Source organism: Rattus rattus, chromosome 1 (genome assembly GCF_011064425.1).
Source record: "Rattus rattus isolate New Zealand chromosome 1, Rrattus_CSIRO_v1, whole genome shotgun sequence".
NCBI classification, from domain to species: Eukaryota; Metazoa; Chordata; class Mammalia; order Rodentia; family Muridae; genus Rattus; species Rattus rattus.
The window spans coordinates 254651035-254939392 of NC_046154.1; the positions used below are offsets into that span (position 1 = coordinate 254651035).

Sequence of the window (288358 nt, forward strand, 5' to 3'; positions counted from 1 at the left end):
AATCTGAGCTGCTGGTTAGGAGATGGCGCTGATGGGGCTAGACAGTCCGGGGAGCATGGGAACAGGATGCACAGAGGACATTTGAAGAGCTCTTTGGGCTAGAGCCATGATGGGGAAGGGAGATTGGATCTTGGTGGTGGAGAGCAATAACTGTTCCTGGAGAGGACTGAGTTCCGTTCCCAGCACCCACATGAGATGGTTCACAAGTGCCTGTAACTCCAGCTCCAGGGGATCTGATGCTCTCTGCTGACTTCTTTAGGTACTTGTATGCACACACATACACACACACACACACACACACACACACACACACACACACACACACACACACTCATAGATTAAATAATGAAATTTTTACAAACAAAAATGGAATCTCAATGAGGAAAGGCAGTCTGTGGATGGTGTGGGAGTCCTTGCAGGTCACCTGGAGCCTGAGGACCACATCTGCCCTCCAGCAAAGGGGATTCCTGGGACCCCTTTCCTTCCTTTCCAATAGCTGGATACTGGGCTGAGAGGACTGTTTCAGAGAAGGGAGCTTGTCACTGTGTCTGTTTCCTCCATACATACACACCCCGTGGGTGTGTGGGTGTGTTTGTCTGTGTGTCTGTGTGCCTGTGTGTGTGTCTGTGTCCGTGTCTCTGTGTATTTGTGTGTGTCTCTGTGGGTCTGTCAGGGATGTCACTTTGGGGGTGTGTGTGTGTGTGTGTGTGTGTGTGTGTGTGTGTGTGTGTGTACATATGCGTGTATGTGCAGGAATGTGCATGTGTACATGAGGCCAAGGGACAAACGTGAGTATCATTCCTCAGGCACTGTCCACCTTGTTTTAGAGACAGCTCTCATCTGTCTGAGACTCACCCTGTAGGCTAGACCGGCTGGCTAGCAAGCCTCCGGAATCTGTCTGTGCCCTCCAGGGCTAGGATTACAGGCATCCCAGCATGTTTACATAGACTGGGGACTGACCTCAGTTCCTTCCACTTTCATAGCAGGAACTCTTCCCCACCTCCCACCCCCACCCCCAGCCCCACTTTCCCTCAATTCGTAGCCATTCCCAGGTGCTATTGGTGGACAGAGTCAAGCCTCCTGTTGTTGATTGGCTTGCAGATGAGCATGGGATCCAAGATGTTAATCAAGACCCTTCCTGAGGGAGCTGCCCCATCCCTTGGGGGCAGAGCAGACAAAGGAGGGGTGAGGGCTGCCAGATAGGATTGCAGAACAGAAGAGAGCAGAGTGCTGACCCTCCTCAACTCAGAGATAACCAAACTGGACTGTGGCGGGGCTGGTGGGTATCACCGCTATCTTCCTAGCCTGTTTCCGCTTGTCAGAGTGGAGAGGTTAATCCCAAAATGACGGTGAGGCATGTCAGAGGTCCACACAAGAGGTCTTTGCAAGCTATGAAATGCCGTGCATGTGTGCACGTGTGTTGGTTTCCTTGACCTTCTGAAGTAAAGATGTAAACAAAGGAACAATGCCTATGGCCATGGAGCCCCACAATGAGCCCCATTTGCAACCCTGGCCTCCATTTCTTAATCACCCATGAGAGACAAGATGGACAGGAGTGTCGATTCCACTCAGCCCCAACTACGTGCATTTCATACTATACCCTGTGTGGCACTTACAGTGGTCCCATGAGTGGCACCCATTATTCTTACAAAGAAATTGTCAGAGCCCCTAACAGTGGTGCACCCTTCTTACTCTCCCCCTTAAATACTGAAAGGAACTCACAGAGATGCCAGTCACTTGCTGATCTCATCAAATGAGCTGGAGGAGAAGTTTCCAGAAAGCTGCGTCATAGTGCCCTATTCTAACAGAAAGCTATTGGCTTTGAAGACTTAGCTGCTATTATAAAGCATGTGAGGAAATCAGTTGGAAGATTTACCTCAGCTCACACAGAAATTTCAACCTATAGCCTATCCACACTACTGCTCCTAGGTCTGTGGCAAGATAGAACTGGGAACCAGGAAGTAATTAAAGGAAGATGGGAGGGGCCAGGAACAAGATATTCCCCTTCAAAATCACGTCTCCATGCCCTACTTCCTCCAACTAAACCCCACTCCTGAAGTTCCCACCACTTTCCTAAACACTATTAAGTTATGAATCCTTCAATGGATGAATCCTTTGATGAAACCACAACTCCCAGAATCCAGTCATCTCCCAGTGGCCTCACCAACCACTGAACATCACTGCACTGGGGACCGAGCCTTCAACATGGGAGCTTCGAGAAACATTTAGTACACAAACCTACCCAACTGCACTCAGGAGTTTTGTGGCTTGAAGCCGAGAGATGTTCAGGTCAGCCTGTGCCCTTGAGAGATCAGTGCTGATAAATACATGGAAACCCGGAAAAGGCAGCAGTGCTCCCCGACCCCTCACCTGCTGACAGAACCAAAGATGGAGAGCCTGCCTTCCCAAGTCCCAGCAAGGTTCTTGGGTCTGCTCTAGCAAACCTGAAACTGGCTGTATGTTCTTCGCTTTTTAAATATTTTATTCAAGATTTCAAACGTGCATGTTGCATAGCACCCTCCTCAGAGCCAAGCAGCTGCTGTCTTCGTGGGTCCAGCTGTGCCTGCTTGCAAAAGATCGTCACAGCTGTCCTTGTTGAGTATGGGTGTTCCCTCACAGGAGAGGGAGCTTAGGGCCATGGGACCCTCACCTGAGTGTTCAGCCCCTCCTCCCAGTCACTTGTATGCAGTTTTCTATTCTGCTCTAACCTGTGTAGCCCTGGGGTCTTGGGGAGGGGTAGAGTATACGGTCTGGGGAGGAGTGGGGGAAGGAGGCTCCATCTATGCAGCTGTGGGAGCTGCATCCATACTGGTTGCAACCTTCCAGCATGGCTGCCTGAGGGAGGGTCACCCACACTCCTGCCTGTGACACTTCACCCATGCTCTGTATGTAAACCTAATAAATCATTACCTTATTAGTTCCCAGGGGAAACTTTGGTTTGTCATTGGGACCCTGGAAGGAGGGGTCTAGTTGCTTTCTTAGTTCGCCATAGAGACAAAATTCTTGCAATGACACAGCAAGGTTAGAAGGATTTCACAAAGAATACTAGAACAAGTAGCATCTAGATTCTGCTTGTGAGGCGTTAGGGGTCTAGCTGCATTTTGAAAAAATGGCAACAGGATAGGATAGAATGAGATAGCCTGGCCTAACAGCTTATCGGCCTTGGAGTTTGTATACTTGGGTTCAGGGTCAATCACTCAGAAGCTCTGGAGCACGTGACCCTTGGTTGGAGAACCTAGGGATTCTGTGGAACAGCATTGGGTGGGCCCCATGGTGGAGCTGAGGCTTAGCAGGGCGAAGGGACTGTGGCACACAGGTCCCCAGTCGGCAGCACTGACGCTCTAGTCTCGTGAGATGGGACGGATTTCATTCCATGAGATGACACAGTTTATTAGAGTCTAGACAGGCAGCGTTGACGGGGGATTCATAACTGTCCTATAAGCATTTGCTTATGTGTCTGCCCCCTGCTGGGCAGAAAGCACCATGATGGGGACTTGGTTTTGTCCACTTGAAGTTCCTCCCAAGTAGTACCTGCCACAGAAGAGCTTCTCTGAGTGGGAAGCACGGGAGCGCTGCAAACAGACAGGAAGCGGATGAATACTTGACTCTTGCCCCAGCGCCGGACAGCCTGTCACCGTGACAGCTGACGCCGGTAAGCAGCAGCAGCAGAGGGCGCCGAGGAAAGACGGTTTCCAGGAAGGTTTATTTTATTTCTTTTATATTTGTTCATCTGAGATGTGTATGTACACGAGTTTTCCACATATGTGCAGGTGCCAAAGAGGTCAGAAAAGGGTGTTGGGTCCCCTGGAGTCACAGGTAGTTATAAGCTTCCCAGCCTGGGAACTGAACTAAGGAACTCTGCAGGAGCAGCAAGTATTCCTGACGACTGGGCCATCTCTCCAGCTCCCTGGAGCTCTCGGCTCACAGTTCAGACAGATTACTCTCAAGCGTCTTGTTAGAAACTTCCTCCGAGAACCAACAAACCCACCTTCCATACCCTCTCTTCTCTCATAACTTTAAGCCTCTTTCAGAAAATAGCTCATTTAAAAACAAACAAAAGCCAAAAAAAAAAAAAAAAAAAAAAAAAAAAAAGCCTCCAGCCTTCCCTACACCAGGTTCCAAGTATTGACTTTCAGGTCTATGTGTACCTTACCCATCCAGGCTTTGAAAGGCAGACGGCCCTCAGCAGCTCAGATGGACAATGGGTCTATTCTCTTAGGCCCTGATCTTGGACCCCAAACTCAGAACCACCCTGCTTTTCAGAAAAGCAGCTCTCCAGATGGTACGCTCTCCATGACATAAGAACAGCCAGGCTACTAGCAGTGACGGTGCTCTGGGGTAGCAGTTTGAGCTTTGGAACCCATCAAGGACATCTTGAGGTAGGTTCACCCCCAAGGTCACACTGTGGCCCTATCTGTGGCAGCCACTGGATCTCAGAAGTGAGGGAGGGCTGTTTTGCACTTGGCAAAGTCGAAGCGTCTTATCCCACAGCCCATCTCTCTTCATGGCCTCATCTAGATAATTGCATAATTAATTGTGTGCAGGTAATTCACACAGGGGAGGAGGTTCCAGGGAGGGGAGGCCAGGTTTTCACTGCCTGGAAAGGTGCCAGGCAGCCTCTGTGTAGACCCCATCGTAGGCATGCCTGGGAGTGTGTTTGGGGCCCTTGGCATGCTCATGAGACCTCTAGGGGACAGCTCTGCTGGAACCCAGTGACTTTGTCATGCCCTGCCTAATACTACGGGCTTAAGTCAGAGGCTGTCCCTCAGATCAGAGGCTCTGCAGGATGGTGGGGATGAGAAGGCCTCTCAGCTCAAGGTTGGAAGGAGTTGGCCTTCCCCAGGGGCTTGCACCAGTCTATTTTCTGGATGCTTCTGGAAAGCAGCACCCATGATTTTTGCTTCCACATGCACTCCACGACCCACCCCCACATGCTCATTGTCCATAAAGCTACACATTGGCTCAGGGGTCCCAGGAGGCTTATCTTCAAAGGACTGGACCCAGTGGACAAAGTATTGGAGTCAGAGAAATGGTCCCAAAACAGACTTGAATCTTTGAATTCCCTCTCTTCCCTTGCTTGCCCTCTATTATCTCACTGTAGAACGTAGATATAGATTCCCAAGGCTGGTGCAGCTGTGGATACTGGGAGGGGGCAGAGTGTTCAGGGGGGTGGGGCTTGGAGGGGTGGGGCTTAGAGGGGTGGGGCCTGGAGGGGTGGGGCCTGGAGGGGGTCAGGCCAGGGTTGCTGCCTGAAAACATCCATCCACAGTCTGCCGACCTGTTTCCCTCTCTGTCACACCCTTTCTTCCTCTGCAATGCACAGGTGTATAGCAGTTTGCCACCTGTCTCGTTGGGACCTCCCTCCATAACTCAGCAACCCACCCTGTGCATCCCCAGCCTGCTCCAGAGAGGGAGGTAGGGAGAAGAGTCAAGGTGGGTTGGAGTGGAAGAAACATGAGACACGAAGATGGACCAAGGAAGAAGGAGAGTTGGACCTGGATCCTCTAAAATAGGGGATTCTGAACCTTCCTAATGCTGCGACCCTTTAACGCAGTTTCTCACATTGTGGTGACCCCCCAACCATAAAATTATTTTCATTGCAACTTCATAACTGTAGCTTTGCTGCTGTCGTGAATCATAATGTACACACCCGTGTTTTCTGATGGTTTTAGGTGACTCCTGTGAGTCATCCCCCCCAGGGGGTCACCACTCAGGTGGAGAAGCTATTCTCTGCCATCTAACGTCTTTGCCAATGGAGTCTCTGCAATCCAGTTCCAACATTCTAGGTCGGAAGTCTGAGGGGTCATGGGAGCTGGATACACGGTAGATTTACAGACTGTCTAGCCACTGTCATGCCATTAGGCCCTTGCTGGCTGCCTCACCTCAACTGCTGCCCCTGTGTGTAGAGCACGGGATGATCCTGACTCAACATCTATTCTGCACTTCTCTATGTAAAGTTGCTTCACACACACACACACACACACACACACACACAAACACACATATGCACACACATATACACACATATACACACATACACACATACACACACATATACACACATATACACACATACACACATACACACACATATACACACACATACACACACACACACATACACACACACACACACACACACACACACACACACACACACACACACACACACACACACACACACACACACACACACACATACACACACACACACACACACATACACACATACACACACATACACACACACACACACACACACACACACACACACACACACACACACACACACACACACACACACACACACACACACACACACACACACACACACACACACACACACACACACACACACACCACCACCACCACCACCACCACCACCACCACCATCACCACCAAGTGGTTTGGCACAGAGGAATAATCTCCATGTGATTTCTTCCATGTCACCTCTCCGAGTTAGAGGAGATTTTGCTTGAAGCTGTTTCTCCTGAGCCTCCGGAAGCCTTGCTTCGGACACTCAAGCACACCGTACCCAGATCACTAGAGAAGAAACTTCAGTGTTCTGAGGTGGCATGCTGGCGCCCACCCGTGTGGATGGGACATGCTGGGCTGCCTTGGTTTCTCTGCCAAACAAGGAGAAGCCCCCAGCCTGTGATATGGCTGGGATTCTGAGTCTTGGGTACTTTTCCTCTACCAGTGCCACCCAGTAAAGCAGAGTTTGCTCACTTAGGGGAATGCCAGGAAGACTCATTTATTCATTTTAAAGTAGAAGTGTGCCATCCCGCCAGCCTTTCTGTTGGCCACGGTGCCGGCGTGGAAGAGGAGTCTGGAGTGTTGGTCTGGCTGGGAGGTCAATGACTTAAGGAAGGGCTCTTCAGTGTTCCTCGATAACCACAGTGGAGTAGGGTTAGGAAAGGAGCCAAGAAGGCGGAGCCAAGAAGGCGGCGGCTCAGACTGGAACTCCAGGCATAGAAGAGTCAACTTTTAGTAGAGGCTGGAAAACAAAACACTGGACACAGGACACGGGCATGCTGCCTAGAGAAACCCAGCACGTGATGTGTGCCAAGGCAACACGGAACTTTCTGATCAATGTCAACTCTTGCCTCTTGGCCAGGAGCAATGGTGTCTCAGAAACTCAGATGCCTCCAGAGTGTGGCCCTGAGCCGGTTCCTATGCAGAGGTCCTCTGTCCTTGCCTACGAAGAGTAGTCCAGTCAAGGATGTTCATTATGTTCAAATCCCTGAGCATATGGATGGCCAGAAATTATAATAGCACAAAAAGAACCATGCTTATACAGGGACAGAGACTGGAGCTGGCCTAGTATTGCTTTGAGTGGTACAGTGAATCCCTCTACCCAGAGAGGCCACAGTCAACATCCCCAAAGAGGCAGTTGGCATTCAGTCACTAAGAAAGAGACCTCTCCTCCCTTCTCTCTGGGAACAAGTCCCACATCGGGACTTGCATTTCTTTGCAACCCTCTCAGATCTCTCCAAAGGCTGTTCTTCAGACGTGTTGGTTTTCTAATCTGTAAAATGGGCTGATAATTACTAGCCTGCAAGTTGTTGGTGTGGGCTAAGTAAGGTTGGGAATGCCAGACACAGGTACAGCACCTGTCCCCAAAGTAACCTCAACAAGCACCTGCTCTAGTTTCTTCCTTCTCTGCCATCCGCTTTGGCAGGTTCACAGGAGAGGCACACCTCACTTTCAAACTTTTGGGACTAGAGAGATGTCTCCATGGTTAAGGCGGCTTGCTGAGCTTTCAAAGGCTGAAATCATAACGACTAAAATTTGGATCCCCGCATCCAGTCTGTATAAGAGTTTAGGCATTTTGGAGCTCACCTATGACCCTGGCTCCAAAGGGTGCAGAGACAAGATCTCTGGGGCTTGGTGATTTGGATCGTACCAAAGAAAACACAAGCGTCAGGTCCAGCAAGAGACCTCGACTCAAAGGAAGTGAGGTGACAAAAAGGACACCTGACACCCCTTTTAACCTCCACGGGCACCTGCACACACCATGCATGTACAAATACACACACACACACCACAGATATACACACATATATACACACACCACATACATACACACACATATACACACATACACAAACACATATACACACATACATACCACACACATACACACATACACACCAACCAATTATTTAAACACTCATGTTTTTCCATGTCTCCTATATATCTCAGGTGTGGAAGAGACTGGGATGTACAGAAAGAAGGAGGCGATGTGGCTACTTAGAGACTTAATCAGAAGGAAGCTGTGAGGAGTCAAGGGTTCCTCAGGCACAATGGAAGCTACTTCTGTCTACTTCAAACTTAAGATTTATTTCTTTGCGTTTGTTTGTTTTGAGAGTCTCCCTGGGGAGCCATGGCTGGCTTTGAACTCGTAACAATGCCCCTGATGCTGGGATTTCATGCCCGTGACGTCAGACCCAACTTCTTCTTTAACCATTTCATCAGTTATGCTCCAGACTCTTTTTAATTTCGCCTAAGAAGTAAAGTCTGAAAGGACCCAATGCACTTATCAAGGTTATGCACTTTAATAAGAACGCTATTAAAATGCTTTTAAAATCCCAAGTATGGAAGTATCTTTTCCTGTTTGGCTTCAGGGAAGATCAAATCTAAGTTCAACGTCCAGTTGAGTAAAATGCAACCTGATGGTTTAATCTTGCTTCTCCTGTTTTTCTACTCATTATACTGTTTAAAGTTGTTTGTTTGTTTATATGAAAACACACACATACACACACATACACAACAGAAACACACATATATACATACACATACACACATACACAACATACATACACATATACACACATATACACATACACACATATACACACATATACACATATATACACACATACACACATATACACATATATACACACATACATACACACATATACAACACACACATATACACATACATATATACACATCACACGTACACGCACATATACACATACATACACACATACACACATATACATACACACATACACAATATACACACACACAGAACATACACATAACATACACACATACACATACACACACTAAATAAATAAATAAATAAATAAATAAATAAATGTAAAAAAAAGTGTCTTAAAGAAAGTACAGAAAGGCTGAGGGGCCAACTGTGAAGCCTTGCAGAATGCAGAAGGCCCTGTGTGTCTTGCAGAATGTTGCCCAGGCCCTCATCTCTCCACATTTTTCTTAGCCGAGGGACTTTGTTGCAGTCTCCATGTTCTGATTCATCTGTCCTGCTGCCAAAGTTCATTGTTCTAGATCTCTCTGAGGACGCATCCACTGTACCAACGCTGACCTGCTTTTAACCACAGTTTGCACGCTGCTGCTGGAATTTGATGAGCGAGCAAACCCCTGGCCCCAGAGCAGAGGCCATGTGTGAACTGGCAGGACACAGGCTGGCGGAGCAGTTCCTCAAGGCCAGCACAGGCCTCGGTGGTAGACGACACTGTAAGGCAGTGTTCACCCGCAGCTGTCACCACCTGTTTATCCCTGGCCTTGGGCTGTTCACACCGATTACCTATTATTAGTCATATTAAATCATCACCCACAGTTTTGCCTGTTGGCTGTGGGGGAGAAAAAGAAGGAGTCATTAGAACACAGAGCCACCGAGCAAAGGCAAACAGAAGCAATCTACTGTCTGGGGAAGAGGAAGACGGGAAACTGTTCATAGTCACTGTGATTGGCAACAAATGGGCAAAGAAGGCTTCATCCTGCCAGGATATCACAAGCACTTGCTGCAATCGTTGTCATCTTTGGGGACCTTGGGAGCCAGGGGCTGAGAACAGAGCTCAGTAACAGATAGAAGCCAGGCAGACTGTAAGTCCTTTGAGGCCCTGGCCAGAATCCCATGACCTGAGCTGGAAACACTGTGGAGATGCAGTTTCCCTGGCAACGGTGGATGCACCTTTCAAAGTGTGATGATGATTAAAGAGGAAACAAACTATGCTGGAGACCTGGCTCTGCCCTCATAGGCTGTGTGATAGGGACAAGTGGCCGAGCCTCTCTGAGCTGGACACAAAGACAATGATGGCTGTGGAAGCTCCCGGCACAGTACATAGGACCACATACGGATGCCCTGCACCGAGACGCCATGGCCCCACACAGAGCAGAAGGACAGTGAATTGTCGTGGTTCAGGTGGTTTATTCCATATGCAGGTAGCAGAAGGAAGTGTTATATCCCTATGTATGCGGCTGTCACAAGTGACAGGGAGTCCCAGTGTGGAGGAGCAGTTGAAGATGCCAGTTAAGAGGTCATATAGGCTACAGCTTCATTGGGGTGTGGGAGGGGGGACTTTGAATGCACCATGACATGTGTAGTGGTCAGAGGGTAACTTTCTCCTTCCATCATGTAGGTCCTCCTGGGAATCCAATTCTGGTCAGTGGGCTTGTTGACAAGAACACTTACCTACTGAGCCTTCTTGTCCACCCCATCACCTTTATTGGTTTAAAGTTGTTTGCAACCAACCCCTCCCTCGTCACATTCTTTCTGTCTCTGTCTCTCTGCCTGTCTCTGTCTCTCTAACTCTCTCTGTCTCTCCATCATAACTCTCTCTGTCTCTTTTAGTCTGTCTCTCTGTCTCTTTGTTTCTCTGTGTCTCTGTCACAACTATCTCTCACACTCTTTTTTGTCTCTCTTTCTGTCTCTTTCTGTCTCTGTCTTTGTCTTTCTCTGTGTCTCTGTCTCTGTCTTTCTGTCTCTCTCAATATAGTCTCACTATGTTAACCAGGCTGACCTCAAACATGCAGCAATCCTCCTGCCTCTGCTCCGTTGTGCTGAGGGAATGACAGGCATAGGCCACCATGCCTGGCTTGTCGTCCTCATTTTCTGAGGCACTTACTGCTAGAAATGTCCATACCTCAGTTCTTCCTTAGCTGCCTCTCACAAGTTCCAATATAAACACGTTGGAATATATACTTAATATAATAAACATAAACATTCTCTTCAGAGAAAATTGAAGAATTTTCTAATTCCCATGGTGATCTCACCTCTGGTTGTTCAGAAATGTATCCCCAAATGCTTGGAGGACTCTCTGGTGAGCATTTACTTCTGTTACTACTTTCATGTCTGTACTGTGGTCTGAGCTCACTGTTGTGGGAGTCCAGCCTTTGGAGATCTGCTGAGACTTGCTCGAGGGCCCAGCATGGAGTCTGTCTTGGTGAGTGGAGGTTTTATCAATCCTCTTCCGCACTGGCACTGTTGACCCCCGGAGCTTGTAGGGTGCACTCCTTCTTTATTTCTCTACAGAGCTAGTATTTTGGATGTCCCCTCAGCATGCGCCCCTTTCTGCATCCTCATGTCTCCCTGCAGCCTGAACTTCCCTTGGGAATCCTGCCTTCTCTCAGGAGAATTTTTTAGTGGTGGGGGGGAGGGTGTGTCCCTCAGTGTGGGTCTTCTAGATCCAGCTTTGCTCAGCAAATCTTGGAAGCATTTCCGCTTAGCCTTCGTTTCTGAAGAATCTCTCCTTCGAAGAGGTGGGCAGGGTCTGCTTGCTTTGTCAGCAAGTCCACCACGTTAGTCCATTGTCTCCTGGATTCCAGAACTATGAAGCGCCTCGATTTCATGTCACCCTTGGGGACCGTGCCGTCTTCCTCACGTCACTCCAATTTTAGTCCATGTGTTGCCCTGACAGGCTTGCAGGAGAGTTTTTAAAATATTTATCCTTGTCCCTCATCACCATCCCCCACCTGTCTCCTGTTAGTGCCTCCTGCTAAGTGGGGGAGGGGGAAGTCACACGTCCTCTGGGTGCTCTCCCGCAGTGGGTTCCCACACAGGTCCTTAGAGAGCTCTGTTCTCTTCTCTTCCAGGTTCTTCTAAGAGGGAAGGCACAGCAGCAGCGGAATTAAATCCCCTTTACTCCCCAGTCAGGGCAGGAGAGATGTTTGTTTGGAACAAGGACAGGAACCTGCTGCACACCCAAAGCTACACATTCCAGACATTTCCCCACTGCAGCCCCAGCTTCAGAGGCAGGTGTCAGCAGCTCACTGACAGACAGGGTTCTCAGAGTTGAAACCACCTCCTTTCTACCCTTGAAGCGGCTGGGGTGGGCTTCAAACCTGAGCTGGTATCTTTGGAACAAGGCTTCAGGAGTACACGGGGATCCCCATCCTGGTGGGGTTCACTGGGCGGCATGGTATATATTACTTATCCGTGCACACCAAATGATGGCACCCAGCCTCGCTCCCCTGCTCACAGTGCTACTTCCTTAGCCTCTTTATGTCTTCAAACATTCCAAAACCTGTCTGGCTTCTGCTTGCCGTTCCTTTGACTAATAAATATCCTTGTCTGCATTTCCCCATAGGTCTTAATTTACACGTCCCTTGTAAAAACTATGTCTCTTGCTCCTCCTCCTATGTAAGACAGGCCCTCTCTGTAACCTTGGGTTACAATTTTGCCCTTCTGGAACTTGCCATACTTTTTAGTTAATGGGTGTGTGGTGTTATTCTGACCTGTTTAAACATCCAGGAAGCAGGGGCTCCTCCATATTGAACCTGCCCTGGGGGTTCCTGGCACTTTGCTCTGCTCATGTTGGTTGCGCCCTTCCTCTTCACGCCTACCATCCTCCCCTTCCTCTCCCCTGGAGCAGTCAGTGTCTCCCCCTCTTTCCACTCTGATTCTAGTGGAGACAAGCCAGGGAATTTTGTGCACAGGTGAGTGACCTGGGTGCCTGGCATGACTGTACTGGTTGAATCATAGCAACTGGCAACGGGAAGGATAACATGTTCACCTGAGTCATCTTTGGCAAGGGTGACTGGGCTGGGATGGAACACGCATGTTCCATCATCAACATGCCCCCAGCTAGCAGGTAACGGAGTCCTAGGATGGTTAGCATTAAGAAGTTCATGTGCTAAGACAGCAGGGGGCTCATTTCCCAAACCCCGGGAAGCTCTGTGTATTATGCCTTTGCCACGGTTCATTTGTAGCGTGTGGACTGTCATAGGCATGTGTCTTTCTAGCCATGTATGGTGTGTGCATCTGTTCCTGTGTGTGTACATGTGTTTGTGTATGTGTGTGTGTGTGTATGTGCGCATGTGTTCCTGAGTATCTAGATATATGTGTTCCTGTGTATGTATGTGTATATGTATGTGTTCCTGTATATGTATGTACATGTGTTCCTCTGTATGTGTATGCATGTGTTCACCTGTGTGTGCATGTGTTCCATGTGTGTGTGTGTGTGTGTGTGTGTCCCCGAGTATCTGGATATATGTGTGTTCCTGTGTATGGATGTGTTCCTATATATGTGTGTACACGTGTTCCTGTGTATGTACATGCATGTGCTTCTTTGTGTGTGTGTGTGTGTGTGTGTGTGTGTGTGTGTGTGTTCCCTGTGTATGTATGTGTGCATTGCAGGTAGAGGTCAGGTGTCTTCCTCTATGCCTCTCTAACGGAACTAGTTGAGGCAGGATTTCTCAATGAATTTTATTGATTTCTCAAAAACTTTCAATTTGGGTCCTTCCTGTTTCTGCCTCCCCCACAATGGGATTACAAGAGCAGGGCAGGCTGCTGCATCTAGCTTTCTGTATTGGTTGTGGGAATCAAATCTAGGCCCTCACGTTTGGCAAGCACTTTATTTACCAGCTAAAGCATCTCCTGAGCTCCTTCTGAGCCTCCTGACTAAGAGTTCCGAGTCCCAGGGAACTCACAGCTGTGCATGGTCAAGCAAGCCTTTCACAAGTGATCTGAGTTTTTGTTGCTGTTTGGGGCTTTTTTCCCCATCCAACCTTGGGGTTGAAATAAACTGGCACCCACCTTTGACCTACACTCCTAGCCCAGTGATGTTTATTTGCATTATTGTTTTGAGACAAAGTTTCTTTATATTGCTCAGGCCGGCCTCACACTCCCAGACTGAAATCAATTCCCCTGCCTCTACTTGGCTTTCCAGGACCTCATAGTAATCAATAAAAGTGCTATGGGCTGGGCCCAGCAGCCATCCTATGTCTCTCTCATCCTGATAGTTATCATTGTTTACATTTTTTTCTTGACAAATGAGGCAGCCAAAGCCCCAAGCCTTGCAGCATCTGCAGCCCTGAGTTCCTGCTCAGAGCTCTTGACTACAGGAAGAAGCATGAATATGGAGAAAGAAGACACACACAGGCGTGAACCATCCCTGGAAACAGTTACTGGTGGTGTCAGAATTTATGAAGGCAATGTTCTGCACCCTTCTTTACCCTGGAGGCTTGCTGATAGGCAAGCGAGGCCAAAGTTGTATTTTTCCATTGCTTGGAAGGGGGTGGGTTTGGTGGGGAGCAGGTTTGCTGGAGGTGGGGGTGAGCGAGTGGGGTGGGGATAAGGTGGGTTGGTGGGGGTGGGATGAGTGAAGGGTGGAGAGTGGGTTTGCTGGAGAGGTGGGGTGAAGGTGAGAGGGAGTGGGGGTGAGGTGAGGGGGTTGGTGAGAATGGAGTGATGGACGTGGTGGGGGTGGTTACTGATACAGCTTACTCCATGAACCATGGCTTCCACAAACACCTCCTCTCAATGGGGTGGCACTGGAAGCTCTGATCACACAGACACACAGACCTGGCCCTACCCTCAAATTCCTTGCCTGATTCTATAAAAGAAAACAAAGCCCCCAAACGGCACAAAAAGGCCACACAGAAACACTGTTGCAAGGCACAAACTTCCAGAAAGCCGGGTTGCAACCCATCTCAGTGGCTGGAACACTTCTGTGGACCAGATGACTGACTTTGCCTGGCCAAGCTTGACCTGACCTTAGGTGACTCTGGAAACTCTTGGGAAAGAACCCATGACAAGACGCTAACAACAGAAAAGCGACATAGCCATCGTACAAAACAGGAGTAAGCAAAAATAAATAAAAACAGCATGATGGCAAGCGACTATAACCATCCATCAACCTTCAACAGGGAGTGTCTAAAGTCATGTCTCCATCTTCCAAGGAGCCCCCACCAAGGGTTGTGTCATTTTTGTCTCCAGTACTGGAGACACACTGAGTAACATTCACGGCATATCTAGGAAAATACAGCATACACCACATTGTTGAAAAAAAAAATGGCTCCTGGGGTTGGAGACACAGCTCGTGGTTAAGAACATTGGCTTCTCTTGCAGAGGCCCGGGGCTGGATTCCCAGCACCAATCTGGTGTTTCATAACCATATAGAACTCCAGTTCCAGAGCGCCCTCTTCCGACATCTGTGGAAACCAGGCACTCACATGGTGCCAAAGGCACAGAGGCAGGCAAATACTCATCCATAAAATATTTTAAAATAAAAATAACTGTACAAGAATAGCTGTAGGGCCTGGCATATAGCTCAGTGGTAGAACCCTAGCTTGTGTGGCCTGGGTTCCATCACCAGCACAAAGAAGTAGGTAGGCAGATGGGTGGGGGAAAGGAGGTGGGAGGAGAGATAGATAGATGATAGATAATAGAGATTAAATAATATAGATGATATATAAATATATAGATAGATGATTGATATTGATAGATAGATGATAGTTGATAGATGATAGATAGAAATATAATAGATGATTGACAGATAAGTAGATGGATGATTGATAGGTAGGTAGATAGATAAATGATAGAGATAGATATGTAAATAGATGATTGATAAATAGATAAATGATTGATTGATTGATAGATAGATAGACAGACAAATAGATGATAGGTAGAATTAACGTGGTCTTAAGGGCTTGGTAAGGTACTAGCCTAGAATGCACAACCTTTATTCCTTCCCTACCCCTGCTAAACCAACTAAACACGAAATAAATAAGTAAATAGATAGATAAAAAAGTAAATAAATAATAAATAAATATGAATTAAATTGAAATGGCTCTAATGAATAGGGTTGTGGTTTGGTGGCAGAGGGCTTGCCTACTGTCCACAGGACCCTCCCACTTCTAACACCACAAAAAATTATATCAAAAAATTTAAATAAACAAAAACGGCACTGCCATCAGTAAGAAACAGACTTTGGGAGGGGATGAGCCTGAGCTCACGGGCAGCCATGTATCTGCAGCTACGTGGATCTGGACAAGTCTCTCCAAGTCTCTGGGTCCACTTCCTGACGGATAAAATGGAAGTAGGCAGGCATAGTGGTTAGAGCCTGGGTTGGAGAAAGGGAGGTTGGCAGGGCATGGCTGTGTAGGTGTGGCTGCGGGCTGGCTTTGTGCAGCTTGTGCTCTTACGCCTTAGCTATAACTATGGGTCTGAATCAGTTTTCAGCTTGGTCCCATCCTCAGTGCAGCTAAATTAACCAACTAAATTCTAACTAAGTAAATGAATCAAAGCAAATTAAAGGAAAATGGCTCCATCAAGCCTCCCTGAGAAAATGACATCTTGGGCTGGGGGCAGCGTGGGTTGGGGGGTGGTTTGACTGATACAGCATTTGCTGTGCATATGTGACAATCAGAACCCAGGTAGGAGCCAGGGGAGGGGGAGGAGGCTGCTGTAAGCCTGGAATTCAGGAGGCAGGGACAGGGGTCCCTGGGTTAGAGGGGACAGCTAAGCTGGTTGGAACAGGTAACTCTGGGTTCAGTAAGAGTCATTGACTGAATAGAGAGAGTGTCAAGAGATAAAGGACACCCAACATCAACTCCAGGCCTCCCTGTGCATGCATATACACATAGATAGAGCACACACACACACACACACACACACACACACACACACACACACACACACACAGGTATGCCCGCACACAAGCAAATAGCACATGCACATACACAAAAGAACACATGACCATGTCGAAGGCCACTCATTCATCCATCAGTGCCAGGAACCCGGGACCATTGTTAATCCACAACCCAGACAGATACGCAGGAGGTTCCTGTGTTCTAAATGCATCCAGAGGCCAGAAGTAGCATTCACCTGTAATCCCAGCCATCTGGAGGCTGAGACAGGAGGATGGAGAAGAGGAAAGCACCTGTGTCTGGGGCAAAGGTGCCATAGGGATACTAGAAAGGAGGAGGGACAGAGGATCTGCCAGGGCGACAAGTGCACTCAGACATGTTTACCAAGTACATGGGCCAGGACCCCACATGGGCAGGACACCAGGTCTCTGCTATGACCATCAAAGTGACCGACAGGCCACATCCTCCAGCATCACCAGAACCTCGGGGATGCTCAGTTGTGGGAGTGCCACAGATACATCAGAGAATGTGCATCCCTGAGATGGCAGGAGACACTGCAGAGAACAGGATAAGCAGCAGGAGAGAATGGCATTGAGACTGGGGAGGAGTTGGTATCGGATGGTGGTCAATAGCTACATTGTACAAAGAACTAAGAAACTCTAAGCACTAAAGCACTTGCCTCCACGCCTGACAACCTGAATTCACTCTCCTGTACCCACATGATGGGAGGGAGAACCAAGTCCTAAAAATTGCCTGCTTATCTCCATGTGTGTCATGCACACACATGTGTACACACACACATGTGTACATACACAGAGAGAGAGAGAGAGAGAGAGAGAGAGAGAGAGAGAGAGAGAGAGAGAAATAAAATTTAAAAACTTTTAACGGGGTTGGGGATTTAGCTCAGTGGTAGAGCGCTTGCCTAGGAAGCGCAAGGCCCTGGGTTCGGTCCCCAGCTCCGAAAAAAAGAACCAAAAAAAAAAAAAAAAAAAACTTTTAAAAACTAAATACCAAAACAACAAACCAGTCAATAAGTGGGCTAGTAGAACAAGCAGATAGACCTCAAAAGATAAAGTACAAACGACCAATAAACATATGAAAACACCTTTACCCTTCAGAGAAATTAAGAGAGAAACTATGTTAGATTCTAAATCACCCCGGTCAGAAAGGCACCCAGGAAATGACAAACGTGGGTGAGGATGAGGGCAAAAGGGAACCATCATTACTGTGATGGGGAATTTAATCCACTATAGAACTCAGTATGATTACTCTGAAAGCTTAAAAAAAAAAAAAAAAAAAGAACTACTCTATGACCCAGCTTTGTGAGCCAACATGCAACACGTCACAGAGACACTGGTCATAAGTGTTTCCTGCAGCACTATTCACAATGACCAAGTGTGGTGCTCTGAATAAGAATGGCCCGCATAAGCACACATATCTGAATGCTTAGTCATGGGGAGTGGCACTATTTGAGAAGGATTAGGAGGTGTGGCCTTGTTGGAGGACACATGTCACTGGGGGGTGGGCTTTAAGGTTTCAGAAGCCCAAGCCAGGCTCAGTGACTTCTTTCTTCTGCTGCTGTCTGTGACTATAGGGATAGAACTCTCAGCTACTTCCCTAGCACCACGTCTGCCTGCATGCCACCATGCTCCCCACCATGAGGATAATAGATTAAATCTCTGGAATTGTAAGCAAGCCCCCAGATAAGTGCTTTCTTTTGTAAGAGATATTTTGGTCATGGTGTCTCTTCACAGCAATAGAACACTGACTAAGACACCAAGTTGCAGAGCGAGCCAACTTTGGCACCCATCAACGGGAAAATGGACCCCTCCAAAAATGGAGTTTATACACAGAATGGTAATTTTCTTTTCAGCTATAAAGAATGAAGTTGCTAGCAGAAAATGGATGCCAACTGGAGACAGTCATATGAAGTGAATTAAGTCTGTCTTAGAAATACAAACATTGCATGGTTTTCTCATCTGTGGGGTCTGTTCTTTACAGATACATAAAGGTATACAGACAGATGACACGGAAATCGAAACTCAACTGTCTAGGGGAATGAAGGACACTTGTTGGAGGGGGAGAAAGGGGAGATGTGTGGGGTGTGACAGGGAGAAGCTCAGTACATGAGGTGTTTGCGTGGGAGTCCTGTGTGACTCTACTATGGCTAACAGAAAGTGAGGGGGTGGGCACTGACTGGGAATTGAGCCCCAGCTCCCAGTTGCCCAGGCAACAAGGGCCATCCTACAGGAAATTAAAATAAAAGGCTATCTACAAATAAGGCAAGCCGCAGTTAGGGAAACAGTGGACACTAGGCCTGCCCTTGAAGCAGCTGGGGTGTGGGGGAGGACTGTGAAGCTGACAGAGGAAGAGTCACCCCATGACAGTCTGTGGAGTACTCAGGGGTCCTATCACTCTTCACCGGGGTATGATGATGTGAACAGTGGAGATCACAGCTGTGGAGCCCAACTACACACCTGCAGGAGCAGGCTGGAGGGATCCGCACTCGCTATAGTCACCTCACAGGTGGGGAAGCACAGCTGGGAAGATCTGATACTGAAGCCAAGCTCACACAGCTGTCTACCGTAGAGGCAGATTTGACAGCTGGTCTCTTCAAGACAAAGCCAAGTCAGCGTCCAAGCAGGGTGTGGGGATGCACATATGTAATTCCAGCCTTTAGGAGGCAGGAGGATTGAGAGTTTGAGATTACCCTGCTCTTCACAGTGAGTTTCAGCCCAGGCTGAGCTATAGTCTCAGTAATAACAAAAGATCCTTCTGCAGAGCAGGCAACTCACTAAAAACCCTGAATGATTCAGTACCAACCCCAACAGTTCACCCATATCTAAAGCACAGGATTCTTCTCCAAAAATGAACCAGAGAGGCTGAGGAAAACAAGTATTCATCAACCAAGAACAGATTGCTATGAGAAAGGAACTCACACACACACATATACACACACATAAAAATACACATATACACATATACACATACACACATACATACACATACATATATACACATACATACAAACACACATGTACATATACACAATCAAACACACAAACATACAAGCATACACACAAACACATATACACATACATACCTACATAAACATGTACACACACATAAACACATACAAACATATACATACACATACAGACACATACACGTACACATATGCATGCATACACATACACACAAACAAACATACAAATATACACACAAACACATACATATCCACATAAACACATATACACATAAACACATACACACACATATACACATAGAAACATACATATAAACACATACACATACACACATAAATGCATACATACACAAACATACAAACATACAAACACATACACCCATACACACCCACATAAACACATATACACATACATACATACGCACACATATACACACAAACACATACACACATACATATACAAACCCACCCAAACACATACACACACATACACATACATACACACCCACACAAACATAATCACACACAATCACACACATTCACACACAAACACATACACACACACTGACATACACACATACACAAACATATACAAACACACACACAAACACACATACACATACACATACAAACACGCATGCACACACATATACACACGCAGAAACACATAACACACACAAATACATACATACATATGCACATATACACATACACAGACAAACATAATACACACATAAACATACACACATACGCACATATACACATACACACACAAACACACACGCATACACACATTCACACACAACGCATACAGACATATACACACATACTTACACAGAGTGGTGTCTGCAGTGAGGAGACAGGGCAGGGAACAAAGGAACAAGGAAATCACTACGGTGAAGGAAGCAGAGGTGAATGAAGACAGTGGAGAAGGCTGCAGTCCAAGCAGAAGAACGAGCAGAAGCCACAGGTTGAGCCTGCCCTGCCACGGGAGCTTGGATGCACTGCCCACCCTCCAGAGGAGTGCCTAGTCTGTCCTTCCCCATGGGTCAGGGCGCAGGTCGTCTGCTTCTCCCCTGGCTGACCCCACCTTGAAATTGACTCCTTATTCACCAGAGCGGGCAATGGAAAAAGAAAGGCATTGTGTTCCGGCTCACAGCCTCTTCCAGGAGGGGTGGGGGAGGGACGGATGCCAGTGTTTAAAGCCCTGATTGATAGTCTGTGATTATGACCTAAATTCAGAACACCCAGGTGAGAGCCCGGTTCCAATGTTCTATATTATGTAGCCAACTCGGCGGACAGGGTGAGGCTGACCCTGAAAAATGGAATTTGTGGAAACTGAGCTTGGAGAAGGGACAGGGCTGATACTTCACCCAGAGAGAACAGATCCCTACCTCCAGGGACCACCAACTCTGATTCCCTCAGCCAGTCTGAGCGGGAGGAATGCTGACAGCATGGTCAGCTCGGGCTACTTGGGGACACAAATGAGCAGAGTGTGACATTGTCTCAAAGTCCTAGGTTACAGACGATGCCACACAAAGTCTGAGGCTGACTGGGTGACCCTGGTATAGGAAGGGGTCCTAAATCCCTGACAGGGAGCTATGTCTCAGAGTAGTCACTAGAACCACTTGTCCTTGGTGCACACCACACTCACAATGGATCACCAACCTGGGAAGGAATAGAACTATAAAAGCTCTGAGGTCACAGAGACCCAGTTTGCATTTCTGCTTCTGCTATGTCTGGCTGTATGACTGACATGTCTCTGGGACTTTCTGATCTCTCATTTCCTTGTACACAAATAGGGGGATGATTTTACCCACAAAGCCAAGGGACTCGGAGTCTCATGTCCTAGGCACCTAAAAGATAGGCTGCTTCCACACACAGCAGCACTGTGTGTGGGCTACTAGCAATCGCATGCAGCTTGTACCAGGGGGCTGTGCTGTGGCTGGAATGAGGAATGAGCCCTATAGGCTTCCTTAACTGAACACTTGGTCCCCATTTGGTGGTGCTGTTTGAGAACTTTCTGGGTTCTCTTTAAGAGGTGGAGCCTTGCTGGAAGAAGCATGGCACTGGAGCAGGCTTTGAGGTTTGGTAGCCTGACTTCACTTCCTGTTCTTTCTCTCTGCTTCCTGTGTGTCCGGCCCCAGCATAAGGAAGTCTCTCTGGAACTATAAACCAAAAGAAATCCTTTCTCTCCCAAAGGATTTTGTTTGTTTGTTGTTGTTGTCGTCATCATCGTCGTCGTCGTCAGTGTCTTAGGGTTTCACGTCTATGTAGAGACACCATGACCAAAGCAACGTTTATAAGGACAACATTTAACTGGGGCTGGCTTACAGTTTCAGAGGTTCAGTCCATTATCATCATGGGGGAAAGCATGGCAGCATGCAGGCAGACATGGTGCAGGAAACGGAGCTGAGAGTTCTATATCTCGCTCCAAAGGATGGGAGAAGCAAACTCTTCCACAGGCAGCCAGAAGGAGACTCTCTTCCTCACTGGACAGTGCTTGAGCCTAGGACCTCAAAACCCACTCCACAGTAATACACTTCCTCCAATAGGGCCACACCTACTCCAACAAGGCCATGCCTCTTAACTGTGCCACTTCCCATGGGTCAAGCATATTCAAACCACCACAGTCAGGGTATTCTGTCACAGCAACAGAAAAGTGACGAATGCAGCCTGCTGGCGGTCACATGAGGTTCATACCACAGGCAGGTGTGCCTCTGTGGCCTCCTCTGAGTGAGTGTCCTTCAAGTCACCCTTTGTGGTAGTGAGGAAACCAAGGCCCTAGAAGGATGCATCATGGAGTCTAGGTCACATAGCAGCAGCCCCAGAAGGGGCCAGAAGCAAAGTATGCAGCCAGACCCCCTTTTCACTCCTATGCTCTGGGACCTTTAAATGCACTATTAGTCACTGTGGAATGGTTTTTAGGTTTAGCCAATAATGGACTGCATGCACCATGGTAGTCCCACAACCCTTGGGTATGTGGGAGATGCTACACCAGGTGTATACTTTGTGGTGATCACACGGCAGTGAGATCACCCAACAAAGCAGTTCCTTGCATATGTACCTGTCATTAAACAACACTCAACAATGCTTTTAAAGAGAAACCTCGGATGGGTTTCTATCAAGATTTGGAATTCTAATCCCATCTGCGTTGTTTATGAAATCAGAGCCTTTCTCAAAAGCCCATGGGGAGTTTATGCAAGAAAAAAGTTAAAAGGCCCCCCTCCCCTTAAAAAAAAGGAGCAATACTCAACCAATAACTTCAGAATTCTTCCCAAATGGCAGGAACCTTGGCCATGGTCCCAGGATGCTTCAGAAAGCTCTACAGGAGTCAGGTGTATGGTACACACCTTTAAACCCAGCGCCCAGGAAGCAGAGGCAGACAGATATCTTTGAGTTCAAATCTAGCCTGGTCCACATAGAACGTCCCAGGCCAGCCAGAGCTGTGTGATAAGACTTTGTTTTGTTTTGTTTCTCGTTTTTGTTATTGTTGCTGTTGTTTTTAAGACAGGGTCTCGCTATGTCATTCTGGCTGTCTTGGAATTCTCTTGTTTTGAAAGCTCTGTAGCTAGGCCTCAGCAATTATTAACAAGCCAAGAAACCCTAAGTAGCTGTGATGGTGTGTGTATGCTTGGCCCAGGGAGTGGCACTACTAGAAGGTGTGGCCCTGTTGGAATAGGTGTGGCCTTGTTGGAGTGGGTGTGGCCTTGTTGGAATGGGTGTGACCTTGTTGGAGTGGGTGTGGCCCTGTTGTAATAGGTGTGGCCTTTTGTGGAGTAGGGGTGTTACTGTGGGTGTGGGTTTTAAGACCCTCATCCTAGCTGCCTGGAAGTATTCTGCTAGCAGCCTTCAGATGAAGATGTAGAACTCTCAGCTCTGCACCATGCCTGCCTGGATGCTGCCATGCTCCTGCCTTGATGATAATGGACTGAACCTCTGAAACTGTAAGCCAGCCCCAATTAAATGTTGTCCTCATAAGCGTTGCCTTGGTCATGGTGTCTATGCACAGCATTAAAACCTTAACTAAGACAATAAATAGCCTTTGCTGGTAGAACAAGATTGGGTTTCCCATCCACATGTGTCATGATGGGACTGTGGGAATATGGAAGATGCCTTCTATGATTCAGCCAAGCCAGAGGCCAAGCAGCTAAGCCAGATCTAAGAAGACTGCAGTTCTCCAGTGGTCTCAAGCATCCTCATTCCTGCCTAAGCCACCTGGACTAGGTAGCCCTCGCAGTCTTTCCCAGAAGACACAGAAGCCCAGGCAGGGGTCAGCCCTAGGAGTCTGTGGCTTCCTTGTGCAGCTGGGAAATCTGGTTAAGTTATGTAAGACTTGGACAGCCATGTTCCTGATACACTGTCCCTCTACAGCCAGCTATATCAGTCTCTGTCGCTGAAGACGCGGGGCCCTTTAAAAGGGTAGTAAGATATGGAGGAATCAAGCCAAAACTGAACTGAAACAAGAGTCAGCAGTTTTACCCAGATGCAACCCTTCGAGCTACAATGATGACTGGCCTGGTGAGCTTATCCATTGGTTACATGGTTGCGTGGACGTCGTGGGGGTAACCAACTGCTTCCTGATTGGATTTGAAGTCCCCTCTACAGGAAGGAACATGTCTGCTATAAACCTGGATGAGTCCTGGCAGCTGGGAAGATCACAGGCCCTAGGGGGAACTCTCTATTATGATTTTGTTAAGTGGACATGTGGTCCAACTGCCTTCTAAATATTTATAACTACAGACCAGCGCTGCTAGCTTTTGCAGCAGGCCGTGGTTAGTGCAGAGACTCGTAACAGACTGGAGTCCTGAGAAAAGAGGTGCGGCCTAAATTAGTCATCTGTATCCCCCTCCCCCTCTAAGGCTAGAGAGACATCAAGGAAGAGGAGCAGAAGAAATGCAAGAGGCAGATGGGGAGTCTTGTCATAAAAGAAAAAGATTGGGGTTGGGGATTTAGCTCAGTGGTAGGGCGCTTGCCTAGCAAGCGCAAGGCCCTGGGTTCGGTCCCCAGCTCCGGAAAAAAAAGAAAAGAAAAGAGAACTTGGAGAGATGGCTCAGCTGATAAGAGCACTTACTGCTCTTGTAGAAGGCCTACAACCATTTGTAACCAGTTCCAGGGGATCCTATGCAGCCTTCATGGGTACTAAGCATGTCCACGTCACACACATACATACATACGTACATGCATGCATACATACTTACATACATACATACATACAGGCAGCACACTTCTACACACAAAACTTAAAAAAAGATCTCATGTGGACATGACGGGGCCGTTGTCCCTAGGAATTCACCACAACTGTGTGTGTCTCCTGACCTGTTTGCCTACCAGCACCACGTCCCAGCTCCAGGAAGTGCCTTCCTGTTTCCTTCAGGCTGTGCAAGCCTCTCTGTATTAGAGCACCCCATCTTACTCCTCCCTGGATGTCTCTATCCACCCAGATCTAAGGCCACGGGCTGTGTCTTACCCCAGGACACCCTCCTACACGGTCACCTTCAGTACTAAGCCTCATCTTGACCATGATGGCTGCTTTTCCCACAGCAACCAAGGATCTAAATTTTTTTTTTTTTTTTGGTTCTTTTTTTCGGAGCTGGGGACCGAACCCAGGGCCTTGCGCTTCCTAGGCAAGCGCTCTACCACTGAGCTAAATCCCCAACCCCAGGATCTAAAATTTTAAACTTGTTCATTGACGGGGTAACCCCTTGGATTTTTGATTGTCACGAAACAGGTGAGTTTCTTCTCAGCAAATAGAGATTCCTTCCTGGGCCTCCTATTTCTTGGTTCCCCATTCCCTAGGCAAATCATCATGTCCTTTTACAAGGATTATATTTTGTTTTCTTCTTTTAAATACTTATTTATTTTTATGTATATGAGTGATCTGTCTTTACATACTCCCAGAAGAGGGCATCAGATCCCCATTACAGATGGTTGTGAACCACCATGTGGTTGCTGGGAATTGAAATAACGACCTCTGGAAGAGCAGCCAGTGCTCTTAACCACTGAGCCATCTCTCCAGCTCCTGATCCTTTTGCTTTTTCGAGATAGGTTTCTCTGTGTAACAGAAGCCTGGCTGTCCTGAAACTAGCTCTGTAGACCAGGCTGGCCTCAAACTCACAGAGATCCACCTGCCTCTGCCTCCTGAGTGCTGGGATTAAAGGCATGCAGTACCATGCCCTGAGATATTTTGCTTTTTAATAAAAGATTTCTCTTTTTATTTTTAATTATGAGTAGGTGTGTGTGTGTGTGTGTGTGTGTGTGTGTGTGTGTGTGTGTGTGTGTCGTACATACATGCACTTGTGTGCAGATGCTTGTAGGAGCCTCAGGTGTCAGGTCCACTGCTGCTGAAGTGACAGGTGGCTGTCAGGGTTCTGGGAACTCAATCCTGGACTTCTGGGAGAGCAGCCAGTGCTCTTAATTGTCTTGTATGATTTCTCCAGCCCCAAAGATTTATTTTCACTTCATGAGAATGAGTGTTTGGCCTGCATATATGTAAGGACACCATGTGTATGCCTGGTGCCCTCAGAAGCCGCAAGAGAGCACTGGGTTTCCTGGAAGTGGAGTTACACAGACCGCCATGAGCAGCCATGTGGGTGCTGGGAACTGAACCTAAGCCCTCAGAGCAGAAAAGTGCTTTTAACCACCAAGCAATCTCTCCAGACGTCCAGAATATTTTCACAGGCTACAGCTACTCAAGGAACCGACGCATGCTGGGCGTGAGTCTTAGCTTGCATTTATTCTTTTCTTAAATATCTATATGTATCTGTCTGGCCAGGTTCTTTTCCAACTATTAGGAGTGAGGAAAATTTAAACTCACTGACACTTAAGCTATTGCGAATATGAGACCTTCTAAGACTCAGTATTTCCAGAGGTTTCCATCCCCATGAACAGCAGTCTGGGAGCTTTTGTGAAGTCTGTAGCACAGCCCTGTCCATGAGCAATGGGATTACTGAAGTTTTTAAAGCAGATAAGGAAATAAATCAACATTTTTATTTGTTGGTAAGAAGTTGATGGTGTGCACGCGCACAAGCACACACACACACACACACACACATAAGTAAATGAAAAGCATCGGCGAGAATGGTGGTGTTTGGCTAAGACTAAAGGCGCATTGAGAAGGAAGGCGAAGGAATTAGATGTTGATACAGTAGGCGTTTCAAATGTCACGCCTCGGTGGTAATGGGAAGGAAGGGAAAAAAGACAAACGGCTCCTTCAGAACATATCAATTTATCATTTTCCCATTGGCAAACACTGAAAAGAGCAAGCGAGACTGTATGCTTTTCCTTGAGAGCTGCCCTTTGGTTCCCAGAGCGACGGAGTTTGGTCTGATGTCAAGGTTACTATGGAAACGATGTATGCTTATGAGCAGCAAAGCAAATAGACATATAAGACTCGGGTAAATCATTAATTCATTAATATTATTACTGATGGCGTCTGGAGAGACTTGCATATTCTGTCGCTCTTCCAAGCTCTCAAAAGTTTTCTTTCATCGCAAAATAAACACTTGGAAGACCACTTTATAGATAATTATTCCCTCTTTGCCTCATACTCCAGAGACGACCAAGGGCTTGCTTTTGGATCTTTAATGGATCAAAGAAAATGGTAAGTCAGGCCAGAGAAGTGTGCTTCACAGCTTTTCTTGCTTGCTTTTTTCTTTCATTTTTTAAATTGATGGCTGTGTTTTTTTGTAGAGGATAGAAAACACATTAGGGACAGTTTGACTTAAACATAAAGCTCCTTCACGTTCGACAAACAGGCTTGAATAGGAGGCAGGCCACACGGGCTAGCCCACGAGCACGCCTGTTGCGAAGGAGTCTTTTTCCCATGGTTAGATTCAGGGCAACAGCGTAGGAGGCCTATGGGGAGCTGGTGAGAGGTGTCAGCCTGAGGTGCTATTAGGGTGCAGGGATGGCTGTAGGCCATCATGAATCCATGAATCTCTGCATGCCCCAAACACAGTGTGGGACGAGGCTGGCCCTTCCCCAGGAGGCAACTGTTGTGACAGCCAGAAGTATCCAGCTTTCTATTATTCCGGACCAGGAGGCTACAAGGAGTTGGCCTTTTCTCCTCACATGCCCCATTTCTCACGACCGCCTTCTTCCACGAAACCCAAAACATACCCATGATCACAGCACCTTCATTTTCCTCCAGCGAGGAGCAGTTTGGAGTAGCAGAGAGGGATCATCAAAACGCCACATCCACAAAACTACCTGAAGTTCTGCCTGCCTTGCTGTATGGCCTGAACCGGTTGCTTCACCTCACCGCGCCCTGCTCCCTCCTCTGCACATGGTCCTATCGCCCACCTGACCAGCTGCTTGAAAGCATCGCATGCACAGCCTCTGTCACAACAACAAGTGACAGAAGCCAGCGAGACCGTTGGCAACTCACCCATACATTTGTGGTTCCCCCTTCCAGATGCATGATTTCTGGGCCTCCATAGAAACTCACATGAGGAAGGGTTCTGGGCTTCACCCAGTGTTCCCCTCAGTCTGTCAAGCAGGACAAGTTATGGAAACCACTGTGTTTCCTCTCAGGGTGAGCTTGCTGAGATGGGGGTTGCCGGGATGATGCTTGCCCAGCACATAGCCATCAGTGAAGGAAGGAAACCTGTGTGGGGTGACAGAGTTCGTTCCTTACTTGCTGGAAGGAAGGTGCCACTGGAGAGGGAGACACCCTCAGGAAGTCCCTCCTCCTACTGCTTGCCTCGGGTCATGGGAGAAAACAGCCTGGATACAGAAGCTAGCCTCATCTCTAGGAGGCTACAACTGGAAAGGCCCAGGGTGGGACCCAGAGGTGGGTTTTCAACAGCATAGTTGGTGTGAAGGTTTCTGATGCTGTGGCCTGTGGATGAAAGCCAGAGCATTGGTCAAGGGTCAGGGTTATCATTTCATGGTAGCTACCTAGCCCAGCAGTCACTGGGGCCCTAACAAGGACAGGGTTAGAGGGCTGGGCTCCCTCTTGGCTTAGGGTAGAGATCAAATGACTCGGCAAGGATGGAAACACAGCTTTTTGGGGTCTAGGACCAAATTATGTCATTATTAAGACTTATAGTCTCCTTTCGAGCTGCTGTCTCCTCAGCCCTTCAGTGAACTGCGCCAGGTACCTCCTCAGAACCTTAGACATTTCAGAATCATCGCGTCATAGGGTGTGAAATGAAAACCCACTCACTCCTGCCCGAGTAGACAGCCCGTCCGGCTGGACTCTACACAGTGCATGGCTCTGGGTTGCGGAGGGCAGAGGTTGAGCTTGGCCCCTGCTCCTTCTCTGTCTCATGTGCAGCGATTCTAAAATCCTGTTTCCCTGAAGGAACAGATAGATGCCTGGTCGTGAGTCTGAGCAGAAATGGGAGCCCCGCATGTCCACAGGCCCCCAGCATGTCCACATCAGGCCTGAGAAAGCCACTGGATAGTGACAGGGGCCCTTTCGAGGTGTCCGCGTGCTGCCCAGTGTCTGCCCTGATGGCTGCCGAGAAGGCTCTTTCCTCAGGAACCAGGCCTCCCATGACAAGAATGGGCTCGTTCCGTTTCAGCGGGGCTGAATTCTAACTGACAAATTGAGCAGGTTCCCTAAGGCAAGGGTTCTTGCGCTTTGTCAGTCTCACTAGAAATGTGATTTATAATCTATTCGCCAGACACCCCTTTCCCAGGAATGAACACTTCACAGAGAAACAGGCCGTTGTCGACTCCGCGTCCTGACCCCACAAACAAACGTTTCCTTAGCAGATGAATGAGACACAGGGGTTGGGGTGTAGCGTGACAGTCGGATGACTTCCATTAACTTTTAATGTTTGAAATCATCAAATACTCGGGCTGTGGACGTAGCTTGTTTACTGCCCACAGGGGACTCTGGGCCCCATCCCATCACAGTAGAAACCAAGGTGTGATACTGCACGCTGTTATCCTGCACTTGAAAGGTAGAAATAGAAGAGTGAGGAGGTCAAGGCTGTTCTCTACTGCAAAGGGAGCTCAAGGGTTGTGTAAGACCCTGTCTTACAAAACAAAACAAATTTAAAACACTAAAGTCTCGAAACTACAATGGGACAAGAGTAACCTGTGAGTTGCTTTGGAATTTTGTGTTTAAGGAACTGAATTAGGGGTGGGGGTATAGCTTGGTGGCAGGGTGTATGGTGCAAGGCTTGGTCTGAGTTTGGTCCCCAGAAAAAGAGGGAGAGAAGGGGAGGATGAAGGGGAGGACGGAAGGGAGGAAGGGAATGGGGGAAAGAGGGAGGGAGGGAGCTGCACTGGCCTCGTGGCAGACACTTTCTTTTAAACAAAAGGAAAAAGAATATTTTTCACTCCTTTAATAATGTGACTGCAGAATGACGAGTATCGTGAATCAGTCCGCACCTCTCAAGCAAGCTTCCTTGGAGATCCTTTGTGAACATCACACACAGAAAGCCGGTGGAAAGCAGGCAGAGTGGCCTGATTTCTCTGAGAAGCCTGGGTTAAAATTGCAAGCTCCTTCTGCGTTTTGCCCGAGATAACCAGCGGTACTCTAAGCCGCCTAAGTGGCAGGAGCCGGTTTGATCTCTGTAACTGACTGCTCGGCAGAAGTTAAGCAGTTGGTTTTTCAACAATGTCTCCATATCACGAAACTTCCTAAATATCTTCAAGGGGGAAACCTGAGCTGGCCCGAAGCCAGCCCGAGTGTCACTAGGACAAAGCTTCCCTTCCAAGATATAATTAGGGGCGCTAGGCCTTTCATATTTGACTTGACAAGAGTCTTTTTCTCTTTGTTCTGCCTGCTACTCGGGGCTTTAGCAAGCCTTTACCGTTTCTTTGTTAGAAGGGATAGCTGGTGTGCGGGGGGGAACGTTATACAATAATCATCATTTACAACCAAATCCACTCGATACAAACGTGTACGTGTAGAGGATAATACTGGTTTTGCGGAGCAATGCGTGTCTCTTAATTGTACCCAAGTTCTTTGCTCAGAAACACTGAGGGAGGATGGATTGACCATAAGAAACCCAGGATAGCCAGGAGGATGCTGAGTCAAAAATGCAGTCAGAGTTGTAGGGAGGCAGATATGGCACCATGGTCATATAACAGAAGAATGAAGCAGATTTCTAGAAGGTTCCTGGTTCCTAAGACAGCTAGGATTCTCCCTGGGCCTTGACACTGAGCGCAAAGAACGCCATCCTGTGCACCGCCAGTTTCTTCTCACTAGGGGTCAGTAGCGGCTTCCCTCCTCCAGGGGTGACAGCCCAGAATGTCTTCAGACATTGCCAAGTGTAGTCCAGCCAAGGAGTAACTTTGGCCTGGGCTAGGGAATTCCACCCTAACGAATGATGAGGCGGGGACACCTAGCTGTGTTTGCAAAAGAATGGGAAAGCCGTTCTTAGGCGTTGCATGGAAAACAGAAGTCCGAGCAAAAATAAACGGGGCAGCACGGAAGAGAAGGTATCTTTGAGAAGGAGTAGGGAGACATTCCTAAAAGGGCAGCTGGGGCTAGCTTCTAGTCCAGACTTTTGTGGTTAGCTCAAACTAGAATCCTTTCTCTGTGAGCACTCCTGTTAGCAAAATCCGGAGCTAAGAGCTGGGCTTTTGGATGGCGATTAATCTCCACTAGGAGCAGAGGAAGGGGTGTGTGGTGGTGGTGGTCTGGGGACTGGCAGAGGAGGAAAATCGCAGAAAATTCCGGGATAGAACTCTCTCTCCGCTTCTTAATAGACACTAGAGACTTCCAACCAGTGTCTGGGACTTGACGTGGACCCAGAGAAACCTCTGCAGTAGAGGACTGTCCACCTGAACCAGACCCACACAACGCATTTCCCCTGGTGACCACCAGGTGGCACTCTGTAGCCTCCAATGGCTGCTTGTTTCGCCGGGGGCAGTGTGTAGCTTTCTTCAGACTGGTAGTTTATCTTGCTCTGCCTCCAACACATTTCAGAATTCTCCTTTGCAGACAGTCATGTTTCCGTCTTCCCAGCAGGGTCTCCCCAACAAGCGTTTCCCTCTTTGGGGGCCCCTTTCCCTGTAATGTGTTCACTCTACTGTGATGCTTCCTCTTAGGTCGAAAACACCTAGCATTGCTTAGAAAGGACCCACTGCGAGCTCCTGAGAAAGAAGATAAAGCCTGCTGCTGCTCTGGGCTCTTGTGGCCTCCTTGTGTCCCTGCCGCAGAAAGGAGTGTCTCAGCTCCTGATCTCCAGGCATGGTGCCTGCCAGCCACTTCTGCCTGCCTGCCTTGGTCTGCCCTGCCTTCTAGGTTGTCACCCTGAATCTCTGCAACCTCTATATTCCCTGAAGACAGCAGAGTGCAAAATGTTTTAGCTAAATGTCACTGAACAGTAAACAGATGGCAGAGATAAGAACATATTCAAAACTATAGTGGCTGTAATCATAAAAGGGACAAGATGCTATATGCCCAAGATAAAGTCAGGCTGCTTGTAGGAGCTGCCTGGAGAGGCTGGGGGCAGTGTTGATTTACATTGTGGTACAGGCATTGGCAGGGCTCGAGGAAGGACACGGGGCACTCTGGTGCAGGGCAAGGTGTGTACTGTTGCTTGGAGGCAGAGACAAGGGACGCCAGTGTGGAGCGAAGGCCTCCTGGCTCTAGGGGAGTAGCTGGGGATTCCAAGCCCCTCCCCTTGCAGTCTGCTTCCTCTCATCCCAGGTCATGTACAAACATCTCTCCCAGAAGTCTCGAGGGAGAATGGGGAGGGGCAACCCATCAATTACTTAACATTGTTTATCTGGGGTGCTGTCTTTGTGGTGTTGGCTGTGAGTGTGAGCATGAAAACAACGGAAAACCAAGTTGGAAAGCACCTGAAGATGGGGGTAGTCATTCTGGGCCGGGCGTTTATCTTCCTCCAGGGAGTCTAGACAAGGCCACTGAGTCATGCCACTCTCTTGAGGGGGCAGAGGACAGAGATGACCATGCCGTGGTGGGGCCGGGTGGGGAAACCTGTGGTGATGATAATAGCTAACATATGAAGCACTGGCCTCATGGTCAACACTTTCTGGGACTGCTCCTTCCCCCTCCCACTGAGGGGGACACTGACTACTGCCCGCCTGTACCTCTTAGAGGCAGACAGCGCCTGCCAGGTTTACAGGATGTGCCTGGGACACAGGTTTGGGCAGTGCTCCAGGCAAAGATGCAGGGGCTTGATGGTGCAGCCCTGCTTGGTCAGCCACTTGGATGGGCTGAAGAAGGAGAAGATGAGAAGGAGGAGGAGGAAGAGGAAGAGGAAGAGGAGAAGGGAGAGGAAGAGAAGGGAAAGGAAGAGGAGAAGGGAGAGGAAGAGGAGGAGGAAGAGGAGAGGAGGAAGAGGAAGAAGAAGAGGGAGAGGAGGAAGGGTTAGAGGAAAGAGGGGTGAGGAAGGATAGGGGAGGAGGGAGGAGACAAAGAGAGGAAATCACACTGGTTAGCAGGGAAATTGTAGGGAAGAGAAAGAGATGGAGTGTATTCACTTACCCCAAGTGAAAGTCTCCTCACCCATAGTACACCTGAAGAAGTTTATTTCTTCTCCCAACAGCCCTGGGGCAGGCAAAGCAGATGTCAGTAACACTTGACAGGTCAGGTGAGAAACTGAGTCCCAGAAACAACTCAAGACTGGTTTGGGTCCTGTCTCCTCCATTACCTGTCACATTGTGGGGAAGGCTCCATGGGGACCTATTTGATTAGAGCAGAGCCATCATTGATGCTGTATTGCTTTCTGAGGTTTCAGTTGCCCAAAGTCAACCTATAGCCTGAAAATATGAAGTGGAGAATTCCAGAAATAAACAATAATGGAGTTTTAAATTGCATGATATGTCAAATAGCATGATGAAGTGTTATCACTTAACTCTGGGCAGCCTGCTAAGTAAATCTTCCTGGTATACAGTGTATCCATGCTGTATGGTATACAAAGTATCCGCGCTATATGTGCTACCCTCTCCTTAGTTCCTCTGCAGGCTTCTCTGTTATCCTAGCAGCTTGCCTGTTAGAGTAGCCTGTACATATGGTCCAGCACCATGTCAATGCCTAAGTCATTCATCACTGTCTCATGATGTAGGTATTGTATCATTTCACAGCATAGCAGCATATAGATTGATACAGTATAGTAAGATATTTTGTGAGATACTCCATAGTTATATAATTTTATTATAGCTGACATTTTATTCGTTCTACTTTTTTTTTTTTTTTTTTTTGCCAAAGCAGGGCCTTGCTATGCAGTTCTGGTTATTGTGGAACTCACTATAGAGACATGCTGGCCTCACACTGTGGTAATCCTCCTGCCTCTGCATCCTGAGTACTGAGATTACAGGCACATGCCATCATACTTGACTTTCTGATCTTTTATTATTGGTAATTTCTCACTGTATTAGTTTATAATAAGCTTTATCAAAAGTACAAGTGTATCATCTATGTAGACACACACACACACACACACACACACACACACACACACACACACACACACACACACACGGAAGGATAGTGTGGAGTATGGGCTTGGTACTGACCCAGACCTCAACCATGTGCTGGCAGACATGGCACATCCCTTGCAGATAAAGAAGACCAAGGCATGGCAATGGCTAATTTCAACCAGTATTAATGACCCATCAGGTACTATTTTCTCTGCTGAGTTGATGCTGAGAGATATGACTTGCCCAAGTTCCCCACCCCACCCGCTATGATTGGCAGAGCCAGGCTAGAAACCATCTGTGTGTGACTGCAGAACTGTGTGCTTCTGTTTGCTCTCGGGCTCCTGCCAGCCTGTTTGGGTGACCTCTGTCAATTAATTGTTTCTTACTTCTCTGGTTAGGTGTGTGATGTCAGTTCCCGGAGGCAGATTTCCCCCTTTGAATGTTTAGGAATGGTGCGGACATAGGCTGGAGCCAGCCCAGTGGTGAGCATTTGTCCATTGTGTGCAGCCACTGGGGGCGGGTGGGAAGAAGAAGGAAACAATGTTATGGACAAAATAGTTCACTAGGATTCATGATAGACAAGATGCTGAGAACAAGGCCAGCAAAGAAGAGGAGGAAGTGGGTGACATAAAAATTGGGAATTGGGAAGGTCATGAATGGGGAGGTTAGAAAGGGACGGGCCCAGGATAAGGAAAATAAATTGTGTTTGAGAAAAATCTGGCAGTGAGAAACATGGTTCACTCATCAGAAAGACAGCAGGACATCAAAGGACAGGTGAGAAGCCCTAAGGCCTGCAGACGGGGCTACAGATCTGTGCACCCTTCCCACACCTCCCTGCCTGACCTTCACCTCCGCTGCACTGTGGCTGCCCACTGCCCGCTGCCCGCTGCCCGCTGCCCTGTCATCACCAGACATTTCCAACTGCTCTCCACGATCCCACTCCCTGACCACAGCTTCCGAGCCTGCCAGGCCTCTCACGCCTCCAGCTGGCCAGTCCCTTGACCTCATCCTGATCCCAGCTCCTTGGATTTTCCCATGGCGTTGGCTCCTACGGCTCACCACCTCCAGGCCTCCCAACCAGGGCACCGTGTCAGCCTTCTCTTGCCAGTGCCCCCAACTGCTTGGCCCTTGGGCTTCCTGTTGTGCTCCTCAGGCTGAGGCAGGGATTTCACAGCACCTGTCTCCTCCACCCTCTTGCCAACCTTCATGGGCCCATGGGAGACAGCCCCCACACATGATACCCGGCCAGAGTCAGCTGCTGCCTCTACACCATCGGTGGCCTCCTTCCTCTCCCAGAACCTTTCTTTAACCTGCAACCTCTCCTCCCAAGTGGCTTTGTCTTCTAGTTCACGGGGCAGAGCCCTGGTTGTGCATGTACAGATCCCCTGGCTATCATTCTACCTAGGAGTGCATATCCTATGAACACACCCAGGAGTTAGCCCATCGTACCCCTCCCCCATTCCCATCTTGCAGAGGACATGTCTGAGGCCGAGGTTCTGTGAGATGGAGGAACCTGCCTGAGAGCCACAGACCAACTGTGGCTTCTGTTGCTTTGGATTTTTGATGTTTTGAGACAGGATTTCTCTATGTGGCCCTGGCTTTCCTGGAATTCAATTTGTAGACCAGGTTGGCCTCGAACTCAGAGATCTGCCTGCCTGTGCCTCCCGAGTGCTGGGGTTAAAGACGTGCGCCACCATGCCCTACTGAGCATGGTGTTCTAAGTGTGCTCTTACCTTCAGAGCCAGGCACTGTGCTCGATGTCATGCCTACTGCAAGGCACTGCTTATTTTTCTCACTTTGAGGCCTAAAGGCCTGAAAAGGGGCAAGTTAAGGGAGGAAGGGTTTGTGTCTGCCATAGTTTGAGGGGACACAGTCTACCATGGCAGGAGAGGCTGGGCAGCGGGAGAGTGAAGCAGCTGTTCCCATCACGTTTGCAGTCAGGAACCTGAAAGAAATAAATGCCGGTAGCCACTGACCTCTTTTTTTATTCAGCGTAAGTAAGGTTCCAGTCAATGCGACGTTGCTGTCCACATTCAGCAACTTTCACAGCTAAACCTCTCTGGACACACTCTCACAGGGATACCCAGAGGCGTGCTTCTGTGGTGTCTTTTTTTTTTTTTTGGTTCTTTTTTTTGGAGCTGGGGACCGAACCCAGGGCCTTGCGCTTCCTAGGCAAGCGCTCTACCACTGAGCTAAATCCCCAACCCCGCTTCTGTGGTGTCTTAGTTGGTGTCACTATTGCTGAGATGAAACACTGGGACCAAAAGCAACTTGGGGGAGAAAAGGTTTGTTTCACTCACTGTTCCATGTAACGACTCTTCAGAAGCAGAGAGGGCAGGAACTTGGGCAGGCAGGAGCCTGGAGGCAGGAATGGAAGCCGTGGAAGGGTGCTGCTTACTGGCTTGCTTTTTAAGGTTTGCTCAGCCTGCTTTCTTATAGAACGCAGGACCTCCATTATGGTACCACCCATAATGGGCCGTGCCCTCCCCCACTAATCACTAATAAGAAAACGCCCTTTAGGCTTGTCTGCCTACAGCCCGATCTTATGGAGACATTATCTTAATTGAGGGTCCCTCCTCTCAGATGACTATAGCTTGTGTCAAGTTGACATAAAACTAGCCAGCACACATGGCGATTCTAAATTTGTCAGGCTGACAGTGAAGGTTAGCCATTCTCTGTGAGAGCGCCCGGGGGTTAACTGCTTAGCGTCTCTCTGGGCCCAGATCTTTTCCTTGGTGCTGAGATTTCTTTTTGTTTTGTTTTAGCTTCACTCTTATCTTGCTCCCCAGTCAGATCTCAGACTGTATGTGTGGTCATCAGATGGGAAAAGCGACAACCATCTTGGAGCTTACGCTTTAGAAAGACAGACGATAAACAAGTACGGGAAGGACCACGTAAATAACTGCAGACAGGGTAAACGCCACCAAAGGGAAGCAGAGACCAGTGACTGAGAATCTGGGGCAGAGAGGCCCCCCTAAGGTTGTCAACAGGAACCTTAGTAGGAAGAGTGCACTCTGCCCTTACCTGTCTCCCATCCGTCCTATAAGAGACATTTCTACCGATTCCAGGGCTATGCATTTGCCCATGTTCTAGTGGCCATTACTGCCAAGTGAGAAGCAAGGGTCTCAGGGATAGGTGATGCATTAAAGTGTTGAGGTTTGGTCTGTGGCTATCTATGTATGACAATGCTAAATACTGGCCCTGGTCGCCTCCAGGGATGAGGAGATTTTCACAAAGACCCAAGTGATGCTATGTAACCTTGCCCTGGAAGTTATCCTCGATTGGTGAATAAAGACGCCTACAGCCTATAGTCAGGCAGAAGATAGGCAGAGTTTCAGTCCCCAGGCTTGGGGTCTGAGGCAGAGACTGAGATGGTAGAGAGAGGAGAAGACGCCATGGGGCTGGTGAGTCATGAAAACACAGCCAATTGGAGGTAAGAGCAGCCCAAATGGAACATGTCAGCTTAGAGGGTAGATACCACCCAGCTCTAATGCATTAGAGGTTTATTATAAATATAAAAATTGGGGGTTGGGGATTTAGCTCAGTGGTAGAGCACTTGCCTAGCAAGCGCAAGGCCCTGGGTTCGGTCCCCAGCTCCGAAAAAAAAGAACCAAAAAATAAATAAATAAATATAAAAATTGTGTGTCTTTTAACTGGGAACTGAATGATCAAGGCAGGGTAGAAACCCCTGTCCGAGATGAAATATTTAATATAACATGAAAGGGACGAAGTTACTGAGGCAAGGGATGGGTGTGTAGAGAGGCAGCCAAGACTTGCATGGTACCCTTGGGTGTATATCTTGGCTTTTTCCAAGAAGGTGGTCCTGTGCACAATGAAAATGGGCTGATTAAATTCTACTCAGGAGTCTGGGGATATGGTTCAGTGGTAAAGAGCATGGACCGCTCTTCCAAAGGACCTGGGTTCAATTCTAAGCATCCACATAACAGCTCATAACTGTGTGAAACTCCAAAATCTGACACCCTCACACAGACATACATGCAGGCAAAACACTAATACCCATAAAAATAAAAATAAACAATTTTTTAAAAAATATTTCCCCTCAGTGGTTCCTGAGCATCTTGTCCTGGGTTAGATACCCTAGGATGTGACGGCTAGAGAGCGTCTACGATGGGTAGTTCAATCTAGATCACTGCGGAGTTCGAGGAAACAGAAATGGACTGAGGAAGAGCATTGAGTATTCCTCAGTGGCCAAACGACGGCTATAGTGTGTGGTCATCTGTGCTGTGGGGCCCAGGCAGGACTCCATTCCTGTCACATGGCCACTGGTTTTACTATGAGTTCCAGCATGGCTGATGACGAAGGCAGGCGGCTAAAGGGACTCGTGGGCTGTCCTTAGCTGTGTACAGCCCTCCTGTGCTGAACACTCTCTAACAGCGCTAACCAAGACCTTTTCTGTCTTTCCAAAAGATTGATTTTATGTTTATATACACTATGTGTGTATGTGTTTGTGCATGGGACTGCAGGTGCTCCTGGAGTCCAGAAGGGCCGTTGCTTCCCGAAGCAGAGTCACACAGATGGTTGTGAGCCGCCATGGGGGTGCTGGGAACCAAACTCTAGTCCTGAACAAGAGCAGCACGTGTGCTTACCTGCTCAGCACCTTTCTGGACCCACGTCTTTTTCTTGGTGCTCCTTTTTTATTTCTTTTTTTAGCTTCATTTGTGTCTTCCTCCCTAGTCAGACCTCAGTCCTCTAGTGTTTCCTATTTCCACCTTCTGATTGGACCATTTGCCACTGCTCCTGGTTGTCCATATATGGTCCAATCTTGTAATGCTTCTCTTTCCACAAACAAGCTCAGGAGCACTCATCGGAAGCATTCATCAGGAGCACTCATCAGGAGCACTCATCAGGAACACTCATTGGGAGCACTCATCGGGAGCATTCATTGGGAGCACTCATCAGGAGGACTCATCAGGAGCACTCATCGGGAGCACTCCTTGGGAGAACTCCTTAGGAGCACTCATCGGGAGCACTCATCGGAAGCATTCATCAGGAGCACTCATCAGGAGCACTCATTAGGAGCACTCATCGGGAGCACTCCTTGGGAGCACTCATTGGGAGCACTCATTGGGAGCACTCATTGGGAGCACTCATTGGGAGCACTCATTGGGAGCACTCAACATTACTACTCCCCTGAAGAATTCAACTCACTGCCAATGTCTTTCAAAGCTATTCCAGAGTGAGGCTTTGATATAGCGCATTCCGCATCTAACTTAAACTCAGCTACCCAGTGTGGCAAGTGGCATAATGTCACCCAAGTGTCCCTCAACTCTAGATCCTGCATCTGTGACTATGTCAGATTTAATGTCAGATTGAAGATGGAAAATCAAGGGTCTCCCCAGCTTGTCTTGAGATGGAAGCTGGCCTTGAATCACCCTGATGGGCACAGAATTAACCACAGGGTCTTCCTAAGTAAAAGTGGGAGGCAGGAGAGTGTTCAAGTCAGAAAAGGAGATGTAACCATGGAAACGGAAGAACAGGATGGCAGTGTGAGAAGGCAGATCTTTAGCCCTGTCCTTCTGTCTCTGGAGGTACAAGAAGAAGCTAGGAGCCAAGGAGTTGTGAGTGGGCTCTGGGCTGAAAAAAGCAGAGAAATTCATTCTTTCACAGAGATCCCAGAAGGGACCAACCTTGTAAACACTTGGATGCTAGCTCAGTGAAACTTATTCCAAGCTTTTAAATTCTAGAAGGGTAAGATACTGAGTTATTTTCTGGTATTTATCTTATGTGTCATGAGTATGGGTGTTTTGTCTTCATGATATGTGTGCACCACATGTATGCCTGGGATCCCCAGGGACCAGAAGCGGATGTCACATTCCCTGGGATTAGAGTTACAGACAATTGTGAGTGGCGATGTGGGTGCTGGGAATTGTACCCCAGTCCACTGGAAGAGCAGCAAGTGCTTTTAACTGAGAATCTACCTTTGCAGACCCAAGACACATTATTTGAATCAACCCTGTTTGAGTCCATTTTTCACAGTGGCCATCATAGAATAATGCTCCAAAGGATCCTGGAGCCCCAGTGTGTTCTGTCTTCTTCTGATCTTAAGGGATTCCTGCCTGTGTGGTCATATGTCACAAGAACTTAGGGACATGCCAGTAACATGGTGGTGGGTGATAGGAATTTGGACCATGGACTTGTGCTGTGTGTTTTCGCTCTAGAGCTTCCTGGCATTCCACCCCAGAGGAAGTTCTTTCAGCCTAAAATGAACATTGTTTCATGATAATGGGGCTGATGGTCACACAGACACTTGAGGTCCTGGTCAGGGGCTCTGTCTTTACGAGGACCAGTAATAAGCCAGGAGATTCTGCTTTCTTTAGAAGTTTAATGACATGTTGTGTGTGTGTGTGTGTGTGTGTGTGTGTGTGTGTGTGTGTGTGCGCGCGCGTGCGCGTGTTTGAGACAGGCTCTTATTATGCACCCTTGGCTGGCTAGAACTCGATATGTAGACCAGGCTGGCCTCAAGCTCACATAGATCTGCTTGCCTCTGCCTCTCAAGCATTGGAATTAAAGGTATATGCCACCACGATTGACTAGCTCGATGGCTTTTAAGATGGACATGGTGACTTACTTAGAAGGTGAAGGTAGGGAGATTAGGAGTTTAGGTCCACTTTGGGCTACAAGAGACCTTGTCTAGAGAAACAAAAAAAATTTTTTTTTTGCTTATTTTTGCAGACTATGTCTTTTTGTTCAATTCCTGTTCCTGCTCCCAACTCTAGGTAAATACAGATTTTTTTTGGGGGGGGGCTTGTATAGTTTTTCCTTTTCTAGAGATCCCATAGAAACAGTCTTTGCTGTGATTGCTTTCTCTTACCACAATGTTTTTGAGGCGGATCCACACTGTATGTATCCCCACGATAACTGTTTACAAGTCTGACTTCCGGTTCTCTGTAATCTCTGACACTGCCCAGGGTTGCTGCTCCTCCCTCGTATCTTTGTCTGGATTAGTGGGTTCTCAGTGCACGCACAGCTCAGTACTCAGCCTAAGACTCACACAGCGTCTTGCTGGTCTCTGGAATCTCCTGGCAGCTTAGCAAGCTTAGCTCTCAGCTTGAGAAGTTCCAGCCACACCGGGTTGCTACCTGTGACCCTGACTCTGACTCACCAAGTTTGTCTCACTGTCCTTGGTGACGGCATTCTTCCTACAACTTGGGAAGTGAGTCCAGACAGAAAGGTCAGGTGAGTGTCGATCTGCCTCTCAGATGTCTGTTTACTTGGGGATTCCTGGTTGGGGTGTCTGTTAGTCAGTGCCTGGAAACTGCTCACAGCAAAAATGCAGATCTGTTAGTAACACACCAGGGCCAGCTACACTTTGTTGCTGAATTTTTTCCCCACTATCTATCCTTTATGTAAAATCAGATTCTCATTTTTTAAAAAAAGAATTATTTATTTAATGTGTATGACTACACCGTAAATGTCGTCAGACACACCAGAAGAAGGCATGGGATCCCATTACGGACGATTGTGAGCCACCATGTGGTTGCTGGGAGTTGAACTCAGGAAGAGGATCCAGTGCTCTTAACCGCTGCACTGAGCCATCTCTCCAGCCCCAGATTCTCATTTTTAAAGTTCATGGTTTGGTAGATTTTCTGCTAATGGCTATCCCAATCATGGCAGACTGGTTTTGTGGTCCTAGAACGCTGCCCTTCCTACTGTTTTGGGACAGACTTGCTATGTAGCGCAGGGTGGCCTTGAACCCACAGTGCCCTCTGTTCGACCTCAGCCTCCCAAGTGCTGGATTACAGATTGTACCACCATGCCTGGCTTTGCCCTTCACATTGTAGCTTCTTTCTGGTTCCATCCTCATTCTGAAACTTCACTACAACTTCACGCAATGAACTGAATTGTGTGGGATTTCCACCACTTGAATCTTCCTACAGTGAAATCGCACAGCACACCGTCCCTTCCTGTCTGAGCCATTTTATTCCCCATAATTGATTTTGAGATTTGCTCACATTGTCGTTACGCTGACATTTTGTTTCTCTTTATCACTGAGCAGCATCCTGCTGCGTGGACATAGCACAATTTGTAGCTATCCATCACTGGGTCCCTTTCTGTGATGCTAATGGTTTGCTGTTCTCACAGGTCTTCAGCCCGCTACTTCCTCCTCCAGCTGGGATTGTCTTCACTCCTCCCCGTTTCCTGTCGCGTGGGTCTGTTGGTGGTTATTTATGGTTTACAGCACATGAGAGATCTCAGTGCGATATTTTGGTTTCTAGTATTTCTGCCTTAAATGCAGCCTACTCGAATTGTCACTCCCTTAAAAAAGAACCTGTGTGTTTCCTGTGGCTTATCAGGTTGTCTTTGTCATTCTCCGCAGTTTCATTCTGATGTGTCTATAAATGTCTCGCCGCGCTTTGCCCGTTCTGCTCTGCACTCGCCGAAGCTGTGGTTTAGACCTAAATACTGCTTCTAGGCTTGGCTCGTAATTCTACCTGGCACATCGCATTCTTACTGTACTATCTATCCTCTCTCCCTCCCTCCCCCCCTCCCACCACCTTCCAGAATTTCTGGACTTTTTTTTAAGATTTTAATTTAATTATATTAGTTTATGTTGTGTGTTGCCTGCATGTCATGAGTGTGCATGTCTAGAGGCCAGAAGACGGCATCAGTTCCCCCGGGACTGAAGTAATAGATGGTTGTAAATTGCCTTGTGGGTTCTGGGAGCAGAATCAGCAGCCATTAGAAGAGCAGCCATTGGAAGAGCAGCCATTGGAAGAGCAGCCATTGGAAGAGCAGCCATTGGAAGAGCAGCCATTGGAAGAGCAGCCATTGGAAGAGCAGCCATTGGAAGAGCAGCCAGTTCTCTTAACTGCTGAGTCATCTTTCTTTTCTTTTCTTTTTTTTTCCGGAGCTGGGGACCGGACCCAGGGCCTAGCAAGTGCTCTACCACTGAGCTAAATCCCCAACCCCGAGTCATCTTTCCAACACATTTATTTCTCTCTTTTAAAAAAAAGGTTTACCATTTATTCAGTTTTTATTTATGTGTATGTACTTGGAGTTAATTAACTGGTTGATGGACCTGAAGAAACTATTCAGTAGAAGAAACAAAAGTTTTAAAGAGGCAGAGAGCTGAGCTAAGAGTCTAGTGCACATACATGGACTAGAGAGATACCTTGGAGCCAGGCCTTGAAGCACTGCTTAGAACACTGTTTGCATGTTTGTGCTTAGCTTTCTTACACAGCCCTAGATTGCCTGCCCACAGTAGGCTGGGCTACCTCATACCGACCAGCAATCAAGACCTTGATCCTCAGACATGTGCATAGCTCATCTGACCTCGCCTCCGTCAAGGCTTCTCTCTCACATGACTCTAGGCTGTGAGGAGATGACGAAGGTAACTAGGACAGAAAGAGCTAGCAGACAACTCTAGTGAGGAGAGTTAATACAGATGTCACAATTAGCGTTGTCATTCTGACACACGGGGAAAGAGGGAACCTCAGCGGAAGAACTGCCTCCAAAAGAGTGGCCCGTGGACCTGTCGGTGGGGGCATTTTTCTCGATTGTTGGTTGATATAGGAGGGCTTGGTACTCCATGGGTGATTCCATTCCTACCCATGTGGGCCTAGGCTATATAGGAAAGCTAGCTGAGCAAGCCAGGGAAAGCAAGCCGGGAAGGGAAGCATCACTCCTCTATGGTCTCTGCTGCAGCCTCAGCCTCCAGGTGTCTTCCTCGACATCTCTCCATGACAGACTAACGAAAGGTGGAACAAACCCTTTCTCCCCGGGTTGCTTCTGGTCATGGTGTTTCTCACAGCGGCAACAGAAAACAAGATCTGGGCGAGGTGGAGTGTCAGATACAGGAGCCGGAGTTTTCTTGTTTATTTTTATTTTCTTCTGGGCATCTTCCATTCTCTTCAGTGGTCACTTACTGCCTCTCTCCTAGCCTCCCTAGGACCATATGCATCTGGTCCACGTCTGTTTGCTGTATGGTTCCTTCACCTTCATCCATGACTCCCTCCCTCCCTCCCTCCCTCCCTCCCTCCTTCCTTCCCTTCCCTTCCTTCCCTTCTCTTCCCTTCCTTCTCATGGTCCCTTCCTTATATATTTTTTTTCTTGATTACTTAAGCTCCGGACTCTTCTTTGTTGTGTAGTGAGCTCACAATACAAATACCTGTCACAGGTTACCTCTCAGTGTATCTGCCTGCTCATGTGGTTTGCCTAAGGCAAACAGTTACACAACGGTAAAAGGTGCTGTTGAACCAAGTGAAATATTAACTTGCTCACATCCGTGCAGTCAAGGCTGAGCTCTTCCACAGATTCTGGGTAGTCAATACCCTAAGCTGCCTGACAGACTTAACTGGCTTTTGTTCTTCTTACCCATACCTGTATTTTTGGGGGTCTGTCATTTTGCCTTCCAAGGTACTTTTTTTTTTTTTTTCCTCTTTTCTCTTCATCCCCTGTTCCTGAACGTGTTCTTTTCCTTTCGGAAAATATTATGTATTATAAAATAGTCTTCATTTTCTAATTCTCCTAAATTAGTATTTATTGATCCAGCACCATACACTGGGCCTTTTTCCGGGTGCTGGGCTGGGGACATAATGTTAGAAATGGGCACCTCTACCCGAGTGCAGCTTGTTTTCTAGTAGTAAACATGATAGATAAATAATAATAACAATAAAAACTGGCATGTAAACTCTGCAGTGCAGAACGAGTTGGGTGCTATGCAGAGTAGGGTTTGAGACACAAGTTAGAATCCCCCTGGATAGCAATTGCCTCCACTGGAGCCTTTTCTTGATCAATGATTGATGTGGGAGGGGCCAGCCCACTGTGGGCGGTGCCATCTCAGGTGGTCCTAGGTTGTACAAGAAAACCAGGTGAGAGAGCCCTAAAAAGCAGGCCGGGAAGCAATGCTCCTCTGTGGTCTTTGCTTCAGTTCCTGCCTCAGGCTTCTGTGACGATGAACTCTAACCTGTACGCCAAACAAACCCCCTCCTCAAATGGAGTTTAGCCATAAAATAGGTAGGCGGCGTAGTACAGGGAAGATTCCTTGGCCTCAGGGTTGGGCGAAGTGCTAGAGTTCTAAGCAAACTGACAGAGAAGTTCATTAGATCACGTGAGCTAGCTGTGTCGTTGTCTACTCCGGAGGCTGAGGTGGATTGCATGGGCAGGGTAGTTTAAAACTACACAATATGGGAGCAAGATGTTCTTCAAAGAAGTCAGAGGCAGGGCTGGGCAGGCAGTTCAGTGGTAGAACACTAACCTAGGGCGTACAAGGCCCTAGGTTTAAATGTCAGTAAGAGGGACACACAGGAAGTGGCAGTCTATTGTTTGGGACTGGAGAGATGACTCAGTAGTTAGGAATGCCTGCTGTTTTTGTTTTCCCCCAGAGGATTGGGCTCTGTTCCCAGCACCCACACGCTGGCTCATAAACCCTGTCACCCCAGTTTCAGGGTAGCTAATGCCCTCTTCCGGGCTCTTCAGGCTCTAGTGCATAGAGGGTGTATTTATTACACCCACGGAAACTCACACACATACATGTAAGTAAAAACAATTTTTTAAGAAAACGACATCGAAGATACTGGTAGTGGGGGTGGGTGGAGAAGGAAGGAGGAAGGTATTCTAGCAGACAACTGAAGAAAGTACGTCATACAGGCATCTGGAGGGAGGCATCCTATGCAACAGGAACCAAGTATGCAGAGTTCTGTGGGAGAGGGCAACTTTCCTTTTCCAGTTGGCTGAAGCAAAACAGAGAAGGAGGACCGGAGACCAGGGAACTAAAGCGGGTTACGGGGAGGAAGCAAGCCTAAATTCCATTTAGGGAATTTGAATATTTAGAAAATCTGAGTAAAATAAAAATCCATCAGAGGTTTTGAACGGAGTGAAATATAGAGGTTTAAAAAAAATTTATAGTGTAGCTAAGAGATAAATAAGGAGCCCATAGCAATATTCCAGAAAATAAACAGGTTAGAGGGGACGTGGGGGGATAGTTTTATGTTAACTTGACACAAGATAAAGTCATCTGAGAGGAGGAAACCTCAATTAAGAAAATGCCTTCCTAAGATTGAGCTGTAGGCAAGCCGGCAGAGCAGTTTTTAAATTAGCGATTGATATGGGAGAGCCCAGATTGTTGTGGGTAGCCTTGAGTGGTGGGCCTGGGTTCTATGAGAAAGCAGGTTGAGCGAGCCATGAGCGGCAAGCCAGTAAGCAGCACCTCTCCATGGCCTCTGCATCACCCTCCCACCCCCCAACCCCCATCTCCCTCCGCCCCTGTGGTCTCTGCATCAGTTCCCGCCCTGTTTTGAATTCCTTTTTCCTTTTTCTTTTTTTTTGGAGCTGGGGACCGAACCCAGGGCCTTGCACTTCCTAGGCAAGTGCTCTACCACTGAGCTAAATCCCCAACCCCTGTTTTGAATTCCTGTTCTGATTTCCTTCATCGATGAATGGTTAGTTATATGGCAACATAAATCAAATAAACCCTTTCCTTCCCAACTTGCTTTTTGTCATGGTGTCTTATCACTGTAATAGCAACCCTAACTAAGATGGTGACATTTTTGGAAGATTCAGTGCAGTGTTTGTTTCACAGTAGAAGACAGGAAAGGGGAAGGGTGAAGACCTTCATGTGCGAGACGTATCTACAACTTCTACATTTATATCTACATCTATATGTATAGAGATATCTTGCTCCTCAGCCTGCTTTCTTGTAGAACCTAGGCCAACCTGCCTAAGGATGTACTATCTATCTATCTATCTATCTATCTATCTATCTATCTATCTATCTATCTATCTATCCTGTCTATATACATATATTCCATCTATCTATCTATCTATCTATCTATCTATCTATCTATCCATCCATCCTATCTACATTTCCTTAAGACAAAAGTTGGAAGGTTTGCCTTGCCTGGGAGTAATGCCCTGAATTGTTGAGCCCGCCTGCCAGGCAATCTCACACCTGGCATCTAGAGATGCCACATAGAGGCACATAGAGGTAGTTGTAGAACGGATGAACGGGGAGCCAGTGAAGTGGAAAAGACTGATGGTATTTGATCCTTAGTGTTGCTATAGTTACATCTTTTAAGTGACACCAGTGGTTGGTAGAGCTGTCTATCCCAGCAATTAACTGGACTCCAGTACACTTGCCTCTCTGTTTCTCTCCCTCTAGCCTCTGAGTTCCCTTCGGGTTAGAACACCTTCCGCCAATCTTTGTATGTCTAGTTCCCAGTCCTGGGTTCGATAATAATTCTTGTACATATAGTACAATTAAGTAAAGAGTGGTGGAAAGAAAATATGTGACTTACTAACATCAGCCAATTCCGGTGAAATACACCCATTTCCTTTAGAAAAACACGTTATTGCCTTACTCCTGGCAAATCGAGTCTTTTTACTTCGGTGGTGGTTTGAATAAGAACGTCCCCTCTAGGCTCATATATTTGAATGCTTAGTCACCAGGGAGTGAGGTTATTTGAAAGGATTAGAATGATTGGTGGGTGTGGCCTTGTTGGTTGAGGGAGTGTGTCACTTTGGGGTGGGCTTCGAGGTTTCAAAGGCCCATGCCAGACCCAGTCTCTCTCTTTGCCTGGGGGTCAGGATGTAGCACTCAGCTACTTCCCCAGCGCCATGCCTGCCTGTTGCCATGCTCCCTGCCGTGATAATCATGGATGGGCTAACCCTCTGGAATTGTAAGCAAGGCCCAAATTAAATAGCTCCTTTCATAAGCATTTCCTTGGTGTTGTCTCTTTATAGCAATAGAACAGTGACTAAAACAACTTCAAATTGTGTGTGTGTGTGTGTATGTGTGTGTGTGTGTAAAATGAAAGTCAAAGGACCATGTGTTAGATCGATTCTCTTCTGCCATGTGGTCTCAGGGTCATCGGGCTTGGCAATACGAGCTATTTTGCTGGCTCTTCAACTGTTTTAAAAACCTCAACTATTCTGAGCTATTCTGAGTACTTGACAAACGGCTATTATCGGTAGGATACCACAAGGAAGCCAGCTTTCAGGGTCCGAGACTTCACAACTGATGACAGGCTGTGGCACTTGAAGGAGGAGTCTGGATTGATACAGTTTAATGTGAGGGTCCAGGTCTTCTACCTTCTCAGGGGACCTTTTGCCTGGGACCTCCCCTCCCAGACCCTAGTCAGAATGTCTCTTTCTAGGGAGGCCTGCTTTCTATTTCTTTGCCGTCAGTCCCAGGCTGCCTTTTATGGGGAATATGTTTTAAAAAATATTTATTTTAATCTGTATCTGTGTAAGTGTACACCATGTGGGCGTCTGCAGATCTCCTGGAGCTAGAATTACAGGTAGCTGTAACCCCCTCTCCTCCTGTGGTGATTTGAATGCTAAGCCATAGAGAGTAGCACTATTAGGAGATATGACCTTATTGTAGGAGGTGTGGTCTTAATGGAGGACGTGTGTCACTGTGTCAGTGGGCTTTGGGGCCTCCTATGCTTAGGCTCTGCCCAGTATGGAAGAGAGCTTCTTGGCTACCTGTGGAATAGAGTCTCCATCTGACTGCTTTTGAATCAAGATGTAGATCTCTCAGCTCCTCCAGCCCTGTGTCTGCCTGCATGTTGCCATGCTTCCTGCCATGATGATAATGGACCGGACCTCTGAAACCGTTAGCCAGTCCCAAATAAATGTTTTCTTTGTAAGAGTTGCCTTTGGTCATGGTGTCTCATCACAGCAGTAAAACCCTAGGACACCTGCACATACATGCCGGGAGACAAACTCAGGTCTCTTGGAAGGTAGAAAGTATTCTTAATGTCTGAGCAAGCTCTTCAGTCTCAATATGGGAATATTTCTGATCAGCATCTTCTTCCCGAGGGGAGAGCCTCTGTCCAAGGTCTTCTTCCATGGCTCTGGGTATCCAGCATCTTTTCCCCATGTGGGAACCTCCATTTCAAGTCTCCTTCAACGGAACACTTCAACCTAGCATTCCCTCCCTTGGAGGAAGTCTCTATTCCAGGTTTTCTTGCAATGGAACTCGTTGGCCTAGCAACACATACCCTGAGGGTAAGTCTTCTCTCCAGGTCCCCTCCCATGCACCTCTGGCCAATATTCCTGCTCTTCCTCTCAGGGACCTCCTTTCCAGGTCTCGTTAGGGATAACACCCCTTATTCTCGGGGCGCCACTTCGGCCTGGTATCCCTTCCCCAGAGGGAAACCTCTGCACGAGGACCCCACCAATGGTGGCCCTTCCCCATGGTAAACATCTGTCTCTGATAAGACACTCATTCTCTAGGACACTCTACAGCCCACCCACCCCCACCCTACCCGGACCCCTTCATCTCAGTATTCTGTCCTCCGGGGAGGAGGCCTTTACCCCTGCCGCCCCACCAGGGGACCGAAGACCGCCCCCATCCCACCCTCTGCAGGAGCAGGACTTCCGCTGCGCCCCCTCCCCTCAGGCGGGACTTCCGCCCCTGCCCCCTCCCCCTGCCGCGTCGCCTTGTCCTCTTCGCCTGAGGCAAGACAGCTAGTCTCGCGCTCTCTGCCTTGCAGCACCACGGGATCTGAGTGACGCGGGCTGCGGAAGCCAGAGCCCTGCAGACCGCGTCTCTGTCTCCTCGCCTGTCGTCTGTCTCCCCTTCTCTCGCTCTTCTCTCCGCCTCGTCAGGCTCGGCCAGAGAGCGAGTGGCAAGATGGCGGCGCCCAGGATGCCACCCTCCCGGCTGTCGGGCATCATGGTGCCAGCACCTATCCAGGACCTGGAGGCCCTGCGCGCGCTCACGGCGCTCTTCAAGGAGCAGCGTAACCGGTAACTGCGCGGGGGTTGCTGCCTAGGAGGAAGAGGATCCATGGAGGGGCTCTGGGCTGGGCTGGGCTGCGGACGAGGCGGGGCGGCGGGCTCGACCGGCTCGTCCCACGCTCAGGTTGTGGCTCTGTGGCGCTTGCCTAGGCCTGCTCTGGACGAGAGTTTGCCCAGGCTCTGAGAGGGGCAGGCGGTGGCAACCCTGGTCCCCAAGCTGGCAGTGAGGAAGCTGTTGGTTCGGCTCTTCAGGCGGGGCCCTGAGGGCGGTGGCCAGGGGAGGCGTGTTCAGGCCTGCTTCTACCACTAGATTAAAGGGAGATAGATGTCCAGGAGCCTGCAGATCTGGTCTGGCTTTTTGACGTCTGCTCAGCATTTCCTCTAACCCTTCTGTTTCTGGCCTTACAATATGGTGCATGTTTTCAGTGCTGAGTTGAAATAAAAACGTTTAAACAGAGGCTGCGAGGCTGTCAGTTCCTGATGGATTTTGTAGTGTTGTTTGTGCTGCAGTTTCCCTGTCTGTTTAATGAAAACAAGGTTCGCTGGGACCTCCTCAGTTGAGTGGTAGTGAGGATTTAATGAGATTTTGCATGTTAGTAACATCCTTAGGACATACCTGACACCTACTACTAAATAACATTAGTATTTTCTCTTAACAGTAATGGTCTCCTTTGGACCAGGTATTGTCCAGGAGACCCCAGAGCCCTTTTCTCCTGTAGGGAGATAACAAGCAGGCCCAGTCAGGGACAAAGGGCAGAGAGCATAGTGGGGAAAAAGCACGTAGGCTCAGTGGTTACAAGAACTTTTTCTAAAAATAGATGGCCGGATCAGGCCTGTCACGTGGCACAGCCCTTCAATCCCAGCATTCAGGAGGCAGAGGCAGATGGATCTCTTGAGTTTGAGGCTGGACCAGTCAGCACCATGACATTCTCCCCATCTCAAAAACAAACAAACAACGACGACAACAACAAAATATACTGGTCTGAGCTCTTTCCCATCTGCAGACAGACACAGTAGAAGAGTGTGTATCTAAAAGGTGTTGAAGACCCCAGGGTACTGCTGCTTGGCCTAGTGGTTAGGATGCTAATCAGTGGGATACTTGTGGAAAATAACGTTGGTTGATTTGATGCTTGGGCCTGTCTATACCGTTTGGGACCTCTGCCTTAATCATTAACCGTATATTGGGTACTATGAGATGGTCTTTGCAGGTGGCCGAGGTTACAAAAACAAATGTGACATTCTTCTTTTCATCAAACACATTAGGGGATTGCTGTGTAAACATGTTTTGCTAGAGAGCCACACAGTAAAGGTACTGCTTCCCGGCACCAGGAGAAGGCCTGGGGAGATGGTAAGAGTAGTTGCTGCTTTTCCAAAGGTCCAGTGCTTGAGTCCTGGAATCCATAAGGTGATTCATAACATCTGTAACTCCAGTTTGAGGGGATTTCATGTCCCTTTCTGGTCTCTGGGTATCAGGCATGTACACGGTATGCATGGACATACACAAAACACCCAGACCAGCTCTAGTTTCTATATTAAATATTTGTACATTTAAAAGCAAAATCAAATTAAAGCCCTCTGTTAGCAGGGAGGGAACAACTATTTACGTATTAAAATGAACCTTGACCTATATCTCAGACCATTCAGAAAAATATTTCAACATGGACTGTAGATCTAACTATCTGAAGTGTCTAGAAGAAAATAGTGTCCTTGTGACCTAGGCAGACTTAAAAATTAATCCTTTCTGGGAGTACATAAAGATGGATTTTACAGTGTTTTCATATATGTCATTGTATTTTGCCCACATTCACAGCACTGGAGCTGCCCCCCTACCCTGGCACTAGGCAATCATTTCTTATCTAAGACATGGATAATATCCTATTTAGGCAAAATATTTTGTCCAGCTAGACTTAAAATTAAACACTTGATCAAAAGATAGCATTCAGAAGACAAAGTAACCAGGATTCTGTTACCAAATTACATTCCCAGCCGGAAATGCAATCCTTATACACTGTTGGAGAGACTGTAGAATGGTGTGACCAACGTAGAAACCTGTTTGGTTCCTCAAAAAGTTCAGCATAGATTATCACCAAGATACTAAAGGAGCTGTAAAAAGATTTCATTCTATGATTCCCTTGATGAACTACAGGGCAGATTCATAGAGAAGTGAATTTAGAGGCCATCAGGTTTGGGGCATCAAGGAACGTAAGTAACTCCTTTGATTAAGAGTTGCAAGTTTGGGGGTTGGGGATTTAGTTCAGTGGTAGAGCACTTGCCGAGAAAGCACAAGGCCCGGGGTTCGGGCCCCAGCTCTGAAAAAAAGAAAAGAAAAAAAAAAAAAAAAAGAGTTGCAAGTTTGGATATTTAAGTTTTAGAAATAGGTGGTGGTGATGTCTGTTGAATTGTGAAAGAAATTAAACTTGTTGAATTGTAGACTTAAAAGTAGCCTGCATGGCAAGTTTCATGTTACAGATATTTTACTACAATGTAAGACAATAACATTGTAATGTGTATACCAAAATCCAATGAGTCAGATACTTGGAATGGGTGAATTGTATGTTAAAAGAGCTCTTGTAAACAGACAAGACCATAATGAGATCCGTGGATATGGGCATGGTGATGAAGTTCTGTAACCTTGAAACAGATTGCCATTATGAAGCCAGCCTGGGCTAAAAGTGAGTTCTAGGCCTGCCTGGGATATAGAACAAGACCATGGCAGGAGAGATTGTTTGACGTAGCGGTTTAAGAGCACTTGCTTGGTCTTCCAGATGGTGAGGCTTCAGTTCCCAGCACCCAGGTGGCAGTTCACAACTATCTGTAATCCAATCCCACAGATCCATTGCTTCCTCCTTGGCCATCTTGGGCCAGGCATGGGTATGCACACAGACAGACAGGCAAAACACCCGTCCACATAAAGATTAACAAAAAATTTAAAAACCAATGAACGAAACAACAGTAACCTCTCCAAACAGCAACAACAAACTCTGTGTGCTGATTCGTATGGCTGAGTTTAAAATGACAGCATCAACGTTTTGTGAGAGATTGTGGGGTGACAGGGGCACTTATATGTTATGGGTGGGATTGTAAAAGACGTAACTGCTTGGGAACAGAATGGTGGTCTTCATAAACTTAAATGTATACCTGATATGTCTTTAGGTATTATTCAAGAGAAACAAAAATGGGTGTCCACAAAACACTTGTTAAAGAACGTTCGTAGTGACTTAACTGATGTGATCAAATAATGATCAAATGTCGGTCATCAGGACACGTCCTAAAACTTTTATAATTAAAAGAAATGAACTGCTGATACAGAAGAACATGGGAGAATTCCAGAAACCCTGAATGAAAAGAGCCAGACACAAAGAATATACTTTTACCAACTGGCACACTAGTCCGTGTTAGTCGGTGTGTGCACGTGACGTGGTGGTCAGTGGAGGTTGGGATTAGCAGGGAAAGAGAGGGGGAGCTTTTCAGGAAATGGGCCGCATCTGCATGGGTTGTTGGGTTATTTTTAAGTTTTCTGCCTGTAAATTAATTTCCTGTATTATCAGTAGTCCCCAAAAGAACCCTCTTGAGTGTGTGTGGCTGAAGGGCTTTGGCCTTTCCTACTCTCTGCTAAGTGTTACTACTGGTAAAAAAAAGAAAATGGTAAACTTCTAGGAGTAGCTGTCAGAACAGTCTATTGTCCTGCTGCTGCGGCTTTCATAGGGTAAGGTTCTAGCCACCATCCTGAACTTTACCCTGTGTTCAGCCTGCCGTGTGGATACGCCCTGTTGCTAAGGGGTCTGGGCCCTTGACTACCTTTCCCTTGTTACTCCAGTGGTTGTCGCAGTGCTTTTTCCATGGTGTCACTAGGCATGAAAGTACTGAGACATCCCAGTGAGCCCAGAGTTCTAGATTTTTTTCTTCAGGTCTGGGTTTTCAGGGTGCCCAGAACTGATGTTCTTGGTGTTTTAGTAACTGCTGTCTTTGCCCCTTGGTCCCCTGCTTGAGAGCCCACAGAGGTTCTCTGTAGATAGAGTTGTTGAGACTCCCCTTTTGCCTGATGGAAGTCTTCTTACCTGAGGTTACTTTTTTATTTGTTTGGTGTGTGTGTGTGTGTGTGTGTGTGTGTGTGTGTGTGTGTGTGTGTGTAACAATATGGCCTACATTTTCTCCTCCTACTGTATGAGTCTCAGGAATTGAGCTAAAATGGAAGGTGGTCAGGCTTGGCTGGAGGCGCTTTCATCCCGCTGAGTCATCTTGGTAGATCGAAGTGTTCTGTTGGGCTCTACAACTTAGTTCAATATAGCCTAGGGTTACAGCTTTAGGGCACAAACTGTCCGTGGGTCGTTGGGAATAGTGAGGGCAGGAACCAGTTTTTCCTGTAGCTACTTTTCTTGTGAACCTTTACCTCATTACTTCATTGAGCAAGAACTTTTTTCCATGAGCCCACTCCTCCCTCTGAAAGTTTTATATTTTCTTGTACCTCATCCTGGGGATCCTGGCTTAAAAGCAGGTATTTTGTTGGTGATTTAGATAGTAGTAGTATTAGAAACCTGGGTCTTTAGTTATTGGGCAGCCACCATCTTTGTCCAGGTCCTTTCTGTGAAGCTCTCTGTGCTTCCTCCTGGACATGGCTTCCTGTGTAGCCTGCATGTTGGCTACAGTGTTTGCAGGTCTTTTTTATCCTCACATGCAGAGGAGTCCTGTCCTGGATTTGTGAACCACATAGTGTTTCTGATCACCACAAGGGATAGGGGACATTTAGCCCTTGTTATGCAGGCACCCAGTCCTCAGTTAGAGGATTCTGCTTTGTGGGTATGTTGGCTTTTTAGGTTCATTTGACTGCTCCCATTCAGTTTCTGTGTGTGAAGTTATATATCTCGTTCATAAGTTAGGCTACACCTTTTATATTTTTTTTGGTTCTTTTTTTTTTTGGAGCTGGGGACCGAACCCAGGGTCTTGCGCTTCCTAGGCAAGCGCTCTACCACTGAGCTAAATCCCCAACCCTATTTTTTATAACATACTGAATTGTTTAGAGAGGAGGGAGGTATTACAGTGTGAACTTCTCACTGTCTCATTTCATAATTTAATGCCATTTTTACTTGTTACATTTTTATTGAGGGGTGAGAGGGAGGGAAAGAGGCCGTATGATTTGAGTTCTATCCACTATGGGGGTCCTGGGGATTGAACTCAGGTTTTCAGGTTTGTTACCTTATGTACCAGGCTACCTTGATAGTTCATTATAATTCCCTTTCCCTACCAATCTTTTCCTACTGTATAGCACTCTTTTTGAGGGCAGGAACCGTTGTCTTTGGAGCATCTCCTGGCAGAGTGCCTAGGCTGTTTTGAAGCTTAGTGAACATTGAATTGAATAGAGCACAGAGGATGAGCCAGTTGGTTCCATTGAGAAACCATTCTTAACAGTGTGTCTTACTCAGGGTTTCTGTTCCTGCACAAAACATGACCAAGAAGCAAATTGGGGAGGAAAGGGTTTGTTCAGCTTACACTTCCACATTGCTGTTCATCACCAAAGGAAGTCAGGACAGGAACTCACACAGGGCAGGAACCTGGAGGCAGGAGTGGATGCAGAAACCATGGAGGAATGCTGCTTACTGGCTTGCTTGCCCACATGACTTGCTCAGCTTGCTTTCTTACAGAACCCAGGACCACCTGCCCAGGGATGGCACCACCCACAATGGGCTGGACCCTTCCATCTTGATCAGTAATTGAGAAAATGCCTTACAGCTGGATCTCATGGAGGCATTTCCTCAAGGGAGACTTCTTTGTGATAACTTGTGTCAAGTTGACACACAAAACCAGCCAGTACAACTGACCCCTTGTCAACTTGACACACAAACACATCATTATTAAGCCTCAACTCTTATTTTCTTATTCATCCCCAAGATCTAAATAACTTTAAAAGTCTCATAGTCTTTACAAATTCCTACATATTAAAATTTCAATCCCTTTAAAATATCCAATCTTTTTTGAAATTCAAAGTCTTTTAACTGTGAACTCCACTAAAATACTTTCTTCCTTCAAGAGGGGAAAATATCAGGACACAGTCACAATCAAAATCAAAATCAAACTCTAACTGTCCAATGTCTGGGATCTACTCACAATCTTCTGGACTCCTCCAAGGGCTTGGGGTCACTTCCCAGCTCTGCCCTTTGTAGCACACAGCTTGTCTTCTAGACTCCAGCTGCCTGTACTCCACTGCTGCTGCCGTTCTTGGTGGTCATCTCATGGTACTGGCATCTCCAAAACACTGTTCCCTCCTGCTGCGACTAGGCTTCACCAATAGCCTCTCATAGGCTCTCTTCGTGGTGCCAAGCCTCAACTTCTTTGAATGATGACTCCTCTAGTTCTGGGCCATCAATTGCAGCTGAGGCTGCACCTTCACCAATGGCCTTCCATGGCCTCTCACAGTGCCCAGCCTCAGCTGCTCTCCATGACCCCTTCATGCCTTCAAAACCAGTACCACCTGGGTACTCTCACACATTACCAAGTACAGCAGCAGCACAAGGTACAACCTTGGCTATCTCTGGAACACAGATTCTTTGTGCTCTCAGAAAACAATTCCCAGAAGATTTCATCTTAATGATGCTGATCTCTACTTAATCACCACTAATTTCTTAGTTTCAACTAACCAGCATCAATAGTCCCAGTAATGCAAAGGTTTCACTTTAGTAGTTATGGTATCTTGTTAATCACTGCTGATTCTTCAGCCCCAGCAAACCAAAACCACAGAATCTTCACAATCAAAACAGCAATTGCCCTGATAAAGGCCTTTAATCCTCCCTCTGAGATTTCACAAGCCAGGTCTCCATTATTTGTACTATTCTCAACTTTATCTTCCAAGCTCCTACAGAACATCCCACAGAGCTCTTAACACCCAATGGCTCTTCTAATGCAAAGTTCCAAAGACCTTCCACAGTCTTCCCCAAAACATGGTCAGGTTGTCACAGGAATACCCCACTATTCTGGTACCAATTTGTCTTAGTCAGGGTTTCTATTCCTGCACAAAACATCATGACCATAAAACATCAAGCAAGTTGGAGAGGAAAGGGTTTATTCAGTTTACACTTCCACATTGCTATTCATCACCAAAGGAAGTCAGGACTGGAACTCACACAAGCCAGGAATTGGAGGCAGGAGATGCAGAGGCCATGGAGGGGTGCTGCTTACTGGCTTGCTTTCTTACAGAACCCAGGACTACCCACCCAGGGATAGCACCACCCACAATGGGCCCTTCCACCTTGATCACTAATTGAGAAAATCCCTTACAGCTGGATCCCATGGAGGCATTTCCTCAAGGGAGGCTCCCTTCTCTGTGATAACTCAAACTTGTGTCAAGTTGACACACAAAACCAGCCAGTACACAGTGCTAGACAATTACTTTTAACACTAAAAATCTGTTTAGGGTGCCATGTTATGCATTCATTTCTTTAACCACCTATACTGTTGCTTTTCTCATTGCTGTGGCCAAATGCCTGACAAAAAGCAATGTTAAGACTTTGACTCACTGAATAGTTTGCCATTTTCATGAAGGCACAGGTAGGACCTAGACCAGTGGTTCTCAATCTTCCTAATGTTGTGACCCTTTAATACCGTTCCTCATGTGTGGTGATTCTCTAACCATAAAATATTTTGCTGCTACTTCTTTTTTTTTTTTTTTTTGGTTCTTTTTTTCGGAGCTGGGGACCGAACCCAGGGCCTTGCGCTTCCTAGGTAAGCACTCTACCACTGAGCCAAATCCCCAGCCCCTTGCTGCTACTTCTTAACTGTAACTTTTCTACTGTTATGAATAACAATATAAATATTTTTGGAGATGGAGGTTTGCCAAAGGGTTGCGACCCACAACAGGGTGCGAACTGCTGCCCTAGAGGCTCTGGTCCTTTCGAGTGTTTCCTTTTCTTGTCTTCTCTGCTACCTGCTTCTGCTCACAGGATATTCCACCCAAGCATGGCTATACCCTCTGAGGCTGTGAGCTAAAAGAACTCCTAGGTTGTTTTTGTTAGGTATTCGGGTATAGTGGCCCAGAAATGACGACTAATATTGCAAATCTTTTTGATCTGTAGGCCTGTGTTCTGTATTTTTGCTTCCTTTTGAGACCATCACAGAGTATTAAAAGCACATAATTACCTCAGAGGCTGGATTCTTATTTGACTCTGCATTCCCAACTCTTCCATTCACATCTAGCACATATGAGCATTTGATCATATTTTTATGATTTTCCTGAGCCCTTATATATAAGATAAAAGCACAGAAGAGAGACTCTAGTTAGGAATGTATAGGGAACATCACTGTGGTAAAATGTTGCTTTCAAAGGATAGAAAGTGGCTTAGTTGCTTGCATAAATATGTTGACTAACTTTCATGAAGAAAGCAAATAGATTAAACCCTTCAGAAGTCAGAACACCACAGGAGTAAAAAATAAGTCTGTCTTCTGCGTACACTCATACACATGGGTTTTCCCTAAACATTACTGAGTCTGTGGCCAGCAAGTCTTTGAGTGCTCCCGAAGATCAAAACAAGTTGCCCCCAAACAAAAACCCAGACAAGTCATCAGCTTAGTTGAAGATGCCATGTGGCGTTTTGACTCAGCCATGATTCAGTTCAATTGTTTGAGAGAACATCAAGTTCCTCTATAAAAAGAACTGTGTGATGGCGGTCTCCTTTATTTTTACCTATGCCATGAGCTGGAATACCACATGGAGCTATTTGGTAAGGTGTTCTGACTCAGCTTCAAAATACAGAAGTGCTCAACAGGAGGCCACTCTCAGCAGTTATCTTAAGTGGATGATGGAGTCAGGAAAGAATGAGCAAAACAAATAAGGGTATGTTTGTGGCTGCCAGAACCCTGAGGAGTCCTTCCCTTCCTCCGGTGTTTTGTAGTGGTCACTGGACTCAAGGGCGTAGTCAGTGATCTGTGAGTAAAGATTCTGAAAGGCGAAGTCCCTTGGGAATGTTGTTCAGCTGAGCCAGGCTCTCTGATGGCCACAGACTAGAGCAGTGGTAGTTATTTGTGAGCGGGCCTTCCTTATTATACCTTATCATTGCCACCGATGATTTTATGTGTACAACACCTAGAATAGTGGCTCGTACATAGTAAGTGCTATCTAAATGTTAGCTACTGTCTTTGTCTTGGTCACCAGATCATGATCATGATCACCATACCTGATTAATATATCAGTATTATTACTGAAACCTCAACAACAGAGACATTTTCCCCAGGGTAACCTGTGGAATCTGTGCCACTCAAAATAACATTTCAGTAACATTTTGTTAGAAACGCTACTTATTTCTGAGGACCAGCCTTTCCCAGAGGCTCTCAGCGGTTGGAGGTGTTTTCTGTCTTTGTATTTTTGTGGCTCTAGATGGGCTAGGTACTTAGACCTTGATTGTCACATGGCGTCAGACTTCTCTCCACTATACACACCCTGACTCTTGTTCTTTTTTTTGTAATGTTTTTATTTTTAATTATGTATATGTGTCTCTGTGTATACTTGGGTATGTGTGGTGCCCATGGAGGCCAGAAGAGGAGCTGGGGTTACATGTAGTTTGAGCTGTCTGTAGTGGGTATTGGAGCCAAACTCCTGACCCCTGTAAGATCAGCCAACCCTTTTGCTTGTTGAGCCACCTCTCCAGCCCTCTTCTTTGTTTGTTTGAGATGAGCTCTTGCTGTGTAGCTCATGTTGTCCTTTAACTCAGCTACTGTCCTTTTGCCTTAGCTGCTCAGTGCTGAGGTTACAGACTTGCACCACCTGGCCTGCTTGCTTCCAGCTTTTTGTCCACACTGTGGTAGTAACTGTCTGTTGAATCAGCCTTGCAGTTGAAATATCTGTGGACCACTGTATCCTATTCATGTAGCTTTAGATTACCATTAACTGTGTATTGCTTTAATTGTCTTAAATCTTGGTCATTCAGTGTTTGCGAGGTAATCCTGTCATCGCCCAGCCGTATTTCTCTGACTGTCAGTGAGCTTGACTTTCACATTACTGCATGTTATACTTTACCTGGACCTTATTTTTAATCTGTTTTCTTCATGAACAATTTCAGTAGCCTTGGTTCCCCGGTTTGCCTTTTCTCTGTGATCTCCTACTCTACACGTCTTTAGCATAAACCTGTAGCCTAATGATTTCTGTCTCTGACTCTTTGTTTTTCATTCTCTTCCTGATTCCGCATTTCCCTTTTTAGTTCAGTTTGCATTCATGGTTCTAAACATTTCCACTCATCCATCTCCAATTAAATGCCACTCTTTGTGCTGTTACCCAGATAACTGAATGAGGCTAGAGAAAGACAGTCATGCTTAGCTTACTGTGATCTTTAAATCGATGAATGCTATGCAGCCATGCTGATTGGCCTTTAATTTTTGATATAATTGCATGCATTTATGGGGTACACTGTCATGTTTTGCTATTTATATAATGTGAAATGACTAAATAAAGTTAATTGACATAACATCAACTCTCAGACCTATATTTTTTTAAACAAAACTGTTCTTAAGTATAGCAATATAACTCACATATCAAATAATTAGAATAAATTGATATAGTTTTAAGCAAGAACAAGAATCTCACATTACAAACCCCCTCCCCTTGGAACACATGACTCTCCCTGGGAAGAGGCAATAGAATAGATATTGTGGGTAGACTTCCAGGTGTGTGGGGATAAGAATAGGAGGGATCATGTCGGGGGAGGATGGAGGGTCATTTTAGGGGCAAGATAGAAACCTAGGGCAGTGGAAACTCCGAGGAATCGATGAGGGTGGCCCCAGCTAAGACTCTAGTAATGGGGGATATGGAGTCTACCCCGGCCATCTCCAGTAACCAGGCAAGACTTCCAGTGGAAGGGTTGGGAGATCAACCTAGCCACAAAACTTTTGAACTACAGTTTGTCCTGCCTGCAGGATGTGCTGGGGTAAAGGTGGCACAGGAATTGTGGAAATGGCCAACCAGTGACTGGTCCAGCTTGAGTCCCATGCCACACCACAAGAGGGAGCCCATCCCGGACACTGCCTAGAGTCCCTTGAGGGCCAGGAACCAGAGGCTGGGTAGCTCAGACCCAGGGTAGAAACAAACATGGGGTTGGGGTGGGGATGATTCCTAATAGTCATCAGAGAGGCTCCATCCAGCATCTGCTGGAAATAGATGCAGAGACTCCAGCGAAACATTAGGCAGAGCTCAGTGACTCCTGTGGAAGACAGAGAGGAAGGACTGTAGGGGACACGGGTCATGGACACCACAAGAAAACGCACAGAGTCTACCAACCTGGGATCGCAGGGGCTCACAGAGGTTGAACTGATGATCAGGGAGCCTGCATGGGTCTGACCTAAGTCTTCTGCATATATGTGTTGGTTGGGGAGCTTGGCCTTTTTGCAGGACTCCTAACAGTGGGAGTGGTGACTGTCTCTGAGGCTTTTGCTTGCTTTTGGGACCCTTTTTCTCCCACTGAGTGCCTCATCCAACATTGATAGAAGGGTCTGTGTCTAGTCTTACTGCAACTTGACAAGCCATGCTTGGATGGGAATCATAGGAAGGAAAATGGAGGAGGAGTGGATGGGGTGGAATTTGATGACACAGATTGGGAAGAGGGGGAAGGGGAAACAGGTCTGGATGTAATATATGAAAATATAAATAAAAAAATTAAAAATTAAACCGAAGGCATTGGAAAAAAGGGAAAAAAACCCACAATAATACCCTGAGCCCCTCCCCTCATAATAATTAAAAAAAAAATCACTTTTTTTTCGGCTGTTCAATAGTGGTAGGCAGTGGTGGCTCACACCTTTGATCCCAGCTCTTGGGAGGCAGAGGCAGGTGGATCTCTGAGTTCAAGGCCAGCCTGGTCTACAGAGCAAGATTCAGGACAGCCAGGGGTACACAGAGAAACCCTATCTCAAAAAAAAAAAAAAAAAAAAATATATATTGGTCACTGCCTCAGAGGACTAACTCATGTTGTGTTCTTTTGGAATGGAAAGTTGGTTCTCGATACTTCAGTACACAGATAGTTGAATTCACATAATCTACCATAATTGTACTGGAGTTGAAACAGGGCAGGCAGGGTCTTACTCTATAGCCCTGCTTGGCCTGGAACCCATTATGTAGACCAGGCTGGCTTCAAACTCTGATAGATCCTGTCTTCCTGAGTGGTGGACTAAAGGTGTGTTCTACAACAACTGGCTCCCGAGTTGCCTGGACACCATCTTTCTCTATCACCTAATGTGTTCTCCTAAATGTTCGCCTTTCCCAACACTTAACCTGGTTTGCAATAGACACATGTACATTATAGGCTAAGATATGCACTTGAGGGGAAACTTGTAGGTTTATTTTTTTGTTTTTTGTTTTGTTTTTTGTTTTTGTTTTTTCTGAGCTTGGGTCACCTTGCTTACTATTACTTACAAGGTCCATTAATTTTCTTGCAAACTTCATTTTCCTTTTTTAAAAAATTTACTCTCAGGTGTGTTTTTTCAAGTTGAAAACATACCTTTCATTTTGTTTTGTTTTTCAAGACAGGGTTTTTCTGTGTATCCCTGGCTGTTCTGGAACTCAATGTATAGTACCAGGCTGGTCTTGAACTCACGGAGATCCACTTGCCTCTGCTTCCTGAGTGCTGAGATTAAAGGCATGCACCATCATCACCCAGCTAGCAAACCTACTGTTTTTCTTCAAGAACTTTTAAAAATTTTTATTTATGTGCATTGATGTTTTGCCTGCCTGCATGTCTGTGTGAGGGTGTCAGATTCCCTGGAACAGGAGTTACAGACAGTTGCAGTGAGTTGCTGGGAATTGAACTTGGGTCCTCTGGAAGAGGATCTAGTCAGTGCTCTTAACCACTGAACCATCTTTCCAGTCCCTCGTTCAAGAATTTTAATGCCTCCTGAAATGGGTTCCCACTTCTCAGAGGTAGTAGAATTCCTCTGAGAGGTAAGTGTATGCAGTGGATGGAGAAAGTATATTCATCTCTGTGTTTCAAAAATCCATTTAACATATTGTCCTCAATTAAAGGACATATCAGTTATTAAACTGGTGCAGGTACTATACTGGACCTTAGCTAAAAGGCCAAGAAGTAATAATTTTATTTTTCTTGACAGCTCAATAGTATTATACGTATGCAGATGGTTTGGTATTATGAATATGTGAGTATCTCTGGTGGGGTATGGGTTTCTTTCCAGTGTGTGTTCAGGAATGGCATAGCTGGGATATGTTAGTGCTATCTTTAGCTTTTTTTTAAAGAACTGTTTTGATTCCATTTTTGAGTTTCACATCATGCACTTTAGTCCCTCTCATATCTGCCTTTTGCCCTCGCAAACCCCTCACCAAAACGCACACGCACGTGCACCACACACACACACACACACACACACACACACAACTCTTTCCACCCTCCCCAAAGCATAGAAAACATCTCATTGTGGAAGCTGTAGTATGTCAGTGTGTCCCACAGTAGATCCCTTTGTCCACACACCTTTACTTGCAAATGTTCATTGCAGTGAGTAATTGGTCTGGTTCAGGATCTCTGGCCTCTGTGACACCATCAATATTGCATCCTCATCAGGACTCATCCTGATTATCCTGTTGTTGCCCTGTGTCATGGAGATCCTGCAGTTTTGAATCAGGAGGACTGCCCTTTCAGGCATCCCAGCCATTCCCAGATGATATAGATTTGGGAATGGGCCAACTCAGAGCCCACTCGGAGCCCTACTCTCCCTTATCCACACCTCCAGACCACTGCTCCAGCTAGGCCACCCAATGCCGCCATTTGCAGAAGGCAGGGCCAGCTCTTCTCCTCTCACACTCTTGGGGCTGTCTCACCTGGCCTTTGTCAATCAGGGTCAGCTCCACTTCATTGTCCAGGTGAGGTTCAGGGCCTGCTCTCCCAAGTGCTGCAGCCTGTGAGAAGTAGGGCCAACAGGGCCAACTTTCCAGAGCACTGTAGCCAGTGAGCCACTGCACAGCCCCTTAGATGGTCCCTGGTGACTGCCCTGACCAGGAATATCCCTATGCTTTCTAGTGACCGCAGACATTGACACCAACCCCTGCCACTACTGTGTAGTCACAGACCCGATACAGCCCTCAGTGGGCACTTGGCTGAGACCTCTTACCATGGCCCAGGTGGTGGGGCTGGCCACTCACAACAGGCTCCTCCTCCCCACCCTCACTCTCCACTTCCATCTCTCTTCATAACGCTCAAGCTGTCCCACCTCTCTCTGCCTCCCATCTGACCACCACATACTTGCACACTGTGTTGGCTCCTGCTGCAGGCTGGCCATGAGGCTGGTAGGTCCCTGGGTGACACCCTCAGTTCCCATGGCGTCAAGTGAGTGTCTATGGCCAGCCTGTGCTGAGCACAGATCAGTGGGTGGCCGGGCAGTCAGCAGGTCTTTGTCTGTCTTCCTCCTCCCAAGCTGACTGGCTGGGCTTGATTTTTATGTGTTCGAGGCATAAAACAGCTTTGGCCATCAAACCAGGCATCAAGCTCAGATGAACAAAGGACTGCCATCTGCTCTGTCCCTGACTGATAGAACAACACCACCAACATGGTGTCTCTGCCCACTGCGGGTGTGTGTGTGTGTGTGTGTGTGTGTGTGTGTGTGTGTGTGTGTGTGTGTGTGTGTGTGTGTGTTTTCGTGCATGCTACCTTTAGCTTTTTGAGGAATATTCAGACTTATTTTCACAGTGGCTGTATTCATTTTGTGCGTCCACAAGCAGCGGATAGGGGAGTCATCTTCCCCTTGTCTTCCCCAACATTTGTTGTTAGGTTTCTTGAAAATAGCCATTCTGATGGAGTGAAGCGTCTCCAGGTTCTTTTAATTTTCATTTCCCTATAAGAAGGGATCCTTATAAGTAGGGATGTTGAATCTCTTAGTTATTGGCCATTTATATTTTTCTCTTGAGAAGTGCCTATTCATTTTTTTTTTAGCTATTTGTTGATTGGCAGTTGTTTTCTTGGAGTTTAATTTTTGCTGTTTGTAATACTCGGAACTGTAGCTGGTGAAGGCTGTTCTCCCATTACGTGGACTGTTGGCTCTGCTGATAGGTTTTTTTTTTTTTTTTTTCCTCTTTTTCTTTTTTCTGTGTAGAAACTTTAATTTCATGAAATTCCATTTGTGGATTCTCGGGGCTAGTTACTGTGCTCTGGGGGTTTTTGTTTTCTACAATTTTTTTTTTTCCCCCGGAGCTGGGGACTGAACCCAGGGCCTTCTGCCCCTGAGCTAAATCCCCAACCCTACAAAATTTTTACTGAGGGTTTATCCTCTTTTTATCCGTTAGTCTTAGTGTTTTGGGTTTTTGCTAAGGTATTTGATCTACTTCCAGTAAAGGATACAGATCTAATGTTTGACTTCTGCAGGTGGACATCCCGTTCTGTCAGTTCTGTTTGTTGAATAGCTGTCTTCTCCGCTGTGTGCTGGTTCCACCTTTGTTGAAAATAATGTGGCTATGCTTTTGTCCGTTTACTTCCAGCCCTGTGTTCTGTTACTATAGTCCCGTGTATAATCCGAGGTCAAGGATCCTAATATCCCCAGCTGTCTTCTTTCCTCTTAGAATTTGTTTTGGGTATTTGTGGTCTTTTGTGGTTCCATATAGATTGTTGGGTTGGTTTTTTTTTTTTTTTTCCTAGCTTTGTGAAGTATGACATTAGGATCTTGATGGGTATTGCATTGACTACATAGATTAATTTTGGTAGTACAATAATTTTCTTCATATTAATTCTGCTTAATCCAGGAGCATGGAAGGTCTTTTCATGGTCTGAATATCTTTGGTTTCCTTTTTTAATACCTTGAAGTTTTTATTGTAGAGGTCTTTCACTTTGGTGAGGTTTAACTCAACTGACCCTAGGTTGTCTGTCTTTTTATTTATTATTACCTAGCATGCACGAGGCCTTGGATCCCAGAAGAAGGAAAGGAAAAAAAAATCTGATTTCTGCCTATGTGGCTGCCCTTACAGGGTCTTCAGTTTCTGTTCCTATGACAGAGCTTTCTTTTTTTAAAATTTCATTACATGTAATAAAGTATCTATGTGTGTGAGTGCGTATGTGTTTGACTGTATGTGCCATAGTGGAGTCAATAGACAACTGACATGATTTGAGTCTCTCCTTTTACCACGTGGGCCCCAGTGACCAATCAGCTCATCAGGCTTACTGGCAGGTGCCTTACGGCCAAGTCATCTTGCCAGCCACAGTCAGTTCTTTATAGAGGAACCAAAGGAATCTTTAAATGTTAGTCAGATGCTATCACTCCACTGCCCCAAATCTCCTTAGCCTACGATGAGTTTGCACTGCAATTCTCTCTCACCTCTGCTCTGTAGTCTAAGTCGTCGTTTTTCATGCGGCTTCATCCATCCTGGCCCCCGACTTTCTAGGATCTCAGCTGTGCCTTTGCCTCCTCACAGATTCTCCAGGAATATGTGTAACTGGTCCCCATCACCTTATTACCGTACTCAAATACTGCCTTTTTAAAGAGAGATTTATTACATCTGTAGTACTGTTTGCTTGCATATATGTATGTGTATTACATGTTTGCCTGATGCCAGAGGAGACCAGAAACAAAACATTAGATCCCTGGAACTGGAGTTACCAATGGTTGTGAGCAGGGAACTGAACCTGGGTTTTCTGCAAGAGCAGCAAGTGCTCTTAACCACTGAACCATCTCTTCAGCCTCTATTTTCTTTCTTTCTTTTTTTTTTTTCTTTTTTTTCAGAGGTGGGGACCGAACCCATGGCCTTGCGCTTGCTAGGCAATCGCTCTACCACTGAGCTAAATCCCCAACCCCCTCTCTTCAGCCTCTAAAACATTGCTTTTTAACTAAGTTTTTATTTTTTAAATAAACTTCTTAGTAATGTTTTACATATATTGTTTTAACTTTTTTTAGATTTATTTTGTGTGTGTGAGTGTGTGTGTGTGTGTGTGTGTGTGTGTGTGTTTTCCTTTACTTGTATATATGCCCCACGTGTATGCCAGATGCCAGTGAACATCAAGAGAAGGTATCAGGTCTCCTGTAGCTGGAGTTTTGTATAGCTGTAAGCCACCATGTGGATGCTGGGAATTTAGGTCCTCTGCAAGGGCAGCAGATACTCATTGCTGAGTCATGACTCCAGACCCTTGCATGTATTTTTTTTTTCTAAGACTGAACAATTTCCCAGTTTGCTGGGTTTAGCCTTTTTGTTCTAAGTCTACCTGAAGCTGCGTTTTATGAATGCCCTGTAGGTTGAAGCCTTCCCCACAACGGTGGAGTAGGCCAGCTCTCCCCTTCACATTTTTAGTGTGTTAGCACTGCCTTTTGCCTAAGTGTCTGTAAGCACACTTCCTTCCTGGGTTCTAGTATCTGCTCTAGAGTTTGCTTTCCATCTCCCTGCTGCTCTGTCCTGTACATGACATGGCTGAGCTACTTTCGCTCTATTGAGAAATTACCTATGATGAGGATAATGGGAAAGGGGAAACCATGATGTTGGGGGGTGGGGAGAGAGAGGACTGTGGTATGTTAGGAATCTTAGTAACAGACCTGGCCCACCACCTGCTTAATTATGGCCCATGAATGAAGGGTGGTTTTTACATCAAGTAACTGACACCTGAAAGCTGTATGAATTTTAAATTGTGATATTTACTATAGAATATCCTTTTCAAGGTCTTGCTGTGTAGGCCAGGATGGCCTTGGAGCTTGCTATCCCCTTTCCTCTGCTTCCTAGATGCTGGCTTCCAGCATAGTAAGCCACATGCTTGGCCATAACAGAAGGGTTTGCTTGTTTGTTTGTTTTTGGTTTTGTTTTAGTTTTCAAGGCAGGGTTTCTCTGTGTGGCCGTGGCTGTCCTGGAACTCATTTTGTAGACTGGGTTGACCTTGAATTTAGAGTTCCACTTGCCTCTCCTCTCTCGAGTGCTGGGATTAAAGGCTTGTGACACTACCAAGTATAGGTGTGTGTGTGTGTGTGTGTGTGTGTGTGTGTGTGTGTGTGTGTGTGTGTCTGTGTGTCTGTGTGTGTGTTTATGAGTGCTACTGCCTTCAGAAGCAGAATAGTGTTCGACCCCCTAAATCTGAAGTTAAGTTGTTGTAGGCAGCCTGATGTGTGTGCCAGGAGTGAACTCCAGTCCTTTGTGAGAACAATTAGTCATTTAAACCAGTGAGCTACCTCTCCAGCCTTGGCACAGTAGAGTTGTAAGTGGATCCAGCCATGTTCATAAGAGTCATCTAAGCCTGCCTTTCTGCTAAAGGGAAGAGTTGAGAAGTTGTTTGCCGGAGTTTCTGGCTGCACATAACTGTTGTGACTTAGCAAAATGGGTTGCGTGGGGCTCTCAGGGACTGCCTGAGCCTGGGTGCTTCTGGTAAAGGTGGGTTTCAGAGTTTGCTGTGGACTCCTTGTGGCAGCTGATCATTTTGTAAAAATATTTTATTTCTGGTTTTGATCAATCAGATCAAATCAATAGACAAAGTTTTATGGTTTTATATAACAACTAGCAATTAGGAAAAAAAATCTGTGAACTTTTAAATTATTTTCTAAGCAACAACAGTTAAAATACGAAACACATAAGCCAGCTTTTTTTTTTTTTTAATGTAGTGGTAGGTATTAAGAATAATTCTCTTAAACAAGTGTGACAGTCTTAGTTGCAGCTCCAATGTCTAGTAGTTAGTTCCTTTTCAGTAGGAGGTCCACTGATAAATTAACTGGAAAATGTGTGTACATATGGTATATTAGGCCTGTCTAACCTGTGACATTTAATCACAGGTAGTTTTCTTTAATTTTCCTCAAACAGAACTTGCCAAGACCAACAAATGTGTTGGAACTTGAAGGAAATGAAATTCTACCTTTTGTGTAACTCAAAGGAATTTTTTTGTCCTCTAATACAGCATTTCATTTATATATTGTCTTCGGGGTATGCATTCCTCTCTAATAGGAACGTCTAACGGCTGAAGTCTAATTGTCTTCATAAGCACTCTGCCTTCTTCGATGAAGTAGCTAAGCTCCTTAAAGCCTTTGTGAATATTTTTGTTAGTTTGACTAAAGCAGGACTGACAGCGATGATTATTAATAATGTTTGTAATATGGGGACGACTGATCTTTACCAGCCATTTCATTGTCGTTAATCATTATGTATGTACATGCATTATGTTGTCTTGACTGTGGACACAGGCTTTGCAGAATGGTAATGTCAAGTAGTTTTCTTCCAGGGCTGTAGAGGGAGAGAAGTGGGCGAGGCTGTGCTTTCACTGTGGTGAAGAGCGCCCTGTCCTCATCTCGTAAACCATCTTTGTTCACCCAGTGTGTGTGCTATTGCAGACAGGGTTAACAGACCCATCGCTGTTTACCATGTGACTGGAGGAATGGCTTTTATTTTTTCTTTCTCGAATTTTCATTAGGGGAAACAAGCATATAAGACATATTCGGGATGTTTAAAATATAGTGAATTTGGTCTACGGACCCGTCTTACAAATTGATCTGTTTTAGCAGTTAATGGGAAAGGAGAAATTAAATATGCTCAGTAGGAATCACAAGACAGCTGCATCAGGACCACATCTTTATGAGGCGAAGAAACACTATAAGAACATCATTATTCTTGAGAATAACTGTCTTCTTCCATCCTGGCTGCTTCAGATGTCAGTTTCTAGTAAAATGAGTGGGGAGAGATCAAGTAGTGGCCTGGTTTTCAGGGGAGACTGTTGATTGTGGGTGGCGGTGTCCGTGGCGTCTGTGAAGAGCGAGGAGGACCAGCTCCTGCTCCATCGTCCCAGGTGTGAAGTCACATCTCTCAGCCATCAGCGGAGGACGTAATTGCTGCAGACTGTTCTGGCTGTACAGCGCTTTCTTATTATTTTTGCACTACTAAGGTTTGAACCTAGAGTCTTGTACAGACGAGTAGTCAAATGTGGTGCCATTGAGCTACCTTATTTGTAAGACCAAATAATAAATGTTGTTGAAACTGTGCCATCAGAACACATGCAGGTAATTAGATTTAACTTTGTTGTAGAAATTGTGATACTCCTAACATTCTTCACTATGTTTCAAACTCTTGGGTATTTTTTCCAGCATCTTTGGTAATCCCTAATGGGAGTTTAAGTAAATGTTTCTCTCTTTCTCTCTCTCTCTCTCTGACAGTATTGTCAACAAAAGTGTCTTACCTATGTAATTGTTTGATACAGTTGCTGAGGCAGGTGGATTTCACAGTTTTGTTTGGTCACTAAGTCACTGAAACACTGGGTCAAAGTTTTATGACCTATTTGGAAACAGTCCTGACTGGTGCGTAGGGTGGAGCACAGACATTTTTTTGAGTGTTTCTCAGTCCTGCCCCGCCCCCTCCTGCAGACAGGGTTTCTCTGTGTAGCCCTGGCCGTCCTGGGACTTGCTCTATAGACCAGGCTGCCCTCAAACCTAGAGACATCCTCCTGCCTCTGTCTCCTGAGTGCTAGGATTAAAAAACCACCACTGCCCAGCTGCTTCCCTGTTTTTAATTAATTAATTAATCAATACCGTGCCTTCTTCCTGAAACAAATTTCAAATACAAAAAAAAAAAAAAAAAAAAAGGAAAGAGGGGAGAGGTGTGTAGGTCAGTTGCTTACCACGTGGGAGGCCCTGTATGTCCGAGGGGTAAGTGAGGAAACTGGAGAGAAGAGAAAACCCAGACAGTGGGATTCCCACTGTTGTAAACACGAGCTATTCACCCACCTCTGGATTTACCCAAGGCCCAGGCATAAGAAAGCCTGGGATGTTTGTCTCTGTAAGACTGAGAGATAGCACATAGTACACAAGAAGCCAGGGTGCTGAAGTTCACAGAAGAAATCATGCCCTGCTCCTGTAAAGGGAGGGGACATTTGTGGTGTGTGTTTGGTGATTGGTGTCCAGGCAGCACTGGGTCGTTCCTAGTTTGGAGTTTCTGTGGTTTGACTCATTCCTGTGATTCTACATTGAGAATGGAGAACACTTAGACGGTCAGGACTGTCTGTAAGGGTGTCTTAAATGTCCAATATGGCAGTTTTCTTCTATCTTTAAAAGCAGATTGCTGTTTCTTTAGGGGCTTTATAGGATGAGGAAATTAGCTTTCATTTAGGTACCAAATTGTATCCAAAAATTGCCATCTTCAGAATTATAGACTGATAGTAGGGTATCCTTCTGGTGTGACAGAGGCTCGTGAAGACTTTGTGCCTGAGAGCGCAGCTGTAGGCCATCTTCTGCTTGGCATCCATTCTCGTAGGGGAGCTGCCACACACAGCCCCTCCTGCTCCCCGTGTCCCTCCCTCTCATGTGTAAAGTGTACTGTACCCCTTGCTTGCTGGCTTCCTGGGATCTATGGAGTGGATGACACGCTTGCTTGTCCTCTCAGTCCTTCTAGAATGTTGTTTCCCATAACCGAATGCAAGGTCCATATTGGGTAGTGGCAGATCCATAAGCAAGAGAGTTCATTCATCTGGGCTGGATTTGGATTGTCCTGGGATACAAGTACTGGGATCAGAGAACTTTAATTGGAATTGTGACTCTGGCATTTATTGGCCAAGTGATGTGGGCAAGCAACTCCTTCCATTGTAAAATGGAGAGGACAGTGTTGATCTTGAGACTATTTCAAAGGCAGTGTGAGAGAGCACATGTAAAGATAACCGCAGTCCTACACATAGTAGTGTTCAGCTTACACTGCAGCCCACAACTTCTGTGTCATAATGAAGGAGGTGCAGCAGATCAATCCAGCTTCCCCTGCCTTTGTAGTAGAGAATTTGGGGGATGGGGCATTTGGAAGTCTCTCTTGTCTTTCCCTTCTTCCCTCCCTCCATCCCTCTCTTCCTAGTTTCTAGTTTCTAACAACCTTCTTTTCTTCCAGGGAAACAGCACCCAGAACGATCTTCCAGAGAGTCCTGGATATCTTAAAGAAATCCACTCAGGCTGTTGAGCTGGCCTGCAGAGATCCCTCCCAAGTGGAGCACCTGGCTTCCAGTCTTCAGCTGATCACCGAGTGCTTCAGATGCCTTCGTAATGCTTGTATAGAGTGTTCTGTGAACCAGAATTCAATCAGGTAGTGACGCGCGGTCTTCCAAGTGTTTCCTATGTGTTGGTTAAGGCTTTTGCTTTATAGTGCTGCTCACTTTTTTCCTTTATAAAACTGTCCTTTACCTTACAGGGAAACACCCCTATTTCTTGTATTCTCTTGTTTAACAAGAGGGGTTATTCAGCTTTCCTGTTCTAATTTGTAACTTGTATTGAGGTGTTTGATTCCTTATGTAAAAGTGATTTGAATTTGGCATTGGTTCTGTATTTCTAAGTTCTGCCAGTCCAAGTTCACATGTTATTCTTGACCCCCTTTTAATTCAGATGTTTAAGTTACCCTGTATTTACATTGACCAAAAATATTTCATATTTTTCTGAGTCTGTTTTAGAATCTAAAGCTCCAAGCACTTTGCCTCTGTCTTGAGCTGTGTGTGTTTCTGAGAAGTTCGGAGCAGAGGGTGCTCTCTGCTGCTCTTTCCTTTGTACAGCTCCCATACCTAGAGCTGAGCTTCTCTCCGCTGGTGCAATGCCCTCCCTGCACAAGACAGGGTCTTTCTGAGTAGGCCTGGCTGTCCTGAGACCCACTCTACAGACCAGGCTGGCCTCGAACTCAGACTTCCCCTTGCTTCCGCTTCCCGGGGGCTGGGATTAGAGATGTAACTACCATGCCTGCCTTTTCCTCGTGCTTTCATGAAACCAGCTTCTTACTAAAAATTCGTTTTAGAATATTTTATTTGAAATGAAGTCAGAAGCCACAAGCAGAATGCTCACCTTTCTTCCCGGGATTTGCAGGTAGAAAGGGCCTCCAGGCCTCTCCATCACAGCTGTGATGGGTGAAGTTGAGCTGGTCCAGAAGACATTTGATTCCCTTGGCTGCTTAGACAGTCTTATACCTGAGGCTTTAATATGATTAATGAGATTTCTTTAAGATGAAAGGGAAGGAAGAAAAAAAGCTGGAGTTGTTTTAACATCAGTACTGAGACAAACCTGCCGTCTCTTTGCAGGAAATGGATATAAATAACCATAATTAATAGTTATTATTTTGCTTTTTTAGCTAATTAATTTTAAAACCTTTTTAAAGGGTTATTTTTATTTATGTGTTTATGGGACTGCCACATGTATATTATGGGGTACCCATGGAGTGCAGATGGGGTGTGGGATCCCCAGTAGCTGGAGCTAGTAGGTGAGCTCCCAAACTCTAGAAAAGCAGCAAATTCTCTCAGCTGCTGAACCGTCTCTCCAGCCCCAATATCAGGATTTTAAAGCATAACTTTATGTTCTGGAAACATGGGCCAGGATGCCAGTTCCAGGTCAGAAAGGGCAGGGAGCCTGGAGCGGAGCCTGCACGTGGGCGTCTTTGCTGGCCTCGGTGGGGAGGAAAGGAACTCTGGCAGCAGCACATTTGGGTCGGGTGCTTTACTTGCACTCTCTTGCCCTAATCCTTGGGATACATTGAAGAGTAGTGTGTGTGCTCCAGCTTCCTTCCAGTTTTTCAGTGGCAGAAACTGTGGCTTAAGAGAGGTGAAATAACCTGTCCTGACATCATTTACTGATGGACAGGGAGCTAGGTCCTCTCTCTAGCTCCATGCTGAAAGCCCCCACCATTGCTGAGCCCACACAAGGTTCTGTTGTCTGTGATTCTACCCTTGTAGTCGGTCACCTAAACTTGGACGTGGGACCCTGTGCACATGGAGGAAGCCCTTCTGACTATCACCTTTCCCTTCTCACATGGTAACAGCAGTGACTGGTAGGCAAGACTCCTTGGCCCAGGGATGAGTGGAATAGTGAGTGTGTGCTGCTTCTGCGTGTGCTGCTGTTGCTTTTGTCTGCTTTGGACAATGTGTGTTTTATGTTCTAAGCAATGTATGCTACTATAAAAATCGCAACATTAGAAAAACAAATGCCATGTGAAGTGAAATAATCAGTCTATGGTTTGGTCATCAAGGCAAGGGCAGTGCACTGGGTCACGGTTAGCTCTCACTGTGGGCAGCTTTTGGTTGGCACCCATAAAAATAAAAAGGTAAGAGCACTAAGCTTCCTGTCTTTTGGTTTGGTTTCTAGTATTACATTATTATTGTTGTTGATTTCTGAAAAACTCCAATCATTTGAGGCATTAGTTCCCAGAAAAACATTTTTAGTCAGAAATACTAACAAAGATTCCAGTGGGAACTTTGTAGATAGTTTAAACTAAAGCCAGTATTTCTGAGCTAGTCAGGATTCAGACCAAAACATCCTTATGTATGTGTTCCTGTTCGTGTGTGTGGGTGTGTGCGTGTGTGTGTGTTTTCTTCCTTTGTCATTCCATGTTCAGAAGATGCCATTAAAGCCCACATCTCTTTTTAATGACATGGGATATAATACAGCAAAGCAAAGACTGATATCTGAGTCATGTGATACTTCAGGAAGTACCCAGGAAAACTATTCAAAACATACATAGCACTGCATATAAATATAACCGTTGCTGCTAGGATCACTGTACTGTTTCTGTATAGGGTCAGCTAGTAGGTAGTTAAGCTTTGGGGTTTCTGTCACATCTCTCAACTCTTCCATTGTAATGGGACATCAACCAAACAGTATGTGAACAGAGTGGATATATTTGTGTTACGTTTTTAAACTCTGAAATTTGAATTTCATTAAATAGTCTCGTGTATTTGCTGACACCAATTCTGAATCTCTGATACTAACTGCATGTTTAAGAATTCACTTCTATTCTGACATTATCTATCTATGGGAATTAGTCATAACTTAAAAGGCTCACTCCTGAATAGCTTTTGCTATAAGTAGGTGCAGCAAGAAATCACAGAACACAGCCATTCTTCATGGACAGAAAGGACAGTTTTAATAAAAAGAAGTCTTTCTGGCTGCCTGGGACAGTAGAGAACAGCAGTTAGCTACAAGAGCTCATTGGGTTATAGGGGTACATGGAGGTGTAGCTCAGATAAAGGAGTTGGAGCTGTGCTAAGAAGTATTGGGGTGCAGCTAGCTGTTGAGAGTTTCTGAAAAACACTCTTGGTCTTTGTTTCCAAGCTCAGTTGGGGGTCAAGGAACTGACACTTTAGGGGACCAAAAAGTTGCTATTTGTCATACTATCTGGAAATCAGGTGTCCATTTCTGTATGACTGACCAGAAGTTAAGGGCTCCACCAGTTTTAGTAACTCACAGAACTCAAGGAAGTAGGCTCTGGTTCATTATAATGGATGTGTACTAGGAACATCCAGGTAGAAGGCTGTGCACTGTGCACATGACTAGGTCTAGGGGCCGGTGAGGACCTGTGTCCTGGATCTGCGGTCTCCTGTCAGATTGATGCATTCACCAACATGCAGCGTCCTCGGACCCCACTGCTAGTTTTTCAGTGGAGTTTTCATTACACAGACATGGTTAACTAAACCTTCAGTTGTGGTTCTGGGTTCATTTTTCATCTCCTTTTCCTCTCTGAGACGGAAAGTTTCTCAGTTGGGTCCCTTGGCAGCTGGACACCATTCCGTAGCTATGCTTGAGTTGCTTTTATAGCATGAACTCAGATGTGACTGAGTTCCCATCATTCAGGAACTCTGGGCCAGGTGCTCAGGACAAAGACCAACTAGAGATTGAATCTATTGCTGTGTCTCGTGCACATATAGAGTATCTTAAAAACAAACAAACAAACAAACAAACAAACAAACAGATAAGGAGTTTCACCTGTTTTGCTTATCCCAGTTCACCCACTGATCTTAAACACTCATATCTATCACATTCAGAATACATTTCTGTGATCCCAAGGTCCCCACCTTGTAAACCCATTACAGCAGCTCGTGTTCAGAATGCCTTCTAAGTCCCCTTAGCTAGGCATCCCACATCTAATCCCGTAATTAGCTAAGTTACAAGTGATCCATCCTGGGACAAAGTCCCACTTTATCTGGGACCTGTAAAACTGGGAAACAAGTATCTTTTCTCAAACACAGTAGGCAGAGGATCACAGCTCAGGGGGCAGTGTAAGGCATTTCTCTTCTCTTTCCTTTCCACACAGCTCTAGGATGCTGTCCAAGGATTGTTGGCACCACACAGCAGAGATCACCATTCTGTAGTCTCTAATAACATGCTCTCATCCCCTTACGGACGCTGCCAGCTGTGCCTGCATGCGCGTGTTTGTTCCAGCAGTCGGTCTGTGGTGCCATGATTTTTTCTGTCAAACTTCTTAGCTTAGGGTTCTTCTAGCTTCTGCCCACTGACCAAAGCCTTTTTTTTTTTTTTTTTAGGTATTTGTTACAGCAGCACCCCACTATTCAGGTCTGTGTCACTTTACTGTTGTGACTGTGACATATTACCAAAAGCTTAGACAGCACACATTTATTATCTTAAGCTCTGGGGTTGAGCAGTCCACAGGGATGGCCTGGTGCACTTCTTCCAGAGGCGGTGGGACGGAATCAGGTTCTTTGCCCTGTGGTTTTCAGCCCTTCCACTGTGCTTGGCAGCTGGCCTCCTTTCTCTTGGTTCCAGCTTTCTTTCTGTAGGGAGCCTCGTGGTACACTGGACTCCATGTTACTCAGCACAGTCCTTCCATCTCAAGATTATTGGTTTGGGCTTGTCTGAAAAGTTCTCTTTACCAGATAATGTAGTAATTACAGATTTTGGTAATCAGGACGTGCAGATCTCTGGAAGCTGTTACTCCGCCCACTGTAGGAACTGTTGATTGGCATTGTGCATTGAATCAGCATTTGAGAGTCAGTATTAGGGAAGAGCATATATTTGGTTTAATTATGTCTTAAAATTTAATACAGGAACCTGGATACCATTGGAGTTGCCGTTGATTTGGTTCTTCTCTTTCGTGAACTTCGGGTGGAACAAGACTCTTTGTTGACAGGTAATGTGCAGTATAATTAATGAATTATTACCTTGAAAACTGTTTAAAGCTAATGCTCTGAGTTTTCAGTCATGAAATTTCATGAATAAAATTTCATGAAGAGTTACTAGGAAGACAAGTCGCTGTGACTTCCTTTCCGTCCTATTGTGGGCCGACTTGTCTCTTCCTAGTTTCTTAGGCTGAGGCTTCTCTTAGTCTGTTTGTCTGCTGCAGCAAAATACTTAGCTTAGGTAATTAATAAAGCAGACACTGACCACCCTAGAGGGCGGGAAGTCCAACTTCAGGGTTTCAGCATGATTTTTATGTGGAAAGGGCTTGCTCTCTGGCTCAATGAAGGTGCCTTCTTGCTGTGTCAGAAAGGCAAAAGGAGGCAGAGGAGCTCTTGGCCTCTTCTAATGGGCTCTAACTGCAAGACCTAGTTATCCCTCACAGCCTTCGTCACTTACTGCCAACACCTCGGAGATTTGATCTCAGCATGTGGATTTCAGAAGGACTCGGACAGTCAGACCACAGCAAGATTCACATCCGTGTCTTTGGAGATAATATTGTAGGGAGGTAATTGTAGGGAGGTTCACTGAAGAAGTCTTCCTGAGAAAAGAATAGTAGGACACATAGGTCCAGACCATGTAAGACACAGGAAGCAGATTGCAGCCTAAAGTCAAGAAGAGAAGAATCAGGAGAAACCAGCACTGACTACACCATGGACTTGGAGCCATGGTGGAAAGTAATAGTTTGAAGCTGTCGGGGCCCTGGTCCTTTGCTGCAGTGGCCTGGGATGACTGGTGCACTCACTGCTTGTGATCCTTACATATGTGACAGACAGTTTTGATTTGACTGTGAACGCCCTCCAGTTTTGTGTGCTGAGCACTTGGTCCTCTGCTGCTGGCACTGTTTTGGGAGGTTGTGGAACATTTTGAACATGGAGTCTAGCTGGCTGATACCAGCCCTAGGGCAGGGCTTACAGTTCGTCTCCAGGTCTCCTTGAGTTCCCCGCTTCCTGACTGCTCAGACAGTGTAACCGGTTCTAACTTCTCCTACTCTAGCCACAGGCTGCTCCATCTGTCACTGTGCTCCCCTCAATGATGGACTGTATCATCTCAAACTGTGAGCCAAAATAAATCCTTCCTCCTTCAGCTGCTTCTCTCTGGTATTTTATCACAGTGGGTGTGCTCCCACTGGTGACTACCCAGGAGCTCACACCCCTGTTACTAAGTCTGTAGTCAGTCAGTTACCTCAAGTGACACAAAGGGAAGTTAGCTCTTCTTAACAGCTGTTGATATGGGACTAAGAGCAGTACTCGGCTTCTTAGCTTGAAAACCTGGAACGTTCTTAGACTGTTTTGAAAGCATTTACATTTTTGTACTAGTAGCATGAATGCTTTGTACGAAAGTTATTATCTTAATACATCATTAAATAAATAATAGTTTTTATACATGACCTTCATATTCAAGGCATTGAGACATTATGAATAAATATAAATTATCTGATATAATCTTTATAAGTATTCATACTTGTTGGATATGTAGATTATAGGTTGAAGTAATTGTTACAATAAAAAGTAGACTCAATTTATAAGTATCTCTTAATCCCTGTTCTTATATAACATGAGGGTACATATGTTAATACCCATCCCAGTGGATGATAAGAGGAAAGAGGTGGGGCTCTTTTCTCACAAGCACCAAAAGAATCCCAGACAGGGCAGTGAGTCCGTGTCATGCGCTGCAGGAGTGTCTGCTGGCGCGTATCTTTGCTGTGTGCCATTTCCTAGTGTTATCCTTTGTGATTCATTTCACTGCTGTCTTGGGCTCCTAATATTTGTTTTAGAGAGCCCCCCTTCAATCAATTAATATGTCAGTCATCCGATGACATAAAGTACTGGTGTCTTAAAGTGAACTACGTCATTTAAGATTTCATAAACAGCAAATGGCTTTGCTCTAAACTCTTTTGAGTGGCAGTTTTTTAAAAGAGGTTGGTGGATGTAGAATTGAGTTGTAAAATATTTTAAAGATACTTAGTATTAAAGGATTCTTTGAAGCACTGCTTTATAATTTGTCCTTGGTGCTCAGAGTTGGAGGATTAAAAACCAATGATAAAGTAAGAGTTTTCATTGAGCTGCAGGAAAACTCCAAAGTCTGTGAGGTCTGTCGTTCAGCCACTGTTCAGATGCACTTCACCTTGTAATTGCCGGAAAATGCTGACAGAGTGTCAGCTGTCAGCGGACGTGCGCTTTTCTTCTAAAGGTGCGGTCCTGAGCAGGCGCAGCAGAAGCACGGCACAGGCAAATGCTTTGATTATGGAGCTGTTAGTGTGGGGCTAGTCCCTCCCCTTAACCCTGGATACCGGCCGTCACCACCCAGAAGGTTTTCTCTTGAAGTTATCCATTTGTCCACAGCATCACATGGGCTCCCCTGCCCCGCAGCGTCCTTCTCATGTAGTGCAGTCTCCTGCTCTCCACCATGAAACCACTTTCCTTGATTCTGAATCCCCCTCTCTTTCTTTGTGCTGTTCCAAATCTCCTGTGCAAGCTTTATTTCGTTTTTACAATGTATGATAAATGATTGCTTCATTCCTTCTTTCTTCATTGAGACAGATAGAACCTAAGAAAAATAGAAAGGGGAAGATGCCGAAACATGGTTTCATAACCTAGTTATGTGGTGAAGGATACCTCGGTTGATGTCAGAATAGGTCCCTGTATGTCTTTTCTCTTCTTTCTTTCTCTTTCTTCCTCCCCTCCCCTCTGCTTCCCTCCCTTCTCTTACCGTCTCCTCCCCTCCTATCCCCTTCTCCCCCGGCTGTCTGTCTGTCTGTTTTAATTTTGATGGCCTTGAAAATTGAACCTTGGGCTTCAGTACGGTAGAAAGGCCTCTACTGCTGAGCTGTATCCTAGCCTTAGGCTCATTGTATAAAGGATACATTAAGAGTTGGTTATAATTTAGATAGCTTCAATGCTATCCGTTTAACAAATTGATTTTTTTTCTGTGGGGTAAACTTAGTGGCTTGGGCATATTAGGCAGTGTCCCCCAGCCCCGTTCACTTAACATAAAACCATCCATTTTAAAGTAGACAGCTGAATGGCCTTGAGAACAGTACAATATTCCACAACTAATACCTGTACACAGTTAGCCTGTTTTCTTATGCTCAGTGGTATAGGGAGAGCAGTTCTTCTCCCTTTCCTTCTCTTGCCTCTGCTGATCACAGTTTTATGTCTTATCTCTATGGACTTAATTTATTCCGGATATTTCTTATGAATGGACTTGTAGAGCACGTGGGTCTCGAATGCTCTTGTGCTTCAGCAACATTGTAGCGTGCATCAGAATGTTATTCCTCTGGATTAGATTGTACTTTATTGTTTTTATCCTCATCAGTTGATGACCACAGGCTCTTCTCATCCTTTGGCTGTGAGGAATTAACACTGTTCATGTGCACATGCATTTTTCTGAGGGCCCGTGCTTACTTCTTTGAAGCATGTACCTAGGATTAGAATAGATGAGCCTGAATGCCACCATGTTAAACATTATTTTTTAGAAGATTCATTCTGTCTCTGTATCTGTCTGTCTGCCTCTTTGTCTTCTCTCTCTCTGACTGTTGTGCCTGTCTGTTCCCTTCCGTGTGTGTGTGTGTGTGTGTGTGTGTGTGTGTGTGTGTGTGTGTGTAAACTCGTGTACATTCGTCTTATGTATGTTGCCTATAGAGGCCAGAGGAGGACTTTAGTCCCTGGGAGCTGGAATCACAGGTAGTTCTGAGCTGCCTGACTTGCGTGCTGGGAGTTGAATCTGATTGCTAGTCCTCTGTCAGAGCAGCAAGCACTCTTACCTGCTGAGCCTTCTTTCCAGTTGCCATGTCTTGAGGAGCCACTAACCTGTTTTCCAAGACATTGGAGGCATTCACACTCACTCACCAGTGTGCGTTCTGATCCCTTCATGTCCTCGCAGACTCTCTCTCTGGGGTTATAGTCATCCAGGTGGACGTGAAGTAGCCTGGGTTTCTTCTCATCTCCCAAGTGACTAATGATGCGAGCATCTTCTCATGTGTATGTTGGGCATTTATACATTTTCAGAGAAATGTTTGTTTGGATCTTTTATTCCCTCCCTCCCTCCCTCCCTCCCTCCCTCCCTCCCTCCCTCTCTTCCTCTCTTCCTTCCTTTTAAATCCCTTCTGATTGTGTTTTACTCTTGAGTTGTGGAGGTTACTTGAGTAATGTCTTGTAGACACTAGAGATTCTGTTGAATCTGCAGGTGAGTTGGGAAGAGTTGCCATCTTGACAATATTGGGTCTCCTAGTCCATGTAGTGGGAGCATTTTCTACTTGGAAGTTTTCAGCTGTGTCCATTTTAAGTCTCCGACTTGTATTCTGTAGCAGAATTGAAAGAGAGGCAAGGAGAAAAAGGGAAATTAGCGGATTTCTCACCACCTTCTGAGAAAGGGCCAATAGGAAAGTTCTTGGGTTTGATTTGGAATTCAACAGTGACATTTGCATTTAATAAAAAAACCCAGAACTTATTTTCACAGTGCCTTAGTTCAAACCTATGAAGTAGCATTGTAAAAAGCATTTTGATTTCACTATCTCAGTACTTTCTCTGAGAACCTTATTTTAGGGAGACTGTTGTCAGGGTAAATGTGCCAGTTTTTTGTTACTGCTTCTGAGGTGAGGACTGTAATTATACTGTCAAAATAATATTTAGAGTATTATTTTCAGGCAATAATTGCAGTGGTCTGACAAATATATTATGTAAACACAGGTATGAGTTATTTTAATTGAGCTATTGATGTTGTTTTTGGCTTATATTCTTTCCTAATCTGTAAAAATAATGCTGGCATTTTTTAGGGGCTTTGCAGTGTTCCTAGTGTTTACATAAAGCCAGTTAGTTGATAGGCTGTTGGCTGAAGTAAACTGTTATTTCACTTGCTGCAACCTCCCTGCCTGTGCCCAGGCCATCTTAAGTCTGCTTTCCCAGAGTCCTGTTTTGAATTTTCAGAGGTTTTTTTTTTTTTTGGTTCTTTTTTTCGGAGCTGGGGACCGAACCCAGGGCCTTGCCTTTGCGCTTCCTAGGCAAGCGCTCTACCACTGAGCTAAATCCCCAACCCCTTTCAGAGGTTTTTGTTGCTTCTTTTTTTTTTCTTTCTTTTTTTTTTTTTTTTTTTCTTGAGGAACTGTTGGGCTGCGCTCAGTGTCCTTTGGCTTTTTACATTTAAACTTGAGTGTCAATATTCCAAAGTATTTAGTAGAACTCTTAGTATCTTTTAAAATTGTGGCTTCCCTGGCAAACAGTTGGTACTTTTATATTATAAGCATCCAACATGCACTTAGTATGGACTGATTTTTAAGGACTCAGAGTAGACAAGGAAATAAAATTCTATGAAAGGCTACGAGAAGCCCTTAAATTTTAAATGTTTTTCCTTTTTCAGTGTTTTTATCTGTTGATATAAACAAACATAAATTTTGTGTTCAGTTTCCTTAAATTATATTAAATTATTTAGTTTTGGGTTCTGGCCGTTAGTACTGCTGATGCAGTGCTTTGTGGGAGCGGGGCCTGCAGACACTGTTCCCTAGAGCAGAGCAGAGGAGGGCATCCAGTAAGGCTGGGGGCATTGCTGGCACAGAGCTCCTTTGCCCCCACTTTCACAGAGCAGACACTGAAGTTTTGTTTGGAGCTAGGAGGCAAAATGAAGAGCTGGTACCACTCAACTCTGTTTATCAGTGTCCTGTTGTTAACAGTTCATGGACTCTTGAACCTTGGGCGTCTACACCGTCACCATCTGCTGTCGCTTTCTAACTGTAAGTTGTGCCAGCCCAGTGGATGTAGATGAGTGCAGCCTCCTGGTTTTCTCTTGCTATCAAGTACTTTTTCATCCCTGGCTTCCTATATTGGGTCTTATCAATTTTTTTTCTTCACAAAACTTTATTTTTTGCCTGTTTTTCTGTTGGCTTATCTGTCTTTTAAAAAATGGTTTGCAGCCAGGTGTAGTGGCTCATACCCTTTAATCTGTGCACTTGGGAGGCAGAGGCAGAGAGAGAGGCAGAGAGAGAGAGAGAGAGGGAGAGAGAGAGAGAGACAGAGGCAGAGGCAGAGGCAGAGAGGCAGAGAGGGCAGAGGCAGAGGGCAGAGGAGGGGGAGAGAGGGGCAGGAGGAGGCAGGGCAGGGCGGAGGAGGCAGAGGGGGAGGGGGGAGGCAGAGAGGGGCGGAGGAGGCAGAGGGGGCGGAGAGGAGAGGGGCAGGAGGGGCAGGGAGGCAGAGGGAGCGGAGGGGAGGCGGAGGGAGGGCAGAGGCAGAGGGGGGCAGAGGGGCAGAGGGGAGGCAGAGGGGGGAGGGCAGAGGGCAGAGGAGGCAGATCTCTGTGAATTTGAATCCAGCCTGGTCTATGGAGTGAGTTCCAGGACAGCTAGAGCTACATAGGGAGACCCTGTCTCAAAAAGAAAGAAAAGAAAAACAAAGGCTTATTAGGAACTCTTTGAATATGCTGTGAGTCTGAAAGAAGTTGTACATTTTATGTATCTTCCTATTCTGTGGTAATATTTCCCTTTTTTTTTTTTTAAAAGATTTATTCATTTATTATATATAAGTCCACTGTAACTGTCTTCAAATACACCAGACGAGGGCATCAGATCTCTTTACAGATGGTTGTGAGCCACCATGTGGTTGCTGGGAATTGAACTCAGGACCTCTGGAAGAGCAGTCGGGGCTCTTAACCACTGAGCCATCTCTCCAGCCCAATATTTCCCTTTTTATTACATGGTATTGTCTGAGAAAAAGTGTTATTAGATTTTTTTAAAAAAATATTTATTTATTTATTTATTTATTTATTTATTTATTTATTTATTATGTATACATCATACAGCTTTCTGTCTGCATGTGTGCCTGCAGGCCAGAAGATGACCCCAGATCCCATTACAGATGGTTGTGAGCCACCATGTGGTTGCTGGGAATTGAACTCAGGACCTTTGGAAGAGCAGTCAGTGCTCTTAACCGCTGAGCCATCTCTCCAGCCCGTGTTACTAGATTTAACGCTTATTAATATTTAAAAGCTCTCCAGTGTTTTTACAAATTTTTAATTTGGGTGCTTCATGTTCAGGTCAGTGGTAGAATGGAATTTTCTGTCCTGTGTGAGGAAGTACAGCATTGTCAGAGTTTCTATGCTGACACCCAGGCACCCCACTGCTAATTCTTATATAGACTGTCATTTATTTAATGACTTGCTGCTAATGCTTTTGCCAGTTTAGGTTCCAGTCAGTTCGTGTTCTAGTCCACTGCTGTGTTTAGTCCTGTCTTGGTTCCACCCTGTTGTACCTTCCGTTAACTGCACTAGCCCGTAGTCTGAGCACAGGTCCTTTTTACTTTCCGACAGTGTCATAGCTATTAACAGCCCTGTGTATCTTCATACACATTTTTAGAATGGTTTTACTAAGTTTCCAACAAATATGCTTGTGTACTGGGATGTGCAATGACCGTGGTGTGTGTGTGTGTGTGTGTGTGTGTGTGTGTGTGTGTGTGTGTGTGTGTGCATGCTCCTACTTGGATCTGACAAGTTATATTTAATTTATATATAGAAGCCGAGTCACGTGCACTGGATAGTCCTTTCCTTACTTAGTTGTACTTCAATGCCTCCGTCTTATCTTGTAGTTCCTTCTTAGATGGTGTACTTGTATCTTGGCACTTAAAAACACTTTCTTTTTAGACTTGCTTGTATGACTCTTTTGCCTGCATGTATATGTGTACCACGTGGAGGATGTCCAAGTCCTTGGAACTAGAGTCATATGTAGCTGCCAGCTGCCATGTGGGTTCTGGGAACCCTGGATCCTCTACAAGAGCAGCAGTGCTCATAACTGCTGAGCATCTCTCCAGCTCCATATCCTGGTACTTTTATAAACAGAACCCTTGTCCTGGTCCCACGTCATCCTCCCCTGAGCCCAGGGTCTTGAACATAGGTCCAGTGTATCAGCGTTTGTATCCCTTAGCCCGATGTCTTTGTGCTTGACTGTTTCCTGTATGTAGAACTATGGACCGTTTTAAATGCTGACTTTGCTGAAGCAACTTTTGTAAGCTCTTTTTAAAATTTGTAAATTTGATTATTAAAAAACCTTGCAAATAAATAAGCTTTCTCAAGAATGCAGACAACTTACACATTTAAAATATTGTACATACATTAGCCTTTCATTGGAAGGGTGGGCTGTGATACTTTGAATTGTTTGGTTTTTTTTTAACCCCTGAATCTTTTGTCTTGCTGGCAGTGATGCATTTGTACTCTTCCTAAGTGGTGATTGCAAATTCCTTAGACTTCCTTTCAAAAAAGAATATTTGTCACTGTGCCTGGCCATTATAAATTCTGAGTGCACTGCGGATTTTTTGTTTATACCTAGCTTTAGGCTAAAGCAGCCCCTGAATGGAGGTCCCTGGTAGTTTTTAATCTCTGCCTTGCTGCCGGCAACCTCACTTTTACTTACGTCTTGATACTTTGTTAATGATGTTGCTGTGACTTTCTGTGTTTCCCTTGTGAGAATTTGGCGAACTCTTTTCAAAGTCAGGGCACCATGTTCCCTTCTCGCCTGCAGTAAATGGTAGTCCGAGTTCCACCCACTCCCTAGCATTCGCTGTGGTCACTTTCCCCAGCTTTGGCCAGTGCTTTGCCGCTTTGTATTCTAAGTGGCAGTTAGGTTTTTATTAAATCTTACTCAGATCTTTGAGATGTATTGTTATCCTTTGTCTGAATTCCAATTATAAGTTTTTTATATCTTTTTGATAAGTTAGCCTCTAATGCTTATTTTCAGTAACATATTTTGCATTAAGGCTTATGTCTAATTTTAAGAGGCCTATTTTTCTTTTTTCTTTTTTCTGGACTGATATTTGGTCTGTCTCTTTTTAGCTTTCTTTAACCTGCAGTATTTCTATAGGCTTATGTCCTAGGTATGTTTGTTTTAAACAACTTGTAGCACTTAAAAATTCATTCCTGAGTTTATCTGTGGTTTGTTTTGAGATAGGCTTTTGTTGGACTGGTCTTGTCGTGTTGTTTATTAGCATCATCCTCCTGCCTCAGCATCTGGAGTGCCCTGGTTACAGACCTGGGCAGACCTACCTAATTTGTAGTCCTCTTTTAATTGGAGCATGTATTCAAGTGATATTTCATATCATTATATTGAGTTTATAATCTTTTAGAAGTTAATTTTATAAAGTGTTTTGATGAGGCATATTAATTTCATGCTTAGAATTTCATTGTGGAGTGAGACTCTTAGATAATCATTCAAAAAATCAATATTTGATTACTTTCTTCCTCTCTCTTCCCCTCTCCTATCTCTCCCTCCTCCCCTTCCTGCCTCTCTCCCTCCACCCTCTTCTCTCTCCTCTTGTTCCCACTCTCTTATTCAATAACTTGGGAAACGTGTCTTACTAAGATATATCTATTTGTTGTGGTGAGTCTGTTTACTTTTTTGTCTCCTTAGCTTTCCGCTGTGGCCTGCAGTTTTTAGGCAACGTTGCCTCACGGAATGAAGATTCCCAGTCCATTGTTTGGGTCCACGCCTTCCCAGAACTCTTCATGTAAGTATGGTGTTAAGATTTTGTTTTTACTGGCTCCTGAAAAAATTGTGGTTATAAGTCCATTTATATGAAGTTCAAAAGCAGGAAAACCAAGACTATAGTTGTAGAATCCTGGGTGTTGGCTAGGAAGGGTATGGAGGAGACCCCGGGCTCTGCCACTGTTCTGTACCTTGGTTGGCGTGGTGGTTCCATGATACACATATTTGATAGTCGTGGAGCTGCACAAAGATTTGTGGCTCTGGGGAACATGCTGGCTTATTTTTAAGAAAGAAATGCCATGGGGTTGGGGATTTAGCTCAGTGGTAGAGCGCTTGCCTAGCAAGCTCAAGGCCCTGGGTTCGGTCCCCAGCTCTGAAAAAGAAAAAAAAGAAAAAGAAAAAAGAAAGAAATGCCATGGGGAAAGTAATAATTAAGGACCCTGAAATTTATTAAGAAAAAAACCCCACAAACATAAGACATAAAATAAGCGCAGAGTTAATCCTTGTTTTTTCCTGTTGTGTACTGCATGGCTCAGTACTGTTCTTGGTAGATACTGGAGGATTGTGGGATTTGGACAGTAGACATGCTCATGAGTGTGAGCAGTGGGGATAGCAGTTCTACTGTTCATTCTGAGAAGTGTGGCAATCTGTCTGTTACTGTGAGGAGAGGAGAGTTCAGTTTCATTGTCAGTGCTAAGAGTTGGCTGTGCGCTTATTTAGTAATAGACGACTGGTTTACCAGTCCGACGGCTGCTGTAAAAAATCTATAACAGGTCTGGTTATATCTATTGGATGCTGGATTGGTTTCATGTTGAGTATTACTTTTTAAAAACTGGCTATTAATTTGTAAGTAGTTGAACATTACGTTAGCATGTAAATTGGTGACAGAAGTGTGCTGGCAATAGGAAGACGCCATGTAGTGGTCACATAGGTCAAGCTCCTAGCTCAGACTCTATCAGTGTGGGCAGCACATCAGTGACTGTCACTCCAGTGCCTTGAGTTGGCCTTGTATTGAAGTGGAAGAGAGGGGGTTTTTTGAAAGTCAATTGGATGGTGTTTTGTTGGGACAAACATGTGGAGTGTTTCTTGAAGTGGACATGGGAAAGGTTAAGGCAGACTCATAAAGCAATGTTTAGCTGAAGTAGACATAGGAGAAAGGATGTTTTGCCAAAGCAAACACATGAAAAGACACATGATAAAGCATTCTTTACTAACAACACACATATATTGGTCCTTCTTACATTGTGTACTTGAGCCGCATTTGTCCGGACTCCCTAGAGAAAAACACATCAAAAAAGTTCTGGTGGTGTGCTACAGGTTCTTGCTGTTCCCGGGGACTTGGGCTGATTGGCAGGGTGATGTCAGCTGAGACAGGTACAGGAGCTAAGACATGTGATGAGGCAAGACTCGTACTGAGACAAGGCCGTAAAAGACACGTGATGTTTGGAGGGTATAAGTAGGACTCTATGGACAGCGATGGAGGCTGAGCTTGGCTTACTTATAGAACTAGCTGTGCAATGTTTGTGGGTCTCAAGTCTTTGCTGATCTTCGCTTCCCTGAGAGAGAGGCACAGGGTAGAACTTCTCCTCGGTTCCTCCTGGTCCCTCTTACTGACTGGAGCTGGGCCTGAGGCCTCACTGTTCCTGCTGGGTTGTGCCAGTAGGGAGGAAAGAAGCTCCCGCAGCACATTTGGGTCAGGCTGCTTTTTTCTCTCTTTTCAGTTTGCTGGGCTCTGGAGACCGAGCTCAGGTCACCAAGCACCCTGATAGCTGAGTGATCTCATTGGCCCACATCACTCTTTTTTAAAGACAAGGTCTCACTTTGTAGCTCTGGTTTCCTGGCCTAGAACTTGATATGTTGACCAGGCTAGGCCTTGTAAGTTACAAGACAGCCACCTACCCTTGCCTCTTGAATCCTGCCATCAATAGTGTATGTCACTATGTCTGAGTTGTGAAGTTTATGTGGGGACAAAAACCAGATGTTGGGATGAGCCAAGGCATGACTCTCACTGAGTATGGAGGTGATAGGATTTAGCAGTTGTGTTATGGCTCTTGCCCCCAAGTTCTTCTGTTTCAAATCTGCCCCTTATGACCGTGATTCAGATGCTTATAGTCTTTTTACATTTTTTGACTCTTTGTTCTTTCTAACAAGAATATGCTTTAGAAATGTGATCATTTTCATTTTTTCTCTATTCAAATGTTACTTTCTTTTCAATTCTGAGTCCTAAGTCGATGTAACTTTTCATTGTCTTTTTTGAGATCTATTCTTATAATTGTCTATGTATGTGTACATGTCTGTAGGCACATAGCCTGTGTGAGCAGAGTTGCTCTCAGCCAAGTGTGTTAGGTCGCTTGGAGCCAGAGTTAGGGGCAGTCATGAGCCTCCAGGGGTAGCTCCTAGGAACCTTGGATCCTTTGCATGAGCAGATTATGCTTTTAGCCACTGAACCATCTCTCCAGTTCCATTTTATTGTATCGTTCTGTTATATTTACTGTTTTCATAGTCAAAGATATGCTTTTCCCCCCCACAGCATTATAATCTTTATTATATCCTAAAATATTAATATAAACTAAATTTGCTAAGGATCATTATTATTTTATTAATGTCACAATCACATTTTACGCATTGATAATTGGACTAAGAGTCTCCTTTCTTTGTTTGGCAGGTCTTGCTTAAATCATCCAGACAAAAAGATTGTTGCCTACTGTTCCATGATTCTGTTCACATCTCTTAATTCTGAAAGGATGAAGGACCTGGAAGAGAACCTCAATATTGCAATTAACGTCATAGAAGCTCACCAAAAGCACCCAGAGTCAGAGTGGCCGTAAGTATCCTGCTAGGGATTAGATCGTTTAAGAACATCCTTACCTCATGAAGTTTAGTAGTATATTGACCCGGGTTGCTGTGTTCTCTAGACTGACCTTGAAGTTTCGCTCCTCTGCCTCAGCCTCCCAGTGGCTGAGATTATCACATCTGGCTTACTCCAACTACTACCTTATTAATTTGTTTACTTCTTGTTATACAGAGGAATTGAGTTTACTTAGACAAGTGCTCTCCCACTGAGCTACAATTTCAACCCCTTTGTAGAAGTTTTAAGTAAAAAGATGTGGTCTGATAGTTGTTTGAAGATCTGAACGAGATACAGCTTGAGATTGACCTTGAATTTAGGATGGGGAGGGGGCAGTTTTGGTGTGCGAATGAACATAGGACCAATGTCTTAGCCTCTTTGGAGACTGCTGTGCCCTCAGCAGATGGGGCCTTAAAGATCACTGTCCTGTGGGTGTTGTGCAAATGAGACACTTGTTACTGTTCACATTCTCTGCAAACGGAGGGTCTGCTTTCTCTCTGGTTGTTTTTAGATTTCTTCCCTTTGTGTTTCAGGGTTAGTGTCATCTCAGTATAAATTACTTGGGGTTTGTTCCTTTTGGGATCTTTCCAACTTCTTGAGTCTGTAGGTGTGATGATTCGTTTTTTGTCAGCTCGACACAAACATGGACATGTGGAAAGAGGGACTTTCAACTAAGGAATTGCCTCTATAGGCCTGTCTTGTCTTCAGGGCCACCAAGCCAGTTGTGTCAGGTCGTGGGCCTGCTTTCAGGCTCCGTTAAGCATGTCCATGTAGTATCTGTGTTTCTGGTCATTACATCATCATGTAGAACGTACTGTACAGTAGTTAGGTCATCACGTACTGTTTATATTTACAGATATTACATCGTCCCCTAACAAATTGACTTGTTTTTCATTGTCAAACTCACCAAAAATGTTGTTTACATGTTTTTTCTTCACACTTTAGTAATTTTTTCCCACCAATCCAAGTGTCTGGATTTATTCCTCACAGTAGGCAGTGTGATCAGGACCCGGGTGGCCTCTGGTATTTGAGCCTCTTAAATGAAATATTATTATATTGAAGTTCCACCTAAGTTTAACATTGTTGACTTTTTTGAATATCACTTGTACTTGAATTGCCATATGCAAATAAACAGCAGTGTTACGTGAAAACCTTACCCCTTTACCCCTTTACCTTGGAAACTCCCCTCAATGTGCACACGCAGCACCTGCTGGCGTTGAGGAGGAGGCCTCAGACTCAGCTTACCTCGAGCCAGCTTGGAACCGAGTCTGTTTATTTGGTAGGTACTTGATGGGTAGCCGAGGCCTGTATCTTGTCAGCTTGGAATAAACAACCAGGCTCATCATGAGCAAACACAAAATCTACTTCAGAGTACCTCAGAAGCTGTCAGCAGTCAGCAGCTGGGGTTGAGGCAGGAGCAGGAGTGGGAGTTAGTCCTCAACTGACAACTCCTGCAGCTCACCCGGTGCACTTGGCTGAGAACTGACAGAGGCCTTCACAAACTGTTTTACTCTTAAACCTGAACTGATCCTGAAGTCAGAGGAGATCCACTTTCTGCCCCTTCCCCTTGCTCAGACGTGCAGTTGGCTGGTGAAGAGCACCAGCTACGTGAGGGCTTATCATCTCCCGTGGGTGCTCTGTTCTAGAGGGAGCGGTGTAACACTGTAACAGTAGCTCCAGGTCTTTCTGTGTGATATACCGAAGTAACATCAAAGTGTGGGCGAGAAGGTTTTGGCATTGTATTTGGCTTGGGTCATTGGGTAATGTCTTTTTCTATACTTTGGGGTTTTGTGTGACTTTATTTTTAATTTTTGATAAATTTTCCATAGCATAAAATTCTTGCAGATAAAAAAGCCATCACACACCAAAATTAACCAGACCCCAAAATCTATACATCTCAGTGAACTTCTTTACATTTAGATTGGCCATTCTGAGGCTGCAGAGCTTCACATGGGATTTCGTATGTTCACCTTCAGATATATTTTATCTGCTTACCACCCCCAACCCAAAATATCCATGACAGATTTAGAACTAGAACACTTAGCGTTTTATATCCTCTCATTACTCAGTTTGTCACCTAGACTTAACCTTCTTCCTTTCCTAATGCCGGTCCTTTCTTGTCGTCTTGTCTGTGTATTATGCTGTGCCCTCCTGTACATTTGTCTGCATATGTATTGACCAGATTCTGCATCTGAAAGAGAATGTGTGACCTCGAGTATAAAATATTCTAAGTCCATCCATTTTCCTGCAGTTTTTCTTACATTTTTCTTTAGAGTTAAATAATATTTGTGTGTGTGTGCGCGTGTGTGTCTGACATTCACTATCCATTTATCAGTGGACAGTTTGGTTGATTCCAAGTTCTTTAGCATCAACAAAACATAATAAACATGGGGTGCAAATATCTCTCTGGCAGGCTATGGAGATGGCTGGCTCTATGCCCAGGAGCAAACTAGCTGGGTCTATGGTGGCCCTGGCTCTTTCTCTGCTGTTTGGGGAGTAATTTTGGAAGTAAAAGTGTGTTCTAGTTGGTGGTACAGTGTTTGCAATATTGTGGTTTTTGGGCAGGGGTGTCATGGAGTTTTGTTGTGCTGTCTTGTTTTGTTGTGGCCTTGAATGTAGCAGTCTGTCTGCATAAGCCTCCCTTGTGCTAGGGTCATAGGCACATACTTGACTGAATATTTTTTTTTTTTTTTTACAAATTTTTTCATGAGAAAAGTTTTGATTTCCGCATAGCTAAATTCTGTATGAATGGGCTTTAGGATTCCAGTTTTACTTCTGAGCCTAGCTTGGAATGTATGGATTCCTCTTACCCTGGTCACCTCTTACTCTGAGTACCTCTTACCGAGAGTAACTCTTACTCTCGTAACCCGCCTTAAGTAATGTGAACACTGTTGACGTTCATTACTACTATTATTCATTATTCTTAGAAATATTCAAATCCAAGTGGTGATTGACAGCTTTAACGATCTATAGGAGAAATAGGATACTTGTTTAGATTTTGTTTCAGAGGTGGTGGTGTTGGGGCATCAGGCTCTGTGTAGGCAGCAGCTGCTGAGCTCCATCTCCAGGCCTGGAGTTTATGTTTAGATAGAGGACAGTGTGGTGGTCACTGATGTGTGTCATTTGATTATCACACTCAATGACATTTTATTTGTTAATGAGAGAGTAAATAAATGGTGTGTTCGTGTATTTACTACTTTATAGTCAACTTTTATTACTATAACAGTATCTATTAAAATCGCATTTCTTAGTTCTTACATCTTAGTGATACCTTTTGTCAGATACAGTTGAGAAGTGTTAGTGGTGTTCAGTCTTTCCAGATGCCACAGAGGTACTTTGAAGAAATATGCTTATAATCTTTGCCTCAGGCTTCCACAGCCATCTCTCTAGTCCAGATGAGCACCGTGCTTGACACTGTAGGTGTTTCCTTGGTAACCGGAGCACTCTGAAAGTGGAAAGTCAAGCCAGGATTCATCACGGCATTGTTGGCATAGCTTTAACAATATGACATGTCCATTTTTCTGCCTCGTCTTACAGCAGTAAGCTTTGGACTAAAACAGTGTGTTATGCTTCCTGTCTAGATCTGACATTGTCACTAAATGTCATGTCCCTGTTCACAGCGAAAAGCTCTGTCAAAGCTGCAGTGGACTTGCTTTTCTAATTGAATCCACTGAGTTATTTTCATACAAATTTCACATGAAAAATTAGAGAAAAGAATATTTCGAGACTTCTTTCCCCTTGATACTGCTAAGAAAATAATTTATGAACTTCTTAAAACATAGAGGACGCCAGTGAACATGGCCTAGAGAGATGGCTCGGGTTCAGAACACTTGCTGCTCTTACACAGGACCTGGGTTCAATCCTCGGCACCCACATGGAGCTCACTGCAGTCTGTAACTCTAGTTCCAGAGGATCTGTCACCCTCTTCTGGCTTCTGTGGTTAGGCATACATGTGGTGCACATGCATACTACATACCTATGTACATACACACAGACAAGACCATATACATAACAATAAATACTTTAAAAAGATTATAGTAAAACGTTGAATTAAATGAAAGGCTTTTCTTTTGTATGAAATAAGTTTATAAATTGGGTAAGGATGTGTATGTTTTATTGTTTGTAGTAACCAAATTTCCCTTCCTTTTTCCTGTAGGTTCTTGATCATTACAGACCACTTTCTGAAAAGCCCGGAATTGGTGGAAGCTATGTATGGCAAACTCAGCAATCAGGAAAGGTAATCTCTTGCCCCCAAAGCTGTATGGTTTTGACTCGTTAGCATTCCATATAGTGTCCAGGAGCCCGAACTGAACTCTGTGTGGTTTCACATCGGCATAGTCCTCTAAGTCCATGTGTGAGTTTACATTGCTTGGTCAACGTCGCAGCGGAACCACAGCAGGCAGTGAGTGATGTATATAGGGCTTACAGAATTTATATAGGATGTTGTTATTAAGAAGTAAAAACAAAACTTTTAAGAATAAAATGTTGCTGTTCCTTAATTCTATAACAGCAGTTTCCATCACACATTGTGGTTGTTTTTTAGGGCATCCTTATTTGTGCATAAATCTCTGGTTTGATTATTTAGAATATTCACTGCTAGGTTGATGGTTTTCTGGTGGATAGTTCACACAAAGTACTGTGTCTTTATTGTGGTGGAGGGACATTTACAAAGCCTAGTCATACTCAAGCTCGTAGGTAGAGCGTAGCCCAGGTGCCATGCCTCCTACCACAGGGTGTGGTGAGGCCTTTGTGCTGACTGACTTCAGCCTTTGCGTGAAGGGTACTGTGTTTACTGCTGGGCGTCCATGCTGATGTGCCGAGGTCCGACTGGAGAGGAGGGGCGATGGGAGTTTTGGGTGAAGTAGAAGCTTGGTACCCTCTGTCTCCTGAGGAAGAGTGAATGTATCCTTTGTTCAGAGGTTTCCTGTGGCAGGTCATTAGGACGGAGTCAAGTTTTCCTCAGCAGGTTTATGTGACAAGTACATTTTTCTCCTGTGAGTGGAGAATCCTTAGAAGAAGCAAGTAGACAATGAGGAACCATACTTGAGAGCACGGGAGTGGAAGAATCCTTTGGGGTGTCAGACTGTGTCTCTACCCCTGCTACATTGGAATATCAGATTGGTTCGGGGCTGTCTACATTTTAAAACTTGCCGACCAGTTAATAAAGCAGTGGTGTACTGAGCATCTGTGGTGGCTCCTGGGGCATGAAGGTGAACCAAGCGCGCTCCTGCCCCTGTGCTACAGGCAACAACTGCATGATGGGTGTTAGGGTTCTGTCGCCTTTACTTAGCGCCTGGAGTCTGTCGACAACAGATCCTTTTGCGAGGGAAGTTTGAATACACATGTAATCTGTTTGGTGTGATTCAGTAGCGAGAGGGGGTGTCATGCACTGTCTGCCCCCCTTCCTGCTGAGCCGGTGTACTTGTCAGGTGGGAAAGGCCGCTCTTCTGAGGCACTGTGTACAGCGCTCAGGCTATAACGTGTGTATAGCACAGGAACAGAGGGTGGCTGGTGTCTGGGTGGCTCACTCATTTAACCTTTCTAGAGCTCTGTTTCATCTAAGCAGAGGGAAGGCAATAGTGGTCACCTCATGGGATTATTATAGGAGATTCCTGCAATATTAAGGTCTCAGAGCTTGCCTGTTAGCAGTCAGTAAATACGAAGGGAATGTCCCTTCCTCAGATCTCTTGCTCTCTTGTCAGAGCTGGTCTCAGACTGCCTTGGCCTCCCAAAAACTGGCATTGGAGACTTTGCAGAGATCGCAAGCATGTGCCATGAGGCTCAACTGTGAATTGTTTCTGCTGTTGGTTTTACCGTTAGCATTGTGCGGCAGCCATGTCTCCCTCCTCCTTTGGAGGCTGTGGTATTTCTCCTTAGTGTATCTTTGGAAAGCAGTGGTCAGTCACATCCTGTGAAAATACAAAGGCAAATAGTCAATGGGGAAAAGATTTGTTCTAGCTCACAGTTTTAGGGGTTTGAGACTATAGTCCAGCTTCTGGGCCCTGTGAGGTACGTCTCCACAATTGGGAGCAAAGTGGCTCACTTCCTGGTGGGCTGGAGGAAGGGATGGGGGACCATGTATAACCTTCAAAGGCATACCTTTACTGATCTCCTTCCTCCAGTGAGGCCCACCTCCTACCATTCTCCCATCTCCTAAAATAAGTAGTCCCTAGTTACCCGCTAGGGGCCAGGACTGTGTGGTGGAGTGGTGTTTGTCCAAGTGTGTGAGGGTGTGCCTGTGCATGAATGCATGTGTGCACATGGAGATTAGGGGATGATATTGTCTTCCTCAATTACTTTCCAGAGTCTTTCAATTCTTTCATTCGTTCAGTCATTCATTCTTGTATAGGGAGGTTCTTTCACTGAACCTGAAACTCATGCTTTGGCTAGGCTGTCTGGCACATCTGCTCCCAAGATCTGCTTGTCTCTGTTCTCAACACTGGGGTTACAGGCATATAAGGTCATGGCTGGGTTTACCTAGGTGCTAGGAATTAAAGATCAACTCCTCTTGTTCTCACAGCCAGTGCTCTCCAGTCCTGGTGCTAAGGTGTCACTGTGTGCACTGTGTGAACTGATAGTATTCACACCAACACTACCTCTGTGCTCAGGTCCTCAAAGTCACTGTGACTTGGCATTGTTGTGTTTTTGCAGTTAGGGATCTGAGCATCTTGGGTCATGCTTCCTGGGGTTACAGAGGTAGCTGTTACTCAGCCAGCTGATTCTTCTGTCTGTCTGTCCATCTGTAGGTACAGATGAGCTTTGTCACTGCTTCAGTGGGAATAGTTTGCTGTTCTGGATTAGTACAGCTTTTGGCCTTTGAGGCAAATAGTATTGAACGGATTACACTTTTGGGGAAGTTCAAATCTAAATTGAAAATTTGCTGGAAATTTTTGAATTTGAATTATGGATGCTTTATTTCTTGCTCTAGAATGTTCATAAAATACTCTTCTCCCGCCTCTTACCCTACTTTTTGTCCTCATCAGAACCTTTTCAGGTTTGCAAACATGTAACTTTTAACAACTGTAGTCTATTTCACTTTTTTTTTTTTTTTTTTGAGCTGGGGACCGAACCCAGGGCCTTTCGCTTGCTAGGCAAGCGCTCTACCACTGAGCTAAATCCCCAACAGTCTATTTCACTTTAAATATAACTATAAAACAGGGTTGGGTTTCTTTTTTGTTTTGTTTTGTTTTGCTATGGTAAGTTTCCCTAAGTCTTTTGCAAGTTCATTGCTTAAAAAGTCCTACTTTGGAGAGACACTATACCCATTTGGTCACAAGTGACTTAGAAACAGAATGGACATGTCAGGTAGTGACTGAGACAGAATCATGGGCGCTCGGCTCGGCAATGAGAGTGTGCCTAGGGAGCCTCAAGAGGCCTAAGCAGTAGTTCATGGGTTAGCGGAGGGAAACAAGTCTTTGAATCTGACGTACAATGATTCTGCTAACCCTTACCTAGGTCTGGTGGCTTTCCATCCTTGTGCCTGAGTAAATAACGCACTAAAGAACATTTGTTAGGCTGTGCTTGTTTGCAAGGAGGCAGAGTCATGGGCCATATCACATTTTGCTCCATAATGAACCTGGTGTGCCAGTCCTCCCATAAGATTGTACCGGAGTATAAAGTGCTCATGATGTCATAGCTGTGGAATGATCATAGCCATTGCAGTGTCGTGCAACGCCTTACGTGATTGTCAGTTCTAGTGAAAACCCAGTTCTCCCAGTTGTCAAAAATACAGCATGAACAGTTATGTGTGGTGCCCAGCATTTGAGAATCAGGAACAGCTATGTTTAGCATACAGTTGATTGCTTTACAGTAGCAGAGTAAACCAACACGCGAGGTTAAGCTGGCCACAACTCATCCGGACCACTTTTCATTATTATTATTATCATCATCATTATTATTATTGCGTGTACACATTACACACGTGCATGTATGTTTGTACATGGGGTGTGCATGCCTGCTGGATTACAGATGTTTCTAGATTGACATCGTTAATGTAAAACTGATTATATTGCTTGTCCTGTGGAGGCTTGTGAGGACTAAATGAGCTACTGTGTGTGTGTGGATCAGTGTTAAATAGTGAATAAGGGACAGCTCATCTCAGCTTGCTACTATTATATTGTGACTGTATTCATAAAACTTCATTGGCAACCTTTATGAAATGTCAAATTGTTTTAGTGTTAACAGTGATGGACATAAAACGTGTATCGGAAAGTTCTTGCTGCTATTAAGTCACATAGAAGAAACTAAACATCTTTATAAGACTGGCGACTGACAGCTTTATTAATAAGCCTTTTTCTAGCTAGATATTAAAATAAAGTTTAAAAAGAGTAACAGTAACTCTTAAACTGTCCTCCTGCAGTCATTCTCGGTATCGTGCAGCATACTTGTTATGTGCTCATGGGAACTCTTGTTTTCCAGGGTCACACTGTTAGACATCATGATAGCCAAGATCGTGGGTGATGAGCAGCTGACGAAGGATGACATCTCTATATTTTTGCGCCATGCTGAGTTGATTGCAAACTCATTTGTGGATCAGTGTCGGAATGTGCTGAAGTTGACCTCAGAACCTCAGACGGAGGACAAGGTGAGGAGACATATCTCAGGCCTGGAGGGGAAGAGCAGGCACGTTTTCTATTTTAATCAAGTTGACCATGAGGTGTCTTTCTTAAAAGGTTCTAAAGATTTGTTTGTGTGTGTGTGTGTGTTGCCTGTGGAGGCCAAAAGAAGGAGTCAGGTCCTCCAGAGCGAGAGTTTCAGGTAATTTTAGGATTCTTATGTGAATGCTTGGAACTGAACTCGGGTCCTCTGGGAGAGCTCTTCATTGGTGACTCATCTCTCCAGCCCTTATTGAAAGGTTTTAAGTGAGTGATAGGTGGCTTTATTAGAGAACTTAGAAACTGGACATAAGGGGAGACCCTGCCCACGTTAATAGCTGTAATTCTGTAATTCTGGCTGCTGCTTTCAGTTAGGCACAGATCCACAGGCTTGCGTTAAAGACACATTTCGATGGATTTGATGCTGTGTCCTTATCAGTCCCATAGGCATTTAACACACATTCTGAATGAATACATGGATGCAGTCATCCCTGTAATTACACGTGTAGATTGTTTCTGCTCATTGTCCTCAGGGCCGTAGTCACGTTACATAGTCACATCGTTGTAAGTGCCCATATTCACCTGCTGCTCTTGCAAAGGGCCTGAGCTAGGTTCCCAGTGCCCACCTGACCGTTCACAACCATCTATAACTCAGCTTTTAGGAAACGTAACATCTTCTTGGACTCTGAGGGCATACACCAGAGTCCAATCTTGTACATATAAAAAAATTACAAATCTTTAAAAATAAAATATAATATTCTAAAACAAGTAACTTCTCAATACAGGTTTCTGACCTGTTTTTTAAGTTTATTTATTTATTTATTTTTAGGTAGGCACTTTCTAACTCCCCTAGTTACACTCTCCTTTCTACTAAGGCTACTGAAACTAGTTGGCAGTAATTCTATCCTCCCTTTTCACTCGAAAACCTACTTGAACCTTTCCTGTGAGTTAAAGTCAGAATTGTTCTCTCTTGGAAACTGCTCGGTAGCAGAGTAAAAGCGGTTCTGGAGCCGAATAAAAGAGGGCCCCAAAGCAGCATGTGAGCAGGTGGCTAAGCTAGACTAGGGTGCCATTTCTGTGAGATTGAGTAGTAAATTAGACTCATGATAATGACAGAAAACAGGTCACATGTTCGCTGGGGCTTAAGTCGGGAGTGAGCGTAATTCCACACAAGGGAACTTTTTGAACTGTGTCAAACTAACTTTTATGACAGCCACAGCTGTGTAGTTTGATAGAGCCTCTGTTTTGCGTACTTAAAGGTGGGTGTTGCATATAAACCATAGCTCAGTGAGGCAGATTTTAAATACTCTGTAGTGGCTGATGCTCAGTGCTGTTGGCAGTGGGAGAGCTCGGGCTCCAGAGTGGACGCTCCCTCAGCACCGAAAGACAGAAAGGTGTGCAGCGAAGCAGATTAGAGATCATGGCACGTCCTGAGCGCTGACGTGTGAGCCTGGAGTTTCTTCACTTCTGGCGTAATTGAAGTCATGCTTGTGATACTTTGTCACGCTGAGCGCGCCCCGCCCTTTGTGGTTGAATTCAAGGCCATTTGGCTGTAGTCTTTGTTGCCTTCAGGTAGCCGAGAGTTCTCTTCCTGTAAAAGAAAGGAGGAAGTCTCAGCGCTGGCTTACCTTCAGCGGATAGTTGCTTTTGTTCCCAGTAGGGGGAGCAGTGAGGTGTGATTTAAAAATTTTAAAAACTTAATTTTCTAGGAAGCCAAAAAAAAAAAAAAAAAAAAAAACCAAGCCAGGGCAGATGTCAGGTGTCTTTCTTTGTTATTTTCCACCTTGCTGTCTTGAAACGGTCACTTATTGAACTGGTAGCTAACCTTTCTGGCTAGGCTGACAGGCTTCCAGTCTCTCTCGGTCCCCCTGTGTCTGCCCCAGTGCTGGGTTGTAGGCACATGCAGTTTTGTTTTGTTTTGTTTTGTTTTAACATGGTACCAAGGATTCAAACTCAGGTCCTCAAGCTTGCATGTACTCTCACCCGTGATCTGTCCCTTCAGCCTCTAATTTTTATGTAGAAACATATTTTCCCTTCAAATAGTAGTTTCTGTAAGAGAAGAGGAAATATGCTGATTTGCATGAACTATACTTTGAGATAGAAATGGGAATTAAAAAAAATAGGCTTGAAGGAGACTCTTGAACCAATATCCCAATATAGCATGGGATATCTCAACTCCTATGCCAGAGCTGGTTGATGTTAACTGCTGAGTCTGCTGTTCATATCTAGATATTTACGGCCTGGTTGGTTGTCAGGGTCATCATGGAAGTTAGTGAGTGCACATCGGGGCTCTGCCTTCGTCTCCTCCAGCCATTGGCCAGCACGCCATACGTGATTTCTTAGAAAGACATGACGTTAACACAATTAGTAAAGTTTTCTGAAGACTATGACTAAAAATAGCTGTGTTTATTGAGGATTTTTTTGCCTGTATAGTTTGAAAACACTGAAGCTTTCTTCATATGCTTCTTTGTGGACGTAGTTGAGTGTTCAGTGTCCATGCTGGTCCTTTGCTGTGTTCCACTCATTTCCGGGTTGATACAAATTTAGTCTGTTTGGTATAGTTTATGGTTGAGTTTACTGACTTAGTCACTCATCCTGAGCCTCACCTTTCCTTTGGAAGGTTTATGTTTCCTGATTCCTGTTCACTTTCAGGATTGTCGTTAGTGGAGGAGTTTGGAGTCATTTGGTCCTTGCAGCCCCATATCAAGCAACTTTTTGCAGTAGCGATTAATTAACTGGAGCCCAGGGACTGAGTGAGGATGGTGCCTCTGCTGCACGGACTGATAAGGATCATATTTTTGCCCTTGCTCATATTTCACTTTTCTGTAAACAGTTCTTTAGCTGATGTAAGTGAAACAAAGTTAGGAAGTTTCTGGTTTGCCCAGCTCCCAGCTCTGTTCTGCACAGCCATTAGTGTGTCAGTTGTGTTGTTGTACGAAGGCTTTCCTTGTGCACTCGCACCTCCATGCTTCATCTCCTTTTCACAGTGCTGTGTGCACTGCTCTTCTTCACCTTGGCTTTTCCACACGTGGGGCTGTTTCTCCTTCCATTTGAATACAGGTAGATTGGGGTTTTTTTTTTTTTTTTTTTTCAGAGCTGGGGGTTTTTTTTTTAAAGCTAGCCTTTTCAAATTTTGTAACCATTTTCTTACTAACTTATTTATTTGGCACTGAAGGTGTGGCGTGTGTATGTGCCTGCAGGAGTGTGGAGGTCATAGGGCAATCTCTTCTCTCCTTCCAACTTGTTGATATCAGGGGTTGTGCTTAGGCTGTGTGGTTTGGGAGCGAGAACTGTCCCGCCAAGTGTTCTCAGTGGCCCACTCAGTGTTCTTCTAAAGTCGAATAAGGTTTCACTATTTAGACGTAGTTATTTTTCTCCTGGACTCCATGTTACTGACAGAAAGGAAGTCAGTTTAATTCCACCTAACATATCCCTGATTTACATCCTTAAGATTCTTGCATTTATTAAGCCAACATTATTTTTGGTATATCACTTAAAAATTAGTCTTTTGGCCAGGTGGTGGTGGTGCACACCTTTAATTCCAGCACTTGAGAGGCAGAGTAGATCTCTTGAGTTTGAGGCCAACCTGGCCTACACAGTGAGTTCTAGGTCACCCAAGACTACACAGAGAAACCATGTCTCAAACAAAACCAAACAAACAAAATTCTCTTAAGGGCTGGAGAGATGGCTCAGTAGTGATGGCCTATACTATTCTTTCAGAGGACGCAAGATTAGTTCCCTGCTCACAACTGTGCTTCTAACTCAATGCTTCTGGCCTCTGTGGGCACCTGCACACACCCACACAGATACACACAGACTTATGTATAATTAAAGTTTTTTTTTTTTTTTCCGGAGCTGGGGACCGAACCCAGGGCCTTGCGCTTGCTAGGCTAATTAAAGATTTTTAAACTTACTCTCTTGGAACTAAGAATAAAGATAGGGCTATGGAGATAAGAAGTGCTTGCCATATGAGCTTTGGGGCCCGAATTTGATCCCCAGAACTCAGTGTGAAAGAGCCGGGTGTGGTGCTGTGCTCTCGTCGTCGTCCCAGCACTGAGGAGGCAGAAACAGGCCGAGCCCTGAGGCTCCTGGCCTCTGAAGGCTACAGTAACCAGTCAGCTCCGGACCAGTGAGAAAGGCGCTTCTGGGCTCCCTGGGAACCCTCTGTCATGTGCATAAACCTACTTCAAGCACATCCATATAATTAAAAAAATGAATTACATCTTTTAAAAAAATTGTAAGGTGTTGTAACAATCTTCTAGTGGGTTGGCATACCATTAAAAATACTGCTAAACTAATTTAAATGCACCCACTTTTTACTCAATCAACAGTTGGATTTCTAAGAATGTATAAACCCACATTTATTTGTTCAAAACTGCAGATATTTGCAGTATAGCAAAGAATGTTCAGAATAGGATTTCTTGTGAGGGGTTTTAATAAATTTTATGTTTACAGAAAACAAATTAAAAGAAAAACCCAAACACTGTGTGCTATGCAGACTCAGCCTGCGATTCTCCAGTAGACTTGTGTAGAGGAGATAGTCTGGGCTGTGCCCACTCACCGGAAGCGCCTGTTGAAGCACGGCTGAGCTAATGGGCTTACCTGTGAGACTGACTTCACACTTAGCATCTATGCTTCCTCTTATCCCTTTATCAGCAAGTGAAAGCTTTGAAACAAAGGCTCAAGGCATTAAAATTTCTTGTTTCTTGATATTATTTGAGATTTGTAGAAAGCTACATTAAAGACTTATCTTAAATTTTTCTAAAGAATATAAAGAATGGTATTATCAAAAAATTTACATTTGTCGAAGAATTTTATCTTCATGATTTAAATTTATAGGTGCTACAATGCTTTGTCAAATGATGTATACTTGAAGAAGTATGCTTTGAAATCTGTGAAAATTACATCTTTGAAAAATCTATTGGAACATTGGGATGCCATGTAGTTGGCACATGGTAGTTTCCTGGCTTGCTTTCTGTTTCATAGAAACCATTAGCTCTGAGCTAGCATTTTCAGATTATGTTTCCCATCTTCTGACACACTGCATGCAGTCTGAGATTCACAGAGAGTTAATGTCAGTTCTTGAAGTTAGTGGTTTGTTTTAAGATCACAGGACTTTACAAGATTTTCATGGACAAGAAGTTAATGTGTTTTTCAGGAATGTTTCCATCTCTAAAGTGGAACTTTGATACTGAGAATGCTTTAAAAAGAGAGTGTTTGTATAAGTGTTATGTGCAGCTTGTAATTTTGAACATTCATCCCACTGTCGGGAGGCTTTTGCTCCAATAAGAGCTTTGCTGTCTCTTTGCTCCAAGAAGACATGCAATGACATATGACCCTGCCCTCTTGACGGTGCTGATAGTGAGCCTTCAAGAGCATTCAGCAGTTCTCTCTCCCTGCAGACAGACGTGTCACATAGCATTTGTTAGAGCATTTCATTCTCTCACTGTCATTTCTAACAGTCAAAGTTGAGATTCTGGTTCCTAGCAAGGAGGTTTTCTTGTCGTTTTAGGAAGCACTGGTTACGATTCGGCTCCTGGATGTCTTGTGTGAAATGACGTCCAACACTGAGCTGCTCGGCTACCTGCAGGTTTTTCCTGGCCTGATGGAACGCGTGATTGGTGAGTGAGCGAGCACACACAGGGCTTTCAGTTAGGAAATCTTTGATAGTACTCTGTGGTATAAGTTCAAACACAAGCCCTTACCTTTGGTGTTTTCACTTGAGAGTCTTTGAACTTTTTCCTTGGGTGGAATTATAGTGTCATGATCACAGCTGGAGTCACCCAAGCTGAGGCCACCTTGTTCCTTCCCTGCTGTGGAGCTGGAGTCCTGCTTTGCAGTGTGATGACGAAGCAGACCCTTCTGCAAATACCTATGGTGCCACCTCAGAGGAATGTTTGTAGTGAACTGATGATGGGGATTTGCAAATGATAAGGGTGATTTTCATAAGTTTTATTTTATCATGAGTTTTATTTATAAAATCTGGTAATACCTTTTCTCTGGATATACTTCTGAGAACAAATAAGAGTGTTTCACTCACATTATAGATTTACTCTTGAAACAAGAAGCCTTTTCTGATTAAGAAGCCATTATTTGAGGCACTACTGACTTTACTCAAAAGCTGTTTGCAAATTAAGTTCAATAGAACCTTGGTTTGTATGGATACCCAACCCTAGGTTCTACTTGTCAGTGTCCAGTGCTTTCCTTAAGAAAAGGTCAGGCACCTTTTCATGGATGTTAGTATACAAGAAAGATGTCTTTAAACCCACATGTGGTTGAGCTAGCAGTGATCTGTGGAAGTCACTTAGGAGTCCATCCCAGAGTTGTATTTTTTGTTTTTTTCAAGACAGGGTTTCTTTGTATAGCCCTGACTGCCCCAAAACTCACTCTGCTGACCTTGAACTCACAGAGATCCACTTCCCTCTGCCTCCTGAGTGCTGGGATTAAAGGCATGTACTAACAGAGTTCTATTTAGAATGTGATACTTTTAATGATGATCAGATTAAGTTACCAGACAGGGAATCGCTATGAAGTTAGGACAATGTGCATTGCTGTCCATCTCTGCCCAGTGAGCCTCTCCGAGTCCAATGCTTCATGGAAAATTGTCAAAGTGATGTCTGCATTTAATGGGTTTATTCAGAGGATTAAGTAAAATGATATGGAAAATGTATAAATCCCGTTCCTATAGCCTGGCAGACTGTCTGTTTCTTTAGGCTGCTTGGGGTATTCATTGTATATAGCAATATTATTCTTGTGATGTAGCTAAGGTCAATCATGGCTGAGTCTGATTATTTGGCCATTGAGAAAAGTCATTACTGAAACCTGTTGTGATCTATACTTTCTTGACTATGTTATTGCATTAGCTTTTGCATAAATCAATTGAAATTTGTAAGAAAAAAGTAGTTGCAAACTTTTAGCTAAGTTTCCTTTGTGAATAAATAGAAAGCCCAGGTGAGGTTAGTTGCTATGATCAGCATCCTTCAAACTGGGACTAAAAAATTCATGTAAAAGCAAAGAAGCTGTCTGGTTATCGTTACTGCTGCTGTCCTCCTGTCAGTGTGAGGATGAACAGACGCACACCAGGCCAGGGTTCTCCTTAGTCCCCACACGAATCAACATTGAAGAGGCACTGACTATGTTAATCATTAGGTTTGTTTACCGAGAACTTAGATACTGTCTAATTTCTTATGGAAAATGAATTGTACTCTTTTGTTCTAGATGTTTTACGAGTGATTCATTCAGTTGGAAAAGATAGCACGAACATCTTCAGTCCCTCCGACTCTCTAAAAGCAGAGGGTGATATCGAACACATGACTGAAGGGTTTAAGTCTCACCTCATCCGTCTGATTGGAAATCTGTGCTACAAGAATAAAGAAAACCAAGACAAAGTAAGATTATCTCTCGGTGTGCCGCATATAACTATTGAGGATATGCCAGTTACAATTTAGAATACCTTCCCTCTGGGCAGAGGGCATGTAAAATCCTTACTTGAGTTTTAGAGAATCGATTGAAAAGAATATCTATAGGTTAATATGTAGCATGAAATAGAATATTACATATTTCTTCTACACATAACATGGTACGTCATACTTGAAATTTTTACCTCTTAGTGTTTTGTGTGTGTGTGTGTGTGTGTTACATGTATGGGTATAAGACAGTGTAGGCACATGTTTGCCAGTACATGCATGTGAAGTTGGTCCTCTTCTTTAAACATCCATTTTGGAAATCAAGCTTAGGTTGAGAGGCTGTGCATCACGTGCTTATATCTGCCGAGCCATCTGGCCATTCCTGTATGTCATATTCTTTTGCTTCAGGGTCTGTATTTTTATAGTTTTTGCATTGTTTTTCTCCTGAATGTATTTGGGACATTCTCCCTTCTTGTAAATTAGTAGTGTGTGTCTGAAGTCTGTTTATTTAAGACTCTATTATGATGTAGGGAACAGTCCATAAAATAAAAGCAAAAACAAGCCAGGCTTGGAGACAAGTGGATCTCTGTGCAGTTCTAGGCTGGCCAGAGCTGTGTAGTGAGGTCCAGCCTCAAAAGCCGAAGAAAGAACAACAACAACAAAAATGATTAACAGGTTTGGAAAGTTTTCTAGTAATATGCATGTCAGAAACATGGAGCCAAGCATGTTGACAAGACATGTTATCCGTGCCCCAGGAAGGACCAAACAGGTGGTTGGTTCATTACAAGACCAGCCTAGGATGTATAGCAAGACCCCATCTTAAAAAAGAAAGAAAGGGAGGAAGAGGGAGGGAGGGTGGAGGAAGAGAGAGAGAAACCAAAAACCAAAACAAACAAACAAACAAACAAACAAACAACTAAAAACCCAAAACCCAAACTGGCCTTTACTGTAAGGGAAATCTTTGGCTTGTGCATCCTGCATCTGTGGGTGAATAGTGCCCTGACCTAAGTCTTCCGAACTAGGGCTTTGCTCATGTTTCAGTCACATACAAACCTGGCAGGATCCAAGCAGGTAAGCTGTGGGTAAAATAATTACTGAAATCTGAGTTGTCAGACTGCAGAATTTATATTTAAGTCAACTAAAATAAGTGTTCATTAAAAATAGCAAACATACAAATAGCCTCCTTCCGAGGAATATCGTATAATTTCGAGTTCCCACAGCATAGTTTATACAGTGTCTAGCACCCAGAACCTGAGCTACAGGAAAATGTGCTCTATTGTTAAAAGAACTGTCAATCAAAAGAAGCTGAGTGCAACCAGGGATTTTAAAGGAGCAGTTGTGACATTGGATGGTCAATATGTATTATATGAATAAGAAGATACAATAAAAATAGAAACTGTAAGACAGAAAGTTTACCTCAGAGATAGTAGGGAAGCGTGCATCCTTGATTCGATAGTAGAAGTCGTCCTTCTGGAAAAGATGGGGTAAAGACTGAAAGCCCAGAGAGCCTTTGTGATACGTCGCAGTTGCTAACAGCTCTCACTCTGTTACATAGTGGTTGGCTATGTTTTGTCCAGTGTGCGTACAATTGGGATATTCCTCCTCATAGAGCAGGCATTATCTAAGACCTCTGACTCCCTCCTGGAAACTTACTGGTCTGACTTTTGTTAAAGAAAGTTGATGGAGAATAAGACACTACTTTTCCAGTAACCCAAACGCCTTTCTTTCGGTGAGTTCTCTTGTCAGTGATTGCTTTGTTGCTAGTTTGGAGTGGCCTCTTACAGGAACATGATGTAGTAACCCTTCTGCTTATGAAATAGTTCGTAAGAGTCAGCAGCAGGTTGCACCCTAAGTAAATGTGGTGTGTGCCCAAGCGCTATGTGGGGCTCTGGGGCCCACGGGAAGTTGCTGGTGTGTTCTCTCATACAGCAAACACTCTGGAGAGTATGAAGGGTTCATTCTCTGAGTGTGAGAATTCCTCTTCCCCAGTGTCTTTCCTGTGCTAACAAGAGGCCGGAGCCTGAAAGCCTTACTGCCTCCCACCCCCTCTATGTTCTGTAAGCTTCTTTATTCTTGTAGGTCAATCCTGATTCCAGTTGGATAGTAAAAATATATTTTCCTGCAAGGGATAAAGTTCAGTAGCTTTCAACAATTTTCATTACAGTTCTGGGGAAGTGGAAGTTTGGGGACCAGTTCTTTATAATAAGTCACTAATTCCCTGTCTGTTGTATAGGTGGTTTGTTTGGCTTCTATGCAAATTGGAGCCTACGGAGACACTTGGCTTTAGATTTCCAAGACTAGATAAAGACCCCGGGTAGGGGGATTTGTCTCATCTCACTGAAAGCAGAAAGGACCAACATGATATCTTTGTTCAATGTTGTGTGGCTGCACCATGTCTTCCTACAGGTTTGTCAGCCCTAACCTCTGCAGTAGCCTTGCAAAGCAGGTTTTGCTGGGAGCAAAGGAGAGGCTGTCCCCGGGTGTGTTGGCAGAACCCAGAGTAGAATTTAGATTTGCTTTCCTGAGAATTCCCAGGTCTGTTCCTGGTCTCCTGCACTCTAATGTAGACTTCCTGCAGATGCCCAGCCCACAGGCCATCCAACTCGCTGTAAAACTCCCGTGGTTCTTTCATTCCTGTTTGTCTCCGCTTCTCCATCAACCGTGAATGTCCTCAACCTTCAGGCCCTTCTTTGGTTGATGAGTTTGTCTCCTAGGCAGGTTCCACTCTAGGAATGCTGTGAGAATCCCTCTCCTGGGATTCTCTAGGAACAACTATCTCCTCTGTACATTCTCCTAAAAACATACCCAACTATGATCCTGGGGAGTCCATAGCTCACATGGGGAACCAGGGAGTTTTGGGGGCTTACTTTGGGTAAGAGACTACTAATAAGAACAGGGGACTCCAAAGCAGTAGCACCCCAAAATCTTCACCTCGTGTGGATAATGGTTTCCCCAAGGCTTCTTAGATGAGTTCCCTCCAGGTAAGCTTTTCCAGCCTATACACTCTAGCATCTCCAGAAACTACTTGCAATGAAGGCAGAATTTCATACACATAGCTGGGAGACACAGGAGGGTAGGCAGGTCATCTTCCCTCTAGTGACTTTTGTGGGGCTCTTGAAAGCAGGCACAGCTTATGAAAAATGCACTTGATTGCTTAGAGGATTCTGTTGTGTTGTATAAGGAACATCTGGGCATCTTGCCTCTGACCCACCAAGCTATTGGCAACAGGGACTTTGGTAGAATCTTTACACAATGCCTCGTTCCTCTGGAGCCTGCATAGAAGCCTTTTGAGCCCTACCCGATTTCTGCGTGTCATAAAATGGCATTCATTGGAATGCAGTGCCCAGCAGCTGAGTAAGGCACTCCTGTGGCCTTTTGAGTTTCCTGTCTTTTGCATCTGCAGTGGGTCTCTAGAGCCCATGATGACTCTGAAAAAGATTGACAGAAAAATTGTCACCATCAATTTCTAATGGAGAAACCAAGGCTCAGGGAGATTTCAGTACTGAAATTTGAATCAGTTTGAATGTAAGCTTGGTGCTGTATGTTCTGAAGATGACATTGATGTCAGGAGGGGCTAACATATGTGTACTGGTACACAGTCTAATAGTTGTGTTTACAGAGGCCTGTCAGAGAGGATCTGAAAGGTGGCCTTGTATTCTAGGGTGGACATCCCAGAATAGTTCTTTCTGAGCAAAGCTGGACATAGAGTTAGTGGGACGAAGAGTCTCCCTTGGCTTTTGCACCTTTGGACAACCTGCTCGGAAGTGATGGAAGCCAGCACTTCCTGGGTCATGCTGTGGGTCTACTGTTCAGGTTGCTTCCTGAACTGGAAGTGTCTCAACTTCCTTACCACATCCTCCCAACTTCCCCCTTGCTCTGTCTGTTGCTCCACTTACCTGGTGTTCCTTTGTTACAGCTGTAGTGATTAGTTTACTTTTAACCCCTTGTGGACTAGATGGAGAGTGCCTCTGTTTGGGTTTGTATTGTAAGAAGCACATGGCTCTTAACACCTCTGGCTTCTTTGTTAGAATGTGGAATGTATGGTTACTCTTTCTCTTTTCCATTCTTCTGCTTTTTACTATTGTTGTAGCTTCTCTAAGTAAGTGCCTTACTTGAAGAGAAAAAAAGTTTTTTTAATTCTTCTTTTTTTTTTTTTTTTTTCCGGAGCTGGGGACCGAACCCAAGGCCTTGCGCTTGCTAGGCAACGGCTTTACCCCCGGGCTAAATCCCCAACCCCCCAGTTTTTTTAATTCTTAAAGCTAAATGTACTATTTGAAATATCTGGGAAGATGAACCAGTTTATGTACTTCTTTTTGTCCCCAAAGAAAATTGTCACTGACTAAATACGTGCCCTTGTTGCCAAAGGCTCCCTGGCAATGCCGGTCAGCTTCCTTCTTTCCCTCCCGCCACCTTTCCACCTGGTAGCGATTCCCAACGTGGTGCCAGTGCCTGGTGGTCTCCCTGGTGACATATGTGCACACAGCGCTTTCGTTTCATGCATCCGTTCATTTAAAGTCAAGTTGGTACTGTGTGAGGTTAGTGTGCGAGGACAGTGTGACTCTCGGCCTCTGTCCAGGACTGTGCTCTAGGGAAGAGGCTCTTACCATCTGGGACCATACAGGCACATTCGCCCATTGTTTTGCTCATTGTGCTACGTCTTTAAGATTTTACCTGGTAATTTATAAGGGAAGGTTTATCTTTTGTGATCTGTAATTTTTAGTTACAAGTGTAAGTTACACTACAGTGCTATAGGTTTCCAGGTATTTTCAGGCACACATGTTATTTGCTTTGTTCTTAGTCATCCCCTTCCCCATTGCCCTCCTCCACCCCTGCTTTCCTCTTCCCTTCCCTCCTTCCCACAATGGCTCTTTTAAAATCTTTCCTGTCCATATGTGTATGCCGTAGGGTCTTGTGCATGGCAGGCGGACCCTCTACCACTTCAGTTGGCCATAACAATTATCTTAAACACATATTTGTGGTAGGGGCTGGACAGAGCTGGCTTGGCAGGTAAGATTGCACTGCTCTTGTAGAGGACGCAAGTTCTGTTCCCACCACCCATGTTAGGTGGCTCACATCTGCCTGCAGCTCTAGCTCTAGGGGGATTTGACATCCCCCAACCTCCTCAGCACCTCCACTCACACGCACATGATTAAAAAGAAAATAAATCTTTAAAAAGTTGCTGTGTGTTCACTGCCACAATATGGAGTGTGCTCAAGGAGTCGTTTGTAAACAAAGACTAGATGAAAGAAATAACTTTGCCCCTGAAAATTAAAATTCCTTTAAATTCTGAATTTTGAGATAACTTTGAACATCTTTTATGTTTGAGATTCATCTGTTTATTTAGTCAGTGTGCATGTATTTGGGGACATGTATGTCACTGTACATGTGTGAAGGCTCTGTCCTACAGTATAGGTCCTGTGGATTGAATCAGGATGTTGGCTTGGTGGCAAGCGAGTTTACCCGCTAAGCCATCTCAGCAGCCCTATAGGATATTTTGATACATTCTGATTTAGTGTACACCTTAGTTTATGCCCTTTTGTATGGTTCAGTTTAGTGTCTTTTGTATGCAGTGTGGCAAGCCTTTCAGTTTCTCACATCAGAGCAGTCTGGCAGGCCAGTCCTGTACAGTCCCCTCCTGTGTAACACGATTTCAAGCAGGGGGCTTGCTTAGTGCACCAGGAGACTGGAGACTCTTACGGCTTGGACTCCAGTGCCCCAGCTGTTTCAGCGAGGCTGTTTTTCTTAGTTATTGTCCATCAGTGATGACTATTGGTGGGTTGAATAAGGACTGGATTAGAGTGAGCTAATGTCTCCGTTGAGCAGCTGTAGCATAGGCCGGGGTTCCAGAGTCCTTACTGTCTGCCACGAGAAGGGCCACTTTCTGTAGTCTTGTCCTGTGCTAGCATCATGTGAACTTCCCACACTCTTTTCTCTTCTTTTTCTTTTTCTTTTTTCCTTTTGTTTTTCGAGACCAGGTCTTTCTGTGTCCTGGAACACAGGCTGTCCTGAAACTCACTGTCCAGGCTGGCCTTGAATTCAGAGATCCTCCTGCCTCTGCCTCCCCAGTTCTGAAATTAAAGGCCTGCACCACCACCTCTGGGCTCCAATCACTTTTCTCATCCATGTATTCTCAAGCTGCTCTTTTAATGGCTGCTGATCAGCATTGTAAACCTTTGGAAACTTCAGACCAGCCAGAATCAGGTTCTACTCCACTGTGCCTTCCCTTGGTGGTGTTTCCTTTCTACCTTACTCTGCATATGCAATTGGATTCTGTATGTGGATTATCATGGTGTGTATTTCAGTATACATGTGCTTATGTTTTGCTTCTACTTGTCTTTGGTGTGTGAGGATTAACCACCAGCCAGAGACATGTGGAAATTTTGATTATAGCTCCCCTTTACCATAGCAGGCTAGATCTGTTGTCAGCTCTACTGACAACCTCAGACCTCCTTCCTGGCTTCTGCCCCTGTATAACTCTTCCATCAAACTCTTCTACATGTCTGCTGCTGAGCAGTGCATTGTGCCCAGGCTTCCCATGGCTCTTGAGCTGATCATTCTGTAGAGGTGTTGGGTTGCTGAACTGTAAATGCATCTGGACTTCTTTCCAAGTCATGGTGTATGTTTGTCCGTCATGCTGTCTGTCTTCTCAGGGCTCAGCCCCATGACTGTGTGTTCTGCGGCTGCTTTCCTTCCGTCCTTACATTAGGTGGTGGCTTGCAGTAGTGCAGACACACTATAATGTAGTGAGCACAGAGCGGCTCCTCGGCCAGCTGTCCACTGACTATAGGCCATCACTTCTGCTCCCAGCTTCCTTGCTGCAGACGGAGCCCGCTGTACTCACTGTGGGGTCCTGAGGACAGAGTGTGGCTGCATCTGACACACTACTCCGACTCTCCACGGACCTGAGCTTCCCCTCAGGCTGTTGGTGGATAGATGCAGTACATTTCATCATCTCCCAACTACGTGCTGAAAAGTTCTCTTACATTTATTTTTGTGTGGGAGCGGGTAGTATGAGTGTCTGTGTATGCACATTAGGGCATGAGTGTGGAAGTCAGACAACTTACAGGAGTTGGTTTTCTCTTTCCACTATATGGGTTCTGGGTTTTGAACTTAGGTTCTTAGGTTTGGTGGCATTTAAGTTTTGTTTATCCACTGAACCATATTGCTGACCCCATATCTGTCTGTCTGTCTGTCTGTCTGTCTCATATATATATGTTTGTAGATAACGTGTCATAAGAATTTACTAAGTGTAAAGTAATCTTGATACTTGTCTTTCTAGGTGAGGCCTGTTTGAGGAAGTAGTGAAGGAAGTAAGAGAATTTGTTTTGGGATGAGAGCACTTTTTTTTCTTGTCAGGTCTACCACAAATGCTTTTCTAGTTGAATTTTTTTCTTGGCATTATTCACTGAAGAGGAGAAGTATTTTCTATATTTATTCCACAGTGTGTTCTAGGACAGTCTGAGAGTATGGGAACCCCTACCCGCACATACATTAAATGGACATTTAAATAGTGAACAGACAAACAAAAGACAGCTTTTGTAAGTCAGGTCTTCCTTTCCCCGTGCGGGTTCTACAAGTGGAGTTCATCAGGCACAAGCAGGAGCCCTTACCCCTTGAGCCACCAGCCCTGGAGGAAATTTTCAGTCTCAGGTCTGTGTCCTCTTGCCTGCACTGTGTGCTCTCAGAGTTACAGCTTATTGATTTGATGATTGAGTGTATAGACAAGATCTGGCTCGCTTCGAATTCCACTTCTTTGTAATATAATCCAAGTTCAAGAAATATGTCAAAATTCATAAATCAAGCTGTCACCATTAGTTTCTTGAACTTAAAGTTCCTGCTACAGAAAGTGAAATTAAAATTCCTATCTTGAGGACACACAGAGAGATTTAGTCTGTTGCAGCTGGACTGGCTTTTTAAAGGCACAGAGGAAGGCGGCAGTGGCAGCTCCATGGTGGAACATCTGCCCGGCCTGTGTAGGGCCTACATGCAGTCCCTAATAACTGCCACAAAAGTTAAAGCACCAAGGATGCTTCATTGTTCGACTTCAGGACGCCTGCCTCCTTTTCTGTTTTGTAAGAGGAGTAGTGAGCTTGTACTTGTGTGGGAGGGGCATGGCATTCCTTAAAGGGGACACTTACAGGAGCAGCGGGAGCCATCCGCCATCCGTTGCTCTTCCTGCTGCAGGCCCAGGGCCTATGCTTTGTGTTTCCTCAGGACACTCTGTTGCCAGTCAGTCAAGCTGCTGAGCTCCAGGTTCAGTGAGAAAACCTGCGGGAGAAAACGAGGTGGAGAGGGATTGAGGACTCCTGATGCTACTGATGCTAACGTCCAGCCTCCTCATGTGCACTTGCAGCAGGGCTGGCTTATAGCGTGTTTAGTTCACTCTTGCAGCACCTCAGAGTTAAGAGGATGAGTTATTTAACATGCGCGTGTGCGCACACGCACGCACGCACACACAGGCACAAAGCGGCATGGATCTAGAGTCCTGTTTGCCCTTGATAGGAAGAAAATGGTAGTTCTTGGTGACTATAGCCATTCTTTCTTCCTGTGTTCCCCTTGCACAGTCTGTGCACGTGTTCGTACCTTGCTCAGTTAGTCTCTAGGGTTTAACAGAATTTCAATTCAGCTTTTATAGAAAAAAAATTAGGAGTAAAACATTAGCATATGATCTGGGGAATTTTACTAACAAAAATAATTAAAAACTCATTTCAAAGTGACTGGGGACATTCTTGAGTGCATATCAATTTGTCAGTGTGCAAGAGAAGGCAGAGGCAAGCAGACAGAAATGGAAGGATTACTGCTGCAGTGTGTGGGGTTTCTTTTTTCCTACTGCAAAGGAATCGGATTCGTATTTACCGTCTGCTGGCAGGGGATCTGGTTTGGGCATGTCAGCTTTGGTGGATGAGTGCATGTTTCACATTTCTGCCGCATGTCACAATCTAATGAAAACCCAAGTGTTTCTATCTCTGCAGCCATCATTAGTTTGGGAAAATGACAAAGTTTTTATTTCAAGTGTTAAACTAGCTCCTTCCATTTCTGAGGGGGCTGAAAAGGTGGAACTGTCTCGCATACATCTGAAATGTTGTCAGTCTTTGGCGTGGTTAATCGTTTGCTTTTCCTGGCAGCAAAGGATCAGAGTTACATTCTATAAATATTAAAAAAAAAAATCTATCTCGAAGTAATTACCTGGCACCCCTTCCTTTTAAAAGCTTATCTTATCTTGGTAGAATTAATTTTATACCACCTTATTCTAGTAGAAGAGTGGCATTGAGTGTCCCATGCTGTGACGTTTAACTCAAATCTATGTCACTGCTATGTAGTGGTTGGAATGAGGCCATTTCTCTTCTGTTCTCCAGATAGGACCTGCCGTGCTGTTCTGTCATCATGGTAGAAACTTGTAGTTTAGCTCAAGTATGCATTTGCCATCTGCCATGCACCAACTGGTGTTCTAGACGGTGAGAATGTAGAGATGGGTTTGGCATAGTGCCCTCTTAAGGAACTCATGTGCACAGGGAGACAGATGTAAAAACTTGCCATTTAAGTGAGTTCGTGAGGCTAGCTGGAGATTGCGTGTCTGCGGTGTGTACCAGAGAGATGGGAAGACTCCACCGAGTTCAGGACAAGCCCTGTGTCTATGTGAGCAGATGAGGGAAGCAGGGGATGGGCAGCCTGCTGTGGGCTGGCCTCCCTCGGAAGGGGAGTGCAGATGCCTGTGAAGCTGGCTCGTGGCTCAGCACTGGATTTTGCCAGGTGACCTCTGCACTCAGCTGCCAGAGCTGAGTGTGAGGACCGTTGCAGCCTTTGGAGATTATTGGAGATTTCATTTCCGAACCTTGTGCTGTTTTTAAGATGGACTTTGATTGTGCTACCTTCTTACATTTGCTTTTAGTTATTTAAGACGATTTTATTTGCTCTAGAAGATTGGTGTTTCCCTAGGCCCTGTACACCATTTTTCTCATTTTTTTTGTATATCTCTGTCCTTGTCCCTTTTCACCACCCTCCTCTCCTCTTCTCCATCTCTTCAGTGGACTTTCTTCTAGTGATGTATGGGGTTTTAATTTGCTCCTGCCCTGTGGGATTGGTTTCTCTAAACATGGAGGACCCATGGCTCCTGTCTTGTAAGCTTATCCTCAAACTGTGCTTTGCTTCTGTCTCCATCTCCTGACGTCATAGAAGGTCTCGCCACCTCTCACCAATCTTAGCATTGGTCAGGATTCTAAGCCTACGCTGACAACAGACTTTGGACCTTCGTGCGGCAGCTGATTCCTGCTCTCTGCCTGCACACATCTCAGCAAACTAGCCCCGTCGAACTGGCAGCCTGTGAGCTCCAGAATTGTACTCTCCTTGTCACTGGCCCACTGAAGACCTTTGAGCCACCCCTTCGTCTTCTGCAGACCTTATCCCAGTTACATTCTCATACTTCTCACTTCCTATCTGCAGTTTCATTTCTGACTTCTCAGGATGATGCAGATGCCCATCCAAGGGTGAACAGAAGAACGTATCCCCCAGTCTCGCAGGAGCTACTGAGAGCAGCTATGAGCCAGGGGCCTGTATTTCAGTATTCAGTATTTTCACTGAACTTTCCTTGATTGCCTGTTTCTTGTACATTGTCTTCCCTTTAGCACAGTGCAAGGAAACTGAATTGTACAGAAAAAAAAAAACAGTTTAAATTCTATTTTTTTCTCACTGGGCAGCCCTTCACATGTTTAACTTTTGAGTTTTACCTCATCTAGAAAGAAGAGGTGATTTTCCTGAGCTCGTGTTTGTTGTGAGGACTAAGTCTCATTAATCCAGTAACACCAGTAGCAATCTTGTACAGGTGTCTCTAGTGCTGTACTCCAGTGTGCTCCTGTGGTTACAGCACGGCTCTCTGTAGCCTGTGTTCCTCACAAGCCTGAATTCAACTGTCATTTGGCCTTTCTCAGTTTAACATGTGGGAACCATCTTCTCAGTGCCTCCTTGGTGGCTGCTGGTTGGTTCTCTTCCCTCAGCCCTGTGCTTTGTTCAACAGAGTCACTGGCTCTTGAGCAGGCAGCGCCCACACAGGATACCAATAGTGCAGAGGCTAAGATCCATGCCAGTTTCTTCTCTGCGTGTGAGCGCTTCCATGTCCTCCCCCACAGTGTGGAGTGACTAGCTTTCTCAGGTCAGTCAGTTTCCTGGTGCCCAGCAAGGCTTGGTGCCAGGCTCTGTAAAGAAAATGGCTCCTTTGCTGCTATGTGTAGCACCCAAAGCAAATCTCCTGTCCTCCTTTGTGTGCCTGCACAGTGCTGGCAAAACCCAGGCAGAGTGAGCTGCTCATGCAAGTAAGCAAAGGCCTGCTGCTGTTTCGCCATCGTCTCCATGTTTTCATTGTCTAGCTCTGATTTCCTTTAGTTCAAATTTGTGTGAAAATGCTGCCACACCTTGATTGAGAAACATTTCAAGCCTTAATCATTCTTTTATGTATTTGTGTGAAAGCATTTCTAATCTTTTCTTAACACTAAACTCTGATGCAGACGCTAGGAGAGCAAGAGGGAACAGAGAAGCCAGACATGATGTTGTGTTCTCTGTCCCTTCCACTTGCTGTCTGCCTTCATCTCAGCCATTCCTAAATGAAGGTGTAGAGGGGCTGTCGTTGCCATAGTAACCAAATACCCCATAACTCTTTATCCCACTAATAGTAATAATGTGTATGCATTTGGAAGTTCTGTATTTCTTTTCAGGAGAAGTATTAACTTAGATACTCAGATTGACAAGCCTTACCTGTTGAGCCTTAGTCAGGATCTTGCAGAGGTTAGTTACCTCCAAACTGAAACTCTGTAGTGTCAGACCCAGCGGCACGGTGAGCATGTGCCTGGCACCCCATGAGCCCATGCTTTCATCAGTGTAGTTATCTCCATGGTACTTTTTTTTTTTTTTTCGGAGCTGGGGACCGAACCCAGGGCCTTGCGCTTGCTAGGCAAGCACTCTACCACTGAGCTAAATCCCCAACCCCCCCATGGTACTTTTGGGGGTGGGCACTATTAGCCCATCTTAATTTGCAAACTCAGGTGTGTAGACATTAAAAAACTTGCCTGGGTCTCATAGAGTTAGTGGTAGAGGACACCAGAATCTCGTCAGACTGGCTTTGATCATACACTGAGTTTCCTTAGCTGTCAGCCCTGGCATGACCACGACTCAGGAGTTGTTTCTGGCACATGATTATCCAGGGTTGTTGGTCTTATAGTTTTCTATGGTATGATCATAGATTTGTTTTATATCTGTAAATGTATGTAGGATAACCCTCTTCTTTCAGCTATAGGAGTTCTAGTGGCTTTTGTAAATTAAGCATGGATTCCCTTGGGTTTCCAGACTATTTTAAATTAAGTGATGTTGTATGCAGTCTTGAAACATTGCCTTTCCAAAAAAGAAATGTTGATTAAAAGAAAATATATCAACACATTCACACAAACTTAGTGGACGGTTGTTTTTAATCATTTAAGGAAAATGAACTAAAATGAGCACACAAAACAATTGTGACAGAATGGCAGGCACCTCTTAAGGCTGCTTCTATCTTCTAATTGTAGTTCTCAGATGTAGGCTGCTTTGAGGTGTGGCCATCACTGTGTGGATGGAGGTCTCACAGTTTATCTATGTGTGTGTGTGGTGGGGGTGTTTATATTTCTTGTATCAGTGACATCTTACATTACACATCCTGCCACAGGCTCCGCTTGGCTCATGCTACTCTTGGACATTTCAGTAATAAGTTTAATGCGAAACTAATTTCTGGGAACGATTCATCACTATTTGCTTAGTAATATAACTAGTGACAAAGTCAAATTTACCTGCTGGAAAAATCCAGGAGGAAATGTTTAAATTAAGTCAGTGGTCTGCAGAGTCAGGGACAAGAGGATCTGAGCTAAGATTCATTTTCTTTAATCCCCTCCGTACCTGTGATCTGTGGCGGATCTACCTGAGGAATAGAGTCAGGGCGAGAATTTCCGATGACCTCCAGGACACCTCCTTCACACAGTTGTGAGTGACTGTCCTTTGCAGCTGCAGCCTAGGACAGCCAGCCAGAGGGGCAGTGGAGGAGGAACAAGGGGAAGGCTGAATTGGCCTGCGGTTGAAGGGTGTTGACAGGAAAAATCTGACTAGTAGGCCAGGCAGGCCGCAGGATGGGGGAGGGGGGGCATGCTCCGTACCTGCTGTGATTGCCGCTCTGGAAAACTCTGGAAACCTTGACGGGTGCCCTCTGCTCTCCCTCCCCTCAGAGGAAATAAACGGGAACTTCAGCACTAGTTGGTTTTAACAGTGAGTGGTTAATGTTTGCCTCCCTAACCCCCACCTTCCATGTTGTTCCCCCTCCCTGGAACAGCTGGTTTGTTGGGCATCCTGGCCTAAATTCAAAATTCTGCTGTTGCCCCTTGAGGCTTCTAGAAGTGGGGAGTAGGGGATGATTTGTTGAGAACTTGGAGAGTGTCAGAAAAAAAATCCTTTTTGTCTTTTTAAAATATTGTTTTTAATCTTGAGAAATCATTTCTAGCCATTTTAGAAGATAAAATAGCAGTCAGGCTCACTCTCAGTGTGTTAGCTACACGTTACACACCTGCTGACCTGAGTTCAATCCTCAGAACCCACCTGATATGGAAGGTGAGACTCTGACAAGTTTTCCTTTGACCTTTACACACTTTCCAATGACAGACATGTGAACGTCTACATCCACATAATAAATACATTTCACAAACTAGAAGTATATTAGTGCACATAATGGCTAATCTTGGTTGTCACCTTAACACTCCTGGGTAGAGGGACCCTGAATGTGGACTTGTCTCCATCAGATTGGTCTATGGGCATTTCTGTGAGGTATTTTTTGATTGTTGATGCAGTGCTATCCCTAGGCACTGGGCCTGAGCTAAATAAAAAGGTGGCTGAACTTGAGTCTGGAGAGCAAGCCAGTGAGCAACATTCCTCTGCGGTCTGGTCCGTCCTGCAGTTTCTGTCTTTTTGAGCCCCTGCCCTGGATTCGTTGGATAACGGACTGTAACTTGTGAGGTGAAATTAACCCTTTTCTCCTCAACTTGCTTTAGTCATGGTATTTATCACAGCAACAGAAATCAGACTAAAACAGTGCAGCAATAGAAAATACAGAGGAGTCTTTCTAGGTGACGTGACATTTGGTACTCGGTACTATTTGGTATTCCCTGCTAATGACTGTGTGTACGACTCAGCTTCTACTTACTAGAGAAATAAGCTCTGGCTCCACGCCGTCAAGTGAGTTCATCATTTTAGCCTATACTGAGATGATTTCTACCATGTATACTGATTTTAATTTTGTTGAATTTGTTAAAGAGGAACAAAGTTGCACCTTTGTGATCGACACACAAATTCAAATTTCAGTTGCTACTTACCCAGTCTATATAGCAATGACTGACATAGCAATACGTTGCTGGCAGGAACCAGGGCTTAGTAAGCCTGGGCTGCAGTCAGGTGCCCCTGTGCTTCCTCTACAGCCTGCCCTGATGCTGTCCCTCCCATGCCCTGGTCTGGCCTTTCTAACCTCCGAGGAAGGACCATAGCTCCCTGACTAGGCCTGTGCACGCTTGGGTCATTTGTGCCCATCACGGCATCTGCCTGGGACACTGCTTTCCCTGTTGTAGCAGGTGTGCTAGCCATTTCAGACAGAACTGAAGACAGTTTTAGGAAACTGCATTTGTAGCCTGAGATGTTCACCCACCCTGGTGATGTGCTTGGACTAAAATGCACCTTTATTTAAAATTCAAAATGTCAGATTCAGATTATGGAGCACAGCAGTTTGTTTCCAGGTTCCTTTTGTGGTATTTACTGTGCTAATCTACAACTCTTAGAATGTGCGGTGAGTGCCAGGTTTTCTGCTCTGACAGCGATCTCTGAGGGTTGCTTTTAGTTGGGTTGCAGGTGTTCATTTAAACACAGTGGCCGTGTGCTTGTGTGTGCATGCGCACACCCCAGACAGTGCCAGAAGCTGTAATTTAAAGGCGAGCGGGCAGAGGAGTATGTAATGTTTTTATCTTCCGGGCAGGATCCTGATGTACAGCTTCATGTGACATCTCGTTTTTTAAAAGCCTGAGGCATCTGTAATCTTTATAGCAAGAATTCTAGCGCTCCGTTTTGCATTCCAGGCTTACTGTCTATCCTGCTCCGTAAATATATGGCTCTTGTGGACTTATAAATCATGACAGTAGGACTCATATCCAAAAAGAAGAGATTTAAATCTTTACAGAGTTTCTAAGATTTAATGTAACTTAGGCCTTACTCTGCCTCAGAAGTAACATTCTTATTCAAAGACAGCATGCCTTTGATAGTAACTTTAAAAACATATTTCCAGAGAAGGAAATATTTAAGAGCGTAGTCAACACCAAACTTTGTGCAAAGTCTGGAGGAAGGAAATAAGACAGGTAATTGCCTGTAAACAGCTCACGGCCTGGAGGAGAACATGAGAAGCTAAAGATCCGAAATCTGTATGACTGCAGCCACTTCCCCACCCACTGCGCCTGTGCGGCACTAGGCTAGGGAAGGCTCCTGCAGGCAGCGGGTGTCACACAGGCTTCTGGATGTGTGGTATTAAAGAATGCTGTCCTCAGGCCAGAGTCACCAGATGTCCACAAGTCCTTCTCAGTTCCTTCTTGCTCTCCCCACCTTCATGGGAGCTCACCGTTGGGGAGGGGCTTCACTTCCATGAGCATGAGACCAGTGGGAATATACAGCAGTTATTAGAATATGTGCTGTGTTCTCCCTCCCCTCCCTTTCCTCTCTTTCCTTTCCTGGACCTTCTCTTCCCCTGTCCCTTCTACCCTTCCCCTCCTCTCCCCTCTCCTTCCCTGCTCTCTAAAAGGGGCTGGGATCCGTTGCCCATACCTAGTGGTCCTGGCTTCTTTAGTGGCTCCTTTTAGGGAACTTTAAGCCATAGGACTTTTCCACCTGTGGATAATGTTCTTGTCCTTGTCCTGTTTTTATTGATCTGTCCTGTAGGCTGGGTGTGTCTATGTGCGGGCCCTCACTAACATGGTGCTCTTGTGTTATGCACATGTGAGAATTTTCAAGGTCACGGTAACTGTTCTGTTCTGCACTCTGTTCTGTGATTCAGTAGACATTCGAGGGCCCGCATTGTGACAGATGTTCCAGTACACCCCATGGTTCTCAGGCTGAGTGGTATACTGAGTGGTATACTGAGTGGTATACTGCCACTTATCCTAAGGTAGCTTGTGATTTGCTGTGGGACATGGTGTAAGGTGAGGGTGGCTAGCACTGACACTGGTTAGTAGTCACAGCAGTGAGAATACCCGTTCTTAGTGCTGCTGCCTGTGTTCCAGGCGCCAGAATGGCAGCAGTACCCACTCACTTCCTGTAAACAGGTAGTTTCTCCAGGGTACAAAATAGGAGACTGAGGGCCTGAGACGACAGGAACAAGCCACCCTATTAGAAGCCACTTACATTTGTATGGATAGTTTCTTTCTGCTGTGTAATGCCACCTCCAATAGCCCACTAGACGGAGAAGAGCCACCATGTCAAGGAGCTATCTGGAATGTGGCTGCAGATGTCTGCATGAGGAAGAGGGTTGGCAGTATAGGGTAGGATGCGGGATAGATTTCAGACAGAGTTGGGAAAAGCAGGCAACATTTCTTTCTTGGATGGGCCAGTGTTGTGAGAATGCCTTCCTTGACATAATGTTGTACCCCACGCTGTGAGATTCCAGCAACCAAGCATGACTACCAGTAAGTTTACTGAGCTGACTTAAAGCACATGGGGAGGAGTTGTGCGTACAGAGTGCATGACCCCAGAGCAGCTGCAAGGGAAAGTCCTGACCCAGCACAGATGATAGTTCCCTAAAGCCACATAGAGGGAGCCCAGCTTCAGTTAGTCTCCTCCAGCCCTGTACTTTAACACTAAAACCATGACACCTTGGTCAAATTTGCATGCAAATCACTGGAAGAAAAGGCTGGGTTCTCAGGTGAGGATCCAGAGACGCACCCCACCCCTTCTGTTGTGGCGACAGCAGCAGTAACCAAGCTCAGTCTTGGACTACCAAGCAGGCACAGCTGACCTGATACAATGGTGGCTGTTCTGCTCAGAGAATTATAATCTACAACAGCCAAAGGGAACAGCTGGCCTTAGGAGAAGTGGTTACCTTCCCACGTGTTTTTGTAGGCTACCTCAGTATTAGATGCTTTTGTATTTGTGGTTTTGAAATCTGAGTACCTGGCCTTTAAAGATTGTAAGTCTCCTTTGTCCCCCTGCCCCCACCCTGAGCTTCAGCACAGTGCCTGCCGAGGTTAGTTCTGTCTTTGTGTTTGTTTGTGAGTTTCCTATGTGTGTAATGTGCTTGGATCAAATGCACTCCCTGTTCCTCCCATATTCTCCTTTCCTCGCCGTGCCTCTCAATTTCATGTGTTCATTTTTAAAACACCCACTAAGCCCAGTTAGTGCTGCCAGTGTTAATGGTATAAGGGGCTGCAGCCCTGAAGAAAAACTATTTTCCCCTCTCCCAGAAGCCTTCAGTTGATAGCATCTCCTCAGCTAAGAGTGGGACTTTGTGATACCACCATCCCCTTCTTGGTTGTCCTGGGATTTTGTCTGTTGTGATCTTATCTCATGCATGTCCTCACATTTGCTGTTAGTCCATGTGTGTGCAGGAGCTCTGTCATATCCAGAAAACAATTTTGCTGTGGTCGCCCTCGGTCTCTGTCTCTTAACAGCCCCTTCCCCTTCCTCAGTGATCTGTGAATCTTGGCATGTAGGGGTGTGATATGAATGTCCCATTTAGGGCTGACCACTCCACACTCTGTTCTTACACAGGTTGACCTATTCTGACTGTTTTAATCTTCTATTGTCTGCCACAAAACAACCCTACCCCCCGTGGGCCTTCCATGCTGGTTGAGAGAGGCCCCAATCTCTGAGTGCATCCTAAGTTCTTAGGGGGCAGTTTACTGCTGTGTTCATTTAGCAGGACAGGAGTAAGTTCTCCTCTCAGACTTGTAACCATGGGCAAGTGCGTATTCTTTACCATTGTTCTGTGTTAAACTTTTCCAACATTTCATGTGACACTTGCTCTTACTTTATTTTAGTTTTTTATTTCTCTGTGTTCTTTATTGGAAAATTAGGTATGAAAGTGGTGACTGATTAAATTGTAATAATGATATATTAAGATACAGAATGCTTTAAAAAAAAGAAAAGAAACTAAAGGTAAATGTAGCAAAATCCAGTTTGTTGTAGGACATAGTTTTAGTCTCCCTCCTGACTAGGGTGCTTGATATAATCCTTTTAAATCGTGTACCTTTCCCCACTTTGCCTAGTCATTATTAATAATAACATAAAAACCTTTAAAGTCAAACCCCAGGGAATAGCAAGATTTGGTTGCTCAACATAAATAGCCTTTAACTCCTTCAAAAGTTTAGGCTTTGGCGGTAGAGATATTATCCCAGTGTCTGCTCCAACAGGAGAGGCTGATTTACATTTGATCAGGTTGACACTGTTTGTACTTAAATGGATTAGAGTGTAATCTGGCTTTTAAAAACCACGTCTGTCTGGATGCTGTGAGGATATGGTCCCACCTTAAGTGGTGAGTGGACCTGGCAGGCTCGTTAGAGTTCTGACTCCCAGGTTCTGAGTTCATAGCATTTCCTGTTTAGATGCATGCATTTTTACCTCATTTTATGGCTTAAATGAGCTGAACCCCAAAACTCAGTTGTAAAAAGGTAATAATTTACTTACATCAATTAAAGAAAAATGAACATCTTAAAGTTATAGGTAAAAAGAGAACTGATTTCCTCTGTCCTGTGCTACCTTTTAATAGCATGGTATTTTGAAGCTGGTCTTGTAATTCTTTTCCATGTCTCTCCAGACAAGCCTGGGTTTCTTTCTTGAGGGGCCAGTTCCTCAGTTTGACTCAGGGTGGCGTGCAAGCTTTAATGACTATCTCCTGAGCTCCCGGAAGAAGGGGCTGTTTCTTACTTATCTTTACTGTGATAGGTAACAGAGAAAGCAGGTTTTTTTAATTTGTTTTTTTGTTTGTTTGTTTGTTTTGTTTTGTTTTTCAGTGGGAAGCAAATGCAGAGATCCATTGGGCTACTGTGTGTTTTGCTTAATATTGACTGACTTAGCCAGAATCAGAATGTACCTTGAATTTATTGATCCATATTGGATAACGTCTACTGTCTTTCAGGTCAGGGTTCTTACTTGTTCTCAATCTGGCCCAAGAAAGACTGGGCCAGAGCTGTATTTCAAGGCTATAGTGAGAAAACAGGATTCCAGAACAGGACCTGTTGCCTGCAAGGTCACCAAGCCTTGGGCTCTGCCTCCTGTCTGTCACTCTAGTCTCTGTGTCATCACCCATAGCCCTGTAGCCTTCTGTTGACAGACACTGTTTTTTTCATGGCCAGATCCAAAATGAAAATAAATCCATGGTTTTACCTGGGTCTGTTTCCATCCTTGATAGAAGCCCTTCCTTAGATTCTCTGTTGTGTATAATAATAGGCCCCACCCCAGACACTCTGCCTCTGAGACTTCACCACTGGATTGGAATGTATGGAGAAGTTAAGTTTGCAGCTGTGGTCCCGAGAGGCAGGCTGTGGCTGTTTAGTCCAGAGGCGCCGAGGAAAGGGCCTTACCTGTGACTGGTTCTTCTTCACCCTGCATCCTGATACGCTCTTTGCTAGGGGAAGGTTGCCATGGGCAGAGATCCATGGGCACAGGAAAGTGCAATAAGAGCCAGTTCTCACAGGCCAGTGCGATGGCGAGGGCAATGGCGAGGGCGGGCTGATGCAAGGGTGGAAAGGGAACTAGTTGAAGCAGTTGATATGTTCTGACCTTCCTAGGAGGTAAGGGGTGACAGAGACTTGGTCTAGATGATGGAAGGACCCCAGCATGCAGCTGAGGCCTGGGCCCTTCCCCCTTTTGCTGATGTACTGTTCTGGTATGGATGCTTGTCTCCAGTACTGTCCTTTAGGCTTTTGGTCAACTCTGCAAAATTCTTGTTGGCTGTGCACACACTCCTGCCTCCCCTGCACTTTCTCCTCTTTCTAGGTAGTCTGTAATCACACTCAGATCTACTTGGTGTTATAAACGCCTGTCTGTGATCAGCTCGTGTCTGTCTTCCACACTAGTCCACTATGATCCTTCAGGGTGCAGGTTTCTGCACACTCTGGAGGTTTCTAAAGGACAGACACCAGCCGTGTGGGCCCTTTGCTCTGCTCTCACCCCTATCTCATTTCCTATCTCAGGGTGTTGTTATTGGGAAGATTGTGAAAATGTCGTGGGAATCTATTCCTGAATTTTACCAGCCTGTTTCCTCCTGTGTTCCAGTAGCTTTGTTTGCCTGTAATCCTGCTGAACTTGAGCATCATCTTGTCCAGGTGCACACACTGATCTCAGACCCTTTCTTCCTGCAGGGCACAAAGCCACCTAATCTGGTTCAGTTTGTTCTCCCCCTCCCCAAGGCCAGGCGTGGACACTGACTACCTGGAGCCAGGTCTTGTCAGGGTCTGAGCCTCTCCCTTAGCACACTCTGTTGGCTCAGACTTCCATCTTCCCATTGTTGTCCCCCTCACCTATGCCTCTCAAGTCAGGATGCCGGTTAGAATCTGGCAGAAGGGTTTCTTTCACTGAGATATTTGTGGTAGCCTCCTTCAGCCTCCAGGGTTACTGTGAGACTGAGGAGGCCCTGCTTTGCTTCTCCTACTTCAGACTCGCGTGGCCTTATGTCTTCACTCTTGGTGGGAAGCACAGGTTCTTATCCTTGCTCTTTACTGAGACACTTTTGCTGAGCTTTCCCCCATTCACACTGTGCTCAGCTTTAAGCTAAGGTTCGGTCCACTGTCTGTATGTCCTTCTGCTTCTGTTTTGTAAATGATTAAAAAACTCCTTTTTAGGAATTCTGATGGAGCGTGTTTCAAGAGACATGCGGGTAGGAAAGCAATGTGAAGTGTGCTCTTGAGGAAACGTTGAATATCGCTGGGCTCTAAGGAGATTACCTTCTACTCATAGGTCGTCCCTGGAACACATTTCTCCCCAGAGCAGTGGCAGAAGGGAATGTTTACCTTAGTGCTAAAGAAGCAGCCAAGGCAGCAGACCTTCATGGTGATGTATGGAGATGGAGCCAAGAGAAAGGCCTGCCTCAAAGCCCACGGGCCATGGGAACCCGGCCATTTAGAGTTTAGCAGATCCAAACTGTCAGGAGCCAAGGAGAAAGGAGTAACTCACCAATACCCATCATACCTCTCAAGATTGGAGGAGTATTTTAACATGTCTAAACTAAGTACTGGTTGCATGAAGCAGCTCTAGAGGATGGTAGTGGGATAAGGATGTCGCTGGGGGATTCGTTCCCACCGCCACATGCACTGGGCGTTGCCTGAGTCCCCTCTACTTTGTCATTCACTCACATCTCAGATTGGGAGCAGAAAGAGAACACACTGACAAACAAACCTATTTTTTAAAAGCTTGATGGTGCAAAACAGGTAAGGCAATTTGATATGGTAGTTGAAAATGGAGAATTGTAAATTAAATAACAAACAAAAAACCTCCGACATCTGTAATACAGAGACTTTCTAAAAAATAAGAAAAACACCAGTAGCTGTATAGAAAGCACAGGGGAAGATAGGAACGGGTGCTTTACCCGGAAGTGAGTGTGGTACAAAGGCTCCTCAGCTTCGTCACGTTTACTTGAGTGGCCTTGATCAACAGCAGGGGTACAGGCTAAGCTGCACACTGAAAAGTCGGCTTGCAGCCATCTTTCAGTCCCGAAGTTTGGCAATAGAGCAGGTACAGATTCCTCGTGTACTCGGGTAGAAGCACAAAGTAGGACGAATTGACATTGCTAGGAATTTAGTAATGTGCAAAACGAAAGCAAAACCACATACGCCTTTTGAACAAGCCAGCTGAGAAAGGTCTTTTGGGATCTTTTTGAACATGGGATGAACACTAGGCAATATTAAGGAATTGTAATTGCTCTGACTTGATAGTATAATAGTCAATCTTATTTTTGTTAAGGCGCTATCTGTTAGATACTTGAGAACGTCTTCAGTGAATTGGGGAGTCACATAAGATCTTAAAGAGTTTCATCAGCAGTAATGTTTATGGATGGGTACCTGCTCCGCCCACTCTGTAAATACAAGTATGTTTTATTGTTACCAGCGTAGTAATAATGGCTATCCCACAGCCTTTCCTTGGTATGGGAATAAACTGATGGGGCAGTCAGGGAGGAAATGGTCAGAGCACTGCCCATGACCTGCAGGAGGCCACAGCAGAAGCAACTTAGAGTACAGATGGCCCAGAAAGCAGCCACCCAGGCTTCCTGTAGGAAACATAAAGGGACATGACAACAGAGCGTGCTCAGGGACACTGAAGAACAGGGAAAGTTGAGTCTGGCCAGAGCCAGTCGAGGCTCTTGCTTGAGAAGGCTTGGGCAAGGAAGGTGTGCCAAGGCCGGATTCCATCCTCTTACCTACCTGACAGTCTGTCCAGCTTACGGTATATACGGTGCAACCATATATACATAAGTACATAGTACATACATACTTACATACATACCTACATTCGTGTGTGTGTGTGTGTGTGTGTGTGTGTGTGTGTGTGTGTGTGTGTGTTTCACCAAGCTGATCCCGTAGCCTCTGTCTTACAGATGAGGAATCAGAGTCATGAAGTAACTTGTTCAGGACCTGTATAGCAGACCCAGTTGTAGCTCCTCTTTATCCTACCTTGAGGGAGGAGTTAGAAAATGGAAAGCCAGGTCCTTTAATGAAGTGAGTTTCATTGTTTGTAAAAAGGATATTTTAGAGCATGATAGTAAAATGGAATGGAAAAAAAGTTTTGTGCATGACCTGAGTATTGGAAGAGACGTGTAGACATTGTAAGATGACCTGTGGGCCCATTCAGACAGATAAGGTATGCATTGCTATGAAAGAAGTTTAAAGAAAGTTCAGGTAACTCAGTGTTGGGGTCTCTGAGTGAACTGGTGGGTAAGCAGACACCTGGCCTCACTAGAACTTTCTACAAAAGCATGTCCACTGTAAAAACAAAAAAAGGAGCTATCGTTGAGGAAGCCTGCCTTGTCTTAGGGTAGCATGCTGTGCTTCCAGGCTCGGCTAGATCAGAGCAGTCTTCTCAAGGAAGGGAAGCTGAGTGCCAGCCTCAGCTGCCCACACCCTCCAGGCCTGGCTCAGCCTCTGAGGAGAGGACAGTTTCCACCTGATGATGTGCACATTTTTGAGTATCGTGCTGGTATCTATTCACTGCCTACCATTGTGATTGGACTTGTGTTCACTCTACTGCTTTCTTTGAGGGAGAACTGCTGGCATTTCCTTGTGGAGCCTCCTAGGCCGTGAGCAGGGACTGTCTTGTCATTAAGATCTCTGATAACTTTCATCAGTGCTTTGATTTTAGCCTGTGTGTACCTTGATAGATTTATATCTAAGTATAAATGGGGAACTACTATAAATGTTCCTTTTGTAAAATGGCCTTTGCTTTGTGGCTGGGCAGTGTGTAGGTAGGAAAATAAGATCAAGTTTTGTGTTTGCACCTGAGAGCCTGTGGCCTTAATGCTTTTGTTCTAGGGGTTTGCAATGTAGGTCCTCTAAAATTTTTACATGGGCAAACATGTTCTTTGACTAACGATGAATTATTTTTTTCTGTTAGTTTTTATTGCCATTTCTCGTCTTTCCATATGCTCTGCTCGACTGCTTTCTTTTTTAATTAGGCTCTCTTGTCTCTCCTTTCAGGGAACAGAATGAAACTAGAACTTGCTTTTTATCAAATAATTACGAAAACTAGAGCTGGAGAGATGGCTCATCTATTAAGGGCATTTCCTGCTCATGCAAAGGACCTGGGTTTAGTCTGCCTGTGGCAGCTCACAACTTCCTGTAATTCCAGTTCCAAGGCATCCAGTGCTCTCTTCCGGCCTCCACAGGTTCCAGGCATGAACAGAGTGTGCACACATACATGCAAACAAATACGACATAAAATAAAAGTAAACCTGATGTCGCTAAAAACCAAAGACTGGAGACTTGTGGGTTGTTTACCACTTGAGTCTTAGGGAGCCTGGGTCTGGGTGCAATGTTTCAGTTCTGAGAATGGCTGTACCGTGAGGATACGAAGACTGCAGTCGTCTATCAGTTTTTTTCCATCCAGAATTTGTTCTGGACCAGGTTTACCTCAATATTAAATCATTTATTGACTTGATCTTTCGAGACCCTCTACCTTTTATTAGCACTGCACTCTACCAGACAGAGCACCTGGCCTGTCACTTGTATTTTGTAAAGCACGTTGATGTGCAGTGAAGGAACGTGTGACACGTGATTTGTATTTCATGTTAACACCCATCACTTCTCTCCCTTAAAACTTTTCCATCCAGAGCTCCACCCTTACCTGAGGAGCCTTTGGCAGATTTTAGCTGCTCAGAGAGCAAGGGTCAGTTTTCTATGAAAGTGTAGCCCCTGACAAGTCAACCACACTCCATAGAAGGCCACACACCCCGGAATATTTGGAGAGCACGAATTGGCCTTGATGTGGGGATAGAGGGGAGGTGGAGTAGGGGCACAAAGTTGGGTGGGAAAGGAAAGGGATAAGACTGGGTAGAGTTAGGAGAGGGAAAATAAATATGGTAAAGAGTTGTAGGAAGTTCTCAACTTAAAATTGTAACTTTTTAAAAAATTCCCAGGAAAGTTTGTGCACTCTTAGCAATGAGAAGCTTTTCATATAATTCAAATGTTCAGAAACTCTCTGGGACCTAGTTTTGAGCCTTCAGTTAGAACTGAAGCCTACTTCAAGGGGACTCTGGTAATAAAGAAAAGTTACGGCCAGAAGGCTTGACAGACTTGGTTCTAAAGTCTTTGTCCTCAGGTGCTTACTAGCTGAGTTGAAGCAAAAATAATTGAATCCCAGTCTTATCATCTGAGAAAATGTTTTGTCTGGAAGGGTTACTGTGAGCAAAGGCTCTCACACTCTCTGTTTCTCTCTGTCTTTGTCTCTCTGCCTCTCTGTATCTCTGTCTCTGTCTCTGTTTCTCTCTCTCTCTTTCTCTGTCTGTCTCTCTCTCTCTCATTAAATGGTATTTCACATATGACCACACAATACCAACTACTGCTACCATCCATCCCCTTGTGGTGCTGGCGATGCAGCCCGGAGTGCAGGACATACTAGGCTTTTACTGGTAATTCTGAATCAAGTTTTAAACACTTCTTTGATGGGAAGAATTGTGTTTTCCTCAGGTTTTTGTTTCTATGTATCACTTTGTACATAATTTTACTGTTAAGTGTAGTAGGTAGAACTCTTTAATATGCATATTATTTGAATGATGGACAACATTGAGTTTGCATGATTTTATATGTGTCTGTGCACATGTGTGCACAGTAATGTCATAAAAACCGAAAGCTACTTTCATGTTTTGGAAAATGACAACTTGGGTTTTCCTGACCAGACTTCACTGCTACTCCTGAGTGATGCTTGATTCTACTGAGATGGGCCAGCCTCAAGGACGAGTTTGTCAGGGTCACTGTGTTCCCGATACCCTGTAATTACTGAGATCACCCAGCTAGTGTAAAATGCTGTTTGCTTTTTGTTACTCAGTTGTTACCATAGCCAGGGTTGGGGGGGGGGGTTAAACACTTTTGAACTCAAAGATTCTTTTATGATGACGGGATATTTCACGTTTTAATACCCACTATAGAGTGTGTGCTCAAATATTTTACCAGGTATGTGTTTTTTTACAGGTTCATATAATATATAAAATGCATTTCTGTTCCAAGAAAAATATAACAGGTAAACAGCTGGGAGAGGGCTCACATATTTTCCTTTATTCCCCTGTCTGATGAGTAACGCTTTCAGTCATGTTCACCTCACGTTTGACCAGGTTAGTGTTTAATTTTGGTTAGGGCTGTTTTCCTTATGAGCACAGGAGCGGCCAATCCTGTGCCCAGCCTGTCTTCCAGGTGGAGTCTTTGCATTGTTTCCAGATCACGGTGTTTAATGTACGGTCAGAGTTTCTTGTGAAAACACAGTTCGGATTAGCTATGTCTGTGCACTTGCACACACCCCTGCACACCTGCCTGTGCACTTCAGCTGGAGTCACTTGCTAGAGTCATGCTTTGATTTCAAGATGCAAAGGAGACGTCAGATTCTACCTTACAACCTAAAGATGTGAGGTCAGCTGAGCTCACTGTCCCCTGCAGGCACTGCTTTCTAGAGCACAAGGTCTGGTGAAGGAGCCGGATTACTGTGAGTTCTGCATGCAGGGGCAGCACATTAGGCAATAGGCGTCTGCTTTTCTAAAGAAAGATTTCTGGGACACAGTTCAGTGGTCCTGAAAAGATTGTGTGGTTTTTAAAATATAAATTATTTTCTAACCCTTTCTAGAAAAACATTGGCAACTCCTGACAATTTAATTAAAAAGTGTTTGAATCCCAGCTTTGATCACACCTATAGGAACTTGGCCATTTCCTGTAAGCTGTTTTTGTATGTGTGGTGGAGGACGTGAATATATGTTACATGTTTATTGTGTGTGCCATGCTGTTTCCCAGGCTCAGGAAGAACTCTGGACACAATAGATTTAATATCTGTCCTCATGAAACTTGAGGCAATAACACATTCTGTGAGGATAGAACCATAGGGAAGAGTAGGGAAATGGATATTTATAAAAGTAATATTTAGAATGTTCTTTGGCACAGGCAATTCTGAATGATATTGGTGTGAGTCCCTGTTTGCTCTCCTCAGAAATTCTCACTGGAAGAGTGAGATCCTAGAAACAACGGAGTATCTCTGGCGCATTAGTCCAGCACAGAGAAGAGCTTATGTGAAATTCCGATTCATCTCTGAGTGGTGATCTGTGTCACTGCAGTCTCGGGGTAGGGTTAGAGAATGTTCTTGTAGAGAACATTTCCCAGTGGAGGAAATGAATGCAAGAGCAGTAAAAACCCAGTGCTTTCACCATGTAAATACTCTGGTGAGCCCGAGTTAATTCCCGCAGTTTTATGCTCACTCTTTTTTCCCCCATTAGACAATAGGCTAGATTAAAACCCTGTGTCCCTTAGAGACTCTTTGAATCTGTGTGTCATCATGAGGAGGGCAGAGTATGTGAGGATATTAGGACCAAGTTAGCTTCCTATTCTTCGAAGTAGTGATTATGTTTTAGGAATGAAATTGTGGGACTAGCTGGACACTGGTGATGCACGCCTTTAATCCCAGCACTCAGGAGACAGAGGCAGGTGAATCGCTGAGTTCAAGTCCAGTCTCATGTACAGAATGAGTTCCAGGACAGCCAAGGATACATAGAAAAACCCTGTCTCAAAAAACAAAAACAAAGAAAGAAAGAAGAAATTGTGGAATCAATTCTTTTTTTTTTTTTTCTTTTTTCTTTTTTTCGGAGCTGGGGACCGAACCCAGGGCCTTGCGCTTGCTAGGCAAATGCTCTACCACTGAGCTAAATCCCCAACCCCGTGGAATCAATTCTTATAACTCCCGAACGTGGGAGAGTCTAGTTAAACTGATCTCTGCACAGAAGCTGCTAGGGCTTGAGTGTCTTGATGCCACTCATGTCTGGGATGATGGTGAGAAAGACTTAGGTGATGTACTGAACTAGAGTTGCAGGACCAAGAAGATGACTGGGGGCGGGGGGGGGGAGTAGCCTTTAAAATACTGTAGGTTTTTAATTTTATTTACTATTACTGTATGTGATGTGCACGTGTGCAAGCATGTATGTGCTATAGGGAGTATGTGAAGGTCAAATTTTAGGAGTCAAATCTCTTTCCCATGTTGTTGAAACATGGTCTCTCTTGTTTCTGGGTATTCCAGGCTAGTGGCTAGTGGGGCTTTTCTCTTGTCCCTACCTCCCATTTTGCTGTGATTACAGATGTAGTGACTTCATCTGACTTTTGTGGGTTTGGGGGATCCAGCTGAGATGGCAGGATTCTGTGGCGAATAACAAGGCCATTTCTGACCCATGAGCTGCTGCTCCTTTTCTTTTTAAGGTCCAGTGGGCACATGTGTGCATGTGTGCATGTCTGCCTGTTTGGGTGCCTGCAGCAACTAAAAGAGGTATGGGTCCCTTGAAGCTGGAGCTATGGGTGGCAGTGAGCATCTGGCCTGATTGACCCGAGCTCAGGCTTTCTGCAGTGCTCTTACCTACTGAGCTGTGGGTGGACGTGTAAGTTTGTTAAGCTATACATTTACCTAGGGTACTCTCCAGTTCTACTCTTATTTCAGAATGCAATTCAGGGAATTGAGTAGAGGGAAGGGGCTGTGTTATGTTCCTGTTTGTTTTTCAAAGAGAGAAACCTCCACAGCTGGTAGCAAGACTGGACTTGGTGTGTCAGATTGAGTGACATCTTGCAGTGCGGGGCCGCAAGTGACTTCAGGTTTTCAGATGGCTGCCCAAATAGTATCCAGTGTGAAACACACAATCCTTCATAGACACAAGCGGGACAGTTAGGATATAAAAATAGGAGTTGAAATTTAAAGCTGTGATCTGTGATCCAGCAGAGATAAGATAGACTCCATAGGCCCTTTTTCAAAGCACACAAGAAAACTACCTGTAGTGTATTTGAGGACAGTATCTCAGGGGACACGTGCTCACATCCACAAACACATGGAAGAATCAAGCATTATACTGCAATCCAGAAGGCTTGGGCTTGACTGAGAAAAGGCAGCCAGCAGACACCAAGACCAGGATGACATAAATATTGAAGTTACTGACAGAGGCTGAGATGTGGCATTGCAGGGAAGCTTCAGGGAATAGTTATGGACACACTTGAAAGAAATGAAGGAAATCTCAGCGGAGTAGAAGATACAAGTTTTCATAAGCTGATCGGCAACTTTAGGACCAAAACAAACAAACAATGAGATAAAAAACTAAAAACTCCCACTCATGGCTCATTAGTTAGGCCACAGTAACAACAGAGCAAACAGCCAGTGAACTTGAGGACAGAATAAAATTATCCAGCATGAAAACAGACAGTAAGTGTAAGTGAGGAAAATACTAATAAGCCACCACCCCACCCGCACCCCAAACACAGAGGACTCTAGTGAGTAACATCCACTTTCAGATTCCCTACTGAGAGGGAAAGAAGGGCTGAAAGGTAATTCAAAGACTACATTTCATCTTGGTAACAGACAGAAACCTTCAGAGGAGGAGACTGGACTGGCCACGATTCCCTGGCAATAGCTACACAGTAAATGACTCAACCCTGAAATTTTCTATGAGACCAGTGAGCCACCCGTCCTGTTAAAACAAGAAGAGATTGGCTATCGGCCTTTTACTCTGTATGGCTAAGCCATGCTCCCTTCCCTTAGCCCAGGTTGCATCAACTAGCACTCCAATGACAGTGTAGAGAGGTGATGTTTTCAGTGAGCCTGTTTGTCAGATTTCCCTCACTGTAACCAGTACTTGGGGCAATCACATTATGAACAGAAAAAGATGATTTTGGTTCACACTTTTGGGACTTCCAGTCTATGGTATGGTTGGCTCTGCTGCTTTAGGCTCGTGATGGTGGCCAACAAGCAAAAGAGAAGAGACCGCAGTCCCCTAAAACATGTCCCCATGACCTGAAACCTGTCCCTGTGTACCAACTTTAAAAGGTTCCGTTTCTCAGTGATGCTAGGCTGAGAATCAACCCTTTAACCCATGGGACTTTGGAGTTACTGATCTAAGCTGTAGTGACATTGTTTGCTAAAGCAGCAATTGCGTGGAGTATACAGTACACACACACACACACACACACACACACACACACACACACACACACACACACACACACACAGCTGAAATTAGTCCTTATAGCCTTCTGAGAGTCATATATATATGAACATTCATAATTAGTCAAAAACTAGAAGCAACCAAAATGTCTCTCATTGATGGAATGAGTCAGCATGGGGCACATTTATAATGTGAAGTAATTAATACATAACAGTGTCAGGAGTTACCAGGATGGTGACAGCGTGCCCTCTGAAAGAAACTAGACACAGAGAAAGTCTAGAAGAGGCTGAGGTAAGATGAGGTGGTGGAGGTTTGAGTGGTGCTTACTGCCTTGTCAGCTACGAGGGGCTCCAGGGCCTCTGTGTGCTGTGGTTTCCTACAGTGCCGTGAGCAGAGGAACAAGTGCACACAGAGCATTCACACATTCGGCAGACTTCAGCGCATATTAGCAAGCTAAAGGCCAAGTGACAGTGTATATGTGCTTTAACATAAACTAGTATGTGCAGTCTATAGAACAGACTGGAAAAGTGCTAATTCAAGATAATATATATGGGGCTGGAGGGATGGCTCAGAGGTTAAGAGCACTGACTGCTCTTCCAGAGGTCCTGAGTTCAATTCCCAGCAACCACATGGTGGCTCACAACCATCTGTAATGGGATCTGATGCCCTCTTCTGGCATGCAAGCATACATGCAGGGAGAATGTTGTATACATAATAAATAAATAAATCTTTTAAAAAAAGATAGTATCTATGACTGAGCCGGGCATGGGTGGATTAGGCATGCCGTGTTTGTATTCTTGTCTCCTTCATGTCTCCCCACCACACGCACATCTTTGTAAATGTAGTAGATGTGCCTAATGTGTCTTTTAGTCTTGATTTATACACGGCCAGGGCATTTTTTTGTATTATCTGTCACTTTTTATTTTTGTTTTTACATGTATGTTTGTTTGTTTCCTTCCTTCCTTCCTTCCTTCCTTCCTTCCTTTCTTTCTTTCTTTTTTTCTTTCTTTCTTTCAGAGAACCAAAGTGGAGAAGATCTGGGGAAAATTGGGGGAAGGGAATACATGTTCAAAATCTGTTGTATGATTTTTTTTTAAATAAAAAATGTTTTTAAAAAAAGGATTTCTGACAGTCAGCACTAAAATCATCCATATAGAGAGATCCCTTATACAATAACTAGATGTTCTGAGATGCTGAAGCTCTCCCCAGGCACTGAGAAAATTCTATAGTTCCTTCTGTTAGTCAGGACTGGAGAGTTTAGAACTGTAGATTTCTCCCTGGGTCCCCTGAGACCGCTGCTCTGCCCTCCCGTGGGCAGATGCCTCCTCACAGCAGCTAAGTCTTCTACACTCTCCACTTTGGATTGTTTACAGTATATTTGATAGTGTTTTAGCATCTCTCTCTCTCTCTCTCTCTCTCTCTCTCTCTCTCTCTCTCTCTCTCTCCCTAATTCGTTTTTAATTTAAGACAGTTTTGTCATAGAATTCACACTAGCTTTGTGTGTCCTCATCTGCCTGTCTTCAGAGTGCTAAGGTTGCAGGCATTACACTATCACACCTGCCACTGTTTTTCTGAAGATGAGAAATATTTTCACAGAGTTGGAAAAAATCGAATGCATACATTTTTTAATTAAATAGACATGGGCTTTACTAAGCTGTGTGGCATTGACCGAGTTAACTGCTGCAAGATTTGCTGCCTTGCAAATCTTTCTGAGAATCAGATGTTGGCATAGATGTCACCCTCACCATTCCCATTTTGTAGCAGAACTAGTAGCTTCTGAACTGCATCTGACTGGTTCATGGACCTAATCTCAGTAACAGGCAGGCACTTCGAGGTCATCCTATTTGATGGTGGCAGTCACACGACTCCCCTAGAAGTCTGCCAGCTCGTCTATAAGGGAAGGAAAGACAGGCGTGCATTTGGTTTTCCCCAGGGTTCTCATTAGCATCATCCCTTGCCTTGTGCAGAGAACACTCAGTGTAGAATAAAATCCGAACAAGCATCTTGCCATTCTTTTTTTGGTTCTTTTTTTTTCGGAGCTGGGGACCGAACTCAGGGCCTTGTGCTTCCTAGGTAAGCGCTCTACCACTGAGCTAAATCCCCAGCCCCATATCTTGCCATTCTTATATAGATGAATGAGGTGCTCATTCCTAGTCCAGTGTGGCAGATTCCTAGATGATCCAGAGTGCCAGTCTCCCAGTGGATATTAACACCACAGACAATCTGAACACCAGGCTTCAAGACTCATTTATTAAGGGACAGAGCTCAGCAGATATTGCAACAGAAAATTGAGATTCTGACCATAAGTTAAAAATTAAAGACCAAATACATTCAGGACAGAATGCTGTTTGTCCAGGCACTGAAGTGTGGCGTTGGAGATGAGGCATTCTGGGTGGGAATTGCACCTTAAGTAGGCAAGGCAGAGTGCATATTTTTACAAGCTCACCGTATAGGTTGTTTTTCTTCTAAATGGAGCTGTGCCTGTCAGCACAGTTGCAACAACTGCACAGAACAACTCAGAGCTGCATGCTTTCCCAGCCACTGCCAGGGCTGCCGATCCCTTTTTGTGTTAAGCTCTCTCAAGTCGTATCGTGTGGCTGTGAAGCTGCATCTAGGTGGAGTGGAGTTTTAAGAAGTGTGTACTCAAGTGCATTAAAGAAGTGCTTTTCTACACATATTTTCTGCTGCTTCAAAATAGAGGACTTTCATGTAAAGCTCTTTAAACATGTCACTGGCCATCTTTGAGGTTTTACTTTATTAAACTGTCTTTAAGAAATGACAGTCATAGAAAGCTAGTACTAACGAATCAACAGGTTTAAAGTCCTCCACAGAGAATGCCACAGAATGCCATTAGTAAAAGTATAGCTGTGAGTAGTGTATTGATATCTTTCATCCATGGTACTTTCTAGAAGCTGGGTATTACTCTAGTCTGTTTCCTCATCATCTAACTCAAGTGACACCTCTGGTTGTGATGCAGCTTTTGTTTTGTTTTGTTTCCCTGACACTCATGAGAGAAGCGGGTCACCATCCTTTGAAGCTGTGCAGATGACAGTGCCAGTATCCCTTCCCTGCCCCTGTACTCCCCAGTGGCTTTTCTGCCATTGCTCCTTGGTTGAGAGAAGGTCCAGGAAGCAAAAGGCTAAGCCAGAGCCCCTCCTGTGGACTCCTGTGCTCTGCGTTCCAAATCCCTGGCAGATGCCTTTGCCATCCAGTTTGAAGGTGTCGGGTTGGTCTGTAACTGGGGAGGGGGCAGCATTCCTTTCGTAGGAATGCACTGAGTGAGCTTTCAGTTCAGCAAATGCTGCCCGAGTTCCCGCCTCTGCAGTCTCCTAATTTAAGACCAGCTGGGTGGTAGGTTTTATGTGTTTGTTGGATCATTTTTAAGTCTTGTGTTTAGAAATATAATCTTTAAATAGTCTAAAAATAGTCTTTAAAACTAGTTGACTTCATTCATCATTTAAGTAAAACTTACCAATTAGGAGGAAGGTTTTTGTGAGGAAATCATCTAAACTCATGTGTAGTTGTTTAGAGAAGGAGCAGTTTGCCTCTGGGCATCACAAATATAAAGACGTTTGTCTTTAGTCACTGTCTCTGTGTGGCGTGTAGTGAACGTCTTGGAATTTGGTAGCTGAACTTAGAAAATATTTCTCATTAGTCATGTTGCTTTTTGTCCCTCTAGATCAGTGGGGTCAACCTTCTGTGGTGAGCCCAACCATAAAATATTTTTGTTACTACTTCATAACTGTAATTTTGCTACTGTTATGAATTGTAATGTAAACGTCTGATATGCAGGGTATCTGATATGTACCTACCCCATGAAAGAGTTGTTTGACACTCCTCCCCACAAGGGGTCTCAACCCACAGGGTGAGAACTGCTGTTCTAGATGATCAAGAGCACAGCTATAGTTTTGAAGAGCTGCTGTGGTTTGCATAAAACTGACACACTCAGTTGTGTTCACTGTGGAATCATAGTATCTCTTCCTCTCTATGCTCCACTCCTTGATGAGGCTGTGTGCTATAGTGTGCTCCAGTGTGCTATAGTGTGTTCCAGTGTGCTGCAGTGCGCTCCGGTGTGCTGCAGTGTGCCCCAGTGTGCTCCAAAATGCTCCAGTGTGCTGCTGTGTGCTGGGATGTGCTCCAGTGTGCTGCAGTGTGCTGCAGTGTGCTGCAGTGTGCTCCAATATGCTCCAGTGTGCTGAAGTGTGCTGCAGTGTGCTGCAGTGCGCTCCGGTGTGCTGCAGTGTGCCCCAGTGTGCTCCAATATGCTCCAGTGTGCTGCAGTGTGCCCCAGTGTGCTCCAATATGCTCTAGTGTGCTCCAGTGTGCTGAAGTGTGCTCCAGTGTGCTGCAGTGTGCTCCAGTGTGCTGGGATGTGCTCCAGTGCGCTGCAGTGTGCTATAGCGTGCTCCAGTGTGCTCCAGTGTGCTGCAGTGTGCTATAGCGTGCTCCAGGGTGCTCCAGTGTGCTCCAATGTGCTCCAGTGTGCTGCAGTGTGCTCCAGAGTGCTGCAGTGTGCTATAGCGTGCTCCAGTGAGTTGTTTTTCACACTTTGTCCTCACACACTTTTCCTTCCTGACAGTTTCTTGGGTGAGGAGGGTTACTTCAGGCATGAGGTCTCAGAGACCCGTCCTGGCAATGGGCTCATACAGTTCTTTAGGAGATTTTTGTGCCACTCTCCAGCCCCATGGCATGTTGGGTATGTTCTTGTCCGTCCTCCCTGTCTACATAGTTAGTGCCCTGTTGATTCTGCCTTGCTCAGCTTCAATATCCTCTAAGGATGACCCAGGTATATATCAACTGGTCAGAGTTTTTATTGTTAAAGCCTTTATTTCCAAAAACATTTAGTTCAGAAAACCTAAACTGGTGGGGAAATGTTCAGTCTTTCTAATAATACAAGGCCAAAAAAATCCACTATTCAGTAAAGTTTTTATTAAAATTTAATTACGGGTATAGCAGTGTGTCATTAGGAAGCATTTTATTGCTGGGTTCCTCTAGCAGAAATAAGGTATTAAGTTTCCCCCTAGGTCCATGATTTAGCTAGCAGTGTGAGATATGGGTTTCTTCTCATGGAGCGGGCCTTGAATACAAGCAAAAAGTCAGTCACTCCCATGACATTTGTGCTGCTAGTACACCAGTATATCTTGCAGGTGAGTCACAGGGTGATAAAGCAAATTATCTTTCTCCTCCAGTGCTATGCAGACTACTTTCCCATACCGAATTCTAGTCAGTAGGGGTAAAGCTTCTTGCAAGGCATCAGCGTGACCTCTAGCCTGTGTCATTTGGCAAGGTGGGGATCCCATGAGACCCCTTTGGCCAGAGGCTCAGTGAGATGTCACTCATTCCTGCCAGTGGAAGTTTTGCTTGGCTTAAGATGTCTACTTGAGGCATTGTCTCCATTATTATTTGGTGACTATTATTAGCTTCCTTTTGTTATGTCTTAAGTGGCAGATGCTACAAAGTCACACCGTGCAGCAGATCTCATGAGAGCAGCTGATTGGTGGAGGACATGCAGAGGCTCCCTCTGAGGGAGGGTGGAAAGAGAAAGAGAGCAGGAAGGGGAGGTAGTCTTTTCACGAGGGGGTATAGCACATGCACGTAGGGAGAATACTCGACTTTTCTCAGCAGGAGAAATGTGTTGTATTTGGGCACCTATTGTGACGTGCCCTGCTGTCTCTAGGTTACTGAACGGGGCGGGGCTTAGAGGTGGGGTGGGGTTTCCCAGCACCTTTCTTTCATATACATATATATTTTAGGAAGCTGCTGCAGTTTCAGATGTTGCTGGATTTCAGAAGGTTTTTCAGATGGCCTTCAGCGTTACTTGTCTCTCCCCAAATCTTTTACCTATCTTTCCTATCACAAAGACTATTCTCAGTATCCCACCCCACACAGCATTTTCTTCCCAGGCTCAGGGAATGAGACACCAGTGCCATTTAGCTACTTAGAATCTTGGTGTTTTCTCCTTGCTCTTACCCCCATCCCCCCAAAAAAGCAATTCCTGAAGCCAGCCTGAGATTCTTCTCCCTTTCCCTTTACGCCTGTGATCCAAGCCCACATCCCTCTGTGCTCTCCTCACAGGTATTCTGGGTGCTGCGCTTCCTTCTTTCTACTCAGTTCTTTAGGGTTAAATCTAATTCGAAAGCTGAGCATGGAGGCCCACAAGTTGAATCCAACACTGGGGAAGCTGAGACAAGAAGAGCATGAGTTCAGGGCCAGGTAGGGCTCATAAGGACATCCTGCTTCAGGGAACAAATAACACCTTAAATTGGGTTATTCCAATCTTGAGTGGTTTACTAGCTTCTACAGTTTTATATTGTCATAGACTCTCCTATCCTGTGTGTGTGTGTGTGTGTGTGTGTGTGTGTGTGTGTGTGTGTGTGTGCGCGCGCGCGCGCGCGCATGTGTGTGTGTGTGCATGCATGCATGCATATGGGATACACACACATATATATACATATGCATATACATATATGGGATATGTGCATCCCCTAATTTCAGATTTAGTTGCTAGGATATGGATGGAAGTGTCAGTACTTTTCAAAACTTCCCATAAGTTGTAGAGTCACAGTAAAGACTGAAAGACACCTTCTGTATCGTAAACATTGCTAGGCCCTAAGCCTAGAGCTTCTGAATGGGGTGGGTCTAGGTGTTGGCATAGTGGAACAAGTCGAGTGGATGATTGTGCTGCCTGCCGGTCCATAGAACACCCTTTCAGACCATCGTTAGGGTTTGGCTTTACTCTCCGAGTTCTCCTACCATGGCCAATGGCTTTCTGCATGCCTCCATGCTGGTGTGGGTTGTCAGGCTCAGGCTTACTCTGCCCTTTCTTTATGCCTCACTCTCTGCTTCTGGCTGCTCTGTCTAAAGGCTTTTTGTTGGTGTCTTGGTAGCTGACCCATCTTCATGGCTAGATCACATTCATAGATGCCGTCACAGCACAGGTATCATTTTATAAGAAGGTCTCTCTGACAACCATCTAAAATGCCTCACCAATCCGTCTACTAGATCATCCTGCTTGCTTCTTTCATAGGCATGGATTACCACACACTGTAATCGTATTCACACACCCTTCTTATCTCTCTACGCTTTGGGTTGGAAATTGGTGTGAGTGTAAAGGAGGGTAGGTGTGTCACAGGTGGGGCCAGTAACAAAGCTGTTTTGTCTTCTTCACACGCGTTTTTAAGCGAGTAGCTATCACACGGACACAAGACCACGTGAAAATAGTTCTTGTCATGATTTTTGAAAGCACCAAGCAGCAAGTAGATATGATTTCTGTGGTTTCGGCTTTACTTGGATTTTGCCAGCCTCTGGCAGTCAGTAGCTGTGACCTAGAGAAGATGGGAAATTCTGTATCTGCACAGGGCAAGAAACTTTCAAGCCAGCTGGCACTTCCTGTGCTGGTCCTTTGGTGTGGTGTGTCACCTTTGATCACCCAAGATCACGGAGCGTCCTCCTTCGGGAAGAAGTTCAGTGTGTCGGGGTACTCCATCTTCACTTGTCTGGCTGTTCTGCCAGCACCAAGCTGCTCCTTTCTTTTCTCCTCATCAACCACTAGTGAGGAGTGGACATTTTGCCCCCAGGAGACTCTTAAGTGGGTCAGAACAACACGTGTATCTCATTAACTCAAAAGTCACATTGGCCTCAAGGCAGATAATATATTCCATTCTGATATACTCCTGTGAGAGGCTTAAATTCATTATCATCAGATATCCACAGGAGACATTCCATATTTGATTATTAATTCTAACTCATTATCAAATTTCCAGGGAGTCACAAAAATCCAGAGATTACATTTCAAGTCGAAAGACATTAACATTAAAGCATTTGTCCATGTGTGTGAGGCTTGATGAGGTTTATAGTAGTATTGGGCCTGAATTCCTTCCTGTGGAACAGGCCTCAGATCCAACTCTGAAGCAGCCAGTTACTCCTGTCTGTAATCTCTGCACTGTTGTACCAGTGGACATGCCTTGCATGGCAGGCCCTGGCAACACTGTGAAACCTAGTCACTAGGAAGATTTCTTCCCTGATTTCTCCACGTCCTGCAATGAAGGTGCATTGTGTCTTCAACGGTTTGGTCTTACCTTGTAGTTCTGGTTTGCATGTAAGATCAATGGCAATGTCCTGAATTGTTTTAGGGGCCTCTGGGGTCCAGTTCATAGGGGGCCCTCAAAGGTGGTGTTCCAAACCTGGTATTGGGATTTTTACTTAACAACCCACGTCTCCTGGCAGAATCACTGTCCACCTGTGTACAGCATCTGTGTTCAAACTCCTACTTTTTAAAAATTATGCTCTTAAATAAGTTGACAAACATAGTGGGTTTCCTTAGGGAACTCTTTATGTATCCTTTGTTCTGGCTTGCCTACCCTCGGCCCACCTCCTTCCCTTCCCTCCATCTCAACAATCCGACTTTGTAAACCAGACCTGCACAATGACAACACCAACTGACAAGGCAGCTTGGATAAGGGGAATCTGGTGGGATGAAAACCCAGAGATTGCTGAGAGAGAGAGAGAGAGAGAGAGAGAGAGAGAGAGAGAGAGAGAGAGAGAGAGAGAGAGAATATGAATATATGGATGAGCATATTTAACTGTTTTCCATAGAGGAGTTTCCTAATGGTTATCCAGTGCCAAGTGGTCAGCCCTGAAATTATGTGCACGCAAGCAACACTGAACAGATCCAGCAGGTTGCATGTATATGTTTACTGTGAGTGTGGTGTGTGTCAAACAGTAATAAAGAGTAAGAGGCCATGAACTTGAGACAGAGCAGGACAAGGGGTAGGGTGGGACATAGGTTGAGGAAGAAGGGGGAAGTGTATAACAAGTTACAAAATCAAAGCCAAGCTAGACGACTCCTTGGTTGGCATTATCAGTCTTGGGCTTTGTTTATTTTCCTTCCTCTGCTGCTTCTGTCTCCTTAGTGAGCTTTGAAGAACTTCTTACACCACTATGGCTCCTCACGGGTTCCCTGAGCATCTCTTATCGTTAGAGGTATCATCAGATTAACTTTTCCTGCATCAGTACTCTGGAGCACACAGTGTTTACACGTTTTCCTGTTGTTATCATCTACCTAAACATTGTTACTGGAGTGTTCATGGCAGACCTCGGATACAGCTTCTTTCAGTTTGATGGTTTTCCAGGAGTCAGAGAAACCACAGGTAGGGCTGAGCTTGAGTGGTACGTTTCTCTGCAGCCTGAGATGAATTTGAACATGTCAGCAAGGTCATTACCCTGTCTGCAGCATGATCTGTGCTGTGTTCTCAGTGTTTGAAGAAGCTGCCTGATCCGGATGCAGGCCGCCGCATTGTGGAAACTATTCAGTCTTGCTAATGTCACAGGATTGGGGTGCGGGTGTGTAAGTGGCTTGTAAGCCCCTGTACTGCTCTGTTCCTCGGTTTAGAAACAGCACAGCACTGGCTTTATACATTCATTGGCTAGCTTTACCTTGTCCTATTCTGTTGTAGCAGCTGTGTACAAAACACAGCTTCTTCCTTAAAGCATGGCAGAAGGTATTGTGTGAATTAGTGTGATGCTGTCTATAAACTGATTGCAACAAGTTAAAGATTATGTATACCCTGAACTCTAGAACAACCACTTGAATTAAAGAGAAAGGAAGAGTTATAGAGCCCTAGTAACTGGAAGGATCCTGGGTTGAGCTCAATTTGAACAACACAGCAAAAACTGTCTGCAGAAACCAAACACATAAAAATATCTGGCAAAGAATGAAAATTTCAACAATGCCATTATAAAGCATGAAATTCTTGGGAATAAGGTATATAAATATACTCATATCTATATATGAAATTCTTAGGAATAAGAAATATATATTGCTTATATAAATATATTTCATGACCTGAAAATCAAAAAGTTACCAAGAGAAGTGAGATTTAAAGAAAAACTTCATAAGAATGTTATTTTTCTTCACTGCATATAAGATGTTATATGGCAGTTTCTTAGACTATAACAGTTTAAATCTCATAGGTTTTTGGGGATTTTTTTAAATGAAAACTGACTTTACAGTTTATTAGGAGGGACCTATAATAGCCATTAATTGGTTGAACTTTGCCTCCTTTCTCTTTCTGTGTTGAAATGCTATATATGTCCTTATAGTCATTACAGATCTAATTAGCCAAGTTAAGATGAAGTTAAACTGGAGTAGGATGGGTCCCTAACTCGATGTGACTGGTGTCCTATACAAAGGAACGCTTTGGATACAGTCCACAGGTATAGGTCAAAACACCATGTGAAGGTCAAAACAGAGACCTGCAAGCCAAAAAGGACCTGCCAGTGGCCCAGAGAAGCCTGGAGCACATTCTCTTCTACCGAGTTTAGTAGAAAGGCAACAGAACCAATCATTCTGCTGACCACATTCCCTTCAACTCCTTGCCACCAAAACAAGGAAAGAGTGAGCGTCTATATATGAGCCATTTGCTCTGTGCTGCCCTGTTTATAGCAGCACTGTCAGACTAGTGCAGCAGCCGAGGCAATTCTGAAATATTGCAAACAAAGCAATGTCCACCACCAGGCCTGGCTAAAATCTGGAGTCAGTCAGTCTGTCTGTCTGTCTGTCTGTCGGGGATAGAACCAGGAGGCTGAAGTTTGCTAGGGAAGTGCTGTGCCACTGAGTTACAGCCCCAACCCTAGTTCTTTTTAGCATGAGTTTGTGCCCTGTGAGTCTGCCAGAAGATCAGTGTTATGAATGCTCTTTTACTAAACACGGAAGTCTCATGGGAAAACTTCTGCCGCACCTTAGTATCCGGTACTCTCTTTCAAGTTTTTGTATTCACCATTCGGTTTCTAATCCATCAGAATAATCGAGGCAGTTTCGTGCCAGCCCTGTCTGTGTTCCCAAAAGATCGTGCTTTCTTGTAGGGCTTGTATGCTTTGCAGTGTTCCTCCAGCATCATTTGCTCCTGCGGGACAGAAAGGAGGCAGATAACCACTTAGCTGTACTCGGTCTCGTTTCCAGGGCCCAGATGTTTGTTTAAGCCAGGCTTACTCTGTAGTAGGGCAGCATTACCATGTATAAAGAGAGTGTTGACTGAGCTTGGCTCCCCCAGAGAACTACAACCTGTGAGTCATTTATTATGGGTTTACAATCAGTTCCTAACATGTTAGGTAAAGAAACAAACAACTTCCTTCTTTATGGAGTGCTAACAGAAGAAAACTCGTTAATTTCCTAATTGTTCTCCCTTGTCCCAGAGAGTCACTCTACACATGTAACTGCAGCAGAGAACCTGCAGGCTGTAATAACAAATTCTGTTTTCGGGCCTCTTGAGAAGGTGTTACGTTTATGTCTTCTGTCCCAGTGAGCTTCCTAAGTCTATAATTATGTATTTGTCGTCTGTGTCTAGAATAGTCCGTGTACATTGAAAATAGTCCATGGGTTTCTATAAAAAGTTTCCCGTAGCCTTCTGTAATGCAACCCTGTGAATGGGATGTTTACCTAGGAGCCCACAGCTTCAGTGGAGCCATGATGGTTAATAAATCTTTAGTTGACCTGTATAGCTTGCTTAAATTTCAGTATTTATCTTGTGATTTCACTTATATAAAAGAAATCTTGCCTACTTGATAGACCCTAGAATTTTACTTTTTTTTCTTTAGTTTTTTTGCATTGAATAAATCTTACATAGTGTTTTATTCTTCTCTCACTGTCAAAAAGTTGGCAGCTTAGCCCCATGCAGAATGAAAGCCCATGTTTTCCCTGTTGAAAGTACCTTGGTTCCTTGGGCTTTCAGGAGTCCCCACTCCTTGCAGTCAACTAGCATCGTAGACCTCAGCCACAGTCTGTCTAGTCCATGGTTCCTGTTTTCTTTGAAGTAGACTTCTAATCTCCCATTTTATTGATGAGAAAATTGAGTCTTCCAGGTTCCATAACATGCCCAAAGTTGGGATCCTGGCCAGACTTCAGCTCCAGCTTGTGTTCAGCCCTAGTCCCCTGCTGACCCCCGACAGCCCCTGCTACTCACTGAGGGAGTCATAGACTGTTTGAGTTTTGTCAGTTCTTCTGTGCTAGAATGCTAGTCCCTTGTAACTACGTTACAAATCTGTAATATCCTACAGATATTTTTCTCAGTTTTCACTTTTCTTTTCTTTTAATGTTTGTTTCTGGACATGAGTCTTGGTTAGAAAAGCTTTTCCTTAGAAAATGACCTGGTCTCTCTTTTGGTAGCATTTCTTTGTTCTTAAAAACTCAGATGTTTATCCTTAAAGGGCAACACTGGAGTGCAGTCTACTTCTGCTCTTTTTAAATATGGCCATCAAAATGCCCTAACTGTCATGAGGAAGGGTGAAAAGAATAGTTATCTCTGTGCTCGTATGTCTACTTTTTTCTTTTTGTGGAGTGTGTGCACAAGTGGATCTGCATGTGGAGACCAGTGGGCAGCTTCCAGTGTCACTCCTTGGTGTACCCATCCACCTTGTTTGGGAGACAGGGTCTCATTGATATGAAGCTCACTCATTAGGCTAGGCTGACCCTTGTATCCTCACCACTTTTGTTCTGGGGTTACAAGTGTGCATCTCTATGTCTGTTTTATGATGTTTGTTTGTTTTGGTGTGTGTGCGCAGGGGGTTTATTTGTTTTTGTTTTTGTTTTTAATTAATTCTAGGATCAAACTCAGGTGTTTGTGGTTCCAAATATGCATTTTACTGACTGCGCCATCTGTCCAAGCCTGTATGTCTGCTTTTATGTTATTTCTGGGTTGTTAACAAGTGAAACAATATTATAATAATCAGGAAATAAGGGAGGAGAAATGAGTCTCTATTCGATGATGCTGACCTGGTTGTCCATCTTCTTTCCCATTAGGTGAATGAGCTGGATGGCATTCCTCTGATCCTGGACAGCAGCAACATCGATGACAACAACCCCTGTATCCTTGCACATGACCCACAACCGGGTGCCATAGACTAGCTTGTCCCAGTGTCCAAGTTGGTTCAGCACATAAGATGGCTAGCTCGTAGTTAGTATAATGAGCTGGTTTCCAAGGTAACAAGGACATCTGAAGACATCACGTGTCATCCTGGCACGGCCTCTACCAACACTTTACTCTCAGCTACTCCCTGAGCTGAGAGTAGAGAAGGGTTTTCTGCATCGGTCCTTGTCTTACCAAAGACAAAGGAGAATGTTCAGTGTCCTCTGGGGGTTCATGCTCACAGCACTCAGCAGCGCGAATCCTATTGTGTGTTTCCACAGGATCTTACTTTATTCTGACACACATGAAGCAGATGGTCTGTATTGAGCTATTCATCATCGTCTTGGACACATAGTGTGTGGACAGCAGGTGCTACACAGTTCACTTCTGCTGTCACCTAGTATGTACATGCATGACTCTATGTTTCTGTAAACCCTAGTACTCACAAATGGGAGAGAGCCTGTCAGACCTGTCTCTCTCAGACCGACTTAATCTGTTTAGTAGGACTATCTCTGTTTACATTTATTTTCTTGTAGAAAACCTGATTTCCTTATGGCTGAAAAATTCATAAACACACACACACACACACATACACACACACACACACACACACACACACACACACACACACACACACACCACAATCTCTTTATCATTTCTCTTGATAGACACGTAGGTCAGCCCCATCATATAGCTATTGTGACCAGTGCTGCAGTAAGCATTGATGTGCTGTTGTCTCCATTACGTATTGACTTGGAGTCCTTTGGGTCAGATGGTCACTTTGCCTTTTGTTTTCTGAGGAACCTCCACTCTGATTTCCATACTGGGGGACTGGTTAAATTCTCACCGAAATTAAGAGGCTTTCCTTTTGCTGACATCCTCACCAGTGTCTCGTTCTGAGTGCTGTTTTCACTGGGGTGAGACGGGATCTCAGTATCCTCTGTGTGTGTGCACGTGAGTGTGTGTGTGTGTGTGTGTGTGTGTGTGTGTGTGTGTGTGTGTGTGCGCGCGTGTGTGCATGTGTGTGCATGAGTGTATGTGTGTGCACATGGATGTGTGTGTGTCTGACCGGCACCAGTGTTAATTATATGTGTACTGACCCTTCGTACTTTACCTTTGAGGATTGCCTGTTCACTTCACTAGCTCATTAAACTGGGTTGTTTGGTGTTTAGTTTTCAGAGTTCTTTGTATATTTTAGATGTTAATCCTGTCGGGATGTATACCTAGGAAGTTTCCTCTCACATTTCGCAGGCCATTTCTACACTTGATGAATTATTTCCTTTGCTGGTCATATGCTTTTACTTTCATGAGCTCTTTTTGTTAACTGTTGGCATTATTTCCTGAACAACTGGAGTACGTGACAGACCCTTCCCGTCTCTAGCCCCATGCTCCTCTGCTTGGGTAGTCCAGGACCACTAAGACCCCTTCCCATTCTCTGGATGTGGTGTGTTCTGTTCTGTATTTGGAACCTCATAAAGTATGTTTTTTGGGCCAACAAAATGGATCAGCAGGTAAGGATGCTTGCTGCCAGTCTTGACCAACACTCACAATTTGTCCTCTGACCTCTGCACATGCCATGGCACATATGCAAATGCACACATATGAGTATTTTTTTAAAAAGGTAATGAAGAATTGAGTCTTCTTGTCCAATGTCAGTATTTGTTTAGCTCTGTGCACATGTGTCTCTTGTTCCCTGTCCTTACTCACATCTGCCCGTCTACCTGGCCTTCTCCTTCTGCACCTTTTAGAATTTCCTTTAATATGCCTTCATTGTTGGAGGACGATCTAAGTCTGTTGGAAAATGCTTTTCTTGGGCTGGTGAGATGCTCACAGTGTTTGAAGCACTTGCCATGCAAGGCACACAAGAGGAGGAGAGAGCTGGCCTGCACAGCTGCCCTCTGACCACCAATGCGCATCCTAATACAGATGCATATACAGTTTTTAAGGTGGTTTTTTTTTTCCGTCCAGAAAACCTTTCTCTTTGGCCTCTAACTTTCCCATCTTTGTGCTAAAATGTGAGGCTATTGCCTGTATTTTGTCAGGCTAGCCGCAGGGCCTTGACTTCATTGTTTCCATATTTACGTATTTATTTTTCCCTTTCCCACGTCATTTCCACGCTTAGCTGTGTCTGATGTGTCCTCCACGCTCTTGACCCTGCTGTTGAGTCAGTGGGTATTCCAGACGTGTGTGTGTGTGTGTGTGTGTGTGAGTGTGTGTGCACATCTACCACAGGGGTCGGTCGTTCTTTAGTGCCATCTGCCTTGTTTCTGAGTCAGGGTCTCGCGGGGAGCTTGCCAGTCAGGTTAGGCTGATTACCTAAGGAGCCCAAGTGTCATCCTGTCTCTAACGCCCCTGTGCAGGATTACAGGAGCGTTCCACTCACCTGGCATTTGTCGTGGGGACTGAGGACCTGACCTGGGCCTTATGTTTACACAGCACACACTTACTGGACTGGGGATTTTGCTAGTCCCCAAGCCTACCTATTTTTTAAATTTGCAAACAACTTTTTAATTTTTGTTTTAGGTTTTTTCTTTTTGTCATTTCTAGGCATGGAGCCCATTTCACCTGGAACAGAACGTGTGTGTGTGTGTGTGTGTGTGTGTGTGTGTGTGTGTGTGTGTGTGTGTGTGTGTGTCTTGCATTCAGGTTGTCTCTTTGTTCTCTTTCTGTCTGCTGCCCTCCCTGCTTTTACTCTGTCAGGTGTCCCATCTGTTAACGTTGTCTGTTTCCTGTTAGCATTGGGCTTTTATAAAATATCTATGTAATGTTATCTTTATATGTCTAGGAGGGGGCATGTTACCACATGTGTGCACATGCCCCTGGAGGGCAGACTGGGGTGTTGCAGCCCTGGGACTGGGGGTACAAGTGATTCTGAGCTGCCCACTGTGAGTGCTGGGAACCAAACTCAGGTCCTCAGCAGGGGCAACAGTGCTCTTACCTGCTGGCCCATCTCTCCGGCCCTGGCTTCTGAAAGTGTTTCCATGTGTGCATTTGTGCCTTTAAAGCTTTTTTAGTAACTTCAGAATGGGTCAGAGATAGCGGAGTATATTATACATTTCATATGTTAATGACACATTGCCAACGTATTGCCAAGTTTAATAGATACTTTGATCTATATGTATGTGATTTCATAATTATTAAGATGTATCTTGTTTTGATTTGTGTCTGTTGGGGGGACAGTATATACATGTACGTACAGGTGTCCCCAGAGGCCGGAAGTCGGTGTTTGAAGGCCTCTGAAGCTGGAATTACAGGTTGTTGTGAGCTGTGTCCAAAGGTGGCTTTGGGAAGCAAACCTCTGTGTTCTGGAAGAACAACAAGGTTTCTTACCTACTGAGCCATCTTTCCAGCCCTGTGATTTGATACTTTACCAGAATTAATCATGTCCTGGGTGTACTGCCTTTCTTGTTTTTCTCCTCCTGCCTCCTTTCAGTGGCTCTTTGTCTCCTCTGTTGCTGCCTTTTCTGTAACTCGAATGTGTGATGTGCTAGGCTTCCTGGTGCCTAGAACTCTTCTACTGCCTCTGGCAGTGTTTACTGAGGCAAGACTCCTCTGTGGAGGTTGTTGGTGCTGTCTAGACAAAGATGGGCAGTGGCCTGGCTCGGCTGTATCAGTCAGTGCTGTGCTGAGTGGTGTCATGGTTTTCACTGCTGCCAGTGAACACTTCAGGGTAAATGTTTTGCTAATCAGCAACTCCCTCCCACCTTCCTAAGTTAGCAGGTCGGAATTAAATCGAACACTGACCAATCTTCCCAGTCAGAGACCATGCTGTCACTTACAAACTCCCACTGTCATTCATAAGCCTCTTTTTACTTTACTTGTTTACTTGCTCCTTTGTTTTGTTTTTTCAAGACAGGGTTTCTCTCTGTAGCTCTGGCTGTCCTGGAACTCCATCTGTAGACCAGGCTGGCCTCGTACTCAGAGAGCCACCTGCCTCTGCCTTCTGAGCGCTGGGATTAAAGATGTGTGCCATCGCTGCTTGGCTGAGCTTCCTTTTTAATTCTTCCTACGTAAAGTCTTACCATGTTTGGATTCTTTTTTTAAATTTTTTTTTCTTCTTTTTTTCGGAGCTGGGGACCGAACCCAGGGCCTTGCGCTTGCTAGGCAAGCGCTCTACCACTGAGCTAAATCCCCAACCCCACCATGTCTGGATTCTTAACATTTATTTATTTTTATTAATGAGGAGGCGGCAGACCAAGAAAAAATCAGAGCGGCCAAGAAAAAAAATTCCCAAGGGTTTTTCAATTGTTATTGAATCTTTATCCTAGGCTTAGCAATAATTTTGAATGTTTGGTTTAACCTGTTTCTTCCATTCACCCTAACCAAGCTTTTAATGAAGCTTTAGATACCTCCCTCTCTCCCCTTCTGTATTCCTCTCCCTCTCTGCCTCCTCCCTGCACAAAGACCTTCATCTCCCTCTCTCCTTCCCTCCCTCCCTCCCTCATTCTGTATATGTGTGTCCGTCTGTCTAAGGGGGAGGGGTCACTATTTGGATGAACACTACCGTTTTCTTCCCCTGGATAAACTGGTTATACTGGTTATAGTGGGGGTTTCTCCTGGTGTCCTTGAACATTTTCTAAGCATTTTGGTGGGGCCTGAGATTATTGTAGATGTCCATTCTTTTCCACGTGAAATCAGTAGACATCACTGTAAAAGGCTTCTGCTTCCTTGGTCACTTACAGATGGGAAGACCAGGCTGGTGTAACTGAGCTGGGCTGGGGTTGGGCTGAGGCAGGAAGGTTTTTTTGTTCTGTTTGGAAGCAGCTTATGCAACTAACAGGGATTTCCACTGGCAGGGGAAAGCCATGGCCCAGAGGGGCGCCTAATCCTGCCAGCCTGCCCTGGGGTACTCCTGGGTCAGGGATGTGAGCCCAGCCAGCTCCCAGCTGTTCGTCACCCCCACTCCCTCTTGGGTCACCCACAGTAATGACAGAGTAGCTGGTGCCATTGGAAAATTCCAGCTCCACTACCGCAGAGTCAATTTCTCATTTGTCAGTTTACTGTGGCAAGTGGGATTTTTTTTGTTGTTGTTCCCAAATAGAAACAGCTGAACTTTATTTGAAATGTTTTTCTTTTCGTTCTTTTTTGATCTATGTTTTGATCGGTAGTCCTTGATGTGGGTTTTTTTCATACATTGTTTTTATTGGGGGGATTGAGTGGGGCAGGGATAGAAAGAGAGCCTAAGCTGGGTTGTTATGTGTATTTTATGATTTTCCCTTCCCCTCTTTATCTCCATATCTAAATCCCCCACCCCCATGTTAAAAGACTACATTTGTGTGTGTGTGTGTGTGTGTGTGTGTGTGTGTGTGTGTGTGTGTGTGTGTAGCACTTACATGGAGAAATGCCTTTGCAGAAATGACAGCATGTGACCCTGTGCTGAGGAAACAGGGCAGAGTGGCAGGTGCTCCAGGTCCACACAGACCTGGACTTGCTTTCTGTCACTTCTTCACACCCAGGTCCCTCAGTAACTCTGCGGACCCTACTGCTCCCTCCTGGGTTGTAGAGACTGGGATCTCATTGTGTTTATGAAGCATCCTGAATAACCCCACATGGCTCCGTGACCAAGTGTTCTTTTGTACATCTCCTATTGTGTCTTAGTCAGCATGAGAAAGGCAGACTTTCTTCTGCGGTCGCTGTAATCAGTGCTAATCCTTCAGACTCAACATCCGGAGCAAAACGGAGAGTGCAGAAATATTGCCATGACCCTTCATTCCGCTAATGGGAAGTGAGGTGGGGCTGAAGAATGCTCTAGGCCTCTCTCCTGTACCATTCAGTAATGTTAATTCAAGGGGAGCCATAGCCTTCACTGTGAGCAGGACTGTAGAGCTCCTAGGAAGAGTCGTGGGGGGATATGATTGCTATACTGAGCGAGACAGTGTTCCCTAAACAAGATACCACACTCCCAGCTGGGGACACTCACTATCAATGAAAGGCTGAAATATTATCTGCCTATTGACTTTGGACTGATATAATGTAACAAGTATTCTATAAAACAGCCAAGGAAAAGGTGATTCAGTTTTCAAAAATAGGCAAAAGACTTAGCATGTCACTTTCAGGACAGAGAGGAGAGAGGGAGGGAGGGGAGGAGGAGGAGGAGAGAGAGAGAGAGAGAGAGAGAGAGAGAGAGAGAGAGAGAGAGAGAGAGAGAGAGAGAGAGAGAGAGAAAATATGCCCATTAAAGAGAGCTTTGCAGTAAGAAGTCTGTCCACCACCATCCTAGTGTCTGTCAAAGCAAGTGATACCAGGGACATTCATACAGCAGCCCGAGCTTTACTGCATTGCTGTGGGGTGTAATTCGTTAGCGTTGGCCAACACTGGTGAACATACACCTGTTCTGTGAGCCTGCACTGTACATCTGAGTGGATCTCCAGTATGTGCCTGTGCCTCTTAGCAGCTATGTACTGGAACAGTATTATTCCTAAGTATTCTCAGGTTGTAGTAAACTAGGTGTTTATCAACAGTTAAGTAAAAAACCAAACAAGAAACCGCTGTGCTTGTGCCTGTCATGGAACACAGTAAAGGAGAATAGACTGGGGGGTTGGGGATTTAGCTCAGTGGTAGAGCACTTGCCTAGTAAGCGCAAGGCCCTGGGTTCGGTTCTCAGCTCCGAAAAAGAAAAAAAAGGAGAATAGACTGCTGTGTGCAGGAGACAGATTATCTCATTAGCGTAATGCTGAGCCATAGAAACGGGGCAGAAGGCACCTGTGCTATATGGTTCCTCTGGTAGTCGACAAAAGACTGGGTTTAGGAGCTGCGGACATGAATGTGTTAGAACCCACATGGGACTTCTGAGGTACTAGCCATGTTCTAAATTGTAGTGAGGAGTATATAGATACATGCGTATGAAAAAAGTGATCAGTGTGTACATCGTAGATGTTAGCATCTGTTGCACCTCATACTGAAACATTTTAATCATTCACTGCATGCTTTCCATTTGCCACATCCTGCCTATCCATTGTGTTGCACAGTTTGCTTAAGAGTTGGGAATGATTGTTTTGGTTTTACAGATCAGGGAAGTTGAGGTTGCAATCAGAACCTCCCACTTCATGTGTGTTGGGGCCAGGTCAAGCTCAGGTCTGTCTGACTCCATGGTTAAATCTTTCATCCTATTTAAAAAGTCTAGAGAGAGAGCCCTCTCTCTGCTTGGATGCTATGCTTCTTACAACAGTGTTTTGAGGAAGAGATGGGTGCAGCTGTGCTGTGTTAATCCTGGTGACAAGCATGCACTACATAGCAATTACTTGGTAAAACTTGCCGTGCTGTCTGGTCCACAGAAATGCGGTCAGCAACTGGGTGCTAGTTGGTAGCGATCTTGGGATGTACTTCCAGCCCCGTCACCCTTGAAGACTTGAGTAGTATAGGTCTTCTTTCTCCAGGAATTGCTCCATCATTACCCTCCACCAGGTGAGTGCCTCAGTTTACTGTCATGGTCCCTAAACAGCTCACATAAAACACCTTCATCAGTTGATCCTTTCTGCTAGAAACCCATCCCAGGTGTCTCTGGGGTCCTGTATCCTGAAGGGTATCCCTTAGCTCTGACCAAAACGTGTCTCCCAGCACCTTTCTGTTTGTAAATCTGAACTAATATATGAGAGAAGCCTTTCAAAGAGTGAGAAAACCTGTGTGCAGGGATGGTTTCTGCAGAACTCGACAGGTTTTAACTAGTCTTCTGTGCATTTTGAAACCCTGTTTTGGGAAACTGGAACTATAGTACCATTTATTTAGCTTCTTCGCCGTGGCTGTGATGAAATGCTCTGACAAAAGCAGCTGAAGAGAGACGGTGTCCTTTTAACTCACAGTTCACAGAGCAGTCTGACCTGGTGAGGCGGTCCAGGCAGCGAGAGCTTGAAACAGCTGTCACCTTGCACCCAGTCAGCCAGCAGGAAGCCATGTGTGCTCCTGCTCAGCTTCCTTTCTGAACTCAGTCTGCATTCTAGCCAGGGACTGAACCACCTACCCCAATTAACCTAATCAAGGCAACTGCTCCCTGGCATGCAGTCAGGGCCAGTCTCTCAGGTGATTCTAGATTTTGTCAGGGTGACAGTTAGACTTAACCACTGCAGCCCTACCTTGGTAAATTTGAAAATTCAAATAAACAGTGGAGTGTGTTTTTCTGTTGTGAGGAACCCAGATAGTAACCGTGACCAGTCAGCACCAGAGAGAGGTGATTGAAGGGAAAGTCCTAGGTTTGTAAAGGCCCCTCAGAGCCCTGCAGCCGAGAGCTGTGGGTGTATTCACCAGTGAGTGGATAATCTCACGTGGCTTCCTGCTCCCATGTTTCACTGTACCCAGCCTCAGGGGACATCTCCAGGGACACTGCTAATGGCTAGAGTGCCGTGTGTTTCCTGCTCTGGAGAAGCACTCTCATGGCTGTTTGTTTGCAGTAAGTAGTAAGCAGCTGACAGCACACAGTCCCTGTTCCATTGTTGAGCTGACATTAAAAACCATTAAAATCGTACTGCTTTTCTTTAAACCTCTACATTTTTTTTCTACAAATCAGTTTTTATTAAAGGTGTAAAGTCTCACTGGGCATGGTGGCACACACCTTTGTTCTCAGCTCTTGGGAGGCAAAGACAGGCAGACCTCTCTCTGAGTTTGAGGCTGACCTGATCTACAATGTGGGTTCCAGATCAGCCAGTGCCACACACAAACAAAGAAGTGTAAATTCTCTTTCCCTAACCTACTGTGAAGAAATAATCTGCAAATCAAACTTTTCTGTCTACCAAAAGCTACTGAGTGTCCACATGGGAAGTGAGAACACAGAAGAGCAGACGCTCCTCCTGGGAAGACAGTGAGCAAAAACTAGGCCTATCTGGGAGCACACTGGTGACCCCCAGTGTGTACCCCCTGCCTTCAACACCCCCCCAAGATTGCAGATTACTACCATGTAGATGGAAAGTAAGCATTGCATTGTATAGCGTTCCTGTTAATCTGCTACTGGCTCCCAGAACAGGAACTTAGAATCCAGAGGATGTGAACATGTGTGCTCTTTCAGAAAAGGAGGCCGCCTTTCTTTACACAGTTGTTTTGCAAGTGACCAAACTCATTTAACATAAGTCCGTACAGTCGGTGTAGTGTTCCAACACTGTGTTCGCCCATCATTTTATCTTTCTGTGTGGAGCCCTTATTTTCTTGCACTGCTTCAGTCACTCGAAGGTTTTTGTAGTGTGCAGACTGTGTACATCCTGGCCTGTTCTTGGCGTGGCAGTAAGTGTTATGCACAGAGGCACAATAGGCACATTCCTACTTAGCCTGCCAACCCTTTCTCTGTGGTGCAAGAGTGAACCAACCTTTGTTATATCTGGCTTCTCCTCACCACAGGGTCCCCAGGCTGATTCTTACTTCTGTCGAATGCCAGTCTGTCTGTTGTTAGGGAGCATGCTCAGTCTGTAGATGACAGCGTCTCACCATCCTTTAACCTGCCCAGAGGTGACAATGATCTGAGGACACAATTGTGTTTGTGGAGGAAGCACTTTGTAAGTGAGACAGAAGCCACTTGCTTGTATCCTGTATCCACCAAGTGCAAAGCTGTCTGGCCTTTGATATATACAACTCCTACTGTTATCCCTAAAAACTACCTAGGTCTGCTTTAAAGAACAAAATTTAGAACCAACGAGCTTTTTTCAGGCCTGCCAGACGGCTCATTGATAAAGACACTTGCCACCAAGTCTAGTGGTGTGAAAGTCATCCCTGGAACCAACATGGTAGAAGAAAACCAACACCTCTAGATTGTCCTCTGACGTGTGCACGCGCACACACAGACACAAAGAAAATGCTCTCTCTCGGTTTTTGAAACAGGTTCTCACGACATCATCCTGGGGATTGGGATCTTTTATGTGGGGCAGTCTGGCCTCAAACTCGCACACAGATCTGCCTACATTTGCCTCTCGAGTTCTGGACCCAAAGGCTCCTGTCACTATACCTGGCTAACAAGTGTTTTGGGCTTGTTTCATTTTTACGAACGTTTTTCTAAATTATATAGTCAGTATCCTGATGCATATCTGCACATTTCCCAGTTTCTCTACAGTGCAAAGAACACAGTGTGGTAGAGCAAGTTTTTTTTTAAAGATTTATTTATTATAAATGTACACTGTAGCTGTCTTCAGACACCAGAGGAGAGCATCAGATCCCAGATCTCATTACAGATGGCTGTGAGCCACCATGTGGTTGCTAGGATTTGAACTCAGGACCTCTGGAAGAACAGTCGGTGCTCTAAACCACTGAGCCATCTCTCCAACCCCTTACAGCAAGTTTTTTAAGCCTCAGCTTTGTACTTTATAACTTTTATAACCAATAGCACAAGTAGCAAGGCTGAAATGCCCTGGACAATGGCCGCCTTCAGTCCCTGCATCTGAGGAGCTGCTCTCTGGCACACACCTTTGCACCCTGTGTGATAAGGTTCACTAGGCCTTTCTCCATGAGACTCCACACAAGCAGTGCTGCAGGTGCTGCATCCCTCTGAAGCAGTGCCCTGGGTCCTAGTCATCCAGAGGTGAAGCTCTGCCTTCAGACAAGCTGCAGAATCCAAGCTAGAGGGGTGTGGCCGCTGATGGACGCGGTACAGAGAAGTTCCCCGCAGGCTTCGTCGCGTAAGAGCCATAATACTTAGGTATCAGTTTCCCTACAGAGTTACTATTTGTGTTCTCTTCTTGCATTAGCTTCCTGCATTTCAAACAAAGCCGACTGGATATGTTTAGGAAATGAATAACACGAAAATTGCTATTCTCAGATACCATTGCCATGAGAAACATGTTCTGGTAACCCTGAGTAATGGCCAGGATCTTTGTCTAAACTGACTTTAGCAGTAACAGGGGGCTCTGGACAACACATTGACGAACCATGGCCATTCAAAACTGTTAAATAGTAACTCACTGCCTTTTTATTTTTAAGGTTATCATTCTTAACAGGAAGTGTCACATTCTCTGTGCAGTTGTTATTCTAGGGCCAATGCATTAAAAGAGAAAATTTTACCTTGTTTGAACCTGTAAAGGGTTGAACATTCTCCTAGATTTCATTGAGCTGGCATTCATTAATTCCTTGTGACCAAATCACAGAAGCCAAGCCCTTAGACTTCTGAGTTGGGGAAGAAAGGCAGAAAACAGAAAGGGTGAGGGAGACCAATAGAGCAGTGTGGCAGCAGAGGAGAGGGACTGAGGGGATAAAGATTGAAATAATGGCTGAAAACATCCCATGTTGAATGAGAAAGACAAGAACATCTAAAAACTCGTTAACCTTTTCAATATAAAGTCCTTGCAGTTCAAGCATGAGGGACTGAGCTTGGATCCCCAGTCCCATATAAAAAGCCAGTTGCCTAAAATCCCTTTACAGGGAGACAAAGACCAGAAGATTCCTAGTGCTGGGTGCTCTAGCTGAATCTGCAAATCCAGGTTCAGTAAGGTGGAGTGCAACAGGAAGGTACCCTGGCTTCTGTGTGTACATATATGTGTACCAACATAGTCTACACCCAAGCACAAAGAACAATTTTCAGTAGACTCATGATTGGATGTATTATAATAACACTACAAAAACAACAGAGACTTTTAGAAGAAGCAGGAGGAGACTGTCTTGTCACCTGTAAGAACAGTCAACAAAAATTATTTGAAATTTTTTATCAGAAATCTTCAAAGTTGTTCTTGAGGTGATGAGTTCATTGTGTGGAGGGACAGAGAAGATTATAGCCCTACCATCCAGAAGTACCTTGTCAGTCTTCAGAGCATGAGAAATTAAAATATTCCCAGAGAAATAAGCTAAAGGAGTTTGTTCCTCGTTGCCTGACCTTGTCAACATGTAGAATGAGGTTAGAGAGTACTTCTAGATGGAGCCTAGAAACCTCCTGTTCTGGTCCACTTTCTCGTGTTTGATAAAACTTGTACCCAAAAGCAGCATTGGGAGGAAAGCTTATTTTGTTTATCCTTCCAGTCAGGGACCATTTTTGAAGGAAGCCCAGGCAGAAACTGAAGCAGAAGCTATGGGGGACAGCTTACTGGCTTGCTCCTCATTGCTTGCCCAACTCGGACTGCCTGCCTAGGAATAACACCTGCCCTCAGTGGCCTGCACCCTCCCACATCAGTCAAGAAAATGTCGCACAGACTTGCCCACAGGCCAGTCTTATGGAGGCATCGTTTTAGTTGAAATGCCCTCTTCCCACATGAGCCTGGTTTGTGTTGAGTTGATAACAACAAACAAACAAACAAATAAATAGCTAGCACACTGTGAAGGAATTAATTGATAAAGGTAATCTTTCAGGTTTCAAAACCAGCATCACGATAGTAGTTTTGTTTTCTACATAATTTAAGACACTAATACATTTAAGAGAATTACTAGTGTATTGAGAGCCATACAATGTGGAAAGGGTTTTTTTTGTTGTTTTTTTTTTTTTGTTGTTGTTTTTTGTTTTTTGGGTTTTTTTTGCAGTAAAACTAAGTCAGTTGCAGTTGTAAAAGAATAGCTTTTTAAAAGTATATCACTTAAACCATTATAAATCAATATTTTTACCTTAGAATGTCAAAAAAAAATCATACCCACAAATCTAAAGTATAAAATATACACAAAGAAAATAAAAAGAAAGTCAAATTTTTCACCATAAAAATGAACTATACATAAAAGAACTAATGGCTAAGAAAATCATAAACCTTACAGGAAACGGTAAAATGATATAATTGAATCCTTCCTTATTCATAACTACTTAAATATGAATGAGTCTCTTGTCAAGAGACTATTTCACTCAGTGGGTGAAATGTGGTGCAGTTACACTGTCTATAAGAGACTGTTTAGATTCAGAGGCAAACAAGGTTAAAAGCATGGATAAAAAATGAGTAAGCAAACAATTAATGAGAACTATGGTGGCTTACATCAGACAAAAGGCACTCAAGCCAAAGGGATTACAGAAGGCCGTGAAGGACAAGATACATTGTAACAAAAATTCAGCACAGCAAGAAAAGACACACAATATAAAGTGACTGGGTAGGGAAAGCCACTTGCCACCAAACTTGAAGACCTGAGTTTATTTATCCCTGAGATGTCTTTGGTTATGGAAAGACCCAACTCCAGCAAGTTGTCCTCTGACCTCCACACATGTGTGCACCCACACACATGCTAAAATAATATAAAAGGTTTTCATTTAAAATGTTACAGATGGATATAAATATTTATATACCAAAAGCACATTAAAGTATGTGAATCAAGAACTGACAATTCTAACGAAAAAACAAACAAGGTTTTTTCTTAATGGTTGTCTATTTCAGTGCCTGGCTCTGAGTAGTAGGTAGAATAGTCTGTCAGAAAATGAGGAAGCACAGAGAATTTGAATGATGTTCTATACCAACTGCATCTACAGTGTGTACAGATTGTAATGCATCCTTTATTTTCCCCAGATGCTTCTTGCAGCATTTTCCAGGGTAGACCCAGTATCATAGCATAAATTAACTCTCAGATTTTAAAAGATAATTAACACACACAGCTTTTATACCTGGATGAAGTCAGGTGACAAAAAACAAAGTCCTAAGTTGGTTCTTTAAGCTGGGCAGTCTGTACCTACATGGACTATAAAAAGGGAGGAAAACCTCAAATTACTAAAATCAGAAATGAGTTAAGAGTTTGTTTCTGAAATTCAGGGATGGTGCAACCTAAATTGGTCATATTGACAAATTACATTAACAGAACAAGTGAAAAGAATGTATGTCCAGTTCTCTCAGTGCAGATAAGGCATTCACCACCTTTGATGTAAAAACCATCCTGCAAGCTAACATGCATTGTAGCTACCCCAACATAATAAAAACGGTGTACGAAGGTCATGGCATGCATCCCCTTCATTGCAGAAGACTGAACCCCTTTCCTGTAAGACAAGAGCAAAGCAAGGATGGTTCTCCCCCCACTTCTTGTGGGACATAGTTGCAGAACTTCTAACCAACGCTACTAGGCTGGAAAGAATGAAGGGCATCCATGTTGGAAAGGAAGAAATGAACTGTCTGTCCAGTTGATTAGCTGCACATATAGAACACCCTTAAGGGTTCTAGACAATATTGTCGCAACTAATGATGATTCCACAAAATACTTACATATAGGCTCAGTGCATTAAAAACAGTTGCATTTCTTTATACTAGTGAACCTTGTGAAAAAGAAGCTGTTCCAATTACAGCAGCATCATAAAGTAGAGAGAAATTACTTCAACCAAGCATGTGGTGAACTTACACGACAAAGGTGTTCTTGAAAGGAAGGTAATGTGTAAGGACATGGAAACACACCCACACGTTCATGAACTGAAAGTCTTAATATTTCTCTCAGTGACTCCCAAATAGTAGTCCATCTTTAGATTTAGTGCAGCTCAGCAGGAAGACCTGTTCTGAAGTTCATAGGATCTGGGGAACCATCAGAAATACTGTGCTGGAGTCCTCATGCTCCCTAATTATCCACCTGAGCCTCTTATGAAAATGAGCATAAAGAAAGACATGAACTAATACAGTAGAATTCAGACCCAGAGATAAACCCTTGGTTATATGGTCACATAATTTTTGGCAAGGATGCCACAACTTTCCCATTGGAAATTTTCACTGTATTCAGCAAATAGTGCAAACAAAACACTCTTACAGAAATGGGGAATCTGAAGAGCTGGTGCAGGAGAATCACTTGAACCCAGGACTTGGAGTTCCTCCTGGATAGCAGCATGAGACCCATTGCAAACAAACAAAAAAAAAAAAAAAAAGGAGCTCAAGAAGAATGTTGAGTGTGACCCTTGCCTGTACTATACACCACAGAGCTAAAGACTGGATGCAGCCTAGGTGTCTGCCCAGAGGATGAATAGGAAAGCAAAATATGGTCTCTTTGTGTCATAGAATATTACTTGGCCTGAAAAAGAAAGCAGCTGCTATCACATGCTGTGATACAAATGAACCTTGAGGCCACAAAATAAGTCAGTACCCAAAAGACATGTGAGAGGTACTTAGAATAGTTGAAATCATGGAGATAGAAGGTAGAAAGGTGTTTGCTGGCAGCTTGGGAGGGGAAGAACACTGCTGCTTAATGGGTTCAAAGTTTCAGTCTTAGAGCATCAAAGGTTGTGGAGAGGGTGGGGAAGATGCCTCTGTGGGCAAGGTGTCTGCTACACCAGCACAAACCTAACCGAAATGACATGCCTCAGACTCAGAGAGAGGCCGATAGATAGATAGATAGATAGATAGATAGATAGATAGATAGATAGATAGATAGATAGATAGATAGATGATAGATAGAACAGACTCAGAGAGAGGCTCGATAGATAGATAGATAGATAGATAGATAGATAGATAGATAGATAGATAGATAGATAGATAGATAGATAGACAGAGATGATAAATAGAGATAGATAGATATATAGATATATATAAAACTAGCACCATCCCTTGACCTCCACATGTGAATGCACATGTAACACACACACACACACACACACACAGACACACACACGTCATAGAGTTGGGTCGAACACAGTCGTATTTAATGCCACTGCGCTGTGCACAGAGGTGGTAAAGATGGTGTGACTCATGTTTGACTGTAGTGAGAACTTGGAAGAACAGAATGTAGCAGCTGTAACTGTAATTAATTCCCCCCACAAGAGCAAAATATCTAATACTAAGAGACATAATATCAAAAGAACTTTAGAAATATAGTCACCACTACAACTTACATAACTTTAAAATAGTCTGAAGTGCTTATTGGCTCTTGTTTTCCTATCATGAATCTCTGTTGTAGGCTGTCCTTCAGTGGTTAAAGAGATGGAGCCCTGCCCCTCCCTGATAGGGAGGCAGGCTTGTAGGTTCCCGTGCAGAGAGACAGTCAGTGCAGCTCCCCAGCCACCGCCTCTTAATTATGTATCAGACACCTTTCTGCCTCATCCCATCGAAGTCTTCAGACTCACTCCACTTCTCACTGTTGACTCCTGGAGGCTTTTGAGAGGGGGCAGGCCAGAAGCAACATATCAGCATGGCCATGTGACCCACAACCAGTCCCTCTTCCCCCCCCCAGGGGACTACTAATATCACCGAGGACAGTGGGTGCCAGATGCCCAGGCCCCCAGCATTCACAGGATGGGGTTTTTCTGGCTTGTTGCTGCCTGCCATGTCTTGTCCTCTCTCAAATCCACCTGAAGCCCTTTGCTGTTTGTGTTCTTTAGTTAATCCTTCCCAGCTCAGAACTGTTTTTGACCCTTGGCTATACTTCATTAGTTCTGAAATGTCATTAGTGCTAGACCAACACTAATCTCCTATAATTTAGATGGGATAATTTAGTAGAAAAAGTATCTACTCCATTTTTGCATTTCATCTTGAAGAGTAGTTTATCAACTAGCTCTAAAAGTATTTTACAGAGACTGTTGGTCTGAATGCTAGCTGCAGGTTGGTGTCCTTTGAGGTTTTTTTGTAGCGAAAGAAGCCCGTTTGAAGTCTCAGACTCAGTCATTCTTCCCTTCCTTAATGTCTAAGCAGGGCATGAACCTCAAGAGTGCCAGGAGGGAAACGTGCCCTGCTTCTGGGGATTCTTCAGCCCCCGTGGGCATGTGTGGAAGCTCTCTGGCCTTGACAATGCCTATGTCTGGCTTCACCACTCCTTATTGCAGGGCCTGGGCCAGGCCACTGACCTCTGCAGTAGGGTGAGGACAGTCATAGGGTTAGTAGGTACCTGAAGCAGCTACAGCCGGTACCACCTTGGAGGTGAGCCTGCTGCTATCGTTTTATCATGATCTTTCCTGTCCTTTGCATACACCCTGGCCATTCCCCTCTCGGCCTTGGCATGTAGGCACGAGACACTGAAGAGACTTCTTCCCACAAAGCCTTGCCTGTGCTGGAAGTGTCAGTATTCTCTGATTGGATTCAGATACAGCAGCTTTTCTGATGTCTCCAGAGTTCTGTGCATTTTTTTTAAAGATTTATTCATTTATTATATATAAGTACACTGTAGCTGTCTTCAGATACTCCAGAAGGGGACATCAGATCCCATTACAGATGAGCCACCATGTGGTTGCTGGGAATTGAACTCAGGACCTCTGGAAGAGCAGTTGGTGCTCTTAACCACTGAGCCATCTCTCCAGCCCAAGTTCTGTGCATTTTATAAGCATCTCCTTGCCCAGCACAGGGCTTGCTGTGTCTCTGCTCTGTCTGAGTTTTTCTTCCAGGCAGTAAAGCTCAGCAAGGGCACTGTTACTGGGACCTGGGTACGACTGAAATCCTGGGCATTGTTTTCTTTAGAAGCCTAATATTGTCCGATCTGTTCCCATGGCAACAAGGATGAAGGTGGCTGTGCTTGGGTTGCATGTGTTCCTTAACATCGCAATACCCAAACCTGACGCAGGCCCTGAGCACACTCTCTGGGGCTAAATAGTTAAATCACTTAAGCTCTGCATACCAAAAGCCACAGCTCAGGTACAACCGGAGTCTGGCTGGTAAGCAACACACACTTTCCAAGAGTGAGGGAGAAGGGGGGACGGACACCCCCAGTGGGCTCCAGGACACTGTTCGTCTACCCCATGTTGAGTGAGTGCATGTGCTGGACACTTCTCAGTGTGCTGCATGCAGCAGCCCCTTTAGTCTCAGAAGTAACGTCAGAGTGCTGCCCCAAATACAAATGGAACCACTTGTGGCCCCAAAGCCCTTTGGTGTGGTCTGGGTTAGAAGTGGTATTGGTTGTTTCTGATCCTGAAACCTGTAGTGTGATAGGGATGCCAGACTGTGCCTGCTTTGTACCACGCTCTGCTTTGAAGTGGGTAGTAAAAAGGATTCCAGAATATGTAATGTACAAAATTAGTTTCAGTGCTCTAAGATCCTTCACCACCAAAACCCCGTGAAGACAAGGTACCTGCGAGCACAGCCCTTGCTCGCCACAGAAGCATTTGGAGTGGGCTGCGCTTAAGATGACTGCCTGGCAGGGAGAATGTCATCTTCCCATGACTTCACTGCCAGCTGGATGGGCCCACAGTATGTTTTCTCTCTCATCTTGAATGCTGGATGGTGTGCATCTGGGATTGAAGGAGAAGGCCCGGAACCCAGCCAGGGTCCAGACAGAGGGCGGTATGTGGCTTGGTTCCCCACCCTGCCCACAGATGCTATCAGGAAGTGAGAGCTTTCATAAGGTGGGGAGATGTGTGGGCTTTGAGGAGGAACCCTTGAAACAGTATCTCACCTCATCTTTAAAGGTCACTCTAGGAAAAGTAAGTTGTGTGTTGTAAAGATAGTAAATGTGCCCTTCCTTTCTTAAGTGCCGGTGTGGGTTGTGCACAGAGGAGCAAGTCTCCAGTGAGAGTGCTGTTCAGGTAGTTCAGCGCTCTGCGGTATCACACATCTCTGTGAGATTTCTTTCTGTCTCTCTTGTGGCTGGAGAGGACAGGAACAGTGCCTAGCTGAGGAGTGGTAGTCCTGAGGCGCTTTTCCCCCTGTATAGGCAGAAGCTACCTGCTATTTGTAGCAAGTATTAAGAACACATATCCTGTATTCTTCATATTGTGACCTATAATTCACAAATGTGATTTTTTTTCTTTCCCACCCTCTTTTATTTGTTCTCCCATTTTGTCACTTTCAGCATCGGCAGTGAGCCATTAATTAGTAAGGTAGAGGGTATGCTCACATGATTTGAGCTGTGATTTGTTAGATGACATTAGGACAACGGACTGCAAACCATAAAACAGCACATGTACCACTCACTGAAGCTTGGAGCACAGATGTTCCCTTGTATTAAAATACGAACTGCAGAAGAACATTCAATTCCAGATAGTCCGACAGCTTAGAGCAGTGTTGGGGCCAGTGTGGGTGGTTTCCGGTGGTAATTGCATACACTGTTTTCAGCACCATGCAAGAGCTCTGGAGGATCTGTCCCCACTAAGCCTTCCTCTGTACTTTCTGAATGGCAACAGTATTTAGTGAATGAGTTTTGGTAACCAAAGACAATGATAAAAGTTAACAGTGATGTAAATGTTCTCTATAATGAGAGCAGCAGAAATATCTCTGATGTCTAGGCATGGTTGGCCTGCGCAGAGAAACCTATGGCTCTGTGGAAGAATAGACACTTTGTTCCTGGCCTGTACCCCCGTGTTCTGCCTGTTTTGTATGAAGGAAATAAGCACACTTGTTTGTGGTAGTGTCAAGCATTTCCAGAACAGTTTTATAAGGCTGCTCCAAAGCCTCAGGTTGCAGTTTGAAAGGGTGTCAGTTACTGTGATGCAGGGTTAGGTGTTTGTCGTTCACTCTGGTCCTCAGGAAATTTCTTCACGGCATGTTCATAAAGGCCCTGATGGAAGCTTGTCTCATGGACTGACTCCCTTCTCACAGTGCAGTTGATTGGAGGATCTCCATCCTGCTCTCTGCCCCTGCAAAGCTGTCTGCACGGAAATCCCATTCCCTCACTGACTCACTGTCTAAAATAGCTTTTCAACGTACTATGTAGGTAAAGATGAACTATGATGTGACCTACATAAACAGGTATGTGAAGTCCACGTATATCCCAAAATTCATGTAAAAAGCTTTGACATTTAAATTGCTATCAATGAAATGTAAGTTTTCCAAACCCAGACTCTCAACTACTCCTTGTTTATTGGTTTCTTGCATATCTAAGGCCACAGGATAACCGGTGAATGCCTGTAGCCTGTAGCCAGATGCCTGTCTTATCAGATAGCACTTGAACTCAGTTGACTGTATTTAAAGTTGACTTGTCCGTAAGTCTGCTGGTTGATACTAAGTTGTTCGTGAAGTTTTACCTACAGTTTTCTGCCCTACTAATACCGAGCCACCTAAGCTGTTTACAGCTTCAGGCGTCGTGTGGACCCACAGAGTACCCAGCTGCACAGGTGTTCTCCCTCCCCTTCCTGGTGCAGCAGCAGCAGCATTTGTGCTAACTGCCACTGTGGTCTCTGTGGCCTGGGCCACAATGCCAGTGTTGTGAGAAGAGCTGCAGTGCTGATTGCAGCCCTTTCATGGCAGTTTTGCGACAAACAGGCTCATGCCTTCTATTTGTAGTAGCTATGGAAACAGGAGAAGCGCTCTCTCTGGAGCTAAGCATACAATAAAAGACTTCAAGTGTTGGTAGGATTAGAGACTTTAGAAGATGTTGAATTTTCTCCCCCACTCTTTCTTGTTCTCTGTTCCTTTACAGAGAGAACAAGGGGGCAATGTGAATATTAACTGGGACTTGTTTTGATCTCCCTTGTGACACTTAAGACTGTGTAGGTCTGCACTGACTACTCAGGCTGCGGCCTTTCACCACACACTGACAAGGAGTGTATGCATATTCATGGCCCAGGGCTATGGATCAGACAGCTCTTAAGACCATGTTTTACAGTGTTCTCTTTTCTGTTCCAATCTTCTGAAAGGCTACTTTCTTTTTGTCATGTATGAGTACTGAGTTCTGGTCAGATAGGAAGGAGTAAGTTTGGGTGCTCTTGCACAGTAGGGTGACTAGTTAACACCTTAAGTTTCAATAAGTTGAATGTTTTCATCATAAAGAAATAGTAATGTTGGTGCTAACAGCATTGCTTAGTGAGTAAAGGTGTTTGCAAGCATGGCAACCTGAGTTTGATCCCAGAACCACATAGAAGTGACTGGACCCATGGAGCCCAGCTAGCTCAGGTGTTCTTAGCTCCTCCCCCTTCCTAGGACAGCAGCAGGCAGCAGTGTGGCACTGCTACTGTGCTCACTGTTGCTGAGGTCACAACACCAGAGTGTTCTGCAGAAATGCTTACCTCCACACAGGCAGCATGGGACACGTGCTTCCCACACACGTATGTCATGCACATGTACCCATGTGCGTTCGAAGTACAAGGGAAAGAGAGCCAGCAGGGTGGCTCATTGCAGGTAAAGGCACTTGCTTTGCAAGCCCATCAGTGTGAGCCCGAGTTCCAGCAGGGAACAGACTCCACAGAGTCATTCTTTGACTCTACAGTACAGTTAGACGACAGGAACTGGTGCTGGTACTTCTCACTGAGGTCTGGTTTCCCGGCTGCTGAGGTGTGGGTTCCAGAATGCTCTTGTGACTGTGGTTCTCTCCACCCTCCACTGCTTACACTTCCACATCTTGGCACTTTCACCAATTTTAGAAACAACATAATGAATGTCTTTGCTCTTTGGCCTTCAAGGCCCTTTGATTGCAGGCACTCTTAGAAAAGTCTTAGCAACCCCAAGTTTCTTCAAGTTCACTTATCTTTAAGTTAATAGCCAGAAAGTTCCAGAAAAGAGGCGATGCCTTGCCTCTGTCATTTAAAGCAGGGAGTCTGCCTGTGACCCCACCTCCAGCCTTATACACTGTCTTTAAGTTTACACCACAGACACTTGCTTCTTTAGCCCTTCTCCTCATTGCTGCTTCCTCTTCTCTATAAAAAGGGAAAGATGAGTTTGTATACTGATAGTGTCAACTTAGGAGTACACAGAGTCACAGCAAATAATTTGTCCAGAAATTACTTCTCATGTTGGAAATGTCTGGCACCACAAATGTTATTTTTATTTTCTATAATAGCGCAGAGTGGGGACTCAGCAGCCATGGAAAGGGGGAAATGCAAATCTGGGTTTTATTTCATAGTCTGTGGGATTCGGTGTTCAGAAAAGAAGCAGAGCCTTCTGAAGGAGCTGGGCCTCGTTGTGACGGATGGCAAACAGATTGCCAGGTGAAAACCGTGTCCGGCAAGGTGGAGACAAGCAGCCTCTACATCCGCTGGCAAGCACAGTGACTGTTCTTTGCCTTCGGAAACACTCAGTCATTGATACCCTCAAGTGGTTTCAGTGATAAACCTTCAAAGACCAACAGATCGTTCATTCATCCATCCTTTGAAAACTACTAATAGGACTCCTCTCTGTGCCAGGCCTGTGCAGACCCCATAGTCCCACAGACACAAGCCCAGCCCTATACTGAAGATCTAAGAGAGGCCAGCCAGAGAAAGGGCCGTGATTAGGTAGAGGTTGGCCTGAGGTGGTATAGAAGGGCTTGACAGCGCTATAAACCAGGGCTGGGTGATAAAGGCAGGACAGCACAACCTTTGAAAAGCCTGCCAGTGCCCCTTGATTATATAGTACCCTGGTGCTTTTAATGCTTGAGTCTTTGTAGTGAGTAGGTTCAAGTTTTACTTTCCTGTACGGTTTACTGAACCTAGAGAGAAACAGTTTAATTCATTTTTTAAGTACTGTAAGAAAAGTCCCCACCTTTATTAATTCTGACAGCTTCTCTTGAATTTCACTTCTAATTGGAAATCTAGAAGTGTCTCAGAACCAGTCTTTTTGCCAGAGAAGCCTAAGACAGAACCAGAAGCTTGGACCAACGCCTTTTAGAGCCACATGTACCCTGCTCTGCCTCTGGAACTGCGTGAGTGTGTGTGTCTAACGACTGCCAGGAGAGGATCCTCCTTTTGTATGTGCTAGGAAGCAAAGCCATGACCCGGTGAATGCTGTTCTGTGCAAGCACACTGCATGGCTGTGCTCTGTCCCCACCCTCCAGGTTTGATTATTCTGACTCTATTGATCATGAGCAGAAAGGCCTATTTCTCTGAAAATATATTTATATTAGCATAGGCTGCCTCGGTTCCTTCTGGAGCAGATTGAAGAGGGGAAAAGCCTGTTCTCAGTAGTGTCTGTCATACAGGATGCTGTGTAGTAGCAGTTCTCAGTTCTCATGAGCTTTACACAGCTCCTAGCACCCACGTCATCATGAATAATGCAGTGATGTGACCCTAGCTTCTGTCGGAGGTGGGGAGACCATGCAAGACATTTCATTGCGGGCCTGGGTATGGGAGCCAGAGAGGGTCGTGTGCTTTCAGAGCATGAGTGTTTCACACTGGACCTAGCAAATCCTTCACAGCTGAGGCTTTGTCTCTAAAATACTGAATGAGAGAAATTCCATGGTGACTCCTAGGAAACCATTCTTACCGATAACTGCACTTTAAACAGAACAAGTTTCCTGTCTGATTTTTTTTTCCCAGCGCCTCTGACTTGTCTGCAGAGCTCCTCTTGTCCTTTCTGAGTGACTTGACATAATGCCCAGGAGTGTGCATATGTACTGCTGTGTTCATAAACCTCAGAGTGGCTGCTCTGGGCTTTTGTCCCTGTGTGTGTATGTGTGTGTGTGTGTGTGTGTGTGTGTGTGTGTGTGTGTGTGTGTGTGTGTGTGATCACATGCTGGACCCACAAGCGCATGTGCACTTCTACAGCTTTTAAAATGATTTTCTCGTTGAGTGCAGATTTATTTTCTACCTCTCTAGAAGATCTCATCAGTATTCTTGTACACTTCCACTGTGAGTTATAAAAACAAGGAAGTTTTCTGTTAAATTCCTTCACTCTGGCTCCAGTTATGATGCAGTGGGTGGTGTATGCCGTGCGAAATCTCACTGAAGACAACAGCCAAAACCAAGATTTCATTGCCAAGATGGAGGAGCAGGGGTTGGCAGATGCGTCCCTACTGAAGAAGATGGGCTTTGAGGTTGAAAAGAGTGGGGACAAACTGATTCTGAAGTCCAATAATGACATCCCCCCACCTGTAAGTACCCTCTGTAAGCTGTCCCCAGTCCCTCCCAGAAAGCTGTCCCTGCAACTCTGACCTTGGAAGTGAAAGGTCTTTGTAGGGAACACGGAAGACAAGAGAAGCTGCCTTCTGACGTTACCGGCAGCAGTGACTAGCACTGCAGTAACTCTGTGGTCAGGTCTGTGATGTCATTTCCTTAGAACTACAGCTCGCTCGTGCAGAGCACAGCATACAAACGAGGCTGAAATAGATCCACTGCAGAAGCAAGTTCCTGACCAGAACCAGGCTTTCCTTTAGGGAGCAGAGGTCACTGCGTTGGCTTGTGTGCTGATGCATATGACCTCTAAGGCTCTCCCAGTTCCCCGTGAGCATGCTGAATACAGAGCTCTGCGCTCCCCCCGTCTGATGTTCTTGTAAGTAGATGTGCTGTGTCTGTGACGCTGTTTCTGTTTTTTCCTTAGTGAATGCCCTCTCCGTCTGAGCACATTCAGATCCATCTCACGGACCTCTCGTCTCTGCGGTGTATGAACTCACAAGTATCGGAAATGTAGGCGCCGATGCGGGGCCTCCCGTCAGTTCTTTAGAATTAATGTGTGTAAGCTACAAGTGAGCATTTTCTTTAGTTCTCTGCAGTGAGTATCACTGTCTGCCTCACCTTTGTTCCTCTGGGTGGACCTCTCCCCAGTCATATGCATTGTGCTTACTGTCGTAGTGAGTAATAAACGTTTTTGTGGGCACAGCCCTCACTCGGCAAAGACTAGGACCCTTGATTGGATTCTGTCCGTCCTTTCAGGTGGCAGGTATGCCCCATCCCTTTGATTCTCTGCTTCTCACTGGATTTCTGCACTCTGGTGGGCACTTGAAGTAAGTTTCTCACTGTGATTAATTCTGCCAATCTCTTTTCTCCCCGTCTGCCTTTCCAAAACATTGACATGACTCATTTCCAGTTAATTAATTTGAGAACCCTCCCTCTTCATTCCATGCACTGCTGCTGTCACTGAGCCCTGAGCTTTGGAACCTAGAAAGGCCGTGAGAATGGGGGGAAGACCCTGTGGCCATTAACCATTTGCATCCCCGGTAGACCAGAGTTAAGGACTCCATATTCCAGCAATGCTGACGTCTTTCCTGTATTCATGCTTTCTGACACAGAACGGAATAGTTTAGTTTCTATTTGATGTGCATTGCCTTTAGTGTGCTGTGCCTCGTGTGAAAGGGACAGCCATATCCTCTTCTGCTTAAAAGTGTGGCTGTCACAAAGACCACCCCGTTTTAGCCCTCTTGCCATAAGCACAAAGGTAATCTGGAGGAGCAGGTAGATACTGGTATCTAGCTAGCTTTAGTTCTATTTGGTAGCAGGTAAAACTGGATTATAGAGGGCACTGGACGCTGTAGCTTCCTGAGTCACTAATAAAATCTCCATGATCTGACGGGTCATGTTGTGGACGGCTTATTGTTATTTCCCTGAACAAACATGTTCAAAACTAAACTATCTGAGACATCACACAGTTCATGTTTATACTCCCAAAATGAAACCAGGAAAACCAACCAAAAGGTAAACCATCTGTCCAAAATTGAGTCCCTTCTTCATGGCCAGAGTTACCTTGCCTTATAAGAACGGCTTGAGCTATTAGTGAAATAGCAGTTTCCCCATAACTCACCGTCTGATACAAGCTGTGTAACTTAGGAAGCTCAGACTCTAAGCCTGTGGCAGTTAAGATGCATCTGAGATGTTCATCCATTGCAAAATGTAAAATTCACAAAGAAACCATTCCCTTCTGGGGCACCAAGAGTTAAAATCCTTCTCCATAGAGATGGGCCAAAGGGAAAGCAGTGGGGGTCCCTTTCTCCTTTTAACAAGTTTACAATGGACATTCTTTTTTCCCCTCAATGGGTGTGTACACACCAGTGGAGTCACACAAACATGTCGGTATGCACCATATAATAACAAACACAAATAAATAAAAGGCGCCTTGTGAGAATGCAGAATGGGGTAGGCTGTGTGCTCTAAATAGGAAGTGTGGGTCTTGCCGAGGGAAAACATGCTGATGACCGCATTGTGCTCCTTTTGATTCCCTGGAGATGAAGGGCTGAGCACAACAGCTTCCCTGTGCTCTACCAGAGGGCTTGGGGCTTCCCAGAACCTTGTTTTACACGCTGTAGAGGATTAATTTGCCACCTCAATCAGCCCTTTGTGGGGGTGGGAAGCAGGGCAGCCCCACAAAGATTGTAAAGCTAAAGAATAGTCAGAGTGAGTTTTGTGACCATATTCTTTTCAAGAGCGCATTGACAAAGCGTTCGGCCTACTTCATTTTCACAGACAGAAAAGAAAGGATTCTTGGCTTGGTAGGAAGGCCACGTATTTGCAGAGTGCTCTTCCATCGGAGGAAAGACTTTAAAACTTCGTTTTCACAGTTTTAGGGCTGTCCTGTTAGAAGCTGTCCATGTGTCCCTTGGGGATTATTTAAAAGCAAACGTCAAGGTGCATCGCTTGCTCGGAATCTCAGAGTCCGACCACAGCACCTCAGGAGCTGCTAGGTCACACTCTTACGGAAGAGACAGGGATGGCTAGGGGTGAGGACTGCTAGTTAGCACGTTGCAGCTCACACTTCTGCCTGTGTGTCTGAAATTGGTTCTCCTTTGAAGTGATCCATAACACCACCTAGCATTTAAATTGTATATAAATATATCTTTTTTTGTTTACTGTCTTTTAATTGCAGGAGGAAAGCCTATTTAGAATTTATCCCGCCATCGTAGGTTTTGCACATAGCAGGCCTTTCTATGTGGAGCAGCGAGGCAGACAGATGTCTAAAAGCAGAGAGGCCGAGGAACAGTCTTCACATTAGCATCCCACAGAGTCCTTTGAGGGAGCCAAAGGCCTCTTGGTGCTGTCCGAGGTTCTGATCACTTCAGCCCCATCAACCTCTATCCTTGCTTTCAAAGTTCCGGGGTCGTTTTCCTCTGGCACAGTGCTTGTTCTCCTCTCCCTACACATTTGTGCATACTCATTTGTAGATCAGCCACTACATCCTAGTGACTGCACGAGTGTGTTTCGCTGTCTACTGTATTTATGAATCTTTAGGCCAAACCTTTACTGTACATGTGGTGATTGTACTGTTAGCTCCCTCTTCACTCTGTCACTTTTCTCAGAGCCAGAGACGATCCATGAGCATGACTATGTTTTTTTTTAAGTTTTTGATAATTCTTTTTTTGAGACAGGGTCTTACCAGGTACCCTGTCTGGCCCAGAACTCACTATGTAGTCTACACTAGTCTTGAACTCACAGATCCACCTTCAAGTGCTGGAATTGAAGGCACGTGCCACCACATCCAAACCATGAAGACTGTAGATTTCACAATCACAAAGCCCATGTTCAATTCACAGCCGCACTTGTTGCTAACTATGTAGCCTTGAGTAAAGCGCTTACCACCTGAGCCTCAGAAGGCAGCCAGAGGGACGTGAAGAGGACAGGCATGATGTTCTCCCTCATGAAGCAGCACTTCCACCAGGCTGACGGGAATCCTGCTAAGAGGTAAACACACCGAGGAACGAGAGCATCACTGCAGGAAGAAAAGTAAAGCAGACAGTAATCAGGCGTGCTTTCTAAGTTTAGTCACATATGCACAGAGGACTGCACAGAACTGAAGTAGGCCCCGTGGGATGATGGGAAACAAGTGCTGAAACCTAGGACTGGATGGCTGCCTTTGATCAAACTCCTGGAGTGGTGCTGGGACCCAGATCCAAAATGAGAATGGAGTGAGCCTGGTCCTGGGGTGAACAGGGTTAGATGTGCTTGGGCTACAAGGCCCCAGGAGAATTCAGCTTTACTTGGTGTGTATTATGAAAACTCATGGAATCTTTGTTTGCAAATGAGAAGACTGAGTCTACAGTTATAATGCCTTCCCTTGCTGTGTGGGAGTACACAAGAGAGAAGGAATGGACAAGGGAGGTACCGAGCAGTAATCTAGACTGACGGTGCTAACCTAGACCAGTATGACGTCAGTGCAAATAGAGTTGAATCAGCATATGTTGGAAGTGAAGCCCACGAGACCTGCTTGTGGCCTTATTGTGAGCATAGATGGGGCAACCAAGAGGAACCCGCAGGCTTTTGTTGAACAGCTAGTTGTGTGGCTTTGCAGTCACTCAAATGGAAACTCTCAGTGTAAACAACAATTTTTACTAGTGTACTATGGGGCCCTTTTGGTCAGTCATTTTTGAGATACCCAAACTGCACATAGAAGACTTGGATTCAAAAAGGCTGGACAGGACTGGAAATCCATGTTAGGCGTTAGTGACTTTACATATGGGTGATGATGTAAGCTCAGTCCTCTAGGGACTGTGTGGATGACGTAGGGACAGACATGGCACATAGCCCACATCTCAGATCAGCCTACACTAAACACCACATGTAAGAGCATTTGCCGTTACAGGTTCCTCATCAAGAGAAATTTAATAACCTCACCATCTTCATACGTGACATTCTGTGCATTTTATCCTACCTATATATGAGGTCAGGGGCAATACATGGTTAAAGATTTTCTCAGGAAAATCTTAGGAACAAAGGAAGAGAAGGAGAAAGCAAAATATGGACAGAGCAGGCCCTAAGGTTGGTTCCCATTGGCTACTGGCTTCAGAAGTAAATAAAGCCTCCTTCCAGGTGTCTAGTGGCCACTGCTTGCAGATTCTTGCCATCATGTGCAAGGGTCTCATATGGCCAGCATGCATTGTACACTTGACCTACCTGAGTCACTAGAGAGGCAGCGTGCTGCATGCTGTCCTTTCGTACTGCCTCACTGAGCAGGCGTGAGTAGACTCACTCTACCCTCCCTCACTGAGTTGTGTGTAGTTAGACCTCAGGCTTTCTCTTCATTACATCATGGGAGTTCTTTACAGTTGGAAGGGAGAACACATGACACTGTATTTTATCTCAACACGTATAAACAAAGCTTTCAAAACTAACACATTGACCCCAACAGGGTCAACGTGTTTACAGCTCTGGCAGGCTTTGGAGGGAAAAGCATAGTTTTTACCTTTTTTGGAGACATTATTTTGAGCAATTCAAGATAAGCATGTTTATGAGTAAGAGGGCATTTTGGCAGGTATTGTAGACCGAGTTGTGTCCATGCCTCCCATCAACTATATGCACCAATCTTAACCTCCAGTACTTTGGAATGTGAACTCACTTAGAGATCTTTAAAGAGATAATTAAGATAATATAAGGGGGCTCTTGATATTTTGGAGGATTCTAATGTTGTTAAAACCCTTACAAAAGGAAATGTGGGCATAACTTCAGAGAAAAAACTGCAGAGTCTAAGGGAGAAGACAGGCATTTATAAGCCAAAGAGAGAGGTCTTAGGAGACACCATCCCTGCTGTGTCAGTGGAAAATACACTCGCACACACACACACACACACACACACACACACACACACACACACACACACACACACACACACACCACTGTGCATTTACTTGTCTATTCAGAACCGTAGAGTCAGAGCATGGAGCCCTCCCGTGCCAGGCAGATGCTGGGTATTGAGCCATATCCACAGCACACTCCTGTTACTTTACTAGAAGAGGGGCAGCCTTCAAAGATTTGCTTCCTAGACTACAGGGAAGCAGATTGTTTGGAAGGTGTGCCAGCCGAGGGTTTCTGACGCTTGGTAGATAAACACCAAGCCACAGAGTTAGAAAATGTCAGTGAGTCTGGAACAGTATAAGTCGAAGGGGAGAATGCATTGTAAAGCTATTGAAGATCTGCAACAGAGACCTCAAGGCCAAAGCATCCTGACACGAGCATACACACCCCTTGAGCTTGTCGCATGTCATCCTGTCTCCTAGAAGTCGTGCCTTCTGTGATTCTGACACCTGGAATCGCACTGCTTATTTGCTTCTGTCCAACAATAGAACAAAAGCAACGAGTGGCACTTGTGTGGTTAGGTTTACAAAGACTGAGACTTTGCTTAAAGAGGGCCCTGCAGTCTGGATAAGTATGGAACGGGCCCTTCCATTCCAGCCTTCAGCGACTCTCCCAGACCCAGAGCTAGACAGCCAGCAGAACTCTCTGCTGCATGCTCATCCACGGAAACTGACCACCTTGTGAGCTTTGAGTGTATGTTAAGGTGATTTGTTCTACAGTAATAAAAATTACAAAACAGAAAATACTGTTTGCTCTCAGAGTCAGGTGTGAGAATAATGACTCACTTAGCAACAGAAAGGTGTGGGGGAAAAGAGAAAATAGAATCTTTGAAGAGCTGAAAGTGAACTACCACCAACCTATATGCTCCCCACAAAAGGAATCTTTCCGTAATGAGAAGAGGCAGAAGGTATCTTGCAAAAAACAGATTATAGGGAGTTTGTCACTGCTGGGCTTTGACCGAAGGCCTGTCTTAGGAAATGGTAAAATAAGCTGGCGAAAGAAGTCCATTAGGTCGGAGTGTGAAGAGTGCACTTACTGAGGCTGGCCCAGCTTGGCGTGTGAAACAGCTGTCTGCACCCAGGACCACAGCAGACACTCAAAGTCTACACAGAGCTCCTCACCGAAATTAGTCTCTCACTCTGACGGCTCAGCAAACACAGAGACTTGGAGTCACACATGATACATTCTCTGGCCACGTGTAACCAAGCTACCTATCAAAACCGAGAAGGTGCCTACAAAGTCCCCTTGTGAGCAGAAACTAGAGAAATGGCGTGGAGTGGAAGGTCATAGAAAATGCCGTGTTCTCAAGTTTGTGGGCTATAGCAAAGGTTAACAGGCAGCTGAGTATCTTCAGGGTGCACACAAGCATCCATATTGGGTACAAAGGATGAGAAAGTAAGCTTAGAAGTTGAAGGAAGCTGAGAACAGAGCATAACTAAACAGGAAACAGCCAGAGCAGAAGTGATGAGGCCGAAAAGGGCTTCCTTGGGAAATGTGTTAAACAATAAAGCTGTTAGAAACAGAAGCACGCAGAAAAACACCGTGTCTGTGTGTCTTGTAGAAAGCAGACGTCCATAAGAGAGTGTTGTGTTTTACGGTAACTTGACTTTTAGATGGGATAGACCACGATTTTTTTCTTAGCAAACAGAAGCAAGATACATCTGTGTTAGCACACAATCAACAAAAGATGTTTCTCACTTAGAATCCCAGTGCCCAGTCTGCTGAGGCAAGAGGATTGCTGTGAATTTGAGGCCATCATAGGCTGCACTAAGACCTTATAAAACTGGTAAAATGATAAAATGAATTAGAATTGGTTTCTTATACACTGGCAAGATAGCTCAGTAGGTAGCACTCTCCACCAAAACTGATGAACTGAGTTCAGGCCCTGAAACCCAAGTGGTGGACAGAGAAAACTAACTCCTCTAAGAATACACACCATGGTACATACACACACAAAATAAATAAAAATGTAAAATTTGCTTATTATTACCGTAAACGTTTCATCTTCTAAAATTTCTACAGAGGAAACACCAGGTGGGTGGCAGCGGGTTCCACTAACATTTCTGATCTGCTGATCACACACAAACTGTCCCAGAAATAGAAGAGCTCATGACTTACATTTTAGGAGACCACTATAGGCAAGAGAACAGGACGTGTAAAGGGAGAAAGGAAAAGGCCCTTCTCACACATTAACGTAAATCTAAAGACTGAGCACAATACTAAGAATGTGTTTCCAGGGATGCATGGCTTTTGGACAACATCACTCTAATATCTGCTGGAGTTGGCAAGACGGCTCCGCTAGGCCTGACGAACTAAGTTCAATTCCCAGCACCGACACAGTGAAAGAAGGAAACCAAATACCAATGTTGACCTGTGGCCCACATGGCACATGCTCATGCACACACACACACAAATATAAAAATCTTTTTTTAAAGATTTATTTATGTATTTGTAAGTACACTGTCGCTGTCTTCAGACACACCAGAAGAGGGCATCAGATCCCATTACAGAGGGTTGTGAGCCACCATGTGGTTGCTGGGAATTAAACTCAGGACCTCTGGAAGAGCAATCAGTGCTCTTAACTGCTGAGCCATCTCTCCAGCCCTAAAGTCAGTCTTAAAACAGCCTGTTAACAAATTTAAATCTTGATCAGTTTGTGTAAAAAAAAATCAGGACAATCAATTGTAATAAACAACAGGAGTGGAGGGAACCTTTGCTGACAGAAGAATAACATTGAGACTTCCTTTTAAAAATGAGGCAAAGTTACTCAGGGCTCACTGTTTTTCTTTACTACTGTACTGGAAAGAGGAAACAGGCAATGAGCTCATTGACTAGGGAGAAAGCAGGGAGAGTGATGATGGGGAAAAAGTAAGGACGTTGTCTGACACAGCAAGAAGTAATTAGGAGAATGAAAGCTGCAGTAAGCCGGGATATGAGGTCAATATGCCAAGAATGGGTCGGTTTCTAAATACTAACAACACAGAAAACGCACTTCAAATGCTAAAGTGTAAGGAAATGCGAAGGAAAACTAGCAAAGGCAGGGAAGAAGCCCCACTCACTCAAGTACCAAACCTAAGGACAGGATATAGTTCAGTGGCAGAACTTTGCATAGCACCCAACCAGCCCAGGTTCCATCCCCAACACTGCAAAAAGAAATGAAAAATCAAGACGATTAAAAGCAAAATTTTGTTGCTATTATATTGAAACCAGGGTAAGTAAACCACAGAAAAGTCTAAAAACAGTCCCTTAATTGGGGACATTTAATATTTTTTTAATGTGTATCACAGAGCATGGGAGAAGTGTCTTCTTATAAGGGGTCATGTGAGTATGAGGACTTTGATCTTTGCTGGGCAAACTGTAGACCTATGCAAGGTAAAATGTTAGACTGGAAAATGGTCCCATAGCTTTACACAGCCCAAGATTCATATCCCCCACCCTCTCTGTTAGTAAGGTCTCATCAAAGCCCAGGCTAGCCTTGAACTCATGTCATTCTTCCTGCCTCAGCCTCCTAACTGCTAGAATCATAACTGTGACCCACCAAACCTGCTCTAGATTCCGTATTTCTTGGTTGGTTGGTCGTGGGGTTTCACTATATAGCTCTGGCTGTGTAGATCAAACTCACAGAGATCCTTCTGCCTCTGCCTCCCAAGTGCTGGCTTTAAAGGTGTACACCACCACATCTGACTAATTCTTGATTTCTTAACTGGAACAATAAAAATGGACTTTGTCACCCTCCAGAGTTAAGATGGAAATTTCCAGGTTTGGGAATACCGGGAAACTCAAGAATACATATAATCATCTAATCCCAAAGGCTGATAAGCAAGAGGAAAAATGGTGTAGGTCTCAGGGAAGCCTCTAGACATAGATGCCCCCACCTGATGTCCTTGACATGCTCTGCAGATATCTTAAGTGTCAGTTTCCTCTACAAGATTCTCTGCTGTGATTACAGTTCTGATGTCATACAGACTGAACTAGTAGGAGATTCGGGGGCCTCCTGCCCCAACAAAGGAGGTCCCATGGTGAATCGGGACATCGCAATGAAAGCAAAGGGTTAAGTTGCTACATCCTGCTCCTTCTGCAACCAAAATAGCACCAGGCACATCATCTGGTTAAATTCTGACCCATTTTCCCAATAGCCCCAAAGCTGCTGATTATGAGTGGGACTCAGAACCTGTTCCAAAGGTCTGGTGGCGGTTGAAATATGTCCATAGGAGGTTATGACCATGTGGCAGAAATGGAAGTTATATAGGGGCTCACAACATGAACTTCTCCAAAAGGTCATCTTGGCTAAAACCACCACTGAATGTCCAGTCTGTCAGAAACAGAAGCAACGTGGCTCTAACCCCAGGTTGGTACTGCTGAACTATTTCCATCATCAAGGATTCACACATCTCTTTACTGAAATAGACAATCTGGGAATAGATTTGCCTTCTCTGCATGCAATATGAAAGAGGTATTTGCGGAAGTTGTCTATAACCACAGGACCAATCACTGAGAAGAATGTGACTCATGAATGTTTCCTTGTTTCACTATGAAGATGATGTATAATAATTATTATACACTATATATATATTGTATATCCTCATTTTCTTTCTTCATTCTCACTATGAAACAAGCTAAGAGGTATCTGCTTTATGATAATATATTTAATTGGGCACTATAAATTTCACATCCTAGTACTTTTTTAGAAGATATCAAATTGCTAAACATCACTCAAGGACTTCACCTCCAGATGTTTGCAGGACATCATCTTGTGCTACACATACGATGAGCACGGTATTGTCTTGATAGGAGAGCAGTAAGACTAGGAAGATGCGTATGGGGCCAGGCTGACAAAGAATGAGCTTGTCGTGGTTAGATGCATGAATTTGACAGGCTGCAGGGTGTGGAGATGTAATTAAACATTATTTCTGTTTGTGTTTAACCTCCCAGGTAGGATTGTTACAGTCTATAGAGTTCACATTCCTAGATCTTCTGATTGGCAGAGGGGAGGTGTCTATAGCTGGAAGACATAACTGGAATATACACAGATCATGAATACCTTGTATATGCTCGTGGTATTAAAAATGAAGCAATATTGCACAAAATCTTCACACATCCCTCCCATCACTTCAGATAATCTCTAGATTACTTAGATAATCCAATACAATGCACACAAAATGGAAACAAAGAAACATATTTAGGGAATCTTGACAGGGAAAAAGTCAGCCTACATTCAATAGACTTTTCTTTTCTTTTTTTTTTTTTTTTTTTTTTTTTTTTTTTTTTTTTTTTTTTTTTTCTTTTTTTTTTTCGGAGCTGGGGACCGAACCTAGGGCCTTGCGCTTCCTAGGCAAGCACTCTACCACTGAGCTAAATCCCCAACCCCGCTAGACTTTTTTTTTTAAGGCAGGGTCTCACTATGTAGCCTTAGGTTGCCTAAAACTTGCAATATAGACCAGGCTGGCCTTGAACTCATAGAGATCCATCTGCTTCTGCCTTCTGAGTGCTGGGATTAAAGATATGCGCCACTGGGCCTGAGATAAAACTCCATTGTTTCTCCTTGTCACATTAGCACGCCAGAACTCATTTTTGGTGGGACCCAACTTTACCACTCACCTTTGCTTCTGGATCTGTAAGTAGACTCCAGTCCCAGAAGGTTCCTAAGGTGGGGTACAGTGCGTGACCCATGAGGGAGCATACCTCCTGGCTTACAGTTCAGTAGTGCGTTCCATTGTGGTAAAGCATCGGGCAACAGGTTCTTAAAACAGCTGGTCATGTTGCACCAGCAGTTAGAAAACAGAGGGATTGATTCGCTTTCTCTTTTATATAGCCCATGGGTCCTTCCCAAGTGATTCTAGATCTATCAAGTTGACACCAGGAGGTGGTAACAGGGCAGTCTTCTCCAAGCCATGCATAGGCCTCCAAGGAACCAATCCTGCTGACACCTTGATCTTAGACTTTGGCCTCCAGAACGGTGAAGGCATTGTGTGTTGTGTAAGCCACCAGCCTGTAGCAGTTTGGTACGTCAGCCCTAGCTGACAGGTGCATAGGGCTTAGTCTTTACTAAAGGCTGCATCAGGAAAACACTGTCCCTTGCTCTAGTTGAGCTTACTGTGGAACTCAAGGAGTATACATGAGGAAGGAGCCCACTCAGGAAAGGCTTCCTGGAGGAGACTTTATACCTCATGGCAGTATGAACGGGAAGGGTATTCCAGGCAGGGAGCCAGGATGCATGGGCTCAGGCCAGGAACCACAGCTGCAGGAATTGCTTCATGGTTTGCTAGTGCCAACGGCCATCTATCAGAAAGGGGCCTTGAAGCAGGAATCAAGAGGCACTTCCTACCAACACGGAGTGTCAGCCACATGCAAGAGTACATAGAAGACATTTAGGGAAGATGTCTGGCTACAGGGGCCCCACGGGAAAGAGATACACGCTGCCAGATACAAGAATGAATGCCGGTGGTTTACGTAAGGTGGGTTGCTCTTAAAGATGCCCTCCCCCAAATGACAGTTCTGCTGTGGTTTTTGCTGAGCGAACTGAGGGAGTGAGACCCAGAAAGAAGGCAGAGCCAGCTGTAGCCCGCTCTCCTTCCATAAACAGAATCCTTGTTAAGTCGTTCCTCTCGGTTTTTATTCAACCTATTGCTTCTCGGGGGCCTGATCGTGTCTCTGCTTCCTCCACAATGACCTCCTTTTTCAAGAAACCATCAAGGACTTGTGGTCAGCTGGTGATTGGCCCCTTCTGGCTGGCATCAAATGTTTCATGAGGATCGTGGGCTCATAACCAGAGATGGACCTGGCTCCTTTGTGAGCCACAGAAGGTCACCTCCCTCTCAGAAATAGGGCAGTGCAGCGTTCTTTCCCCACCACTGTGCTTTCCAGGCATTCCCAGGTTCTCCCAGGAACTCTCGTGGCTGTATCCCTTTTGCAAATACCAACTGCCAGACCATCATTGGGCCAGCACTGGAAGATAGATGCTGAGCGGTTCTCCAGCTGAGTCAACAAAGGGTGCCTCTAGACTATGGCAAGTGCAAAGAGAGATGCGGGGTTCTGAGAGTAGAAAACCAAACAGTGTCTGTCCTCCCCAAACCATCCGACCACACCCACTTCTCTCATCTGCTCTCCGGCCTATGAGCAGGAGCTCTCCAGGTTTTCACGGAACTTCTCCTGCAGCTTTGCCCATCCTTCTCTGTCCTGAGTGGTCTTGTGGAAGAGCTTGGCTTTTCCCAGGATTGGCACCTCCACATGAGGCTCTGCCCCGGCAGTACCTTGTTCAAGGCAGCCCTACCTCCCTCTTGCTTCCTTCCCAACAGGAAAAAGCCTCGCTCATCTTAAAAAGAAGATACCCCAGCTACACTGAGTTGAAGGCCAGCCTGGCCTTTTGATTGGTGCCATTTTGATTTCCTACTGGAATTTGGAAGCTCTTCCTAGGCCCAGGTGCTGGACTGACTGACCAGTGTTGAGATGGCTTGTTGAATTTTTTTGTAATATGCATTTTGTGTCTTTAGTTCTTTATGTTTGAGGGTTTGGGGGTTGGGCTTGATGTTTCGTTGTATTTTCTTTTCCTCCTTTGGGGGCAGTTCTATGCACCATCTTGCCATACATAGAGTTAGCTTTTTTTGTTTTTTGATTATTTTCAACTTGCTGGTTAGGGACCTGTTGGGTTTTCACTTCTCTCAAAGGCATATTGATACTAAAATTATCCATAGAAACTTTTAAAAAAAAAAAATCCCACATTCCCGTCTGCAGGTACTCAGTCCTTTATCCAATTTGTCATCATACTTTTTGATCATGTGTCTCCAAAAGGATTGATGAAATCTATGTCAACACTTAAAACTGTGTTTAAATTTCCGCATCTTGTGTTTTGCACTTGTAGATCAGTTTTCAGCACATCATGAAGATACTTTAAAATGGAACTGTCATACCATTCCTTAAGTGACCTCAATAAAATTGGAATAGAGAAAGTGTAGTTCCTGCCCAAAGCCATTTTAAAGATAAATATACATTTGATGTTCAGAAGTAATATTTTTCTCCTGTACAGTTTACTCAGAATTTTATCCTTACTTAACATTTACACAGAATAAAATTTCACAAGCAGTTAGAATCTACCACACAAAGATGCCTAAATGTGTGAAAAGTATTAACCAACCTGCATATAACTTGTGCAGGTCAAGTGAAATCAAAAGCACATTTGAAACAGGTTGATGTGAATAAGGAAAATACAACACAGAAACAGCACTTAAGGAAATTTGGAACCCTGAAATGCTCCTTGAAAAAAGAGATAGAAAATCAATGGTCTCCAGCAAAGAAACTAGACAAATGTGAGCAAATGAAACAACAAAAAGAAAGCACTACAATGAAAACAGAAACCCCTGAAAGAAAATGCAAACAGTCGAGAAAATTAAGTCAAGAAGATTGAGGTTGATAAATCTCTAGCTGGAGTGCTCAAGAAAAACACATGATAGCCAGCCAGGGGGATGCCACATGGGGCATCACTACACATCCTACAGTCACGAAAAACTAGAATGAGGCAATAGTCTTAGCAACTTTATGCCCCTCTGGAAATGACAGTGTCGAGGAAATGAATGATTTCTGTGAAATACTTAATTATTAAAATGGATAGTTGAACAGAAGGCCCAGAGAAACAGAATTAAAGATTAATTTTGCCACAAAAAAAAAAAAATTCCAGTTCTCTACCTTCCATCTTCTCTCCCTCAAGTGCAGATCTGTCATGGCCATCCCCCTACCCAATCCGATGGCTTACTCCACAGTAGAGCATTAAGGCCATTTGTGATCCAGCTGGTGGTACAACTTGCTACTGTCACTGCTCATCACCATCTTCCCCCACCTGGTGCCACACTAATTATCCAGGTTCCAGGTGGCAGTACTCAGCACCCCCACCAGAGGGCACAAGGGGATGTGTGGGAGTTTGAGTTGTCACTTGAACTCAAGGAACGTCACTGTCATTTAGTAGTCGGTGCCCAGGTGTCAGGCATCCAGCAATGCCTGGGGTTGGAGGGTTGGGGGGAGGGGGGAGGATCGCCCTATTGAGAATATCAGTGGAGCCATGGAGACTCTGCCCAACTGAACTCTTCTTGCAAGTTCAACTCTAGAAAGTAGTCATACCATTAGCTTTGCGTAGAGCTGTCTTTCACCTGGCTGATTCTGACTCCACTTTGGGGCTTCACTTGGGAACCTTCCAGAACAGCTGTCCAATAAATTTATTACCCTGAATTTATCTCCCCTTCCCCATTTCTTAAGAAAGAGGAAGGAGGGGAAGAAAGAAGGAAGGAAGATCAAGTTCAGTCGTAGACGCAGAGCCTTTTAATATGAGTGTATTAGACAGCAGAGGGAAGGAACACTAATATTTACTCAGTCACCATGGCGAACCCCTCCTAGCCACCCCCCACCTGCATCTTGTCTTCCTGGCTGCTGTAACTGGTGTCTCCTGAGGTGCAGTGCACACCTGGATCCGTGGATGCTACAGTTTCTAAATGCCCTCTCGCTTCCCCACTCACCTTTGCCCTGAGTTTCAGTGTCTATAAGGCTCACGGTCCCTGTTAGCCCTGCCCCCTCCCACTGCAGACCCACGCCAGGGAAAGGACCTTCCGTCTGTCTTTGCCAGGAGTCAGGACAAGGGTGAGCTTCGCTCCAGTTTTCGGGTCACTTTAAATGTTTCACGCTGGTAATTATAGGTTGTGGCGTTATTGAAAGCTAAACATCTCAAGGAAGAAGTCTTCCTGGGCTGTTGTCCTTGATTCTGCACTGCCTTAAGTGTATGGCTGAGTCTACAGACTTGTCAGTCAAGAAGGAGGATTAGCCTCGCCCATCTGAAGGGAAAAGTAGGAAGGAAAAAAAAAAAAAAAACCTTGTCTGAACTTGAAAATGAAAATGCTGATGTGGTTTTTATCCCAGAAACATATCTTACTGATTAAGAGCAAGGAGTGCTACCGGCTCGTGGGTGGGCCAGCTGTAGTTGGCTCCACCAGGCCAGGCTCGCTGCCACAGAATGTCAGAGGCAGGAGGCTCATGTGGTCTGTGCAGGTGGGCACGGCTGTGTGCGCACAAGGAGCAAGATGGCAGACAAGTTCCCAGAGTCCACTTGTTTATCTTTAGCCATGGACACAGAGACATCCATCCATCACCAAGGGAAGCAACAGACCCTGGTCGCATAGGGCTGGGCTTACGCCCCTACCGACTTTGTCACTATGGCCAGTAATGGATTCTTTCCATCTTGTCATGTACAAAGCGGAGGCAACTGCACCTATTAGTGAAGTATTGCCTGCACAGCTCATGGCATGTGCTAACACAGAGTAGATGTTCCCTGGATGGTCATTCTAAGATGGCAGTCTCCAGTGACTCTATTCCCCTCCTCAATCCCAGTGTTCACAGATTCGGCTTCAAACAGCCTTTCTCCCTTTGGGCCCTCCTCTACGGTTAGAGTTCCAGGAGTGGACTGAGCTCTGGTGAGCCTTAGTTTCCATGACTGTAAAATGGGCCTGACACCTCGGCACAGCGACCACACAAGGCTTGTGGCTTGGCATGACTGCAGAGGCCGCTGCCAGGCAGGCAATCTTCGCCAAGAGCCGGATTCCTCCAGGCCCGGCCCAGCTGGCATTCTCTCCAGTTTCATTGCGTTGAGTTGCAGGGCGATGCAGCCATTGATAATGGTGTAATTGGGGTGACTTGGGTATTTTCCTGCTGATGACTCATGCTTGGTAAGTCCACATTCCGCTGCCATCGAGCGCGGAAGACGGTTAAATAACCTAGTCAGGCATTCAGGTTTCACAACTCCGGTGTCTGAATGTGAGGTCCTTGAGTTACCCAGAGACTCCACACCTCAGTTGTTTACGTGGAGCTTTTGTTCCCAGAGTCCTACACAGATGGGGTTTTCTGCGAGGCATTTAGCTGGCACTGGGAGGGTTTCCAGCTACAGTCTCTTCCCAGCCATTAATAACCTGCAAATGATAAACCTATTCAGAGGCCAGGTTGGACCTCCAGCTCCTCACCTTTCTCTGCTTCCCCTCTCAGTCTTTCCAATTGCTCCTCCTCATCTGCACTTCTGAGCTTCCTGTCTAGAACTCTCACCCCACACCCCCCCCCTGCCATCTCCCACCCCACCTGCACTCACCCCTCCTCCATCCCTCAGTGCCCCTCCCCCCCAGGCCTTTACCTTCATGTCCTCTTTCTTGCTGGCCTGTGTTCCAGGCACACCCACCTCCTGCTCTCATAGACCACACCAGCTCGGCACTGGAATGAGGTAGGGACATGGGTGGGTCCTAGAGGAGCCTGTCCCAATGCACTGCCTAAGACAGGGTGCACCAAGCAGTTACGAATTTTCCATTTGTCTTTCAAGATCTGAACTCCAGGGAGCTCTTAGTTGCACGGGTCAGAAACTGCACTTTCCTCTGACTGAGGTAGACAGGCATACCTCACTAGGGCAAGACAGAAGGCAGATACGGGACAGGAGTAGCTCGCCCACAGGAGGGCCCCTCACACCAAGTCTCTGCCTCCTTTTCATGGGCAAGGTGGTCCTGGGTTTGAATCCCAGCCTAGCCAGAGGTGGTCATTGCTGGTCCAGTGTGAGACAGGCTTGACTTGACAAGCAAGGTCCTGGCTTTCCAGGAGGGACAAACATGAGAACGCCAGCGGTGGTGGGAGATAAAGGAGGGTGTGCAGGCGGAATGGAAGAGGCAGGTCCTGTGCTGTGCTCTGCAGTGGAGGAAGGAGTGGACCCACTCCTGGCTGTGTGGCCTGGGCAAGTTCTTCCCCTTCGGTGGCAATGCTACAGTGATGTGAAGGGGCCCTGGTGGCAAGGACAGAGCTGCCTGGCCTGCGCCTGCTCTGAACTGAAAAGACAGAAACCTTAGGAGCAAGCCCCAGACCAGGCAGGTTGGCAGCCTCTGCACTCCCAGCTAGGGGAGCGGTCTGACCAGAGGTGATCCTGCACTGCCCTCTGGGGGATGGCCTGGAGGGAGGAGGAGGCAGCAGCCACCTGCTTCCCACACAGCCTGCCTGCTTTCTGGCTGCTGCCACCTTGGAGGCTTTCTCACCCTCTAGGAGTTATGCTCACAGCCGCCTCAGCTCCTGGCTCAACCACCACCCCAGCTGAGGGTGAGAGACAAAGCTTCCCATCTAGTTCCAGGGCTTTGCACTTTTAACCTCAGCAACCCAGGGCTAAGGGGCGGGGCCTCTATTGTCATAACGATAGAGACAGCTAAGGCTCAGAGACCCTTGCTATGCCACCCCTGCCAGAGATACAGTGTGAGCATGCCATTACAGGTAATCCCCTGCCTCCTGCACGGTTTCCCTCTGCCCTCAGGCCAAGTGTCATTTCCATCACACTTAACTTTCCCTCGCCCTTGCACCCACTCTGAGCACCCACACCCCGTCTCCATGTGGAGTTCTCATCTGGCACAGTCCCAACCCTAGTCCAATGCAAACTCCCGTCCATTCCGTGATACAGAGTAGTGATGAGGTGTGGCTGTGGCCTCACACATGCCAGGGCCTCTTCTCCACCTGCAGTCGTTTAACCTATTCCCGTCAACAGTTATCTGCCAGCTCAGGGCCTTCCTGCTTCTACAAACACCAACCCCCCAGAAGCTACTTCCTTCCCCCCCCCCAGTCCTCAGGGTCCCTCTCAGGTCATCTCAGTTTATGATGCAGTGGAGACCCCTGGCCCATACCTGCCACCCAGTCCCTGTGATTCCTTCCTTTGTAAAAACTCCTTGGTAGAGCACACCTTTCCTGAAGCCACCATGTCTTGGTCCTTAGCTCCATAGAAAAATGGCCCCTCAAGTAGTATCTTTGCCTCTCCATCCCTTCCCCACCTTAAGCCTTTGACAACTCCAAAGGTCAGTCTGGTCGATCCAGCGCTGGAGTCCATTAGACCACTCCCACCTCAACTGCTGCAGGCCCCAGTGGCTGCTCCTTCCTCTACTACTTGACCTCCCTACTCCTCATAGATCCAGTGTTCTCCAGGCCTAGCTGGCTTGGATTTTCCTTGTCTCTTTGAGCTCTTGGGAAATCTGTCCGGTCTCCAGGCTCGGAGCACTAATGTTGCTGGCTGAATACTGCGCTGGGTTCAAATTCCCACACCTAGCTCCCTCCTGGAGCGCTTCCCACCTACAGGTGACACACAGTTCCTGGCCCAGCCTCATCCCAATTCAGAGAGTAACTGACTACCCTATTCTGCCAGATGCTGGCTCAGAATCTCCATAGCTATCCCTACCTCTCCTCTCCTCCCCTCCTCTTCCTTCTTCCGCCTGTCCCTCCCACCTTCCCCACACTGAATCTGTCAGTCTTGGTGCTCCACCTTCTAGATCTGTCGCCACTTCTCCTCACCTCCCTGACTGGCCAGGCTACTTGACTGCCTTTGCTCTCGGAGACTGTGCCAGAGCCGGACCTCTCCTGGCTCCCTGCCTCCCGTGCGGTCACTACATCTCTATCCTTTTAAGCCTTAGTCACCTGCCAAATGCCTCGTGTTTTCATCTTAGAGCAGGCAGGTTTGCTGATGGCCTTGGGCGGCTCTGGCTTCCTCACGGTAGCAATCCGGTCCCAGCCACCCAGATACTCCCCACGAGTCCAGGTTCTCTTGGACCACTGTATGTCCCCCTCGCCTGGACACTCGTGTCTTGTGCACCCTGGCTCACTCCTTTGATAGCTTCCTGATTTCGCCCAAGTGTCACCTCAGGGAAACTGCTGCTGCAAGTCCCTCCCTGAAATGACTCCTTCCTGTCCCCCTCAGATCTGTACTGTCACTGGCCTTGCAGCATCTAGGTCATGTACCACCCGGCTCACGAGGACATTAGACCTCTACTGTGGGGACGGCATACCACTGGCCCTTTACCCCTTCCAGAAGCCCTACCAGGGAGGTCCGAAAGCAGGTTCTCATAGGCCCAGAGCGTCTTTAGCCATCGAAGAGTTTGAACTCACTGTTTAATCCAGGGCCAGAGCGGGTGGTCCTGACCCCACGCCCTGGCCTGTCAGAGGGTCAGCATCAAAGCTGGATTAGTACTCCTGCTTAACCCCAGCTGCCACATTCTTGTGACAGTTGTAAAACTGGACAGATCGGCAGTCCCGGCCTGGGCCTCAGATACACTTGTGGCTGCTTCTCACACCTCACACACCTCGTGCTCCCACACTCCCACACACATTGATGCTGTACCAGTTGGGGAGCAAGTTTCCTCCACATTTCTAAGGACTGACCACAGCCAACACCAGTCTGTACCCCTGCAGGGCCTTCCTGACAACATCACTGACTGGAGTTTATTCATATACAGATAGACTCTAGCCAGGGAGGCAGCTGAGTTCGTGGCACCTAATTTCTTGGGTGACATGATTGCAATATAGAATGTGTGGTCATGGTGAGGGAGAAGCCCACACAGATGGATATCCCCCCAGCCTCAACAACTGCATCTTCTAGGTAGGAAGGGCAAACGTGTCCCCACTGATCACTGTGGGGCCAAGACAAGGCAACCTCTGGGAAATGCCAAAGTAAAGATGGCTCTAGGGCTGGGGTGGGTGTGTGGTGGTGGGGCTGTTGTGACAGTTATCCCGGGTCCCACTTGACAAAGCTCACATGACAGCCAGGCCCCCCACCCACTCATTGCTGCAGCTCCCTCACCTGGGTGCTCATCCTCAGCTTCCTCCTTGACCTGCCATGCCACTGTGTTTGCAGTTCCTCTGTCTTTTCCTCCAGTGCAGGAACACTTCTTTGGGTAGAGATGGCAGCAACAGTCAGAGATCCTAGGCTCTCGCTCTTGGTACCACTCAGCTCTGAGCACCAGGTGTCTTTACTCAACCTTCACCCTGGAGACAGCGTATAACTGGCCAGCTTGGCTCTGTCCAGAGAATGGTCCCAGCCAACTCAGGTACTCAGTAACCTGTGTCACATCACAGCTCTCTGTGGAGACTGCTGACATTTTGTCTCCATCACCACAGCAGCTTCTGAGCTCTCGTAAGCTTGGTTGGAGAGGCACAGTCAGGAGAGGGCTCTGCTAAGGGCCACATCCCCAAAGCAGAAGGTAGACAACCCTTGACTTAAGAAAAGGGGGAGCTTCTACTTCTAATCAGGCTGTTGATTGCTCTGCCGGACACAAGTCCAAGAACCAGACAATAGATGTAGATTGGTAGTTTTCAAGACATTGAACACCAGGCAGGTGCACTGATCTCTGAAAGCTATCAAAGAAAAGAGCCATCCTTCTGCCTTAGGAGACTCCAGGCCATCATGGCGGATGAGACTAGAGACCTTGCCCATCCCAGAGAGCTGTCCTGACTGGGCACCTGGAGTCACAAACCCAGGGTAAGAAGACAGTCATAGAAGAAGGGAACCTGGAGATGTATAGAGGGACTCATTGATGCCACTCAGGAATCATGCCTGTCCTCACTAGGCAGACTGAAAAGCTTAACACTCCTGGTGGGACATTTGATGGCCTTGAGAGGTAGAGGCTGAATCAGAAAAATATTGCCTCAGTCATGCAAACACTTGGCCCTAGATTGGACCCTTATGCAGACCTGCCTATTAGATCATGACAGCAAGACCCACGAAGGTTAAACCATTTCCAAGTAACTTAGCAGTATCACAGAGCAAAGCTCAGGGCCCACTGGAACACACAGATATCCTGTGCACTGCGTGGGGAAAGTCTCACAAAGGTCAACTATCCAGTCAAAGACAGTGGAAACAGAGAGAAAAGGGTGCCGCCCCCATGAGAAAGTGATCTTCAAAACTGAATTGGCACAGATGTCTGAATTAGCCAATAGGTGCATTGAAAATGATTGTCACGGCTGTACAACAGTTCTTATAACAGAGATAGAGAGGACTGAGGTTTATCAGACTCCAGTGGAGACTTTGACACATGAGCCGTTATGTACACTATGTGGGGCCAGCAGAAAACTAGGAGACTTCTAGGAGAAAGGAGACTGAAGACACAACAGCAGACACAATGGTAGAGAACCAGTACCCTGCAGCTTAAAGACTGGAAGCAGCTGGGGAGACAGCTTGGCTATAAACTGCTGTACAAGTATAAGGAGCCCCAGAACACACCTGGAACCCCAGAACACACCTGGAACCCCAGAACACACCTGGAACCCCAGATCACACCTGGAACCCCAGATCACACCTGGAACCCCAGAGCACATTAAAAAGCTGGATTTGCCCCTGTATACTTGTATCCCAAGCTTTGGGGAAGCAGAGATAGGAGGATGTCTGAGGCTTACTTACTTCATGAGTCTTAAGCCAATGAGAGACCCTATCTTGAAAGAAAGAAAGAAAGAAAGAAAGAAAGAAAGAAAGAAAGAAAGAAAGAAAGAAAGGAAGGAAGGAAGGAAGGAAGGGAGAAGGAAGGAAGGAATTGGGGAGAGAAAGAAAAGAAAACATTACTAGGAATGGTACCCACACCTTTAATCCCAGCATTCAGAGGCAGTAGGATCTCTATGGGTTCAAGGCCAGCCTGATCTACATAATGAGTTCCAAGCCAGCCAGAGCTACATAATGAGACCCTGTCTCACAAACAAGACAAAGTAGACAGCACCTGGGGAGAAACACTTCTGGCCTCCACATATATATAAACACACAGATACAAAAAAGTTTGAAAAAAATAATGATCAAAAGTTTATTTTGTTTTGTTAAAAAAAAAAAAAAAAAACAAAGCAAGCCCACAGATCTGAGAACTGGGAAAACTCCAAACACAACCGGTATGAAGGGAACTCAGAGGAATGGCATAATCACATTTCAGTAATGATAAAGAGAAAAACTTCCAAGTAAACAGTTTATAAACTATGAAACACATGTTGCATACAGTAGAAGAGACCATGCTAGCAGATTTCTTATTAGAAATAATAAGAAATAATCTGATAATCCAATTTCAGCAGCACAGTGGAGTCAGAGGCAGGCAGATCTCTGTGAGTTCAAGGACAGCCTGATCTACATATCAAGTTCCAGGCCAGCCAGGGCTACACAGAGACCCTGTCTGGGAGAGGAGGAAGAGGAGGAAGAGGAGAAGAGGAAGAGGTGAAGAGGAGGAGGAGGAGGAGGAAGAAGAGGAGGAGGAAGAAGAGGAGGAGGAGGAAGAGGAGGAGGAGGAGAAACAGGAGGAATTTTCAGTCAGGAAGCCATACAATCTTAAATATCTTCAAATTTCACAAAGTAAAAGCTCATACTGAAGGCAAAAATGTGTCACATCCAGGACAGAAACATCAGTGTCCTTTCAACAACTGGTAGAACAGAGGATCAGCAAAGATACAGAAGATGTGAAGAACATCCACAGCCAATTTGACTTAATCGTAATTTATTTAATATCCTACTCAAAAACAGTAAAATGAGCATTTTTGAGTGAACACGGAATATTTACCAAGATAAACCGAGTTGTTTAAAAAGTGTTCTCTAGCCACAGGGAAACCCAAAACTCAGAATAGTCCTCAAATACTTAAAAACTATACATAGTTTTCATGAGCCAAATAAGAAACCAAAGAAAGAAAGACATAATTTTAAAGTTGTTGAAAGTAAATACAGTGAGGTCGTGTGAGGCAGGGCTTAGTTCAGGCAGTGCTAACATTGGAAAAGAAAACCTGGTGTGATGGTTTATAACTATATTCCACAGCCCGAGGCAGTAGGATTGTTCTTGGGTAAGGGGGTCAACCTGGGTTAAATAGTGAGTTCTAGGCCACCCTGGGATACAGTGAAATCCTGTCTCAAAAAAAAAATCAAGAGAAAGGAAATGGAGAAAAAAATAGCAAAACATTGACCTCAGTTTTAGCTTTAGAAACTAAAACATTGAAAACACTGAAAGCTGTGAGCCCGCAGATCTGAGAACTGACATATGAACTAATCAGAGACAGATTAAATAATAAAGATGAAAGTGAAAATTAGTGAAATATAAAAGGAAAACGACAGAAGCAGAGTATAAAAGCAGTGCTCTTTAAGATCAATAAAACAGAACTCTAGCTGGACTAGTCTATCAGGGAAGAAAGAGAACAGGCTAATTCAAACGCCAGAGACGAGAAAGGAGACACCAATACAGGTCATACAGAAAAGGTAATCATAACCCATAAGGTTGACAACTTTAATGAAATGAAACTCTAAACTCACTCAAGAAGAAATAAAGTAAACCGATTATCTCTATAACTCGAAAAATAAAAATTACATAAACCTTCAGGCTTTTCATTAGTGAATTCTGTGGCACACTTAAAAGAATTCCACACAAGCCCTTAAACACAAAAGGAAAAAATGTATTTCTTAGCTTATGACACAAAACCATGGCAAGAAAAGTAAAGAGCAGTTTCTCTCAAGAGCATAAATAAAAAAGTTCTAAAGGAACTTAAGTTGAACTCAACACTGTGTAAAAAAGATAATACATCATGATCATGTGGGAAATGCAAGGCTGGTTTCCCATCAGAAAATCAATCATGTAATTTTCCATATTTATGAGCCTAACATGTACAAACATCTCAAGAGTCACAAAAAGTCATTTGACAAAATCCCACATCCATTTCTTATATACAGTCCTGAGAGTTGATCTATGAAGGGGCTTCCTCAACCCAAGAAGGAGCCTATGTCCTATGGCTAACACCTCAATTAATAGAAAAGACTGGATATATTTCCCCCAAAGATTAGGAACTGGACAAGGACACCCACACTTATCACTGCTGTCCACCATCATATTGGAGCTTCTAGCCAGGCAAGAATGAAAAGAGAAAATAATCAGACTGAAAAGAAGGGAGATATTCATTACTTACAGATGACATAATCGCTCTGTAGAAAGTCCAATAAAGCTGCGAGAGACCCACTAGAACTAACCGCAGGATTGGACAAGTTTGAACAAAGTCGAGAGACCATGGTATTGGTTTGAAGATAGATGAATAGATTGCTGAGAAAGACAGGCCCAAAACAGAACCGCACACACATGGTCAGCTTGATTTTCACAAAGACAGTTTAAACTACAGTGTGGCAACTCTCTAACAAATGGTATTAGAGTGTTCAAATATTTGCACGCAAAATACTAAAGAGTAAACTTCAATTTATGCCTGGCCCCACGGCCGAAAATTAACTCACGATGGGGACTCAGAACCTAAAACTGTCGAGGTTTGTAATTTCGGTTTAAATGGTTTCTTAGGTGTTTCTGCCTTGTTTGGTTGTAAGGGGTGTGTGTGTGTGTGTGTGTGTGTGTGTGTGTGTGTGTGAAGTATGTGTCCAAAAAGGCCAGAAGAAGGTTTTGGATCCTCCCTGGAACTGGAGTTGCTGGATGTTGGAAACCGAACTCTGGTCCTCTGCAAGAGCAGCAAGCTAACCATGGAGCCATATCTCTAGCCTCCGATTTCTTAGTTTTGACACCAAGAGCAAGGCTTAAGAAGGAGTAAACTAACACACTTGACCCCATCAAAATTAAACACCTCTACTGCTCAAAAGACATTCTTGGGGGCTGGAAAAGACAGACCACCGAGGCAGAACCTACTTTCAAAGCGTACACATGATGATGTCGGATAAATAAACTGTGTACAGAACATATAAAGAATCCTCAGGTGGGTTGGGGATTTAGCTCAGTGGTAGAGCACTCGCCTAGCAAGCGAAAGGCCCTGGGTTTGGTCCTCAGCTCTGGGGAAAAAAAAAAAAAAGGAATCCTAAGAATCCAACTCTCAAAATAAATCAATTGAGTAAGGCACTCAATAGCACTCAGTCGTTGTGGTAAGAAAATCACGGTGGTACCTGCCTGTTTATTAACAGCTCCACTTAGAAAAGCTGACAAATGCCAAGGGTGTGTATGTGTGTGTGGTGGGGTGGCACTGGAACTCACCGAGGCCGGTGAGAACAAATGTCAGGACTAAGGACATGTGGAAATCAGCTTGGAAGGGGTTTTAAAAGTTAAACATATACTGGCCATAGGATGCAGGCATTCTAGCCTTATATTTACCCAAGAGAAACAGCACAGGCTGTCCTACAGAGACTGGGACATGAATATTCATAGTAGCTTTATGGGTAACTAAATGCTGAAATAGCCCTAATGACCGAGAGCCTGAATGTCTATCTTCCATGGGAGGGGGAAGGTGAACGGCAGTGTAGTCACCCGATGTGCACGCCATGGCACAGCTTTGGGATTCCACTCGGTCCGAAAGCCACACAAAAGACGTGGGCAGTGTGGCACACACCAGACGCTGTGATGTAAACACAAGACACACGCTGTGGTGTTGGCATGGAGTAGGCATTCCATGAGGTCCACTGGACAGTAAGGCTACACTGGAGGCTGGAGGGATGGCTCAGTAGGTAAGGGTGTTTGCTGCATACGCCTAAGGACCTGAGCTCAGATCCCAGAAGCTACGTATAAAGCTGGACCTGGCTTCACATGAGCCTGTAACCAAGTGGTGTGAGGAACAGACACAGGAAGACTTTTGGGCCTCGATGGACACCGTCCTGGCTCCAGATTCAGTGAGAGACCCTGTCTCAAAGGAATACGGTGGAGAGAGATAAAGCAAAATACCCAGCATCCTCCTCTGACCTCTCTTGGCATGACCTCTGTTAGCATAAATGCCTTCACACACCTGTACACATGCATCACACTAAGAGGGCGGGGGCTTAGGAGGAGAAGGAGAGGAGGGAGTGAAAAGACTCCCGATACCCTCTAGGACATGATCCAGAAGGAATTGTACTAGGAGGAGAAGCTGGGATTTACCTAAATTCTGGGAAGTACAAACTCTCTTGTGGCAGACAGCAGGTAGAGATGGTTGCTCAGAGACAGGGAGGGGCAGGAACGCAGGGGTGGGGGTTGTCACAAAGGGCCCCTGTGGGAAGATGAGCTGCTCATTATCCTGAGTTAGTGGCAATGCCTTCACAGATGCATACGTGTCAAAACTTATCAAATGGTACCCCTTAAATATGCACGGCTAATTGCTTGGCAATTGTACTTAAATTAAGCTGCTTTTAAAGACAAGCAAGAGGAATGTTCCAGAAGTGAGGACCCTCCCCCACCACTTCTTGCACAGGATTTGCACAGCCTGGACAAAGGACTGTCGTGGGGATGGTCCTTAAGAAATGACTGTTGTTCTGGGTCTGTTTTCCCTGTCTACAGAGTCACTGGGATCCAGGAGCCCCGACTGAGCCCTGGTTAAGGGAGTCTTTCTAAGCCTGGTGACAGGGTAGTGCAAGGCCTCCATGGGGCTTGGAGAGAAGCTTCTTACAGCCCTAGGGGATGCTCAGGAGCTGTGCAGCCGATGCCTGGCTACTGCATGAGAAGGGGACCCTGAGATGGTCACAGGCATGGTGCCCAGCAGATCCCTGAAGACACAACCCTCTATGTGTCTGGATAAACAGGCATGGTCCTGGGCAGCTCTGTGGCTTATGCCCAGGCACCTAGGGCACATGGTGATGAGACCCAACATCAAAGGCCTCACAGATGAGGCGATGAGGGCACTGGTTATGAACGAGGTATGGCCTGGACTAGAATATCTGCTCTCAAGCGCCCTGGCTTCCCCGACTATCAGGGGCATCTCGGTCCCCAGTTACACCCATTATGCACACTGCACACCATGGGAGCTCCAGGGGGAGAGGAGAGAGAGAGAGAGAGAGAGAGAGAGAGAGAGAGAGAGAGAGAGAGAGACAGAGAGAGACAGAGAGAGAGACAGAGAGAGAGACAGAGAGAGAGAGACAGAGAGAGAGAGAGAGAGAGAGAGAGAGAGAGAGAGAGAGAGAGAGAGAGAGAGAGACAGAGAGAGAGAGTGTGTGGAGACGCTGGTGTCACTGATGAAAACACACAAGGCAAGTGCTTCCAGAGTCCAGAAGTGCGATAACTTCAGATAGCGACAGACTCCAAGGAAAGGGCACAGTGACAAGCTGAGTGTGACAATGACCGAGAGCCCCAATGTAGCCAGGCTGCTCCTTGCAGTGTGGGTATGCTATGTGGGTTATCTGTTGGTGATAGCCGCATGATCATAACCCCCCTCAGATGGGGGAGAAAGTTGTAATCATGGCTTCCTTGGCAGGAGCTGTAGCCCCAATGGACAGTCCACTTCAGCTAGTGTGTTGGTAACCAAACCTTTCACCTCCGGACCCTTCATGGCTTTGCCATTTTTCCAGTAGATACCCCACTGTGCAGTTTTAAAGAAAAAAAATCTTTTGAGCCCACCAGAGATCAAATCAGAGAAGCCAGGAGGCTGTCCCTGAATTGTCACCAATTCCTACCTGGAAGGTGTGGAAGGCTCTCCACACACAGCCATCATCGCTACCAGAGTTCTACCCAGCAGGCCAAGCAGCAGAGGTGACTTTTGTGGTCACTTGGCACTGCAGTATGTTTTTAATGCTTAAAGGGCTTGTCTGTGGACTGGAGGAGACAGGCCTTTCTGTGAGCATTCTTTTTTTTAAAATGATTTATTTATTTATGTATACGAATACACTGTTGCTGTCTTCAGACAGACCAGAAAAGGGCATCAGATCCCATTACAGATGATTGTGAGCCACCATGTGGTTGCTGGGAATTGAACTCAGGACCTCTGGAAGAGCAGTCAGTGCTCTTAACCACTGAGCCATCTCTCCAGCCCTCTGTGAGCATTCTTGAAATGAAAGGCTCTACCCCTAGCCTGCCAAGCCCCCAGGGAAATGGCTCCCCTGCAAGACTCCCCAATTCTGATGGTAACCATCTCTCTGGTTCCTCCTTAGGGAAAGAAAAAAAAGAGCACCTAGAAGCAGTTGGGGATGGACCAGAACTGCTAGCTAGGGCCTCCTCACAGAGGTGTCACAGGATAGACCAAATATGCCCCCTCACACCTGCTGGGTCTACACAGAGTGAGAGCTGAGGCTAGGAAGAAGCTTTGCCCGAAAGCTACCCTGTTCCTCCCCTGAACCAGGGAGAGGCATTTGAAGGGAGGGGACAGAGCATGGGTGGCAGACTGTGTCCTTTGGCAGCAGAACTGGAGCAGGGCTCACTGAAGCGGCAGGACAAAGCTCCAGCGACACATAAAGGATGCTCGGCTCCATGCAAAGCCTCACCTGGTCCCGACGACCTAGACTAGAGGCACTCAGAGTGTCTGAGTGTCTGTCTCACTGGGACCATCAAACCTTCCGCTGCTTCCTCACAGAGTCTGTCTGATCAGGAAGATGCTTGTTGGCTTGTGTCCCCTTCCCCACACTGTTCACTGAGGGACCCAACTGGTCCCACAAAGTGGGTCCCATGAGATCCTATATCTCCTATATTTTGAAAAAGAATAGTAAGGAAAATGGAGAAAGATGGGTTAAGTAGCCAGCCAGTGCAAACCGGCCCAACTGTGCTGGCCTGTCCCTGCACCTGCTGGCCCTGAGGTTTGGAGCTGGTCAGAGGTCGCAGATGGCCATGCTTAGTGAGGGCTCTATGAAGTTACTCTGTGTCCCAGGCCCTCAGAGCTATGGGCAATTTTCTCCCTGAAGATCCTGGCTCTGAAGGACCAGAGTTGCCGGAGCACAGAAGGAAGCAAATAGTTTTCCCTTTTGTCTAAGTTAATTCTTTTACTAATTTTATGTGTTTCATTATTCGACTTCCATATATCATTTTATGTTCAAAATCAAGATATCATTATACTTTGCTGATATTCATGTCCCCCACAGCCTTCTCCTGCCCCATCTGGTCCCATTTCTACCCCCAAATAGTCCCCCTTCTTTTGTCGTGTTACACATGCACGCACACTCACACACACACACACACACACACACACACACACACACACACACATCCTATTTTGCTTTTTATCCTGTGATAAAATACTAACCAAAACCAACCTAGGGGAGGAAAGAAGGACTTATTTTGACCCACACTTGATAGCTCATCACTGAGAGAAGCCAAAGCAGCAAATCAGAGCAGGAACCTGAACACAGGAATTAAAGCAGGAGCCTCAGCTGCCTTTCTTCCACAGCACCAGGACCCGCTCCCTGTCCAGGGAGTGGTAGCACCTACAGTGAGCTAGGGTCTTCCACATGAGTCATTAATCAAAGAAAACACACTGCCAAATTTATGGTCTTTCTCTCTTAAAAAACAAAATAAAACAAAACAAAGCAACAACAAGGGGAGAGAGAGAGAGAGAGAGAGAGAGAGAGAGAGAGAGAGAGAGAGAGAGAGAGAGAGAGAGAGAGAAAATGCTATAGACAGGCACATCTGAGGGAGGCACCTCCTCAGTTGAGGGTCCGTCTTCCCAGGTGACTGTAGTTTGTGTAAAGTTGACAGAAAGTAGCCAGGGCACTGCATACCAGATGGGAAAGCGTGATGCCTGTCTCTCCGAGTCTGCCTTACTTCACTGATATGGTCTCCGCCTAGTTACCTGTAAATGGCATCATTTCATTCCTCTTTGCAGCTCAGTAAAACTTCATTGTGTATAGGCACCGTAATTCCTTTCTCCATCCATTTGTTTGCTTGTTTGGTTATTTGGAGACAGGGGTCTCTTGGAGTCCAAGCTAGATTTGAACTCACTATATAGCTAAGGATGGCTTTGAGCTCCTTGATGACTTCTGCCTCCCCAGTGCTAGGAATGAAGCCTTGGGCCACCACGCCTGGCTTTCTGTATATCTGTTGGGGGGAACCTGATTCCACATCCTGTCTTTGGGGAACAGGTCATTTCTTCTGGCTTTTGACCAAGGTGAGTCCTTTTCCATTGCTGACCCCAGGTTCTCTTCACCGAAGTGGAGTAGAGCTAGCTAGTCTCCAAGCCACCAAAGAATTTGTAAGCTTTGAGCTCGTGTCTGCCTCATGGGATGTGATTTTGCTCCCCTTCTTTGCTCATTTATGCTCACAGGGGACCACTCATAGTCTTCAGCCATGACTGCAAGCCCTGTCTCACCTTATCACCAGCTCTGCCTCTCCCTGGTCCCCTCATAGCCTCCAACACTTGTCTTAAGCTCTCCAGGCCTCAGCGTCCCTATCTGACGAGATGCTGTCACTGATTCCCAGAGCTCACATCTGTTAGAACAGACCGTATAGGTGGGTCACCCACCCTGTGCGGGTCCATTTCTCACCTTGGTGGCTCAGCCTTTGGGTGGGGATAACTTGGGCCATGCCTTTAGGGGAGTCACTTTGAGCTAAACCCTCACCTACTGTCTGCCACAGGACAGAGACCGGGCCCCAACGTACTAAGTCAATTCCAGTTCCTTCTCCAGCCCTCCAGAAGCCTGGGCAAGACTGTGGATGCCTGCCTTGGAGTGGTACCAGGCTGAGGGAGGAAATTTGTGAGGTAGAAAGGATTCATGATGCCTCCTTCTGTCCTTCGTACCCCATTAGGATCCCTTTCCAATCAGGAGGGGTTCCCATGGCAACCCTGCTGGGCCTGTCTGCCTGCACAGCTCCTTTGGTGGTTGTGGAAAAAGGAAGAAGCCATTGCTGGCCTTGCCACCGTCCCTCCTCATCTCGCCCGGCTTTCCAAGGCGTGAATGTCTCATCTCCCCTTAGAATACAAGAACACGTCTGAACAGGGACATCCCCCAAGCCAGCACCAAGACACAGAGACACCCATCCCCCAAAGCTACCCACTCACTTCTTGACTGGTCCCCGCCTGCCCCAGCAGGACAGATTGCCTTGGCAAAGCGATCGGATTATAATTAGCACTCATTAGCACCTCAGCAATATGCGAGACAAGTCACCTGTCGCCAAGTCCCCTTCTTGCGAGCTGAAATCACTCTTGTCAATAGTTCCCATGGGTTCAAAACATCAAAGGGAGATGAGCCGAGAGCTTCTGCAGACCGCCATCCAAGCAGCACTCTTTGTGTGCATCCTCCGCCCTTCCTGCCTGCACTCCGGAAAGTTCTGTTCGGAGAACAGAGGAGGCGGGAGAGGTTAAAATGGTGTCTTACTCAGAGGCTACCTCGGGGACACGACGCACACAGGCAACCCCGGCACAAGTGCCATGAGTGAAGGAAAGCAGGGGCTCAGTGTCTGAGGCGAGACATGGATCGAGGCTGCTGTAAGCTCCTGCTATGTGCAGTTCTGAACAAAGGCCAGGGACCTGTGTGAGGGACATCTCAGCAGAGGGGAAAACCATCCTCTGGGTGCTTGTAGCCTAGGAGAGAAGCACTGTGGTCCCTTGCAGACTGGACCCCACCCCAGAACTTCTAGGGAAAGAATTGTAAGGGCCAAGGGCTGGGGAGCCTGGCCAATGGCCCCAAGCAGGAAAAAACAGCAGACAAAGGCCTTGAACAGACCATCTGTCCCTCACTACAGGGAGAGAGGTGCTGTCTCCCAACAACCGACTCACTTCCTCCTCCATCACGTCATTATCTGGGTGACAACTGGAGTCACTCCAGAGACAAAGGTGCTTCAATCTCCAATGCTGGGGGTCTTAGGGTCCCCGTTTCCCAAATCAGAAGCAGTTACGTGAATGTCACCCAGTGGCCCCAAAATCCCTAGCCTGTTACCCTGGCATGTGTCCTCTGCCTAGGATCAAGCTTAAGAGAGCAGCTCTGGGTCTCTTCAGGCTTCTGTTGATACTCTGGGTCTGGAAACCTCTACTTGCTCTATACATAGTGAGCCATTAGAGATATGATAGGACAGTTGCAAAAGGAGACCCCAAGGAGGAGGGGAGGAGGAGGAGGAGGAGGAGGAGGAGGAGGAGGAGGAGGAGGAGGAGGAGGAGGGAGGAGGAGGAGGAGAGAAGAAGAAGAAGAAGAAGAAGAAGAAGAAGAAGAAGAAGAAGAAGAAGAAGAAGAAGAAGAAGAAGAAGAAGAAGAAGAAGAAGAAGAAGAAGAAGAAGAAGAAGAAGTAGTAGTAGTAGTAGTAGTAGTATCCTGAATTAAAAGACTGGGCTCTCAAGTTTATGTACTCAGGGTCTACCCACAGGAGCGGCAGCCACCCTGTCCAGCTCTCATTCTCTCTTTGCCCCTCAGCCCTGCCGCCTATCCCTGGGCATCTATCATCCATCATGGAGCTGAGCAGAATGAGATTGGTCCTAATCAGTCACTGTGGCTACGATGAAACGGTGTGGTCATAAAAAGAAACTTGGGGAGTTTATTTGGTTTACTATTTCGCTGTTCACCAAAGGTCGGGACAGGAACTCAAGCAAGGCAGAGACCTGGAGGTGGGAACCAATGCAGAGGCCACAGAGGGGTGATGCTTACTGGCTTGCTTCCCAAGGCTTGCTTATAGAACCCAGGACCACCAACCCAGGGATGGTACCACCCTTCGTGGGCTGGGCCCTCCCCCACCAATCACTAATTAAGAAAAGGTCCTACAGGTCTGTCTACAACCCGATTTTATGGAGGCATTTTTTTTTAAGCTGAGATTCCTTCATCTCAATGACTTTAGCTTGAGTCAAGTTGACATAAACTATCCAGCACAGAGACATCCAGTCCATTCTTTCCCACACAGCTTTGGGAGACTGTGGAAGTTAGTCAACCTCTCTATCAGTGGCAGCAATGACATCTTCCTGGGGCAGTGGTGAGTACTCCCAGGTCTCCACAGGGTCTTAGGCCAGCATTGACCAACCTAGCCAGGAAAGGGCTAGGGAACCCGAGGTAGGTTTTCTGATTCATTACCCAGGCTAGATTCGGGGTTGTAGGTGAACAGACAGCAAGCCACCCAAACATAGCATCCTTTCTCCTTGGGCTCCCAAGGGACAGGCCCCCAGGGTTAGAGGGAATGTACAATCCTTTCTTACACTGGTTCAACCTCAGGGTGTGGCCTGAGCTAGTAGGGCCAGGAGAGGTCTGGAGTGGCTTGGAAAAAGCCAGTACGGCCCATGTCTTTCCCATTGTGGCCACCCCAGCTCATGGGGTAGTTGATTAGGAGCAAAGGACTGTCTACATGGGTCTGTGCTCATGTCTTGAGCAGTCTTGGTCAAAATAATCTTCAAAGGGCATATCTTCGATAGGGGGTGCCTGACACTAGGGACTCTTGGAAAGGCTCTTCTGTCACCCTCAGGCCCCTGGAGAATCACACAGGCTTGAAGCACAGCAATAAGGTCCCCACTCTCTTCAGCCAACAGTGTCCTCACATCCAAGACTCCAGAAAGTCCCTGTAAGATCGTGCAGGCTTGGAAGCTGGTGGCTCGACTTCTCCTCGCCTCAGTGTCGTCATCCATGGCTCAGTGAAAGACACCCACGAGCGGCTATGAGGAGAGGCTGTCCTCACTGTCAGCTTTGCTCCCCACAAGAGCTGGAGTCACCAGAGCACTATCCATGGCTTACGGAAAGCCATCTTCAGCCTGCCTGCTGGTAGTCTGCTAGAAGCTACCAGCGGTCAAGTTTAAGCAAAAGCCCCCCCCCCGCCCTTCTTGCTTCACTGGCTTCAGGGACAAAAGCCCCCAAATAGGCCCCTCCTACCAGAATCGGAATCAGAATCTTCTGACTCACTCTGGGACATCTGTGGCCTCCCAGACTGAGGACGCCGAGAGAACAAGGGCCAGGCTCTGAATAGGTATTCATGCCCAGCGGTCCACATTCATCAGGGTTCCACAGGCAGCTTCTTTCGGGCGCCACCCCCAGGACCCCTACTACCTCCAGCATCACCCCCTCCCCACCGGGGTAGTCTTCAAACCTCCATCCCCAGTGCCTGTCATTGCCCTGGAGGCCTTGGGAATTGTTCTGGGGACACCTGTCCTGTGCTGGCTGGCTGCAGGCACACAGGGTCATGGCTACGACAGCTTATTCACACAGGCCCTGAAAGGAGGCCCTTGGGGAGGCTGCCCCTGGCCTCTCCCGCTCCTCTGGAGTGCAAGGAGGAGGGGCTGGCCCCAGTCAAACAGTATTTTTTCTGTTCTCTTCTGAACAAACAGAATTCAATTAGAAAAGAAGAAACCCAAGGCCAGCCGAACAGTGCACGGGGGGAAAAACCCTGCAAGAAAGCAGCATCCAGAGACAGTGGGTGGGATGGATGGTCCCTCGTGGCCCCGCTTCCTTTTTTCCTTTTTACCTTCCTTGCTTTCCCTTTCTTTCCTCCTTATCACACAGTGTGCACCCAAGAGAGTAAGCAGTGGGAGGGGACCCATGACAGCAAACAGTTCCCTCCATTGCTCACCTACTCCTGCTCCTCAGAGGCCAGGCAGCCAGCAAATGAGACCTATCCCAGGCTCCTTCTGCAGACCCTGCGTAGGGAAGGCTACTGAGCATTGTTGAGTCCTGCTTCTCCTCACAGTCTTGGTCGTCTCTACCACACCTATTCTGTCTGGTCCTCCTTGGAGACCTGGCTACTGCCCAGAGCTATTGGGATTAGATGCTGGTGGCCCTGGCAGGGCTGGACCTTACTATAACTCACACAGATCTGCCTGCCTCTGCCTCCCGAGGGCTGGGATTAAAGGCTTGTGCCACCAGGCCCAGTGCTAACTACAGAGTCCAGATGTGGAGGAGTGGGTGGAAACCTTGACCATCTGGGAAGAGCATCCCAGATGTATCAGTAGGCATGGAACTGGTCCTGGGCCTCTGGAAGTAGGTGCTTCTTCTCATCTCCAGTTTCCAACTTTCAACTGATAGGTATGGAATGGACACAGGGCTCTCTGGTAGGCTTGCCCTTCAGGTGAGCCACCCACATGGTGGCTGTGGGGCTGGGGAGGCAGTAGATATGGGGGTGTAGAGGGGGCCTCAGAACTGGTGAATCAGCAGTGAACACCCAATCTGAATGTGCTTGTGAATGTTAATTCAAGAACTGGCAGGTAAGGGGTTGGGGATTTAGCTCAGTGGTAGAGCACTTGCCTAGCAAGCGCAAGGCCCTGGGTTCGGTCCTCAGCCCTGGGAAAAAAAAAAAAGGAACTGGCAGATAAGACCAGCCTAGAGACCAGAGAGAAGTTAGCCCAGGAGAGGAGCTGGCAAGGGATAAGGTACCTGAGCTGGGAGCATGGCGTAGGGGTGGGGGTGGGTTCTGGGTGCTGCTTCTGGGCTCCCACTACAGCCATGGCCCCTGTGAGCCTGACTCGGGCACCCATTTCTTTGTGTGTGCCAACCCTGGTGCTTAGTGAATGGGCTCCTTCCCGAGGCTCACGTCTCACTGTGACTGAGGTCCCAGGTACCATAGCAGCCCTTACTATGGTCACGAGAGTGGCATTGCCAATAGTCACTGACACCAGTTTGGGGTGTCATCACCAGGCCTGACTTTGGACTACAAAACATAGGGCCTTGGCCTGCTCTCCTACCTTCCACTCCAGGGCCGTTCTCCATCCTGCAGTTCCCACTTGTGTGAGCATGTGCAAGCGAGGGCTGTGTGTTTCACACAGTCTTGCTGTTGCTTGCAGCAGCCCTACCCTGATCTTACAAGTGATAAAAACAAGGTATGAAGAGGCTAAACGCTGGTCCTAAACTTTACCTGTCCTTTCCAGGGAACCCATGAGCCCCTCCCGATGCAATGGCCTCTCCGGGGCTGAGTGGCTTTCTCACTGGGCACTTCCTCGCCCAGCAGTGGACACTGGCCAGGCTGGGGACAGTGCTCTGTAATTTCAGATGTAGCTGGTCATGTGTGTGTGTTATCGGGTGATACTTAAATGGTAACCTTTTCCAAGGCAAACCCAAGTAAGTACGTATTTGGGAACTGTAATTCCAAGCTTGGAGGCCTCCCTCGGGCGGATGGGGAGTGTGGCGAACCAGTCCCTCCTCGGCTATGGGTTTACAGCAGGCAGCTGGGAAGTGAAGGCCTGGGACCAACACTAGGGTTTGTGGCCCTGTCCTGCCCATGCCACTTGACAGCTGGGAACACAAAGATTCCTAAGGGGTCTGATATCTGCCTTGAGACCGGACCATGGTTGTGGTCATAGAGCTAGACACCAGATGCAGAACTCGGGGGAGGCACAGTCTTCAAAGACAGGCTGCAAGGAGAAAAGCTCAGCCCCATTACCTACGGAGACAGTATGGGAAGGGACTCAAATAACTACATTCTGCCCACAATGGGGAGCTATGGGAGGCATTTAAGGGAGGGAAGCAGAGCATGTATAACGATGGGTCGGGGCCATTGGATGGATGGGTAAAGTGCCTGCTCTGCAAGCGTAAGGGCCTAAGTTCTGATCCCCAGTCCCCCTGTAAGAAGCTGAGTGCAGTGGCAGAGCCTGTAATCTTAGTTGTAGGGAGGCAGAGATAATAAGGCCCAAGAGGCTCACTAGATAGCCAGTCTAGCCAGCCAGCGAGCTACAGGTTCAGTGAGAGACTGTCTCAAAGAACAAGGTTGAAGTTGTTCAGACGAGAATGTCTGATGTTAAACTCTGGCCCCCATACGTGCACGTGCATTCATGTGTGCTTGTGCTTGTGTGTACATGTGTGTGTGCACATGTGCGTGCATGCATGCTTGTATGTGTATGCATTCATGTGTGTGTGTGTGTGTGTGTGTGTGTGTGTGTGTGTGTGTGTGTGTGACAGAGAGAGTGATAGGATAGAGGGCAAAGGTGGGGGAGGAAGAGAAAGAGAAAATGGGATGATCTCAGAGAAATACTTTTTGGCTTTTTGTTCCCCATGTTCAATGCCAGATGATGCTCCAGGGAGTGTCAGGAGTGGGGTAAGGGTGTCAGGAGTGGGGTAAGGGTGTCAGGAGTGGGGTGAGGGTGAGTCTTTGTCTCTGCAACATGTGCAGAAAGAAGAGGTCAGAGGTACATGGGCTCAGGAGCCATCCGAGATTAGAACAGGTCTTAACTTCACAAAGCAGTGGAGCTGGAGTTTGGTGAGAAGAAGACAGGATACTGGCCCAGAGCACCAGGAATCTTTTTTAAGATTTATTTATTTTATGTATATGAGGACACTGTTACTATCTTCAGACACACCAGAAGAAGGCGTTGGATCCCCATTCCAGATAGTTGTGAGCCACCATGTGGTTACTGGAAATTGAACTCAGGACCTCTGGAAGAGCAGTCAGAGCTCTTAACCGCTGAGTCCTCTCTCCAGCCCTGAGCACCAGGAATCTTAAAACAACTGAACTGGATTCATATGTATACGCTGTGAAGACATCCACAAAAACTAACTCAAAATGGATCACAGACTGAAAGGAAAGAGTTGAAAGTTTTAATTAGAAGACGTCCTTGTGGCATTGGGTTAGGCAAAAATTTCCTAAATGGTACAAAAAAAGTATAGTACATCATCACCACGTTTTGAAACTGGAGTCTAGTGTGGTGGGGCATCTCAGCACCCGGGAGAGGCAGAAGCAGGCTGTTCTCTGAGTTCAAAACCAGTCTGGTCTATACATTGAGTTCCAAGCTGCCTAGGGTCTACAAAGTGAGAGCCTGCCTAAAATTTAAAACTAAGTTGGCCAGATAGCTTAGCAGGTAGGGACGCTTGCTGTCAAGCCAGATGTCCTGAGTTCAGTCTCAGGAAAGAGATTGACTCCCAGAGATTGCCCTTTGGCTTCCACAGACATGCTGCGGCACACACATGTGCCCACAGACACATGCATGCTCACGTGCACGAACATGTGCACACATTTACATCTTAAGTTTTCTCTCAATTGAAACTGAAAGACAAAGAGATATGATGCTGACATCTGGCCTGCAAACACACAGAGAGAGAGAGAGAGAGAGAGAGAGAGAGAGAGAGAGAGAGAGAGAGAGAGAGAGAGAGAGAGAGAGAGAGAGGAGAGAGAGAGAGAGAGAGAGAAGAGGGAGGGGAGAGGAGAGGAGAGGAGAGGAGAGGAGAGGAGAGGAGAGGAGAGGAGAGGAGAGGGTCGCTTGGTGCTTTCAAGGTGCACCCAGCTCACCCAGTTGCAGGCACAGGACAAGGGCAGTCCATGGAACCTCAAGGATCTCGGTCATGTTTACTGTACATGTGGTAACAGGGGTACCTGGTTATGGTAAGTTGGGAAGGGTATCCACGGGAATTATGGGAGCCAAGGGAAGGACAATGAATGTCCTATGCAGGTGGGGAAACAGAAGATACCCACGTTCCCTGGTGTGTGGGGAGGAGGTTGGAAGGCAGAGGGGATGCTAGCGGGAGGTGATCCAATTACCTGACTCCCATCATGCCCAGCTGCCTCCCTACTGTCTGACTGGCTAAGTAATAGGTACAGGTTTGAACCACAGAGATATCAGCAGTTTCTGGAAAGATCAGTTAATGCCATGCCCCCTGAAAAGGAACCAGCACATACAATCCCACCCTGTGGCAAATGGGGGACCCTCCAGGAGCCCCACTGCCTCTCCACCATCTTGCCCGAGGCTGCCCTTTCCAGGAAACCATTTGTCTTCTACCAAATCCCACGCTTCATGAAGTTTTCTGGCCTGCCTTTACTTACCTCTTAGGTTCTTTCTAGACCAGTCTCTGTCCCTACCCAGGATCCTGTGTTCTTGGAATAACCCAAGGGACTAGCCAATGGTGGGTGGCTCAGGAGAACTGAGGGCTGAGTTTCTCACCAGCTAGCTGTAATATGGCACCCCCTTCCCACAGGGGCAGCGCCTCTTCCCAAAAGGACACTTGTGTTCTAAGGGACAGGGGCCTATGACAACATGACAGGGCCACCTTGCTGTGACAGCCCCACCCCTCCTGTTGTCCCCTCTGTTACTCTGCTACTCTCTTTAACATGCTCAGCCCTCAGGAGCCCCTGATTGTCCCTGCGACCTGCCTTCCTACCACAGTCACCATGACACTCACCCTACCATGAGGATCCCCCATCTGCTGGGAGCCAAACACCAACCTGGGACTGAGTGACCAACCTCTTCCTGGGCCAGGGGGTCAGGGGGTAGATATGGGGGGCATACTGCCCTCCAGCCTGAATGGGGCCGGCTATGGCGGCAGAATCTAATTCTGCTGACTGTGGTGACATCACGTGACACTGGGACTCCAGTGCCCAGAGGCCTGGAAAGAACAAAAGCCGAGAGCTGTGGTGTCCATCAGTGACTGAGCATTGCAGGCCGCTCAACTGCTCTTTTCAAACACATTAGAGGGCTTTGGGGAGCAAGGCTCCCGCTGGCTTCATTACACATGACATAAGTGCCATTCCCAGGTGGCAGCCGGCTGGGCTTGAAGGCTTGAATGTCCACCACCTAGAAGGTGCCTGACCCTCAGCCCTGGGAGCTGTCCCAGGAAGAGGCAGAAAGAGCCCAACACATGGGTGAAACTACCCAGCAGTGCCTCTCTGGGCCTAACAACTCAGCTTCCAACATGCCCGGACCAATCTGTCCTTCCATGCCACCTACCATGTGCTGCTGGCGGAGGCGAGAGCAGCTCGGGTCCCCTGTGCTGGGTGCTGAGGAGGAAGGACACAAAGGACTCAGATGCCCATTCAGATGTGCCCTGCCCCTGATGGAGGCAGGGGTAACCCGAGAGGGCGGGCAGGGTCTGGCGAGGCTGTCATACCTAGCACAGGTTATTCTGGCGCTGTACGCAAACCATGAGCAGCTTCCCTCAGGCCTTTGCATGCGCCATCCTGCATTGGGTCGCTCTTGCCTCTGTCTCCTGGGTAGGTTTTGTTTATAAGTTCAGTTCAAGTATATCCTCCTCCGTGAAGCCTTTCCTGACTGAACCCCAGTTCAGCAAGTCCAGAGACACATCAGACTTCAAGGTAGGACCAGCTACCATACAGAAGAGCATTAACTTGCATTTCCAAAGTCAGGGACATTTTTTTTGTCATCTTGGGGCCTAGGCTTGTGGCAGGACCACGGGAGATGCTGGGTAAATCTTTAAAAAGTAACATGGGAACCTGGAGCTGAGATGTAGCTCAACTGGTAAAGCGTTTACCTTGCAACCAAGAAGCGCTGAGCTTGAGTTCAGCCCCTCAGAATCCAGGTGAGAAAGCGAGGATGGGCTAGAGAGATGGCTCATGCCTCAGAGCACCCTGCTCTTCCAGGGGACGGGAGTTCTGCTCCTAACACCTGGCATAGACATTTCATAGCTCAGGCTTTGGGGAACCTGGATCCCTCTTCTGGCCTCCAGGGGGTTCCCACCCAAATAAACACAGAGCAAAAAACTGAACACCAATCTAAAAAAACAAAACAAAGCAAAACAAAACACAGTTGTCCAGGGTGGGTCTGGGAAGAGAGGAGGGAGGGAGGCTGTGTGGGCATAAAGTGAATTATGAATGAATGAATGAATGAATGAATGAATGAACGAACAAATGAACAAATGAAAAATAAATAAATAAAGCACTCGTCAGGTTTATGACATGGCTCAGCGGCACCCACACAGTGGCTCACAACCATTCGTAATTCTAATCCCAGGAGGATCCGGTGTCTTCTTCTGGCCTCTAGGGATGTTACATGCATGCAAACAAAATAACACCCAGACACATTAAGTGAACCCGTGAGCATTTAAAAGTACTCAGAAGCAGAGGCAGGGGGATCTCTGTGAGTTCCTGACAAGACTAGCCTGCATAGAGAGTCCCAGCCCAGCTAGGGACACATAGTCAGATCCTGTCTTGAAGATGGTGGGGGCAGCAGCTAGGCGTGGTGATGCTCCCTTGTGATCCCGGCACTGGGAGCTGGAGACAGGTAAATCTCTGGAGCTCACTGGTCAACCAGCCTTCCTACTCTGCTACTCAAGTTCCAGGCCAGAAAAGACCCTGCCTTAAAAACAAACAACAAACAAACAAACAAACAAACAAACAAAACTCAAACAATGGTGTCAGAAGTTGTCCCATGGCCTCCACGGGCACGTGGACATACTTGCTACTTACACACAGAGACCTTGAGACTTGTATGTCATTTTCACCTCAAGGGACAGCTTATGAGCATCCCAGGGAGCAAGGGGTAGGGGCACCTCAGGATCAGCTGTGGGTGAGGTCAGTTCAAGTGACCTCCTGACACTATGCCCAGAGCACACCCTGATCCAGTACTCTGGGCCTCTGTGCCCATTTCTCGGGGTGTAGATGGCACAGTAGCGGCTGGCAGCGGTTTCCAGCTTCCACAGCCAGGTCCCTGGAGGCTCCTTGCTGCTGGGGGTGTGGGTACTTACTATGTAGTGAGCAACTGTTATGGCCTAAGAGCTTTGTCAGGATCTTCTGTGCAGTACAAACATCGTCACCAACCCTGGGGAATCAGTTCAGAAAAGAGCAGACACCTGACTCCTGGCCAGTGAGTCACCCCTCCCCACCCCCCAGCCCTTGTACACACACATGCACACAAATGCCTGAGCTTCTGGGTGCCCTAGCACCCCCAACCTGGCAACTACCCCCCAGGCAGCCCACAGACCTTGCTTGCCTGGCCTTTAGTCATATCCTGATATTAGACAGAGCAGGGCGGTGGGGACCCAGGCAAGCCTTCTTGGCACCATCTGATGGGAGCTGGAAGGCCATGCTGCCTCCTCATCAGAATTGCCCTCCCTGCTGGGATGAAGCCAGGCCTGTCGGCAGCTGCCGGTCCCTGCGGCTGTTTTTCCTGCTCCCACGGACACCACATACTCTTGGCCAAAGGCAAAGCTGATAGGACCCAGATGGGAGCTGGGGCAGCCTGAGAGGGCTGGCAGGGCCTGGTGAGGCTGGGGCCTCCACCTTCTGGTTTGGGGGGCTCTGCTCTGACCAAGGATAGATGACGCCAGCCCTGGCTGTTGTCCAGGTACCTCCCAGTGGTCAAGCACCGGCCCCAGCATGAGCCATAGGTCCCCATGCAAATTCTGTGTTGAGGGCCAGGTTGAGTATCCTGGCTGGAGCAAGGGAGTATCTAAGGGTCAGTTGCAAGCAAGATGTCAGGATGGCTCACTAGCACTGTGGTGTGGTACTCTGGGTCCGGGAGGTCTCTCTGTGCCTCAGTTTCCCTGGGTGTAACTGTCCCAGCACTCATTGGAAAGTAGCTTTATGAATAAGGTGGAATAATTATGGTATATGAACAGGCTGTCTCAGGCCTGGCAGGTCAAGCCTTTGTGCCCAGGGCCAACTCTTCTGGTGTGTAGATGTGTTCTAGCCCAGTGTTCTCCTTCCTCAGTCCCAGAATCAGCCATCCTTCATGTCCATCTTGGGCCCCCTGGCTACCTGTGGCTACCATCACACCCATGTTAATAAACCTCTGCTTCCCCCGTACCCCTTGTAACGGTTTCCCTACCCAGGAGACCCCACCCCAGCAATGTCTACTGAGGTAAAGGGTGTAGTCTAACAAGGCCATCTCTGCCCATCTCTGAGCTCCACAGCCCAAGAAGGAAACAGCTTTCTCATCTGGGTGCTTTCTGCCATGGGCCCAAGGCTGTTAGCAAGATTTTCCTGTCTGCCGCTCCTCGTTCTCGGACCTCAGGTACAGGCCCAGGGGACGCTTGTCAGGTAGTGAGCCTAGGGTTCCAGCTACCTCTCTGACCCTCAGATAACCCCAGGAGGCTGAAGGTCAGGATATGCCTGAAATAGCCAGGAGTCAGCTGGACATCCTGCCTGGTTCAGTCCAGAAGACGAGCTGGCTCCCCTCAGAACCCCTTTTCAACCCTTGGTGTCTCCCCATCTCTCCCTCAGCTCTGATCTTCCCTGTTTCTCAGAACTCACGCTGACTTCTCAGGCTGGCCAGAGCAGAGGCAACCTGAAGGAGGCCTGGCCCCAGACTCAACCTGTAGTGGTTTCTTGCACACCTATATCTGAAGCAGTACTGCCCCCCCCCCAGTACAGGACTTCTCTGGGTGACCAAAGCTAGGGACTTCAGTTCCTGCTTGGTGTCATGTGACCCCTGAAAATAGCTGACACCCTCCTACCCACTCTACCCCATCAGAGCACTCTGCCTTTGTCTTGACTATAGTATATATCTGTGCACACGCGCACGTGCACACACACACACACACACACACACACACACACACACACACACACACCAGTAATAGCCCCTGTTGTCTGGACTCCTTTATGGGTATGGCTGGTCACCAGGGAGGTTTGGCCCACCAGCATGGGGGCACCAGCTTGAGATCTGAGGCTGGGTGGCAACCATATGCTATCCCAGTTGATGCCGAGGTGAAGGTCCCTTTGAGTCCTTTGGTGGGAATGGTCAGCCCGAGGACAGGTGGGACTCATAGGTGTGTGTGCCCAGGGCAGAGGACCCTTGGGCACGTCTGTTCCGCCACAGTTTGTCCCCCTCCTGACCGGATGCTCTGGTGGGGCCCCTCGGCCTTCTCGTGGGCCGTGACTAAATCAGAGCCCCCTGGCCCTCCCCACCGACGCGGCTTTGTGTGCCAGGCCTTTCTTTCTCTGCCGACCATGGAAAAGGCCGCGTCAGCGTCCGCTTTGTCTGCCCTGTCCGCCGCCGCTGTTCTCAGGGCGGACAAAGCCCGGGTCGTTCACAACCGCCCGGGCGGACGGAGCGATTCACTGTTTGGATAATTCGACCACAAAACCATGTGGCCCTTTCGCCTCCATCAGCTGGACTGGGCACCCCGCCCCCTATGGCTTTTCAGGGCTCTCAGGAGAGAAAATTCCCACAGGCCCCAGGGCAGGCGCAGCCCTGGACAAACAGCAGCTCAGGCCTGAGACAGCACTGAGTATCATGGCAGCCTGGAGCCAGACACCCAGCCCAGCAGCAGCCAGGTACCTGCTGCCGAGACCAGGATCCTGGGTCCTGGAAGGTTCTCCTGGTAGGTTCCTGTTGGTCAATGCTGCCTCACTCCTGCAATCTCATTTTCCATAAACTTTGTTGCTAAACAGTGTCATGTGTCCCAGAGTGTCACCGCTCAGAAATGGAGGAAGGTTCTCTTCTTCCCCCTTGCTGTGTATCCAGCAGACTTCACTGAGGGCTAGGACTGTGGGAAGGTGCCGGGGTCATTAGCTACCACACATCCATAGACACCCACCTGCTGGGGCCCCGAGGGCTAGAGCTGTCCCCTATCCTAATGACCCTTTGGGCCTATGCACAATCACTGGCTGAAGCCAGCCTTCATTTCTCTAGAAAGACCTTTCCCAGCTCTGACCCCCCCCCGTACCTCCTCCCAGTCTCCTTTCTCCCTCCCCTCAGCCCAAGTCCTGCCTCTGCCATACCCCCTCCCCACCTCCGTCCACCCACCAGCCAATCCCATCGGCTCACCCACTATCTGTTTAGAATTGAAACTCCTACCCCAGGGTCCCAGCCACTTACTCTCTTTCTCCCCAGTGCCCCAGGACACCCCTCCCCACCCCCAGGCTCTGCTGTGGGCAGATTTCACACCACTGTGCCCCTTGCCTGCCCTCATCAGTCCACAACCGCTTCTTGGAATGTGGCCTGGGGCTCCGTACAGAGGCCTGCAATAGAATGTGCCAATGGTGAGCCTTTTGGCAGCAGGGAAAGTCTCTCAACACACAACCACCAAATATCGATTGAAAAGCAAACACATAATGGATTCAAGGTGCTTCTGTCGGTGTCTGCCAGAGCTGACTGCAGAACACACCGTGCAGCAGGGCACTTCGCACTGCGCATGCGCGCCACCAGGCTGCACTACACCAGCAGACACCGCTTGAGACACCCTGGCTTGAGGGAAGTCCAGACTCTTGTTTGTACTTTAAGAACTGTGGCGTCTTTTATGCTCACGAGAGGTTCTAATTGTTTAATTACAGAAAAAAAAAACCATACCCTTTAAAATTTATTTTTAATTGCATGATGGGGTTGGGGGTTTTGTGCCTGTGAGTGTATGCGTCATCAGAGGCCAGAAGAGGGCGTTGGATCATCAGGAACTGGAATTACAATTGGTTGTGAGCTATAATGTGGGGTCTGGGGACTGAACTTTCGTCCTCTGCAAGAACAGCCAGTGCTCTTAACTGACGAACAATCTCCAGGGGTGGGGGTTGGGGGGATTTTCAACATTTTGCTACCGTCATAAAGGTATCAAGTCAGTATCTTTGAACTGTGTGGTGTAGAACGTTGATTTTGAAAAGTGATGTTTCTAGGGCTGGAGAGATGGCACAGCAGTTAAAAGCATGCGTTGCTCTCCCAGACAACTGTGAATCAGTTCTGAGTCGGTTCCCAGCGTGACATTAAAGTCTGTCACTAAAGCTCCAGCAGCTCCAACCTGCTCTTCCCATCCCTGTGGGGACCAGCATACACACACACTCACACACACACACACACAAACACACACACACACACACACACACACACACACTCACACACACACACACACACACACACAGACACACACACAAACACACACACTCACACACACACACACACACACACACACACACACACACACACAAGCACACACACACACACACATACACACACAAACACACACACTCACACACACACACACACACACACTCACACACACACACACACACTCACACACTCTCACACACACTCACACACACTCACACACACTCACACTCACACACTCACACACACTCACACACACAGGTAAAATTAATTAACGTTTTAAGATTTAAAACTTGGTGTTTGGATTGATAACTTCAGTTTCATTAGGAAAAACTTTGACTTGGGATTAAGACAGAATTTCCAACAATTTCTGAGACGTCTGTAAATATAATCCTGTTGTTGTAAGGCAGGCATTCTTGGCACTGACAATTATAAAATCAAAACATTACTCAGGGGCTGGAGGGATGGCTCAGGGGTTAAGAGCACTGACTGCTCTTCCAAAGGTCCTGAGTTCAATTCCCAGCAACCACATGGTGGCTTACAACCATCTGTAATGAGATCTGATGCCCTCTTCTGGTGTGTCTGAAGACAGCTACAGTGTACTTACAAATAAATAAATCTTTAAAAAACACATTACTCAGCTTGGAAAGTGCGGAATGTGATCAGTGTCCTGCAGAATTAGATACTCAGCCAGGGTTCCACTCTTTATATAAAAATAAATAAAAACATCCATTTTATTACTACCCAATTTTGCTTTATCCTTAGTAAATGGCAAAATTATATGTTTACCAGCAAATTGTTTTAAAATAAAATTCTCTATGGTTTATTACTAGTGTCTGGTTCATAGACCTGCTATATAAGTCCATATATCAGGTGAGTCATAAAAATGTCTTGAGCAGGGCCGGAGAGGTAGCTCAGTGGTTAAGAACATTGGCTGTTCTTCAGAGGCCCGAACACAGTCCCTGGCACCTACATAGTGGCTCACACTGACTGTAGTTTCAGTTCCAGGGGATCCAACACCCTTTCCTGAACTTCATAGACACCAGGTACCCAAGTGGGGTCCAGACCTCCATGCAGGCAAAACACTCACCTGATGAAATCTCACAAATAAATACATGAGTAAGTTAAAATGTTAAAGGCCATGATCAAAAAATGTATAAGAGGCCTGATTAACACCACAGCCGGCCCTGCCAGGCCCTTGTGTGCTCTGTTGCTCCTCACACACCCTGTCACCCATGACTCTACTTCAGATCTCAGCTAAGCACCTCTTTCCCAGCCCCAGCTCCTGTGTGCATGGCACAGCCCTAGCCCTGTTTCACCCTCAGGATTCTGTGCCCTCCTGTCTCTGCTCAGGAGTAGTGAACTAGGGAGAAATGTCTACTGGTCTATCCTGATCATCACAGTGCCCCAGCACAGGGCATTGTAACGTCTAGCGCATGCTAGAACTCAGTTCTAGCTGAGGAATGGGCTGAGTGTCACCAGGTCCCAGAGGTCCTTGCCTAGAAGGATCTCATGTTCTGAGAGGCCATCCAGCGCAGTCTACCCTCAGTGGACTTGCGTACGTGTGCAGGTTGCCGCTCTATACTTGAGGCTGTCTGTCCGTCCTACCCCACTTTAGGCATCTTGTAGAGATCCTTCAAGTTCATTAGCATCGAATGAACGAGCAAGCACATGGACCTCAAGCCCTCTTTGTGAGCCCTGACTTGTGGCTGGAAATAGCCCACCGGCCCAAATAAGGTGAGAGAACCAGGATGCCTCCACGCCTACTCTGTTTACAGCCCCTCCGTGGCCCTCTTCTGTAACGTGGACAAGGACCCTTTCTCATTACCTCTTTACCCAGCCCCTGGGTCCCCATCCTTGTACTTCTGGATGTGGCCATCAAACTTGGGGCCATCCAGACTTGGAGATAGTAATTCTTTTTTTAAAGATGTATTTATTTATTTTATGTATATAAGTACACTGTAGCTGTCTTCGGGCACACCAGAAGAGGGCATCAGATCCCATTACAGATGGTTGTGAGCCTCCATGTGGTTGCTAGGATTTGAACTCAGGACCTCTGGAAGAGCAGCCAGCGCTCTTATCCGTTGAGCCATCTCTCCAGCCCTAGAGATAGTGATTCTTTAGGGCCAGCCTTAGTGCCAGAGGAGGAATCAGCTGACCCAGGGCCTCCAGAACACCATGGCAGTCTCTTTGAAGCTTGCAGCAGCTATGTGGCTCCCACAAACCAGGGCCTCTACAGAGTGGAGTTCCATGCATGAGGAGCCTTTTGGTAAGGGGCTCCAAAGAGCAGGTACTTCACAAACCTGGGGCTCCATGGACTTGGGGGGACGCTATATAGACCAGGGCCCTTACAGACTGGGGTCTCCACTGGCTAGGGGCTCTGTCCCCTTCTGTGATGCTCTAATCTTGTGACTGCAGCTGTTTAGAGGTGTCTACTCTGAGGGGAAACTGTCTCTAAGCCACTAAGTCCCAACCTGTCTTCTTCCTTCCTTTGCAGCTGAGCCTCTGGTAGTCAGGCCCCTGCAGGAGGCCTTAGTGCTGATGTGGGTTCTAGATGAGCAGCCTTGGCCCTGGGGCAGGGTCTGGCTAGGAGGTATACATAGCCTCTTGGGAGCAAGAGCTCCTCAGAGTTCCCGTCCATCCCTTCCTGCCCCATGCGTCCAGGCAAAGCAGCACCTGACTGTGTGTGAAAGGACAAGTTACAGCTGAGCCCCCTCTGTGTACGGAGTAAAACTGGGGCAGGGTAGGATTGTTTGTTTGCCCTTGCTGGAGACAAGGCTCTGCTGCTCCAGGCCGTGTCAGCTCCTGGAAGCTCCCTCTCTCCACCAATGCTTAATGTGGATACATTCCAGCGATCCCCAAACTGCGTTCCACAGGACCCCACAAAGTCAAAGATGTTGAACCATGGAAAAATGGCTCTCAGCTGACAAGGATCAGAGATACCCCCAGAAAGCAGCAAATATCAGCCTGGCATCACAATAGATTGGCAGGAGACTTCCTCAGCAAGCCACCACCTCCTTTTAGGACCCTGCTGGCTACAGGCTCAGTGAGGTGTTTGTGAGAAAGGGGACTAAGTCTCATTCATGTGAACTAACGAAACCCACAGTTGTTAGAAAAGCCCCTACCCAGAGCCTCTGGATCCCAGTGCACCCTGCTTCCCAGCATCTGGACATGGTGTAGCAGGGCCATGTGCGGTGAGTCACAAGGTAGACAGTAGGCGGCAAATCCTAAAAACAATGAAACTCTTCTGTCATTCAGTCCAGGGCCAGTCAGCCAAATATACCACACAGCTGTGGGGAAGAGAGTTCTGATTATAGGCAGCAAGCAGTGGACACCAGGCAGGCTGTGTAGATGCACAGGCTTGACAGTCACTGCAGCAAAGCAGGAAGTGCGTGTGTGCGTGTGTGTGTGTGTGCGTGAGCGCGCGCATACATAGGGTATATGTGCATAGGGTATGTGTGGAGGATGTGTGCATGTGTGTGGTATGTAGTATGTGTAACATGTGTGTATGTTATATTTAGTGTGTAGTGTGGGTAGGGGTGTTTGTGTTGTGTGTAGGGTGCATGTGTGTGGTGTGTGTGGTGTGTAGGGTATGTAGCATTTGTGTATGTTATGTTTAATGTGTAGTGGGGAGGTGTTTGTGTGGCGTGTAGTATGGCGCATGTGTGTGTATGGTGTGTAGAGTATGTGTATATGTGTGTGGTATATAGGGTGTGTACATAGGTGTGTTTATGCATATGCACATGGTGTGTGCAGGGTGTGTGTATGTGCTTGTTATGTTTGCTGAGTAGTAATGTAATGTGTGTGTATGAGTATATGCATGTGTAAATATGCATGTGTGGTATGCAGAATATGTGTATGTGTGTGATGTGTAGGGTGTGTGAATGTGCCTGTTGTGTTTGGTGAGTAGTGAGAGAAGATGTCATATGTAGGCTGTCTATATGCATGTGTAGGCAAGGGGCTGACACGGAATGTCTTCCTCAGATGCTCCCCTCTGTTATGCTGAGGTGAAATCTCTCACTTCAACTCAGAGCTCGACAGTCCATCTCTCTGGCTAGCCAGCTTGCTCTCGGAATTCCCTGTCCTGCCTCCCAAGCTCTGGTGGGCAAGCACTTCACCCTATGCAGCCACTCACTCTATCTGCTTTCTCAGAATCCTAGGTTTTCTGGTGCTTGTGAAAGTAGCTGACAGCCATACGTACCTCTGTGATGCCACCGGAGAGCACACACTGGCCATTCTTGTGACTAGAAGCTCCAGAGCCTTTGCAGAGCCAACCAAGACACCTATGACTGGCAGGAGGGATGTGCAAAGTAGGTTCTAGAATATTAATGGAAATTCCTCTTAAAAATTGATTGGGGTGGGGGAGCTGGAGAGATGGCTCAGTGGTTCAGAGCATTGGCTGCTCTTCCAGAGGTCCTGAGTTCAATTCCCAGTGCCCACATGGCAGATCACAAATGTCTGTAACTCTAGTTCCAGGGGATCCTACACCCTCACACAGGCGTGCATGCAGATAAAACACTGTACATAGAAAATAAAAGGAAGGGAGGGAGGGAGGGAGGGAGAGAGAGAGAGAGAGAGAGAGAGAGAGAGAGAGAGAGAGAGATGACTAGGGAAGCTGGGCAGTGGTGACAAACATCTTCAACCCCAGCACTTGGGAGGTAGAGGCAGGTGGATCACTGTGAGTTCAAGACCAGACAGTTCTACAGATGGAGTTCCAGGACAGCCAGGGCTACACACAGAGAGAAACCCTATCTCAACAAAGAACGAAGGAAGGAAGGAAGGAAGGAAGGAAGGAAGGAAGGAAGGAAGGAAGGACGGACAGATTAGTGAGCCTGGAAACATGGCTGCACTTGTATGAAAATGAGGGCTTCAGTTTGGATTCTGCATCCTTGTAAAAGAGCCAGGTGTGTCTGCTTGTGCCCAGAACCCCAGCACTGAGACCCAAAACATGCAGATCCCAGAAGCTCACTGCCTGACCAGCCTAGCCAAAGGGGGCTGGTTCGGTGAGAAATCCTGTCTCCAGGCAACAAGGCAGAGTCTGTAGAGAAACACATCTAGCACCCCCATCTGGTCTCTGCATGTATACAGCTGTGTGTGGTTGTGGCATGCAACATGTGCACAGCAGCAACAACAGCAACAACCACAACAGCAACGCTAATAATTAGAGAACGCTGAATTCATAGTCAATAAGAATACTTCTTCTTTTTTTTTTTTCGGAGCTGGGGACCGAACCCAGGGCCTTGCACTTGTTAGGCAAGTGCTCTACCACTGAGCTAAATCCCCAACCCCATACTTCTTCATTTTAAGACAGGGTGTCACCATGTAGCCCAAGCTGGCCTCAAACTCACAGCTGTCCTCTTGACAGAACCTTCCAAGAGCTGGGACTGCAGGTGCGGGCCACCATACCTGGCCTCGTTTTCAAACCTTTAATCAGTATTTCAAACAATTCAACTCCTCAGACTTCCAGCATTGGGAGGCTTCTGCAGCGTCTCAGAGCAGACACTGAAGTCCATTCATCTGTAGCCCACAGTGACACAGGGTGAAACTGGGGAGGACCACGACTGTGCAGAGTTACCATGAGGAGCCATGGGAAAGACTCCACAGCAGGGAAAATTCTTTCAACAAGGTTTGTACAAATATTTGTTGCCTGAATAGAGGCCAAAGGCAGGATGTTCAGGGAGATCTGGACTGAGATATTCACTCCAGCCCTGTGGAGAGATGGCTCATCTAACTTTCACTTTTGCCCCTGGTGAATTGAACCCAGAGCCTCTGCACACACTCGAGGCAGGTGCTCAACCACTGAGCTGCACCCCCACCCCAGAGAGGGTTTTCCAAATTTAGATGTTATCTTCTTTTTTAAAATAAATTTTACATGTGTATGTGTGTATGAGTGTGTGTGCATGCATGTGTGTGTGTGCTGTGTGCACATGTGTATGTGCACGTGTGTGTGCTTGTGTGCACGTGTGTGCTCTTGCATGCATGCATCTGTGTATTGCATGCACACATGTGTGTGCATGCGTGCGTGCGTGCGTGCGTGCACATGCAGGGGGAGGTGTATGCACTTGTGAGCTCATGCAAAGAACAGAAGAGGACATTGGCTACCCTGCTGTGTCATTCTCCATCTTGTGCCCCTGAGACAAGATCTCTCATTGAACCTGGGGCGCTGGGGATTTGAACTCAGGTCCTCGTGCCTTCTCGGCAGCTGCTTTTACCTGTTAACATGCTCACCATTGTGTTGCCATCTTCTGAGTCTGTAGAAGGCAGCATCAGATCACAGTTAGGGCTGTTAAATACAACTTTGGAGAACACTTGGAAAAACAGGTGGAAGCAAGCCTTCAAGGTAGAAGGGCCATATTAAAAGAAGTCGCTGAGCAGAATGCCAGGGGCTGGTGGAGGCTCCAACATATTGGCATGAGAACCCAGACCCCACCGGTGATGTTGTCAGGTTCGGATAACACAGGTAGAAAACATCTGACTCAATTTATCTAATTCTTTTAGAATAATTGCTTTATTTTGATAGCTAATCTGTTTGGTTTAGTTTGAGATAGAGTTTTGCTCTGTGACCCAGGCTGGTCTCAGACTGTGATCCTCCTGCCTCGGTGGCCTCCCAACTGCTGGGATCACAGGTGTGTACTACTACCATATCTGACTTTTATAAAGATTTCAAACAGAATTATTTTGTAAGTTCGCCAATGTGATTAAACTAAGTTTCGGCTGATGAATAAATATTCAAACAACTAAATAAACTATCTTTCGGGTCCCCGATCCTTTTCTTTTAAAAATTGTCCTTGTTTGGATGGCAAATATTTGTTGAGGCAACATGTGGTCCGGCTGCCGCTTCCTGCTCTGCCTCCAGTGGTTCCTCAGTCTTTCAGGAGGTGCCTGGTGCCTCTGCCACTTCCTCCTCTCCTCCAACGCCCTCCCAGGTCTCTAATCTTCCTCTTCCTCCTCCCATTACTTCAGATTTCCAACCTCCCCTCCTTCCTCTTCCCCCTCTCCCAGCCTCCAGGCTCTCTAACCCCCCTCCCTTCTCCAATAATCAAGTCTTTCCCTCTCTTTCCCATCCTTCCAGATCTCCCCGTTCCCAGACCTCCATCCTTCATCCTCTATGCATCCTCTGGTGCAGACCTGGGACTGGGGCTCTGGAAGTTGTGTTCTGGATTAACATAGACCCGAATGGGCCTCTGGCGTATCACGATGCCCTGGATGAAGGTACAATGAAATCCACTCCCCCACTCCCCTGCGATCTCATCACGAAGAGGCTGTTTTCATAGCTCAGTGTCACTGCACTGAGCCCTAGAGACCTCTCCTGGTGCTTGGGTGCTATTTCTAGCTTGCCAGTCCTTTCTTAGGGTGGAGGGCACTGATAGTCTGAGTGACGGCAGGGGTTCACCCCACTCTGCTGTGCCTAAGAGATTATATCCAGCTGCTGGGGCCAGCCTGCCACGAACTGCTAGAGTGACCTGGGGCCTGGGAATCCATTGTCTCTTGTTTCTCACTGCTTTGGCTGGAAGTCCCTGTCCTCAAGATTGCTCCCCTTGACAAGACCTTATAGTCTCCTCCAAAAATCTCTTCCGGCCTGCAAGGGCTTCTGACCCTCATCCTTCTTCCTGGACACAGGTCCTGGTTGTCCGTTCCAAGGTGAACAGAGCTCATTTGGCCAGGGCCCTGGGGTCACTGGAGGGTCAGGCGCTGGTGGGGAGCCAAGATCTACAGTGTAAGTTGTGCTGAGGCTGGTGGATCCTCTCCCCACAGTCTGCCCATTGGAGGGCCACACAGAAAAGAGTAAGGGGCCCCAGCATCTCCAGGGGGATCCCAGTTTATTTCCTCCCAGAAGTTGGGATGGATTCTCAGGGTCCAGGCAAGGTTCCCAGCTGTAGTTTGGTGTTAGAGGTGCTTGGAGAACAGCCCACCCAGGCTTCTGCCACAGACAAGGCTGTGGGACCATGAGAGGTAGTGGGGCCCACAGCAGCTTATTTGTCTCACAGGGGGAGTGTCTGGCGCCCCAGACTATGGCTCCTGGAGCTTCAGGTTGTGGGAGACCAGTGAGCAGAGTTCTTGGGACTCATCCTCTAGGGCTCTGCCCTCACCCCATGGGAAACTGAGGCTCAGCAAGAAGTCATTGGCTTGCCCGACGCAACAAGTGGGCAAGCTGCTTCACAGATGAGCCACATCCCTGGTCCCCAGCTAGGTCTTTCTGTAGAGTGTCCCTTTCAGGAACAGGACTTGTTCCTAGAGGCGGGAGACCAAAGTGGCAGTGAGGGAGGGGCCCAGCCCTCTGGAGAGAAGTGCAGGGAGGGGGAGGAAGGGCCTAGGCTGGCCAGACCTCCACAGAGAAGGGAGCACAACTTCTTGTAAAAACTGTAGAAAAGCTGCCTTTGAACCGGTTTGGCCAGTTTTAGCGTCCTCCAGGGGAACCTGAGGTTTTTTTTTTTCCCACCGGACAGATAACTATCCTGGGCCTACTGTGCGCCTACCTCTGGCGTGCAGCCCTTGCGGGGATGGGGGAGGGTACACTATTTTAGGCCTCATCTCCACAGCCACTGAAAGCCCTGTTTCAGTGTCCTGAGGCCTGGATTGCACCTAAGCTCTGAAACAGAAACCAAGAGCATGGCCAGCCCTGTGTCCTACTCACCAGAGGCTCATGCCCTCCAGCTCTGGTTCAGCCTTACCGTGCTGGTGATAAGGACAGCTTTCTTCTGGACAGAAGAATGGACATCCTGGGAGGGGCTTGTAGGAGCAACCAGCCAGGCCTGTCTGAGCGAGCTCCCTCCACCCCACCAACCCACCACTCCCCAGCTTGGGAGCCTTCCATGGCTCCCCATTGAGCAAGAGTTCAAATGTCCACAGAGGCCAGAAGAAGGCATCGGGTCACCAGGAACTGGAGTTGCAGGCAGTGGCAGGCCCGTAGGAATATTTTATTTCCAAATCACAACCTTCCTACATGGGAGCTAGGAACGGAACTCAGGTCTTCCATAGTGACAGCACATACTCCTAGCCACTGAGCCATCTCTCCAGCCCCCAACCTTTCCTCCCTCTGTTGGTTTCCTTCGTTGTCATTATAACAAGATAAAAGACCTATCGCGGGTAACTTAAAGGAAGAGAGACTTATTTGAGCTTATGGTTTCTGAGACTCTTGTCCATGGCTGCTTGGCCCTGTGCCCTTGGCACAACATCATGGCTGCAGCTGCCTGTGGCCAGTGCAGCTGCCTACCTTAGGGCGAACAGGAAGCAGAGGGCAAAGAAGACCCTGCAAACCCAGGGTAACCTTTGAAGGCTGTCCCTGACCCAGTGACCCATTTACTCTAGCTGGGCACCTTCTCCCCTGGGTTTCTAGAACCTGTTAAAACCCAGGCCAGTGGTTGGGACCAAATCTTCAACACGTGATGACCCTGTAGAGGTATCTCCTATCCAAATCACACCCCAGCTCCAGACTCCCCAAGGTCCTTTCTTGAAGAATAGGAGTTCCTGATTCTGGGGGTGCTCAGGCCAGCATGGGAAGTTCCCTAGAAGGGATTCTGAGGGCTTGCTCCCAGGCAGCCCCGGCCCAGAGCTTGAGTTCTGCATTCACGCCCTCCCCTAATCATCTGTGATGTCATAGCCCTGGCCAAATTCTCCAGATGGTGGATTCTTGGTCTCTCCTTGAGGGCTGTAACCCATACCTACCCCAGAGTTGGCAACAAGATGGCCTTGCATACAGCACTGGCAAGCATTAGGCAAAACACTGGGGACATTCTGTGTGGGGCAGACAGAAGAGATACCAGCGTACTGAGGGTCACATTCCCAGGGGCCATCTGGATCCTCTTCTCCACTGCCCCGGAGCCCTAGAAATGGGGACAATGGCTGGGTCTAATGCACCTCAGCCCCATAGGCTTGCCCTGGGAGTGATATAGACAGACTGGTGAGGCTATGATGTGATAGGTCAGGCTGGCCGGGTCACAAGGGTATTTGCTATTTAGAATGACTTCTGCATGCTCTGAGGTACAGGGGGATTCAGCTGCTGGGACAGAGAATGGTTGCTCCTGAGGTGAAGGGTGTCAGTGCTGTGTAGGGGTGACCTCTGTGTGGTAGCTACATGTGTAACAGGCTTTCCCAAGATGGAGATGCAGTGGAAAGTTCCTGTCATCTGTGATGTCGTAGCTATCATAACGTCATAGCTCAGGGTTTTGGGGCAACACCAGATGAACAAGCCCCGTGGTGTCACTGGGACAAAAAGCTCAGCGTGCCGTTTCTCATGGTCAACAAAAGTGTCTCGTAAGATTTTCTGGAAGCCGGTGGTGGCAGTGGCGCATGCCTTTAATCCCAGCACTTGGGAGGTGCTGGGGTTCCCCTGAGGAACCCTGTCTCAAAACAAAAACAAAAACAAAGACAGACTTGTTAGAATGACTTGAGCAGAAGACATGAACAGGGGAAGCTGGGGGGCATTTGGTTGGGTCTGGAGAGATGGCTCAGGGGTTAAGAGCACTGACTGCTCTTCCAGAGGTCCTGAGTTCAAATCCCAGCAACCACATGGTGGCTCACAACCATCTGTAATGGAATCAGATGCCCTCTTCTGCCCTCTTCTGCCCTCTTCTGCCCTCTTCTGCCCTCTTCTGGTGTGCCAGAAGACAGGTATAGTGTACTCATATAAGTAAAATAAAGAAAGGAGAGAGAGAGAGAGAGAGAGAGAGAGAGAGAGAGAGAGAGAGAGAGAATGAGTTGTCTGAGATTCATCCACACAGGGCAGCACCTGACAGCACTCACAGACACTCCTGAGACCACCAGGCACATGGGTCAGTAGGAGGCAGGAAGACAGCGGCAGAGACCATATCTTTCTTGTCAGGCGTGTAGCCTCAAGGGGTCAGTGGCCAGAAGGTGTGCTGTTCACCTTCTGGGTGGGTGGTAACACAGATGATCTGGGTTTTGAAATCTCTTTGGGCTGTCCATTTCTGCTGTCCACCCGCTTCCCCTGTGGGTTCTATGTTGTTAGAAACTTCCAGAAAAAAATAGGATGGTGGAAGGAAACTGGAGATCTCTGGCAGGAGAGGATGGCTCATCTGCGTTCCTTGCTGGAGAGGACTTTGTTCCCCACTGCTGAGGTCCAACTGTAGCCTCATTTACAAGCTGGGGACTGAGTGTCTGGGGGAAGGGTCTCTATGCTCACAGAGATAGCTGACTTAGGGGTCAGCAGCCCTCAAAGGATGAATCGCAGTGTCTTGGAAGGTTGCCTTCTGATTCAGGAAACACCCCCTCCACACAAGTTCAGCCCCGCTCAGAAGCCGGGGAGATGGAGTCCCCGCTCTACACCTAGCCTGAAGGTCTGACGGGGGCAGATACCTGAATCCTCCACGAACACTTCTTCTAAGCAGCTTTGAGCTCCCCAGGGTGTGCTCTATCCCTCCCTGGTGGTGACAGGGCTGGGGCTGGGCCAGGCCAGGGCAGAGCCGGTGACATCATGAAAAGAGCTTTGCCAGTACTTTCCCGACCTCGGAAACCCCAGCACCCCGCTCCAGGAACTGGCCTGCGGCACTGGCTTTGGCTGGCTGCCCCAGGAGTGTGGCAGGGAGGCCCGGAGGCCCCCCCTGCTGCAGCGTCTGCTCCCGAGGTCCCTTTCCGTCCAGGGCCTTCCAGGGATCCTGGGCCAGTGTGAGAACCAGCAGGGTCAGCTCCTCCACCCCACCCCTGCCCTCTCTTTTACTGCAAGAAAAATAAACATGTGTCCTGCTCCTGAGACTGGAAACCCCACCACAGTGTGGCCTCTGCTGAGCCCAGCTGTGGGCTGACTCACAGCCTGCCTGGGTGGGGGCAGCACACAGGGCCCAGAGCTGCCCTAGGAGCCCCCTCGGAGACCTTGGGCCAGGCCCAGGCCCAGGCCTCTCCGAGCCCCACAATCTTGCCTATGCCTGGTGGGCAAGAGGAAGGGCCCATTCCAGGACACCTGGGCTGAGCCACACACATCTTGGATTCTCTCCAGTCAGTCCCTGACCTCTTCTCTCTCCAGTGGCATCCTGAGATCAACCTAGAGGCCAGTGCTATACCTCTAACTGTCTATGGTGTGGTCAGGAAGGAGAGCTGGAAGAACATTGGTGTGGTTCAGGGTCTCCTGAAGGCCACAGCCAGGCCTCACATGAGGCAGGAAAACAAATGACTGTTAGCAAGGGTGGGAATGGGGCCCGAGGTCTTACGAGCCCTTGACCATCCGCCATCGGGGTCATGCCTTCTACACCACTATTGCTCTGGTCACCAGTCTCTGTCCGTCTTTCCTTCCTGCCCTCTTCCCTCTTCTCCGCCTATAACCTTCAGTCTCTCCAGCTAGCAAGATGTGATGCCAGTTTGCGCCACCCTGTAACCATGGGGGGAGACAACTCTTGTTCCCCAAGCCATCGGGAGAACTCATGATCCTCAAGTCAGTGGTCAGCCAATCCAAGTGTCTTCGGTGGGAGAAAGAAGGAGAGGGGTGTCCCCTCTGCAGAGGGAGGACAGTGGTGACAGAGCGCCAACCCAGGACAGCGTGCCTCCTTGGGACAATGCTGTTACTCCTGTGAGGAGCACCGGGGCTCCCCAGCTGATGGAGAAGCTGGAGGCTTAGCAGAGGGCCTGGTGGGGCAGGGGCCCAAGCAGTGGTTGACGGAAGCCCTGCTGGGTTCCCACGCTGGACAGCAGGGCAGGTGTGGCCTTGGGGTCAGCGATCGGCAGGAGGCTCTGGAAAGCCCGGTGTCTGGCCTGGCGGGCAGGAACGTCAACCAATTAACCTGTAATCGCCCAGGGAGAAGCTAAGAGGATTTGCCTTTTGTCCGGCTAATTATTCTGCACCAACACTTTCCCTTTCCTGGGAGCTCAAGCCCTCTGCCGAACTTTAATTAAAAAGAAGCCGCTTTCTCAATGGCTCCCAGGGTAGAGCCGGCCTCCAGCCTTTGCTGATGGTCTGGGTACCTTCTCTGAGCTCCCGCCCCCAGAAGATTCTTACCTACCCCACCCCCAATGCTGTCAGGCCCCTCAGGTCCCCTCTAGCTCCTCCCAGAGCGGAACTCATCCACTAACGGCTGTGTGGTCTGATGGGGAGATGGGATGTTAAGGTATCTCCTGGGACCCCATAGCCCCTGACTACAAGATGACTGCTTCCTGGGCACCTCAGACCTTTGGGGCTGACAGGCAGGACCTTTGGGTTTAACAAGTGATATTGAGGTCTGTGCATGCTCCAGGACCTAAGCAGGGCCCATGCATCCGTCCTCACCTCCACCAGTCTGGAGTCCCGCTGAACAACCAGAAGATTGCTCCAGAGGAGTGACATAGTTTGCCTGCTTGAAACAAGACTGTGCTGCATTCCCAGGCCTCAGGATTTTTTACAACCCTGATGTTACCCCCAAAAAGATATGTATAGGCAGCCACCACTCCCCTAGGAAAAAGACATGCCAAAGGTATAAGCCTGACTTCTCCATGTCTCTAACAGCTTCCATTTGGGCTGCCAGGACTCCAGGATTGCCAAGAGCTGCTGTAGGACCCCTTGGCCCCCAGAGGCTGGGGACCCACATGAAACTGGACTTCCGGAGCTAAAGATGGACCTTTTGTTTTTCCCTTCAGGCTCTCCCTGAGATGAGCAGACTTATTCGGTCCATCTGTCTCAGGTTAATCATTCTATGCTTGGCATTCATAATCAGCATAGGTAAAGTCTTTCTGTGCCTCCTGTGCGTCCTAAGGGCTGATTCGTGTGGAAGAAAATTCCACTTAGAGGTGAAGAAACTGGGGCTGGGAGTCCTTAAGAGGTGGGGGGTTACCAAGTGCTGACCTGAAGGCCACATTCTCTCCATATGCCACACTCCACCTCTGGGCTCCTGTTCACAGACTCACCGGGCCAGACAGTTGCAGCTCTTGGAGATGGGCATGCTGGAAGGGACAGATCCTGTTCACAGCCCCTGGAGCTCTCTCTGGGGGACCTGCACTGGAGCTTCCTGGGGGAGATGATCTATAAAACTGTGAAGGAGGAGCTAACCTGGCAGAGAGAGCTGGATGGTCACCTTGTACAAAAGAGGACCAGTCAATGAATGGGGAGTGCGCGTGTGTGCGTGCATGCCTCTGTGTGTGTCTGTGTGTGTGTGTGTGTGTGTGTGTGTGTGTGTGTGTGTGTGTGTGTGTGTGTGTGTTTGATGAGTGGGTTATCAAGAGGAATATTCAGAGCTTGCGATTTTTGAATGAGGTTTTGTTTGGTTGGTTTGTTTGTTTTTTGAGAAGGGATCTTACTCTGTAGAGCTGGAAAGCCTGAAATTCCCTAAATAGACCAGCCTGGCCTTGAACTTATGGAGATCCACCTGCCTCTACCTCCCAAGTGCTAAACAATTAAAGCCCACCAGGCTGAGAATAATATATCTGTTGTTGTTGTTGTTGCTGCTGTTGTTGTTGTTGTTGCTGTTGTTGTTGTTGCTGTTGTTGTTGTGTGTACTCGTATGTGTATGCTTATGGGTACAGGTGCCACAGGGAGGCCAGAGGAAAGTGTAGGAAATCTTGTCCTATCCTTCTCTGCCTTCTTCTTTTTTTTTTTTTTTTTTTTTTTTTTTTTTTTTTCGGAGCTGGGGACCGAACCCAGGGGCCTTGCGCTTCCTAGGTAAGCGCTCTACCACTGAGCTAAATCCCCAGCCCCCTTCTTCTTTTGATTCTACTGACCCCGGAGTTCCAAGGGTCACCAGCCTCACTGGTAGCTCAATTCCCCTTCCAGACAGCGCTGAGGTCACAGAACATCCATGCATCACATCTGGCTTTTAATTTAGGTTCTGAGGATCCCTGTGCTTACACAACAAGCATTCCTACTGGCTGAGCCATCTCTTTAGCCCTTCGGTGGTTGCTGTGTTTTAAGAGAGGCTGTAGCTACGGAACTCAAGTTGGTCTTGAACTCTTGGTGATCGTCTCACCTCAGCCCCCTGAGTGCTGGGTTTATAGGCGGGCATGCCTGGCTAACTCTCATTCATTGGAGGCCTGGGGCATTTACTGCTGTGACCCTCTAGGAGACACCTTCCCATGGAAACCATGAGTAGCTTCTTCTTGAGGTTTGGTTTGTCCTTAGAAACATTTACTTTCCAGGGCCCTCTAGCTATTGAACCAATGTGTGGAAAACACCGTGCATAGTCTCAGCAGCCCACATTCCTGCTGTGCCTTAGACTCTGTCCTGGGCAGCAGGGATGATAAATCAGCCACTATTCCCAGCCCAGTAGAGACAATGACTTTAGGAGAGGCCTGGAGAGAGAGGACAACTATAGGAGAGCCCCCAGGCAGAGGATATGAGCAGGCCAGGAAAGACTCTTGTCCCAAGACAACTGAAGGGGATAGAGGTAAAGTGCAAGCCTGAAGGTATAAGAGAGGACTCAAGATGGTGGCTTGGCCCAGCTTCCAAATTCTAGACGTCTCCCTGAGTGGTAGCAGGTGCAGAGTTGAGGAAATACAGAGACAAAGGAGAGGTTTGAATAGGGGAGCGATTGAGAGAGATGTGTCTTGATTCTTCCCAACTTCCCCTGCCCCATGGGGGGGGGGGTAAGGACTATGGGGTAAGAGGGCAGGACTGATGGAAGTCAGGTCGACCTCCTGCAGGAGAGAGAGTACGACAGAGCCATTATCTACTGGACATACCCTTGACACCACATTGTCCAGTTATGATAAACATGGCCTGTCTGAGAGCTGCATTCTTTGCTAGCCTACAGGCCCAGAGATGCTCGCCCAGCCATCTTCAGTGTGACAGGGCCCACTTACCTCATCGAGACCCTTCCATCCCTCCTGCCAGGCTGTGTGGTTCAGCCTTGATTTCCTCTCCAAACCGAAGCCGTGAGGCAGCAACCACTAGTGATTGACAGATACTAAGTCCTTCACTAAGGAAGAGCCCTGGTGGGACCATCCTCTGCATGATACATACAATTCTGCTCAGGATGCTGAGAGTTTCCCAGCATTTCCTTCCTAGGTGGTTCCTGTCATGATCTTGTGGACTCCATGAGGAAGTCTAGAGACAAGCTGAGGATAGGCAATGGCAGAGACAATGGCAGAGGCAACCGCGTAGAGGGACAAAGGGACATGTGAAAATGTCCTTGAAGATTGCACCAATGCAGCCCCAGCCAGGGACCTTAGTTCTGGAGCTGGACAGAGCAGACACATCATTAGAGTGGACGACGTTCTTGACATCTTGACATCAGAGAAACAACTGCTGCTTTGAGACCCTGGATTGTGGACATTTTATTCCAGGGCTCCAGGGAGCAAAGGCCTTCCTTGCTTCTGAGGTGGTCCGTACATGGGTTCGTATTCATCTAAACTTCTCAGACTCTCCCTAAAGCCAGAGCTCCTTGGCACCCCAGTCTCAGTGGGATCCTCATTAAGAAACCTCTCCAGACCTTTGGTTTCCTCAACTACAGCTCAGAGAGGACCACTGGAACAGGACCTGATGAAGGATGCCTCCATTCCTGAAACGAACAAGCTGGCAGGCCTCTGTAGAGGAGGATGCCTGGTTAACCTTAGGACATGGGATGCCCAAGCACAGCCAGAAGAGGTGCTGGGACAGGAGGGGCAGGACAGGGGGGGTGGGTAAGGTGGAGGACAAGCAGCCTGACTGCTTCAGAAAAACTTGGCCCTCCCCTTGCCACCCTGGTCTCCCTAGAATGAGGCTGTGCCAGGCAGGCAGCCTTGGGCATAGGCGAGGTTTCTTCTGAGTCCCTGTATTCAAGTAGACACTCACTTTAGTCCCCAAACCAGCCAGCTGCCATCCAAGCCCTTTTAAGAATAAAAACAAATATTTGTTAGGCGTGTTGTATGTGCTGGGGTTGAGATTTTCTTTTTCTTTCTTTTTTTTTTCTTTCTTTTTTTTTCCCCTTGAGGCTAAAAATAGAGATGTCTTGGGTCCCATCCCTGTGGGGAGCCCTCCCAACCCACTGCCTGGTGCAAGGTCTGGTTTGGCCTCTATAGTACGCCAAGCATTGACTTCACCGTCAGTTGGGGGAGGAAAGGTTTTTGGAAAAATGGTGACAGGCTGAGGTTGCCCGTCTGGATGGGTCCCAAGGGAGATTTAGTTCTACAAGGCTGTGCACACCCAGATGTGTAAGGGGCAGAGGGACCCAGGGAAGGGTTTGGGCACCATTTCCCAACAAATGATGTCCTAGAAAGATCAGAGGGATGACCTGGTGAAGGGCAGGGTGTCTCAGACTGGCAAAAGCCAGTCGTCATGCTGGGCTGCTGTGGGGAGGGCACAAAGCCTGTGAAATTGGGGAAGTAAAGCCAGTTGCCCAGAAGGGTCTGGTCCTACACCCTCAGGTTTGACCCAGTGGCTCTTTTGACTGCAGCTTGGCACACAGTCCAGAGACTGCACAGAGGTCTCAGGAAGTGGTCCCAGAGAGTCCCCTGAGGGGAAGGGGCTTCAGCTTTTCCCAAGTGACACAACGGGGACACAAAACTCTCAGGCCTCGAGGTGGGTTAGATAAGAGGCAAAAGGGCCGTGGTAAACTGTCAAGTTGTATGGGCATACACTAATCTTCCAGGCAGCCCCACTGCTGCCCCGAGCCTCAGACGGTCTCCAGAGACCACATTTCCCCTCACTCTGACAGGACCCCAGGTCGAATCCTTCTACCATAGTCTCAGCCTAGAGAAGCGCTAGCAGAAGAAGAAACTGAGGCACACTGGGGCCAGTGTCACATAGCCAGCTGACATGAAGCCTGGCTCAGAGCTCCATCCAACCCAGAGGCCCTGATTGCAAACCATCATCTCCAAGGTCAAGTCAGGTCCTCTGCCTGCGGGCCTCAGTGATTGGAGGTCAGGTGCCCCCAGGTCCCAGGCCTCTCTCTGAGCAAGATGTAGACCCTCGCCCTGGCTCTTCTTCATCCCCAGAACATGATGCATACACACATCTGAGGGACAGTCAGGGAGCCAGTCTAGGCCAGTTTACCATCAACTTCCTCAGACCTTGTCCCCAGGGACTCTTCCAAAACCTGCCTACAAGACTCTAGGAAATTGCTCTGCCTGCAAAATATGCAAGGAATCCCGCTGTATCCCCTGTGGCCGTGCCACACCTGAGCCGCTGCTGTAGACTCCACTCTCTCCCTGCCTTCTAACCACACCCTTATACCCCTCCAGAAGAGCCGAAAGGCCCCACCACTCACTTTCTTCCCCCTTAAAGTCCAGTCACTAGGAGAAAAGGCCAAGCCTTGAGCTGGAACTTCCTGCTATCTAATGGCCTATCTGCCAATCCCCTTCCCCAGGCCTGACTGATCCCTCTGCCTGGTTTACCAACTCCCTATCTCCTCCGAGCACGTGTTCAGCCACAGGCTTTCACCCTGTCTCCAGCCCTCCCAGTTCTACATAGCCATCGGCCCCTAGGCTCCTGACAATGCTGGCCTATACTGGCTGTTCCTCCTCATGGAACCTGGGCTTTTGAGCCTCCAGAACACTGTCCTAATTGCACCTTGACTCCGTGTAAGATCATGGATAAGGGGAAGACAAGGAGTTTCTAGTGTCAAGAGACCTTGCTGGGTGAGGGCCAGGGGTCATGGACAGACTGATCTCCCCAGAGTCTCTCAGCACTGTCTCCCTAACCTAGGAAAATAATCATCAAGCCCCTTTCTGCCTCAGGAATGAGATTGCTGACACCTTGGGCCTGAGCACACACCCTCATAGGACCTCAGAACATCTCTCCCCTTCTGTGGAGATCAAGCTATGCTTGAATTCCTCTAGTGACAAGGAGTGTGCTCCTTCAGGCTTAGAAGATCTGGGAATTGTGGCCTGTGGTCATCACCAGTCCCTGATTAGATCTCCCGGTCCATCCCAAAGTCCCCAAGATGAGACCTACAGACCCTGCTGTCACACTCATTCCCAATAGAATGGAAACTTAACACGGGGCAGTACCACTCCCTGGAGAGGTATGCCCTGTTCCCATGCTGTCCCAGTGACTCAGCTGCCCCTGTGGCTGCCATTCCTTCCACAGTATTTGTCATTGAGATGGAATCAATCTCTCTTGTCTGAGAACTAGGGAGGGGACGTGGGAGTGGGTCACTTCTGCGTCAGGGCATCGGTGCAGTGGCAGGTACCAACGCATCCTTCAGCTTGGTTGACAATGAGCTCACCGCCTTTGACAGTAGCCTTGTTAGTGTAAAGAGGAAGACGGAGCAGTGCTCCACCAGGTTCAGATAGTCCTCCCCAGCCTAATGAGATACTCAAGGCAAACAAAGCCCGCGTTGGACAGGGAAACTGAGACCCAAGGAGCCACATGAAGGCCACTTTTAGAGTGTCTTTATGGTCCGTGGGTCCTTGTGGAGCACCATCTAAACCTCAGCCCAGCCCTCAGCCATGGGGCCCTCACCCTCAAAGTCTACAGACACCATTCTCTGTTACAATGGCAGCCCATGGGCAGTCTGGGGTTATAGGACAGTGAGAAGCTGGCCCTTTGTCCAGAGGGGATGCAGCAAGCCTTTCTGCCGAATCTTAGTTTATGGGGCTCAAAGGGCTCCTGTCTACACTCATGGAACTTTCTAGAACTTCATCAGCTCAGAGCAGCTCTTTCCCTCTCCAAACTCCACCCCACCCCCACCTCACTGACTCTCAGTTCACCTCAGCTCCCTAGGCCTTTCTTCTCCCTTCCCCCACGCTTCTCTCTTTCCACTTGTGTTTCTGGCCTCAGCCTCGGGAAGCCATTACAGAGCCTGCTCAGCTCCGTGCCCGTCCCTGCTGCTGTGGGAGGCTTCCCCACTCTCACTGACACTATGCTTGGCTTCCCCCAGCCTGAGGCTCTGTGAGTTTTGGAAGAGGCTCATCTCAGACTTAGCTATGAGCCCTCGCTGTGGTCCAGCCTGCTCTGGCCCCAAAGAGCTTGTAAGACCTGAGACAGCATAGATACTGTGTCCCACAGAAAAAGCTGGAGCCCAGGGTCTGGAAGCCAGGGAAGGGCCACAGGTAGAGCTCTTGGACTGCTCTGTTGTAGGGGTGTGTGGTCGGCACAGCTTCTGAGGGGAGATGGAGACTGGGCCCTACCCAGACAGCTCATGCCAAGGGCTTCCAGGGCTTCAGCCATGGCTTTTTACAGGGTTCATAAAAAAAAAATCAGGATCCTTAAGTCACCCATGAGCCTCAGGCGTACAGGCTGGTCATTCAGGGGGGACCAGCTGTCTAAGGAAGGACATCTCTGTCTGGCCCCTGGAGAAGAGCCAGCCCTGTGCTCTCCTGCTGAGCCTCCTGTAGGTGGAGTGAGAGATCGCTTAATCTCCTACCTGAAGCCTTCTTCAAAGGCGGCTAAGGTAATGGCCCAACAAAAGAGGACACTGGGCGGCCTCTCCAACATGCACCCCTTGTGTCTGGAGGTAGAGTAGGGCAGTCTACAGCTTAGCCCTTCACCAGCATCTTCTTCAGACATCCTGCCTCTAGGCACTTTCCTGGCTGTTGTTATAGCACCAAACCTATGATTCCCTGGGACCCTGTACTTGAATTCTGTCCTGGAACACCTAGTTCAGTGGCCTTCAGTCACAGGGTCCTTCAAGTTCAAGGACCTAATGGACAAACAGGTCCAGTCCCAGTTGTGGACTAAGGAGAAGGAGAAGGAGAAAGGGTAGGTTCGAAGGTCCCCACTGGCATCAACTGGACCTGGTCCTGTGGTAGAGACTTGGGAACCAGTCTGCTCAGGGACTCTAATGCCGTTAGAACAGAGACACATTTCCACTCACCTCTCACATCCCCTTAACCTCTGCCTCCTTATCACACCAGGCCCTAGTCAACAGCCCCACCTACCCATTCACCAGAATACCTCCTCTTCCTCCCTTCATTAGAGAAGGTGACCCACAGCTACCCTATCTTGATCTCCCTCCAGTTCACTGAGAGATCTAACCCAGGTCTTGCCTGCTTCATCTTAACCTAGTCTTTCTTTCTCTGTTCTTAGAGATGATATTCTTGGCATTTCTTCTCAGCCATTTCTTTCCCATTGTGTGGTCTCAGAGAAAATCCTTCTGCTTACCTTTCCCCAGATGGGAGACTATGGATTGAGGAGAAAGAAGATCCCAGGATCTGGCTCTCACCAAATGTTCCCCCATAATTCCTGGGTATTGGCTAATCCATTCGCAAATGAGACCTTGCACGGGAAAGGGTATTGTGAAGATTGTAGGTAGCAGTAGACTACCTAAAAAGGGCTAGCCTTGGGGATGTGCTCCATCTTCAGTGGAGGCCTAGGAGGTCAGAGCTCAGCCTAGCCAGGGCAAGACTGCAGGCAGGAAGGAGCAGAGGTGGCGGGGGTAAGCAGGCTGGCTTTTCCTACAGCTCCAGTCTTTCCAGTGACTGTATCCCCAAATTCCTTCTGGGGTCCGTGTGATTCCTGTTGCCAGAAGACTCTGTGTTCTTGGGGTACAGAAGGCAGGCCATTCTAGGAAGGGAAGTACTAGGTATGCAGAGAGGAAAGGCCTGAGGTAGGCAATACCCAGCAAGCTACAGGGGTGATGAGCTCAGAGGAAAGGGGTGTCATTTGAAGGATAACACAAAGCCACTGGGGATATCTGGGCTGGCCCAGGCCAACACTCTCACAGTGCCTTAAGGTAGGGCCTGGGGCCAGGCAGGGCAGTGCGGACTCCACGCCTCAGGCAGGGCCCCCAAGGATGCGTGCCCTGGCCCTGGGAGGCCAGGTTGGGATTGAATCACAGCCAAGAAATAAGTACAGTCTGGGCACTGGGGCCAGGGCATTCTCAGGGCTCCTTCCTCATTCCTGGCCCTGTGGGAGTAGCCGGACCCTGAGCTCCGCTGCAGCCGCCACTGAGAATTTGATGAGTGCTTCATGGGGACCCAGGGCCTCCTGCCAGCCCATCCAGCCCTGGCCTGCTTCAACCTACAGATCACCAAGCCCCAGCCTTGGACTACCTCTTGCTCTCTGATGGGGAGACATCTCAAGGCTTTCTATGTATCAGGAAGGAACAAGGATCAGATGCAGGGTTCGGTCTGTCCCTAGAGTGGTGTACCCCCCTTTAAAAAGCACAGCCGGAGGCCCCTGCAGGAGACTAAGGCATGTTGTGTGGGTGCTGAGTAGGGAACACACAGTTAGAAGTTCTACCCAATGCCAGGCTTCCCTGGGACAACGGGCAGTGGCCAAACCGGCCCCGCCACATGCCTTCTGACCCTGGGTAGGAATGCCATTCACCGTAGGCAGTGCATGGTCACCACAGGCTGTGGCCAGGCAAGCAGTTGGGGTTGTGAGCCTCTAGGGACTCTAGACTCAGGCCCTGTGTAAATAAGGGAAGTCCTAGAAGTTTACCACAGACATCTGGGGGAGACCCCAAGTCCTCAGGCCCAGGAGTCTGAAGTCAGAGAGGAATGGAAGCAGAAACAGGCCCTTCTATCCCACCTCCAGCTGAGGGCATATTGGGCCCAGATCTGTGGTTGGTTCCTAGGCAGCAGACCATTGGGTCTTGGGTTCCTGCAGCCTGAATCTTGTATTATCCAGAGAAGCTTCAAGATCTGCGTAAAGGCACATACCCTGGGACTCTTGCTAGCTGCTAGAGGCTGGCAAGCCTAGTAGTCCCAGCCGAGCCTGGCCAAGAGCCTTAAACATGGAGGGGAGGCGCGCCTCCCCTTAGCCAGCAGAGGAGGAGAAGGAAGTGGGAAAGACAAAAGGGCTCAGCTCAGTGGGCAGCGTGTGTCCCCACCCTCAGGGCAAGAACTGCAGGGCTGTCCCACGGAGACGTCACACACACTTGCTTTTCTGATTCCAGCTTTTATTGGGGCTAAGTGCCCCCCTCCAGAGGAGGCAGGAACACAGCCCATCAGAAGTAGGGCACTTCAAGGACATGTGGTGCCCGGCCACCTCCACCCCAGCACACAGCATTGGGACAGCCAGTGCCCTGCCTGGGTCCACTAACCACCTCTCTCCCCCAAGGCAAGGTCTGCGGCTGACCGAGTGCAGGCGCAGGTGCCTGGCAGCCCAGGGACAGTGCGAATTGCCTCGGTGGCATCAGGGGCCCCCGAGGGTCTGTTTCAAGCAGAAGGAGGAGCCTGGCTTGGGGGACAGCAGCGGAAGCCATCCCCCATCCCCTCCAGTACCCAGTGTAGGTCACAATAACTTAAGAGACATGACAGACAGGGGACGCTATATAACAATATAAGTTAACCAGGCTCCTCACAGGGGACACTGGGCTATGGACATGGGTATCCCAGGACTTGGGGTGAGGAGATGGGGGCCAGGATCAGGGTGGGACATCTCCAGTGACCCAGAGGCTTGGAACATCCTGACATGACAGGGATACACAGCTGGATGCAAGGCAAGGGCAAACAAGGGTCACTTTCCCCAGGTCAATGTCCAGGCCACCTGGCTTGGTGGCTCCCAAACCCCACATTCCCATGGGCTTCTGCTATGAAACACCTTAGTGTGGGGTGGGCTGTGGGCAGTTGTATTTTCCGCCCTGGCAGTTCTGTACCCCTGCCGTGTGTTGTAGAGGACAGGGACATGAGCCTAGGACTAAGCTCTGACGTCCCGTCTGGAAGGGTCTAAGGAAATGGGACATGAAGCCTCACACAGACCCCTGTTTGAAGATCCCATGTCCTCCTAATATAAGGACCCTCGAGCAGGTGTCAGTGGACACTAGGCCAGGGGCCCGGCAGATACAGGCCTAAACTCTGGATGTCAGTTCTCTGGCATCAGGGTCAGAGGAGATGGACAAACCCCAAGGTACGGAAACGAGGCTGCATCCTCCCCTCACCCTGGCAACTTCCAGAGTTGGGCTGGATGGGGCTGAAGCGGTATATTTCACAGAGCCATGGGGTCTCCAGGAAATCTTCAGATTGCCCTCTGCCCATCTGTCACACGGGGCAACTGTCTCTGACCTCTCCTGAACCTGCGGGGCAGTCCTGGGTGTCAGGTGGCTCCAGAGGAGAAGGGAATTTGTAAACTGGAGGTGGAGGGTGGCAGCGGGCTGGGGGGGTGAAGGACCAGGGCGAGGAAGAGGCATGCCTGGAACCTGACACAAGCCATATTTGATTTGCATGACAGTCTCCAAGTGGAATGCAAGGTGGGCTGTCCTCTGTGGCCATCTCAGGCCTTGTAGGGCCACCAAGTCCCTCCCAGGGTGCTGAGAAGGAGTCCCCCCACCAGTCAGCCTCCGAGCCAACTCTGACATCCTCAAGTTCTGCAAGGGGCAGAGGACCTTCCAGGGAGGGGCCAAGAGAAGTGAGGGAAAGGAGATGGTGGTAGGGCATCCTCAAATAGGGTTAGGTCTGGCTACCCAGTCGTTAGTACTGAGTCCTCATCTGATGCTAAGAAAACATAAATAATTTTGTCAACATCCATCCACACTGCCCAGGGCCAGCAGGAAACAGCCCAGGAAACAGTTTTGAGTGTGACTGGTGGGTGTGACCTTTCGGTGTCCAACCACCAGGCAGGGAGGTGATCCTCAGAGTCTTGTGGTCGCTTTGAGGTTCACTTTCCCGAAGGGAAGTAAAGGGATTTGTCTCCATTGGGTACCAGACCACCATTGCGTTGACCTTGGACGCTGGGTAGGGACAGGGTAGGTAGGAAGGAGCCTGGAATATCTCGAGCTCCCCACCCCCATCTCCACCCTCCCGTGTCCGCAGCTGGCAGCTCCGGAAGCAAAGAAGGATGTGCAAAATGTGGAGGGCCGCAAGGTAGGCAGGCGCCCAGCGCGCCTGCGCGGGAGCCTCACTTGCAGGTGAAGACCTCGGTGCGCTCGCTGCACGTGTTGCACTTGACGAAGCAACACCAGTGGAATTTGCAGTTGCACTGCCACACCTTGGTGTACTGGTGCGTGTTGTAGCCGCGGCCGCAGCACATGGTGTCACAGCCGTCGGCACCCGGCGAGGTGCGGTTGCAAAGGCGGCCCTGCGTGCCTACGCTGCCCGTGGCCGCGTCCTCCTCGCAGTAGTTGGGCGACTTCTCGATGTACACCAGGTCCGTCTCCATAGGCTTCTGATAGCTGCGCAGCTGCTTGATGCGCAGGAAGGTGGGCTGGCGCAGGCGGCTGGCTCGCACCACCTCCACCTGCACGGCTGCGTTGTACTTCTCCTTGAGTAGGTGGCCCACCTCGCGGAACTTGGGCAGGGTGGTCCAGCAGGTTTTGGTAGTACATGAGCCCGACACTCCGTGACACTTACATTCCAGCTTCATGCGGTCCTCCAGAACCTACAGGAGACGGAGAAGCAGCTCAGCAGGGAATGAAAGAGGCTGGGTGCCATTCAGAATTCCCCAGCTAAGAATGGGGATCCCGTGTGCGTGCTCTGGAGAGGGTGGTGTATTTGATTAGACTTGGTTAGATCCAGCCCTAATGAGGAAATGGCACCGGGGCCACTTGAGGGGCAGCAGGTAGGAACGCTGTGCTGGGAGAGGCCCGGCAACGGCGGGTGATTAATAAGCACAGGCCTCTATATCTGTCTCCCTGCGACCGCCCTCATGCCTGGTGCAGGGCCTGGCATGCAGTCAGAGCTTAACAGCCAGCTGCTTAATGACAGCCTGGCGTGCCAGTGATGGAGGGAACTGGGAGGGTGAGGGCACGGGTCAGCGAGGCCCAGTCGTGCCATCCTCTGGGAAGCCGACAGCCAGGCCTAGCCGGTTGTTGTTCTTTCTCCCAGCGGCATGAGGGCCCGGGATGGGTGCAACCCTGTGTTTTCCTTGGGCCTCCCTCTCACCCGGGAAGGCCAGTTCCCAGAGCCAGCCCTGACCCCAGGTACTCATTTACCCAGATCGAAAGAGCCCTGCCAGCCGGCCTGATGAAAGATGGGGACTCACTGTTAGCTGCCGCCCTGTGGCTGCCGAGGGGCTATTTGTCAGCTGTCCCTACTTCACTGGCTTCACCTCCACAGCCTGGGACTTCCGGCATTTGGCCTCTAGTTCCACCTTAGGCTGGAACCCACTGTCAAGGGCACCTCTTGTCAGCCCCCAGCTCTGCTCTAGACAAGAAGCCTTCGAGAGTGAATGAGTGAATGAATGAGTGAGTGAATGAATGAAACAAGAGTGAAAGGAAGACCTCCCACAGAGACTGCCTCTGCCTCAGCACCTTCCCTGGACCTCACAGAGGACCTCTGGAGCACATGGTCCAGTGTAAGAAACAGAGAGAGCTGGTAGTGGTGGCCCCGACCTTTAATCCCAGCCCTCAGGAGGCAGAGGCAGGTGGAGCTCTGAGTTCGAGGTTAGCCTGATCGACAGATTAAGTTCTAGGATAGCCAGGGCTTTACAGAGAAACCCTGTCTGAAAAAAGGGAGAGGGAGAGAGAGAGAGAGAGAGAGAGAGAGAGAGAGAGAGAGAGAGATGAGGAGAGAGAGAGAGAGAGAGAAACAGTTTAACTCCCAGGAAGCTCACAACTCTGCAGGGATAATGGTACCTGGGGTGGGGGGGTGGGGGGGTCCCAGAGAAGGTGATGTTTATGATGGACATTGACGACTGGGTAGGAGCTCACTGAGCATTCCAGAGCCTCCCAAGACACAACAGTGCCACTGAGCATTCAGGGGAAGATAGGGCTGTGTGCTCCTCATTGCTTGGAGGACCCTGGGTGGGTATCCCCATTACTGCTTTCCAATTAAGTGAATGATGGCCTGTGGCAAGGCCTAGAGAAGCTGGGCAGAAACTGGGGGAGCTGAGCTAGGACTGGCCCAGGTTTTCTATGGAGGGAAGCGGGAGTAGCGGGAGTAGGTGGAACAGAGTAGGACCAGACTGATCTCAGGCATACTTGGTACCTGTTCCCTGCATCCCTCATTCCTCATCCAACATGGTGACTCTCCTGCCTCTGATTCTGCTTTACTTGGCTATGTTCCCTTCTAGTCTTCTCCGAGCTTGCTAAGTCCTCTCCTCTGACCACCTGTTTAGCCGCTAGCTGGGTCTCAGGCAGGAGCAGCCGGTCACTCAGGGGCTGGCCGAGAACTCTCCTCCAATGGCTGAGACCAGTGGGGGACCATGTTGGGGCCAAGCAATCTAGTAGTCAGCTACCAGTGTCCCTGCTGGACACCCCTCACCCAGGCCATAGCTCCTGAGCCCCATCGGGGATCTACAACCTGCTGCTCTGTTCTACTCCCGCCTGCCTGAGGACATCAGATCCTGTGCAGCCCTGTTGGTGGCAAGGGCAGATGAAGTTGATTGGGCAGGTGTTTGCAGAGTGAGGGGCCGAATCCTCGCTTGGCTGGGTCCCCTGAGCTGGAGCCTCGCCGGGAAGTGATCACAGGATTCAAGAATGTGCCGTTTCCTTCTCCAGAGCCCTCGCCATGAGAGCGACAGCAGTTGTGGCGCCAGGGACAGCCAGGAACTTGGGGCACTGAGACCAGCCCAGGCGCCCAGGAGACACCTGGAGGTTGCAGAAGGGGCCTCCTGCCTGAGGGGCTGGGCTGAGGCTGACTGCTCGGCAGGCCTGGATCCCTCCACAACACACAGGAGTGTGGTGTCAGCTGTACCCAGGGAAGGGCTGACATCGGGGAGCCAGGGTTTTGGAGCAGAACTCTTTAAGGCCAGGCTAAGGGAGTCACCAGGCTGAGGACCAAAGTCTTTCAGGAGCGATTGCACAGCCCAGGGGAGTCTGGGATTCTTCTATCCCAGCAAGACGAGCCTGGGTGGGTGGGGAAGGTGCCTCACATTCAGTCTGGGAGCAGCTGAGGCCTGGACCCAGGAGTGGCTGTGAGTCTCGATGGCCTCAGAGCAGCAGCCACACTCTGGGCTCACCATGGGTTTCCTTCCCAGATGCGTACAACTGGAATAAGCCTGCCCAGCACCACTGTCAGGAACCCTTGGTCAGGACACACTCTGAGGTCAGCTGATAGGGTGCCAGGCCTGATGGGTATCAGTGAGAGGACCCCAGTGCTAGCCTGAGCACAACACCTGACCCTCCCACACAAACAGCCCTGACTGTCACCCTGTCTGGACAGAGGAAAGAAACCATAGATTCCACCCTGTCAGGCGGCCATTCCATCCACCCATTGCCCTGGGTCCACACTGTCACGGGGCCCACATGGGCAAAACCATTGACCAGGCTCCTTCACATCTAAGTATCTTTGAGATCAGTCTTTCTGTCCAGACACCAGGGGGCATCTCTCTTTAATGACCAGCACAGCCCCTGGTGTGTCTGGGGAGGTAAAGTAGGGCCGGGTTGGTGCCCATAACAAGCTAGGATCTGAGCTTGGTTCATCTCACCCCAACCCATCCAGGACACCGGCCTTTAGTTCATGCAGCCTGTGGTGAATGGGGAGTGAGATGGTTGGAGGCTGCTGCCCATGACTCGGATCACAGGAAATCTCAGAAGTGACCTCACTGGGATGAGACAAAGGTAAAACAGAACTGTGTCCATCTGGAACAGGGTGGCCCACAAGACACTGAGTGCCCTCATATGTGACAGAAGAGAAAACATCCTCAGAGAGGCCACACAGTCAGGAGCAGGGGCTAGAACAACACAGACACAAACCAACAAACGCTGGGGGCTCTAGAAACTGATCAAAGAAAGTGGGACCCGGCTCCTCCATACTCTATACCTCCAGATCCTTTGGAGAGGGCATGCATGGTCCCGTCAGGTTTCAGGGGTAGAATAGTTGGAGGACATGTGTCTATCCTGTTAATGCTGTGAGTCTGAGGGACTCTGGGACATCTGTCTGATGGCCTGGGGTAGGTTCAGACCCAGATCTGGATCAGTGTGGCAACCTCAGGCCCTCAGCCCTCCACCACAGCTAATTCTAGCACTGAGCTGCTTAGAGGAGAAGGCCCACGTGCAGCCACCAGCTAGCTGGCTTTAAGAGTTTCAGGCCGGGGCTGGGGACTTAGCTCAGTGGTAGGCGCTTACCTAGGAAGCGCAAGGCCCTGGGTTCGGTCCCCAGCTCCAAAAAAAAAAAAAAAAAAAAAAAAAAAAAAAAGTTTCAGGCCAAAGTGTCCTCACAGCTTTAAGAGGTGGAGCTACTAAAGGGGCAGCAGAGGAGGCTGGCACAGCGTCCAGCATCTATTGTGCAGACAGGGGGAGGCAAAGGTTGAGCAGAGGGATAGGGTCAACTCCCACACAACTGAGGACAGAGCTGGCATGTGGACTGTGACCTCTAGTTGACGTTTGTTTTCGGAGGAGACGGTGTCTTGCTGTATAGCCCTGGCCGGCCTGGGGCTTACTATGTAGATCAGGCTGGTCTCAAAATCCCAGAGATCTTCCTGACTCTGCCTATTGGATGCTGGGATTAAACACACACACACACACACACACACACACACACACACACACACACACACACACCCCGCTGTGTCTGGGTCTTTCTCTTTCTGAGACAGGGTTTTGTCGTGTAGCTCAGGTTAGCCTAAAACTCACAATCTATGCCAGCCTCAGTAAATGCCCTGCCATGCCTGGGTACCACTGGCCTTTAACAGTCTTCTCCTGTGGCTCCCAGCCACCCTCCACCTATCCTGCTCTCCCGTGGTCTGCTTCTCAGTTTCATTCATGGTACTGCTTTCCTTTAAACCCCTAGGATGGTGTCTGGGACGTTTGTGATCCCTTATCCATCCCCTCAGCCGACACCTCCCAAAACTCACCTCTGATCCTTAATTTTGGTCCCTAGTTCCATTGTCAACTTCTATCTTTCCATAGCCCCAGGGGCCATTCCTACCTTAACTCCCTTACACCTCTTTACCAGATCAATCCCAGACCCAAATTGGAGATAACCCTAGCTGGTCTTCAATGGTCTTTTGTCTGGAATCCTTGCCCCAGTGAACAGTGGCCAGAACTCAGGCCGGGAGGGACTACTTGGCCAACTCTGAAATGCCTTGCCCTGGGGCTCACTGTTCTTATCTGTAAACTGGGAACAGTGAAATTGTCCTTCCAAGAGGAAAAAAAAATCTGTTAAGAAAGAAGCCACGGAAGAGGCTCAAAGGGCTCCTATGAGGGTCCAGCCTTGCCTGTTCTCCATGTTGGCGGTTTCCTTTTTAGCATCCCTGGCAGATGGGCCTGAACCATGTGCTATGAATTGGTCCTTGTCTGGAGATGTGGGGTTCTCTGGGAACCCATTGGAGGCCATGCGACCATTCAGTCCTTACCTCTTTGTCATCATAATCTAACTGCCCCTGTTGGAGACACCCCATATCAACCTTCCTCCTCAAGCTTCCTCGGACCTGACTCATCCACCCCTCCTGCTCCCATTGGCTGGAATTGCTTGTAGCCATTCCCTAGGACCAGCCTGCTTGTCCTTCAAGAACCTTCTCCTATAGCACTTCCTCCAGGAAGCCCCTGTGCCTTCCCTGGACTCCTAGGCTCTCTATACCCTTAGGTGATTCCAGACCCCCTAGTCAGTTGGATTCCTCTCTACTGCCTGACCCGGAAAAAAGGAAGGCAGAGTGTTAACAGAATAAATGAATATACCCTGAGGTGGAGAGACTCATCAACACTTCTTTGTCTGAAAAGGCAGCTCATTCACGAAGCCCCTAGGCCCTGCAGGCATGGGTGCTGCCCCTAGAGAGAAGGAGCCAGATCCAGCCTGCGTTCTGCTCGGCTGGCTGCCCTATCTCGGGCCATCTTGCCGCCGCCTTGCAGCCGCTCCTCCTAGCTCAGTATCTGGGGCCTTCATCTCCCTGTGGTGGCTGGGCTCACCCTGACTTCTTCCCTAGTGTGTCCTGGCCTGATTTTCCTCCATTATAGCCCTCACGCTATCCCACCGAAACGCAAACCTGGCTTATTCTGCAAGCGTCCCCAGCTGACTGCACCTGCCCATCTTGAGATAATCTTTCTTTTTCTGTCCTTGGCTGTCTGAGTGTTTGTTTCTTTTGTTTTGTTGTTGTTGTTGTTGTTGTTGTTGTTGTTGTTCTTACTCTTGATTAGTGTTCAGAACCAGGGATGTGGGCTATTTTGGCCCGGTGCCTTGATCCACCTGCAGGTCCCCAGCCAGGCCCAAGTCATGCTGTACATAGAAACGGGTCTTACATGTCCAAACCTGAGGTGTTAGGCCTGTACAAAGGTCAGAAAGACTACCTGGGGCTGCAGAGAGATACAGAGACGACACAAAGAGGATCCGGTCCATGGTAAGCAGATACTAATGTCTCTAATGCCCGCATGGCTCCACGCCCGCCAGACCCCCATCCCAGCCATCGCCGCCATGCCCCCGTGCTACCTTTCTGCCTGCCTCATTGTTGTGAAGGTTCATGAGGCGCCTGGCATTCTTTTTGATCTCACGAGCATCCACGAAGCGCCGGGAAAAGTCAATGCCGTAGCGGACGTCTGCCGAGCAGCCCCCCCACTTCCAGCCTTCTGCCTGGTTGTAGTAGCCTTGCTTCTCGCGGTCACAGCCACAGTTGCTCAGATTGCCCTGGCTGCAGGCTGCCGTGACAGCGTGTGCCACTCCTGCCGCGGTGATGGCGTACGTGAAGGCAGCCTCTCGACTCCCTGTGGAGAGAGACAACAGGTATGGGTGCTGAAGCCTTCGAGTTCTGAGCCAAGGGGTCACCGGGGATGTAGTCCACCTGCTGTGTGACCCTAGGCTCAGCGCTTGCCCTCTCTGAGCTCGAGGCTCAATAAAGTGGGGCTGATGAGCCCCACCCTGACGGATAGAGTAAGGGTATTTGGCCACCATTTGTGCATGCTGTGACCTTCAGCTCATACCACTGTTCTCTGCTGTCCCCTGTTCCCAAGGGAGAGGTCATCTGTGTTCTGGACAGAGGTGGTATTCTGGGCCATGAGGAAGTACAGAGTCTCTGCCCTTGTCGGAACCCCTCACAGCTCAGAAGTGCGTCTCTCTCTCTCTCTCTCTCTCTCTCTCTCTCTCTCTCTCTCTCTCCCCCCCCCCCTCTCTCTCTCTCTCTCTCCTCATTTCTAGTCCATTTCAGGCCTTGGGCTCCCAGGTCTCCCCTTCCATCCAACCTCTGGGCTGCAGCCATCCATCACTACCTGGTTCTTTCTAAGTGTGGTCTAGACAGGGCATCCCTTCACCCCAGCGTCTTCACTGGCTCTCCCCCGCTGCAGAGACAAGCCTATGACCCACAGAGCTGGAAAGGGAAGCCACCCTCCCATCCCATCCCTGCTGACACCTGCCTGGCTTCCTCAGTCCTCTCTCTATCCTCTGTCAGGGATGATGACTCAAGCTTTCTGGGCGTGGCTCACAGCCCTGTAGATGTACTGGTCTTTGGGGTACGATTCCTTCCCTCTTAAGACCTGGCCCCAATGCCTCCTCTTCTAAGTAGGCTTCTCAGGATAAAGCCCTCACTGCTCCCATGAGGACCCTGTCTACCAGCTTAGCTCTACGGGGGGCTCCCTGGATCCTTGTAGGTCTGAAGGCCTCTAAAGTGGGTGAGATCTGCTGTTTTCTTATCTTCCACAGCTCCAGGCTGGGTCCTGCAAGCCTTCCAACTCAGACTCATTTCCCTCCCTGTTCACCCTGTTTCCTTCAGGACTCTACTCATGGCAGTGTCTGGTTGCTCAACAGACTCATGAAGGCCACCCCAGGAACCTAGGGTAAGCACCAGTGGGGTGTCTCACCACCATCTCATCTATGGACAGCAGGGCCTATGGTCAGATATGGCTAAGGTAGTGGAAAACAAAGTGCAGCCTTATCAAGGCCTCATGCCAGCACCTGCCTGTCCCAGCCTGTCCTGGGTACCTGGCTGCAGGCCCTACTATCTGAGGCTATGTCCGCTGTGACCCACCACTATGGAATAATGGGTCAGAGTCAAGCCAGGTCCATAAACCACGTCAAGAACCACCTCTATGCCTGGCCTACCTATCTACCCACCAAGTAGCTGGGAAGTGCCACAAAGTATCTTCCTTCCCAGAGGGAGATCATGAGGGGACCCTCTTCCCTCAGATGAGAACAATTGTCTCAGGCCTATAGTAGTCTCCACTTTACCCTGTTGCTCTGCTAGACCACCCTCACCCCCACCCCCACCCGCAGAATGTCAGAATACATTCCCAGGGTCTGTGGGCTCTGGGCTCCATCTATCACACGGAGACAATGGAGACAGTCCCGAAGCCCAATGGACTCTGCACAGTCCTGTGTGGCCAGCATTGTTCTCAGAGGACCAGAGCTACCTTTTCCCAGTACTGGTAGAGGCTGGCCAGGAGCCCTGGACAGAACAAAGACTGGGCAGGTGCAGGAATCCATGTCCCTGGGTCTAAATCAGGTCACCAAGACCCTTAGGGAGGCTGGTCAGCTGTTGAGGATAGCAGTAGCCATTCCAGGGAGGAGTTCTGTAAGTTCTCTGTGGAGCATAGGACTTGGGACCCCAGCGGACATCCTAACCTGTTCCTGTGGGCTGGAGTATAGGCCGACGCCTGGTGTGTGCTGAGGTAGTGTGTGGAGGCTTGGGCTGTATTAGGGAACTGGGCAGTTCTGTAGGTGATACGAGCAGGACTGTGAGGTGTGGTGTGCATGCTGCGCTGCGGGGGTGTGCACAGCTTTCTAAGGAGAGCAGTGGCTGGCAAGACACCACAAGACCCAGACACAGCAGAGTTCACCATGACTACACGGGAGACAGGATTCTGAACCCGTCAAAAGCAGCCCAGTGTCCTCATCGTGGCTAGCACTCCTACACTTCCACCGCCATGCATCCAGCTCCTTTCCGACCATCCTCTGTTCTTACAGAATTCTTATGACGATGAGATGAGGCAAGCTTTACTCCCAGTTTCCAGAGGAGACCGAGGCATGGGGAGCGTATAACCTGGGCATTAATGACTGAGGTGGGATTTGAACCTGGCTATGGTGCAAAGCCTAGAAAGGCTGGTAAGGGGGCAGCTGCTGATCCCTGAATAAGGGGTTTATGGAGGCCAACCTGATTTCCTAGTGAGCACAGGTCACGAGCACCAGTGCAGGGGTCTAGAAAATTCAAGTGATCATGCAATTCTGCAACACAGACAGACAGCTGCAGGTGTCATTTACCACCACCTAGGCCAAGGCAGCCACCAGACACTGTTCGATCTCTTTCAGTCTGACCAAGAAACCTATCTTGAAGCCCCAGGCAAGCAGACAGGTGTCCTGGCTGGCAGGTGTGTTCCAGGACAACCCAAGGCGTCCCGCATGTGTCCCTCTTAGGCCTCAGCCTTCACCTGCTTCTGCCTCTACTTGCTCTGACTCAGCAGTTACTCATTAGGCTGCCTCGCCTGCTAGGGCCCTTTTTTTATTTGGTTTTAATGAGCCAAGCCCTCTGTCTGTTGCCATAGAGACAGGGAAAGGGGACCAAGAGGTAAGTGGTAGTTTGTGGAAAAGAACACCCATGTGAGGTCAAACAAGAGGTCTGAGTGTGGGTCATGGGCTGAGGGGTCCCTGCAACTAGCAAGTGTTCTCTTGAACAAGCCCTGGATGCTGGCTCAGTAGGCTTGGTAACTCGCCCCTGGCTATAGCATGCCCAGGTGTTGAGTGTGGAGGGAGGAGTGAGTCTAGGCTTCCACCATCCCTCCTGGAGCCTTGGCTGGGGCTAACCTAAGACTTTAGCCTGCTCCCTCCAGGAGAAAACAAGCAAGAACTGACTCACAGTTTATCCTTTTCAGATGCAGACAGCCCGAGCTCAAGGACCTACTTCAACAACCATTGATGGCTCCCAAGATCTCTCAGATGGATTCTAGGGCCCTGCCCTGGTCCCCAAAGTCTGACAACTTATCCTCTCGCACCATGAGCTGCAGCTTAACATGGCCAGGGTGACTGGTGGCTCATCTGTGGATAGGAACTTTACATAAAGAGAGGAACCCACAGCTCCCTGCCTCCTGTCTGACAGCAGTGGCAATTCTGCCTTTGGTGACTGTCAGTGTCCCCATGTCAAAGGCTCTGGATGCATCTGGGACGATAGCCCTGTCCCAGAGGTGTATCCTGGGGGCAGCTTCCTCAGGGCAACCTTCTGGTCAGTTTTCTCCTGCATCCTACATCCAAGGTCCTCTCCCATGTCCTCAGGCATGGGCGGATCTGGTTATCTTATTTTATCATATCTTTCCAACATGCCTAAGAATGGGTCATTTTAATTGGACACATTTCCCAGATAGGAAGACTGAGCCTCCTGCTGGTAAACAGTTTGCTCCAGACAGTGGCTGCTGCCTGGGCTCAGGTGGTTTGTTCTCCGTGACTTGATGGCGAGGAGAGGGACCAAGTGAATGAGGCCAGCATGCAAGGTTTGGGTAGCCACCAGCTGCCCTGAGAGGATGCCCAACTCACAGACACCTAGGGGTCCTTCAGGATCAGAGACTCTTCCCACCCAGGTCTGCACCGCTAAGCCCTGGAGCCCCCAGACCTCCCTAGAAAACACTACAGGTGGGTGAGGAGACTTACAGTGGCCACCCCTTATTTCTGGTTTTCCAGAGTCCTCGGATGGGTTTCTAAATCTTGATGGTCCTTGGAGGACTAGGATGGGATAGATCTTCCCAATCCCCTCACCCCCACAGCCCCCTGCCTACAGCATTTGGATACATCAAAGCAAGCACCATTAGCTGAGGGGCTCCGCCAATAAATGGTAAAGTAGAGAGAGCCTGCAGAAAGGCTTGGAGCAGCAAAGGCAGAGAAAACACTGGACTTGAAGTTGCTCCAGGCTGGGGTGGGATGGGCAAACCACAACCCATCTAGAAGCCCACGTCCCCATTGGCCCTGTAGAAACAGAATGCTCCCCTGGTCCCTTGGTCTGGAGCTGGCTCTGGGAGCGAACAGAACCAGCGTCATTACCCCTATCAATAAGAGGGAGAGGAGGTCTAAAGCGAGTGGAAGAACCTCAGGATGGCCAGGCACTTCTCTGGGTCCAGTCCTCTGTAGACCATCACCATGTGAGTGATGCACAACTGTAGAACAGAGGCTGGCCCAGCCACAGGAGGGATGCCCAGTTCAGTGTGGCCCTTAGGTTATTCAAACTTGCCCTCACTGAGCCCATGCGCCCCCATCCCCCTAAACCGGCACAGGCTGGGCTCATAGACAGTACACATAGCCCCTGCCTGTCACATGCCTGCAGTGAGAGACTAGAGCTGACTCTCAACTGCCTGCTGTCCTCTCACACTGACCCCCGGAGAACCCCACTGGCCAGAGCTAATGGGCCTGCTTGCCAAAGCAGAGGGAAGATGGGGCTGCTGAGGTGGGGGGCTGCCTCAGGGCAGAGCTGAGGCTAAGCCTACCCTAGACCTATCACTCAAACTACCTGCCTCTTCCTGGCATCTACATAGGCCACACACTATTTTTAGAATGCTATAAAAGCCAGAATAGAGTTCACAATGACCCCATGGGCTACACTGAGGAGGCCATGCTACAAAAGCCCTTGGCTGTCTGTCTCTCAGAAGGGTTCTGGAAAGGGCCTTGAGCACCAAGACTGAGGCCTGGAGGAGGACAGCATACTGCCCAATACTCAGGACATGGTGGAGCCCGGCCTCACAGGCCAAAGTCACTGAAGTCAGAGGTCAAAGGTCTGGAGTTACCCAGGGCCTAGAGTCCTTCTAGAAGTCCAGATCCTAAAATTGGCTACTTGGATAATGCCGGCCCAGCCAAGGGGCCTTCCTGTGTCTCTGTGGCCACACATAGACCTCCAGACAGATTTCCCTAAGGTTCATACCCACATATGTTACACACACAGGGTCTCTGTGGTATGCACATGCTTAAGCAACCCCATATGGTGTGTGTGTGCGTCATGTGTCCACACACATGTATTTGGGTATGCACGATATTCTGTTTGAACTCAGCACTTGGGAGTGTGTGCGAAGGTGGGTGCTGTGTGACCCCTGTGTGACCTTGCTCCTCCTCTTTAAGAGCAACACTGTCTTCAAGTCATTAATAAAAAAAAGCAACCAACCAATTAAAAACAGGCAAAGAAGGGGTAGTAGGCATGGCCCAGTGGCAGAGTCCTTGCCTAGCATGCAAGGAGCCTCAGGTTTCATTCCCAGGACTGGGATATGAAAAGGGGGGGGGTGGCATCGGAGAGGGGAGTGTGTGGACAAAGACTCTAAGAGACGTTTCTCAAAGAGAAACGGCCAAGAGACCATTAGAAGATGCTTAGTGCCCAGTGTCATTAGCAAATCTAAATCACAGGGAGATGCAGCTCATACCCATCAGAGTGGTGGCAATCAAAGTCCTCTACTATCACAGGCTGGTGAGGGCCTGAAGCTTCCCTTATGTCTGGCTTTCCAGAGTCCTCGGATGGAACTCACTCTGTAGACTAGGCTGGCTTCAAAGTCACAGAGATCCACCTGCCTCTACCTAAGTGCTGGGATGAAAAATGTGTTCCACTTTGCCTGGCTTCACACAGACAGACAGAACGAAAGAGAGAGAGAGAGAGAGAGAGAGAGAGAGAGAGAGAGAGAGAGAGAGGGGAAGGAAGGAAGGAAGGAAGGAAGGAAGGAAGGAAGGAAGGAAGGAAGGAAAGGAAATGTGGTATACCCATATAGCGGATTGTTACTTAGTCCTGGTCCCTGAAAATGTGGTGTGTGGTGAACGAAGCCAGACACGAAGGCCCCACATTGCAGGCTCCCATTTGTAGGAGTATCTACGGTTAGCTAGTCCACAGAGAGGAATTGGACTGGCGTTGCCAGGGTCAGGAAGATGGGGCATAGCAACTCGAGGCACAGAGTTTCTTCCAGGGCTAAGAAAATGTCTATGATCAATAGTGATGGTGGCCACGCTGCAGAGACTCCAGAGCTGTCTGTGCAACATCCACAGAGCTGCTTGACTGGCCACAGCCTGTTACAGAGGCGCCGCATTTGATGGTCTGAAGGGTTCCACACACCGGTCTTCATAGATCCTCAGTTCTCCATAAAGACTTGAAGCTGAGACTATGCCAAGTCGGTGACTAGCCCGAGGGCACACGTCATGTGATCCACTAAGCTGGAGTCTGACTAAGGAACACCTGAATCTCACTGCCCCTGAGGCCTAAGTGCCAAACTGGAAACCTCTACACCCCACCTCCTGCCTCAGACCAGGGACCTCATACTCTGAGGTCAGTCCAACATCTCTCCACCACAGACTATGTCACAGTCTATGTGTCCCACACCACCAAGCCCAGCCCTGCCCCTGGCCAGACCACCTAGAGTCCTGAAGAGACATCTAAGATCCCCCATCTTTCAGAAGGCTAAGCATGGGGGCGGGGGATGCTGACCCAGGGCAGACATGTTAGGAAGGACTCCAAGCTGTGAAGCAGAGGGCAGCAGTTGGATTGTGCAGGGGTCAGCTGGAGGGCAGTGGAGGGAGTGGGGCGAGACAGGCAGGATATGAAGCTGGAGAGAAGTCCTAAATGGTAGGACAAGCAAAGGCCTGAGGAACTGTGCTTCAGGCGGGTGGACCATCAGTGCCACAGTCCTGAGGAGAAATGAACCGAGCACCCTAAGTTTATCCTAGGAAAGAGGTGACAGTTCTTGGGGGCTCCATACTATTGTTCTTGGAAGAGAGTCAGGAAGAAATAAGGCTTTCTTCTGAGAAGACAGGCCATCCTTGGAGGTGTGGCTCTGATCTAAGCTGAAGGGAACCCTCTGGGCAACTGTAGGGGTTTGGAGGTAGCAAGGAGAGGCAGGTGCAAGGGTGCCTGTAGGTGAGTCAGTGGGATCAGCAGCGGGTGAGAGGGACAGAAGATTCCAGAAGGAATCTATGTGGTATAGGAGCCTCTGGTGGAGGACATCACCAAGGGGGAGAAGAACCTTGGGGACTCAAAGGAAACCTTACCTGTGAGTACATAAGGGGTCTGAAGGCAGGAGGGGAAGAGCCTAGGACAGGCTTAGTCCCAACAGAGCCCTGCTGTACCCACAAACAACACCACCAAAGCCAGCCTCAGACACAACTGGGTCTGGGCTATGTGACCCTGGCCAGACCTTTACTCTTTGGCCTCTGCGTTCCTGAGTGCAATGGGTTTCCTTTAGAATCTCCTTCAACAGAGTAGCACTACTCTTCTGAACTTTCTGGAAAGATTCCTAGGCAGGCAGTACGGAGGCACATGAGACAGTGGAACTGAGCAGTGGGACATAGCTGGCCATCTCCCTGCTCAGCTAAGATCCCGTCTCCCACCCCAGCCTGCCAGGTCTCCAGTATCCTCATAAGTCTAGAACTGAGCAGGGAATATACTGTCTCCAATAGATCGATCTATAACTGAGAAATTGAGACTTTCAGAGATAAGGATGTCCCTGGACCTGTGGTAGCTAGCTCCTGATGTCCCCGGCCATCATCCAGGGGGACCTCGGTCTGGACAGAGCTCTGAGGGGCTACTGGGCACAGAAGTTGGGAAGGAAAGGCTAGGGAGTCAGAGCAGTGTCCCGTATGTCCCTTATGGCTGTCCATACCCCAGCCTGGCCACTCAGCCCCAGTGTGGATTCAGTCCCCATGGTCTAGGTGCAAATCCTGCCTAAGTGGATCTCACACCTGCACCCTAGCACACAGAGTCTCGGGCTAGGGACATCTGTGTGCAGCAGGGGTTGAGGTGGGCCAGCACAGATACCACGGACACTGAGGCAATCTCCAGGCTCTGCCCAGTACAGGTCAGGCAAGCTGCCTTGTTTCTGTGCTTACTTCTGCCCCAGTAAAATGTGGTGGCACCAAACGCCCCTTGAAGAGGCCTCTGATAAAGTAACGCAGGGGAGGTGTCACACGTGCCAGGGCTTGAGAATCAGGTGACATACTGTATGGGCTGCGGATACCATCCCTGTCAGAGCGGGTCTGACCCTGGACCTGCATAGGTGCTGTGAATCCCATGTGTGAGCAAGGAATATGCATGTGCACGTGTGTGTGTGTGTGTGTGTGTGTGTGTGTGTGCGTGTTTGTGAGACTTGTATGTGCATGCACACACACGCACACACACAGGCACATATGCATACACACAGGCACATACACACACACACATATCCACACATATATTAAGCTCATGAGCATGCATACATGTATATACTTATGTGTGAGTCTGTGAGTGTGTTTGTACATACATACATCTGTGAGCACATACAGATGTAGTTGTATAGATACATGATTGTGTATGTGTGAGTGTGTGCGTGTGAATGTGTGTGTGTGTGTGTGTGTGTGTGTTTCTATGTGCCTATCTGTCCTTCTCTATCTCTCTGTGTCCCTCTGTCCCCTCTGGCTCCCACCCCACCCGGCCCCACCCGGCTTGGCTGAGTCAGTGTCTCCACTCTAAGCTCCTCGCTGCCGTTGTCATAAACAGAGCACCAGGGAAAGACCTGCCAGGTCCAAACATGCAGGCCCGCCCGCGCCCCAGGCTTTTGTTCCGACCCAGGGTGGCCCGCACATGCTGCTGTGCAGCCCTGTAGATAGTGCCCCAAGTGGGGGCACTGGGCCCAGAGGACAAGATCTGGCTACCTGACAAGGGGACAGAAGGTCAGAGTCCTGGGGTCTGCATCTCTTTGGATCCTGTAGAGATACTGAGGGAAGATAGGAGGACCCCGGACAGCCATAGCCTCTCATCCATGGTGCCCTGGGATAGGGTTAGCTACCCTCCATTTCTCCCTCCCTCAGGGCTGCAACAAAATCACCACTGAGAGAAGTGGGGGTTTAGCCTCAGCCCCTTCTGGCACAGGAGGGAAAACTGAGGCCCCAAGGACACAAGGCTGTACTCAAGGTCATCTGGGTGAGCTAGACCACTGGCCCAGGAAAGATCTACCCTTTCCAGGCCTCACCCTGACTATACTGACAGAGGCCTAACAACAAGGTGAAAATTCCAGCTCTGGACAAGTTCCAGGTCGCCTCTGAGGGGCTGAAGGATGACCCAATTCACCACACCCAGCTGCTTGAGGCTGCAGAGGTCGAAGACAGTGACAGCGAGGTCCTCTGGGAGCAGCTCTCTCGTCTGTGAGCTGCCTTTCCAAGGAGGGGTGGAGTCCAGGCAGTAGCCTGGGGTCTCATCACATCCCAGGACAGCAACTGACTTCCAAGCTCCTGATAGTCTCTAGAGTCCTGGACACTGGGACCTGGACAACGGTTCTTCTGCCTTGGCTGGCCCTGGTGACAGGATCTACAGGACCATGATATGAGATGCTCAGACCAAGTCTGAAAACCTCAGGGTTAGGGTCTCTTTAGCACTATTGCCATCTTCCTGCCTACCCATCCCAGTTCACTTGGGGTGCCCCGGGCAGAACCCTAGCAAGCTGAATGGCTACGGGGATTAATAATGGCAACTATCCCTCACACCGTCCTGATGCGTCTTATATGACTGTCTATTCAGTGGATGCACACCTGTTAGCAGAGACCTACAGCCATGGAGAAGTTAGGGCAGCCAGTGTCCTTCTGAGGACAATGCCCCCCTGCCCCACAGGGGCCTGCTTGCAAGCCCTGGTAGAGCAGCAAGGACACGTGACGAGGAGCCACCCTCCTTCCCCAAAGGCCCTTGATTCTCAGATGACCTAAAACCCATCAATCGCCCACTCCCCGGGGGGCCTCAGCTGCCCCTCTGCTGGAACATTTGTGGACTTTGGTTATAGGGATGCTGCCCCCATAACGAAGCTCACTCAGAAAGCCAGCAGGAGTCAGCCTTGGTCTGCTCACGTGAGCTCAGATTAGGGGCAGCCCTTATGCCTGGTCATGTCTGAGAGCAGCACATGATGGGCAGAAGTTTGCATTACAGAGCTGAGGGCTGTGCAAACCATAGGCCAGGCCAGGTTAGTGGGTCAGAGGCTCCCGACTCAGGAGGAACTGGGGTTCATGCGTCCTTAAGGGAAGCTCCTGCCTCCTCAGATTCTCCTGGATGCTCTGACCTCTTTGAATGCTCGGGACGCTCTATCAGTGTCTTTCCCCACCCTCAACTCTCCCTCACCGATCCCCCAGCTTGCCCCACAAACCACCTGCCCTTCAAGAGAAAATACTTTCCGCTTTCTGGCCCAGGGTCTTGGCACATCCTGTTTTCTCGGTCTCCTTCCCTGATCTCCCCTCTGAGGGAGACTTTGCTGAAAGTTCTGGCTTTATTATGGTGACTATTAGCGGCTCCCACACTTACCAAAGAACCCACATTTCTAGTAGACTTCCCTGGACTGCCCAGGTACACTCTCATGCCTCACCTCTGTCCCTCTCCCATCTCAGGGCAGAGCACTTAGGATGTATGCAACCCCAATAGAAGAGACCCGATGGAAGAGCTCTAGGCCACCGCCCTCCCTGGAACCTTGTGGAAACAGAACTGGACAGGCTAGAGTAGAGTGCCAAGCATGGACTATCACAAGAGCAACAGGGAATCTAAAGACTGCCTTGACTTTCTCAAAAGGATGGACTCACTAGCCCTCTCGGTGTGCCAGACAAGGCTGGTGTAGTGGCCATTGTGGGAGCATTGAGCATCCCTTCCCTGGAGATAAACAGGTTCTTGCAAAGGTGTTGGAGAAGTGTAACTTTGCAGGGGGGGGGGGGAGGCTTTGCTGTCTTCAGGAGGTTTCCCTTCAACATTTAAGTTTCAGGACTGATCCAAGGTCACAGGCAAGGCCTAAAGGGGGCTGTCTCACCATCCAGACCATTGCCCCTCTCGGGGACAATCATTAATTGGCCCCGCTTGAGAGGCTGCTCCCATGAGAGCACCCCGGCTGCCTGCCAGCTTGCAGCCCAGCTTCTGGGCATGTCCAGGCATCCAGCAAGCCTCTCAAAGTGGCCAGCTCACAGTACAGCCAGCTTGCTGCTTTTGACTCCCCCGCCACTGAGAAGGGAGAAGGAGCCTTCCCATATAGGCAAAGTCCCTGTGGTTCCTGCCCTTGTTCCATCAGCTTGACCTGTGGCCAGAGCTTCTCTGCTTGAGTACAGCAGGAAGACACGGGAGGCTACAGCAGGGCAGCGAGACCCAGGCTGGGCTCCAGAAAGCCTGCCCATCCCCATCCCCGGGACAGGGAGGGCTAGGGACAACAGGCACAGGCTGACCCAGCTTCAGGGTCTGGGAATAGCCCCTCAGGAGGAAGATAGATAAGCTATGAGGAGGTATAGCAGAGGAGAGAGGCCTCTCAGATTGAGAAACTAAGCTCAGGCAGAGAAGCCAGATGTGGCTGGGGCTCTGGTTAGAGGGAAGTAGGACGAAGTACTCCAGGCTTAGAAATTACTCGTACCTAAGGGCAGTAGAGAACTTCTGCAAAGATCAAACATCACTGGTTTTTGTTGTTGGTCATGAATTAGAAACAGAGTCTCAGGAAGATTTGGTGAGCCAGTATCTGGCAAAGGCCCCTCCCGCAGCATCCTGATTCAGGAGGTGCTGCGGAGTGAGAATCAGATCCTGTGGTGTACTAGCCTGGGTGTCTACCCATAGGACAGAAGGGAAAGGACACAGGGAGGCTGTGGTCTGACCTGCTAAATGGGTCTGTGGGGGATGGGAGGCATTCACAGCTTCCAGGGGAGGAGCGGAGAGAGAAGCAGCCCTGACAGCGATCAAAGGGTAGGGGAGAGGGGTGGAGAGTGGGAATGATGTCAGGTGGTCAGGTGAGTAGGGGGAGAGCCATGAAGAAAAGCCAAGGTATCTGTGGATCCGTGGGACTCAGAACATCAGGGAGCGATAAGCTGCCAGGGTGCTGTGGAAAGGGTCCTGCACGTGTGCCAGGCAGGAGAGCATACCTTCTCCAGGGCCACACAAAAGACAGCAAGAGGCAGAAAGACTCAAGTTGGTGAGACAAGACGGAAGGCAGGGAATGGAGACAACCAGCAGCACATAGGCCGTCAATGACCTAACGAGAAGCTGCGTGGAGGGGACAGCTGTGGGCCAGGTTATCAGGAAGCCTGCCAAGGGCCCCGAAATGTTCTTGAAGGTGGGATGAAGGGCCAAGGGTTTCCCTAGGAGAAGCGTTGGAAGCAGGAATGGTGCTCTCCAGAGTAGGGGCCACTAAGAGTGGGAAGCACTGACTATTAAACAGCCTGGTCCCCCAAGGGAGCAAGGGGCAGGGGGGAGATGCAGGCCCAGCCCCGCCTCAGTGTCTTTCTGGAAGACAGAGCTGTGCTCCTCCTAGCTGCTGGTGGGCCCAAGGCCATTCCCCGAGTGTCAAAAGGGGACACAGTGAGGTGAGGGGACCACTGTGGGGCCAGCATTACCCCTGTTCTCCCAGAGGCCTCCACACATGGCACCTGCAGAAGTGGGTGGGAAGCCACACAAGGCGGGTACCTCTGCCCACTACTGCCCTCCTCCCCACCATCCACCCCCCCCCAGCTGGCACCTGGAGGGAGCGATCTGCGCTTGGGTGGCACAGCCCCGGGGAGGGGGCGGTGCCATGCTTCTGGCTGCACTAGGTGCCACCCACAGGCTGCTCACCGCAAAGGGGCCCTCGGGAGTTTTCCTCTAACACCACCTCCAGCCCCATTCTGGTGTTTGCAGCCCTGCAAAAGCAGGATCTGGACTGAGTCCTGTGGCAGCTGCAGCCCCCTGGTGTCTGGGGGACCATATGACCTGAAGGCTAGGCAGCCAACAAGCCATCTTATCTAGAGCCAACCAGAGTCGTGGTCCCTGACCACGCGTAGCACACGGCATTTGTTGAGCACTTAACTGATTTCTGGTGTTGCATTTGTTGAACACCTACTGATTTCTGGTGCTGAGAGCCAGACAAGAGCCTACTGGCTCCAAGTTCACACTACAAACGGGGAGGCGAAGGCTCCAATAGTCCTGAGGGACACAGCCAAGGTCACACAGCTGGATTCGGATGCAGATACTTTCTGGAAATTTCCTTTAAGCCTCTTCCTAGCCCCGAATAGGGTCCTTCCTCGGCTTCATTCACAAAATGTTCACCACACAGTGCTTCAAGGGCAGGCAGGCACCACCACAAATCGGAAGGGCTGTGCCCTTAGTAGCTGCCCCACCTGACAAGTTCTAGTAGCTGATCACTGTCTTCAAATGGAATCCCATCCCTGTATCACCCAGATCTACCCCTGCACGTGGAACCCTTCCTTCAGGGTCAGAGCCATCATACCGGAGTCTCCTATAGGCTCTGTCTACTGGAATTGCTCACCGAGGAGCAGGTGGCATCTCACGGTCCCCTCTGGGTGAGCTGTAGCTCTCATCTACGTCCAGAGCCCCAAACATTCTCCACGCTTTCCAAAGAGCAGCCACAGAAAGTGGTGCAGGGACCTGGGTACTTGAAGCTACAGAATAGACCAATCTACTGCATCAGATCCCCTTCCTCTGCTCCTGTCCGTGCCCCCAGGCCCCAGCCCAGAGCTAGGACACTCATCCATACACATAGGCTGCATGAGCTGTCTGGCCTGGACTTGGGTTGGCTGGTGGGTGACCCGGCCCAGCCCACAGGCCCAGAGACACCCTTACCTACTCGGAGCTCTTGCCCGAAGACGGTCTTCTCGCCCAGGGCGGAGCAGTTCCAGCGGCCGAATCGGAACTGGTGCTGGCATTCATCGATACCCATCTGCGCCCCCTCCCCGATCACGATGATGGCATCGGGTCGGCTCTGGCAGATGGCTCGCTGCCGTGGGGCCAGGCCAGGAATCTTGTTGCAGATGATGTTGGCTCCCAGGGCCACCACGGATGACAATGCTCTGAGGTGGGGCAGAGAGAAAAAAAAAAGGTGTTGAGAACCCCTCAGGCGGTCTGCTGTCCCCCACTGGCACCAAACACCTCCTCCACTCAGCCCCACCAGCCCTGGAAGTGTTAGAACCACAGACCAGTTCACACCTGCAGAAGCCATGATCCCCAGGCCTGAGTCAGACACATAGATCCTTCCGATCAGACAGCATCCCACCTGGGATCTGACAGGCTTGGCCTAGTTCCCAGCTTCCTTGGAGTGGCACACCCAACTCCCAGACCACTGAACTTCCCTCTCTGCTCCTTCTGAGTCCGAAGGACACTTCCTCCAGTTCCTACCCGTGTGTGACCTGGACAAGACACTCTGAGCCTAAGTTCAGGGAATGGGTCTAGACACCCGCTGCCCCCGGCATGCAAGCGCAGACACACACCTGGAATAGCCCGGCCCCTTCACATCTACATGAGTGGGTACACTGGGAAAAGACAGGAGCTGACACGAGATAAGCACCTACTGTGTGCTGGGCTGGGCTCAGAGACTGTGGTTGCCTTTGTAATGACTCCTGGCAACTCCCAGGGAGGAAACCTCTTGCCAAGTTCACTCTGAGCTTGGAGTATTATCAACATGGTTGTTTGTTTTTGTAATGAGGGGAAATTCGCATAACATAACATTAACCGTTTAAAAATGTACAGCCCCGTGGCCTTTAGCGCACACACACAGTATTGTTGCCTCTGCCTCTATCAAGTAACAAGCTTTTCTCCACATCCCAAAAGGAAACTCTGTACCCACGGGCAGGCACTCCCAGCCCCTCCTCCCCCAGCCCCCGGCAGCCACTAATCTGTCTCTGTTCCCACGGGGCTGCTGCTTGCGCTCGGACAGTCTGTGGAATCTTACAATCCACGTGGTCTTTGGAGCCGAATTCCTTCCACTCAGTGAAACGCTTTCAAAGTTGATTTGAGTCACAGCCTATATCAGGGCCTTGTTCCTTTTAAAGGCTGAATAATATTCCATTTGCACACCAGGCCCTCACTTGCTGATCCACTCCCCATGGACGGACACCTCTCAGCTGTTGGCTATGGAGGCACGCGTGCCCGCCATTGTCTGAGACCCTGTTTTCCATCTTTCAAGCACCCGCTGCTAGGAATGGTCTCCCGGAGGCATGTGGGGGCCTTTGACCTCCTGAGGAATTGAGGAATCGCTAAACCGTTTTCCACAGCCTTTATACTGATCTTTCGGTTCTAGGCAGTCAGAGAAAGATCATTAAGACTGAGGAGTGGAGGGCCAGTCCCCAGGTTAACAGCCAGCGATCAGGCTCAGTTTGTGGAGATCTATCCTTCCATGTACAAAAAGCCCTCAGCTCAATCATTCCTAGTAACGCACAAACCGTATGTGGTGGTGGCTCACGCCTGTAATTGCGGCACGCTGAAAGTGGAGGCAGAAGAATCAGTTTGAGGTCATTCTCAGCTCCTTAAAGTCAGCCTGGGCTATAGTAGATCCAGTCTCAAAAACAACAAAAAAGTCTCTGGGTCTAAAACAACACTACTCTGGTGGTGATGGTATTGGCCTTTAACCCTGGCACTCCGGAGGCACAGAGAGGCAGGTGGGTCTCTGAATTCCAGGACAGTTAAGATTACACAGAGAAACCCTTTCTTTAAAAAAGTTAATAATAATAATAATAATAATAATAATAATATAATAAACAGAGAAAGGTTTGCTTAGCAAGGGAGCAGCAGTGCACAGGAACCACCAGGGGCCCCCAAAGCTGACAGCTAGGCCTGTGGCTGTTCTTTAAGAACTCTGTGTTTTTCCAAGCCACCATACTCCCCAGGCAGCTGGGCAGTCTCCGTGTGGCTAGAGCCCCCAGCATGAGCTGCAGTCCTGTGACACTCAATCTCTGCGGCACGCCCCACCTGCTCTACCTGCTAATCTGGCCAAGACACCCCCTGGGTCTCCCATGACACAATGGGGTAAACACGCCCCAGGCTGGCGTTGAGGAAGGGCATCTGGACGGGTGGGGCTGGGAGCGGGCTGGAATCCGGGGAATCCGGCCCAAAGTAACAGTAGAATCCTCGGAAACCGAGCTGGGGAAACGAGAAGGATGGGAACGCCATGGGGCACTGCCACCGCGGCAAAGCTGTCACTTTGGTACTAGATCTCAAGGGCACTCCTTGTTCCCGAGTTCCTCCAACAGGCTTGGACCTCGTGCCTCAACTGACTTCCCCAGGGGAGCACTCAGACCAACAGGCTAAACTGTGGGGACCTTCAGGGGTGAACAGATCCCAGGATGCACTGAGATCATTGCAGCAACCCCTAGGCCTACGCTCCCACCTACAGATGGCTCCTACAGATATCCACAGCCTGAAACTTTTTGTCATTGTTTTTAAGACTAGGTCTGCTGTAGCCCCTGCTCAGTAGTCATCCACAGCTCCTATTGCCCTGGGGTATTGCCAGAAATATCCCCTGGGGGATTGGCTCCGATGAGCCCTCCCTTCTGTCTTCACTGTCCACCTTGACTGTTCCCATCAATCCTTCTGTTAGCACGCTATCCCTCCTCTACGACTCCATCTGGAAAACTCTGCTCTCCCTTCCAGGTGTGCCCTGGCACCGAGAAGAGGAACAGTGAGCATTTGTTCTGAGAGTCGAATCTCATCCCTCTGTACCCTGCTGATACTGCCTTTATGCCACCTCCAAATGGGTCCTCAAAATACCAAATCCTAGCTGATTTGGGGGCCCAAGAATGGCTGTGTAGGGGAAGGGCCCTCTCCAGCTCCCATAGAATGCATGAGGCACACAAACGACTGCTGGACTTCAGCACCAGACAACAAGACATTTTTGTAAAGGACCTGACATGTTTTCCCCCAGAGACGTGGGAGAAGCAAGCGTCGTGCCCAGTGAGGTACAACCTCACCCATTCTTCCAGGAATGCAAACCTGTGCACGCCCACCAGGACCCCTGTGAACAGAACAGGGAAGCTGTAAAATACCACGTGCGGGTGAGGAGGCAGAGGAGCAGAGTCCTCCCGCACCACAGTCCCTGTGGGCAGCCTTTGGCAGAGAGTTAAAAGTCACACACACAAAGCTGCCCGGAAATTCCATTTCTTGGCATAGATCCAAAAGAATTGAAGACAGGTGTCGAAACAAAACCTTCTGTACAAACGCTCCCAGCAACACTATTCACAGTAGCCAGGGGATGGAAATAACCCAATTCTCCATCGACGGGTGAGTGGCTGAAAACAAAATGTGGTATGCCCATGCCATGGAGTATTATTCAGCCATGAAAAGGAATGAAGCACGCACTCATGGCCCAGTACGGAAAAAGCTCGAAAAGATTATGCCATGAGAAAGAAGACAGACTCGAAATCCCAGATGTTATCTGACTCCATTTAAAAGTGAAAAGCAGAATGGGCAAATCCACACAGAGAGAAGAGAGAGACATGAGGAGGATGGGGCGGAGACTGACTGCTGACTAACAGTGGAATTCCCATCTGAGTGATGGATTCTGTAGGCTTATGTTCCTGTAATGTCACCACTCAATCACACTAACAACAACCACCACCACAGTTCACAGACTCTATACACCTCAATGTAAGGGGTCCATTGGAAGTGGGCTTTCACCTAAAGGGTGGGTGTTGATGCTGCCAAGACGGAGCTTCTACCTCCTCAGCCCAATCTGTACCCACACGCCCTTGCCAGGTTGTGAATCAGAGCCTACAAGAAACATCGCCTAAGTGACTAGGTACGGTCACCAACTTGAGGCTGACAGCCAACTTGTCTTCCTTTGCACTAGAGGGAATTCCACTGACAGTACTCAACACTCCCCTCTGAAACCAGCCCTCTGTGGTGTCTCCCATACCCCAACCCTGCAAGGACTCTGCTCTGCAAGGATGGGGCTGAGAAGTGCTCTAGGGAGCTGGGAGGTGAGTGCTCAGAGGGGGTGGGGGGCTTGGGAGGCCTTCAGTCCCACTCAGTGCCTGCACTGCACTTCCAGAGCTCAGGGATGGAGGCTAAGGTGTGCAGTTGGTAAGACCAGGGAGAGGTGGTGAGGTGGGAGGGGGGGGGGGGTGGGAGGTGGGGGTGGGTGAGGGCAGGCTCAGTCCTCCTTCCTTTTTTTTCAAAGAATTTGTTTTTTAACTTATTATTTATTTAGTGTGTGTATCTATGTGTTTGTGCCACAGCTCATGTGTGGAGATCAGAGGGCAACTTGTGAGAGTCGGTTCTTTCCTTTCACTGGGTGGGCCCTGAAGACCAAACTCAGGCTGTCAGGCTTGGTAGAAACACCATTAATCCATGGAGCCTCCTCTTCTCTCTCTCTCTCTCTCTCTCTCTCTCTCTCTCTCTCTCTCTCTCTCTCTGTCTTTCTCTCTCTCTGTCTCTCTGCCTCTCTCTCTCTGTCTCTCTCTGTCTCTCTCTCTCTCTCTCTCTGTCTCTCTGCTCTCTCTCTCTCTCTCTCTCTCTGTCTCTGTCTTCTGTCTCTCTCTCTGTCTCTCTCTCTCTCTCTCTCTCTCTCTCTCTCTCTCTCTCTCTCTCTCTCTGGCAGGTCTTACTCTGTAACCCAAGCTGACTTGAACTCACTCTACAGGGGTTGTAGGAGAGTGCCACCCTATCACACTAGATCTGTTTGGGGTTTGTTTTGTTGTCCTCAAAACCCAATCTAAATCACTTCCTTGCTGAAAAGCATTCATTCATTCATTCATTCATTCATCCATTCATTCATTCATTCGTTCATTCATCCATCCATCTGGGCTTATGGCATAGAGGTCTAGTTGCAGCTCTCTACACACTAACTCCTAGACATCAACCAATCATTTCCCGAGCTCTTAGAACAGGTTAGACCGTGGACAATCCAAGGCTTTGGGACAGGGGAGTGGATAGAGGCAGAGCCCATGAGTGGGAAACATGGTTAAAAATACTAACAATTCGGCAGTGGTGCCAGCAGAAGACTAGTGGCGTATGGGGCCTTGCTGGGGTTTTTGGCAGTCGGATGACAGTACGCCTGGCACCTTCATCGGGCCACCCTGCAGGTGGGCCCCCGACTGTCATCCCACACTGGGAAAACCCTCTTCCCAGCCAGCAACTGCCTGTTCAGGTGTCCCAGTGACCAGACCGGGGAGGGCCTGCGAACAGTGAAGCCTGGCAGGGGTGAGCGCCTCTGTGGCTGACTTTTTCCGTGGAAAAATTCTGTTCTGGGCTTGTCCCTCAAACTGCTCAGGGGCCCTAGGACGTGGGCAGAAAGCCAGGAACAGTGGGCCACACGGTGAGCCTTCAAACCTTCCTCACCTCTTGCCTGGATCCGAGCTCAGAGGAGCTGTGAACAAGTCAGTCCTCCAGGCTCACACCAGAGGCCAGCGGAGGCCGGGGGCACCCGTGTCTTGTGATGCCCAGCTCTGGGTGTAGACTGGGTGCTGTGACAAGGAGGACTTTCCCAGACAACAAGAAAAACCTTTCTACCTACCAGAAGCTTAATTAAGGGAATGGGGCTGCCTTCGTGGTGAGGGGCTGAAGAAGGGAGTGGAGGGCAGAGGAGATGGTCTCAACCTTGCTGGCACTCCCCAGTGGTAGATATCCAGGCCTTCTGATGCAGTGGCTAGGGCCACAAATTGGGGTGCTGACAAGATCCATGGGAGTCCCAGACGTGCCTCTTCATGGCTGAGCGGGGCGGGCTCAAGCACACTTCTTGGTTCTTTGTGCTCCAGCCTCCTTCTCCTCAGTAAAAGGGGTGTGAGAGCGTCCTGGACATGGCAGAGTTGATGGGGAGAAGACTCGTGTGGCACAGCCATACCACAGCTAGCGCGTGGTAACATTTCACGTGTGGGGCCCACTCTACCCTCCAGGCCTGAGGCTGGGATCACTCTGGTCCTGCATTTACTGGACATACACGCCTGCTGTACTCCTGGCTCCAACACTCCCCCTGGGACCAAGATGGTGCCATGCCTATAGTGGAACTCTGAACTAGTGAGTTCCCATTGCTGTCTCCTTGCCAACCCAAGGGGCCATCCTCAGTCTCTTCTTCCCTCTAACCTTGCCAACTCACTCTGTGTCTGAGAAACAAGGGATCCCAGCCAGTACAGTAGTCAACCACCAGATGAGCTGTGGCCGTGCATAGGGGACCCATCTCTCCTTTAGGCCAGGCTTCATTCATGCTGGGGTCTCCTCCAAGTATCTCCCCTCTCTGACATTCTTGAAGAGCACTAGTTCACATTAAAGGCTGGTGGAAGGGTGTCCCCTAAGCCCAGGACTGAGGTCGCCCTGTCCTTACTTGGTGTGGAGGGCATTCCTACTTCCTTCAGGAAGTAAGCCCTCCAAAGCCTGCCCTCGGGACAGGGGTAGGAATCTAATCTAAATTCTTCATGCTGATAGTGTTTTCAGTGCCTGAGTCAGAGAAGACCTACTGTGTGCTAGATTGGGCTCAAGGTCCACACTAAGTCCCTATGTGAAAAATGTGTGATAAGAATTGATATTCTCCCCCCACCCCAGAGGCCCAGAGAGGCTTGGCTGCCCTGGGCTGGCAGGCAGACAAGGATCGGGGGACTGTAGCCTACTGCCCCACCCCTCAGTGGGTTAACAAATGAAGGAAACATTGTTCATACACACTGAAACATAGAAGAGGCCCCTCACAGGACAATGACCAGGCTCCTGGCTCACATGCCCAGCTGAGTAAAGCATGGGGTAGTCTAAGGTGGTCACTTAGGATCTGCACCCCACTATTCTCTTTAAATCTCTACCCACAAGAGCAAACAGGACCCATAAGAGCAGTGACCTCTGCCAGGCTTTTCTCTCTGACCTGAGGCCTTTCCACGTGGGACCAGGCTGCCCCCAGGCTGCTGGGTTGGAACAAACAGGTGTGAGGAGAGTCGCAGAATGTGAAGACAAGCATAGGACCCAAAGACAACTTAGACCTGGAACTGAGCCCATCCTGGCCTAGAGAAAGATATGAGCCATCCTCTCTAGAAAGCAGGACCCTTTCAAAAAACCCTTCCTTGGGACAGGCCCCTTAGCCCTCTGGTCCCACCACCCTTACCTGCTCCAGCTCCTGGCCTAGCCCAGAGCTCAGTCTACACCACACTGGGCCTGTCCCACCTCAGGGCCTTTCCCAGCCCTCCCAGCTGCAGCCACAGCCTCTCAAACAACTTTCTTTGCTCCATGCTACCTACCCTGTGGTACCAGGATTAGGCCAAGCTCTTCTCCCTCCTGCTGTGCTTGACTTTCAGATCTGTTCTCCCACTGCAGACACACCTCCTCACAGGCATCGGACCTCTCAGCCAGCTTGGAGCCCTTGGACTCAGTGTGTGACCCTCAGTCCTCTCCAAAGGCCCTGCCTCTTTGCCTGCTGCTGACTCCCCAGGGCAAGGATTTCCCGCCATTGCAAGGGAACCAAGGTCACTGGGTCTCCTGCCCCAGTTCCAGTTCTCGAGAGGAGGGTCAAGCTGGTCTAAGCGTCCCTCCGCGCCCCCTCAGCCTTGGCTCGGACAGCTACCCAGCTGCCCAGCAACTCCAGCCCACACTCCTGGCCCAGGGCGCTTTGTAATTCTTCCTTCTTGGGCATCCTCCGGCAAAATATTTGAAGAATGTTCTAATTATCTATGATCGGCCAGGAAGGCGGGCCTGGGTCCACTCATCCAGGAAGTAACTCAGCAAATCCCCTGGAGGGTGGCGCTGAGCTCTCCCTCCGGTGGGCTGGTGTGTCCAGGGCTTTTTCCAGGCACTGAGGGGCCCGGGGGCTCTTCCCGGGCTCTGGATCACACTCAGGGTTGGGGTGGGAGGCTGGTTGGGAGCCAGGACTAGAGGAACCTCGATGTTCTTGCCAGGTAAGCGGGGATAGGAATGTCTTCCCGTTGCAGATTGGCCTGAGCCCCCAGATCAGAGTCCCCACACACCCACACACACACCCCACACACACAGACAGACATTAGCTACAATCTGAATTAGATTAGAATGACCAAAGGAAAGCTCACCTAGGCCAGAACTGAGTACAGCAGGTCCCTCTGGCAGGTCTGTGGAACAGAACTGGCCAGAGTGGAACACAGCAGATGCCAAGGCCTCTGCCCTCAGGCTACCTGTCCTCCCTCAGTCTTCTTCCCTCTGCTGGCTCGTAATCCCAGCTCAGAAACATGGGCAGAGCATGTAGGTCCAAAAGCTGTGTTTTCTTTCTTCACCCTTGTCTCTTACCTCCTCTCTTCCCCCCTCCTGCTACCCCAGTCTTCCTCCTTTGCCTCTTCTAATTTTCATGTAGCTCAGGCTAGCCTCAAAATCACTAAGAAGCTAAGGATGACCATGAACTTCTGATTTTCCTGCTTATATCAGAGTGCTGGCATTGCAGGGTGCCCCACCTGGATAGTAAGTGCCTGGACCCAGATGAGGCCCTAGAGGGAGTGTCAGGGGGCAGGTCCAGCCTGGCCATCTAACTAGCCCTTTAACATGCCCCGATATGGGGTCTGTACCCATAGCCACAGAGCAGAAAGAACCATCCACCTAGTTCAGTTTCCTGCCTGTTCTGCCCCTCCCTACCGCAGCTCCTGGGGTCGAAGCCTAAACTTACAGAGGGGAAAACAGACTGAAAGAGACCCAGGGGCTGGAGATGGCTGAAGGTGGGCAACTCTAGGGTTTGCTTGGGAATTCAACCACCCCCAAACCCCTCCCTGGCCTGCTTGTGCCTCAGTTTCCCATTCGAATACCAAAGGGGATGAGATGAAAGTCGGGGTACCGAAGACATCCTCTGTGGCTGTGGTTCCAGTTCTGCTAAGTCTCTGACTCTTTCTGACTTAGCTGGGCCTCAGTCTACCCACCCGTCAGTAGTGGGGACAGCCTCTGGTGGGCAGTCCCTCCCCTCCAGCATGGGGCCCACACGCGCCCTATCTTTTCAAGCCACTGCCCCCCTCAGATGCTCCTGGTGTTCCCAGGCAAGAGAGCAGAGATTCTGCTAAAGACTTTCCCACCCTTCTACATAGCTGGCATTCCAGCCAGGCATCCCAGGACCCCACCCTGGAGAGAAAGAAGGCAGTCTGGGAGAAGCAGGCGCTGAGCGGGAAGCCTGGGTAGGTTGAAGTGGTTGAAGATGGGAAAGCCACGCCCACCCAGTGGCACCTGGAGACATGGGCCAAGGGCTTAAGGGGGCTGATGGGTTCACTGAGTCCTCATCGGGTTGGGGGGGGGGTCACTGTAATTTCACTGACTGACCTCCGACTTCAGAAACGTCAGGACCTTTCCTGGCACACAGGGCCCAACGTAACACGCCAAGTCCTGGCCTTAATGGACCAGGTCTTCGCCCTGGGAAGGGTACCCTGTCTCCCCAGCCGTCAGACAGTGCCTCCACCTCCAAGAAGCCTGTCTGACCCTGCTTTGTTCTCACTTTGAAGACACCTGTGTGTGCCAGGCCTGGCGCAGGGGCTGAGGTGGCTCCTCTGGCCCTACTTTTGGCTTCCCACGGTACAGATAGAGATTGTCACATCCGGAGATGCCAGGGCCCTGAGGCTGTGAGGCTGGCTGGAGTCCAGCTGGTGCTGAGACCCCCTAAGCCCAGCATGGCGCTTGCTAGAAAACCTATGTGATATGAGATGCCCTGAAGGCATGGCTGGCCAAGACACCAACCTGAGAGAGCTAGGTAGGGACAGAAGGACAGGTGGGTGTAAACGGAGGGAGGGAGTTGGCAGGCCCCGCTGGCCTACCGCCAGTTTGGGAGTCGAAACACTGGATGGCTGAGCCAGCACTTCCTGGGACACTCTGAGTATGTTCTGAGCTGTGAGTTTGGGGACCAAGTCCCACACACGGGGGACAGCAAGTCACCATCTCTCGACAGACTTCAAGGCAGGGCTGAGTTCTTATCCAGAATCAGGTAGGAGACAGAGTCTAAAGAGGGTGTGGTCTGTCTGACCACACAGCACCCAGGGCAGTGTGAGTCTCAGCTAGGGGTCTGACCACCCCTGCGTCTTCTGTCATCACAGCCTATCTGAGTCAGAGGCCCCCCTGGGGACTGTTCCACCGTCCCTCACTTTAGGGCTCTCTCCATGACCTCAATGGCTTCCCCAGTCAACTGCCTCAGGCTGAATGCCCTGGGAAAGGGGCCACTCAATCCCAATGGCTAGCCTGGCTGGAGGCCCATTGTTCCCATTTTCCAGAGGAGGCTCAAAGAAAGGCAGAGTTTTGTCCGAGGCTGAATAGCAGCTTGGCAGGGATAAAGCCAAAGTCGTCTCTGTCTCCGTGATATCTTCCCACCGCAGCTGTGGCTACCCTGTTCCTTCCTGCTACAGGAGTCTCCCCACATTGGAAAGCACAGGCAAAGACAGGGGTCTGGGCTTGTAGAGCTGAAAGCACACCCTGTTCCCCTGCTCTGTGAGGGGTCCAGAAGGCATCGCTGACCTACAAGCTGCCAGCCTATGCAGCTTCTGGAGCAGGGCTAGCCCACACACTAAAAGGACTTCCCCCAGGTGGAGTCACTGCGACATACTCTACCAAAAGATGCCAGGGAGGAAACCCAGACCCTCAGGCAGGGCCAGGAGCCCACCACCACAGGCTCCACAGGCTGAAGGAAAGTCGTCCAGACCCAGCACCTCGCCTCTGGGAGAGGACAGGATAGAAGTTCAAGCACTGTTCTTTCTGGACATTTTTTTTTTTTTTTTTTTTTGTTTTTTTTTTTTCGGGGCTGGGGACCAAACCCAGGGCCTTGCGTTTCCTTGGTAAGGCCTCTACCGCTGAGCTAAATCCCCAGCCCCTTTCTGGACATTTTAAGGGTTGTGTCCCTGGGGTCCCTCGTGCTAGGTGTCTCTATCCCAGAGCTGTGGCGGGATGAAGAGGAGCTAGAATTGTGAGCCTCTGGCTAACACTCCATACCACCTGCCTGCCCAACCCAACCTCAGGCTCTCTCATTGCACAGTGCTTTGGCTATGGTACATTACAGCCCATCCGAAGGTTCAAAAGGTCACCCTGAGATGCCGGCATGCTTAATCTGGTGCTCCACCCTGTGGCAGGGCCACCAAAGGGAATGTCAGTCCTGCTGCTGCGTCCACAAAAAGGCCACTCCGGCACTTCAGCCGACAGGAATATTTACGGTGGCTTAAATCCATCCTTCCCCACAGGCCAACCTGGTCTACAGGGTCACAGCATGCCTCTGAAACACAGAGAGCAGGGTGGCAAATCTGGCTGCCTGGGAGAGTCAGCACTTGAAAGTCCCAGTACTCGGTGCTACAGGTGAAGTGGGAAGACTTGAGTCGCCTCCCGAAAGGTGTTCGGACTCAGCCCAGCCAAGTCTATGCTTCAACCTCAGGCTGGTAGAGATGATTTCTGGACATGCTCAAGTCACCCTACTCCAGAAGCTTTTCCTGGTTTATCCTCACTACAGGTGGTCAGGGTCCCTGCTATGGTAGCGGTGGGGCTCTGTGTGAACTCAGAAGGGTGGACAGGAAGGCTGTGATAAATTAAGGGAGCATGAAGAGTCCACTGAATGCAATAGGATTAGCTAGAAGGGCTGTACAGCCACCCCCCGACATCTCAAGAAGCTGAGGATACCACAAGTCTGTGCCCAGCCACATCTGAGAGTGCATCACGAAGCACATACAGGTCACAGGGTGGCTTGCCGGACCTACCTACCTTTCTCCCTGTTAAAGCTGACCTCAGAGATGCTGGAGGGGTGTCAAGTCAGGCAGGGACATCGCTACATCCTCCAAGAGCATCGTATCTCTGTCCCCAGGGCTAATGCAAAAGCTAGCCCCCAAGCTGTAGAGGAAGACTTTGCTCAGGGCCCAGGACCCCCTGGTCCACAGACAACTGCAACCCATTCCCCTGGTTGGGTTCTCAACCCTTATAAAATATAATGAATGTGAGGCAGGCAACCATGTTGGGTAGAGGCTGGGAGGCACCATGGACCTCAGAGTCCTACAGATCTGGGTTCAAATCCAGGCTCAGACTCACCGAGCCCTGAGCTCCCCACCTCTCAGTCCTATGCTGGAGGTGGCTTGGTTTAGCCCCTGTGCCAGCAACCAGGGAGGAAAAGGACTCAGCAGCAGACTCCAGACAGACTGTGCATGCCAGCCCATAAGACAGGTCCTTCTGGAAATGTGGACTCTGGGGTCTATGCTCCCAGTCAGGAGTCAACAAGACAGCTGGTCCATTCTCATTCTAAAAACGTTGAAACAGGCCGCAGTATGAAACACGCCTTAGCTTTAAACCGATGGTCCTCCTGCCTCAGCCTTGAGTGCTAGGGAAACAGGTGTGCGACATAACACCCAACCAGGGTTTTTAAAATCTGTTTTATACCCAATGGCCTCCTGCTGGGGGTAATCTGAAACCCCACCTATCTTCTTCTTTCTGAGGACCTGGCCACATGTCACTACTTGGGTTTGGTGTTGGGAGTTTTGAGGACAAAGAGGTGGATCAGGAAGCACTGTGGGAGAGGGTTCTGGAAGGTGATGGAAGTCCTTGGTATCAACTGATGGGACTCCTGGGGGTGGGGGGCGGGGTCTGGCTTTTCCTCCAGCCAGCCTTTGGGAGGTTTCACACGCAATAGCTGTAGTACTGACTCTTTTGTTGTTTGTTTATGGCGATTTGATGAAGGCTGGGGTCACCTAGAAAAGGGGAATCTTTATTGAGAAAATGCCTCCATGAGACTGGCCTGAGGGCAAGTTTGTGGGGAGTATTGTCTTGATTAGGGATTGATGAGGGAGGTTTCCATCTCACCGTGGGGGAGAGCTCCTGGGTGCTGTAAGAAAGCAGGCTGAGCAAGCCACGAGGAGCAAGCAAGTCAGTAAGCAGCACCCCTCCATGGCCTCTGCTTCCATTCCTGAGAACAGGTTCTTGTCTTGGTTTTCCTCAATAGACTGGTCTGGGATACGCAACCCAAATAAATCCTTTCCTCTCCAAGTTGCTTTTGGTGATGGTGTTCATCATAGCTATATAACAAGCTAACAAAGATGGGTGCCGTGGCCTCTCAGGGGGAGACGGTGCCCTGTGGCATCTTCTACTCACGGTCTCAGCACCAATACAGTAGCCTCAACCACACACCTAGAGAGGCTTACACCGAGGCCCAGAGCACTGGGTTCCCTGGTCCAGCAAAGTCCTTCTTTAGAATCCTATGCTTACACCTGCTTGGATACCTCCAGGGCCAGGAAGCTCAGTGTCTCCCAGACAACAACAAGGCTGGCCCAAGCTTGGGGATCCACACTCAAGGGCAAGGTGACCGTGGGTGGGTAAGGGGGCTGGGGGAGGGGCTGACTGAGCTGGAAGATGAGGAAAGAGAGGGAGCCCAGAGTGCACCTGTACCCACCCCCACCCATCAGCCAGCCTGAGGGGAGGCCCCCAGCCCCACACCAAGGAGGGAGGACAAACGGCCGTTTTGTCCTTGGCCAGCGGGCGGCCTGTAGTACACAATGACCCTTTCATCAGGCTGAGAGAGCCCTGGGCCGGGGTTTCATCTGACAAGGGAGGGCGCCAGCCTCTTGTCCCCTTGGGAGGGGAGCTGAGCCCTATCCCAGCTGGACTCAGGACTGTGCAAAATGGAGGCCTCCAGGGAGCCTGCTGGGACTGCTCCACCTGCCTGAGAGATGGAGGTTAGTGAGCTGGGTAGAGGACGCACAGAGAGACCCTACTGTGGACACTTCCCCCTGACCCTCTCATGACAGGCAACCTCTGTTCAAAATACTGCTTCCCATCCCACCACTACCATGCCCAGAACACTGGCTCAAACCCTAGCAGGGCATTGATGCCCACCCACCAGGATTCCTGCAGCAATGTAACCCTGGTCCGCCTGCCCCTCCAGGCCAGCCTGAGGCTTGGAGGCCCAGCAGGAGAGCTCCAGGAAGAGTCAGGAAGAAGCATCATTTCTAAATATCTCCCTTAGCAGTGGTCACCTGTGTGATCACTTGTAACAGCTGGCTGTGCCACCTCTCCCTTCTGGGATGGATCACCCAGGGCGAGCCATGTAGGGGCTGGAGCCAGGAGGACAAAATGGGTGACCTCATCTCTCAGGACCCCAGTACTATGTCTATCTCTCCACAGAGTCCCCTGGGCAGATGTGTTTGACAGTCACAGTCTCCTTCAGTAGTCTTCCTCTTTAGTTTGGCCAAAACTCATCCATTCTTTAAACTCAGGTTTAGATTGTAAAGGAAGCCCTCTGAGGCATCCTCTGGACCTCCCTCTGGCTCCCTAAAGGCCAATGTCTCTGCTCCTGCTACCCAAGAGCCAGCCACCTGTCTCCTGAACTGTTCCTAACACCAGAATCTAAACTAAGCACTGGCCCTGAACCTTCTCTGAGTGCTCCAGTCACCCTGTGAGGTTTGTGCCCTGAGCTAGAATCAGAATACAGCCACTCAGACAGGGGTGGCCCTAGGATGAGAACCCAGGTTTGGCATACCTGGTGGTTTCTAGGACTCCAAGGAAGAAAGGTTAGAGAGGGCTCCAACCTCCAGCTTGCCCCATAACCAGACACCACAAAGGCAAGCCCTCTCTCTGCACACAGAGTGACTGGGAAAAGCCCGTCCCAGAGCGTACTTCAGCTCTCCCCTCTCAGCTGGTGAGTCCTACCATACCACAGTGGGTTTGGGGTCGTTTTCTGTGGTTATAGGGGCTCCGGCTGGAAGGTTTCCTGGGACTTAAGCTGTTCTCGGGTGTTCCGGCTCTAACCCTGTTGTGTCCATTTCCCTATGGGGTGTCACACGCATGCTTTCAAACCCAGAGAAACCTGGGCTTGACCCGAGTCTTCTTTCCCCTATGACATATGAGGACACTGAAGTCCAGACCCTCCAGGTGACCTGTCCATGTTAAAGTCCTGTGACCCACACTGCCCCCGGATTGTGATGCCACGGGAGCAGCCTGATTCAGCGCCCATCTCACCAAGGGGCATACCCACAGGGCTTTTAGGACTGTGGTCAGCACCACCGGCAAAGCCACAGCAGGGACCAGGAAGAGGCCTGACCCGGCCTGGGGAGGCCAGTGGTGAGCATCCTCTGCACCCTCAAGCCAGGTGGTCGGTGAGTAACCATCCCGTCATTCATGACTCACTCGACTCCCCAGAACAGGCGGTTACCATGACAGGCTCTACCGGAAGACATGGGGGGGGGGCGCTCATCACAGCCAACTACCACATCTAGGATAGGGAGGCCAAGAACGGAAGGGACCTGCCCTTACAGTAGCCCAGACTGGTTCTGGCTCCAGACTTGGGCCAGGCCCTCATACCAGCTGACCCAGCACTAAAATGCTTCTTGTGGCCTCATTTCCCCATTTGCCTTTCCTTGGTCCCTTGTTGATTCCCCACTGGGTCCCCCCCCCACTCTGCAACACAGGGGTACAGGTGGCCAGAGCTGCCTTTCACAGCCAGGTCACACGTGGAGTCTGATAGGGGCTCAGGGCCCTTCCAGGCCAGCACACCCGTCCAACATGATCAGCGGCAGGGGCCCAGGCATGTGTCTGGGATTCACTGTGTTCGGATGGTAACCCGGCATGGGGAGCTGGGAGGGCAGCCCAGTTGAAAGGACAGGATCAACTGTTGGCTAGTGTCTGTGATCCTAGCAATGGGATGCCTTCTGGAAAGTTCTCTGGAACAGAACACAGCCTCCACTCAGGGCCCCTCCTCACTGTGGCATCCTCTGGGACATTCCTGCAGTGCTAGGAGGGGTGGGTGGGTGGGGTGTCTCACACTGACCCCTACTACCTTCCACAGTTAGCAGAGTTCTATGCTGGCCATCTTGCCAAACTCCGCTGACAGGGGTTGTCTAAGCAGGCATCTTAAAGAAGCCAACCTCTCACCTGACACACAGCAGGTGAGGAAAACCCTACCCTACTACCATCCTTAGCCCTTTCTCTCTCCCAGGAGCAGGGCTTATGAAGGGCTGAACCAGTCAGGGCTAAGGATGAAGAGACCCCTTGCTACCTCCAGCCACCATCACTCACGTTGGCCTCAGCACTGGCCTGGACACACTTGAAAAGCTGCTCCTTGGGAAAAATATCAGCCCGGAGAACTGGCAGTATAGTCAGGGACGGCCCTATGTGGCAATCAGACCCCACTAAGCTGGAATGGGCCCTCCAGGAGAAAATTGGGGGCCTCAGAACTACACTGGCTACCATCTGCCAGAGAGCCCTGCAGTTGCTGTGGGGCAAACCACTTTTACCATCCTGTCCTCCCAGACCCAGTTCTGGCCTCCACTCCCTGGACATCTCCCCAACCTCAATGCCTTAGCCTCCCCAAATGATTTCTCAGACAGAGTAACTGCTGCCTCTTCAGCAAGGCTTAAGACTGACATGCCAGGATCTGGGAAAGAGGAGCCTCGGGAGCTCCAGAACTAGGAAGAGCCTCGGCTGATCCATTTCAAGGAAGGACGACAGAAGCAGAATTCTCTTGGCCAGGTCTCCATGATCAGGCGGTGCCCACAGGCCCTGAGCCCTGCCCGGGGAGGCCTGCTACTCTCCACCCCAGGCGATGCCTCCGTAGCCAGGGCTGCCCGCCGGGCCTGGAGCGCTCCCTCAGCCTGGACCTTGTAATTATGTTCCACAGCCGGGGAAACCGCGGGCCTCGCAGCATCTGGCTGCGGTTGCGAACTTTTGTTTCAAGATGCGCGACTATTTATAGAAGGAAAACTGGTAGGATAGTAATTTCCTAGGAGCTGGAGGAGAAATTGGCCGCGTCTTTATTAAAAGGGGTGGGGGCGGGGCAATTTATCAGGACTGTGGCCGCGGGGAGGGGAGGGGGTGGTGCAGGGAGCGGGAAGGCGGCTGCCGCCTCTGGCCGCGTTAGGCGACCCCGGACGTGGCCCGCGTGTTAAGGAGGGGGCGGGGGAGGGGAGGAGAAGAGAGGGAGAGGGAGCGCTGGCTCTGAGGTTTAATCAGTAGCATCCAGCTTCAATTCCCCCAAACGGCGGTTCCATAAATCAAACTTCTTTTTAAATCGGAGGCCAGAGCATATGCGTCCCATTAGGAATCGGGCGAAGCCACCGCTGTGCGGACGCGCCCCCTCGACTCGCAGGGCCGACTCGGGCCCTGTCGGGAGATTCCGGTAGCCTGGTGGGCGATGCTCTGCGCGCTCCCTAGACCTTGGTTACCTGCGCGCACATTGTGCGCCCTCCTCGCCTCCTGAAGAGGCGTCTAGTAGAGGAGAGGTCAAGACCTCCCGGTGCCGCAGGACAGCACGAGTGGCCACAGAGACTTCGGGGAACAGCCTGGGCACGCTGTCTGGTGGGGCGCAGCATGCACGTGTCTGCCAGTGTATGCGCTGGGAAGCGGGTGTGTGCTTGTAGCTCTCCTTAGTGTGGCACGGCCATGCGCGCCTCGTGGGTTAATATGGTCTAGAGAGAGGGTCACCCACTGATCCAGGATCATGCTGGGACGCGACTAGCTAGTTCTGGCTCTCACGCTCAGTGCACATAGCCTAATCTGCAAAGGCAGTCGGACCGCTCTTCCGCCACCTTTTCTCTGACCCCTAAGCTAAAATTTCTCGTTGTTACAGCTGTCCTCCAGGTAATCTACCTCGGCGGCTTAGGCCAGCAAATTGACCCAAAGGCCCACAGTTTCTTTGCGCGCAGGGCACCCAGCGCCCCACCCGCGACCATCTTACCACCTCCCCCTCCCTCCTCCAGCAGTGGTGGCCAGGACTCCCCTCCCGCCCATCCCTCCCGGCACCCGCGGCACTCACAGGTAGCTGCCGCTGGACAGAAGGAGAAAGATCTGCGGGCAATAGACGGAGACCAGAGCGCTGCGCGGCGACAAGAGGAGCATGGTGGGCCGGCGCGCCTGGCTGGGCTGGGCAGGCCCCACCCGCAGGGCTCCTGCGCCAACTGAGGTTGGGGTCTCCGCGGCCCTCCCTGATGCAGGGCAGCAGCGCTGGGCGCTAGGGGCCAGGGCTCCTCGGTGGCCGGGGGACAGTGCTCGCCCGTGACTCGCTGCCAGGACCGCGCATCGTGCTGTATCTGGGGCAGTAGCGGGCGCTGGGGCTGGAGTTCGGGGCGGGGGCCCGGCAGGGGGCAGTGAGCGCGCCTTAGCGGCCGTCTGGTCCTCTGTCCGTCTGTCGGTGCGAACCGGTTCTGTCGCTCACTCTGGCTCAAGTCTCCAAGTCTCCCGAAGCGCGCAGCTGCCATTGGACAGGCCGCCCCTACATCCGCCTCCTCCGCGGGCGGGTTTTTTTTAAAGGGGAGGTTGACCAGAGTGTGCGGCGGGTGCCGCCCCCAGGGTTTGCCCAAGTTGCCTTGGCCGGGATACCCTCGCCACAACCTTTGGCGAGAAACACCGCTACGGAGAGCGCATCTCCGGGAGGCACCGCGCGGAGGCGTGTGCGCCTCTTAGGGGCTGTGCTCAGCAACGTGTGCTCATGTATGCATGCATGTGCTTGCATGTTTCTGCAGAAGCATGGGCGGTATGGGAGCCCGCAGGTGTGTGTGCACAGATGCCCTGTGTGTGTGTGTTGTCCCTCTGTCTGCATGTAGCCTGGTTAGGGATGGTTGGGTGTGGGTCCCTTTCACTGCACCTGGGCCAGCTCTGTTCTGGAGCTATCGACTCCACGCACCTCTTTGGAGAGGCAGGCACAGAAAGCCCTCCATCACACAGGGCTATCACCTCTGCTTTTTCGTCTCTCATTTTTTACTCTTCTTTGAAGAGAGTTGGTTGGAGTCGGGGCAAGGAGAGATTCTTCTAAAGAGCCGTCCTTTTTCTACTATTTTTTTTAATAGACACATATTTGGGGTCCCATCCCATCTCCTATTTCTGCCGAGCCTGGCTGTATCGGAATGTCTTAGTATGGAGGTGTATGTCAGCCGGGGAAAGTATCAGAGCAGGGAGGACAGCAGGAGAGGAGGAGCTGTGTGTGGTACAGTGGTGGCCCTAAAAACTGGATCCCCAGCTCCTGGACTTAGCATGGAGACTCCTGGGCATCCAGGAGTCGGAAACTTCCCCTACCTCCAGATCTCCCTGTCCTCAGCCCCTTTGCTTCTCCCATCCACAAAAGCAGAACAAGCCTAGCACAGGGCTGGTCCTAGCACCTCAGTGACCTTGGCTGCTCCCCACTTCTCCTTGGCTTCCTCCAGGACAGCGACTCCATCCACAGGGACCTTAGGCTGAGCGTTGTGACTCCCCAGTGCCATGGTGCTTGGAACTTGCTGAGAATCAGAGGCACTTCTGGTTTTGGATGGGGAGGGCTGAATTCTGGTTCTTGCTTGCACGAGAGGTGTGTATGTGGGGTGAATGCTCTGGTGGATTTCTGGAGGCCCCATTGCACATACAGAGACATAGGGCAGAGGCAGGTTCAGGGGCCTCCATCACGAAATAGCCCCTCCCCCCCCCAAAAAAAAACTATCCGTAGGAGTTCCCAGAATGGCTCCCACACCTTAGATCTCACAACCACTGGCAATAAGCCACTGGTAGTTGCCAGTGATATTCCACCACTTAAGGTCAGGGCAAAAGCCATCTGAACTAATCCCTCAGCAGTCCCAAGGGGGATACTACCGTGACTCTGCTCTTTTCAGATGAGGGTGAGAGAGTGAGAGACACCTGCCTGAAGTGATGTGGGGTGCCTACTCCAAAGAGATCATGTCTACACCACCTACCCCTTTAGGTCACATGAGAAGGTCCAGCTGCCTTTCCTGCTCATCTGATGGGACACACGCACACGCGCGCACACACACACACACACACACACACACACACACACGAAAGAGAGAGAGAGAGAGAGAGAGAGAGAGAGAGAGAGAGAGAGAGAGAGAGAGAGAGAGAGAGTGTAGAGGTCCAAGTCTCCCATTTGCAGGTCTCAGGGTAAGTCTCTGACTTCCCTGGCTTTCATTCCACTGGGTTTTGGGTTTTTTTTTTTTTTTGGTTTTGTTTTGTTTTATTTTTTAAACTCAGAAGCGGAGTGTGTGTGTGTGTGTGTGTGTGTGTGTGTGTGTGTGTGTGTGTGTGTATTATGTGTGGGGGGGTGCAGTTTATGGAAGGAGAAGAGTTCTCCCTTCGCAGCTCTTGGGCAGAGGAAAACTTGCTCAGTGCTAGAAAGTAGTGGTCACAGGCATCCAGGAACCCTGGCTGGGCTAGCAGAGACCCTCGGGGTCTCACTCATTCATTCTCTACTCAGCACGAACCACCACGTTGTTCAGAGCACCAGAGCCGAACCCTCCCCGGCCACGAAAGAACAGGTAAAGGCATGAAACCCAGGGACCGCTCCAGGGAGCCCCCCAACCTCGGGACCCCAGATCCTTCTGCTGACACCTTTTCCCATTTGATGAAGAGGTCTTTGCAGAGACCTCTTGTTGGAGAACCGATGCTAGGAAGGAAGGTCAGGGATGGAAGCTAGAGCCAGTGGAGTCCAGCACCCAACTCAAAGGCCTTGGAGCCAGAGCAAGGTAGCTGGGACCTGCCTGGAGCCTTCTCCCAAAGGGCTGTGGATGGATCCCTTCACAGGCCCAGGAGAATCATTGCACGCTGCTGAGAGTCCGGGAAGCGGTGGACTGCCCACCCCGCCCCCAACCCCAGCAGGCTCAACACCGGGCACCCCTCACCTTCATAAACAAACACTCAGGGACACAGCCTACCCGCACAAACCTACAATAAACACAACCACTAGCAGCCGCAGACACTCCCGCCCAGGTCTGCAGGAATAAGGAAGGGACTTCCAATCCTGCCTCTGAGGCCACCAGGTTTGGTCCTTGCCCCTCTTCGGGCCTCAATTTCTTCACCTGTAAGATGGCGGAGGTGCAGAGGGCTGGGAAGGGTGCTGATCTTCAGCGACTGTTTCTACCTCTCGCCTGGAAAGCCGGTCTCCCAGGTACCGGAACCCGCCCCTCCTACAGGTCTGGTCACTGGCCTTCCTAGGGCCAAGATGAGCCTGGTCTCAGAGCGCCGGGCGGCACATAGTAGGGCTGGGCGAGGGGTGCACAGATGCCCGCAGGTGCTCAGAGTGGGGGTGGGGGTTAGGCCGGGCCGGGCCGCCAAGAGTGACTAACACCCGCGAGGTGCACTGCGCTCCGTTCGGTCACACTGCCCCTCCACCCCCAATCCGGGGAGGCCGAGACAGATTCCGTCTAAAGGAGATCGCGGCTCAACAGGTAAGGACTCGGCTGGGTTCAGGAATGTGGAAATACGACTCGGAGCAGCTACGGCGGCGAGCAGCGAGCGCGGCCCGCCTGGAGCCCGCCCGCCCGGCCGCGCCAGGGGAGCTCGGCGAGAGGGGCCGGGCGCAGGGCTCCGGGCGGGCGGGGGCGCGGGCCCTGGACGGAGCCCGAGGCTGCCGCGCCAGCCTCACGGCCCATCCTGAGCCAGCCGGACGAGTTGTCAAGGTAATTTCAACATGTCCGGGTGATGGATAGAGACGAAGGGCCGCGGCGGGTGCAAGGCCTGCGCGCTCGCCGCGAGTGCGCGCCCCGATCTCCCCCGCCGGGGATGCCCCCCGCCCCCGGCCCGGCGCGCCCTCCCGGCGGCTAGCGCTCGGCCCGGGCTCCGCGCCCAGCGCAGCCCGGGGAGGGAAGGCGCGTCCCACCCCCGGGGCCTGGAGCCCAAACAGGTGAAAGTACGCGCCCGGCACGCTCGCCGCTACCCGGGAGCCCTGCTGCGGCCGTCCGCGGGCCGCGCTGTCCCTGCTGCGTCCTGGCTCCGCGCCCCTCCGGAGGATATCTGTCTCCGGGGGCTCGGATGAGTCTCTGCGAGGCTGCAGCGGGGTCCGGAGACACCAGCCTACCCGGCCACTTCAAGGAACGCCCTCCCCCACCAACTCCGGTCCTCAGGTCCGCTGGAGGAGGTTCTGGAGGCTGCCGGCTCCCCTTCTGCCGCACCGCCCCCCCCCCACAGGAATACTCACCCGAGCTTCACGTAGAGGACGCCAAAGCAGAGAAACACGTAAAAGATCCACTTTCGAAAGTTTCTGTGCATGATCCAGGGAGGGGGGCTGCGCCATAGACAGCTGCGGCCGGAGGGGACGCGCGGGTGGGCAGGGGCCGGGCAGGGGCCAGGGGGCTGCGATAGGACCACGTTCAGCCGGCACTACGGCTCGGGAGGCGGGCGACGCGCGGGCACCCGGCACGCGTTGCCACCATGGTGAGCCCAGGGCGCCGCAGCCGCCGCGTGCGCCCGGGGGAGTGACCCGAGCGGAGAACTGCGACCTCGGAGCCCAGCGAAGTGACCGTGGGGCTCTGCGAGCGCAGGCCAGGGCCAGGCGCAGCGGGCGGGCGCTGCCTTCACTGGGTTCAGCCGCCTGGGGCCGTGCGCGCCTCGCGGTGCGCCGGGGCGGCCAATGTGTCCGCACTTGTCCGCCTCCCCAGGTGACTCGCGGCCCCGGCAAGCGAGCCGCGAGCAGGCGAGCGCGCCCCAGGTAGGAGGATCCGCCTCCCGCCCGCCCTCCTCGCTCGCAGCGCGCTCTCTCGCGCGCGCTCCCTGGCTCTCCCCTCCCTTTTCTCCTCCCTCCCCCGTGACACACGAACGCATCTAACCCCGCGCCCCCCCTCCCCAGGCCAGCTCCCTTCCGATCGCCCTTTCAGGACTGCGTGGGAAGAGGGGAGGGAGGGGAGAGGGTGCGGCTCCAAAGAGACACCTGCGCTCCTGAGACAGTAAGGGTGGGGGTAGGGGCGGGGGCTAAGAAACTACTCGCTCAGGGCCTGGTGGTCACTTGGTTTCCAATTTCTAGTTGAAGAGAGAGACCACCCACCACCATCTCCTGTCTATATGCAGACATCTTTCCCCTAGACATTACCTACATGGGTGCTTCCAGGACCACAACCCCGGTTCAGACATTGTTCCCTGCCCAACAAACTTGGGTGAAAAATCGTTCCAGCGCCCAGCACTGCAGAGCGCAAGCAGAGAGCGCGATTTACGACTGGTAGACACCCCAGCTTGCCCACCATTAAGAGTGGCACCATGACAGAGACTCAGAAAGGCATCCCTGGAGAGTCCCAGTCTTAGGACTCTGTCACACTCTGCAGGCCTGTCCGATGCGGGCGTCAGATCTGATTCTTGTTGAACAGCTAGAGTGGAAAGTTAGACTAGCCTAGGCGCCTGGCACATCCTGTGTGTCTCGCTTGATTCTATCCCGGATAAATGGGTGACAGGGACACTGCCTGTCACAGCTAGGTCTGTCCTAGCTCAGCCTCAGCGGGCCAGCTAGTAGCTAGACACATTGGGGGGGGGGCCCAAGCCAGGTTTTCAAGCGTCTTTAGCCTCGGACAGCAGCATCAAATGGAGCCTTTGTGACTAGGGGATGAACTTGGAGAGCGCTTGTCTTTAAAGACTGGCTAACACCCAATTGCCTGGTGTGGAGATGAGGAAGGGTATGAGGGGGCGCTGTCTTCAGCCCGGAACCTCGAGCTCAGAAGCTACCGTCTCTGCTCCTAATCCCCTCTTAATCTTTCCAAATCCTCTGAACTTTTGCCATGACCTGACCTGGGAGAGAGTCCCGCTCCTGAACCCCAGGTTCAGAAGCCAGCAGGTGCAGCTGTGTAGAACGTTTGGGCTGAAGGACTTTTTAGAAAGGAGAATTTGGATATCACAATAAGGGAAACTAAGGCACAGATGTCAAACGGTAGTTGCAGTCCCACACCACTGTCCCTTAAAACCGAGAACTCTGGATGTCATCACACAACTTGGCAAGAAGCTGAGCTGGGCCAGGTGGCTGGGAGCAAGCAGAACAACCTGGGAGCTTGGCAGGTGGATGCTGCCACCCTGTGGCGACAGGGAGCGACGCTTGCAGCCAGAACTGGACTTGAGATGTTTTAGAGATCCCTCACCTTGTCCTGGAGTCCGGGGTCCATTCCACAGACCCCGCCAACAGCCCCTGTCTTGGGATCTGTTCGAGAGACAAAAGATTTATGTGGCTGCAGCGGGGCTGGGATAGGAACTGCATCCACGACCGCCCCCTACCCCCCAAAAACCAAAAAACCTGGGGTCTTAAGATTCCCACCCCATCTCCAGCCCTGTCAGATCGAGAGGCCCAGTGGAGGGTTGGCCTTGGGATTCTCCAGGAGGGTTATGTTGGAGAAAAGTGTGTACTTCTATTGGTAGATGGTACCTGACCTGCTTCTATGCCTTAGTTCCCCCAAAACAGAATGCATGGTTGTCAGACGTTCCGCACAGGATCTGTAGCACAGCGATGTGCTTCCCCCTGCTGGCAGCACGTGGGAAGTAGCACAGCCCAAGCATCCTAGGAGACCCAGAATCACAGATGGGCTCCTACCCACCATTTGACCTTGCAGCTTGAAGAAGATCTGGTTAAAGCTTGTCTCCAAGGTCCCCCCACACTTCTCTGTGGGATAAGGTGGGGACTTGCTGCTACTGGGGGAGCTTCTCTCTGCAGGGCTGGGTTGGGATTGGTCTGAAGAAGACAGAAGTCTCCAGAGCCAAGACAGCTAGCTAATTTGAGGGGCCTGGTTATCTGTGGGTTCAGCCAGGTTCATCTATCCTTGCCTGTGCGCCCTCCTCACCATTGTCGTCATCGTCGTCATCGTCGTCATCATCATCATCATTCCTATACTCCACGGTGTAGTTTTGAAATATCCACCCCAAAACGAGTGAACAGTAATGGGTGGATGCGTGTCTGGATGAATGGGTAGGTGGGGAGACTGAATGCACAGATGCATGGGAGTGGATGGATGGATGAACGGATGCATTAGTAGGTGGGTAGAAGTGATGGGTGCATACACGCATAGAGTGCATACATAGATGGATGGTGTCTTCTATGGGGTTTCTATTGGGATAAACAGCATAACCAAAAGCAATGGGGTGAGGCCTTTTTTCAGTCAACCATCAAAGGAAATTAGAGCAAGAATTCAAGGTAGAGCCTGGGAGAGAAGTCTGGAAGGAATGCTGCCTTCAGGCTTGCTCCTTGTGGTTTGCTTAGGGAGCTTTCTTATAGAACCCAGGACCACTATCCCAGGAGCATACATGCACTGCCCACAGTGAGCTGGGCTCTCCTACATCAGCCATTGACCAAGAGAAAGGCCCCATTATTTTGCCTTCAGGCCAGTCTGGTGGGGGACATTTTCTCAATTGAGGTTCTGTCTTCCGAAGTGGCTCTTAACTTGTGTCAAGTTAACATAAAATAGCCCAGAACGGCTGGTTCCTTCTCAGCTTGACACACAAAGACACTGCTGTTAGGTTAGAATGTTTCCTTTGTCATGTGTCCCTAAGATAGGACAGTAATATTAACACCACAATGTAAAACACTCCAACCTTGTTTTTGCTTGTTTATTTTGTTTTGAGACAGGGTCTCTCTATGTTTTCCTAGTTGGCCTTGAACTCGCTTTTGTGAATTCTACCCGTCTCTGCATCCTGAGCACTGGGATTAAAGGGATGCACCACCATGCCTGGCAAACAACGTTCCAATTTTGAAAAGCTCCACAGTCCTTAAAAGTCCAAACACAAGTTTAGTCTCTTAAAAAATATCCAAGGTCTCTTTAAAAGTTCAAAGTCCCTCTAAAATATCCAAACTATCTCTAAAATTCCAAAGTTTCTCTAAAATACCCAAGGTCTCATAGCTGTGGGCTCCTGTAAAATCAAAACTCACGCTAAATGCTCTCTTTTTCCAAGAGGGAGGAATCAGGGCACGGTCACAATCAAAGCAAAGCCACACCAAAGTCCAGCGGTGTAAAGAGTTCAGTGCTTGACATCTGGGACTCCAGAGGCCAGCCGACCTGTGGCACATCTATGGCTCTAGCATCCACAGCGCACACAGTCTGTCTCCTGAACTCAGACCAGCTCCCCTCCATAGCTGTCGCTGTCCTTGGTGGTCTTCCCATGGTGCTGGCATCTCCAACATGCTAGGGTCTCCTCTGCAACCTGGCCGTGCCTTTGCCAATAGCCTCTTCTGGATTCTTTTCAGAAACGCTGAACCTACCACGTGATGACAACTTCTCCCCACAACCCCTTCAATCCTGGAGCTTTACTTCGACTGGGGCATCCGTGGATGAGCAGGTAGGTGGGTGTGTGCATCAGTGGATGCGTGTGCATCAGTGGATGTGTGTGCATCAGTGAATGCATGTATGCATCAGTGGCTGTATGCACCAGTGAATGCATGTATGCATCAGTGGGTGTGTGCACCAGTGGGTGTGTGCATCAGTGGATGTGCATGCACCAGTGGCTGTGTGCATGAGTGGATGTGTGTGCATCAGTGAATGCATGTATGCATCAGTGGCTGTATGCACCAGTGAATGCATGTATGCATCAGTGGGTGTGTGCACCAGTGGGTGTGTGCAGCAGCATGCAGTGGCTGTGTGCATGAGTGGATGTGTGTGCATGAGTGGATGTGTGTGCATGAGTGGATGTGTGTGCACCATTGGATGTGTGTGCATGAGTGGATGTGTATGCATCAGTGGCTGTGTGCACCAGTGGATGTGTGCATCAGTGGATGTGTGTGAATGAATGGATGTGTGTGAGTGGCATAAGTGGCTGTGTGCATGAGTGGCTATGTGCATGAGTGGCTGTGTGCATGAGTGGTTATGTGTGTCAGTGGGTGTGTGAATCAGTGGGTGTGTGAATCAGTGGGTGTGTGCATCAGTGAATGTATGTATGCATTAGTGGGTGTGTGCATCATTGGAGGTGTGCATCATTGGAGGTGTGCATCATTGGAGGTGTGCATCAGTGGGTGGGTGTGCATGAGTAGATGTATGCCTCAGTGTGTGTGTGTATCCGTGGTTATATGCATCAGTGGATGAATTTATCATCTTCCATGGTGCCAAGTCTCTCCATGCATTCAAACCAGTACCACTTGGGAGGCTCTTACACATTATCAAGTTCAGCTGCCAGCACAAAGTATTGCTTTAGCCCCCTCTGGACTACAGCTCCTGTGTACTGATCCTGAGGAAACATTTTCTAGAAGATTTTTCCTCCGTGCTGCTAGACTCTTAATCATGACTGATTCTTTAGCTTCAATTGACCAGCATCAATTGTCTCAGCAAAGCAAGGTTTCATTTAGTGGTTCTTAATTCAAAATATCACATAAATGACCTTGGTAGAGTCTTTTTTTTTTCCTCTGAAACTTCACGACCCAGGCTTCCATTGTCTGCTTTGCTCTCAGTGTTACGCTCCAAGTTTCCAGAAAAGCCAGTTAAGCTCTGAGCACTCAGTAGCTTTT

At 48.0% G+C, this 288358-nt stretch overlaps 2 protein-coding genes and 2 non-coding genes across 5 annotated transcripts; 1 reads left to right on the plus strand and 3 right to left on the minus strand.

Annotated features, from left to right (window-relative positions):
- Positions 1–49486: 49486 nt before the first annotated feature.
- Positions 49487–171608, plus strand: Atxn10 (ataxin 10). The gene is made up of 12 exons (XM_032919020.1): positions 49487–49687; positions 71457–71648; positions 76378–76460; positions 85893–85989; positions 88633–88791; positions 92972–93052; positions 97234–97399; positions 102922–103030; positions 104628–104797; positions 147289–147352; positions 170679–170866; positions 171313–171608. Exons 1-12 carry the CDS (start codon positions 49572–49574, stop codon positions 171313–171315), a joined length of 1428 nt encoding a protein of 475 aa, XP_032774911.1. The 5' UTR covers positions 49487–49571; the 3' UTR covers positions 171316–171608.
- Positions 62543–62732, minus strand: LOC116890628. Its single transcript, XR_004386773.1, has one exon. It is a non-coding gene; the product is annotated as a U2 spliceosomal RNA (small nuclear RNA).
- Positions 64088–64225, minus strand: LOC116890503. The gene has a single exon (XR_004386689.1). It is a non-coding gene; the product is annotated as a small nucleolar RNA SNORA48 (small nucleolar RNA).
- Positions 171609–240063: 68455 nt separating the features above from the next.
- Wnt7b (Wnt family member 7B) lies at positions 240064–283310 on the minus strand. 2 transcript variants are annotated; one of them, XM_032919039.1, is made up of 4 exons: positions 283100–283310; positions 261142–261368; positions 247113–247384; positions 240064–241188 (listed from the first exon to the last, which is right to left on the minus strand). In XM_032919039.1, the coding sequence occupies exons 1-4, from the start codon at positions 283168–283170 to the stop codon at positions 240709–240711; spliced, it is 1050 nt and encodes a 349-aa protein (XP_032774930.1). In that variant the 5' UTR covers positions 283171–283310; the 3' UTR covers positions 240064–240708. The 2 variants fall into 2 exon arrangements, with proteins under 2 accessions (XP_032774930.1, XP_032774922.1); XM_032919031.1 differs by lacking the exon at positions 283100–283310 and adding an exon at positions 278960–279360.
- Positions 283311–288358: the final 5048 nt, after the last annotated feature.

Excerpts from the sequence above, each read along its gene's own strand:
- Atxn10 (XM_032919020.1), top strand. The coding sequence starts at position 49,572 with ATGGCGGCGCCCAGGATGCCACCCTCCCGGCTGTCGGGCATCATGGTG. Across the intron at positions 76,461-85,892 it reads ACAAGACTCTTTGTTGACAG|CTTTCCGCTGTGGCCTGCAG; the intron begins GTAATGTGCAGT and ends TTGTCTCCTTAG. Across the intron at positions 103,031-104,627 it reads CCTGATGGAACGCGTGATTG|ATGTTTTACGAGTGATTCAT; the intron begins GTGAGTGAGCGA and ends CTTTTGTTCTAG.
- Wnt7b (XM_032919031.1), bottom strand. The coding sequence starts at position 279,042 with ATGCTCCTCTTGTCGCCGCGCAGCGCTCTGGTCTCCGTCTATTGCCCG. Across the intron at positions 261,369-278,959 it reads CTGTCCAGCGGCAGCTACCT|AGCATTGTCATCCGTGGTGG; the intron begins GTGAGTGCCGCG and ends GCCCCACCTCAG. Across the intron at positions 241,189-247,112 it reads ACAATGAGGCAGGCAGAAAG|GTTCTGGAGGACCGCATGAA; the intron begins GTAGCACGGGGG and ends CGTCTCCTGTAG.